The 243,793-nt window shown below is 51.3% G+C and overlaps 2 long non-coding RNA genes and 1 other non-coding gene across 3 annotated transcripts; 1 reads left to right on the forward strand and 2 right to left on the reverse strand.

Annotated features, from left to right (window-relative positions):
* Window positions 1–10,117: 10,117 nt before the first annotated feature.
* On the reverse strand, window positions 10,118–241,659 carry LOC132594280 (uncharacterized). Its single transcript, XR_009560465.1, has 5 exons — window positions 241,505–241,659; window positions 132,081–132,195; window positions 64,259–64,501; window positions 24,333–24,449; window positions 10,118–10,192 (listed from the first exon to the last, which is right to left on the reverse strand). It is a non-coding gene; the product is annotated as an uncharacterized lncRNA (long non-coding RNA).
* LOC132594281 (uncharacterized) lies at window positions 185,028–190,074 on the reverse strand. Its single transcript, XR_009560466.1, has 3 exons — window positions 190,000–190,074; window positions 187,905–188,086; window positions 185,028–185,114 (listed from the first exon to the last, which is right to left on the reverse strand). It is a non-coding gene; the product is annotated as an uncharacterized lncRNA (long non-coding RNA).
* Window positions 199,508–199,580, forward strand: TRNAT-UGU (transfer RNA threonine (anticodon UGU)). Its single transcript has one exon. It is a non-coding gene; the product is annotated as a tRNA-Thr (tRNA).
* Window positions 241,660–243,793: the final 2,134 nt, after the last annotated feature.

The following is a 243,793-nucleotide window of genomic DNA, read 5'->3' on the forward strand; positions in this document are numbered from 1 at the left end:
AGAACAGAGCCCCTTCTCAGTCCCAGCAACCCCAGAATGTGCTACCCCACTCCAGCCATTTCCATTAATCAAGAAGCACGCAGCCCATCCCATGCTTTCAGGTCAGGAGGAAGCTGCTGGCTTTAGTGGGGGGTCTGCTACGTGCAGCCTCCTGGCAGAGTCACTTTCAATTCAATCAACAGTCCTGGACAGATATTATTATTATCCCCATTTAGGAGATGGGAAGACTGAGGCTCCAGGAGGTTCAGAAGCATGATCCAGAGCCCAGAGCCTCTGCTCTCTCCTCTCCTTTTCTGCCTCCCTAAGGCGCCGATACCCAGCCTCCAGGAGCCACCCCATCAAGGCAGGAGACCAGACAAGCCTGAAGATGTAAACAGCCACAGTGGCCTGGCACGGCCTCCATTTATGACCATGTGACCCACAAGCACACCCTCCCCCAACAACTGCCCTTGGGCTCCCCAGTCCTCAGCCAGGACTCTCCACTTCCGAGGATGCCTGGCCGCTCTTCTTCCTCTTCCTCTCTCTCTCCTTCTGGTCACTGACCCCCCCGAAACCCACTCCTTCTGCTCTTGCCTTGGGGCAAGGATGAGGGGGGAAAGCCCCTGTTCCACTGTCATTCTGGGATATGAGGGAAGAAAGGAGCCCGATCCTTGCCTGGAGGCTCAGGGTGGCCCTAGAATGATCTCTCCCTTAGCTTTCCCAAGGTGACAGTGACCTTGAGCAGATCATTTAAGCTCTCTGAGACTCAGTTTCCTCACTAGTAAAATGAGGCTACACCTCTCAGAATTTCATAGAGGAAATGAAATGTAACAAGACCATGTGTCTATTGCTGTGTTGCAGGCACTCAAGGAATGATTAAAATAAAAATTAAAATGATGGGGCTTCCCTGGTGGCCCAGTGGTTGAGAGTCCGCCTGCCGATGCAGGGGACACGGGTTCGTGCCCTGGTCCAGGAGCATCCCACATGCCGCAGAGCGGCTGGGCCCGTGAGCCATGGCCGCTGAGCCTGCGCGTCCGGAGCCTGTGCTCCGCAACGGGAGAGGCCGCAACAGTGAGAGGCCCGTGTACCGCAAAAAAAAAAAAAAAAATGAAAATGATGAGTTAGAGTTTGGCTGGGGGATGGGGGACTCTGGGTGGGATGGGGCTGGTGTGCGTGGAAGGGGTGGAGGGAATGAGAGGAGTCGGGTGCTCGGGCCTGTGGAGGGACCATCAGGCTGCGTCACAGGAGAAAGGCTGGCGACGGAGAGGCTGGGAGGGTTCTGAATGCCAAGCTGACTTTGGACTTTGTCCTGTGGATTAATGGTTTTCACACATGGAGTCCTTTGTTCAAATGAGGTCCTGTTTGCAAGTCCAGTAGGGTGAGCAGATAAATGGTTGCCTTGAGCCTGGGGGGTTCCAGACTCCTGCTTTCAACCCCCTCGTCTCCACCCCTGGTCCTAGGAAGGGCTCCCAGGAACTCAGAGAACTACACTGAGCAGGTTTTCAGGGGGGAGGGCTGGGGGGAGGGTTCAGTGTCCCTGTCCTCAGGCTTAGTGGGCACTGCTGTCTGTCCCCCTCATGAGCCCCCCATCTTCACCCTGTGTGCAGGTTGATTGTGGTACCTTCTGGGAAGGCTTGGCCCAGCTATCAGTTCTCTCCCTGAACAAATGCAAGGGTCCCTAGGGAAACCCTGGGAAATGAAATTGGGTGCCCCAGTGGGGTCCAGGTGAGGGGGTTCACTGGGTCTCCCTGCTGGCATCAAGTCCCCAAGGTGGGTGCCTGTGGGGCGCCGTACGTGGGGAAGGGCCCCCTCCAGCACTTACCCACTGCCAATGACACGCCATGCCCAGGGTGGGGTGTGGGGAAGTGGAGTGGAGTGGGCGCTTCCTCTCTTCTACTCCACTTCTCCACCTGGCTGGCTCCCGCTGGCCATCAGGCCTCATCTGGGACATGGCTTTTTCCAGAAAGTCTTCTTTGTCCTCTTCCACACTGGATGGGGTGCCTCCACGGCCCTGGGCTATAGCCTCTCTTTGCAACAAGCTGTAATTGTGTGCTCATTTCTCTCCCTTCTCCTCTAGGTTTTCAGTCTGAGGGCAGGGATCCTACCGCCAGAGCCTAGCACAGTGCCTGGGACGGAGTAGGTGCTTAATAAATGCTAGTGAATGAATGAGTCTGACTCCAGCACCGGTGCAGGGAGAGAGCAAACAGTGTGAGCTCCTGGCAAAGGAGAGACGGACTTCTGAAGGAGGGCTGCTGAACCGGAAGAGGGCCCAGCGGGGAGGGGGAGGGGTATTGGGAGGAGAAACCAGGCGGTGGGACCCACTAAGCATGTCCACCTCTCCCTATTCCCCTCTCTCCCTGCGGGGCTTTGGCCTCCGAGCTGTACTTGCCCTGGGTGCTGAACAGTCTACCCACTACTTCGCCTGCCCACCTGTGTGTGTGTGCACACGCGGGGTGTATTAGATAATCTCTGTGTCCCTGGTGTGAACGAACACGGGTGCAGAGCTGCCTCTGTATGTGTGTGCGTGTGAGAACACGCATACATGGCAGCAGTAAGTTGGGTGTGCCCCTGTGTCATCGGGTATCCAGGTGTGGGTGTGACACCTTTGCCTGCACGGCTCTGTATGCAGACCATAGGCAGGCGTGATTTTGTAGCTGTGAGTGTGTATATGCTTGCACAGACATGAGTGTGCCCACTGGGGCCAGGTGGGGCCGGGTGTGGTCTGTCACTGTGCCCTGATTAGCCTTGGCTTGGAAGCATTTAGGTGACGATTTACAGCTGCACCTGACCCTGGCCTCTCGGTCCAGTCCCGCGTATGCTGCTGAGGCTGCCCCCTGGCCCCTGCCCCCCACCCGCCCCCGGCCACATAACTGTGATTTATGGCTGACCTGTGGGGAGCGGTCCCCCCCCTCCACTGCCCACCTCTCCACGGCTCCTGGACCAGATGGGCCAGCTCCACCAGGGAGGGTTATGCGATGACCGCCGCCAGGCTGGCTGGGACCCCTCCCTCACCACTGCTCGCCCCGCTTTCGCGCGGTCCCTGGCACCCCGTCTTGGGCTGGTTCTTGGCTGTTAGGATTGACAACTGAGACGGGAGGCTGTGGAACAGAAACCACCCCCAGTGCTCCATTCATCTCTGCCCTAGACACAGATAGACAGACAGATGGACAGACACGCACAGATAAAGGTACCGATAGGCCCTCACGCAAGGATGCTCACAGGGTCAGGTCTGACAGACGCGTGCGCGTGTGTACACAGGCACGCACACGTGCACACACACACCGAGTGAGTGTTCGTGGGGAATCTGCATGCGTGGGGGGGCTGGGAAGCGAGCCAGGCCCCCTGCAGCCAGGCCAAGCCTCCCCTGCAGCCCACCGGGTCCCTGCCTCCCTTCCCTTGTGTCTCTGTTCCCTGATGCCAAAGGGTATCTTCTCTAGCTCATGCCAATCCATTATGAAGGTCCACTCAACCATCCAGGGCATTTCTGGGGGGTGGGCCTTGGGGGTCTGTACCCCCAGGCTGGCATTGCTGGGTGCAGGGCGGGTGGTAGAGAGACCCCGGGCTATGTCAGGCTGAAGGTGAGTGCTGGAAACAAAAAGATTGGAGTAAATTATTATTCCCCCCATGGCTTTTCCAAGGAAAGTGGAAGCAGCAGCCTGAGGCCCGTTTTCCTATTTGATGGGGAATCAGATAAATGGCAGGCAGCTTGCTCTGATAAGGCCTTGCTCTGGGCATAACCTCTCTCTCTGAAACCCTCTTACTATGCATAGAGGAAGGCTATCTGTGCAGCTGCACCTTGACACAAATATATCTGCACCCGAGATGAAGCAATTCCCCCAGAAATTACAGCAGGGGGATTGCATCTGAGGAGGGGGCCCTGGGGAGGGGCGGGGGCTGCGAGGGAGGGAGGGGGAAGGGAGGAAGGGGAGAAGGAGAGGCCTGGGCAGGCAGGGAGGAGAAGAGGGAGGCGGCTGGGAGGTTGGGAGTTGGAGGAAGAGGTCAGGAGGACCGCGCCAGGGAGGAGCTCGGAAGCATCTCTGTATAAAATTTATACTTTTTTTTTTTTTCCGTCCAAGCAGCTTTCATGGAAATATTCTTTTCCTCCTGCAACCCTCACCCCCCTCCATCCACCCCCCTCCACTGCTGCCCTTACCATACTCTCCTCTGCCCGTAGAATTAAAAATAAAATATGTGGACAATAAAATAGATTTTACAGTTAGTCGCCTAAATAGAGGAGTCTCTGCCGCCTTAAATTTTTTTTTCTTTTCAGATTGGGAGTGGGGTGACTTAAATAAGTATATAAGTAAATAAACATTTTTGAAAAGTTGGAGAGCACAGAACGCTGACTGTTTGGGCATCTGAAACACTTTTCCAACTTGTCACATAGCCGTGTGTGTGTGTGTGTGTGTGTGTGTGTGTGTGTGCGCGCAAAAATGGATGAGGATGAATACGCCTGTGTATTTGGGTGTGTTCTCACGTGTGTAACACTAATGCACAGACACACACACTCTGCTCTTTTCACGTGGTCTGATGATACGTGTCTGCCCACCTCTGTGAGCTTGTGTATCTGGCCTTCCCCCTTCCCTTCTTCCCAGAAGAACCAGAAGAACTGGAGCCTCCGGCCTCTTAAGAGATCTTCAGGAAGCCCCCGACCCCAGGCAGAGAACCTTAAGGGAGAGACATCCCATCAGGCACAAGGTCCCGCCTCCCACCAGACACCCCCTCCTCTGAGCTCCTCCTTGGCTGGGCAAAGGCCCGAGGGCGCTGGCAGCAGGCTCGGCCGGACAAGTATATGGGGGAAGGGCAGTGAGCCCACGTGGGATGGGAGTCCTTTCCCAAAGTGCTGGGTCTCGGGGGCACAGCGTGGGCTTGTTGGGGTGGAAGGGTCAACAGGAGGCATTGCATGTGTGGGGTGGGGGGTGGCTGTGAGAGGGGGTATTGGGGTGTGAGTGCACGCAGCCATGTTCCCCTCCCTCCCCAAACTGGCACCTGCCTTGGGTCTGACTGTTGAGCAGCTGTGAGACACAAGAGTCAGGCGACAGATGCCATGGCTCGGCCTTTGTCTGAGCAAGAGAAAAATCACACCCTCCCCTTAAGCCCCTGCGGGGGCCGAGGCTGGGTGGTTTACCCATCTCATGCTCCAAGTCCATCTCCAATGCTGGAAAGCAACAGGGGCCTTCGTCCTGTCCCCCAGCTTCTAGGAATTGGAGGGGTCATGGGGAACATGCAGGAAAGTGAAGGTTGGGTGGAGAGATGCTTTCAATTCTCTTTCCTAAACTGTGTGATAAACTCCCAGAACCCACCTATTTTGGGGGGGGGTTGTTGGCAGGGGGTTGGGAGGGGTACTCTGTCATGTCAACCTAATGCAGCTGGAAAAGGGCTGAGCTGGCAAGCTGGAAACCAGGCTTCTAGTCCTATCTCTGCCACTTCTCTGTGGTCAGTCAGTTTGCTCTTCTGGACCTCGCTTTTCTCATCTGTTAAATGGGGAGAAGCAATCATTCAAATGACAGGTGTAACACTAAAAATCACGGATGACTGGTTTTTAGATGCATATCAGTCCCGTGAGGCAAGAACCAACTGGCTGTGACTGTATCTTACCTGCTACTGGTTTGTGCTGAGCCTGGGAGAGCCCAAGGCCTGATCTCCCTGCAGGAAATAATCCCTGGAAAGTAAGTAGCCTCTTCCAGGCTGGTGGGATTCTCTGGACACACTTGCAAGCTGGCTCTGGAGACAGGCTAGGAAATAGAAGCCTTCCAAGGGGAACTGCTGTGGAAAAGCAGGCTGGGCCATGTTGCAGGCAGAACACTAACCCCATCCCCAATTTTTCTGCAGTGGAAGACTTAGCTAGAGGGTCAAAAGGGCCAGGGAGTCTGGGAATTGTCCCTTTAGAGCAAATAAGAGAAGCAAGAGCCCCCTAGGGAAGCCTAGAGGGCATGGATAGCTACCCTACTGTTCTCCATGTTGGCAAGCTGGTGTCTGTGCTGGGACATAAACCCCCATCCATCCCTAGAGTGGAACTTTGGCCATCATTGATCTCATTGGGACATTGTCTCACTCATCTTTGTATAACATTGACTGCCATTGATCCTGATATTGGGGCATTGATTCCCCTTAACTGACTCCGAATTGGAACATTGATCTCTATATTGGGTTGTTGATTCCCTTACCCATCCCTATGGTGGAATATTGGTTCGTCTCAACCAACTCTGTATTGGGACATTGATCCCCCCATTTGGGACACTGATTACCTCAACCAAATCTTCATTGAGGTATTGATCCCTCCATTGGAATGTTGACACCCTTTCCCATCCAGCTCCAGATGGGGACATTGATCCCACATTGGGGACGCTGATTTATTTTTCTCTCTCAGTATCTGTACATTATCCACTACCCAATGCTGAATAAAGACACTGATTTTTATTTTAGGGCTTTGGTCCATTCATTCCCTCAATCATTCATTTGTTGTATCTACTGTGTGTCAGTTTTTGTGCTAGCGGTTGGCATCTTTGTTTTTCTTTCTCTGCCTACCATCAGCCCCCATGTGAAGACCCTGATCCCCCTTCAATCTTCATAGTTGAACATTGACCCACTTTCCTGCATCCATCACCCCATTCTTCCTCCAGTAGTGACTTCAGCTAGGGTCACTTGTCAGATGAAGAGAGCCTAGTGAAGTTGGGGGTCATATGTAGCACTTTGGAAAGAGCACAGACTCCGGAATCATGAGCTTGAACGTTGGGCTTCACCATTTGTAAGCCTCAGTTTCCTCATCTTTCAAGTGGGGATAAAGATACCTACTTTTCAGGCTTCCTGTGCAGATGAAGGGAGAGGATGTATGGGAGCACTGGGTGGGACCCGGAACATAGACAGGACAGTGCTTTATAGCAAACCTTTCCCTTCCCTGCCCTCCTTTCTCCTGGCCCAGGGAGGTGGCTCTTAAGTTGACAGACACATCCACGTGTCCCCCTCACATACTGCTGATGGGGCTGAGACCCTCCGTCTTCCCAAATCCACCACAGGCAGCATCCCTCATAAAGTAGGTCCTCAGAAAATTCCAGATCGAGCTCTCATTTTTAAAAGTCCATATTATAGAGATAGGGAAGAGGAGTGACATTGCCAACCTGAGCCTGTGTGTAATTACATATTTTGGCTGCGTGCTGGGCCTGGGATAAATCTGTATGGTAATGTGGGCCAGGGGCTTACGATGTAGGCACACATGCTAATTTTTAAACCACAAAATCGCGGCTGTTTTCATTTTCATTTCCAACAACGCTGGCAGAGATTAGGTCCTATTAAGCACCATGGGGCCTGTCCTCCCCCTGGCCACCTGCCGGGCTCCTCATGGCTTTCATGGGCTTGTTGGGCCCGGCGCTGAGGGAAACACAGCCTTCCTAATTGTAGGGCACAGCTCTGCCCAGAAGAAGGCAGCCAGGTTGGCAGACTGAGGCTGTCCGCTCCCCTTACCTGGGGTTGTCACTCCACCTGGGGAGGGGGGACTCAGAGCTCACAGAGCCCATGGGTATGGAAATTCCAGGCTGATGCTTCTCCCTCCTGGGAAAGAAAGTCGGCCTCCCTCCCAAAGGCCCAGACTGTCCTCAGGACCCCAGAAGAGCAAGGGCTTGGGTCACTGACCCTGTCAGTCATAGCCCAGCCCCAGCTTGATGTGTGACCCTGTACAAGTCACTTCCCTTCCCTGGACCTCGTTTTCTATCTGTCCATCCCATGAGAGTGCAAACGAGGTGATTCGGACTATCCTTTCCGGTTCTAATGTTTTGCATTTGAACTTCCTGTTCCCCCCATGAAGGGCAAACAGAGCAGGGATGCCAGCAGCTCTGGGTTACATATGGACCATGGGTTAAACTACAGACGTTCACTGTTTCATTTTATCTTCCCCTTGACTCCCGAAAGCAGCAGAATGTTCAACAGCAAATCCCATATTCACCGTTCACTGGCCAGATGACCTGCTTTCTCATCTGTACAATGGAAGTGTAACTGATAACAGTACCACCTGATAAGGTATTTATTTATTTGTTTATTTATTTATTGTGGTACGCGGGCCTCTCACTGTTGTGGCCTCTCCCGTTGCGGAGCACAGGCTCCGGACACGCAGGCTCAGCGGCCATGGCTCACGGGCCCAGCTGCTCCACGGCATGTGGGATCTTCCCGGACCGGGGCACGAACCCGTGTCCCCTGCATCGGCAGGCGGGCTCTCAACCACTGCGCCACCAGGGAAACCCAGGTATTTATTTCTGAGATCGAATGAAGTGCCACAGAGAATACAAGACACTTAGAACAATGCCAGGCACATGGTCAACATCATATATATGCTGGATGTTAATATTATTTCACAGGTAAGGAGACAGAGGCTCAGAAAAAGATAAGTAGCTCACTCAAGGCCACACTGCTGGAACCCAAACTGGAACCTAGGTCCCCTTAGCTCTCCAGTAGATGCTTTGTCCCATTCACCTCTTCCCCACCCGGAGGAGGGGGCAGATTCTCTGTCTCCCGATTTCCTGGGCACTGAGCAAAAATGGCAGCAGAGAGATGCTGAGATAAGCAAGAAGGTCTGAGGGGCCTCCTGAATGGGGTTCCTGCCTGGCCACAATCCCCCACCTTGATTCCCAGGGGTCCTTGGGCACAAGGAAGCCAGCTCAGGCTCAGCCCCATGCTGGGGTCTGGCAGACCCTCTGCTTGTCTGAGGGGAGAGGAGGGTGGGGAGGGGCCGGGAGGAGGAGCTGGCCCAGCCCCCTTCCATTCTCCCTCCATCTGCACCCAGGAGCAGCCGGGCGTGGAGCCCGGCCACCCCTCCTGTTCCCGCCCCCTCAGCATGCTCCCCGCCTGGGTGAGGGCTGCCCTGTCTCGGGGCGGGGGCTGGGGAGGGGGAACCTGGTCTGTGCTCAATTTCATGCCACTTAATTCACAAGTCTGCCCGTGAAAATGGCAACAAATCGGCCCCAACTGCCCAAATATCCCACCCCATCTCGGACGTCTCTCTTGCAACCCCTCCTCGGTCTGACAGCCCCCTACCCGTCAGGCTGGAGAGGGAACATCCATGGCACCAGCGAGCTGAGAGAGCCTTACTGCCGACTCAGATTCACCGGGGCTCTCCTCTCCGGGCTCCCACGCACATCCCTTCTCCTCCAGGGCCAAGCCCTGGACCCAGAGGTGACCCATGTCATGCTCCCTCAAGTGCATGGTCAATGTCTGGGCACTGTTTTATTCTGAATTTTAATAGGACTGCATAACGCTTGTTCTCTTACTTGTTTGCACATTTTCTTGAGAACAATTTGGTTTATTTGCGAACAGGTAACACATTCACACGATTCAAATTTCAGAGAACGTAAAAGGGAGTGTGAAATGGCTCCCTCCCATCCCCAAGGGCTCCCCCACCCCCCAGTTCCCATCCCAAGGACAATCAACATCCCCAATTCTTGAGTATCCTTCCAGAGATCCGTTATGCAAAAATAAGCAGATACACATTCATAGCCTTTCCCGCCTTTCCCACCAAGGGCGGTGTACTGTTCACGCTGATCTGCACCCCACTGTCTCTGCTACTATGACTTGGTGACCAGAGTCTCCTTTTCCACTCTTAGCCCTCCACACACGGGGGATATTTGAAATTCTCGTCCTCTCCATCCACCTGCCCACCGTAAAGATTCTGAAACCATGGAGACCAGTATTCAATCCTACCTGTGTCGACTACTCTCTGAGTGACCTTGACAAGTTCATTTTCCTCTTGGGCCTCAATCTCCAAATCAGTAAAATGGGAATATTAAGGTACACCCACCTCACAGAACTATTGGGGTGGGTGGGTAATAAAGAAGATAATGAAGGCCAAGCGCCAGGAGGTGAAGCGTAACTGCCAGTTCCTTTCCCCTTTCCTCTCTGTCCTCCAGTCAGATGAATGCCTACTTGTCCTTCAAGCCCTGGGTCAACGCCACCTCCTCTTGAGCCCCCACTCTGAAGGAACTGAGCCACCTCTTTGCATCTGTTGTGTGTTGGACCTGCCTCTCGGAGAGTGTCCCTGTGTGTGCTGTAACCGTCTATACTCATCTTCCCCCTACAAGGTTGTGAGTGATTTGAGGGCTTCTGATGAGCAGGAACCAGTATATTAAGGTGTACCTTACCTGTAAATACTTACATTCTCCTCCAATCCTGCTCCGATGTTCCCACACCTGAGCTGGTCAGGGGATAGGTACAGATTCCCATAGAGTTCCTACCCAAAAAAGAGCATAAAGTTATCAGCAGTAAAAGCTGGATCAGAATAGAATCCATGTGGTTGGTAAGTGGTGGCGGCCAAAAAGAGTAGAGTTGAAGTTTTAGGAGAGACAAAGGAAAAAGCCGTGTGAGACTTTGGGGAAAGACAGGACTAAAAAGGATTTGAGAGAGTTTTGCTGTATGCTGTGTGATGTAATTTCTTTCTTCACTTTACTGCTTGTCCAAGTGAGTTTGGTAAATATTTTGTTGCAAATCAGTGCTTTTGGAAGCTCTTTGGGTTCCTTTTGGATATGACCCAGGCTGAGATTGACCTAAGAACTATCCAGGTTGCATTGTACATCCTGGGCCTGGCTCAGCAGAAGTATTGAATAATAGAAAAACGAGAAGGGCAGATGGAGGGAGAAGAGGCAGAGTGCATACAGGCTGTGACTCTCAGTGCCTCCTCTAGGCAGCCCACGTGATGGACAATGTTCACGTGTACATGGCAATACGTTTCCCAGGAGCCCCCAGATTTTGATGAATCACCTATCCACCCACCTGTTCTCCCAAATTTGTAGATAAATAAAGCCCTAAGATTTGTAATTGGCAGAACTACTAAGGGCATATCTGAAGCACTCCTCCCAGGTGTTGTGGTGCAGATAGGAGGGGATGGATGTGGGGTGAGAGTCTCTACCAGCCTCTTTCTCTTTACATCTCTAAAGAAATTTATGAGAAAGTAGGTGAGCTAGATACCTCAAGATAAATATTACCTCATTTTATTCCTTCCAGCAATCCTGTGACGTGGGATTAACGTCCCCATTTTAATTTCAATTTCCAATTGTTTATTGTTAGTATGTCAAATACAATTGATTTTGTAGATTGACCTTGTATCCTTCAACTTTACTAAATTCATTAGTTCCAGTAGCTGGTTTTTCTTTTTCTTTTCCAATCTGTGTCTTTTTTTTTTTTTCTTTTTCTTGTCTTACTGCAGTCTAGGGTCTCCAGTGAAGTGTGAAGTAGGGGTGGTAAGAGCAGACATCTTTGCCTTGTTCCTGATATTTTGGGGAAGATTGTTCCCATTTTATAGTTGAGAAAATTGAGTCACAGATGTTCAGTAACAAGCCCAAGGGCTCCCAGCTAGTCAGTGACAGTGCCAAAATCACAACCCAGATCTGCCTGGCTCCAAAGCCTTTTCCCTTTCTACTGCTCCTAGCTTTGCAAACAGTAAAGTGCTGTACAAAACTATGGAGTTATAATTTCCTATTTTAGCCCTTTTCCCACCACCCAGTTCCCTGCCCTGTCCCAGGTGCAGAGCAGCTGCTTGGTGACAACTTGCTGTTTGATTGGAAGTGGTGAGGCCCAAGCCAGAGAGTGACATGGGGTGATCTCCCACCTTGATGTGGGGATGCACAGTGGGTTTGGGGATGGGGAACTTTCCATCCCACTCTGGAAGCTCATTTCAGGAGGAATGGTCCCTTGGCTGGGCAGAGAGGACGTTTCTTGGAGGCAAATGAAGGATTCAGTTTAGAAGATTCTGAGGAACAAAATGGAGGGTGAGAGTACAGCTGGATCTTTAAGAAGAACAGGTGGGGCTTCCCTGGTGGCACATCCCTGGTGGCGCAGTGGTTGAGAGTCCGCCTGCCGATGCAGGGGACACGGGTTCATGCCCCGGTCCGGGAGGATCCCACATGCCGCGGAGCGGCTGGGCCCGTGAGCCACGGCCGCTGAGCCTGCGCGTCCGGAGCCTGTGCTCTGCAACGGGAGAGGCCACAACAGTGAGAGGCCCGCGTACCGCAAAAAAAAAAACAAAAAAAAAGAACAGGTGGTAGATTAAAATGAAGATTGTGAAGACAGACTTCCTAGCTTGAAGCCCCGTTCTACCACGTACCAGTCATGTGACCTTGGACAAGTTACTCGGCCTCTTTGTACTTTAGTGTTCTCATCTGTAAAACAGGGATAATTGCATTTCTACCTCATAAACTCAGGATGAGGATTATAGGAGTTAATATACAGTAAATGCCCCATGGTAAGTGCTATACAAGGGTGAGCAGCTGTTATTTTTATGGAGTCACAGGACTGTTTGGTGGGGGACCTCCAGAAGCCACCAGGAACTATTTTCCTCCCTCTTTGAAAACACACACACACACACACACACACACACACACACACACACACGACCCGCTTCAAACCCCACAATTGTATAGAGAGAGCTGTGTCTCAACTGACCAAGTTACTTAATGTCTCTGAGCCTCAGTTTTTTCAGATGTAGAATGGGATAATGAGCCCTGTCTCACACTGTGAAGGTAAGGCATGGTAAAACACTGTAAACATCGGTAACAACAAAAATAATGACGATTCCTGAGTGCCTCCTCTGTGCTTAATCTGTGTGTTCTCCCTTATCCCTGTGAGGTAGACAGGTCACCCCGTTTTCTGCACGAGGAAACCAAGCCCCAGAGGTCAAATGACCTACGGACCTTCAGCCAGGATTGAACCCAGGTAGGCCTATCTCCAGAGTCTGAATCTTTATTATTTTTGCACAGTTCTCCTTTTGGGACCAAGGGGCTGGAGCCACAGCATCTGGGTACAGGTGCCCCCTCCCCCAGGCATTCCCTCCTGGACCCTCCCCTTGGTGAGGGGCTGCCCTTCAGTCGCTCACTTGTCCAGCCAAATGCTGATGGGCAGCGGGCGGCTTTGGTGCACGAGGCAGATGGGACCTTCACAAAAGCCCCCGCACCTCTCCAAGCTGGTGCCCCCCACACGCCTGATTACCCCCCAATACCCAAGTTACCATTGATACAGTGGTGCCGGGTGATTCAATTAGTGCAGCCGGCATGAAGGCAACAGCACAAAGAGCTGGGTAGTTAGAAACTCATTTTCTTTTGATTATTATAGCATCTCACACGTGGAAGCAGAAAATTATAGGCTCACGTGTCTTTGCTTAATATCCTCTGGGGCCAGATTTGTCGTCATGTTGAAGTTAGCTGTCAGGATTGACAAAATCATGTGGAGTTGACGGATTTGCAGCGCCTGGGCCCAGCCAAGCTGGAGAGGTACAGACCCACACGGATACACAGAGCTAGAGACACGCACGCAGACACTCACACGCTCTGATACATCCCATTCAGACACAAAGATACACGCTCCCCTCCTTTCCAGAAATGGATACACAGACACTCTCACAGTGATTCATGCACAGATATACACACTCCCACGCGCTGAAACATACCCATTCAGAGCCACACAGAGGTATGCTCACTGTGGGATGTACTCAAGGGCACACACACACCCCACACACTGCTACACCCACGCACATATACACATACCCCACATACTACTATGCACTCACCTGATCTCACATAGGATATACAGTCCCCACACACTGGCACACCCCATCTACACCCACACCGACGCACGTGCACTCTCATACCCTACACCATGTAAACAGATGAGCAGATACACATGGTGATATGCACGCATATACTCACCCTCCAAGCTGATAACCCCACCTAGACACACACCCAGAGATTCGTGCCCTACCACACACAGATACACGCCCACCTCCCCACACACAGATACAACCAGACACACCGATATACACCCACACCGATGTAGACACGGATACACACAGGTGCTGATGCACCCTAGTCAGACTCTCGTCCTCCATACTAATACACACTCGCCTGGACACACACTCAGATCCTCACACCCACTGTGATGTGCACCCACGCAGACACATGCAGAGACTCACACCCATACCTACTGACACTCACTCGAACACACACGTGTGCACACACACTACACGCTATACACTCCCGTTCAGACACACACGTACATAGAGCCGCTCCCCGCCGGATTCACACACATATCCAGACCCACACATGCATTAGGCACAGAGACAGGTGGGCACACACAGAGCAAGAGACACGCGGAGATCTATGACAAGCACAGGCAGGAAGTCACAGTGATACACTCACGCACACGCACGGGTGCCCAGACGAGCACCCAGCACACATGGACGGAGACAGACAATATAGTGTCGAGGGCACAGAAAACAGAGAAACCAGTGAGCCCGTAGGCAGCTGTTAACTCCCCCGCTGCGGACCCTTTCCCTTCTCTTTCTTCTCTTTCTCTCCTCTCCCACATCCTCACTTGCCCTGGCTGCTGGGGGAGATCCTGGGGAGTGATGCGGAGATAGAAACCGAATGAGGACTGGGGTCATCCACTGCTGGCTGCCCAGGGCACCCCTGCTCCAGGTCTCTGTTTGTTAGAGGACCTGGAGGCCAGGGGTGTTGGGTGTGGTTGGCAGTGAGGGGAGGTTGTAGGGATGCAAAGCCAAAGGGAAGTAGGCAGGGATTGAACCTTCATGGAGCACCGTTACTGGCTGCATTTTGCAGACCGGGAGACTGAGGCCCATAGAGGTAAGTTCTTCCCCAACGACACACGGGGTATTTTCGTGACAATTAGCAAAAGAAGCACAGGTTGGTGAGCCGATCGGGGGCTGGATTCCTGCCCTACTTGGCCCCTGGTGAAGGGTGCAACCCTACTCAGCAGTCCCGGACACAGGACGGTTCTCCGAGGCAAATTCCTGGGAGAGGAAAGGAAGGCTGTCTGGTGCTGGAAGGTTCCTTGGAGACGGCCCAGGCCCACTGCCTCTCTTTACAGGGGGAACTCAAGGACCAGAACTCCCCCACCCCTGCTCACCAGCAGGTAATGGGGCACCTGCTCTGGGAGAGGTGCTGGGGGCCATACCCCAAGTTTCCTTGGGGAGGCAGAGGAGACCTGCCCTGGTGGGCTCCTGGGCAGAGGGTCCAGTCCCAGCCATTCGTATTGTGGAGACAGTGGTTACAAGTCCAGATGCGGCTCAGACAGCCTGGGGTTGGGCCCTGATGCATCACTTGCGAAGCACTGGGTTCATGTCCATGTTGGTGTCGCACCAACTGAGTGGAGGAGGGGCCTGTGGTCACTCGGCCAAGGCTCTGGCTCTCGGGCTTCTGAGGATGGCAGTGAAGAGTCATGAGTTCTAGAACCTTTGAGCCTTGGCTCAACCAGCTTCCATCCCCTCGCAAGGGGAAAATCTACTCTGTCCACTCGTGGGTCCACTTTGTCTACATGTGTCTGCTCCATGTCACACACGTGTTAGCGGACCTCATCTCCTCTCTCGGCAAGCCCGGAAGTTGATCTCATTATCCCTATTGGGCCAAGGAGGAGCCTGTCTGTCACTCAGAGAACGTAAATGACTCGCCCAAGGTCACACAGCTCTAAGGGAAGGATTTGAACCCAGGGCTGTTGACTGCCAAGCCCTTGCTCACCCACCTCTACCACGTGAGGTCGGCCTACTCCAGGCAGAGCTGGCAGAGTGGGAGCTCCCTGGCTCAGTCAGGCCTTAGGGCCCAGAGGCCAGCCGCTAACTCCCTTGGGTAAGGTGACCCAGTGAGTGGGAGGCAATGGCTAGAGTAGAAGGAGCATGGGGCTTCGGGGGTCAGACAAAGACGGGTTCGAATCCTGACTCTACAACCTTGGGAAAATCGCTTTGCCTCTCTGAGCCTAATTTCTTTATCTGTCAAATGGAAATGATAATATCTCCACTTAAGGGCTGGAGAGAATACATGTGTATATATAGTAGAATATATGTAGTAGAGGCTATATGTGTTGTATCGAGTAGGTATTTAATACACAAGGGCTGATTTTGTCAGTTACCATCAGGGCTCCCCAGCAGGCCCAGGAGAGTGTCCTCGGCCCATCCCATGTTGGGTTACTCACCCCATCTTCAGTCCCTACGTCTTCCACAGCCCTGCCCACATTTGTGGCTTCTGAGGGTCTGGGGGCATGAGGGTCCCTGGAGACTTGGAATAGATCCACAGACTTCTCATGAACCCAGGCATCATTCAGGCCAGAGGTTCTCAACCCTGGCTGCCTATTAGAATCATCTTTTAAAAAATACCAGCTCCCAGGCTCTCCTCCAGGACATTCGAATTTAATTGGTCTGCGGTGGGCCCTGGGCATTGGCAGTTTTTTAAATGTTCCCCAAGTGATTCCAACATGTCACTCAGTGGTGAGGACCACTGAGCTGGGCCCTCTAAGGTGTGGCCTGCAGACCAGCAGCGTCAGCATCCCCTGGGAGCTGGTTAGAAACGCAGACATTCACCCCAGTCCCACTGAATCAGAACCAACATCTCCGGGTGATTTGTATTCATTCTAAAGTTTGAGAAGACCTGCTCTGGAGCGCTCTGTTGTTTCCAGAGCAAGCTGAGGTTCAAAGAGTTTCAATGGACACAGCAGGGTCGAGGCTCTCGTTAAGGTCTCCCCTGACTGAAGCCGAGTGTCCTCTTTTCCAGAAAAGGACATCAGGGAGCAGACGTCTCTGACCATTTTCTTCGAGGGGGATTCCTGGTCAGCGCATCCCTAAGTGCCCACTTCTGGGTCCTCATCTCCCCATCTCGGTCTGGTCTTGAAGATATGCTAATCAGTGTGGGAGTCCACCCTTTCCCGGAATTATCATATATGAGATGTGCCTCATCTCAGGATAATTTTCTCATCTGCATAATCGTATTTGACATCCTTATGGATGTAAAACCCCCTTACCTTCGGTGAGTTAATCTCCATTGATTGAATATCAAACTCATTCGAATGTGGGAGAAGAGGCTTTTCTCTCTCAGCAGCAGGATGCTAGAGTCTAAAAGCCTTGCTCAGCTTGGGGCCGAGGTGGATAGCTTTGTCCCTGTCCTTGCCCAGCTGCTTGAGGGACCCTTCCCTTCCGACTCACTTTTTCTCCGGCAGCATCTTTCTAGCTTCGGCTACTTCTCTCTCTTTTTGCCCTTTCTCTGTTTTGTCTCCATCTTTCTGTCCCCGTGGTGTCCGTTGGTGTCTTAGTCTTTCGATTCTGGTCTTTTTGTTTTGCTTTGCCGTTTTACCTCAATTTTCTTTCCTTCTTGGTATCTCTCTTTTTCTTCCCTCCTTTCTCCTCCCCTCCCCCACTTTTCTCTCTGAGTCTCAGACCCTCCCTTTACCTGAAACCCCAAGTGTCTCTGCTATGTCACCATCCACAACTTGGTGGAAGAAAAAAATCTAGCAGGTGCTCCCTTGCAGAAGTGGCTGAGCTTCTCAGGGAGACAGAGGGGACAAAGGGCCCCACAAGGGGTGGAGGTGGGACAAGGAGGGAGGAGGACGGGTTGCGCTGGGACCTGTGATACCTTGGCTGGGAGGCCTGTTCTCAGGCTAGAAAGTGTCAATCCTACCCAATAAGGAATGCTGCAGATGTTCACAACCATCCTGTGAGTTGGGTAGCATTTTCCCATTTCACAGATCCTCGTAGAACCCAGACCTGCCTAACCCTGCAGGCTGCCCATGATTATGCAGGAAGAGACGGAGGCCAGGCCTTCTGCTCCCAGTAAGTCTGGAAGCAGGTGAATGAATCAGCTTACTGAGTCTAAACTTGTCACTCCTCCCCAAGGTTACGTTCTCATTTTGAGTGCTTAGCAAACTGTCTGGTCCACGGAAAGTGCCCAGTATGTGCTAGGCAGTGGTCGCCATCGTTGTCATTGTTATTCAAAACAGGCAGGGTTCAATTCTTGCTCAGGTGCATGAAATCTGTGTGACCTTAGACATCTGAGGTCCCTGAGCTTCAGTTGACTCATCGATAATGTGGTAATAATAATTCTAAATGTCCATTGACAGATGAATGGATAAAGAAGATGTGGTATATATAGACAATGGAATATTACACAGCTATAAAAAAGAATGAAATACTGCCATTTGCAGCAACATGGATGAACCTAGAGATTATCATACTAAGTGAAGTAAGTCAGAAAAAGCCAAATGCCATATGATATCACTTATATGTGGAATCTATAATACCACATAAATGAACATGTCTACGAAATATAAACAGACTCACAGAGATAGAGAACAGACTTGTGGTTGCCAGGGAGGGTTGGGTGGGGAGGGAAGGATTGGAAGTTTCGAATTAGCAGATGCAAACTCTTGAATATTACATAGAGAACGGATAAACAACAAGGTCCTACTGTATAGCACAGGGAACTGTATTCAATGTCCTGTGATAAACCACAATGGAAAAGAATATGAAAAAGAATATATATGTATAACTGAATCACTTTGCTGCATAGTAGAAATGAACACAACAGTGTAAATCAACTGTACGTCATTAAAATAAAATAAAATAAAATAGAACTGCCTTGCAGGACTACTATGAGGATTAAGGCTCTGCATACAAAACACCTAGCTCAGTGCCGAGTACATAGTAAGAGCTCGGGAAATCTCAGCAACTGCTGTCACATTATTACTGTCATTAATGTTGCTGTTATCATTGATGCTATTCTCATCACATCATTGTTATCTCTGAGTGCCCAGCACCAAGGAGGCGCTTGGTAAATATCAAATGAATGAATGAACGACCTCCTGTAGAAGCTCCTTTTATACCTTCACGGCAGTTCCCGACTCCCTGACTTCACTTCTCCTGTATGGAGAATTGAAGAGTCTGCTTTGTGGCAGGCCAGGGTCACAGTGAAGTGCTGGGCTCCGGAGTGAACAAGATATCGTTGTGCATCCCAGCTCTGCCACCTGTCAGCTGTGAACCTCTCTGAGTCTCAGTGGCCCCATCTGTAGAATGGGACGACCAGCAGTGCACACCTCATCAGGTAGTGGGAAGTAGAGCTGAGGCTGGAGGTAGGGGGCAGGGGGAGGAAGGGACAGAGGTTTCTTACAAAAGCAGGGTAGGAGCAAGCTGTGAAGGCCTTGAATGTCAGGCTAGGTGCTTTGTGAACTGGGCCTGGCTTCCCCTTACCCAGACTGCGGGAAAGGGGCGCTGGTCTGAGGGCTCCGCCTGCAGACCCTTTGAGACAAAGCCAGGCTACGGGCATCCCGCAGCGGCAGAAACACATCTTCACTGGACTCCGTCCTGGCTCCAGCTGGAGCTGGAGCTGGAGTGGTGGGGAAGGGAAGGCCATTTGCAATTCAGATCTGGGGCAGATGGAAGGACATCGCTGAAGGAGGTCGGGGGAGGTGGGACACGAGTGGAGTCAGCTGCCTCACTTCTCACACACATCCCAAGCCCAGACCAGCCCCTCCGGCCCGATGTCCCTCATAAAACCACTCAGGCACTGACCTGTACCCAGCAACGCTCTAGGTGCTTTACATGAGCTAAGTGGTAATCCTATGAGGGAGATACCATTATTACCCCATTTTACAGGTAAGGGAAGTGAGGTCCGGAGAGGCAAAGCAACTTGCCCAAGGGCACGTGCGTAGTCAGCGGATTCACACCAGGCTGCCTGTCGGAACCCGCGTTCTTATTCATGCATTCGCACCACCTAAAACCTCCTCCCAATTGCAACCCCTCCACCTTCTGCCCCAAAGCCCCAAGAGGCTGTTGTATGAAGTGTGTTCAACACGCTTTGCTGAGTTTCTGCTGTGAACCAGACCTGGGGGCGTCTCCTACCTTCTTCACAGCTCATGCAGCTCTCTGGGGCCGCGAGGCCACTTTAGCAGACAGGTCATGGGGCCCAGGCCCCTCTTACTCTCTGGGCCTCACTGGACCTCTGGATCATCAGAGGGGCCCCGGTGATGCAGCAAGTGACCAGGCAGGGTGGGTGCAGGGACCCACAGGCAGGTGACCCCCGGACATACAGTTAATCCGTCTGGGATAAAACAGCTCAAATCGTGGGGAACTACTGGTTCCTTCTCCCTTTCCACAAACAGAGAAGAAGTACCAGGTGTGAAGCACCTTCATACACATACTCATCCCCCCTCTCCAGCCACCCTGCAGTCCCGGGAGGGAGGCACTGCTGGTTCCATCTTACAAAAAAGAGAATGGCTCTGCCAAGAAGGACCCCAGTCAGTCTCTGCTCTTTGATGGAAAAAAAGGTCTACCCCCCTCCACCCTTTTCCTTCCCCGTCCACTCCTGTCCCCTGGGTGGGTGGTAGCTCCCCGACCTGGACGGTCCTTCCCCTCTAGGGTCTTCCATTCTGATGAAAGCGCTCATTCATCCAGGTGCAGGTGATGTAGTGAGTGTCAGGAAAGAGCTGGTGATGGTGCTGGACAGACCCTCCCGCTGAAGCCAGACTTCAGCCCTCACCAGGTGTGTGCCCTCGTATAAGCCCCTTTCTCTCCACCACCGCTACCGCCTCATCCGTGAAATGGGTGGCAGAGTCCCTCCTTACAGGCTTGTTTGCGAGTCCAATCGGCTGGCACCTGTGTAGGCCCCATACAGTTGCTGCCTCGTGAATGAATGCCCCGACCCCTCCCCGCCACACGTCCTTGGTTCCCTAGTGGATGGAGCCTGTCCTCCTCCCTCTGTGACCTCTGACCCCTCCCCCTCCTCCCCTCCATTCCTTCTCAGCAGGGGCTGTGAGTCCCTTCCCCCAACCAGGCCCAGGGGGCCCAGGGAAATTAGACCGAATCAAAGCAGAAAATGAGTTTTCATTCATCTTGGAGTGATGCGAGAGGTTACGGGTAAGACAAATAGCAGCCTCCCCCTCTTCCTTTATCACTGTCACCGCAATTAATAGGCTGTGGCCTTCGTTATCCAGGCCTCTGCTAAGGAGAGCGCAGGCCCCCCGGGCGACGCTAACGAGGGAGAGGAAGCAGACCCGTCTCCCACCGAGTCCTGTCACGAGGCTGTATGCTCACCTGGTTCCTCAAACTCGCTGCCGGGGTGTGGATGAGCAAGGAGGGCGTGAGCACGTGGGGCAGCCGAATAGGACCGAACCTCCACCTGGGCCAGAGGGAGACCACAGTCCCCCGACACCCCTGGGAGCACCTGCCGGTCTGTGATTTGATGATCGTTACAGCTGCTGGGCTTCCTGAGTGTTTCCAAAGTGTCACCACGATGAGACACGTGTTATTTCTGCTTTATACAGTAAACTATAAGCGAGGCATCTGGCCTCCAAATTCTCTGATGAGAAACCGGGATTCAGAGAAGTACAGCTGCTTGTGTGAGGTCACCCAAATTTGGAAGAGGAACAGCCAGGATTTGGCCACAGGACTGCTTAAATCCCAAGTTTGGGGTCCTCATTATCATGTTCTACCACCCAATGAGGTAGAGGGATCAAGAACTGGGCGATGGCTTCCTGAAAGTCTCTGATTCCAGAGTTTTAGTAGGAAAAGAGCTGTAGAGGTGAACTGAGTCAGCAATAGCTCCCCACCCTGGCCCAGTCCTGGGGGCCTCAGACCCTTGAGGTCATTGCAGTCCTTGGCCTGACCAAGTCTTTGTCATGCATCAAAAGGAAGGCCCTTTGTTCAAGTGTGAATGGTTACTATTAAGATAATTTTAAAAAGGGATTCCAGGGCTTCCCTGGTGGTCCAGTGGTTAAGACCCCGTGCTTCCAATGCAGGGGACGCCAGTTTGATCCCTGGTCAAGGAACTAATCCCCACATTCCTTGCGGCGTGGCCAGAAGAATAAAATAAAATAAATAAATTTAAGAAGGGATTCCTTTAAAGGGTTCCTGAAAGCCTAGGAGGTTTGGCTCATTGGGTATTTGCTCAGTCAATGAATACCGCATTACTTATCTTTTGCTGTCAACAAATTATGCCCCCTCCCCCCCAAAATTAGTAGCTTAAAATAATAATAAACATTTATTAGCCTTCACAGCTTCCATAGGTCAGGAATTCAGGAGTGGCTTGGCCAGCAGTTCTGGCTTAGGGTCTCTCACGAGGTTACATTGTATGTTGGCCTGGGCTGTAGCCCTCTGAAGGCTTCACTGGGGCTGGAAGATCTGCTTCCAAGATGGTACATTCCTATGACTGGTATTGGTGCTGGCCGTGGGTGGGAGGCCTCAGTTCCTCTACGTGTGGAGCTCTCCACAGGATGACTCACAACATGGGGGCTAGCTTCTTCTGAGCCAGTGATCCGATAAAGCAAGGCAGAGCCACTATGCACTTTATGACCCAGCCTCAGAAGCCATAGAGTGTCACCTCTGTCATACTCTACTGGTCACTAAAATCACCCTGATTCAGTGTGGGAGGGGACTGCAAAGGGTGTGAATACCAGCCGGAAAGTATCGTTGGGGGCCACCTTAGAGGCTGGCTACCACAGATACTGAAATCAAAAGAGCATTTTGTAGAGGTTAAAAGCGGATCCTTGAGTTGTTCAAAGACAGGCCAAATATGACCTATAGCATTAAATACCAGGAGAGTCTCTGCCTTTGGGGGAGATAGGAACTGAGAAAGGGCCCAAGGAGGCTGCTGGGGAGCTGATCATGTTTATTACTTGATCAGGGTGCAGGTCACATGAACATGTTTACTTTGTGAAATATCATTGAATACGATGTGTGTACGTTTCTGTACGGACATGATGCTCCAATACAATACTTTGAAGGGGATCCTCGTACTTGAAAAGGTTTGGAGCGATTCGTGTGTTCAAATCTTCTCATTTTATGGAAGAGAAAACAGGAGGACTCAGAGAGGGAAGGTGACTTGCTCCGGGCCCTTTGGTGGGTCAGTGGTGGGGTCTTGTTTTCTTCCCCATGTTATTATGATTTTCTTTTCAAAACATTTTTATTGAAATATAGTTGATTTACAATGTTGTAGTAGTTGCAGGTGTATAGAAAAGTGATTCAGTCATATATATACTATAAGATATTGAGAATAGTTCCCTGTACTATGCAGTAGGTCCCTGTTTCCTTGTTGCTTATCTATTATATATATATAAAATATATATATATAATATACATATTATATATATATTATATATATATTATATATATAATATATATATATGCTTCATTGCAGGCAGAATCTTAGTTCCCCAACCAGGGATTGAACTCGTGCCCCCTGCAATGGACGTGCAGTCTTAACCACTGGACTATTTTATACATATCAGTGTGTATATTTTAATCCCAAACTCCTAATTTATCCCTCCCCAGAGGTGGGGTCTTGGACTGGCATTCGAGCCTCCTGGGTCCTGGGAAAGGCCTTTTGCAGGCACTGTGGGCACAGGAGCAGCAGACGTCAGAGGGCTGGGGGCTCCATTTCCTTGCTTCTTCTCCCCAGCTCCCCCAGTGATGCTCCGGAAATGAGAGACTGCGCCAGGGCTGTGCCAGGGTCCAGCTCATACAGCCCCTCCCAGCTTGCCCGCCCTGGGGCCAACTGGGGTGCTCTCTGCCCGCAGCCGACAGCCTGGGTGTTCAGGGAGAGGCTGAGTCTCAGGAGAGGACCTTGTCGTGAGGCGGGGAGGGGACGAGGGCTGGGGTGCGTGGTTGCTTCTCTGTATACACACGTCTGGTAAAAACCGCCTCTCACTCAGCAGACGGTCCCTCTGCCTTGGTTGGACCTCAAGGCCTTTCAGGGCTGCGACCCAGCCTTATTCAACTCTGGGTCTCTTCCATCCGCCTGCTCATCCCCGCAACCATCCATCTAAGCAGATCTTTCCTGAGCATCTATTATAGGTGCTAGAGATACAACAGTGAACAGAATCGGCAAGATCCCTGCCCTCAGGGAACTAACACTCTAGTCAGGTAGACATAATAGGTAAGATACAGAATATGGGCGGCGGGGAGTTCATAGGAGCGTGAGTGTGTGTGTTTGTGTGTGTGTGCAGTTGTGTCCGGGAAGACTTTATTGAGAAGATGACATCTGAGCCAAGACGTGAGGGAGGTGAGGGGCTGAGCCTAAGGTTTTCTGCAGGAAGAGTATTCCAGGCTGAAGGAACAGCAGCGACGAGGCTCAGAGGCAAGGACATGCTTCGCATGCCAAGGAGTAGCAAGGAGGCCAGTGAGGCCTGAGCAGGGTGAGTGAGAGGAAGCAGATCGTGCAATGGAGACCCCGTGGCTCAGGCGCCGTCAGAGCTGGCCTTGAACCTCAGGGCTGCAGTTCTCCAGCTAGGTGACCCAAGGACTCCTGGCTGTACAGGCAGGATGATACCACCTCCCTCACAGGGGCTTTTGAGGCTGAAACTCAACTTTGGCTTTAGTGACACATCCACAAAATTTGAACAAGACAGACGGTCCCGTTTCACCCACCTCCACTGGCATGTAAGCTCCTTGAAGGCCAGAGATCTTGTCTGTTTTGTTCACCATTAAATCCTCAGACCCAGAATCACAGACCTTACAGTGAAACACACAATGACAATACACTGTGATGATATAAGGCTTGGAAGGGCAGTGCAGTCAGCTGAGGGCGCTCTTAGCAAGGAAGCCTAAGGTGTACCTGGAGAACGGCAGGGAGGGCTTCCTGGAGGAAGTTACAGCTGGGACCCGCTGATGAGTAGGAGTCAACCAAGGCGTCTTCCAGGCAGAGGGAACAGCACGCACGAAAGCTCAGAGGCTGGAAAGAGCAAATTATTTGGAAGAAATTCGATATGCTAGAACAGAGCATTAGGAGGGATAAAGAGGCAGTGTGGCAGAGGGCTGTGGGTCTAGAGGGACCAGAGCGGGGATGGCTAGGAATTGGATGAGCAGAGTACTGTGTCCTAAGAGCAATGGAAGACCCTGGTACCCATGCTGGATGTAACAGAGGACTTGGCACATAAAAGTGAGATGAAGGGGGAAAGAGGGAGGAGGGAGAGAAGAAAGGAAGGAAATAAAATGAGAACCAACCACAGCCTAGTCTCACACCAGTTTTCAATAGCACCTGCAGCTCAGCGGGACTCCTGGGAAATCCAGCCCATGACCCCTTTGCCAGCCAACAGTCCCTAAGGCCTCCCAGGACCAAGTCTGTCCTGCTCCCTCCCTCTCTCTGCGCTCCTGGCCAGGGAGGGCAGGGTGGGGCAGACGGGCCACAGGGTCCCAGCAGTGGACAGAGTGTTCTGGTTCAGCGGAAGGACCTTAAACTCCGAGACAAGGACACAGCGGTAAAGGATGATGTGACTGAACCCCTGGTTCCGCGGTGAGCAGACCCCAGGTGTGTGAGTGGGAGCAGTTAAATGCCATCATTACCCTTTCTCCGATGGTGTTTTTTATAGTCTTTTTTTACTACTGGCACTAAAGGTTCTGGACTCATCCTGGCGGAGTGGAGGACATCACTCGTAGGGCTGACTGCTCTTCGTGATATAAAAAAATGACAAGACCCGGCTTAATCTTTCTGATAACTGTGTTCCGCGCCCCCATCCATCTCCACCATGGGGTTTGGGTGAAGCTAGAAGACAAGAGCATCCCAGCATTTAAGAATGAAAAATTAAGTGCCCTTTTTAAGCCCAGCGTGGAGCTCCTGGGCTTGGTGTTGTTCTGGAGGTGGGGGGTTGTCAGGGGTGGGGCGTGAGAGGGGGTGGAGTGAGAACAAGTAAACAGTGTCACCTCCAGGTCCTGGGGCAGGGGAGGAGGACAGTGGGTCCCATACAGTGTCATGGGAGTGTCAGCCTGAGCGTGTGTACTTAGCAGTGTGGGTGAGTCTCCTGCCCACCTGGGTGGGCCCTTACTTGTGCATCTGAGTCTCCATCCATGAGGGTCTCTGGTTATGTTTTTGTGTGAATGTCTGCGCCTCATGGTGAGTGACTAACACAGGAGAGTGGAAACGGCCCTGCGCTGCAGATCGATTCGATTCTCAGCTCTGCTTTAGTTACCTACGGAGCCCTTTGTAGGTCATTCCCCGTCTCTGGGCCTCAGTTTCCTCATCTGTAAAATCAATGAGTTGGGACCACATGAAGCCAGAGTCTTCAAACCAAGCACTCACTCCCTGGACGCTCCTGGGAACGCCACATCCCTCCTTTTTGCCTCCATTTTCCCATCTGTCCTGTGAGACCCTTGCTCTAGTGGACCTCCAGGGCTGTTTGTGCCCTGGGATGTGAAGACCTGAGAGTTGGGGGGCCAGCAAGACTTCATGAGGCCCAGGTTCCAGCCCAGCACCCCAGCCTTGGCCCAAAGCCAGCTCCCAGGTGTGGCTTAGAGCTTTCTGCTTGTGCCCAGGAGAGCAGCCACCTGTTCCTCTCCGTGCCCCAGAAATGGCCAAGCACAGGGCCGACTCTGGGAACAGGGTGCAGAGGGCAAGAGCACAGGGCCTTCAGCCCTCGCCTTCGTTTCCAGATTTATTTATCAGTTGTGTCTGTGACCTGAGCCTCAGTTGCCTTACCTGTGAAATGGAAACAAAGGAGACAGGAGGCCTCTCCCATGGGATCCGATGAGCTATACCTCATCCATAGTTAAGCGCTATCACAAGGGCACCCCACTCACGCAGACCCCTAAACAGAACTTGCCTGTTTGCCGCTGCCTAATCCCATCTCTGATTGCCTTCTTCTCCTTCTGTGGAAGGATGACAAAGGGGACAAATGGCCCTCTTGCGAAGATGTGACGGAGAGGGAGGGGAAGCTGAGCTGGGAGACTTTGGCTGCCAGAGGACTGGTCTGTCCCGGAAGAGGCCAAACATTTGTCGTTAATAAGAGTGAGAGAAAAAAACCCTGTGAGAAGCTCCCTCCTGGGCCCGGGCAGATGCACAATCCCTTTATCACCAGCAACGTGGTTTGGAAAACAAGATGACAGGCTGATAGGCCCCGGTTATCTGGGGTGGCAGCATTTATCTGGGAAGTTTCCACAGGGTCCCTGTTGGCGTGTGTGTTATCTGGGCTCGAGCTGCTGGGGACTTGGGGCCCCTACTCCACTGGGCAGGATGGCAAGGGAGGGGCAGATGAGGACCTCTTGTGTGGCTGGGAAGATGTGTGGTTAAGAGTGGCCAGGGCCCTGGGGCAACTTGTCCCAGAGATTTGGTGTCACCGCTGGAGCCCTTGCCAGGCATAGATGGCGATCTCATTCGCCCTGGTTGCAGGAGAATCCATTCCATTTTACAGACACTGAGGCCTGGACAGGTATGTCACTTGCCTAAAGGTGCCCAGGCAGAACCAGGATTTGAACCCTGGTCTGCTTGATTCCAAAAGCACTGGCCCCCAGAACAAACACCATGACCAGGGCAGAGTGGACCTCAACCCTTTGCAAAGGAGTGACACTTAGCATTTCCAGAGATGGTTTGGGTCCATTAACCTTGTTGATCCCACACTGGCCTGGGAATAGATAGCTTGAACTTTTTGCTTGTTCCCATTCTACAGATGAGGAAACAGAGGCCCAGAGAGATACAGCCCTTTGGCCAAAGTCACCCACGTTAGGGCACAGCTGGGACTTTGAACCCACTGCCCTGGCTCGGAGTCATCCAGCAGCCCTGGCCTTCTTCATCCCCAAGGCCTTAACAAGGAGGGCTTTCTCTCCTCTCTGACCTGCTGAGGTCATTACCATCTACACCACTCATGTGGCCCTTAATCATTTACTGCCTTTGCAGACAGCCTTGGTCAAAAGCAATAAAGTTCTGGCTCAGACCAGACCTTGTGTTGCTGCCATTTGTGCACGTGGCCCACCTCCCCTGCTGACTGGAAGGGCCTGGAGGGCAAGAACCAGGTGGCTGGATATTTCTGTGTTTTCCCTGCACTGCTGACATGCTGAGGATGTTTGGTAAGCAAAAGCTCAGACTTGGATCTGATGCTTGGAGCACTGGGCAAGGAGGAACCGTAGGGGATAGGGCCAGTGGGAGGGGTCGGCACCTCACATTCTCCAGGACCAAAGTTGAACCCAGATTCTGCTCCATCCACGTCAGCCAATGCTGCTCACACCCTGCTGTCCCATATTTGGTGACTGAAACCACAGCCATGACTGGGCCAAGCAGACCCCTGACTCCCTGCCTTGGAACCACCACCAATTCTGCATCTTACGCATTTCTTTTAGACCCGGCCGCCATCTTGGACTACTGCAACAGCCTCCTACCAGGCCTCCCTGCCTCCAGTTGCAATCAGAGTCCTCTTCTTCAAATGCAAACTGGAGCTTGTCCTTCCTCTGCTTAAACCCTCCAGGGCCTCCAAGGCCTTCAAAATGAAGTTCAAATGTCTTAACTCCCCAAGAGCTGGCTCTGACCCACCACTCCAGCCTTACCTGCCGCCCTTCCTGGCTGCACTGAACTCTGGGGTTCTCAGAATGTCCCCCTCACCCTGCCCTGGGCCTTTGCACATACACATCTCTGTCAGGAGTACTCCTCCCTGCCCTGGCTCCTTTCATGGTGAGTACCTCCTCATTCTCCAGGTCTCAGTTTGGGGTCGCTTCCTCCAGGAAGCCTCCCCCGATCCCTACCAGTTAGGTGCCCACTTGTCCACGCAAGCTTTTGCACACACCTATTATGGCCCTTAAAACACAGACTGGGAATCGCCTGTGAACTTGCCTGCTGTCTGTCTCTTCCATTAGACTCTGAGCTCCGTGAAGACAAGGCCCGTGTTCCCGTTTACGGAGGCTGGTTCTCAGTGAGTACTTGTGAAGGAACAAGTGCTTGACAACACCCTCGCTCTTCCTGAATCCCTTTAACTCCTCAAAGGGACTTGAGCAGACAGCTCTAGGGTACAGGGAACAGAGGTCAGGGAGCCCACCCTGGGTTTTTCTTCTTTCTTTTTTTTTCTGCTTTGTTAATTACCTTTTAATGTTTGTGATATTTTTGATATACAGTTTAAGACTTTAACTTTCATTTTTAAAATGAAGCGTATCATTTGTACAAAAGAACATGTAAATAACATACATACACTCTTTGAATGATGATAATAATAATAAAACAATAACCCTGTACTCACATACCAGTTTAAGAAGAGTTTATTTCCAAAACTTTCAAAGCTTGTTGAGCTCCTATCATATCGCATTAACCTTTCTCTCCAGAGGTAACCAATTTTTAAAATTTCGTTTGCATTTTCTCTATAGTTTTATCACATATGGACAAATCCTAAACAATATACAATTTAATTTTGTATATTATTGAACTAGAATCATACTTTCTGGATTCTTTTGTGACTTTCTTCTTTTTAAAACTAAACATCATCTATCACCCACGTTGATACATCCTCCTTAATGCATGTGTGGTATTATATGCTGTTTCACAATTTATGTATTCATTCTTCTGTTGTTTCCAGTTTTGGGCTATTACAACTGGGTTGTTCTTAAAGATTACCTTCCCCACTCATTCTTGGGACCTGTCCTGTCCTGTGACCTCCTATCAGCCTCCTGCTGCCACACCGCAGCCCACTCCCCAGAGACGGAGAGTGGGGAACGAGGTTCCCAGTCAGGGCTGCCTCTACAGAACCCCTAAATCCACCCACGAGTCAGGGTGTGGTTGCCTGGAGGAGACCTGGGGCTCGGGGGCTGGCTGAGCGCTCCCCAGGCCTCCCCTTCCCCTCTCCACCCTCCCCCCAGCCTCATGAGCTGCTGCACTGCCCTCCCCAGCAGCTGTCTGGATCCAGGCCCTCCCCCTGCTCTCCAACTGCCCAGCCTGGCAGAGGGCGTGGGACCGTGCATCCTGGTGTGTGTATCCAGCTGTTGCTTGCCACAGCTGGCTGCATCAGGCTCTGCAGAGCCGGGGAGGGCAGGCTGTGCCCTCCCCTTCCTCCCACTCCATTTAATGCCCGAGACTGGGTGAGGGTGAAGAGAACCTGGGAACGTTCCTGGCTGGGGACAAGACACATTTGTTCAGTCCTAGGCCTGGACTGATGGACTGATGGCGTCCCCTCCTCCCTTCCTTCTTGCATTCCTGGGCCCTGACTCTGCTGGATGCCTTCACTCAGGACTCTGAGAGGTGGTACCATTCCCCCTTGTAGGGCCTCCATTTTCTCTTCTGTACAATGGGATGTAGGTTGCTTTGGGAAAGCCCTCACCTTCTGGGGAAGGGCCTTGGCAGGCCGGAGAACAGGAGTGGAGCCCTGCTTGGAGATGATGCCTGAAGCGGGTAGGGGAGCAGTCAGGGGCTGGGAGGCTAAAGGGAGGAGGCTGTGGGAAGAGTCTAGAAGGGAGGGAAGCGCAGAGCACCTGGGCCACAGCTGCACTGTGAGACCCGCTCCCCAGGGCAGGGCAGGGCGGGGCTTTCCGTGGTGCTGCAAACAGCACCGGCCTTAAGGAACCAGGAGGGCCAAGGGCTGCAGAGGGTGGGCGGAGGGTGCCGTCCTGCAACCCGTCCACTCTGGCAGGCCGGGCACCGCACAGCCACTCATCTGGCCAACCAGCCAACAAGTGTTGATCACCTGCCTGCCTGCCTAACGTATGCCAGGGAAGGGGCAAGCCTCTGCCCCGACCATCAGAGAGCCCAGCATAGCAACAACAGGAACCACCACGGGGCAGAAGCAGTTGAGTGGCCCGGATATGTGGACTGCCTGTGTGCCACACCCTGTTTCCTGCACTTCCCAGATATTAATTCATTTTTAACCCTCACAACACCCCTCTGAGGTAGGTACTCTTGTCATCACCCCCATTTTACAGGTAAGGAAAATGAGGTACAGAGAGATGAGGTTGTTTGCCCAAGAGCATCCAGTTGAATTCCCAGGGGAAGAGCTGGCATTCAAGCTTGGTCCTCTGGCCCGGGAGTGCCCTTCCAACCCCTGTGCCATCCTGCCTCTTCCCCAAGGAGTTCCAGGAAAGACACCTCAGGGCCACTGTCTCCTCAAATACATTCTCCACATTCCACAGGCGAGGGAAGCAGAGCTCAGAGTGGTTAGGCGACTTGCCCACCAGAATTCCATCTCATGTCAATCTGACTTTAAGGCCGTATGTAAATGCTATACTGTAAATAGAGCTGCAATGAACATGGAAGCAACCTAAATGTCCATCGACAGACGAATGGATAAAGAAGATGCGGCACATGTATACAAAGGAATATTACTCAGCCATAAAAAGAAACGAAAGTGAGTTATTTGTAGTGAGGTGGATGGACCTAGAGTCTGTCACACAGAGTGAAGTAAGTCAGAAACAGAAAAACAAATACCATATACCAACACATATATGTGGAATCTAAAAAAAAAAAAAGGTTCTGAAGAACCTAGGGGCAGGACAGGAATAAAGACGCAGACGTAGAGAATGGCTTTGAGGACACGGGGAGGGGGAAGTGCAAGGTGGGACGAAGTGAGAGAGTGGCATGGACATATATACACTACCAAAGGTAAAACAGATAGCTAGTGGGAAGCAGCCGCATGGCACAGGGAGATCAGCTCGGTGCTTTGTGACCACCTAGAGGGGTGGGATAGGGAGGGTGGGAGGGAGACGCAAGAGGGAGGAGATGTGGGGATATATGTATATGTATAGCTGATTCACTTTGTTATAAAGCAGAAACTAACACACCATTGTAAAGCAATCATACTCCAATAAAGATGTTAAAAAATAATAATAATAAAATAAATAAATAAATATATGCAGGCTATAGTGCCTTCTGTAACCCAGGGCACACCCTAGCTTTCATGACCTGAAGGTCAGGGTGGAAGCTTTCTTCTGGAGGGGCAAGTTTTCTTTGGACAAAGGTTCCTGAGCCAACTGAAACAAGGCTATCAGAAACACATAGAACATACAGGTGCGTGCGTGTGTGTGCACTGCCTCGTGTGGGCATCAGCCAGCCAGCAACCTGGAGCCTCATTTAAGAGGGAAACAGGATTAGATACAGGGCATTGAGCCACAGTGGCTGAAAATGCCTCCAGATTGACCCTTACCCGGTCGTGGGATCTTGGGCCAGTGTCTTTGCCTCTTTGACCCTAAGTTTCATCACCAGAAAAATGAAGCAAAATAGCACTTACCTGACAGGGCACAAAGTAAGGGTCCAATACTGTTTCAGTTAATCCTCACAACAACCCTCTTCTATCACTAGCCCATTTACAGATGGCAAACGAGGCACAGAGAGGTTAAGTCATTTGCCCAAGGTCACACAGCTGGAAAGTGATAGAGTCAGGATTTGAATGCAGGCTATCTGACTCCTGAGTCCACAATCTCAACCTTTGCCCTGTTGTGAAGTAATAACAATAATAACACAGGCACTGAAGACCTCTTGGGCTCCGGGCTTCGGGCTAACATTTATTTCACCTGGGTAATCAGATAAATCATCTAGGCAACCTCTTCTTTCCCAGACGAGGAACAGACTCAGAGAAGGGAACGGATCTGCCTGGGAACTCCCAACTCCCATCTCACACTCTTCTGGCAACGACATGGGGAAATCTTGAAGCCCAGCTTTGTCATGAGGAGGTGGCTGCCCCTACCCTGCCCACAGGCATCCTGTGCTGGGGACAGACACAAGCCCATCTGTCTCAAGACCTGGGTGCCCAGATCCTGTAGCCTGGCCTAACCCCCCTCACTCACCCCCATGCCCCAGCCTCTGCTGGTACCATCTGGTGGGTGGCAGGGTGCCCGCTCCCAGGGTTGGGGTGCCAGGGGCCAAGAGGGGAGCAGCTGGGGGGCTGGGCTGACCCCACAAGCAGCAGCCCAGCCCCAGGGCTCCGTCTGGGGAACTGCAGCAGGGTCACTGCCTCTCCCAACCCCTGGGCGACAGTAAGGGTCTTCCCCTACCCCACCAGCCATGCCAGATAGCCTGAAACCAGCTCGAACTTTTTGCCATTGGGAATTCCTATCTCTGGGAACTCATCCCTGCCCTACAGTTTCCTCCAGTGAAGGAACATGCGGTTCAAAGACTTCCCAAATGTCCTAACCAGAGTATTGAGCTCGCCGAAATGCCATGGGCTGTTGAGTAATAGCAACTCACACATCTGGGCTCTTACCATGTGCCAGGCTCTGTTCTAATCCCTTTACAACCATTAACTTTTTAATCTTTGCACAACTCTATAAGGTAGCTGTAATGACTATCTGCATTTCACAGATGGGGAAACTGAGCTACAAAGTAGTTAAGTAACTTGCCCAAGACCACATGGCTGGCACGTGGCAGAGCTGGGATTAGAACCCAAGCAATCTAAGTTCTGAACATTGATTTTGTGCTTCCTACAAGCCAGGTGTCGTTCTAAGGGTTTTTTTGGGTATGGATTAGTTCATTTAATCCTCAGAATGTTGTTATTATCATTCCCATTTTACAGATGAGGAAACTGGGGCCACTGAGAGGTTGTGTAGCTTGTCTCAGGGCACACAGCTAAGAAGAGGAGGTGGTGGGATTTGAACTCAGGCAGCCTGGCTGATCACAAGGATCCCGAGGGCTGTGGGTGAAAACACTCGTGAAGTGTTATAAGTATAGCTGGACTGGGTTGTTTGTGTTTTTGATATTGAGCTGTATGAGCTGCTTATATATTTTGGAGATTAATCCTTTGTCAGTTGCTTCATTTGCAAATATGTTCTCCCATTCTGAGGGTTGTCTTTTCGTCTGGGCAGAAGACCTAAAAAGACATTTCTCCAAAGAAGATACACAGATTACCAACAAACACATGAAAAGATGCTCAACATCACTAATCACTAGAGAAATGCAAATCAAAACTACAATCACCTCACACCGGTCAGAATGGGCATCTTCAAAAAATCTACAAATAATAAAATGCTGGAGAGGGTTTGGAGAAAAGGGAACCCTCTTGCACTGTTGGTGGGAATGTCAATTGATACAGTCATTATGGAGAACAGTATGGAATTTCCTTAAAAAACTAAAAATAGAACTACCGTATGACCCGGCAATCCCACTACTGGACATATACCCTGAGAAAACCATAATTCAAAAAGAGTCATGTACCACAAAGTTCATTGAAGCTCTACTTACAATAGGCAGGACATGGAAGCAACCTAAGTGTCCATTGACAGATGAATGGATAAGGAAGATGTGGCACATATATACAATGGAGTATTACTCAGCCATAAAAAGAAATGAAATTGAGTTATTTGTAGTGAGGTGGATGGACCTAGAGTCTGTCATACAGAGTGAAGTAAGTCAGAAAGAGAAAAACAAATACCATATGCTGATACATATATATGGAATCTAAAAAAAAAAAAAATCGTTCTGAAGAACCTAGGGGCAGGACAGGAATAAAGATGCAGATGTAGAGAATGGACTTGAGATCACAGGGAGGGGAAAGGGTAAGCTGGGACGAAGTGAGAGAGTGGCATGGACATATATACACTACCAAAGGTAAAATAGATAGCTAGTGGGAAGCAGCCGCATAGCACAGGGAGATCAGCTCAGTGCTTTGTGACCACCTAGAGGGGTGGGATGGGGGGGTGGGAGGGAGACGCAAGAGGGAGGGGATATGGGGATATTTGTTTATGTATAGCTGATTCACTTTGTTATATAGCGGAAACTAACACAACAATGTAAAGCAATTACACTCCAATAATGATGTTAAAAAAAAAAAAGAATATCTGGAAGTTGGGCTCCTTACTTCCCTCTCCAGTCCAGCGGCCTCCTTCTGCTTCCCCTCTCCCTCGCTCCCCTTTTCCCCAATATCCCATCCCCAGCGGTCACAGCCAGGGAGGCAAAGCACAGGAAGCCAAGAGCATCTGTGAGCCAGGCAGGCGGGCGGGTGCAGGCAGAGCCTGCACACGCTCAAGACGTCTCTTCTGTGGCCAATTAAACAAATTGCAGCAAAACAGCATTTTATTAGTATTTGCCCATAGCAGTCTGGGGCTGCAATAAATTTCCTCTGGCTGCAGCCCTGGAGAGGCGGGTGGAGGGGGGTTGTGTATGCCGGGAGAGATCGGTGCCATTGATGGGGGTGTGGGGAGCAGGGTGTGAGAGACAGAGCTGGCGTGTTAACCAGGGGATGGTGGAGGAGAAACGTCAGGACCAGCCCTGGGGGTTGGTGGGTATCAGAGTGGCTGTCTTCCCAAACAACCGCTCCGCTTCATCATGGACACAGTGAGTTATGAGGTGGTGGTGCGCGCTGCACACCAGCATCGGTGCCGATGGAGCTGCCTGCCCGGGTGGTGCTGGGGGTGGGCAAGTGAGGGTGGGCTCGGAAGCCCGGTGCCTGGCTGTGGGTCCCACCCAACTGCATGGCACCTGCCCTGGGTCCAGCCCTCTCCATGGGATACCCGGTTGCTGAGGCTGTGTCCTCGCTGGTCCCTCTTCCTCCAAACTCCATTCATTCATTCATTCCTTCAAGAAATATTTATTAAATGCCTGCTGTTTGCCAAGTCCTGGAGTGAACTGTCTGTAAAGCATGCCATTCTTCTGTTTAAAAAATCTTTATTGCTTCCCTGCTGCCTTCAATCCTGAGCTTCTGAGCCTGGTGTTCAAGATGCTTCCTGGGCTTCCCTGGTGGCGCAGTGGTTGAGAGTCCGTCTGCCGATGCAGGGGACACGGGTTCGTGCCCCGGTCCAGGAAGATCCCGCGTGCCGTGGAGCGGCTAGGCTCGTGAGCCATGGCCACTGAGCCTGCGCGTCCGGAGCCTGTGCTCCACAACGGGAGAGGCCACAGCAGTGCGAGGCCCGCGTACAGCAAAAAAAAAAAAAAAAAGGATGCTCCCTGAGCAGGCTCTGCTTCCCATCTTAGCCTTTTCCATGGCCACTCCTCTCTGCCTCCCTAACAAAACTCATGATGAGAGCAGCTCACATGTATGGAACGTGAAATGTCAGTGCCATGGGTCCCATGCTTTACCTGTACTAGCTCATGGCATCCCGGTCACAGCCCTCCGTGAGCACAGGCTAAGTTCTCCTGTGGTGACAAACACCTCGCACGTGTCAGTGACTTAAGCAACCAAGGTCGTCTAGTAAAGTACGTGTCTAGTGTGGGTGCTCAGGGACTCTACTCATCGGAGAGACTTGGAGATTCGGACAGATCGTGCAGTCACATCTCTAACCCCTTTGGGCACTGCCCTGGGCCAGAAAGAAAACCAGAAGCTGCTGGAGGCCCTCCCGCCGACCGTGAAACATCCAGGTCTGGAAATGACACTTCTGCTCACTAGCTCGTCGGCCTAGACTAGACACAAGACCCCACCTAACCACAGCGGGGCCAGAAAATCCCTCCCACCCGTGCCTGGAAGGGGTGAGAGCCAAGAGTGGTAAATAGCATTAATGACTACCACAGCTATTATTAACACCTGTAACAGATGAGGAAATGGAGGTACAGAGAGGGTAAGCAAACTGCCCAAAGTGACCCAGCTAGAAAGTGGAGCTGGACTTCTAACACGGGCATTCGGATCCGGTTCTGCAAAGCGGCCTCAGTTTCTCAAACCCAGCTTCCCTTACCCTGCATGCTTTGCTCATGCTTCGCCTCTGCAAAGGATGCCCTCCCACCGCTTCTCTGCCTGACCAACTCCTACTCAACCATAAAGACCCTTCTGGATACCCCCTATTCTCTCTGGTTCCAGGCAGAGGGAAACTTTCCCATCTCTGAGGCTGCACAGCACCCACAGATATCACCACTACGGCACTGATCGCACAGTCTTGAGCAGTTCCGGTGCCCTGCTGAGGTCACAGGGGACAGGGCCTGCTTTATTGTCCTGGCATCCTTAGTGTCTCACGCTGGCATTGAACTGGCCTGGGGCTGCCTGGCAGAGGTCGGGAGCAGTAGGCATTGAGGCCTAGCTGGTACATGTAGTGAAAGCTCACCACCCCTCCCCTTCTGGAAGTTTCTATACCTAGGCCCTCTCTTTCTCGAGACCCCAGACTAATGAGACATGAGGCTGGAGGAAGAGAGACAAGGTGGAACTCGGGAGGTTGGCTGGGGGAGGGGTGGGCGTGACGGAAGCAGCAGTCTCCCCCTCCCCTGCCCAAAACCTTCCTGAGGGCACCGAAGGGTCACCAGATCCCGGGACCTGCCTGTAGCCCTACCTCCTGGCTTTGGGCCCAGCTGTCGGGCTGTTCCAGTTGAGAACTCTCAGTCACAAAGGTGTTTTTTTGTTTTGTTTTTAATTACATCCCCTCCTCTTCCCCCACCCATCTCCCGGCCTTGAAGGGGCCAGCTCAGGTCAAAACAGTCCTTTCCCACCCTCCCAGCAAGTATCACTGGGTTTCAGGAGCTGGGTGCCAAGGGGCCCCCGGACCAGCCCTCCTCTTACCACGGCCTGGGTGGAAGGTGAGCAAAGGGAGAGGAAGGTGGGTTAGGGGGGCTCAGGCCAAGCCCCCCTCACGCTCAGTGGCAACCGCAGCACCTGGCCTCGCTGCTCTGCACCTGCTGGAAAGAGCCAGCCCCTCAGCCCGTGTCCTGCCCTCCCCACCCCACACCTCCACTCGCATTCCTTCTCCTCCAGGAAAATGTCCTGATTTTTTAACAGCTGGGAAACCATGTTTCCTTATTCGAGTGCCCTTCCTCTCCACTGCTGACATCCCCCTCCCTGGGCTGGCACACAGTAGGGATTCAGCGAGTATTTGCCGAGGGCATGAATGAATGAAAAAAATTCCATTCAAGCGAGACAACATATCACTTGCCATGTCCCGGTGGAGAAACGGGGCCTGAGAATCCCCATCTTCATCTTGTCATTAGAAGGATCATTATTTTGCTGATCATGAGTCATCCCACCCCACATCTTAATATCTGAACCCCTAATGACATCTAAATCCTGCTGGTCCCTCAAGAGCAAGGCAACTACGGTCTCACTGCTCTCAACAGGGTTATACCAAAGGCCGAGGAAATATGCCCTCAACTGGTCAGCCAACAACATTTACTGAGCACCTACTGGGTGCAGGGCATGGCTGCCTTGGATGGGCACCCTAACTTGGAGTGCGTGGGATTTGGGGCCTGGGATTCTCACAGCAAGGCAGGGAGGTCAAGGCTCAAGGCCTTGGATGCCTTGGGCTGGGGTCCAAGGTGATGGGCCAGGGCCACTAGGCGGGAGAGCAGGACTGGAAGCTTCATCCTGGTCTGGCTCAGCCACAGGGGGTGAGGGAACCCCAGGGATCGTTCGAGTCAGTGGGTGAAGAGCACTATTCTGCAGTGAATCAAGTGTAGTACGTCTAGGGCAGGCTCCAGCACTGACAAATGTCCTGGGGGTGGGGTGGGGTAGAGGTGTCAACAGAACAAGGCTAAGGATGGCAGTAGGACTGGGGGAGACCCCTGTGACTGGCTGGAGGGAGGAGGGGACCCATAAATCTGTATGATCACGTGTGCAGCCCACTAGGTTAACAAAGTACTTTCCTAAGCACTTGTCACCCCTAGCCCAGTGAGATGTTATTTCCATTTCACAGATGGGAATCCTGAGGCTAATTTACCAGAGATCACACTAGCGATGAGATGAATCTCAACCCAAGTCTTCTGATTACAGAATGTCTTTTTTTTATGATGCCAATTTGTCTGATACTTCTGGTTCACGAGGGAGACAAAGGAACACCCCAAGGCAGCTTCCAAGCCCCCTCCCAAAAACAGCTGTGGGAGGAGAGCAGGGAGAAAACAAGGGCCCCCATCACTTCAGTGGTCCTACTGCAGAGCCCACTGCTCCCAGGCTGTCCTCCAGGACGCGCTGACTCATAGCCCTGAACGGGAACGACGCTTCGGGGCCTCCATGATGCTCTCTTGGGCTTCTTGTTAGCCTTAAAATGTACAGTCCTGAGAGGCGCATGGCTGGTAAGACTATCCCACTTGAAGAAGCTGAAACTCAGAGAGGTGAAGCGATTGGCCCAAGGTCATACAGCAGGTAAAGGTCTGAGCTGGGGCTAAAACTGTGTGACTCGGAGACCCTTGCTCTCTGGGTCCTCTCTGTGTCCCCATCTACCTTCCCACCCCCCTTCCCATATGGAGAGATGCCAGGGCCTGGAGCTGGAAGTTTCTGGGCATCAGACTCTGCCACTCTCCTCTAAGATAGCTGGGCCTTTATAGAGAATTCCCAACCTTCTCCCCAGAGAGAAACTCCAGGAGTCTGGCCCAGGCTCCAAGTGGCAAGGCTCTGGCTAGGAGTTTGGGCTAGAAGTGGCAGATTTCTCTAAAGACCCAGCTGGGTGAGTCCTCCCTTTGGGGCCCCCAATCTCACCTCCCTCCTGGTTTGAATAACCAGTGGGATCTTGGGCGCATGAGTGGACCCCTCTCCCCACTGGGCTGCTCCATGTGGAGGAGACAACAAAGCGGGTGCTGGGCAGGGCTGAATGACAGCCGCAGGCCCCAGTGGTGGACGATGACGATAACTGCTCTCGACAGATGAAGATGCAGCCCAGGCAAAAGCTACATCCTATTTGGCTTTTAATTTGGAGGCCCCAAGAGTGAATTCTGAAGCTCCCTGCTCTCGTCCTCACGTGCAAAGTGGATCTGACTTTCAGGAAATGACCTGAAGTGAAACCACATTACTTATCAGAGTGTCTCTGGGATTCATCGCCTTCTCGCTCCCTCCCCCAACCCTGAAGGGATCAGGGCTTCTGCTTGGGTCCCCTCACACACACCTCTATCTCTTTTTGTTTTTTTGGCTGCGTTGGGTCTTTGTTGCTGCGCGCGGGCTTTCTCTAGTTGCAGCGAGCGGGGGCTACTCTTCGTTGTGGTGCGCGGGCTTCTCATTGCAGTGGCTTCTGTCGTTGCGGAGCACGGGCTCTAGGTACGTGGGCTTCAGTAGTTGTGGCTCGCGGGCTCTAGAGCGCAGGCTCAGTAGTTGTAGCGCACGGGCTTAGTTGCTCCTTGGCCTGTGGGATCTTCCCGGACCAGGGATTGAACCCGTGTCCCCTGCATTGGCAGGCGTTAACCAGTGCGCCACCAGGGAAGCCCTACACCTCTATCTTACTGAGGGGCAGTTAGCATGGCCCAGGTCCCTGGAAACCTCAGAGGTGCGTGGGTAGACAGCAGTGTTCAGCTCTAAGCTTGGACTTGGGAAATCACCACCAATACTGTCATAGAAATCAGATGGCATAGATGTCATTTGTCATCTGCAAATGACAGCCTGTTGGCTAAATCCAGTTGGCTCCACGCTGGTTTTTTTTTGGGCCACAAGCTAAGTATGATTTTTAAAATGTTGAAAAAATGAAAAGAAGAAATTCTGTGACATGTGAAAAAGATATGAAATTCGAATTTCAGCATCCTTAAATAAGGTATAATTGGAACACAGCCATGCCCGCTCGTTTATGTATCATTCGTGGCTGCCTCTGTGTATCACAGTGAAGTAGTTGTGACAGGGACAGAACAGCCCACATAGTTCAAAATGTTTACTCTCTGGCCCTTTACACACCTAAACGCTCATTTCCCCCAGGTGAAAGCATTTAAGAGTCAATCGGGGGACTTCCCTGGTGGTCCAGTGGTTAAGAATCTGCCTTCCAATGCAGGGGACATGGGTTTGATCCCTGATCAAGGAACTAAGATCCCACACGCCGTGGAGCAACTAAGCCCGCACGCCACAACTACCGAGCCTGTGCTCTAGAGCCCGCGAACCACAACTACTGAGCCTGCACACTCTGGAGCCTGCGAACCACAACTAGAGAGCCCATGCGCCGCAACAGAAGATCCCGCACGCCTCAGAGAAGGTCCTGCGTGCCACAACTAAGACCAAATGCAGCCGAATAAATAAATAAATAATTTTTTTAAATTTTAAAAATTGTTAAAAAATAAATAAAAGACGATCGGTGGTGGTGGCGATGGTGGGAACAGAGGAGGCATCATCATGAAGCCCCCTCCCCCTCCAACCGTAGGCAAGATGAGGGCGTGTCTGCTACCTCTTCCACGTGCCCCCATCTCAGAGGCGGAAACTGATCCTCATGCAGCAACGCACAGGTGTCCCTTTGTCGGGCACTAACTCTAATCAACCCCTGCGACAGAGAGCGATAGAAAGATGACCAAGTCCTGCTTCCGTGCTTGGGTCTTCAGGGCTGTGTGTATCGACGGTCCACCACTGCAGGAAGAAGCCCCGGGGACAATGGTGAGTGCCCCTTGCCCCGACATTCAGGTGTTCACAGTCTGGGGTGGAAGGTCTAGACAGACAAGTAAACAGAAAACCAGCATGTGGTGGGTGTGACTTGTGAAGATGTGCCCCAGGGAGCGGAGGAGACAGAGGGGGTGGGAGCCGAACCCAGCCTGGCCTGAGGGAAAGCTTCCTGGACAAGCATCTCTTAACACCGGCAGCTCCTCAGACTCACCAGAGGGCTTCGAAAACCATGCCATACATGAGCCCCCCAGGGCTTCTGGTTCCTTCTGTCTCAAGTGGGTCCTGGGCACGGCTAAAGTCTCCCCGGTGATCTGAAGGTTCAACCAGGGCTGTGAACCCTGAACCAGGATGAGTAGGAATTGGCTGGGTGAAGTGGGCAGAAGATGGTCCAGACAGGGCAGGGGACAGACACGGACAAAGGTAGGGATGGCCTGCACACATGGGTGGCTGCCTCTGCCCGCGGGCCTCGGGGTGTCTCCCCGCAGCAAGTCCCCCCACACATCTCAGGTCCTCAGGCAGCCCTTCTCCCTCAAGGAAGTACCGCCCCCATCCCGATAACCCCCTTATCTCTTCAGGAAAAGTGCTGATCCAATCAGACTCATTCACAAACGGAGCCAATTCCCTGGGCTCAGTAAAAAGAATGTCCCTTGGTGTTAGATAAGGGAGGAAATGATATTCCACACATCATTAGTTCCAGCGCCCCCCGGGCCCCGTTCCCTCACGCCCCAAACATGCTGTGATTTAATCCTGGGGCGGAGATCTCTCCAGGCCCAGGTGAGAAGAGTTTTTGAGCCTTCATTTCCCCTTCTCCCCGGCCAGGCCCCGTGGAATTCCCTCAGGAATGAGGCCTGAAGGAGGGGGCGTGTTGGGGGTCGGGGTGCTGGTCCGGGCCTCCCTCCTCTGGCCGGTCCAGCCTCTCCGTCCTCCAGGCTGGGCTCCGCGGCCCTGTCTTTGATCGCTCAGGTGATGGCTGGGCCTGCACCGACGCAGGCAGGGAATAGAGTTAGCACCCACGCTCTGGGAGCCCTGACAGCCCGTTTAACAAGGTGTCCAACACCCCATTTCCTCTGCACTTCCTCTCGCCTTAATCCTTTTATGCGAAACTCACTCAGGAGCAAGCCCTGTGAAATTGAGGCCTCTCTGTACACACGGCCTGGCCGCTCCCTGCTCCTCCCCGAGCTCGGCCCCCTCCCATCCCAGGCGCCTGGGAAAAGCAGGGCCAGGCAAGGGGAGGGGACCTGGGTGCCCCAGAGGGTCACCTCCAAACTCTGGAGGGTGGGCACCAAAGAGGTGGCTTAGAGTCGCTGACCCAGAGGTGGGGCTACTGGAGCTGCCTCTCGGGCCTGACACCCAGGCCACCCTTTGCTCATCCTCCTTCTTCCTCCCCGGGTCACGCACCCCTCTGGGCTGGGGGGCCTCAGGCGCAGAGTCCGAGTTGGAAGAAGGAAACCCCTGGTAGCTCCCAGGAAACCCCTGACCCCACACCCTATCCCTTCCAAGAAAAACAAATCATTAACATTTTAGCATTAACACCCAGGGGCAGGAGATGAGAGTCCTCCAGGCTACCAGACAGGGCGCAGATAGAGCCAGGTTATCTTGGACGAGGGTGGTAGGGAACCTAAAATGTTAACGCTCCAGGAGAGGCAAGTGGAATAAAGCAGGGGCCCAGGCCTCCACCTTCCCTGACTTGGCTTCCTTCTGGCCTTCGAGGTAGTGCCCTTCCTGCCATGGACTCCGCATGGGTTCCACTCGCTTGCCATTTGCCATGTGACACTGGGCAAACATCTCAATGTCCCCTGGGGAACATGGGGCTGAGACTCCTCCACTCCTGTGGGGAGAGCACCTGGCACACTGTCAACACTCCACCCAGGCTGGTTCCTCCCCTCTCTTTGACAGAGACTCTTTGCTTGACCAAACTTTAGTCAGCCTCCCGAACCTTCTCCTAGGCCCATCTGTGCACTTCTTTGTGAAATCCAGTTTTAGCAAGAACCCTATTAAGTCAGTTTGGCAAAAGCTCCCTCACCCCGTATCTGATACCCCCAGGGGATGTCTGATCGCCCTGGCCTGTTTTCAGCAAGAATTCTGGTGGGTCGGTAACCCCCTTTACCCCTGATGTTTCCTCTTAGTAATTTTCCATCCACTGACCCCCACCTGGCTCCTTGGCTACAAAGTCCCACTTGCCGATGCTGTATCTGGAGCTGAGCCCCAAATCCTTGCAAGACCCCATTGCAGTGGTCCCTATGCTTACTGTGATGGCCCTGATTCAAGACTGCCTAACCAGCTTTACCGAGTGTTCGGAGTATTTTTTCTTTAACTAACTCCCTCCAAGCCAGCTCCTGCCATCCACCCCCTCTGAGGCCTGCTGGTGAGTCCAGGGGGCGGAGGATAGCTTCTACTTTCGCTCCTCAAACCTGCCTTTGCCGTGGACACAGGGCAAAGGTGAGAGTCACACCTGGATAGTGGGCCATGGTGGGAAAGCTAGCTTTGGCTGGAGTGGTAGTGGTGGCAGGGAGGCTGTCCCCACCCCTTTCTTCCCTGGGACTCAGGACCTCCTAGCTTGGCCTAGAGCACATCTTCCTCAGGAGAGGCCGGTCCCTCTCTGCCCCAACCTCACTGTCTGAAGTACAGCTCGAAAGGGGGTTTTGTAGCTGTGACCTTGGCTCGCCCATGATCTCTAGGTTTGCTGTGTCCTGGTGGGCTGTGCTGGATTACACAGCGGGCAGGCCGAGAGCACCAGCAAGGTAGGACCACCAAAATATGGTTTGGGGAAGAATTTAATATTCCTAAGAAAGCATAAAAGTAACATGGGGGAATCATATTTGTTGGCCTTCCTTATACCTATTTATCGCTGAGTTGGTGGGTTTTTCAATTACATTTGGAGAGGGGCACCTAAAGGTCTTAAGGTAGCCCTGATGCCCCCTGCCCCCCATCACAGGCCCAGACCTCTCCCTTCCCCCTCCCCGGGTGAGGTCTGGAGGTTAGCCAGCACAGGACTGTAAGACCCTGGGCAGCCCTCCGCCCCAGGACCTCATTTGGTAAAGGAAGGTAAAGGCGCACCTGCTCTAAGGCGTCCCCTCTCCTGGACAGCCGCAAGGCTCTCCCCGCCTTGAGGACTGTCATACCTGCGTACCCACCACCTCAGTCTTAAGGGTCACAGCGTCTGACCCTGTCCATTTATAGAGGAGGAAACAGAGGTCCAGAGAGCTTCCATGGTTTGGCCAAAGGAGACATACAACCTGGAAGGAGTCTCTGCCAGCCTAGGCCCTGCCCGCTGCCCTCTCCGCCCCACGGCCCCCTTGAGATTCTGAGGAGGGCCTGGCCTGCTGTCAGCCAGCAGCGAGGCCGGGCAGAGAAAGATGGCCAGGGTTCCCAGGACCTGGAAAAGAAGCACAGACAGAGATAGACACCGGCCGAAAACGGGGACGTGAGCTGCGAAGGGAGCCAGAGGGAACGGGAAAGGAGGGTAAGACAGAGAGAAACGAGGGAGGGGAAGAGGCAGCAGCCTCTGAGGAATCCTGATCTTTAAGGCTGACTGATAAAAAGCTTGTTCCGAAGACAAATTCTTTCAAACCAACAGCTCCAATGAGACTTTCCGTCATTCTCCCTATCACAACCTGGCCCCTTCTCTCCAGGAAGAAGATGAAAGGACATCTTCATCTCCTTCTCTGCCTCCTGTCCTCCCTCCCTCCCTGCTCCTTCTGTTCCAGCACTTGCTACAGTCAAACCTCCCCAGGAGGCTCTTCCCCAACCCCCACCCCTCTCTGCCCGGCCCCTCGCCCCTGCTGTCCCATTTCCCATTTCCCACTCCCTCCCCATAGTTTCCTGTTTCTCTGGATGAAGAGCACTTCCAGCACCTGACTGGATTCTCTTTTCGTTCCCTCCCCTCTCCTGTTTCTTTCCCTGTCTCCACCGGCCTTCCACCCGCAAGATAGCTCATGAGCGAGGGCCCCAGGCTTTCTCCCCTGCACATCAGCCAGAGCTTCCGGGATGGGGAAACTAAGGCCAGGAGGGACTCCTCTTCTCACCTCCTCCTCCTCAGTGGTCACTGTCTTGGCCCCGGGCCTAAGCCGGCTTGGGGGGTAGGGCAGGTGGGCATCCTCTCCCTGCTGCCTCCACCCTTTCCTTGCCATTTGCAATTAGATCTGCCTAGTGCCCACATTTGGGAAACACCCCCCAGATGGGTCCCATCCCACCTCTAAGAGGTGGTCCAAAACCCAGAAATGAATTCTACCTCTTTTTGTACTCATTCAGGGTCTCTCTTTTGTCAAATTTTCACTCCTTTCAAATTCTCTCCCTCTTTCTCTGGAACAGCGCCTACTTATTCTTCAAGACACTTCTCAACTGTCACCTCCTCTGGGAAGCCCTCCTGACTCACCCAGCTGCCCCTTCCAAACTCATTTTGTATGTGGCCAACAACTTGTATGTGGGTCCATCCCTGCCGAGATTGTGATTGCCTTGAAAGCATCAACTTCATCATTTCACTTAGCAAACATTTGTTGAACGCCTACTGTGTGTCAGGCTGGGAACAGAATGATGACCAGAACAGACACTCTTCCTCTCTCCCCCTGGGGCTTACACTCTATATGGCATATGGACCCGCAAAAGTGTTATCCTACAGGGTGGTAAGCAGTGTGGTGGAGTGAAGGGAAGAGCGCACCTCACCTAGCTTGGAGAGTTGGGAAGTCTTCCTGGAAGAGGTGAATGAGATTTATTCAGGTGAAGAGCAGAGGAGAGGAGGTCCTGGACTGAAGGTATTGAAAGTAAGAGAGAGCATGGCTCAGATGGGGACCTGAAGAGGTAGGTCAGATGGGAGTCTCTGTGGGAGTGGCAGGTGGGTAGAGAAGAGGGACCAGGCCTCAGTCATCATCTTTCTCCAGGGCCTTGGGCCATGTCCATAGTCCAGAGTAGGAGCCAGGTGAATTTCCCACTTTTTTTTTTTTTTTGGCCTCGCCGCGCAGCTTGTGGGATCTTAGTTCCCTAACCAGGGATTGAACCCGGGCCCTCAGCTGGGAAAGCGCAGAGTTGTAACCACTGGACGACCAGGGAATACCCCAGGTAAATTTTTTGACATCGAATGAATGGGGAGTCCAGCTAATACACGCCAATCAAGTGTCTACCATGTGCAGGGCACTGGGGCTTGGCATAGAAAACAAAATGTACAAAGAAAATAATAATAAACAAGAGCTAACATGTATTAAGTTGCTCAACTACTGTGTGCCTGGGACTATGCCTGTGTTTTATAGGTGTCATCTCATGGATACCTCATGCCAGCCCTGGATGGGGTGATTATGATGATGCCCATCGCCTGATAGGTGTCCTCTGGCACAGAGAGGCAAAGTGAATTTTCCAGAGTCACACAGGAACCAATATTTGAATACTGGCTTAATTACAGCACAGTAGCCTCTCCCAAGACTGAGAAGGGACTGGCCCTGCCAAGTTTGCTGACTGCCATCTTGCAGAAACCCTGGCCCCATCCCAACCCCCTGAACTGCAACCTTTCCTCCCTCGGAGCCAGCCTTCCCAAGGAACCCACTGCGTCCTCCCTCCTTCCTCTTTCTTTCCTCTGTCCCCACAGCCTGGGTACTTCCATTCCTCCCTGGCCTGTCCCCTCCCCGCAAAGAGAGAAAACATGGAGAGAAAATGGATCTCTAAAGATACACGTCTCCATCACTATTATTTACACTCTAGTGTGCTTCGATGGCTCGGCTCCAGTGCGGAAAATGTAAATCAGGTGGACACCGCTCCTGAAAGCCCTAAAGAGCTTGGCTCCCCCAAATTAGAATAGAAAACGCTCTTCTAAAATGCACCTTTAATATGTAAAAGCCTGCCAACTTGGGCTCTAAATAAACCGAACTTGAACCAGATGCCAAATAGAGTAGATGAAGGACAGGTGCACAGAGGGTCCTGGGGTGGGGAACGAGGCCTAAACAGCTATTTATATTAATGCAAAGAAAGTTCAACACTCTTCGCCTTGATATATGCTGCAGTGGGAGGTGGTTTTTGTCCTACCAGCAAGAATAAAACGCACAGCTCAGGATGGGCAGGGTCACGTGTGCGAGATAAAAAGCTCTGGGTGTAATATATGTCCCCGCCGAGTATTCTCGGCAGACTTCAAGTTAGATCTGCGGATGACAACAAGAAAACACTTACTCAAGGTTAGACTCTGCTCGCCAGGCTCCCCATCACAGCTGCCTCTCCTGGGGAATGTGGCTGCCTCAAAATGCGCCCAGCAGAGCCCTGGGCTGGGGTCCTGGGGCACCCGGCCTACCTTGGTGTTGAGCTAGCAGGAATCTCAAGGGCTGCTGGCTCAGGTCAGGAATGCCTGCGTGTGCCTCCTGGGGGCCCGGGAATGCATGTCCTTCCCCCTGGGGACACCCCTGCCCATCCACAGACTCCCTGGTTTAAAAGTGCCTGGGGAGGGGGTGGAGTGGGGGTGGGAGGGGGGATGGGGGGAGGGTCGAATGAGGAATGACTGCTTCAAAGGGTACAGGGTTTCCTCCTGGGGTTATGGAAATGTTTGGGGACTGGATAGAGGTGATAGTTACACAACAAGGTGAATGTACCAAACCTACTGAATTGTTCACTTTGAAATGGTTAAACTTTGTTGGGTGAATTTTAGAAATTCAATGAAAAAAAATCCCAGGCAAAAGAACAAAACAAACAAAAAAACCCAGACAAGTGAACAGCAGCCCGGGCAGTTTGTAAAGCAGGCCTATGTGACTCGGGGAGGAGGCGGGCTTTCACAGGTATGTCCCACGAAGACCTGGCCTCTGTGTGTGTAAGTCAGAATTCACTTATTCATTCATTAATTTCATGCAGGCAACCATTCATTCATTCAACAGAGTATTATTGAGAAATTGCAGGACCATAAGGGGAGGCCGTAGGATGGAGAGGTTCTGGAGGATGTGAAGTGAAGATGATGATAATACTCATTCAAGGAGGTCAGCTAGGTACGATGTGTAGCGGAGGCGGGGCAGTGGTAGGCAATCAGTAGACGCTGGCCTCGTTGTGCTGGTGGTTGGCGGCAGTGTGTGGGAGGGAGGGGCAGGCCCAGTGATGACTGAGGAGCTAGTCACGCTGCGAGGACCTTACCGTCTAGGGAGGACTGAGCACACGGACAGATAAGCAAATAAGTAAAAGTTCACGTGAGAAGTCTACGATAGACGTATGTGCCATGAGGGGTACATGTCAGGATGGACCAGGGAAGCCTTCAAAGAATAGATAAGACTTGACCTGGGACCTTAAAATACTTAGTAGAATCTCCTCAGGAGGAGGTGTGACTGGAAAAGCATTTTAGGCAAAGGGAACAAGCAAGTATAAAGAGATGGCTTGATGTGCTGAGGGGACAGGAGGAGCTTGGTGTGTCTGGGCCTTAGATGTGGAAGAGGGCTGGGAGTCGCAGGAAATGCGGTTGGAGGGTAGGCAGGGGTCAGCCCACCGAGAGCCTTGCAAATAAGTTAAATGTTTATTCTGCTGAGAATAGGAAACATGAATTGAAGAACTGTTTTCCCGGATTGAGGCAAGCTATGCATTTGATCCAAAGGCAACTAACCCCCCACACTGGCTCAGGTAAGGTCTTAGCTGGACCAGCCAGAGGCTCTTTTTTGGTGGATTAGTCAGGACAGGCTAAGTTACACTGTGGTAACAAACATCACCCAAATCTCAGTGGTTTAACACGACAAAGATCTACTTTTTGCTCATGTGAATTCTTTGCTGGGTCTGGGCAGCTCTCCGGAGCAGTTGCCACCACGTGTGGTTTGAGCATTTCGGGCCACTTCCACCATAGCACCTCCATACCAGCAAGTGCTTCCATAGAGGCCGGGTAAAAAGACACACAGAATTGAAGATGGGCTCTTAAAGACTTCTACCGGGAAGCGACACATACCCCTTCTGCTCACCTTTCACTGGCCCATGTAAGTTTCATAGCCTCGTCTAACCTCAGTGGGGCCAGGAATACAATCTTGCCCAGAAGGCAAAGCAGAACCGAGAATACCACTGAACACTAGCAATGTCTATCGTACTTGGGAAATGCGGAGAGGAAGAGCTGGTTCTCAGTGAGAAGAGAAGCTGACAGGAGATTGAGAAGCAGAGGAGCCACCGACCCCATGGCAGCTGTGAACAAGAGATGGTCACAGTGGTTGGCCGCTGAGCAAGCAGGTCTTTTGTTCCTGACCTCTTGCTTGGTGTGCTCCTCACTTGCTCCTTTGTAATGTTCCTCCCCGCTCTAAACTGTGCGGATTCCAAGATATCCCAGAAGCCTTGTGATCTCCAGGAGTGGGGAGGGGATGCCGATAGTGCAGAGGAAGGGAGGGGGGCCCAGCCAGAGTTTCAGCAAACCTTGGAGGAGGCTTGGACTGTGCCACTAGGCCTGGGGAGTTGCCATTCCAGGCTCCACATCATCTTCTAGTAGATCTTGATTCGTAACTCAGAAACCTCTGGTTGACAGAAAAGGAAGCCTTGGGTGGAGGATGTAAGGGCAGGGCTTGGTTTAGAAGCCCTAAACGCAAAGACCTAATTCCCCTAAGTCCTGGAGCTGGTGGCTGTAAACTTGGAAGGGTAACAGTCTGGGGGGCAGGGGATTTGGGGTGGTACAGGGATGGGGAGCAGGGTTCTCCAACTCCCTTGGGTCCCGGGGGCCCCGGTAGATGAGTGAAAGGCCAATGGAGACCCTCTCAGGGGCGTTGTGCCAGCAAGGCGGACACCACAGCCCTCAGCTTTGCCTCCCACTTTCCCTTCCCTCAGAGGAGGAAGGGTGGTGGGGGTGGGGTCATAACCCCTGCCCCTCAACCCTCCAGCACCTCCAGATTGCTTCAGTGTCTGGCTCCCAAGGAGTGTAACCGATGCTATAAATCAGAGGCGGCAGGTTAGGCTAGATGGCCTCTGATGGTCCTTTACAACGTGGATGGGAATCAGGGGCCAGGGGCAGGGTCCTGCGGGAGGGGAGGGGAGGGGAGGGGAGGGGAGGGGAGGGGAAGCAGTCCTGTGTGCCCAGCGCTCCTGAGGGATCATGGGAAGGGCAAGGAGGAGCCTGGTGCTGGGGTGGGGGCTGGGAGGGGGAGCAGGGAAGAAAAGACAGAGGAGGAAGAGAGAGAAGAAAGCAGTGGAGGTGGAGGAGGAGGAAGGAGAGAAGGAAAGAGGAGGCGGAGGAGGTAAATAGGTCAAAAGGAAGAGAGAGGGCTTCCCTGGTGGCGCAGTGGTTGAGAGTCCGCCTGCCGATGCAGGGGACATGGGTTCGTGCCCTGGTCCGGGAAGATCCCACATGCCGCGGAGCGGCTGGGCCCGTGAGCCATGGCCGCTGAGCCTGCGCGTCCAGAGACCGCGCTCCGCAATGGGAGAGGCCACAACGGTGAGAGGCCTGCGTACCGCAAAAAAAAAAAAAAAAAAAAAATCAAAAAAGGAAGAGAGAAAACGAAGGAAAAGTGAGGAGGGAGGGAGGAAGGAGAATTAAAGGGGTAGTAAAAACAAAGAAGAGAAAGGAAGGGGGAAAGAAAGAGCCTCGCAGCACTCCTGGGCCCTGGGAGCGAAGTCGGGGCACCCTGGCTGCCTGCCGGCCCTCCCTCAATAAAGGAGAGCACAGTAGGCCGCTCGGAAGATCTATTGGGCCCCGCAGTGCCATTGTCTTCAGAAGGAATTAAAAACAAATTGCTGAGGGCCAGCACATAATTTAAAGACTCACGGCAATTTTATGACTTGCTAATGTTCCTAATTACATGCCCGTGAAAGGCTTAATTAATTGGGGGATGTAGCAAAAAGTGGAGCCTGTGTTTGTTATCATGGTTCCACTGCATTGATTTTAGTGCCTATGGAGAATTTAGGGCCTCTTTATTTGCACAAAGAAAATGCAAGTCTCTCAAAAAAATGCACATTAAGATCAACCCCTCGCTGCTATCTAATATACTTTCCTCTACTTAACCAAAGCGCTTGAAATCATATTTTGTAAATATTGGTGCTGTTAATTGCATTGTGAGGGAAAATAGGTTCCGCCTGGCTGGTTGTGGAGAATTTTATAAAGTTTGTTCCCTGCACCCCATTCCAGGGAACTCTTCCTGGGGAACTTGCAGAGAAGTTGGGATGCCCAGGCCCGGAAGTTGGTGTGGCTGCCCCGAGTTTCTTTGCTCCTGGCTGCAGCTTGGCTGTCACTACCTCTGCTGCTGGGGCCCTGATGGGGAGCAGAGGGCAGTTGGGTGGGACCAGGAGTGAGGGCAGTGGACATAGAGGAAGGCCAGAGGGACATTTCCTCTCAAGAGCATTGGAACAGAAGACTAACTTCTGGTGTGGGCCCAGCCACTCCTTCCCTGTGAGGCCTCGCAGAAGGCACTTAGCTTCACTGAGCCTCAGTTTCTTCATCTGTGAAATGGGGTAATGATCCCGGCCCGGCTGACATCATCAAGTAAGGGAATGGAAGTGAAAGAGGCCCAGATCTAAGGCCTGTGGTTATTATCATTAGCTGCTGTCTCCTCTCTTCCTTCCACAGTGGACGACAGGGAAGTTCTCCTTCAGCTGAGGGCTCTTGGTAGGAGAGGTTCAACCACCCCATTCTTTTAGACAGGTGCAGAAATGTTTAGCGGGAGATGTGGTGGGTCCTGGGAGATGCAGGGGAGGAGCAGCTCCTGTTGGCCCCTCTAAGAAATTATTCTTGACACTGTCTCTCCCTGAGAACAGACCCTTACCCTCCCTCTGTGCTCCCAGAGGCTTTCCCTAGCCCAGAACCTTCCCCAGGGGTTGCCATTCTTTGTTAAATGCAAACTCCTGGAGGGCAGAGACTGGGCCTCACAGCTCTCCATCCCCAGCAGGTAGGATGACGATGGTTACTCCTGGCACAGAGGATACACCCAGTAGCATTTTACTGAATAAGTGACTCAGTGGATTAAGTCACTAATTTGGGCACTGGGGCTTGGTCAGAGTGGGCTGCCCAGTCTCAGCTCTTTATCTCTGTCTCTGTGGTTGAGTTTACAGACCAACAGGTTCTCCCCCAAACCCCACCCCCACCCCCATCTCACACACTTACTCCCCATATACTCCTCTGGGACCCCTCTCTGGGCGAGGAGAGTCTTCTTCTAGAGATGCTTAGAGCTGGAGTCTTAGGCTCTAACATGGACCCCGTCACCTACTTTCTCCACGTGGCAAACCAAAGTGATCTTTCATTCTTTTGTTTTTGTTCTTTTGGGCTGCGCCGCGTGGCTTGTCCTAAGCACTGGACTGCCACGGGATTTCCAAAGGGATCTTTTAAAAATGCAAATCAGATCGCGGCATGCTCCTGCTTCAAGCCCTGTGCCTTCCCATTGCGTTTACAATAAAAACAGACTTTTCCTCGGGACCTGCAGAGCCCATCAGTGTGATCCCACCCCTTCCTAGCTCTCTCACCTCATCCGCTATCACGGTCCCCGAAGGTCATCCCAGCCAGCACACTGCCTCTTTCTGCTCCTCAACAGGCCTAGGGCAGTCCTGCCTTGGGGCCTTTGCACTTGCTGTCTCCTCTGCCTGGAAGGCTCCTCTCCTGTCAGGAGGTCAGCTCCTTCTCATTCAAGTCTTATCTCATATGTCTTTTCCTCACAAGCTCTTCCCTGATGACCAGTCCAATGTTGCCTCTTTAGTCATACTTAATTCCCTTGTATACCTCTTTTGACAGATTAAATATATACATTTGGGGTTCTCTGAGAACCCCATGAGACGAAATTCACAGGAACTAAACCTGCTGCTCGTTGTGTTGGCAGGCTCTCACTCATGGTTGCTGATTTCCTTGTAGGATGTGTCCTATGTGTTTGGAACGTGGGCTTCTGCTTGAAGAGCTTATTTATAAGATTTCTGAGAGGCTTGGGTTGGAGGTAGGTCTCTCCAGAGACAGTCTGTCTTTCCTCAACCCTAAGGCGAATGCCAGCTTAGGTCCATTTTAGTTCACTTCTTGCCTTGGGTTTTCCTGCTGCACACGAGTGGTGCAGAGTAGACCCCTACCCATTTGAAGGCAGGCCTGTGCTTATGGAATTCTCACCAGAGGCTTTTTCCTTTGCAGTCAGGGTCCAGGTGAAGACAGGAACGGTCACGTTTCTCTGCTGATTTCCTTTGAGCAGGTAGATCCCCACTCCCAATCCCCAAGTTCTCCTCTTTACTGAGGGTGTAGCTTTTCAAGGGTCTAGGCTTTAGTGGTGTGTCTAGGAGGTGAGTGTCTCATTCCCATCTCCCCACCTTGTCTCCTGTCCCTCCCAAGACTATTAACCTCAAAATTGCCAAAACCAGCAGTGGAAGCTTCAGATTTCCAGGTTCTTCTTTGGTTTTGACCCCCGATATTTCCCTTAATTTTTGCCACCTCGGCTCTCCCTGTAATGGGATATTTGTATATTTTACTCTGGGTTTCTAGGTGTTTTGCATTAGGAGTTTGGGGCAGGGTGTCCAGTTCATTGTATTGTAAGGAATGGAAGTCCCTCGGGCACTCTCATTGTGCACTTTGAAGCCTCTCGGGCACTTTGTCTTCATAACACTTGTCATTCCTTGAAATAACAATCATCATCTGTTTGCTCACTTACCGCCTGCCTGCTCCAACTAGGATGTGAGCTCCAGTAGGGCAGGAAGCTTGCCCACCCTGCTCGCTGCTGTCCTCAGAGCCTGGAACAGTGCCTGGCTCCTACAAAGAAGTATTTGTTGTTAGAGAGCCTGGGTTCAGATTCCAGTTGAGCAACTGGGATTGTCACTCGGGCCCCTCTGCACTCAGTTGTCTCATTCATACAATGGGAGTAGTGATTATCACCTAAGGGAGTTTGTGAAATGAGATGTTTGTCAAGCATTTCCTTGAATCACTGCCAGACACACAGTAAATGGTAGTTACTGTGCTGATGGCTTCTGGGTCCCCTGTTGCCCTGTCCCACCCACCTCCTGTGAAGCCAGTTCTTCCCACCCCCTGGGCTCTGCCACTTGGAAATCCAGGCTCTTGCCTTCCCTCCCTCTGTGCAGGAGCTCGTGGCCCTCTCTGACTTCACAAACACAAGGGATGAGACTTGCCTCCAACACATGGCAGGCCCGCTTGGCTCTGTGTCACTCAGAGTCCCCCCTCCCTGCCCGGTGGGAGGTGAGGGGTCGGGGTTGAGAGAAATGTGCTCTTCTGTGTAGACAGGTGTGGGAGGAAAGCCCAGGAAGAGGGACCCGAGTGGGAGGCCAGGAAGGATGCAGAAGGTGATGGTGCAGAGTGTTTAGCTGCATCCTGGCTCCGCCACTTATACTCTGCTGGTCGTAGGTGAGATACTTAACCACTCCGTGCCTCAGTTTCCCCACCTGTAATATGGGATAATCGTGTCTACTTCACAGAGCTCTTATGAGGATAAATAATAAATGTAAAGTGTTCTGGAGTGGCTGATATTTATGTGTTAATTTTTATCATGTCTACTTCATTCCCTGTTGAGTTTCCAGAATCTTGCACAGGGCCTGGCACATAATAAGCACTCAACAAATGTTTTGGGAATGGATAGGTGGATGGACGGACAGATGCATGGATGGATAGACTAGCCTGAGGGGATGTGTGTACAGTGGACACCTCAGATGTGCCCTATTAATCTTGCTGACAATCCTAACGTAATTTAGATAGAGACTACCACATCCTAGATTCCCACAGTGCTGGGCCTGGAGGGTTCTGAGAGGTCATCTTGCCCAGGTGTGGGTACCACAATCCCCAGGGGCTTTTTCAAATGCCTGCTTCCCTTGCCTTATGGAGAGAGACTCTGGTCACCTTGGCTGGGTGTTGAGGGGGAATGTTGATTCTGATAGCTCTGTCTGGTTGATTGTCCCTGATCTGATCCGCTAATCTCACACTGCTGATAAGGAAACTGAGGCTCAGAGAGAGACCTTGTGCAAGGTCATGCAGGGGGTTGTGAAAGAGCTGGGACCCCAGCTCAGATCTCCTGAGTCTTGGTCAGGTGTCTATTACTGGTCTGTTTCCCTGCACACCCCTCCCTGCATGCCCCCCCGCCCCCCTGCAGGCTGAAGCAACTTAACTATTTGAAGTTTTTTTGTTTGTTTATTTTCATAGAAACAGGGTCTCTGTGATAAGGGTATGGGGAGGACTTGAACCCATGGGCAGGAATGCAGCTGCCCTGGGAAAGGGGAAGCTGGGACCATGCCTAGGAGGCATCAGAACCCTCTCTCCAAATCTATCTCCTCTTTTTTTTTAAAAAATGTTAACTTATTTATTTTTGGCTGTATTGGTTCTTTGTTGCTGCACGTGGGCTTTCTCTAGTTGCGGCGACCGGGGGGCTACTCCTCATTGCGGTGTGCGGGCTTCTCACTGCGCTGGCTTCTCTTATTGCCGAGCACGGGCTCTAGGCGTGCAGGCTTCAGTAGTTGTGGCACGCGGGCTCATTAGTTGTGGCTCGTGGGCTCTAGAGCGCAGGCTCAGTAGTTGTGGCGCACAGGCCTAGTTGCTCCGTGGCATGTGAGATCTTCCCAGACCAGAGCTCGAACCTGTGTGTCCTGCATTGGCAGGCGGATTCTTAACCACTGCGCCACCAGGGAAGGCCTCTATCTCCTGTTAAATTATCCTTCAGAGCCTCCCACCTCTATTCTTATTTTTTAAATTATCTTTATTATAAAATATTTCTCACACAGAGAAAACTATAAACGATAATATAATGAACACCCAAGTCTCTTCTACCCAGCTTTGTTAAATCTTAATGTTTTGCCATTTTTGCTTCAGATTTATATTTTCTAAATAAACAAAACATTATAGATACCATGGAAACTCCCTGTCTCTTCCTCCCAAGGCTCATTCTCCTCTCCTCCTCCTGAGAGGGAACCATCTTTCTGAACTTAGGGATTATTTTCTTTCTTTATTTATTTTTTTGCGGTACACGGGCCTCTCACTGTTGTGGCCTCTCCCGTTGCGGAGCACAGGCTCCGGACGCGCAGGCTCAGCGGCCATGGCTCACGGGCCCAGCCGCTCCGTGGCATGTGGGATCTTCCCGGACCGGGGCACGAACCCGTGTTCCCTGCATCGGCAGGCGGACTCTCAACCACTGCACCACCGGGGAAGCCCTAGGGTTTATTCTTTACAAGCAGGTTTTAACTTTAGATTATCAATACATAAGCACTATACTCTATGGCTGTGCATGCTTCTCAACTTTGTATAAACTTTATATATTACATCCTGTATGTAAACTTCAGCACGTTGGGTGTTTCCTTCAGCATTTTTTCATTTTATCCTTGTTGTTCCATGTGGCTCTGTGCCATATTCATTGAATGAAGTTATATGCCTCAGTTTATTCTTCGTTTATTAATAGGCTGTGATACGTACCCTTGTACAAATCTCCTTGTGCACACATGCAAAGTCTTCTTTGGGCATATAGCTAGGAATGGAATTGCTGGATGACAGGTTTATCAGTTTTCTATTTCTACATCATAAACCACCCCAAAACTTGGTCACTTCAAACAACATCCCTTTTATTTGCTCACAGTTCTGTGGGTTAGTAATTCAAACCGGGCACAGTGGTGAGCGATCTCTTCCACAATGTCTGAGGTCTCAGTCTGGGCCCCTTGAACACCTGGGACAGTTCAACTGGGGCCATATGTGTGGGGCCTTGGTTCTAGCTGTCAGATGTGTTCCTCAGTTTTCTTCCACGTGGCCTCTTCCTGGGGCTAGCTTGGGCTTCCTCACAGCATGGTGGTCCAGGATTCCAAGCCACATTGTGCAAGTGCTTATTAAGCCTCTGCTTGTCTCACTCTTGCTAATAACCTGTTGGCCAAAGCAAGTCACATGGACAGGCCTAGAGTTCAGCGAGGGAGGGCGTGGATCCAGCAAGGTATAGTTCATTGGGGACCACCAGTATGACAGCCTACTACAATAGAGTACAGCATCATCAACGTTATGAGATATTGCCAAATGGCTCTCCAAAGAGGAAGTATCAGTTTATAATCTCCCAACCCTTGTATAGTCTCCTGCCAATGGTGTCTGGGTGTCCACACCAATACAAAGGTATTGCCAGACTTTTAATTTTGCCAATCGAATGGATGTGAAATGGTGTCACAGGATTGTTTCAGTTGCACTGTCCTGATTACTAGTGGGGTTGATTATTCTTCCCCCGCCACAGCTTTATTGAGACATAATTGACATATAACATGGTGTAAATTTAAGTGTACAATGTGTCAAGGTTGATTATTCTTTCCTGATAATTGACCATTAATCTGCATTTCCTCTTCTGTAAATTCCCTGTTCCTATCCTTTGCACCCCCCCACCTTTTTTTTTCTGTCAAGTTCTTTTTTTTGTCATATTAATTTTCAGTTGTTTGTATATTCTGGATCCCTAATTTTTAAATGTTTAGACTGACCGTGGAGGTCAGACTCCACGTCCTTACCCACAAGCCCCTGGATTAGAAGGCCATTACTGAGGACGCTGGACCAGAAACTTAGGTGACGAGTTTGGGATGCTACAGTTCCTTGGGGTGTGACTCTAAATGGCCTCAGCATCTGTCCTGCCCTCCTGGTGTCTCTGCCAGAGTTAGGATGCAGATGGGGAGGCCCCGGGCTCCCCATCACTGTTCAGTTCTCACACAGCCAGTGGCCATCTGGCTCCCTGCTTTCCTTCCCATCGCTTCAGACGGGCCTCCGCCCCTCCGGCACGCAAGGCCACCACAGTCTCCCTGGGAAAACTGGGCAACAGTCAGAGCATGACAAGGTGAAGGGGACTGCAGCTCAGGGGCCTGGGGAATCTGTGTGTCCTGCTGAGCCTCTGTGTCTCCTGGGCACTGGACATTGGCCCTGAGCAGACCCTGAACTGACTGCCTCTGTGTCTTTCCTTATGCTGTTCCCACTGCCTCCAGGGTCTATCTCAATGTCTCCTCCATGAAACTCTCCCTCAACTGGTCCTCCTACCCCCATACTGGATGCAATCCCTTCCTCGTCTGATACTCCCTAGAATCTTTTTTTAAAAAATTAATTAATTAATTAATTTATGGCTGTGTCGGGTCTTTGTTGCTGTGCGTGGGCTTTCTCTAGTTGCAGTGAGTGGGGGCTCCTTCTTGGTTGCGGTGCGTGGGCTTCTCATTGCGGTGGCTTCTCTTGCTGCGGAGCACAGGCTTTAGGCGTGCGGGCTTCAGTAGTTGTGGGTTACAGGCTTAGTTGCTCCTCCACATGTGAGATCTTCCCGGACCAGGATTTGAACCCGTGTCCCCTGCCTTGGCAGGCAGATTCTTAACCACTGCACCACCAGGGAAATCCCTCTCTAAAATCTGATTTTACCGTTTATCACCCTTTACAGACCCCAATTTGAGTTCCAGACAGGACTGGATTACTCAACAGACAGACTTAGTGGTTTGGGGTACCCCTAAAACAAAGCCCAACACCCCAACTTCTCACTTTAATAAACTGAACCAGAATTCTGCAAGCAGAAAATCTAGAAAGAAGAGATGTCCAATTCAACAACCAGTAGTCACACGCGGCTATGTCCAGGTAAATTCAGATTCATTTAAATTAAATTAAATTAAAAGTCCGCCTCCTCGGTCACACTAGCCTCACTTCAAGTGTTCAAGAGCCATAATTGGCTACTGGCCACCACAGGGCCATTTCCACCACTGCAGAAAGTTCTATCTGATTTTTATTAGTCCTATGTTTCACAGTTAAATGTTGTTTCTATTTTGAAACACCTTTGCTGGGGGAGAAACAAAATTAGTTCATTATTTAGGTTTCCAAAGACCTAAATATTGCCCTGGTCCCAAGCCACGAATGAGCTCTGTGACTTTAAGAGCGTCACCCTCTCTGGGCCTCAGCTTGCTCGGCTGTAAAATGAAGGAGCCCGATGTAGAAGGCCCTTCCGCCTCTGACTCAGTCTGGTTCCACCTTGGGAAACAGTTATTTGTGTCCAGGCAGGAAGAGCAGAGGGAGGGGTGGAGAGGGGAGCCGGAGGGAGGAGGAGGAAGAGGAGATCATTAATGGCTCCCAATTCTTGCCTTTGATCAGGTAGTCTGGAGTGAGGTGAGGGGTGGCGGGAAGGAGAGGAAGCAGAGGGTCAGGTGAGTGGTCAGGTGAGAGACTCAGCTGCTGAGCTGGCAAGAGTGGGGGTGAGCCTTCCACCCGGGCTCTCTCTACCTGAGAAAGAGCTGAGTCCCTGCCCAGGGGCCAGCCCCTCCCATCCCTCCTTTATTCTTTTTTTAAAAATAAATTTATTTATTTATTTATGGCCGCGTTGGGTCTTTGTCGCTGCGCACAGGCTTTCTCTAGTTGTGGCAAGCGGGGGCTACTCTTCGTTGTGGTGCGCCAGCTTCTCATTGCAGTGGCTTCTCTTGTTGCGGAGCACGGGCTCTAGGCGCGTGGGCTTCAGTAGTTGCGGCACATGGGCCCCGTAGTTGTGGCTCGCGGGCTCTAAAGCGCAGGCTCAGCAGTTGTGGCGCACGAGCTTAGTTGCTCCGCGGCATGTGGGATCCTCTCGGACCAGGGCTCGAACCTGTGTCCCCTGCACTGGCAGGCGGACTCTTAACCACTGCACCACCAGGGAAGCCCCCTCCTTTATTTTAAGGAGAGTTCAGCGCTGAGGCTGGGTTCCCTGCTAACCCCACTGCCAGCTCTCCAGTTCTCACGGCCATGCAGCAAACACAAAGCCAACGTGAGCGCTGATGTGCCTCCAGAAGAAGGAAAACTGGGGTCTGTGGTGGAGCCCTGGATGCCTGTTTGTCCTACCTGTGCAGGTTGGGGAGGGAGGAGAGGGCCCCCTGACATTAGCCACTTTGAAATAGGAAAATGGCAGCCTTTTGCGAGCTGTTGGCTTTGGGGACTGAAGCATATAACTGGGCTGGTGACCAAGAATTGAAAATTACCTTTCAGGTGGGAGTAGGACTTTCCAATGGAGAGATAGCCCTAGATTTGGGATCAGATCTCCAATCCTAACTCCTTGGATAAGTTATTTAACCTCTCAAAACCTCAGTTTCCCCATCTGTAAAATGGGACAGAGGACACAATAACAACTGCGAGGAAGAAATGAGGCCAACCACGTGTGTAGACGCCCAATACCTATTAGGGAGCATATGTGTCTTGGAGCCCTGAAATCCGGGCCTGCACTCCTGCAGGGGACCCTGTGCACAGCACGTCCCCCCGCACCCAAGCCCCACCACAGTCCCTCCTAACCCAGGGCTCTAACTGCACGGTGGGGAGGGGCCCAGGACCCTTTGATCTCACAGTTCGAAGCATCTCTGGAGGGGTGGCTGGCGTGGCTGGGGAGAGGGCACTAGCGGCTGAGCCTGCTTGGCTCAGACCCAGGAACCCGGGTTTCAAAGGTGAGCTTCAAAGGCAGGGCTGTATTAATGTGGCTTCTTTTGTACCTGCTCAAGGAAGGAAAACAAGCCAGTGCCCCCTCCTGCCCAGGATGGCAGCTCAGATCCAGGAGATACTCCCTGCCCCCATTCATGTCCCACTACAGTTAGTTTGATCTCTCCATCCGCAGGATTTCTGTCTCATCAGAGCAGTGATGAAGGAGCAGATTAGGGTGGGCCCTGTCCTGGTTCACCTGGGCGCCAGGCTGCCCTGGGGGTTATGGTGACAAGTGGTGGGGGTGGGGAAGTTGAGGGAAGGAAGGCCAGGACCTGTGGCTCCAATGGGAGGGGAACAGCGGCAGTGAAGCAGAGCAGGTGGGAGAGGTTTGAGAACCAGGAAATTGGCTGGGAGTGGTGGTAGAAAGGCGCCTGCTGGGGCCTGTAGCGGAGGGGAGGGGAGGCTGAGAGGGATGTCCCATCACCCCCTCCCCTCCTCCACCCTCCTCCAGCCCTCTGAGGAGGCCACTTACCTGTCACCAGACCTGAGAGGGCCCCCCCCCCCCGTCTTCCTCTGCTGGCTAGACCTCACCCTGGCCAGCACGGGAAGGGAGGCCCTGCCTGGCTTCCCCACCCCAGGGGCCGGCCGTGCCAGCATCTCTGTGACCCCACAGGTGCCCTGGCTGGGCTCCAGCGAGGGAGAGGGGTAAGGGGCAGGTGAGCATCCAGGCCCTCCCACAATGGGGCCAGAGCCACTCCAGTGGAACCGCGCTGGGCAGGAGGCGGCTGGAAAATGAATGAAGCGCTTATTCTTCTGTCAAGTTACCCACACCTTGGCCTGAAATCCTGGGGCCTCTTGAAGGAAAGCCTCCCACTGCCTGGTTCTCTGCCATGACCCCTCCCAGTAGAAGTTTCAAAAGTTCTAGAACCTTGGACAGGCAGGATTCTCTTGGGATTGGTTTGCAGATTTTAGATTTCTAAGCAGAGAACCCCATGCCAATCCCAGGGAACAGTCTAAGTGTTAATTCATTCACCTTCCATCCATCCATCCATCCATCCATCCATCCTTCCTTCCTTCCTTCCTTCATTCATGTGGCAACATTTTATTGAGCACCTACATGTGTCAGGTACCCTTGCTATGAGTCTATCATTTAGGCATCATTATCCCCATTTTATAGGTGAGGAAATTGAGAGTCAGGCGGGTTAGGAAACTCACCCAAGGTCATACGGCCCTGAGGTTGGTAGACTTGTTCGTGCCTAGAGCCCAGTGTGTTGCCTGGTATGTTCTGGTCTTGGCTGGGCTGCTGTGGGACCCGGAGTGAGCCCTTTCTTGAGATGCAGCTACACTATTGGATTATCTGGGCCACACATCCTCATCAGGAAAGTGAGGTCGATGGACTGGCTCAGTGTTTCCTTTACCCTCGCTGCACATTAGTCGGTATTTAAAAAATATATTAGTTAAATATTTAAATACATATTAAAAATGACCCTCCCCCTTCCCCCACTAGCCCAAGAAATTCTGATTTAATTGGCCTGGGCTGGGCCAAAGGCATTAGTATTCCTTAAAGCTCCTTAGGTGATTTAGGTGTGCGCCAGGGCTGAGAATCCCTTGGACGAGACGATGAGTAGTTCTCGGGGCTAAGGGTACAGCCCAGCCCCTTCCCCAGGCTTGCAGACTGCAGCTTCTGCGTCTCTGTGCTCAGGGTGGATACGCTGGGAAGAAACATGGCACAGCTGTCTCTTTAAGGAGCCAGCAGAGGGCCCGGGCCCGGTTGGCCAGGTGGCTGGGGCGCAGGCTGGGGTGGAGCAGGTGCCTCTTCGGGAGCTAGGGAAGCAACCTTCCAAAGGCAGGCAGGGGACAGAGGTCCCCCCTTTTCTGGAGAGAAGCAGCTCCTTGGTCTGACCCTCTGAGACCAGCTCTGGGAGTACCGGCCTGGGAGGGACAGGGACAGACCATGCGAGCCCTGGTGCCTCTGGGGAAGGTGAACCCAGCGCCCTTGGCCACCTGCCCTGCCATCTCTGCACACGGCGTCCTTACACTCGGTCCCCACGTGGGAGGGGGAAACTAGGGGCACCTTGACTCTCCTTCCAGAAAGATGTGCTGACAAAGAAAAACTTCCCCACCCCCACCCTCTCTGGCTGTGGCTGGCAGGCACCTCCAGCGGTTCAGGTTGGGGAGGGCCTCCTCTCTCCCTCCTTCCCCTGTGCCCATGGCCACATGCTGTCAGGCTTCAGGGATCCCAGGGTCTGTGTGAGCTGCTCAGAACTTGGGGACCCAGGGCAGGGGGAGAAGGGGCTTTTGAGACCTGGACCTGTCCTTCCTCTATTCAGATTTTAGCTAAAGCAGGGCTTCTGCAATTGTGATGGGCAGACACACCACCTCCAGGTCTTGTTAAAATACAAATTCTGATTCGGTAGAGAGGGCTCTGCATTCCTAACAAACTCTCAGGTGATGCTGCCAGTCTGTGGACCACACTCGGAAAAGCAAGGGGCTAGAACACCCCTATGTCTATTCTCTGAGCCCAGCCCTCCAATAGGCCTGCAAGCAGCTGGCACTCACCAGGGCAGGGCCAGGCTGGGCGGCGGCTACCAACCCTTGGTGCCTCTAACGAACAAGTGGTCCTCACCAGCCTGGCACGTGGCACCACTGACGGCTCAGTGCCCAGAATGGGAAAACATAAAATCTCATTTCAAGCCCCAATGATGGTTTGGTTCAGCTTTCCCGGCTTTTTAGGAACTTAATTCCACGGATTTTTCTTAAATTCAAGGCTGTAAGTCACCTGCTTAAAATGATTTTTTCCCCTCTACATTTGAGTGGAGACGGGCAAAGGGAGGAGAATGCTCTTCCTTCCCTTTTCCTGGTCTCTGCTGTGTCTGTTTTGACATCCGTGTGTGTTGCCTTCTCTTGTCTATTTCTGTTCTTGAGCTAGTGCAGGGCTTTTTCAAGTACAACCTGAGTTTGAGACCTTCTTTTGCCAGCGTGGAATGATACTGACTTTGGGCAAGTCTCTTAACTTCTCTGTTTCTTCATCTATAAAGTGGGCTTTTAAAAAAATAATAATTAATTAAGTAATTTATGGCTGTGCTGGGTCTTCGTTTCTGCGCGAGGGCTCTCTCCAGTTGTGGCAAGCGGGGGCCACTCTTCATCGTGGTGCACGGGCCTCTCACTATCGCGGCCTCTCTTGTTGCGGAGCACAGGCTCCAGACGCGCAGGCTCATTAATTGTGGCTCACGGGCCCAGTTGCTCTGCGGCATGTGGGATCCTCCCAGACCAGGGCTCAAACCCGCGTCCCCTGCATTGGCAGGCAGATTCTCAGCCACTGCGCCACCAGGGAAGCCCTGAAATGGGCTTTTTTTTTTTTTTTTTTTTTTGCGGTACGCGGGCCTCTCACTGTTGTGGCCTCTCCCGTTGCGGAGCGCAGTCTCCGGACGCGCAGGCTCAGCGGCCATGGCTCACGGGCCCAGCCGCTCCGGGGCATGTGGGATCTTCCCGGACCGGGGCACGAACCCATGTCCCCTGCATCGGCAGGCGGACTCTCAGCCACTGTGCCACCAGGGAAGCCCATAAAATGGGCTTTTTAATAGGCACCTCATAGAGCTGTTGTGAATATTTTTATAAAGATCATAAACATTAAAGCACTTCGTCGAGTGAAAAGGATTGGCCAGTGATACGGGGTCATCACAGGGTGGCGGTTAATAGCACAGGTGCTGGAGTCAGAGCGTCTGGAATGGAATCCTGACTTCACCACTTATTAGCTGTGCAGCCTTGGGTAATTTATCTAACTGCTCTGAGTCCCAGTTTCCGCATTTATAAGAAAAGGATAATATTATTGCCCCACGGGATTAGGTTGAAGAGGTGTGGGCGCTGCCCAGCACTAGGGCCTGACATAGAGTCACACGCACACACCCCAAACTGGGCTTATACTGTTTCCATTCTGCTTCCCACCCGCACCCTTGATGTCCCTGTGTTATTATGTACTGTTAATGGTCCCATAATATTCCATCAGATGAATGTATGGAAAATGGTGGCCTAAATCCTTTATTGTTGGTCATTATGGTTGTTGAGGTGGGATCTGGAGTGAAGTTTTACGATGAAGACCAGAAGGGCCCAATAATCATACCCTTTCCTTTTCAGCCACGTGGATGAAAGACCACTCCTTGGACTAGGAGCCCCTCACTCAAGGCTCTGATCAGCTGGTCTCCTCGTTCTTAGCACCTCCTTCTAGTCAGGGAGCACAGAATCCTTTTCCTCCTAGGGTGTCCTTTGTTAAGCCCTGATGCTGCAGTACTGGGGGCCAGATGTTATGATTTGCCCTTTGCTGCCAGAATTGGACAAGTGACCCAACAGAAATATTCAGGATACACAGGCAGACAAGCCAGCAGGAAGCAGAAACCTTACTTACTTACTTACTTATTTATTTATTGGCTGCGTTGGGTCTTAGTTGCGGCACACGGGATCTTTCGTTGTGGCGCGTGGGCTTCTCTCTAGTTGAGGTGTGCAGGCTCACTAGTTGTGGCACTTGGGCTTAGTTGCCCCGCGGCATGTGGGATCCTAGTTCCCTAACCAGGGATCGAACCGGCATCTCTTGCGCTGCAAGACGGATTCTTAACCACTGGACCACCAGGGAAGTCCCAAACAGAAGACTTCTTGATGCTGAGAAAAAAAGTGCAGGCAGGGATGAGTGATGGGCGTATGGGCAACCCCCTCACGTTCTGCTTCTGCTGGAGGACTTCTTGGAGGTGGAGGTGGTCTCTGGCACAACTGGGTGAGCCTAGCTGAGCAGGGAAGACATGATTCTTTCCCATCCTCTCAGGAACTTGTAAGTTCAACCACTTACAAGTGGTGGAGTCTGGGAAAGATTTGACTCCTCTGGGCCTCAGTTTGCTCATCTGCTAAAGGGGAATAAAAGAGAATGTACTTCCTGGGGCAGTTGGGAGGATTTCACAAAACCATGTCTGTAAAACAGCACATGTGAGCGTTCAGAGAATGTCACTGTTGGTCCCAGTCTTAGTCTGTCCATCTCCTCTCTCTGCCCCTCCACCACTTTCCCAGCACATCCTTGTCACCAACATTTTTACAGCCTTCCCCTCCAGTAAACTCGGGCTCTCCCATGGGGGACATTACTGAGAAGCAGGACTTACTCTGGGATTGTGTAAAGAGCCACAGCAAACCCAAAACCCTAGTGTGAGGGCCTCCCCCATCCTCACCGGAGCAGCATGTCCAGAGGCCGCAGGGACGTGGACTGGGGGTGATGGGAAGGACATACGTCCTGATGGGCAGGGTCCCAGGAATTGGAGGTTCCCCATCTTCAAGAACACGACCTTTATTGTTGGTAGTGTCGTTTCACAAAGGACCAAATAAAAGTTGCCTTCCGTATCCCTGGAAGACCCAACAAGGGTCAGTGGATTAAATTAAAGCAGCAGAAATTGGAGTGGACTCCAAGGCAGGCTCTCCTGATAGCCTGGGATAACAGGCAGGAGAGGCCGGGGGAAGGAGGCTGTACTTCCCCATCCCAGGAAGGAGGCCTGAGAACTGGCGTGGGGACTCCTGCGGTGCCCGTCCACTTCATACACTGGAGGAACGAGGGCGGGTCATATCACCTCTCCTGGTCTAGAGTTCAGTAATTGTGCTGTGATACCGAAATTTCCTTACAAGCTTAAAGAAAAAAATAATCTATGAGCTTGAATGTGGCATTCAGCAAAGGCCTTTATCGACAGGGGTCCCCACCCTCACCCTCCAAGCTTCCTTCCTGAAGGCACGTTTTGGCTAAGAGACAAAGTTCGAGGTGTGAAACCCAACTGTCAATACAGCCACTCTCCGCAATCAGGCAGAATTAATTGTGTGAACACCATTGATCAAACCACTTAATACTTACAGGGGCTGAGAAGGAGCTGAAATGTAATTTCATTACCAACCTGCTCACCCCTAATGAAACTCCTAATAACTCTCTAATTTTTCTTTCAGATAAGGGCTGATAGGTGGAAATGGGGGTGGAGAGGTGGTGGGGGGAGGACAGAGAAACTTCTCTTCTTTGCTCGACTCTGTCTCGATAGATCCAAGTTAAATACCTACTCCCAGGAGCATCTTGTCAAAAGTCACATTAAAGGTTGTGGTTGGGCTTCCCTGGTGGCGCAGTGGTTGAGAGGCCACCTGCCGATGCAGGGGACACGGGTTTGTGCCCCAGTCCGGGAGGATCCCACATGCCGCGGAGCGGCTGGGCCCGTGAGCCATGGCCGCTGAACCTGCGCGTCCAGAGCCTGTGCTCCGCAACGGGAGAGGCCACAACAGTGAGAGGCCCGCGTACCGCAAAAAAAAAAAAAAAAAAAAAATCAATTCTGATTTGCCTTCAGGTGATTATTCAGTGATTCAAGAGCAGCTGATACCTTTTTAGGCTGAAAGCAAAACGCAGGTGGGTTCTCTGGGCAAGGGACGGGGGTGGTGAGGTGTGAGCAGAAGTGGTCACAGGTTCAAAATGTCAGAAGGTGATAGTTCTAAGGGTAGGTTGGGGAAGGTCACAAAGTAGTACAGTCTCAGAGCAATGTGAATCCTGGATCAAGTTCTGAGTGAGTCCTTTCTGGGACCTGCACACACGGACACAGAACCCAGAGAACACAGAGCATGAACACTCACTGCACACCTGTGTGTACACACATCTGCGTGGGCCAGTGCAAGTTCCACGGGGGCAGAAACACCGTCATGCTGGCTGTTTTCTCCCATGTCTCATAGGTTTAAAATGCAGCAAGGGGACTTCCCCGGTGGTGCAGTGGTTAAGAATCTGCCTGCCAATGCAGGGGACCCGGGTTTGATCTCTGGTCCGGGAGGATCCCACATGCCGCGGAGCAACTAAGCCTGTGGGCCACAGCTACTGAGCCTGCGCTCCAGAGCCCGGGAGTCACAACTACTGAAGCCCGTGTGCCTAGAGCCCGTGCTCTGCAACAAGAGAAGCCACCGCAACGAAAGTAGCCCCTGCTCGCCACAACTAGAGAAAGCCCGCGTGCAGTAGCAAAGACCCAACACAGCCAAAAATAAATAAATGAAATAAATAAATTAAAAATAAAATAAAATAAAATGCAGCAAGCACTCAATAGATATTTAGAAAATATGCCCAAATAGCACATGCATACGCACACACATGCCCTGCAGGCACACAGGCCTGCATACACATGAGTGCACACACATCTCCGTCCTTTTGTTCTCTGGGAGGGCAGGGAACCTGCTGGTCTTATTTGCCATTTTGTCCCCAGCACCTTGTGGGCACCTGGAAACACCTGCGCAGAGAAGAGCTGGATGAAGCCCGCCTCGAAGCTCGATCACCCTTCATTCAAAGCCCTGCTCAGACCCCTCTCCCAGGAGGCCTCTCCTGCTCTGTCATCCACAGGGATGGCCCACTCGCCTGCATGATGTCTGTTTACACTGGCTGCTCTGGGTGTCTTCAACATGCGCCTCTCTCACCACTTTTGTGTTCCCAGGCTGCCCCCTACTCCTCGCTCTCTACCAGACCAGGAACTTCTTGAGAGGAGGGACCCTTTCCCCTGTCAGAGTGGGATCTTCTGATCACACTCCCATGCCCCCATCAGACTGCAGGTCCCCCCGTTGGTCTGAGAGTTCCAGAGGGGACAAGCCTTCCTCATTTGCTTCTTTTTTTTTAAATTTTTTATTCCTCATTAGATCCTTGTAAGAGATTCCCTCTCCATTTGTTGGGGCTGGTGAGATAGCACCCCCCTGTTTGTTTAGCTCGCTGCTGGGCCCACTGAAGTCTCCCAGTGCCCGACAGATGCCAGAAAGCCTGCCCCATGCCCAGGTTCCAGGGTTGAACTCACAGGGTGGGTATGTAGGCAGAAGAGGCGGAAACAGCACAAACTACTGGGCTTTGTGGGGTGTACGTGCGTGTGAGCACACGTGCACTGTGTGTGTGTGTGTATGTGTGCGCAGGCAGGTCCTGCCTTCCTGGACTAAGCCAGTTTGGGCAGTAAAACCCAGGTTCCTATGACCCAGCCGCACCGTGCTCTGCCCAGGACTCCCCCCAGCCCACCCCAGGTCCTAGGATTGTGGCCTTTCTGGGGTTGGGATGTCGGCAGGGCACCCCCCGCTTCCAGGTCTCACCTCCACCTCTCACAGCCTTCTTGCCGGCCCTAGCTCCCTTTACCTGGCTTCTGAGGTCTGGGAAGGAGGGAGGGAGGGGCAGGGTGAGAGGTGGGGGCAGCGGAGGGTAGTTATTTACAAAGCCTGTGCCCTGGGGACCCTTGTCCTGGACAACAATTACAGCCCCTTAATTAACTGAAATGCAGTCCGCCTGTCGATGGAGGCATGTCTCCCACCGAAGTTTGCTGCGCCTGCCACTGTCTAGTACTGGTTAATGAATATAAATCAGATAGTTTATAGTTAGCAAGCAGGGAACAGGCTGGCAAGGGCCTGAATTCCAATGCAGAACGCCCGAGGATAGGAACATACCCACCATAACAGGGGCCAGGGCGCCCATGGGGGCAGCTCGGGTCGGGGCTGGGGGCTGGGGGTAGGGTAAAGCCTGTCCACCTTGCTCTCAAGCTCTGAGTGCAGCCTGTGCACAGAAGGGCCACCCGGGGAGGCACAGAAATGAACGATTCTGCACGGCCCATAATCAGAACAAGACACATGCAAGCACCGCGGAAGCACGGCCCTCAAGAACCCCTGGCCCCTGCCCTCTTCTAAAATCCACAGGGCCTGGAAGCTTCTCCCTTAGATGCCAGAGCCTATGCCTACTGCATCTGCAAGAGCCAGGTCCAGTCTCATCCCCAGGTCAGCTCCCCCTGATTCTAGGGGTCAGCCCAGGCCAAGATGCTGACCCACTTCCCCCTCCCTGGGCTGGAGTTGCTGGGCTGACTGCACCTAGCAGGGGCTGCAGTGGGGTCACGGTGGCTGTAGAACCCTGACTCCAGGCAGAGAAGCTTCTAGAATGTGTGTGGGGATTTTACTTAAGGCCTTCACAGCTGCAGAGGAAGTAGACTGACCTGGCCCTAGCCCAGGGCAGGGTTCATGGGCTGGTGATGTGTGCACGGCGCCCCGCAGTTAGAAGGTTTAATGGTTTAATGTTCTGCTACTGTCTTGGAAGTCTTACTAACTGGGAACAAGGGGCCCTGAAGTTTTATTGTGCATTAGGCACCCCAAATGCTGTAGTCGGTCCTGTTCTCGCCCTTGACACAGGGCCAGTGGGACAAGGCTGTGTGCAAAGTGTGAGTCTGGGGTTCTGTTGTTTAGGGGGTCTCTGCACAGAGCTCTAGAGAGGAGGGTCACTTGTGGAAAGTGCACTTTATCCGGACCTGGAGCTCTGTCCTGCTGTCTTTGTCACCTGGGCAAGTCACCTCACCTCTCTGGGTCCCAAGCTCAGGCTTCCAAGGAGATGACCTCTTAGCTCCTTTCTAGCTCAGCCACTCTTTCCTGGGGAAGAGGCCAAACCTTGGAATCTTGGCACCTACTGCAGGGACACACACACACACGCGCGCGCGCGCACACACACACACGCGCGCACACACACACACACACACCCAGAGCCAACAGCTTCAACACAGAGCTGTATCACTGCCTCTGGAGAGATGAAGCGGGGGTGTCCCCACACCCAGGCAAGTCCAGACAAGCTGCTTCGGAAATCCAGAGACCAGCCAGCACCTTTCCCAGGCTTGCCTCCCCTACTAGAGGCTGGGGAGCTGCAGAGGGTGCCGTGGTTATGGCTGGTGGGGGCGGATAAAGTAATTGGCATCCACTGCTTGATGACACCCCCGCGTTCCGCCTGGCTGCTCAGGGCCGGGAGGGGCGACAATTATTTACTTCTCCTGGGCTCCCCTGCAGGGAGAGCTACGGAGAGGATCTACGGGTTCTGGAGACAAAGGAAAATGATCCTATGACGGGGGCGTGAGTGGCAGGGCGCAGGAACGCGAGAGGGCGACGCGGCTGGGGCCAGCGTGGCGGCGGGGCGGCGGCTGGCAGGGTGCAGGGTGTACACGGTGCGCACGCGCAGACAGTCCACGGCCGGGGCGCCCCCATGGTCCAGGCTGCCGGAGGAAGGGGAGGGCCCCATACGGTAACCTGGGTCCCCCACCCCGACCCCGTCCTGCCGTCGGGGGATGCCGCTCCTAGGGGCTGCTGGTCTGCTGGGAAGGGGCCCTCTCGCACCCCCTGTTGGCGCCCCTCAAGCCTTGCAGCCTGCTAGTCTGCGTGAGGGAGCAGCGCTGCAGAGCTACCCCCAGCCGCCATCCTTCTGGGACGGCCCGGGGAGGGACAGTTGCTTGTCCAGGCGCTTCATTTTGATGGAGCTGACTGGGGAGGAGCCTGGTGGTACTCACCTCGGCCAGAGCCTCCTGCCTCTGACGGTGAGTCTTTCACAGACACATCCCCCAATCTCGGCTAAGCTAATGTCAATACACCCATTTCACAAATGGAAAAGTAAACAGAGAAGGCACTCACTCCCCGAAGTCCTGCAGCCACATTAAATGTTAAAGGCCAGGGGACTGCTCCCTGATTCCAGACTGGGGCCCTGGAAGGAGGTCAGCGCCCTACCACCCTAATCCCTGCTCCACATATACATAACAGAAACCCAGAGGTGGACGGGAACTCGGGAGAGGAGGGCCTCCTCATGGGGGCTCCAGTGCTCTGTCCACTGGGCCCTAATACACCCTTTCACGGACCACGAAGATCCACTGATGGTCACATCTCCTCCTGTCCCCATCCTCGCAGGTGGGTGGAGACAGGGAGGGTGTGAGGAAAGAGAATTCATGAAGACTGCAGCCAGGGTAGGTGCTAGAATAGGTTTGCACTGTGACTCATCTGGAGTTGAAATCCATCTTGCCTCCTAGCCCATACACACACCTGAGACAAATAACGCCTCCTCCTAGGGAACTGGGCCCCCAGCGTCGGGGTGTGATGGGCGGAGGGAGGAGGGTGGTTTGGTTTGGTTTGGTCTGGAGTCTAGCCGGGCTCTCAGAGACACTTGGTCCTCGGTTGAGGCCATCACATCAAATGAGTTTCTAAGACGCTTTCAGATGCCAAGGCTCTGTGGTCTCGGCCATGGAAGGCTTCCCAGAGGAGACAGTATGGAGGGATGCTGTGAGCAGGGCGAGGCTGAGCCCGGGCGGGGCTGGGAGACCTGTGCCTGAGTGGACCGGCCCCGTACTCCTCCCAGGCTCTGAGCTCAACAGGCGGCAGGAACGGAACAGCCCTTCATCCTGAGGTGAAATGAGGAATTATGAGCTCAGGAAGCCAGTTTCTGTTAGAGGATCACCGACATCACCCCATCAGACAGCGAGATGGATGGCGCGGGGAGGCCCCTTCAGCTCAGGCCTGGCTCAGAAGTGCCAGAGTCAGGGTGCCTTGGACGGGCCCAGGCCGGGCATCGGTGGCTGCTGCCCCCTGGGCTGGGGGGAGGGGGAGAGGCAGCTTTAGTGCAGGTCCTCCCCTTCCACTCGGGAGCCTCGGGCAGAGCTCACCTCTTCTTCGAGGCCTCCTCAGACTGACGCCAACCTGGCCCCCACCCACAGGTGTCTCCCCCCTCACCTCCTCCTGCCAGGATTCGGGGAGGCGGGAGGGCAACTCCAAGACTCACAGACCAGCCGGTGAATTCCGCACTCCTCTGAGGATCGCGGGAAAGAGGGGAGGGAGAGAGAAGGAGAAGAGAAAGGACCCTGTCCACCCCTGGCTTGCTGATTTGAGCTCTACAAGCCAAATTCTCAGCCTGTTGGGGGAGGGACAGGGAACTGGCCCCCAGCATCACACAGCAGCTTAAACACAAGGACCTGGGTCTGAGGTCCGCCCCTGACTTCACTGGTTGACCTTGGGGCTCCCGTGCTACTGGACTCCTGGAGAGGAAAGGGGGGAAAGGGTCTTGTGCTGGGATCTTCTTGAGTCTCCTGAGACTCGTCCCTTCCCCCTGGACTTTCCAGCTCAGCTGCCACGTGACCTTAAGAAAGCTCCACGACCTCCGTAGCCCTTGGTTTGCCGTCTGTGCTAAACCCCCTCCAAGGGCTATCGGGAGCCAGAGATATTCTGGCTCAAAAGCCTGGCCCACAGCCTGGTGTATTATTATTAATTATTATTTTTCCTGATCATGCTAAGCATACGCTTATACATGATTGGGACGGGGTGGGGGCGTCCTTCTGCAGCCCCCGAGAAGGCCCAGAATCTTTGCTCTCCAGATATCATAAAAACCTCCAGCAGCCCAGCCCACGCTGGGGAATGTGTGTTTGGAGACAGCCGAGGAAAGCGAGGGAAAGGTTGACTGCATTTTTCCCCCTCCCTCCCTTTAGCGTGGGTGACACCGGCGAGAAGCGAGCAGCTGACCCGGGTTTGAATTTAGAGTGTTCATTAATACGATATTATGCCATATGCTCCCATGCACTGTCTTCCTCTAATGCAGCCGCCAATTTGCCGAGCGGCCCTAATTAGTAATGGTATAATGAGAGTATTCAGAGGGTAATGTGGTGGGTAGGGACGAGAAGGATGGGATTGCTCCTGGCCAGGGGCGGAGACACAGGGGCTGGCTGCAGACGGTTGGAGCTGGGGCCGAGGATTCCCTGGCAAGGGGTCATCTGGACCCAGGGCTGGCTGAGGCCCAGGAAGCAAGGTGCCTTCCTTCCCCCCTCAATTCATTAGGGAGCAGAGGCTCAAGGTTGTGGAGTGAGGTGGGCAGCAAGGGCGGACAGGGTAGAGGGAGAGAAGAGAGAACCTGGGTGAAGGAGGAGGGGATGGATGGTCCTTTGTTTTCTAACCTGAGGTGGATGCTAATGGAACTGGAATGGTGGTGCTGTGTGTGTGTGTGTGTGTGTGTGTGTGTGTGTGTGTGTGTGTGGAGTGCAGGCCTTGAATCCTTTGAGTCCTTCCTACGTGCCAGGCACTCTGCTAGCCCCTCAGAATCACCCTGCCAGGTGACGTGACCAACACCATCTTTCAGATGCGGAAACTGAGGCTCAGAGAGGTTCAGTGGTCACTCAACTGGTGAAGGAGCAGATGACGGACAGCCAGGACCGCCAGACTCCAGAGCTGGAGAAGCTCAGTTTGACCATCCCTCTGGGGACAATGCAGTCATGGGTGCGGGGAAGCGTGATGGAGGGTTTGAGGGTGGACATGGCCCAGGAGTGACTGGCCGCTCACAGCCCCCGCCTTGCCCCACTGCACAGTGCTTTATCTTTATCTGTCCCTCCTTCCTTCCTCAGTCTGCAGTTTCCCAGCCTCGGTCCCTGGGGTGAGAGGATGCGCACGATCCTAGTTGAGAAGCCACTCTACACGACGACCAGAACAGACTCAACACCTTTGGCCACGGCCATGCCAACCAAACCTCCAGCCTGGGCAACGTGAGCCTCTGAGCTTATGGTCAAGTCTGCCCCTAGTCAGAGGCAAACCCCAAGGAAAGAGTGGGAGCCCCAGGGAGCACGGAGTATCTGTGCCCCAGATTCATGGCTGCCCTAGTTGCTCTGAGCCTCCCAAGGCCAAGGGTGTCCACAGGAGCAGGACGGCGGGCCCTGGAGAACCTGCATCTTTGAGATGCTATTGCCAGCACCCCTCTCAGGCCCCCTCCTTCCCAGGCACGGCTGGGCAGCGTTCCCTCCCCGGGTGATCGCAGCTCTCCCGCAAACCCACGCTCAGGAGATGAAATATTCATCACGTACATATTGGCTCCTCCAGCGGCTTTTAGGGAAAGCAAATGAGACTGACTCCGGGAAGGAAATGAGTGTGAGGCGGTGGGGGGTGGGGGCGGGTGGGCGATGGTGAGGATGAGGGTGGGGAGGCGCCTCCCAGCTTCATCCTCTCTCGGATCCAGCTTCTGGGAGCAGGATGCACCTTCTATTCCTGGCGTCCCCGACCGACCACATCCCTGCCCCCCGACCCCCTTACCACCCCACCAGCCCCAGAGCCCCCACGTGTTCTCCTGGAAGACAGGAGCTCACAGTTTTACTCTCGCACACCCAAAGCACGGATCTATCTAACCACCAGCCGCCCTCAGCCAGGCGCTGCCCCTCGTGCTAGGCCTACGGGGGTGAGTAAGGCAGCTCCGTCCCTACCCTCATGGAGGACACAGGTGCATAAGACCATGTCAGGTGGTGGAGGGAAAGGAAGTAAACCCACATTTCAGTTTGGGTGAGCACAGAAGGCCTCTTGAGAAGGTGACATTCAAGCTGAGAGCTGGGTGGTGAGGATGAGCTTTCTCCAGGCAGAGGGAACAGCAAGTGCAAAAGCCCAGGGGTAAGAATGAGCTTCGAGTGTTGAAGGAGCTGCCAGAAGGGCAGCGTGGTTCTGACGCAGGGGGACAGTGAGCTTGGAGAGGGTCTCAGGGGCCCCATCATGCCGGGCTTCATAGGCCACAGAGGACTAGGGTTTATTCTAAGAGCAAAGGAAAGCCTTTGGAGGCAGCAGCAGGAAGGGCACTGGATTTGGAGTCAAGGGCCTGGATGTGAGGCCCAAGCAGGTCACTTTACCTTCTACCTTCACCTTCCTCATCTGTGAAATGGGGACGGGAAAGTCCAGCTCACAGGGAAGCTGTGAGGGCTAAATAACATCATTTATGGGAAAGTGTGTTCTTCTTCAATGATAGTATCATAAGCATCCCCCTCTGCCTGTCCTGGGTGAACCCCCAGGACTGCCTGGCCTATACTGGGTCACAGGACCTCAGAACTTCGGCATGGAGGGCATTCAGCCCGTATCTCCTGAGTAGTTGCTGTCTGCCTGGCACGATGCTTGGTGCCAGGATGCAGCTGTGGACATGACCGATTCATATGGACGGGAGAGAGCTGGACCAGCCCATTTCATAGAGTATGGGAAGGTCAAGGCCACACAGTGTCCATCTGTAAGTACGAGAGCCCACGTCCCCTGGCCACCAATCCAGCGTTCTCCCCTGGATTCAGACAGTGGGCGCCCCTCTCCTCCTCTAGCTGAGAGGTTCTCCCATACCAGGACCCTCTTGGAAGGAAACGTGGCTCCCTGCCCCTCGGCCCTGCTTGGAATAAGGAGGAATTCTTCTGAGGGGATCGGGAAGCTTTCTAGAGCTTTCCTGGTAGTGATGGGGCTTGCAAGGACAGATGGGATTTGGCTGCGAGGAATGGAGGGATATTCGGCAGAAGGGTCAACAAAGCCTTGGAGACTGGAAAACACAGGGTGTGTATATTAAGCAGTGGGTCGGTCTGTGAGAGCGGAGAGGAGCAGGCCTGAAGGACCTGGGAGGGCGTGCTGAATGCCATCTCCAGGCAGCGGGAGCCACTGGAGCCCTTTGACTGGCAGTCTCAGGGCTGCTCTTTACCAAGCCCTGTGCTGACCTCGTGGCAATAGGAAAAGGGAGGCAGGCAGGGCCGGGTGCAGACTATCGCAGTGGTCTGGGGAAGACTTAATGGGGGATGCTACTGGAGTAGCGGCAGCAGCAGAGAAGAAAAAGGAACGATTGGAGAGGCCTTACAGAGGAGGACACCGCCACCACCATGGGAGCCCACCCCTGCTGGAGTGTGGGGAGCACGAGGGAGGAGGAGACAACGCTCTCAGGAGATGGGAGATTTAGCTGCTCTTTATCGATTCCACGAACATTTCCTGAGCACCTGCAGAGGGTCAGACCCTGTGCCATTCAGGTAGGAAATTGAGCAAAACTGTGCCAGCCTCGAAGGCTGGTGATTTGTGCTCCTGTTGGGATGGGGGATGGGGAAGTGGGGGTGAGGGGTCATCGGGCTTGGGTGCCCCTCTCAGAGCCTTGATTTTGGTCTCTGTAAAATGGAGGCATTTCAAAGGACAGCCATCCTTTCCCCAAACAGCTCCCAGGGCCGGGGGGGAACACGAGCTGGATGCTTCCATGAAGCTGCTTCTGGATAGATCCTCCGGAATTCTTGGTCACTCAAGCATGTGGAAATGAGGAGGGAGTGGGGAGAGGGGATGGGCTTTCCTTTGAGGTCGACGGAGCCAGACCCACATTCAGGAGCAAGGAGCAAGGTCATGTCCCTCTCAGGACCCTTGGGGATGGGGTCTCAGGGCCCCCTACTTCCCATCTGGAGAAACAGACCCGGGAAAGGGACACTTCAGGAGCAGGGACCGTGGTGGTGATTCCTTCAACAAAGGCAGCAGCTAATGTTTCCCGAAGTCCTCTGCTAAGAAGCTTTCCTTGCACTAGGTCTGTCAATCCCCAGACTCTCCAGGAACAAGTACTGGTAGTGTCCCCACGTTCCACAGGAGCACGCTGAGACCCAGATTTCTGAGACCATTCATAGAGCCGGAGTCGGAATTCAGGCTGCCTGAATCCCACACCCAGCAGCTGACCTCTTCTCTGATGGCCTCTTCTGATAACTCACCCAGGACCTGAAGCCCACCTGCCCTGCCATCCTCTCTACTAAGGGCCAGTCCCACATCCACTGAACAGTGGTCCCCCCTCACGGTAGTGCAGGGGCGGCACAATCCAGGGTGGCTTCCTGGGAGCAGGAACATTTGACGGTAAAATTTGGACTTGCCAGGATTGGGGAGGGAAGGGTGTCCCCAAAGTGCCTTTAAACCATCAGAGCGAAAGCAAGATGGGCCCTCCCGGGTGTGCTGGAGCTGGGGAGGGGGTGGGGGCGGAGAGGGGGGCTGAGCCCTGGGACCCTCTTTGTCCCCATCTTGTCATCAGTTTTCCAGGAAGTTTGGAATCTCCCCTTGCCCTCCCCCACCCACCAGGGTGAAGGTTTGTGGGGAATGTTCTCCTGCAGAACTCGGCATGAAATAAATTCCATCCTTACTCTGCAAATGACACTGCACATAAATATTCAGTAAATTAGCAGCACGCTTTTATAGATTTATCAGTCATTGCAGGCACAAAATGACAGGCAATGTTGTAGCTGAAATATTAATGCTGACAAATTAATGATTTCTGAGTAAATGATGTCATTTTTGCACCGTTTCATTAAAATTTACTCACTTCTGCTTCATTTCTGGACCTAAAAAAAATTAAAATCATTTCTTTCTCTCTTTCTTCTTTCTTTTTAGTGTGGGAACAGTTCCCAAACCTGAGAGGATCATAAATTTTCCCCAGCAGCACCCCGGAAACAGAGGTGGGGAGCCGGTTAGGGCTCGCCTCCCCTCCCCCAGGCCCTGGGGATGGTCTGGGGAGAGACCCCCTGGGTCCCAGAGGCCGGTTCCTGGCTGGAACAGAGCAAAGTGGTTTCTCTGGGTCGAGCTGGGAGTGAGGGTGGGGATTGTAGGGTAAAGTGGGGAGGGATCTTGGGAGGGGGTGTATCGCGGTGGGGGCACCTGAGGGCAGAAGAAGCAGAAGGAAGTCATTACCCTACCCCCTTTTGGAAACCCCAGAGCCTCTTTTGTCTCCATCTTATAGGGCCTAACTCTCTTGCAGTAAATTGGGGGAATAATTAATTCCTGTGACTTGTGCAGTAGGAAAAGGCGGAATACCGATTGTGTAAATATGACAGACCCGCCCTCACCAAGGCTCCTGGAAGGAACAAATTTGAGTCCAAATCTTGGCCGGACCCCTTAAGCACAGTGTGACCTTGGGCGAGTACCGTTGCTTCTCTGAGCCTCAGTTTCCCTTTATCTCTTTATTTCTCAGGGTTCTTGGGCAGATTCAGTAGGATGGTGTTTACGAGTCCCTACACAGAGACAGGTCCCCCGGTAGGACGTCCCCACCGGACGCGGTCCCCTGGGCTCCCAGGCGCTCCCCGCCCCTGGGAAGGTGAGGGGCTTGGGGAGGAGCAGCGAGGCCCCTGCGCGCCCTGACGGCCCCAGGGTGCCCTTGCCTGGCCCTGCGGGGGTGGGAGGCCCGCGCCGCCGCCCGCCTCGGTCTGGTAAACATGGCCAAATGCAGACAAGCTCGCTGGCCCCGGGGCCGGCGCAGCCGGAGTGAGGGCGTTGGGCGGGAGCCGCAAGGCGACACAAAGGAGAGGCGAGGGAGGCGAGCGCGCGCCAGAGCCCGGGCCAGCGTATCCGGCAATCTCCGGGCTAATTCGTGTCAGGGCCAGTCTCCTATCTCCCGCTCGGCTCCCCGGCCGCTGATAAAATTGAAGTGGAAATGAAGTTGGATGCTCGGGAGGATCCGTGAGACGACGGAGGTTGGGGGTGGAGCTCCGCCCCGGGCAGCTGCTGCCTGGGCGTCCGCCCTTGGTGCTGCCCTTGGCCAGGCCGGAGGGATGGGGCGGCGGGGTGGGGCGGGGCGGGAGGGACGCACCCGCAAAGGCCCGCAACCATCCTGTCCCTGTCCGTCCTGGTTATCATTCACCCAGCCATGGTAGTGGGGTAGAAATAACACCACGTTTATTGAGTGCTTATTATGTGCCAGGCTCAACTCAATGCCAGGTATGTAAAGTACCTTATTATCTTATTTACCCCCTCCCCTCCCCCGCAGCTCGAGGTGGATGGAGCGATTGTCCTCATTTTCACAGGTGCAGACACTGGTGCACCCGGAGTCACAGCCCAGGGACAGCTAACTGAGAGTGGTGGGATTCGCACCCAGGCATCGGCACACTGCAGCTGAGGAGCGCCACAAATGGGCTGAAAGAGTGTAGAGAAGGAGGCCAGAAGCAGGGCACTGGCGTTGTGCACACCTGTTGTTTTTTTAAAAAATATAGTTATTTATTTGGTTGCGCTGGGTCTTAGTTGTGGCAGGCGGGCTCCTTAGTTGCAGCATGCGAACTCTTAGTTGGGGCATGCGGGATCTAGCTCCCTGAGCAGGGATCGAACCCTGGCCGCCTGCACTGGGAGCATGGAGTCTGAACCACTGTGCCACCAGGGAAGTCCCATGTGCACACCTGTTATGAGGCAGGCCTTCCAGCCATTATTTCCCCTGAACTCTGACCTTGATATCATCCCCAGGTGAGGATCTTGGGGCTGAGGCCAGGCACCAGGAATCCAGCATGGCAGTGGGGACTCAGGGAATGCAGGGTGCGCTGGCCCTCTGAGTTGTCTTTCTGACTCCAAATCGGTTCAGAATGAAGTCTGTATGCTGCACAGAACTTTTGGGAGGAAGCGGGTAGGAGCCTGGAGGTGACAATCGGCTCTTGTAATGCATTTCGGTTCTTATTCACTTATACACATTTCTTTTTTTAAGAAATGTGTTAGTTTCAGGTGTACAGCAAAATGATTGTTTTATATCTATCTATCTATATATATATCAGATTCTTTTCCATTGTAGGTTATTACAAGATATTGAATAGAGTCCCCTGTACTACACAGTAAATCCTTGTTGCTTATCTATTTTAGTAGTTTGTATCTGTTAATCCCATACTCCTAATTTACCCTCCCCCTCTCTTTCCCCTTTGGTAACCGTAAGTTTGTTTACTGTGAGTCTGTTTCTGCTTTGTATATAGATTCATTTGTATTATTTTTAAGATTCTGCACATATACGCATTTCTATTTTATTTATTACTTGGCCTGTGCCTTCTTCTCCCCACCACAGTCACCTCTCTCTGGCTCCAGCCCCACGGCCAGCTTTAGGCTTCCAATCCTCCAAAGTCTTCAGCTCCTTTCTAGCCCAAGGCCTTCACACACTCTCCTCCCTCAGCTTGGAATGCTCTTCTTCTGGGCAACTTTTTCATCTTTCAAGTCTCATGATGTTTCAAATGATCCTTTTAATACACTGATATACCAAAATGTATACACCATTTTTCAACTGGATATGGAACAGTAACCCAACTTGAACCCCTGGCCTGGCTCCATGGCTGCTAGTGGCTCTGAGCTCTCACCACTGTGGGTTGGTGCCTCTGGGGGGGTTGGATGGGCCCCTTCTGTGGTCAACAAAGAACAAGAGTCTAATTCCACAAAACACCCAACTAGGTCTTATCTCTGCTCAGTTGCCCACCTCGTGTGACTCTCAATGTCTGTTTTCACAGTAGCTTCTCCTTGGGAAGACATTTGATAATATCCTTTCTCGCTGGGGGGACAGCATTGCTGAGCCATTTTTAGGGCTCTTTCTAAGTGTACTGCAAAGGAGTTATTTTCTTTTCCTTTTTTTTTTTTTTTTTTAAGGAGTTATTTTCTAAGGGGGCTTTACATGAAGGAATCTTTACCTGGAACTAGAAAACTAGGATCTGAGTCCTGGCTCTGTCACTTACTAGTTGTGTAACCTTGGACAAGCTGCTTCCCCTCTCTGAACCTCAGTTTCCAACTCTGTAAAAAAAATGGGCATAAAAATAGCAATATCTGCCTCACAGGATAAAGAGCATAAAGATAGGATACTAGCAATGAGATTGTGTGTGTGTGTCTGTGTGTGTGTGTGTTGGAAGATTCTGTAAGTTACAGTCTATACAAACATCAAATTTTATTATTATTCAAGGTCTCACCTTTGCCTGTGGTCCATCCCAGTGTCCACACACAGAGCTTTGAAATCCTCTCTGGTTCCCACTGGTCCCCCAAGGACATTGCATACCTCATCTTCCCTGCCGAATCTAAATTAATTTCTCCCGTTTCTGTCTCCCAGCTGTACTGTGTCTGGACCTCTTTGGGACCGTTCACTCTCTGCCTCATGTACGAATTACTTATGCCTAGTGTGCCCCTCTTGGTCTAAGAGTCTCTAAAGAAAGTGACCTTGACTTCTCATTCCTGGATCGCTAGGATCCTGCATGGTGCTCAACACATAGCAGGAGCTCAAAAAATGTCTGTAGAATAAAATACTCTTGATCCTTTGTTAATTTATCAAACCAGTGTCTTCTGGGATGATTTTTTTAGAGTTTTATAAATTATAGAAACAATAAAACAACATTAAATACTCTTTTTAGAAGAGAAAAAAATGTACTTAGAATCCCCCCACTATTTGTCGATACTTATTTTCATTTTTGCTTATTCTTTTCCAGTCTCTGTTTTTACGCCTGAATAGTTTACATTGCTGCAAATATAGCATGTGTTTAGCGTTCTTTTTTTTCATTCCACATTATCGCGAACATTTGTGTACTTTCTACATTTTCATAATGATGTTTTTAATGGCATAGAGGTACCAAAATTTATACATTTTTTCCAATCACATATGCACCTGTTACCAAAATTGAACATATATTAGATCCTAGAGGAAGTCTCAAAACATTCCAGAGAATCAACATTACACGGAACATGTTTCCAGACCGCATGCAAGAAGATTAGAAATCAACCATAGAAAGAGATCTGTCTAGACCTTCTGTGTTTTGAAACTGAAAGCCAAACTTCTAAATAATTTGTGGTTAGAGATTAAATCAATGATTCCACATATATGCATTAATATACGATATTTGTTTTTCTCTTTCTGACTTACTTCACCCTGTATGACAGTCTCTAGGTCCATCCATGTCTCTACAAGTGACCCAATTTTGTTCCCTTTTATGAGAACCTGCTGTATAGCACAGGGAACTCTACTTCACTTCGCTGTACAGTAGAAACTAACACAACTTTGTAAAACAATTATACCCCAATAAAAAAGATTAAATCAATGAAAATTAATTAGTTATAATTAAATGATAATTAAAAGGTTAATTCTGAACAATTCTGAACCACTGTATGTGTACACTGGACTCAGACATTTAAGTTAATGGATGGGTTTCTCACTATTGTAGTGGGAAGTTATGGATGAGCAAGAGATTGAGGCTAGAATGAGCCATGTGGTGATGGGTTAGAGTTGGAGACATCAGAATGGATTTATGTTTAGTTTAAGATAGATACAGGACTTCCCTGGTGGCGCAGTGGTTAAGAATCCACCTACCAATGCAGGGGACACGGGTTTGAGCCCTGGTCCGGAAAGATCCCACATGCCGTGGAGCAGCTAAGCCCGCGTGCCACAACTACTGAGCCTGCGCTCTAGAGCCCGTGAGCCACAACTACTGAGTCCGGGCACTGCAACGAAGAGTAACCCCCACTCGTGGCAACTAGAGAAAGCCCATGTGCAGCAACGAAGACCCAACGCAGCCATAAATAAATAAATAAAAGATACAGATGGTTACATATAGAATCTTATATAGATATGCATGCATACATGAGTTAGTATACACACGTATATTTCCTTGCTCTGCCAGCTGAGAGGACCTAGAAACAATGACCCTGGTAGCAATGATCACACCTAGTACTCAGATCTTGGTTTCTAATACCATTCTTCAGTGAAAGGAACCAGAGTTCCTTAGAGAAATGACTGATTCTAGGACTAGGGCAGGAAATATACAAGATGATCCTAGAGCATTCTGTTTTGCCAGAAAGTAAGAAAGTGCTCAAATATGAAACAACTCACATTGATGGATGTTTGTTCAGGAGACATAGGAGCCAACTGAGAGCTCCCAGTGGCCAAAGCTGGAACAATTTGAGAAAAAAACAAAACAAACAAACAAACAAAAACAAAACCCAAAAACCCCCCGTGGTATTGGATTATAATCCACAGTAAGCAAACATCCATGAGTCTGTACTGATAGAAATATATGGTTGAATAAATAGGGAGAATAGAAAAATCTGTGTAGAAAAATTCTAAATAATTTATGTTGATACTCTGCCCTCAGTGAGATGGAGCATAACTCCTCTCTCCTTAAGTGTGGGCTATGCATAGTGACTTCCTTCCAAACAGTCCAGTGTGGAAAGGAGACGAAAGAGCAACTTTACAAGAATCTGACAAGCCAGGTGCCTCTGGGGGAGGTTGGATGGGCCCTGATCAACCAGGTGATCAAGGTCAACATCAACAGTGATACATCATGTTGATAGTATGTACCCTTGGTATGACGTGATGAGAATAGCACTTTATCTCTATGGTCTCCCTCTCAAAAACCTATAACTCCAGTCTAATCATGAGAAAAAATATCAGACGAATCCCAGTTGAGGAACATTCTACAAAATACCTGACCAATACTCTTAAAACTGTCATGGTCGGGGGCTTCCCTAGTGGTGTTGAGAGTCCACCTGCCGATGCAGGGGACATGGGTTCGTGCCCCGGTCCGGGAAGATCCCACATGCCACGGAGAAACTAAGCCTGTGTGCCACAACTACTGAGCTTGCGCTCTAGCCCGCAAGCCACAACTACTGAAGCCTGTGCGCCTAGATCCCGTGCTCCGCAGCGAGAGAAGCCACTGTAATGAGAAGCCCACGCGCCACAATGCAGAGAAACCCCCGCTTGCCGCAACTAGAGAAAGCTGCACGCAGCAACGAAGACCCAATGCAGCCAAAAATAATAGATAAATAAAATAAATAAATTAAAAAAAAAATGAGCCAGGAGGGGCTTCCCTGGTGGCGCAGTGATTGAGAGTCCCCCTGCCAATGCAGGGGATACGGGTTCGTGCCCCGGTCCGGGAAGATCCCACATGCCGCGGAGCGGCTGGGCCCGTGAGCCATGGCCGCTGAGCCTGCGCGTCCGGAACCTGTGCTCCGCAATGGGAGAGGCCACAACAGTGAGAGGCCCGCATACCGCAAAAAAAAAAAAAAAAAAAAAAAAACTGGGAAAAAAAGACATAGTTGCCCTTTTCAAGAGGCCCTCCCTATGTGTCCACTCCCCACAGATGTCCCCTTCTCTGACCCTGTGTTGATCTTATGAAAGTCCAGCCCATCCCTAGGTGCACTGGTCTCCTGTACACAACCATAGATTCTTGAGGACAGGGGTCTTGTTTTATTCTCCTTTTAAAAAACTCCATACTCTTGGTGGCAATGTACTTAATGGATACTTGATGGAAGTGACACATTTTTCCTCTTGGGCTAAGCCTACCTGTGGAGAGCACACTTTCTGTGACTCTGGGAATAGGAACACTACCAACCTGGTGATGTGGTGGAAAGCACCCAGGATTTGGAATCAGCGGACCGGGACTGAGATGCCTGCTCAGCCAGTGTGGCCTCAGACCAAATGAGTACACAACCCTGAGCCTCAGTTTTCCCCTCCAAAAAAATGGGATAATAATGTGTGATTAAAGATAATGTGGGTCATTCTTCTCTGTCTTCTACATTGAGAGAGCTCATGGATCAAGGGCTTGTTTCTTTCCTCCCTCGGCTTTTCCCTGTCTCTTTGTCAAGCAGCAGAGACTAGAACTCTGTTAAGGGAACAGAATGCTTCTTATTTTTTGCCTTTATACCTTTTCTCCTTTTGAGATAATTGTAGATTCACACACAGTTGTAAGAAATAATACGGAGAGATCTCATGTACCTTCCTCCGGTTTCCCCCAATGGTAGCATCTAGCATAATCATAGAACAATATCACAACCAGGAGACTGACATTGGTACAATCCATTGACCCTATCCAGATTTTGCCAGTTGGGTGTGTGTATTTAGTTCTATGCAGTTTTATCCCATGTGCAGATTTGTAGACCCTTCATGCTACCCTTTTATAGACAAAGCCCTTAGTTATTTTTAAGGTCTTCTGTTTCAGAAGGACTGAATGGATCATTGAGGTTTCTTTCAAACACTCCAAGGTCTCCCCTGGAGACCCCTGGACTCGGGAATGGCCCCTGTTCCAGCAGAGTCCTCTGAGTGGCAGGCACTAAACCCGCCCATTCCTGTCTCTCTGTAGCACTGAAAAGGATCGTCATTCTTGTTACCTGATTAGAAGGCTCCTGAGAGCTGGCTTTACCACCTGATTGGTGGAGTCAAGTCCTGCGGTCCAGCCTGGGCTCACAACGATCAGATCTACATGCACATCACCTTTCCCTCCCTGAGTGGGGGTCCTCTTTGAGGCTGCAAGTTCCAGTTCTGGGTCCTTTCATCCTTGTAAGACAATACAGTCCTTGGGCATTTGGGGTCATGCCAGAGGAGCAGCTGACAAGACCAGGGACCCAGAGCTCTCACCATATTCCTATCAGGCGGATTCCTGTTCACTGAGAATATACCCCATCAAAGGTGCCTCTACCCTTGTTTCCTGGAGATCTACTTCTCAGGTATGTGCTGGGACTGGTGATCTAACCTCTCTGAGTCTCAGTCTCCCCATCTGTAAAATTGCACCAATAAGCCCTGACAGGGCTCTCGATGGGGCTTAAGTGAGATCACCTCTGCAGTAGGCCCAGAACCTTGGTGTTGAGTGCTCAGTGAGAAGGGTTGTTAGCGGCCATCCTATTTGTGGTGCTTCTCCTGCCCTCCTGAGCCACCACCCAATGTATCACTCCCCTGAGGCTGGATTTGTCACGCTCATCGTTCGTATGTTTCTCTGGATTAATTGCCCTAAGAGTTGGGTCTCCTCCTCCCAAGGGTGGGAGGAGAAACCAAAACAGGTGGTGTGTAATCAGGGACTTAAAATTACTCAAGGATCCCCTGGCTGCATCCCCTGTTTCCCAGGCCATCTAAGCCACTTCCAATTTTACAGGATTAACTCGCTTGCTCAGACTCCCAAAGAAACCCAAGGTCTTTCCCTCTGTCTCTTTCAGGGCCCAGGACAGAATAACTCAGGGTTTCCCCGGGGAGAGTGGAAAGGATGAATAGTAGAAGGCAGGGCTCAGATCTCAATTCTTTTCTTCCTAGCCCCTCGCCACCCCCTGGCCCTGCCGCTGCACAATGAAACCCGGCACCCTGGGGTGTCCCTGGGGTAGCTGTGGACCCGACTGGCCCATCTCTCTTTACAGGGAGGCAGGATTTGGCTAATAAGAGCCAGCTGTGTTGTTGGTGGGTTTTACTGGGCCCCTCCCCTGTCCTTGCTCCGATAGCTGTGAGAAACTGATGACAACCTGTTTGACCTCTGACCTCCGAACTTGACCCACTGCTAATACCTCCAGCTGCTGATTGCCAGCCGAGCCCTTTGTCTTGGGCTGTTTGGGAGCCAAGACAGACGAATGATTTCTATTTGTCCTCTGGTGCCGCGAATGGGGCTGATCGATAGGAACTGCGGATGGTGTCAAGGATTTGTCACCATGGCTTATGAATGACAAAAACACTCCTCGACCCCCCCCCACCTTTCCCCCCTCCCCAAAGAAACACCTTTTGGGGAAAAAGACTGAAAGCCAGAGAAGGCATATTGATTTTTTTTTTTTTTTTGCTTTCTTAAATAGCAGATCCAGCCACAAAAGAGAGAAAGGCAACACTTTTCTGTGCTAAAATGCAGCAAAAAGCTTCCCAGAGAATGAGGCTGGCGATTAGATCAGCTATTGTGTTTAAGTACCACAGGCTGCCGCATGCCACAACTGCTCAATTTTGTCTGCTAAAGGCTGCGCCGATTCCTCCCCTGCTTCTCCACATCCCTGACTCAAAAGAGGCTCCAAAGGAGAAGACACTTTGCTCTCTCGCTTCTTCATCTGCCTCCAGCTCGTCCCTTTCCCTCTTACTCTCTCATTTTTTTCCAGGTTGGTCATGGGTTGGGCACCCCGGGATATGAGACTTGAGCCGGGACCAGCCTCTCTCCATTTAGAGGTTATCAGCAGTCCTTGAACTTGAACCCTTATTTGGAAAAGAAACGGCAAGGGGTGGGGAGCAGTAGTAATGATGGAGGACACATAACTTCGGAAAGACCCTCCTTGGTCCTCCGTGCAGGGGTGGGGAAGGTTTCAGGGGAGTCAGGGGAGGCAGCCCAGCCCTCTGGAGAGCCAGAAGGCCCCATCGCCTTCTGGTGGGGAAGTGGGGGCACCTCCTACCCCTCCCTTCAACGTCTGACCACTTACTGTGAGTCTGCTCTGGGTGGGTGCTGACCACAGGGTGAGTGAGAGCTGCCTGCTTATCCTCGGGAAGTTGGCCCCGTAGTTCAGACAAGCAAACCATTAGTGTGGTGAGATGTATGCTGGGGCAGTGGAAAGGGAGCAGGAAACCTGTCCCCACTGGCGTGGGTGGGGATGGGACCAGGGTGGTCGGGGGCTGCCTAGAAGAGGGGACGTCCTTGTTGATCTTGGACAGATGAGTGGCAGGAGAAAGGGGGCCACTGCATTCCACTTGTGAAGACCAAGGACCTCAGAGCTGCTGGGGTAGAATCTTCAGGCAATGCCCTGGCCTGGGCGCCTCCAGTGTGAGTGGCTATTGCATTGACTCAGAGGCTCCATGTTCTCATCTGTGAAGTGGACAGGGCGCTGGGGCCTGCCTCAGAGGCTTACCAAGAGGGGGAAATGGGATAATCCGTGTCAAGTGTTTACACCGTCTTGCAATACGTGATCATTGTTCTTGTCTTTATTGTTTTCACCTTTTGTGATTTGAAGACTTGCCTCCAGTCTGGGTATTCCTCAGTCAGGTAGATTGAACGAGGGTAGATACAAACACCCCCTGCTTCTCACACACCCTACCTAGAACCAGGATCTGGGTAGAGTGGGGAAACTGTATGGAGGCAGCTTGGGCAGGACGAGGTCTCAAGGTCAGAGTGTGACTCTGAAGGACACCAGAATGCCTTCTCTCCCCCAACCCAGGATCTGGGCATAGGCAGCAAGGAAGGCCTGCTCTTTGGTGAGGCTTGGACAGACTAGCTACGAGGATGCAAGGCGACTTAGGCTGTCACTACTGATCACTTAGACTATTGCAATGGCTGCTTCCCTGGTCTCAGGCCTCCCTCACCTGTTAGCCACACCTTCATCAGAGCTACCATCCCATCTCAAAATCTGATCATGACACTTTGTCTGTTTAAATCTCTCCAGGGTCTCCCATTATCTTCAGGATAAAGCTAAAACTCCTTATCCTGGCATTCAAGGTCCTCCCAGCTTAGGTTCCAACCGGTCATCTAAGTCTCCCCTGAAGCCCCCATATCATGCTCCCTATTTTGCCGTCACTTGCTTTGTGTCATGTGAACCATACATCGTATGATCTCACTACCAGGCTCAAGCTGGTCTCTCTGCCTGGAATGCCCCCTTCATCTCCATTTTGGTAAGAATTTCCCCCTTTTTCTCCATCTCCTCCCACAGCACATTGTACTTCCATCCTAGCACGCAGAGCCCTTGATCAGAATGATTCTGCCTGCCCCTGTCTCCTACCTGGACTGAGAAATCCTGGGGGCCAGGAACCATGCTGTACCAGAACCCTCCCACCAGTTAACCGTACATTGGATGGGATAGCTGGAAGGTGCTTGAAGCTCAGAGAACACTGAGGAATTAGCGAGGGATGGTGGGATGGGAGTGTGGGTGTTGCACTCCGACAAACAAAAGATCATGGAAGGCAAAGGATGTTAGTCTTCCGATCGATCAAAATGGGAGGTTATTAAAGTCGTGGTAGCTGCCATTGGTGACTCACAAATGGCTGTTTAATTTTTTAAACACTGAAAATGTGACAAACTCATTGTAGAAAATTCAACCATATGAAAAAGTATTAAGAAGAGGGAGTACTATTCTTGTAAAATCCCTTTATATTGATTAGGACCATTTCTTCTACAAGAGATAGAAAACCAGCTCAAACTGGATTAAGCATAAGGGGATTATTGGCTCCTGAGACTGAGAAGCCAGGGGTGGGTCTGGCTTCACATGATGCCCTCTGGACCTGGTCTCTCTCCCTTTCATATTCATATTCATATTCCCTTTCTCTGTGTCTCTGTCTCTCTTTCTGGCTCTCACACATCCCTTGGCTCTCGTCCAAGGTGGCTTCCTGCACAGGCTTCCTTTTTTTTTTTTTTGCGGTACGCGGGCCTCTCACTGCTGGGGCCCCTCCCGTTGCGGAGCACAGGCTCCGGACGCGCAGGCTCAGCGGCCATGACTCACGGGCCCAGCCGCTCCGCGGCATGTGGGATCTTCCCGGACCGGGGCACGAACCCGTGTCCCCTGCATCGGTAGGCGGACTCTCAACCACTGCACCACCAGGGAAGCCCCAGGCTTCCTTTTTGTGGTTCCAAGGTGGCTCTGGCTATTCCAAATCTCACATCTCTCAACTTTGAGTCCAGCAGGAAAGAAAGTCTGTCTGTGGCCGACTGCCCTTTCCACAAGAGCCCACACTATCTCCCCTCTCACCTGCTCTTCTGCAATGTGACCTTGCACTTCCCATCAACTAGAGGTGGAATCTAGTTCCCCTCCCCTTGGATATGAGCTGGCTTTAGTAACCAATAGAATGTGACGGAAGTGATGCCGGCGTGATTTCCGAGGCTGAGACCGAAGCAGCTTTGCAGCTTTTACCTTCATCTCTTGAAGTATTCTCCAAATTCTCCCCTCCCCTTATAACCCAGCTGCCATGCCATCAGAAGCCCAAGCCACGTGCAGCCCATGAGTAGGTTGCTCCCGTCAACAGCTCCAGCTAAGCCCAGCCTTCAAGTCATCCTAGGTGTCAGACGTGTGAGTGAAGAGCTCTCCAGGTGATTCCAGCCTCCAGCCATTCTGGTCATCTACAACTTCCCAGCTGAGGCCCCGGGCTTCATGGATCAGAGATAAGCCACTTCAGTTGCACACTCTCCAAATTCCTAAATGGTTGTTGTTTTACACCAATAATTGTCGGCGAGCTTTGTTATGTAACACAGTCTTTCTCAGGAGCTCCAGAACAATCCAGATTGGTTCGGGTCCCCATGATCAATCCCCTTGGGCCTATACAAGGGGCACAGCCGGTCATTCTGACCCTGGGGTGAGTTAAGTTCCACCATAATGAGAAGGCAGGGCAATGGCAAGCCCAGAGGGCCATGTGGCACTGGTTACCCGAAGAAGGCACAACCCACAGAACCCACTATTCCTACCACCCAGAACCAGGTGACCATCCTTCCAGACAACCTCCTGGGCCTATCTACACACCTAGGTATAAAATTCAACATAGATGAAGCATACTCTATGTATTTTGTAACTTTTTAAAATTTAAAGGATCACGGGGCTCTTCTGATGTCAGTGGACACAGATGTGCATCGTATTTTTAGCTGAAGTCTAGTTGGTTTACAGTGTTGTTCCAATCTCTGCTGTACAGCAAAGTGATTCAGTTTTACTCATATACACATCCTTTCTTAAATATTCTTTTCCATATGGTTTATCCCAGGCGATTGGATATAGTTCCCTGTGCTATACAGTAGGACCTTGTTGTTTATCCATTCTAAATGTAATAGTTTGCATCTACTAACCCCAAGCCCCCAGTCCTTTCTCTCTCCCTCCCTCTCTCCCTCTCTCCCTCCCCCATGGCAACCACAAGTCTGATCTCTATGTCTGTGAGTCTGTTTCTGTTTCGCAGCTAGGTTCGTCTGTGCCATAGTTTAGATTCCACATATAAGTGATACCATAGGGTATTTGTCTTTCTCTTTCTGACTTATTTCGGACGTGCATCATTTTTAATGGCTGCATAATATTCTACTATATGAATGAACTATAATTGATAGATCATTATGTCACATCCTTTTTTGGGGGGCGTCATTATAAATAGTGCTGAGATAAACATCCCTGCACATACATCCTTGGGCACATCTTCCTATGTTTCCTTAGGATAAATTCCAAGAAGTCGAATTGCAGATTCTAAGGTTTCAGGCTTGCCAAGGTTTCTAAATTGCCCTCCAGAAATGTACCTCTTTACATTCCTGTTGTCCCATCACCAGGGCACGAAAGTGGCCATTTCTCTACACCCTCATTGGAATATCTGCCCATTGGAAAAGCGAAAAAAATGATTCCTCATCGCTGCTTTAATTTGAATTTCTTTGATTACCAGTGAGGTCAGGCACCTTCTCACATGAATATTGATGATTCCTACTCCTTCTTTTATAATATTCCTCGTTCAAGTCCTTTGACCAATTTTTTTATTGCAGTGTTCATATATATAATTATTGATTTATAAAACCTTTTTGTAGATTACAGCATTAACCCCTTGTTGGTCCTATCTCTGCAAACATTTGTTGCTTGTCCTTTAAGTTTGTATAGGGTGGCTGCTCTTAAACTAGATAAGCCAAGCCCCCAAACAAGGCCAAGTAAGCCCTTCAAACACAGTTGGCACCTGTTAAGAGAGCTCACTTGAACCACTTTTGTCAGAGGGGATCAGCTGCTTAAAGAAGAATCCAGGGCTGGGGAACTGGAAGGACCAGCAGAATTGACCATCCTAGAAAGAGGCTCAACGGCATTCACTAGAAGGCGGGCAGGAGATGTCCCGGGAATCCCAATGCTGAAGTAGCAGATGAAGGTCAGACTAGGGAGGAGTGAGGAAACCAGGAGGCCACTGACTCTGCCCTCCTCCGTGGCAGCCCCATATAAATGCTGCTTCTGCAGGAGGCTGTATCCCAGGGCAGGATACCTATCTCTGGTTGGTTCCTGCTCCAGGGGCCAGGTAGGACCATGCGCCGCCTTGGGGGCAGTGTCAAAGGTAGGAGGCCCTTGGAGTCCACCAAGTTTGGAGAGGCATTTATAAGCAACCAGAGAAGTATGGTGACTTAGCCCAGGGAGGTCTCTGAGGGAGTGCTGCTGAAGAAACAGGACGAAGTGTTCAGTCTGAAGGGCAAGCAAAAGTCTGTAGTGGACTCTGCCCAAACCCTCGTTGCTGCTATGAGTGTTAGCTGCTAATGGCTCTGAGCTGCCCCCACCTCTGGAGGATCACCCTTGGTGAATGGGAGCTGCCTCCCAAGAGGACATGCATACTGGGTAGCCCTTAACAACTGAGTGATTGGCATGGGGGAAGGAAGGGAGCGCAAGAGGCTGGCTTCCCTGCCTCGAGAAGGGACAACCTCGGGAGCAGTTGATGCTCCAGAGCTCCCTGGGGGGGTCAGGCTGAAGCTGAGACTGCATCCTTGCTTAGCTCTTTCCCTTGCCTAATTCTGCTTCTCTCACGCCCTTTCTCCTGAGACCACACCCCCAAGAAATCTTGTGTACCCAAATCCTTGTCTCAGGCTCTGCTTCTAGGGACCCTGACCTAAGACAGAGCCTGAGCTGCAAGTTCAGGAGTGAAATGGGATGAGACGAAAGGAGAGGGGCAGAGAGGAGAATTCAGAACCAAGGCTGGGCTGTCTGAATGGGCACTGGAGTTCTCTTTGCCCGGGGAGATGGTGTGGGGGACACTGTTGTTGACTGCCCAGCAGTTGCTGCCCCTTCTCAGGACCAAATCCCTAATTCCCTTTGGGACACTACTCCTTCCCCATCCCCAGGGGGTTTGAGTGGATTGTACCACCCATAACTCCAGGGATGGGCTCTGGATTAATTCAATCTTTGTGTCCCCCACCCTCACCTCCAGCCACAGTGATTGATTCCAGGGTGTGCATATAAACCAATCAGAGCCAATGAAAGCTGGGGCTTCTGGGAAAGGAAAGTGCCTTCCTTTCCATTGTAGTGAGTTGGTATCTATCCTAGTGCAGCACAGCTATTTTTGCCACCTTATGGAGCTGAAGAATGGAGACAACCATGGGCAACCAAATTGAGAGATGACTTCTGGTGATGTCATTTGGGCACTGAATCAAACTATACCTGAAGCCAGACCTGTACCTGAACTACTCCATTATGAAAACAAAGAATTCCCTTCACTTTCTGATGCCTATTTGAGGAGGGTTTTCTCTCACTTGCAACCAAGAGTCTTCACAGACATGCACGCTGTGTGTTGCAAGGTTAGCACACCCAGCAAGCCCTCACAGTTAAAGCCAAAAGAGTACCCCCTAATCTACTTTCCTTCACTTCCATTCTAGGCAGCCTGCTCCCTCCTGGGGTCTGCCATGTTTACCAGGGGATTTTGGCCACAGTGAGGCCAGTCCAGGGCAAGCCCACCTCTGTTGTTATCACTCAGCTTCAGTGGCCAGTTCCTTCCACTGTGGTCTTCAGACTCTCTCTGCCTCCCCCCAGGGAATTCATCATCTTTCTTTCCCCATCTCTGGGATAGAGCAAAGGTAGTGCATTCTAGGCAAGGAGAAGCAAGGCCCTTTCAAAGCAAAGGCCACATTACTTAGGTGGTAAGGTTGGAGTGTTTCCTCCCTGGGCCGGGACCCGGGAGGCAAGGAGTATGGGGGAAAGACTGTGGACTTTGGAGCTAGGTAAACTTGAGCTCCAGCCCAGGCATTTCCCAGTGGTGCAGCCTGTTATATGCTCTCCAAGCTTCAAGTTCTCCCTCTGTAAAGCGTGAATAAGCACGTCATCCTTACAGGGGCCCTAGGGAATGGAGCAGATAAAGCCACTGACTGGGGTCCAGGATGAGCTTCCTTAAGGTGCACTGAGGTTGATGGGGGGATCCCTTGACCTGACTGAGGCAAGGATAAGGTTGGCTCCTGCTGGGATGCCAGGAATTTGGCCAAGGGGCAGGCAGACTGGGGCCTTGTGCACCTCCTTCCCCAGCCAGCCCAGGGCCTGGGGTTCATGTATCCACAGGGGGGACTTAAAAGCCCCCCCAAAGGGACAGGAAAGTGGTCTAGGCAGGACCAGGCTGAGTCCTCTCCCCACTCCACACCTAGAGGGAAAGGCCAAAGTGACCAGGGCCTCGGACAGAAGGTGGACAGGACAGGCTCCCCAGGCAATTTCTGCTGCCTGGGGTGGGGTGGGGGGACTTCTAGGCAGGTCTACTTCTCAAATGCATTAGACAAGGCCCTCAGAGGAAGGTCCTAGGGGAGCTCCAGTGGGGGGGGGGAACTAGTGTTTACTGAGTACCTACTAAGCCCCATCTTAACTAATGCTCATAGCAATCTGGGGAATAGGGATTATTTTCCCCATTTTGCATATGGGGAAACTGAGTCCCCCAGCTGAGGGGGTGCCAGAGCCAGGATTCCAGCACAGGTGGGTTAGCTTCCAAAAAGCCCCTGCTTTCTATCACTCAGCCGGGGCCTGGGTAACAGGTACAATGGTGCCCTTGTGATGGCCCCTGGAATAGGCACCTTGCCTGTACTCTGCTGCCTCTAGGGATCCAGGCCTGATGTGACATCTGCAATTGGCCTGGAGTCAACAGGCTGAGCCCAAGAGGCAGTCCTGGCTCAGCTGCTGAAGGAGAAAAGAAGAGAGAGATTCAGGAAAGTTCCCCAGTCCCTGAGACCACACCTTGACCTCAGTACCAGCTCCACTGCTCGCTGGAGGGATAGGCCTTGGAGAGGGACTGCGAAGGGTGCTGAGCCTTGTGGAGCGGCAAAGGGGGTGCCTCCTTAAAGGGACCACTTCACAGGGATCTCTCTCTGGATTCCTGAGTCAGTAGAAAGACAGGCTAGAGCACGGAGTTACACAGATCTGGGTTCAAGTTCAGCTCCACCATTTCCTACCTGTGTGTCCACAAGTCCATCACTTAATCTCTGAACCTCAGATCCTTCATATGAAAAATGGGAGCACTGCCTACCTCCCAGCATCCTTTGCCAGGACTAAATGAATTAAAGCCTGTGGAAATCTTAGCACCCTGACTGGCACCTAGTGGGTGCTCAATAAATTGTAATTCTTACTTTCCATTTGAAATTCTCATTTGAAAATAAAATCTCGGGACTTCCCTGGTGGCACAGTGGTTAGAATCTGCCTGCCAATGCAGGGGACACGGGGTCAAGCCCTGGTCCGGGAAGATCCCACATGCTATGGAGCAAATAAGCCCGCAAGCCACAACGACTGAGCCCGCATGCCACACTACTGAAGCTCACGTGCCTAGAGCCCATGCTCCGCACCAGGAGGAGCCACCGTAATGAGAAGCCTGCACCGCATGCACTGCAATGAAGAGTAGCCCCTGCTCGCCACAACTAGAGAAAGCCCGCACGCAGCAATGAAGACCCAATGCAGCCAAAAATAAATCATTTTTTTTTAAAAAAGAAAATCTTGTCAAGCCCATTGATAGGACTAAATTATTAATAATACCTAATATCTATTGAATACTAACTCTGTACCAGGTACTGTCCTGAATGTTTTACATCTGTTACCTCATGTAATCCTCAAAGAACCCCATGAAGCAGATACTATTACCCCCATTTGACAGTAGGGAAACTGAGGCACAGGTGTGAAGCAGCTTGCTTAAGTCATACAGCTAATGAGTGGCAGAGGCAGGATTTGAATCCAGGCACAGCTTGCCTCTGGAGCCTTCACTCCCCTCTCCTGCCCCCTGCCCACTCCTCTATAGGCTACTAAGCCCCTACCATGAGTAACTGCTGTGCCGGGGCCAGAGGGGACTAAATGAGCTATATCTTGAGGAGCTCACGGTCCAGGTCAGGAGATGAAAATGCACAGAAACACAAGTAAAAAGTGGGAAATGTCGCAAGAGAAAAACTGAGTTGCCAGTTGAAAAGAGCGAAAGGTCAATGTCAGTGCCTGAGGGGGAGGTCATTCCAGGTAAAGGGAAGAGCAAGGACAAAGGTGGGGGGAACTACTGTGAGGGCACAGGGTGCCTAAAGGGAGTTCTGTACCCAAGTTTAGAAGGGTAAGTTGGGGCCAAATGCTGAGAGCCTCATTGGGAGTTGGGCTCTGCACTTGGGGGAGAGGGGCTTGAAGGATTCTCTGGAGAGAAGTGACATGAGCAGGTTTGACCTGTATAAACCCAGCTCTGCCAGCAGCAAGGAGGAAGCTGGGGACTGGATGGGGCTGGGGACCGGGGATCAGTTAGGAGATAGTTGTAATGGCCAGGATGAATGCTGATGAGGGTTAGAACCAAGGTGGGGATAGTGGGATGAGATACCCCATGTCCCATCTCCCTGGGGGTGGGAGGAGTGGACGGCAGCTGGTGCCCCCTAACTCAGTCACCCTCATTCCCTGGACGATCAGCCTGGCTTTGGCCACCTGTTCCCACCACCCAGTGATGTGGGCTGCAGGGATCATTAACCCAAGCCATGAACTCATTCTTCCTCCCAACACATCTGGCCGGATAGAGGCCCCTCCTCCACCTCCACTCCAGGAAAGGAAGAAACAGCTCCAGCCCAACTGAGCATTGCCCTCCCTGCAAGAATGCCAGAGACACACACCTGCCACTGTCACGACACCATCCTGACCACTCGTACCACGCACAGGTACCTGAATCACATGGCATCATAGAAAGAGCACTGGACTGGGAGTCAAGAGCCCTGGGTGCAGGTCCAACTCTGCTGCTCATGAGCTCTGTGGCTCTCAGCAACCCACTTATGCTCTCTGAGCCTCGACTTTCTCATCTTTGAAATGGGGATAAAATGCCTCCCTGCCTGCCTTCCAGGATTGCTTTGTGAGAGGAGAGTGTCTATGAACATCTGTAAACTTTTGAAACACTGCTTAAATGTTGAATTTCATGTACATTTTCATTCAGCCCTGCAGTCTCTGTTGAGCTCTGACTCTCCACCAGATGCCAGGGAGTGAACACACCTTTGCACTTCCATATTCATAACCTTATTCCAGCCTTCACTCACCCTGTGGTGGGGAAGAACTTAGCTTGAAACACAACTGATGTTCCCATCCTGTGTAGGACAAATGAAAAGGGCTTAAAGTAAAGGAGGAAAGATCTTATTAGGACTAACTCCCCAATACAGGAGGTTGGCTCTTTCCTGGAAATCTTTCAGAAGAAGAGAATCAATTAAGTACTTCGCCCAGAATAGACACCAAATAAATTGCTGAGTGGAACAGACTCAGTCATATTTGCCAGGAGACAGGAGAATGGGTCAGATAGGTTCTTAAGGCTCCCCCTTCATCTGACTTTCTAGGAACCATATATAAATACACATTTGCATGTACGGTACACAGGTGAGAGTCTAGGGCTGACACTCAGTAGATGTGACGCAAACCAGCTGTGTGACTTTGGAAAGATCCCTGCCCTCTCTGAGCCTCTATTTCCTCCTCTGAATGAGAAATGTAATGAACCCCTCAGTGATCACACTTAACATTCCACAAGTGATTGTTCAATAAATGAATGAATGAGTGAATGAATGAATGGCACTCCGTAAGGTGTACAGTTCATGTTAGCTCCTATTTCCTCTTCGGGCCTGATTATGCCCATCTGTCAAATGTGGTCATTGGGCTGCCTGTCTCCAGTTCCCTGTCAGTCCTGGCTTCTGTGATCTGCCTCTGTGCCCAAGGCCCAGGCTGGGAGGAGGGCAGCTGGGGGATTTGGGGTCTGCATCTTCACACCCAGCAGCTCAGGCTGCCCTCTCGTTTCAGGGCATGGGCAGCAGGTATGTGCTGCTGTTCCCACGGGGCCGCCCGGTTTAGCCTGAGGCTCCTTTCGCTGGGAGAGTAGCCTGAGCTGCAGCCCTGTGCTGACCTGCTCTTAACCCCCAGGAAAGTTACACAAACTCCTCCACGCTCCGCTGAGAGCTGGGTCATGCAAGGTGGGGGCAGGAACAATACCTCCCCTTGTGTCCTCGGCCTATTCCACATCAGCACACATCGGGGAGGGACACAGGAGGCAAGTGGGAGGGGGCAGCCCAGCTCTGGTTTCAACCATGCCTGGAAATTGGATCTTCCTCCCTGGCCAGAGCTCCCTGGGGCATGAAGGGGTGCTGGAACCCAGGTCTCAGCAGGAGCTTACTTTCTCCTCCCCATGTCTCCCACCAAGATCAGCCCTGTCCCTCTGTTGCATAGCAGATCTACAGGACCCCCTATCACTGCATCTCCCCTCAGCAAATGGACCTCAGTTCTGTGTTGTACCTACATGGAGATGGTGGGGAAGAAAGGGTATACTCTGGGAATCAGGAAATCTGGGTATGGTTCTGCTATTACCAAGTAAGACACCAAGGTTTGGAAGGGCTGTGAAGGAAAGATATGGTGCCAAACCACCTGATTCAAATCTCAGCCTGCCATTTTCCAGCTGGTCGCCTCAGACCAGGTACCTACCACTCTGACACTCTGTTTCCTCATCTGCTCTAAGGGCACCTTCCTTTCTGAGTCATTATGAAGGATAAATAAGTTCTTATGCACAATGCACTTAGAGCAGGGATCAAGAAATTCCAGCTCTATGGCTTGCTCTCATATGGGCTTAGTGGGAAGTAGAGGCATGTGTAGTCCTCCCTTAACTTTCCAGGGAAGAGCAAATTGTCTATAACAGAATAGAACTACTTAAAGTACATGAAACTAGCTGTCAAGATTGTGAAACATAATCACAGTTTTGATTGCTCTGTGACAGTGTAAAAATTGCAAATTTTTCGTCAGGCAAGAACAGAACCACAAAGACTGAGTACAGTCAACTCCATCACCCCTCCTATTTGTGTTCTGCATGCCCATCTGAATTAGTTTATTCATGTTGACACGTGCACAGCTTTGCATCACTTGAAACATACATTTCTTATTCTTCTTCAGTCATTTTATATTTAGGCTATTGTTGGTCGTGGTTGGTTTCTTTCCAGGTAACTGCAGTTGTTTGAAAAAAAATGTCAAAACAAAAGTCTCTCTGCTTCTCCCTGACAATCTGTCACAGCTGTGCCTCGCTGTAGCTTCTCTTCCTAAGCCCTTCTATTTCAGTGACCTCATTTCTGCCCCATGATCTCCCTCTTCTCTTCCTTGGTTCAGAATTCCTAGAAGAGAATGAACCGGAATCATCGATATCCCAGAATGGAAGAAATAATCGAGACTTGTACGAGTATGAGGCATTTCAGAACCACGGACAGCAACACGCGTGCCCTCGCCCGCTTGGTCCCGCTTCCCACCAACTCTCAAATATTTTGGTTTAGCTAAGGCTATACCTCCCAGATAGTCAAAAGGGAGACTCTGTAAAAGGGGGAAGCCGTGGTGGCTGAGAGGGCTGCAGGTGGAGAAGACCATCTCTAAGACCTCTTACACCTCTGTGACCCTAGGATTCTTTCTTTGGCTTCATGGTTGACTTCCCTTCTCCTACTCTCTCCCCCTCCCTTCCCTCTTCCTCTCTCTATCCCTTTCTCCCTTTCTCCCTTTCTCCCTTTCTTTCTTTCTTTCTTTCTTTCTTTCTTTCTTTCTTTCTTTCTTTCTTTCTTTCTTTCTTTCTTTCTTTCTTTTTTTCTTCCTTCCTTCCTTCCTTCCTTTCTTTCTTTCTCTCTTTCTTTCTTCTTTCCCTTCCTTCTTTTCCTTCCTTCCTTCCTTCCTTCCTCCCTCCCTCCCTCCCTCCCTCTCTCCCTCTCCCCCCCCTTCTTTCTTTTTTGGCCACACCAAGGCTTGCAGGGTCTCAGTTCACGACCAGGGATTGAACCCAGACCGTGGCAGTGAAAGCCCAGAATCCTAACCATTAGGCAACAAGAGAACTACCTCCTTTTTTTCTCTTTCCTTTTTTAAAATAGGAATCTTCCATTCATTTTAACGGACTTATAGCCATCACCCTGGGAGAGGGGCCAAAGGACTGAGCTCCCCAGGACAGAGCAGTGAGCTGGCCCTCAGAAACCCTCAGAACTCAGCACTGAGGAGCCACCTGATGTCCTCTTTGCCCTCAGTCACCCAGAGACATCGTGTTGGTCCTGGCAAAAGGCTGAGCTGCTGTAACAAAGCGTCCACCGCTCTCATGTAACAGGGTAGGTAGGAGGGCTGCGCTGCTCCACACAGACAAGAACCTGCTGCTTCCTCAAGTTTCTCTCCAACAGCCCTTGGTGCTGCCCTTGTCTGCATGGCCATGCTGGGTCACAGGCATGTCCATGTAATGTCTCCAGGAAGGAGAGACATGGAGAGAGCGCATGAGTAGTGTTTTAAGGGCCAGGCCTAGAAGTAGCAACACATCGCTTCAGCTCCCATTCCATTAGAGGGGAAGTTGTCACTTGATCACACCAAGCTACAAGGGGGTGGGGGAATTTGGTCCCTAGCTGGTCAGCCATGTGCCAAGCCACACCTTTACTGCTTTGGAAGAAGAGGAGAATGGATTTTGGTTCAATAACATTATCCTCTATTTAATGGAGAAAGTAGAGATGTGGAAATGGAAAGTTTTGCTCAGAGAAAGGGAAAAGAATTTATTGAGTTAGACGCCATGCTAAGTGCTTTCCTGTACACTTAAAAGGCTCTGGGATCTCATCTCCCCAAATGTCTGATTCAGTTAGCTCCCCAATCTTTTCTTGTACCGTTTTCCTCACCTGAAATGCACTGTATCTTGGATAAGAATTTTAGAGCCAGAAGGAACCTCGAAGTTCATTTAGGTCAATACCTCATTTTATAAGTAAGGAAACTGAGGCCCAGAGATGGAAAGTCATTTGCCCAAGGTTACACAGCAAGTTATCCACAAAACTGCATAGTTCATATCTAAGGCTCAGGACTCCAAGTCCACTTCCAGCACTAAGAAACACCCCCCACTGCCTGCCTCCTCAGATAAAACTGTACCAACCCCTCCCCACCTCCTCCTATGGAGGAATTCACAGTAGAATCAAAAGAAAGGCTCATTTCTTCCCACATCCCTGGGCGCCAGGCCTGGGGCTGAGCACTTTACATGTAGTATCTCATTTCATCATTAAAACTCCCTGGTAAGTGAGTATTATGCCCCCCAATTTTTATATGAAGAAACTGAGGCTCTGAGAAATTAATGGCTTTGATCCTGGGGTCCCCGAGGTGGAGAGAGAAGACCAATGGGGGAAGTTACAGGGAGATTTTAGCTCGATACAATAAAGAGCCTCCTACTACAGCTGCCTCTGGAGAGATGGGTTGTCTTGGAAGGGAGGGATTTCCTGTTCACTGGAAGTGTGCACACACAGGGTGAAAGATCAAAGGACTTCAGAGGCAGGGGCCAAGAGATAGACTGTATCAGTGATTCCCAAAGATTATTTAGGAGATACCTTGGCCAGCATCAAATAACATCTGGTACACAGAGAAAAAGGTTACTCCTTCAATTATTTTTCAAACTTTCTGACTTTGACCAGAAGAAGGTCTTGGTTTGGTGCTAGTACAGCTTGCACTTCTCTACCACGTGTTTGTTCCGTTTTTAACAGGAGAGATTAAGCCTCAGGTTCAGAGCTCTGGAGCAGGTGACAGGACTCGCTAGAATGGAATAACATGGGATTTTCTCTTTTTTTTTTTATGGTTACCTTCTTTCATGGCAAACGATTCTGCTTTCCCCATTATTGCTGTGATATGAAGTTTCATTTTTTAATGAATGTATTTTAAGAAAATGAAAAGACAAGCCACAAACTGGGAGAAAATATTTGCAAAACACATATTTGATAAAAGACTTGTAACCAAGATATACACAGATGTCTAAAACTCAGCAGTAAGAAAACAAACAACTCCAAAAGTGGGCCAAAGAGGTGAACGGTCGTCTCACCAGAGAAGATATACAGATGGCAAATAAGCATGTGAAAGATGTTCCACATCATATGTTATTAGGGGATTGCAAGTTAAAATAACAATGAAATGCCATTAACTACCTATTAGAAAGGCTGACATCCAAGATACCAATAACACTAAATGTGGAGCAACAGGAAGTCTCATTCATTGCTGGTGAGAATGAAAAATGGTATAGTCACTTTGGAATACAGTTGGAAGTTTCTCACAAAACTAAACATATTCTTACCATACGACCTAGCAATCACACTCCTTGGTGTTAACCCAAATGAGCTGGAAACTTAGGTCCACACAAAAAACTGTGCATGAATGTTTATAGCATCTTTACTGATAAAATTGCCCAAACTTGGAAGCAGATGCTTTTCAAAAGGTGACTGGGTAAACAAACTGTGGTACGTCCATACAATAGAATATTATTCAGTATTAAAAAGAAATGAACTATCAAGCCATGGAGCAAACTTAAATGCATATTACTAAGTGAAAGAAGCCAATCTAAAGGGCTACATACTGCATGATTCCAACTCTATGACATTTTTTTTAAAGAGTTTTTTGATGTGGACCATTTTTAAAAGTCTTTATTGAATTTGTTACAGTGTTGCTTCTGTTTTTTTATGTTTTGGTTTTTTGGCTGCGAGGCATGTGGGATCTTAGCTCCCCGACCAGGGATCAAATCCTCACCCCTTACATTGGAAGGCAACGTCTTAACCACTGGACTGCCAGGGAAGTCCCTCTATGAAATTTTGGAAAAGGCAAAACTACAGAGACAGTAAAAAGATCCATGGTTGAGGGGAGGGAGGGATAAATAGGTGGAGCACAGAGAATTTTCAAGGCTGTGAAACTATTCTGTGTGATATTTAAAAGGCAAACACAGGAAATTATGCATTTGTCAGAACCCATAGAACTGTACAACACAAAGAGTGAACCCTAATATAAACTGTGGACTTCTGTTAATAATAGCATACCAGTATTTGTTTATTAATTTTAACATGTACCACAGCAATGCAAGATGTTAATAATAGGGGAAACTGTGGGCAGAGGGAGTGGGGTTATATGGGAAATCTCTGTACCTTCTGCTCAATTTTTATGAAAACTTAAAAGTTCTCTCAAATATAAAGTCTGTTAATTTAAAAATCAGTGAATGTATTTAAGAGGTTTGTCCACTAGGCAATTCTACTTCTAGAAACAGAGAAGTGTCTACCCCAGTCTGTCCAAGACTCTTCAGAGCAGGACTGTTGGTAATATCTGAATGTCCACTGATAGAAGAGTGGATAAAGTAATCGTGGGATATTCATACAATGGAATACTATACAGCAATGAAAAAAGAGCGAACTACTGTTACCCGCAATGTGAACGAATCTCACAGACATAACGTTGAGCGCAAGAAGCCAAATACCGAAGGGTCTATCCCCTGTGATTCCATTTTTATAAAGTTTTAAAAATCAAAACTGATCCTTGGTGTTAGGAGAGCAGGGGTGTTGAGACTGCAAGGGGGTCTGTGGGACTCTCTGGCGTTCTGGTTATGTTTTCTCATTCTGGGTGCTGGTTACACAGGTGTATGTGTTCTTCCTTCATGAAAAATTCATCTAGAAATTCCCATATACGTTGTGTACTTTTCTGTATGTACACTGTCAAATTTTATACAAATGTGGGTCCATTAACAATACTGTATATAAACAGAACTAGAGGGTGAAACCCCATGACCCAGTATCTTCCCCCACCACCCCAGCCAGAGGTACGCACAACAGAAACGTGTTCATGTATCCACCAAATGACACGTTAAGACCGTGCACAGCAGTATGTTTTTAATAGTCCCAGAAAAAAACTCAAATGTCTACCAACAGGATATTGGATAAGTAAACTCCGGTGTATAAATAGAATAAAATACTATACAGTGTGTGAAAAGGGCAACCTATGGCCTCACCCAACATGGCAAATGGAGCTCCCAGAAAAGCTGCTGAGTGAAGCAAGCAGGGCAAAGAAAAGGGCCTGGTGGATGAGCCCACTTACATGAGGTTCAAAAACAGACAAAACCACTCTATGGTTACTTCTGGAGAGTAGAGTACCAGCTGGGAGAGGGCACGAGGGAGGGAGCCTTCTGGGAGCTGGAGATGCTCCACATTGTGATGGGGGGAAACACATGCAGAAATCGATCAAGCTGAGTGCTTAAATACGTGCACTTTCAGCTTCAAGACACCAGGGAACTCGGACGTGGCCAGCGGTGTGAAAGCAGAATGCAGATGAGTGACGGCTGGGAAACAGTGGCCAAGAAGTTCTTTGGGGGTTTCCTGAGAGCAGGACCCTCTAACTGTAGCACTACCCACCCCCTCCACCAAGGGCTCCAAGGCCTAAGGTCAGCGGGTGACCTGCCCCTTATCTGGCCTGGTGATCAGTGGAGACACCGGGTTTAGGGGGTCAGACGCCAGTTGCCCCCACTCTGTCCCCTGGGCCAGCTCTGAGCCCTGAAACCTGAGGCCTCAGGATCACGAGGGCAGATTCCTGCCTGAGCCTTTACAAACAAACGCAAGGGCTGAGGGAGTACACACGCTGTACATCAACCCACACGCGGTGGACCCTCTCCTGGGATCCCCTGGGCCTCCCCCGCCTGCCCCCCATCTTGGACCCAAGCACTATTGGGCATCTTCCCATGGGCTCAGCCTCTGTGTCATTTTCACCCACCTGGTCTTCTCTAGCTTTTCTACAGGCTCACTGTACGACGGATCACGTCCCTTCCATCTCTGCAGAATGTGGGGACAGAGAAGATGCCGATAGAAGCACAGACCAGCCCTACCCAATGGTGGGCTTCCGTCTGCAACATCCCATCAATCACCCAGCTTCTGCCTGAACATCTCCTGTAATGGGGAGCTCACTTCTGACCCCAGAAAGTGCTTCCTAGAAATAAGGTGCATCCAGTGGGTGACTCTTTTATAAAAAATTTAAATTATCTATGTAAATATATACAAATATGTACATAAATATACATATGCCTAATATGCATAGCTACAGCTCTCTCTGGAAGGCTACACAATAAAACAAGCAATAATGGTTGCCTCCGAGGAGGGGACCTGGGAGGTCGGGTGCAGGGGCAGGTGGAAGATTTACTCCCTATTCCCCCCCGTTTGTCCTTTTGAATTTGGTACTCTGGGCGTGCATTACCTAGTAAAAGTAGGCAGGTTACTTTTTTTTTTTTTTTTTTGCGGTACGCGGGCCTCTCACTGTTGTGCCTCTCCCGTTGCGGAGCACAGGCTCCGGACGCGCAGGCTCAGCAGCCATGGCTCACAGGCCTAGCTGCTCTGCGGCATGTGGGATCTTCCCGGACCGGGGCACGAACCCGCATCCCCTGCATCGGCAGGCAGACTCTCAATCACTGCGCCACCAGGGAAGCCCAGGTAGATTACTTTTGAAAAAACTGTTCTAGTTCTTATATTCCGTGGCTGGCACAGCTCGGAGTGAGGTCAGGGCCAGCTGTGCTCCACCCAGCTCAGACGCTGGGTGGAAATTTAAGGCTTTGGAAGCAAAGGTCTGAGCCCGAATACCCGCTCTGCCAGCACTCGTTGTGAGACTGGCAAATGGCTTAACTTCTCTGAACGAAGCTTTGCCTATAGAATGTTATAATAATGTCTGCCCCCCCCCCCGGGTTACTGTGAGGATTGAGTAAGTTAATGCCTGGCTTAGCATAGGTGCTTGATAATGTTTGTTATTATTAATCTGCACATGTACCCCTTTCAATTTACAAAGTATTTTCCTATTTAATTCTCATGACAGTGTTGGGTGTGTTCAACCCCATTTTACAGATGAGCAATGGAGGCTCAGTGAGTTGCCCAAGGTTACATTCAGAAAGGTCACCGAGCCAAGAATCAGGCTTTCTGATCCCTACGGTGCTCTTTCCTCCTCGCCAGGCTGCCTCTGGCTCTGGGATCTTTGTTAAGCATCTTAAATTATTCTCTGAGGGCCTTGGACATGACCCTGGTCCTCTTCCCTTCCACTCTCACCTCCACTGCTCAAGAAGTGTCAGTTTCTTAACTGAGTCCTTGTCTTGGAACTCGGGGCATTTTGAGATGTGGGGATGGGAGGGAGATGGGCAGGGCTATCCCCACAGCCCAGCCCGGCCCAGCCTGGGCCCAACTCCACAGAAAGCTGGGGTCCCTGGGACTAGTTTGGGAGAGACCGGGAGGAAAGACCAGCAAACTTGATGGTCCCAGGGCTGTATGAAGATGTCACCACCAGGCCAGCACAGGGAAGGCAGCTGTAACTAAGACCTTGATTGGAGGTCAGTGTGGGCAGAGAAGGCAACTCCCAGGCCTCAGACCCAGCCCAGACACTGGAGGACAGTGATGCGTTCAGACTCCCTCAGGCCATAAGGAATCTGCAAGCAGGCTCACCATCCCACGGGTATGTGTTTGTGGGCTTATCCCACTAAAGCCCATCTCACCCCTGAGCTCCAGAGGGTTCAGCTCACATCCGTCATGCTTAACAGCACCTGGCACAGACAGAGCCTGGCTCAAACTGGCACCCATTAAATATTTGTCGAGTGGACGAGTGGTACCCCGTAGGCCATCCCACCCATCCCCCAGCCTCTGTGCACTGCTGCCTCCATCACTCACCCATTGCGACCCTCCTGGTGCCTGGGAAGTTCTGCCTGAAGTCTACCCTCCAGCCTCCCTGCAGTAGCCTTGCCCCTGCCCCTGTGCGGTAAATGGAGCGTCAGGCTAGAGGCATGCATGATATTTATAAGGAGCCACAGCAGAGTTACTGCAGCCCCCTCAGCTTCCAACGTGGAGGAGAAAATCACCGCTGTAAATTTCCCCAACAGCACCCTGCCCAGCTCCTCCTCCCAGATTCCAGCCCCTTAGCCTGTGACTTACAGACGGAGAGAAGCAGAAGCTGCCTCTGCAGGCTGGAAGTGGGTACCTGCAGCCCTGGCAGAGGGGATGTCCTCACCCCAGGCCTGGAGCAGGGACCCCAGGCATCCACCAACACCTCCCCCTAGGCATGGCTCTTCTGTCTCCCAGCTGGCATTCCACCCCACCCCAGGCTCCTTGGGAAGCCAGGAAGCATCAGCTCCCAAAGAGGTTCATTTCACAGCCACTCTCCCTCACCTCTAGTTTTCCATCTGTCCAAAGGGACTATTGTGGGGTCAATCTGAAATGGGGAGAGCTGTAGCCAGGGCCCTACTAGAGTTGAGGAGAAAACCACAGCATTCATTATTTTTCGTTTATTCACTTATTCACTCAAAGCCAGGGCCCAGACTGCACAGAAAGGAAGTTTTGGGGTGTCTGGAGGGAATGGGGTAGGGGCTCTCGGGCTCCTTTTCTGCCCTGGGCCTCATCCCACCAGGTGGTGATGGGGAAAGAGCACAGGATGACGACCAGATGTCTGGATTCTAGTCCCTGCCCTGCAAATAGCGCCGATGTTCCCTTGGGTAAGCGACCCTTTCTGGGCATCAGTTCCTCCATCTATGTAATGGGGGCCTGGGACAGGTGGGGTGGGGAGCCTGAGGAGCACCCTCACTGCCTCCCACCCTGGAGTCTATATCCTGGGATAGCACTCCCTGAGCTGGCTTCCCCAGAGACCCCCATGCCCACAAGCTGTGTTATGCTGCGCCCCCAACTCCCTGATTCTGGAGGAGGGCTGAGGGTGGCCAGCTTCTGCTTAGGTGTTCCCCTCACCCCTGGGACTGCCACCGAGGCCAAGGGCCCTGTCTCACCTCAGCCTGAGGGCACAGGCTCTTGGAGGCCCATTACTCTCAAAGTCACCCAGACACTGAAGCCACCTTCTGGGGCTTCTTATGGCAGCCCCTCCCCCCAACCCAGGCAGGGCTGCCCGGACCAGGCTGCGTTTCCTGCAGCTCTAGCAGGACCCCGGGAGCCGGGGGGCTTCTGAAAGGACCGGGTTTGTGTATCTCCTCTGTGCACGCCCAGCAGCAGGCAGACACTGGAGCAGTCCCCCTGCATCAGGGCCCCAGGGAGCAGAAAGAAGAGTGGGTGAAGAAATGACCGAGGTGGGGGACAGCCACGGCGGTTTCCATAAATGCTTAATGGGCTGAAAGCAGCCAATCTGGCTGCTGGGCCGTGGGCAGCGCTCAGCCCCCATTTGTGGTACAACCTCACAGATGACAATGATAAAGTCACATTTACTGAGCCGAGTACCCATAGGCACTTTACCCATAACAGCTATTTCTTTTCTGGCTGTGTTGGGTCTTCGTTTCTGCGCGAGGGCTTTCTCTAGTTGAGGCGAGCGGGGGCCACTCTTCATCGCGGTGCGCGGGCCTCTCACTATCGCGGCCTCTCTTGTTGCGGAGCACAGGCTCCAGACGCGCAGGCTCAGTAGTTGTGGCTCACGGGCCTAGTTGCGCTGCGGCATGTGGGATCTTCCCAGACCAGGGCTCAAACCTGTGTCCCCTGCATTGGCAGGCAGATTCTCAACCACTGCGCCACCAGGGAAGCCCCATAACAGCTATTTTAATTATCACAACAACCCTAAGAAGCATATGCTACACCTATCCCCAACTTACAGGTAGGAAATGAAGCTCAAAGGGGTGGAGCTGCTTGGCCGAGATAAGAGATCACGGCCAGGTTCACACCCCAAGGGTCTGGCTAGGAAGCCTGAGCTGCACCCACCACCCTGAGCATCAGAATGGGGGGCACCTCTGCTCTCCTCCTCTCGTGGGAAACAGAGGTCCAGAGACAGGAAGAAAATCCCCCCAAATCACACAGCAGGACAGAAGCAATCTTGTTGCTCAAACCGGTCTCCCGAGGGCCTACCCTGAGCTCTCGTCTGCATTCAGCCGGTCCTGGCGAGGCTCAGGGCAGAGCAGTCCCCACTACCCAGGAAATGAAGCGCCTTCCCTTCCCCGTCCCACCCCGTCCTCAGCGGAAGAGAAGCCGGGTCTCCCACACGTATGGGGCTGCTCCCTGCTGTTGGTTACCAGTTCACAAACACACATCCTATGGCTCAGATCATCAAAACCAAGGGCGTCATTTTTATTTTTATATCAGCCCGAGTGCTTAGGCATCAGTTTTGCCCACCTGGAATTCAGCTCAGCTGTTGGTGAAACCATTGATCCGCCCTGAGACCTCCCATGGCCCTGCCCGCCCAGGGAGTGGTTTGCTCAGATACCCGGAAACAGGATCCAAACCCAGCTGAACGAGGCTCTGAGTCGTTTTTTTGCCAGGAAAACAATTGTTTCAAGGCCTTAACTCCCCCAGTGTAGGATCTGTGTTTCTCCATAAGACTGGGGGCCCCAAGGCAGAGCTATCTCTCCCCCAACCGACTGGGTTTTCTCCCCGGCTAGGAACTGCGTCTCCCCCATCAGACTGGGTAGGGTGTCTATCCCACTCCAGCCAGTCCCCATCCTGGGCACGACTGAATCTACACAATCTGGCACAAGGCAGTTTCTCCCAGAATGAAATTCTGGGTGACAGAAAAACTCCCCTATCCCTCCCACCCCAATCCCAGGTAGCCAAGCCAGAGAGGCAGCTGTGAGTAGCCCCTGGGGACCTGTCCCAGGCCAGTGGGGCCCAGCCTGGCCCACAGGCTCCTCTCCCTGCCTGCCACCTCCACTGGGCAGCCCGGCGCCCCCTGACCCCATGGCCTTCCATCATGGGAGATCTATAACATTTACAATCCCAAAACAAAAGGCCCCGAGAGCTGAGGACAGAATTCATCTTCCCAGCTGACAAGCCCCGTTAATTAACGACTTGGAAATCGATGACGAGAAGGGACAGGCGGCAAATGACACCTCATCGTGGCCAGGAGGAGGAAGAAAATGTCCGGGGACTGGCGGACACGCACCGCAGGGCTGGCGGGGTGCCTGGGAGAGCCACCGCACCCATCTGTCACTGTCACTTCAAACGCGGTCGACTACCCCCCAGCCCAGAAATTCTCATTTCCCACTGCAGTAGACCCTCAAGGAAACAGGGGGGGCGGTAGGTGCCCAAAGAGTGCAGGGAAGGAAACGACGGAGAACCTACTATGTGCCAGGCACTGTGCTGCCTGCTCTTCATTCATTATAACCTCCACCAGCAGCTGTGAGAGGTGGGTTTTATGAGTCCTATTTTGGGGATGAGAACATTAAGGGCTGGAGGCAAGTCAGCCTAAGGCTGGGGTTGTGTTTTAAAAATGTCTGTTAGGGCTTCCCTGGTGGCACAGTGGTTAAGAATCCGCCTGCCAATGAAGGGGACACGGGTTCAAGCCCTGGTCCGGGAAGATCCCACATACCGCAGAGCAACAACTAAGCCCATGTGCCACAACTACTGAGCCTGTGTGCCACAACAACTGAAGCCCGCGCACCTAGAGCCTGTGCTCTGCAACAAGAGAAGCCACCGCAATGAGAGGCCTGCGCACCACAACGAAGAGTAGCCCCTGCTCGCTGCAACTAGAGAAAGCCCGCACGCAGCAACAAAGACCCAACACAGCCAAAAATAAATAAATAAAATAAATAATAATTTAAAAAAATAATAATAAATAAAATATCTGTCAGGGTTGATGAGACAAGCTTTTGGATCTAAAGAGGCAAACTGATTAGAGAAAAGAGCTCTGGATTTGAGCAAAAGATCTGAAACTGAGGCTGGCCTCCATCTCCACTGTCTTGTGATCAGACAAGTTGCTTAATTTCTCTGAGCCTCAGTTTCCTCATCTGTAACAGAGGGAGAATAACCCCCACCCTACGTAGCAGATAGAGGGCTCACTAATCCTTACGGATGAGTTTAGGATGCACTAGGGCCTACACTTGGGGAAGGGGTCAGACATCATTTTCTCATCACCAGGCCTGTTGATTCAAATCTGGGACATGACAGATATGGGATGAAATGATACAAGAGACAGAAGGACTGTGCCGGAGAGGGTAAGTCTTGGGAGGGCTGAAGGGTGGCCATCAAAGAGGCAAGGACTACAGGAAGCAGGCCCCCTTGTGCCCACCTGTGAGGGGGTGAATTTTTCTGAAGGAGGTAATAAGAACACCTACACCTCGTGAGGTTGTCCTAAAGCTGAGACAAATGATGTAAGGGCTCAGCATGGCCTGGCATATAGTAAGTGCTCAATAAATTTTGGAAAGTGTGGATGTTCTCCCATTCCCTACCCCTCTCCCAAACAAGTGCTTGTTGAGATGAGGTGCAGGAGGAGAAAATAAAGCACATGGAGCCCCCGTTGGCTCCAGGGCTCCAAGCTGAGCACCCATGGGAGAGGCATGGCTTCCGCTCTTAGAGAAAACCCCTGAACATGGACCTAAACCATAACTTAACCTTCTGCCATGAGGAGCTCAGTACTGTGACAAGGACAGAGCTTTCTGGGAGCCCAGAGGAGGATGCCAAGTCCTCCCTGGAGGAGGTGCTGTCTGTGTTGGAAGAACAAGCAGGAAGTTATCATGGATGGACATGAGGGAAGGGGACTCAGGCCAGAGGGAAGGAGTCCAGCCCAGAGCTGGCACACAGTGGATGCCTCTTCTTTCCCCTCTACCCGGCCCAGAGTTCAGCAGAGTCCCAGAGGTGTCTGGGGAACATGGGAGTACCTTGTGGCTGCTGGGGATATGAGGGTGGAGAGCCTGGGGCCAAACAAAAATGGGCCCAGAATGCCACACCACACATTAGAGCCTCAGCTTCCTTCTCTATAAAATGGGACCAGATTCCAAAGAAGATAGGCAAATGGAAAATAAGCACATGAAAAGATGCTCAACATCATTAGTCATTAGGGAAATGGAGATACAATTTCACTCTTCCAAGATGGCTGTAACAAAACAAACAAATGAAAAAACAAACACAGAAAATAAATGGTGGTAAGATGTGGAGAAGTTAGAACACTCGTGCATTGCTGGCGGGAGTGTAAAATGGTGTAGCTGCTACGGAAAACCGTTTGGAGGGTCCCCAAACATTAAATATAATATTACCATATGACCCAGCAATTCCACGCCTCGGTGTATATCCAAAAAAGAACTGAAAACAGGGCCGCAAACAGATACTAATATGCTAGTGTTCATAGCAGCACTATTCACAACAGCCAAAAAGGTGGAAATAACTCGTGTCCATCAACAGATAAATGGATAGGACTTCCCTGGTGGCGTAGTGGTTAAGAATCCGCCTGCCAATGCAGGGGACACGGGTTTGATCCTTGATCTGGGAGGATGCCGCAGAGCAACTAAGTCCATGCGCCACAACTACGGAGCCTGTGCTCTAGAGCCTGCGGGCCACAACTACTGAAGCCCGTGCTCCACAGCAAAGAGAAGCCACCGTAACAAGAAGCCCGCGCACCGCAACGAAGATTAGCCCCTGCTCGCCACAGCTAGAGAAAGCCTGCACGCAGATACGAAGACCCAACGGAGCCAAAAAATAAATTAATTTTAAAAAAAGAGATAAGTGGATAAATAAAATTTGTTGTGGACATACGATGGACTATTATTCAGCCACAAAAAGGAATGAAATTATGCTACATCCTACGACATGGATGAACCTTGAAGATGTTATGCTAAGTGAAAGAAACCAGACACAAAAGGATAACTATTGTATGTACGTATTGTATTGTATGATTCCACTTATATGAACTCTCTAGAATGGGCAAAGTCATAGAGAGAGAAAGTAGATTAGAGGTTACCAGGGGCTGCAGGGAGTGGGAAACAGGAGGTCACTGCTTCGTGGGTACAGAGTTTCTGTTTGGGACAATGAAAAAGTTTTGGAAATAGTGGTGATGGTTGCACAACATTGTGAGTGTAACTAATGCCACTGAACTGTGCACTTAGAAAATGGTTAAAATGGCAAATTTTATGTTGTATATATTTTACCATAATTGAAAGAAGGTTTTTAATCCAACAGGAAAACAAATGGGGCCAAGACCTTCTTTGGCGAGAATTCTGCTCTAGCTCTTCTGAGGACTCTCTGGGATCAGGGGAGCCCTGCACTGGGCAGACCCTCTGAATTGAGGGTGGGAGACCGATTGTACTGCCCCTCCTTCTCCTTTCCAGCTGCCCCCAAGGCCCCCCGCTGCCCCTTCCTCTGGCCCAAGGCCTGGGGGGACGTTGGCCAGGACTAGGCCAACCTGGGCCTCCTCTGAGAGCATATGGCTTCTCTCTCCTCCTCTCTCCCCACCCCTGGACCCCTTAAAGAAGAAGAGACCTTTCCAGAATACTTCATCTCACCGTAGCTGTAAATACCGAATTTAAATTCATACTTTGTACCACCTTTGATTTCAAAGCGGATTACACCTCCGTGGTGAAAGGCGGCCACAGCGCAGGGTCTGAGCAGGCCTCCTGGGCCTGTTAACTCCTTCCACTTCATTAGGTCTAATCCTAGTGGCGCTGAGTAAGGGGGCCTGGGCTGCACCCGGCACTCGGGACCATATGTGCCCATTGTATCACTCAGCCGCTAATCCAGCACTGTTGTGGGCACTAGCCCACCGGACAGGGGCTCTGATCCCCCATGCTGGGCCGGGAGGGGGTCCTGGCCCTCAGGGTGGGGGGGCAGTCAGGGTCTGGCTCAGCTCCAAAACCCCCCACGAGCCCTTTGGGGAGTGAGCTGCAGGGAGCACAGCATGGGAGTCACGGAGAGGTGGAAAGACGGACACCAACCTGTCCTGCTATGCTTCTCTCCACCGACATACGCTCGCCTACCAAACGCCCAATGTGAATGCACACTCACGGGTACACTTACTCACACATCCGCACTCACTCTGCAACACACTTGTGCAACATGTCCACGGGCTCAGGACACCCAGCAGCACACCTGCGCACGAAACACTCAGCCCCCGGACACAACCACTCTTGTACGCACTCACAACTACCCCCAGGCTCATGACAGCCAACCCCCAGCAGGACTCCTGTGTGCCTGCACACGCTCACATAGACACCTCACACACGCAGACATGTCCACACCCACGTACCCTCAATATCCCTGATCACCCACGTACGCCCACCCACGCACCTGTATCCACCCCGTCACATCTAACTGGTCCACTCTACAGAACTTTGCAAATTTGTTTAAAAAAATAAAAGAGCCCCTGGCATTTCCCACCCCTCCACCCCCGCGCCCCTGGCCTTTTGCAAAGCCCAGGATGTTAGCACCGGACGGGGCTTTGAAGGGAATTGAGTCCATCCTTCTCACAGGTGGGTCGACCGGGCACAGCAGAGTGACGGGGCCCGGCAGACAGTGGAAGCCTGGGCGGAGCGGGCCCTGAGCCCTGCAGCCAGCAGCTCTGCCCGCCTCGTTGGCTGACTTTGAGAAATTCTCTTAATGCCACAGAGCCGCGTGCTTCCTCATCTAACTGAAAAGAAAAAGGTTTGAGAGCACCTGTCCTGCAAGACTGTTGTGAGGATAGAGACACGTTGCATCCCAGTGCTTTGTGAACGCACAAGTACCCCACACAAGCGCGTAAATGTCACAGATGGGCCTCCAGGGTTACTCATGAAACAGCAGCAATGGGAAGACCAGAACCCAGAGCTTTGGACTCTGCCCAGGCTCTCTGCTGTCCATGACTTTTCAGGAGAGAGGTAGTGCCAGCCCAGACCCGGGGGCCCGGGAGGCGGGCACCAAACAGCCCACAGCTGGGCAGGTCCTGGTGCTGGGCTGCATTTTTGCTTGGGCTGCTCCCACACGGTGACCTGAATCTTAGGAGAAATCGGGCTTTTCAGGTGAAAAGAGTGAACTAGACACGTCTGGCCATCGATAGCTCCCCAGGCCCCGGCTCCAAGCCTAGTGCCCACGTCCTGGAGAGCTCACTGAAACGCACGCCAGCTGAGGGTGACGCTCAGCTGGGAGAGGGGGCAGAGGCGACCATGTCACTGATCGCCCATCCCCAAGGAGGGGACACATACACGTACAGCACCGAAGGCCAACCGTATGCAGAGGCACCAGCACAGCACCTCCTGTCTACCTGCCATCGGTCTTCGTGGTCTCCTGTCCACACTTAGGGCTGGGGAGGGAGAGGACACACGTTAAGGCTGGTGGGGGAGGGGTTAGTTCTGTTTCATCTGATAGTTTTCTCAGACCAAGAAATGTGCACGCATTGGAGTCAGCTCCTACCTCACAAGAGCCAATCACACACACCTCTTTCCAAGTCCGTGTTCAGGGACACCACGTGGATAGCTCGAAACCCGCTATGGTGGGAGGACTTACCCCTCGGAAATGGGTGAAGGCTATAAGCCAGGATATTTTTCCCCAGAGAGCCTGTTGGTAAACATTCACCAGCACCTCAGCACACGTGTTCCTGCTCCCACTGGGAACTTTACGCCCCTTGAGTTAGTTCCTTAAGCCCAGGTGCCCTGAGTCCCTGAACTCCCCACACCAGCCAATGCCCCCTTCTACTTCTGAGCCTCAGATTCCTCAGCCCCCAAATCAGAGGGCCAATAACAGCACCGGGGGCAGAGCTGCTGGTACTTCATGAAGCACAGGGACCCTGTTTAGATGCAGACCCGGATTATCAGTCCAAGGCGGGGCCTGAGAGTCGGCAAGCTCCCGGGTGAAGCTGCTGATGCTTGGTGGCCCCCACTCTGAGGAGTAAGGACGTATCTGTTAACAGCGAATTCGTACCAGGCACAGGTTTTGAGGCTGCCTTGACTGTCTGACCTCTGGTCTGACCTCTGGTCTGACCTCTCTCCTCAGCATCGGGGCCCCTCCTCATGATGTGTCATCTCTCTTTGGGTGCTCCTCTCGGACCTCAAACTCAGTGGTTCTTAAACAAAAGCTCAACTGAAAAGACGCATCATTTCATCCCATACGCCTCCCTGCAGACGGTCATTCTCCCTGGGCACCCTCTCTCTCGCCCATGACCTGCTGGTCACAACATCGATCAGAAACACCCTCCGCTCCTTCTCTGATTCCATCGCTCGAGCAAGCACGCCATCCCTCCAGCCCCCACCCCTGGGGGCTGGGTGGCAGGTGTCCACCCAACCTTGAGATGGGCCTCACCCTCTTGACGTCCCAAGGCCGTGGTCTGCCAGGTCTCTTCCTGGCCTTGGCCATCTTCTCCCTCAAACCAGCACGTCTGCTTTAGGCCAGCATGTCCACGTCCCAATTCAGTGCCGCAGTTCACTGTCCCCAGGAGGTGCCAAGGGCACCCGAGCTGCGATCCTGCTCACGTGTTCTCAACCCCTCTCTACTCCTTCAAGGATAGCAGGGCAGCCTCCTCCCTGAGGACCCGATCTACCCTCCTATCTCTGAACACCCTCCTTTGGCTCTTATATATGCATCACCCAAAGGGCTCTATTCCATTTCCCCACTAGACCAGGGGCTTTCCTCAGGGCAGGGACTGAGTTTCCCCCATCAGACTAGCAGTTCCCCCAAGGGCAGCAGCTGTGACTCTACCGTCAGATTGGGGAAATTTTCCAGGACCGAGCCCATCTCCTGCATCAGCTCAGGGAGCCCTCCTGCCAGAGCTGTGTCCCTCCCGCCCACCAGCAGCCCAGAGGGTCCTCTGGCACGACCTATGTCTCCTCCATCAACCTGGAATAGGCAGCGCCATGTTTCCTGTTCCTTCTGCAGCTCTGTCCATGGGACTTGGGCCTCCTCTGGTGGGGCGTGGCTGAATGCTCCCCCTTCTTCTCCCACCCACCTAGGTATGCTGGATCCCACCTTTATCCAGCTGTGGCTCTCCTGGGAGAGAGGTCACTGAAATCACCCTGGGAAGGGGGCGCTCACTGCCCAGGGCAGGGTCAGCTTGGAGTCTGTCTCCTTCATCACCCCCGCATGGACCCCCAACGCCTGTTTACAGTGCTGACCCCAGATCCAGAATGCCAAGGGAGCTCCGGACTCCCAGAGCCACAGAGCCACTTGTTAATTAATTGCACTAATTAGCAGGGATGAGGCCGGACATCTGGACCGTCTCCCAGATGAGTTCAGACCCTCAGCGCACTCCGGCGGAGGACAGTTGCTCAGCAAGGATACCATCTCCAGTGTGCCGGACCTGGGCTCCCCCCATTGACAGGCACAGAGAACCCTCACACTCTGAGCACCCCAAAGGGACAAGAAGCCAGATTAGGGCAGGGTCAAGGAGCCCTAACCTGCATCCCCACCCAAGACCACCTCCCCCCGCACCAGTCTCCTCTAGAGTGAGGAAGGGAGGGCGGGGCTGCTCTGTCCAGGGCTGGAAGGAGCCCCTTGAGTTGGGAGAGCAGCTGGGTCCCTCCTTATACCCCTGCTTGTCTCCCCAGTGGCCCATTTACTGCACAGCCCCCTTCATCCTCAGCACGCAGGACCCTCGCCGGCATCTCTATGTGAATGCTCCTCCAGGATCTCAAATGCAATGTTTCTAAAACAAAGGCGAAACCATAACGGTCTATCGCTCCTGCCAGTCATTCATTCATTCACCCACTCACTCATTCATTCAAAAAATATTGATCAGGCACTAACTCTGAGTCAGGCACTATGCCAGGCACTGAGCCTTCAGCTATAACCAACATGCGGTATATACGTACAATGGAGTAGTGTCTGGCCATAAAAAGGAATGAGATCCCAACACATGCTACAACATATGTGGACCTTGAAAACATTGTGCTAAGTCAAAAAAGCCAGACACAGAAGGACAAATATTGAACGATTCCACTTATATGAGGTACAGGCAAATTCAGAGACAGAAAGTAGAATAGGGGTTACCAGGATTTGCTGGGAGGAGGGAACGGAGAGTTATTGTTTAAGGGGTATGGAGTGTATGTTGGGGATGGTGAAAAAGTATAGGACATAGATAGCGGTGATGGTTATAAAACATTGCAAATGCGTCGGATGTCACTGAATTGTACGCTGACAAATGATTTAAATGATAAATATTACGTTATTTATAGTCTACAGTAAAAACACAAACAAAGCAGAAGTCTTTATCCTCATGGAGCTTAGATTCTAATGGAAGGAGAGAGCAATAAACAAAATAAGTAACGATATATGAAAGATGGTGACAAGTGCTATGGAGAGAAATTAGGTAGGAGAAGGGAAGTGCTGGGGGTAGGGCTACAGTTTTAAAGAGGGTGGTCAGGAAGACCTCGCTGAGAGGGGACCTTTCGGTGAGGACATGAAGGGGATGAGGGAGCATGTGGACGCCTGGGGGAAGAGAGACAAAGGCCCTGAGGTGGGAGTGGTTCTGGGACCCATGAGGGCAGTGGAGTGAGCAGAGGAGAGAGGGCTGGGAGAGGAGGTGGGAGAGGTGCCTGGCGGATGGGATAGGGCCGTGCACACCTGGAGCGCTCATCACACAGCCAGCACGCATCCGTGAAGACCTGCTGCACCCCAGAACCTCCCAGGCACCTCTCCCCTCTGGACCTGCCCTTCACACACCTGACCCACCTCTCACGCCTGTCCGCAGACCCTCCTCACTCCTCTAAACTCTGCCCCCTCTGTATCCCACCTCGGGTACCTGGACACCCTCCCGAACGCCCCCTCCTGGCCTCACTGCAACTACACTCAGATGGACGGTCCAGCTCCCACCTACACGGCCCTCAGCCCGGCCCAGGGCTCTCCCACAACCTTTGCCCCACTTCTCATATGAGTACACCAGGGCTCAGACACACAGAGAGGCTCCAGCTCCCTGACCCGAGGTTTCCTGATTCTGCTTCAGCAGCAGGAGGAGGGAGGCTTGAGTCCAATCCCAGAAAACAGTATCTCAAAGCTCCAGGAGGCAGCCTGCCGTGTGTGTGTGTGTGTGTGTGTGTGTGTGTGTGTGTGTGTGTGTGTGTGTGTGTGTGTGTGTGTGTGTGTGTGTGTGTGTACGTGCCTCCCGTGGCAGGTCCCCTGCAAGGCTCACACTCCAGAAAAAATGCCTGCCATGGACCTCAGCGGGCAGAAAAGAGAAGGCAATTGGAGGGGGGAAGCTCCAGTTGGGGACAGCGACCAGAACACATTCTAAGCAGAAGAAACCGGTTCGTGTTCAACGTGTCCCACCCCCTCTGGTCTCATCACCCTCCACGTGGGCCTCTGGCTCCCGCTCTCCTTCCCCTACAGTCTCCTTCCCCTACAGTCTACCGTCAACCCATTAAGCCTGAGTCAGATCATGTCCCTTCCCTGCTCAAACCCTCCTGTGCTGTGGCTCCCTGCTTCCCGCAGAGCCAGAGTCCTCTGGTGACCCCCCAGGACCACCCTATCTGTCTCCTGTGCCCTCCCCTCTCGGAACGCCCTTCCACGCCTCTCGCTTCACTCACCTCCTTGCCTTTCCTCCAGTGTGCCAGGCCCCGTCCTGCCTCAGGGCTTTTGCACTAGCTGTTCCGTCTGCCCAGAAGTCTCTTTTCCCAGAATTCTGCATGGCTCACTGAGATCAGGTCTCTGCTTAGCCGTCACCTTCTCAGTGAAGCCCTCCTTGACTACCTTATTTAAAACTGACCCCACTTCCACAACCGCCTCCATGCCCCCTTTTCTCTTTCACTCACCACCTGAAGCTGTTTCCCATCTGTCTCCCTCCACTAGAATGTAACCTCCTGGAGGGCAGTCATTTCTGTCTCTCTGTTCATTGCTTGTCCCCAGTGCTTAGAACCGTACCTGCACCTCGTGAGTCAAAAGAATGAATCGACCAGGAACTACAACGAGGGTGACGCTCCCAGGGAAGGGGTAAGGAGAAGGGCAACAGAAAACTGGCATTTGTCTTAGCCTTTCTGTGAACTGAACACTTCACACTCGGGAGATTGATGGTCAGAGAGGTGAAGTAAAGGGTGTCAGGGGAGTGTGGTGTCTGCTCCGAAACCTGTTTACTTTACCCTGTGCTGTCTCAAAAATGTTGGCATCCTGACCTCCCGGATGCAGTTGCCCCCCTGCTTGTTCCGCCAAATGCTGTTTCCGCCAGGTCCCCCCGCCCTGCTCCCCACGACAGGCAACAATCCCGCTCCCCCCAGCCGACACTCTTCCTACTGGGAATCCTGTTCTGAAAGACCCTGGCCCAGAGTTCTGGCTTCTAGTACCAAGAACCCATGTGACCTTAGGCAAGGTCCTGCCCCCGTCCCCCCAGCACTTCCTTTCTCATTGGTAAGTGCAGGAGCTGCACTAGAAGACGTCTAGGTCCCTCTGCACCTGCTCGGAGACTGGACAGTTGCCCCCCAGGCTCCCCGCTCCCACTGGAGGACCCGCCCTGTAGGCACAGGGCACCTGTGCACGTCTGCGTTCCTGGGGGCAGGGCAGGGTGGGGGAGTGAATGAAGTGAACACACCTGAAAACCACAGGCTTCAGCAGGTGAGGGCTGCAGCTGGGATCTGGAGAGTGACCCTCCCCCGCCCAGAGGAGGGGGCCGGGGAGGACCTGCTAAGGAGAACAGAGTTGGGGGAGCGAAGGTCCTAGATGGGCATGGGGACGAGGAGTGTGGCCTTACAGCCCCTTCAGAAGGCATCAGTTGCAGGGTAATCGCTGCCACCATTATTGAGCACGCGCTGTGCACCCTGAACCACGCTAACAGCTTCACACACATTCATCTCATTTCATCCTCCCAGCAATCCCGGGAGGTTGGTCCTATTACTAGCCCCCAATTTATAGGTGAGAACACTGAGGCTCAGGAAGGCAAAGTGACCTGCCCATGATCACATGGCCGGAAAGAGGCAGAGTCAGGATTAGAACTCAGTTCTTCCTGACTCCAAAGCCCATGCCCTGTTTTGCAGCCTTTAGGATAGGCACCAGCCACCCTGCCTCTCCCAGAACGCCCCAGTTCCCTCAGTGCCATATTTAGGCTCATCGATTGATTATTGACGGATGCATTTGTGGTCTGGCTCTGGGGCCTCTTAGGCCCTGGGCAAGGACAGGAATGGGGGTGGAGGCGGGGGTCTTCCAACCCCAGGAAAGGCCCTCAGGCTACCCTCACCCCATCGTGCCTGCTTCCGGCATCCAACACTGCCAACTCAACAGCACCTTCCCTCCGCCTCTGGATTTAAAGGCACAATGACAATTAATCATTCAACGATGTGGAGGGCAGGCTGCAGAGGAGTTAATTAATTAGGGAAATTTCTCCCAGCCCTTTGAAGGTGAAATGTGTGGGGAGGGGCCAGGGCCAGGGCCAGTTATTATTCAAGCTTCATGAACAAGCTGACTCTGAGAGAAGTCTTCAGGAACAGCTGGGGTGGGGGGCTTTGGCAGGCTGGAGGCTGCTTTTACCCCCACCCCTAGTAAAAGGGGCCTTTACCAGGGTAGGTCTGGGCATGCCCAAGACCTCCCTCCTCAGCCCAGCTCTAGGCCTCCAGCCCCCGAGGATGGGGTCTCCCTCCTTTGCCAATGGGATGGGGCATCCCTAGAGGCAGATGGGCCTCTAGGAACCAAGCAGAATAAGAAAGGCAAAGCTGTTACCTGCACCTCCTCACGAGATAAAAGTAGCCAATGATATTGTACGTGCCAAAGCCCCTCGGGAATGACTTGGGTGCTCCATCCACACAGATGACTGGCAGGTGACTCCATCAGCCCAGGCTCAGGGAAGGAAATTGGGGCAGAGGGTGAGCTGGTCACAGGAGTGGGGGGACAGGAGGGTCATACCCCCCCCTCCCGTCTGCCACTGTGGCCTTGAGGGCTTGGTTCTCTTGTGCTAGTGGGGACTCCAGGCTACCTGCCAGGCTGGGCGGCCAGCCCTGGGGGCACATTCTTTGTTTTGTTTTTTTTGCGGTACGCGGGCCTCTCACTGTTGTGGCCCCTCCCGTTGCGGAGCACAGGCTCCTGATGCGCAGGCTCAGCGGCCATGGCTCACGGGCCCAGCCGCTCCGCGGCATGCGGGATCCTCCTGGACCAGGGCACGAACCCGCGTCCCCTGCATCGGCAGGCGGAACCCCAACCACTGCGCCACCAGGGAAGCCCTACGGAGGCACGTTCTTAACCCACAGATGGAGCAGGTGGGCAGTTGACTTGGTCATGAGATTAAGGGCAGCAGGAAGCCCCTTGCTCGCAACCACACACCGAATATCACCCTCTGCAGCATGAAGACTTGGAAGCTAGAGAGACACTGAGCTGACAAGAGATGCTCCCTACCTCGAAGGCCCCCAGAGACCCTCTTACACCACTGACAGACAAGGCAAAGTTCTGAGCCAAAACATGGTAGATGCAAAGCCCCACGGGAACACAAAGGAGACCACGATTCAGAATGATGGGGGCATCTGGAAAGACTCAAGGAGGTGCTGTCATCAGGGTGAACACCTGAAAGAAAACCGAAATCTCAACAGGCAAAGGAATGGATGGAAGTGGCAACTTGCATGGTGCATTTGGGGAAGGGTGAGATGGTAAGCAGGGGGGCCACAGTGTGGAGTGGATGGACAGGGGCACGGGGAGGGCTGGAAACGTGGCCAGAGCATCCAGGTGGGCCTGGCAGCAGATGGTCTTATGTGCTGGAACTGGACATGATTCAAACATGGTAGGAGGTCACTCGGGGCTTTAAGGCAGAGCTGCCATGGCTGGAGAGCTCTGGGCCCTTTTTTTTTTTTTTTCCGGCCACGGCATGTGGCATGTGGGATCTTAGTTCTCTGACCAGGGATCAAACCTGCGCCCCCTGCAGTGGAAGCTCAGAGTCTTAACCACTGGACCACCAGGGAAGTCTGAGCTCTGGGCTTTAGAAAGAACACTCTAGCAGCTGGGAGACAATGGGTTCATTGGAGAGGGGTGAGGCAAGATGGGAAACCAGTGAGGAGGCAGGTCTCATGGTCCAGGAGAGAGATGATGTTGGCTTCATCCAGGAGATAGAGCACAGGGGAAGGGAACTATTGTTTATTGTTCACCTACTGTGTGCTGGACATTGTACCGGACACTTTTCATCATCCTCTCCCTTCGTCTTGGGATTTTTTTTTTTATGCGCAGGATTTGGGGGCAGCTAGGGATCTAATAAAGCTGAGGTGAGCAGGTTCTGCACACCTGAGCAGGTGTCTTTTCTCCAATCTCTCCTCTCGCCTCCCCTTAGAAACCTCCTTCCCACCCTGAAGGAGGGTCAGGGGCCTAGGAACCCTGCTTGTGCTCAACTCAGGGAACCCCACAGAGAAATCGTGAAAAGCAATGCCACGCAGCCCACACCTACCCCCACCCACTCCCCCATCCCCGCCCCCTCCAATCATTTGTACGACAGGAAAAGAACCTAATCCCGAATCTGAAGAACTATGTGATGGAGGATTTACAGTATTAGAAGGCAAACAATGGCAGGTGTAATTAGGAGAAAAATTTGTCATGCTCTCGACTTGGGGAAGAGAAGGGAAGGTCTGGCATCACAATCTCCCTGGTGTTTACCCAGCATGTGCACACACGCGGGGGAGCGGGCGCTGGCCATGGGCAGATTAATATTTGATGCAAAGAAGAGAAACGCATGCTGTTCATGTTTATTTAGGATATTGTGAAATACAGTGAAATTTGCAATTTTATTGGATTTGGGGGGACGGTGTTTTGGAGAAGTCTTAAGCTGCATGGTAGGACACGCACATCTCTCCAGAGCATAGAGGCACCAGCTTTGGTGGTGAGCCCCCTCTACCCCCCTTCCCAAATCCAAACTTCTAGTTCCATTCCCTTCCTGAAATGAGAGAGGATTGGCCCCAGGGGTATGGGTGGAATAAGAGAAATCTCAGCTGGGCCTCTTAATCTGAAGTTTAGTGGCATGTGGCTGGTGGAGAGAGAGGCGGCTGTCTCTGGGGGGTTCTTGTCAATTACAGTAGGGCTGGAAGCCATGGTTGGGCAGCTTTGAGCACTGGTGACCCTGGCTGGCTTTGGTGGGGGGTGGCTGGGAGGGATGGGGAGAAAGGGTAGAGTGAGATAAGGAGCCACACTCTTTGTATTTAAGAAACTGGGTGATGGGAATTCCCTGGCAGTTCAGTGGTTAGAACTCGGCGCCAAATAAAAAAATGTTAAAAAAAGAAGAAAGAAAGAAAGAAACTGGGTGATGGATGGAGCCTTACAAGGCAGGAGCCTAACCTCCCTCCCTCAATCAAGGGTTCAGCTATCCCATTTCCTTTCTCCATGTGGTCATCTAGCCTGTACTTCCACATCTCCGGTGTTGGGAACTCATTAACTCATTCCATTGTTGGACACTCCCCTATGGAAAACTTTTTCCTAGAAACAGTTTCCAAGGTACATAGTTAGGTTGGGGGCCGGAGGGAGGGGGCAAGGGTTAGGTCATATGTGCTCTGTTCTGTGTTAAAATAAAGGATCTAGAGGCTGGAAAGATAAATAGAAAGATCGATTGATCGATCAATAGATAGATACAGATATTTGATGCACAATTTCTGAAAGAAAACATAAGTATTGGTTATGGTGATTGTTTCTGGAGAGAGAAACTGGATGACTATGAAACTGGGGAGTCTGGGAAGGGAGAGAGACCTCCTTTTCACTGTAAAACTTTTGACCAGTTTGAACTTTTCATCATGTGTATGTAATACTTTTTGTTAATAAAAATACAATTTACTTTTTAAAAAGAGACTATCTTCTACCCAAAGAACAGGCTGAGATGAAGAGAAAACAGTATGGTATGAAAAAGAAATAGGAGGAGAGATAAGGGAGTAGATGAGATAAAGGACTACAAGGAAACTAAAAATGCAAGAGCAGAATTCACACACACACACACACACACACACACACACACACACACGGAGAAATCACACCAATCATTACATTGAACCAAAGTCTGTCTGTGTCCTTGGACGTTCCGCCCACTTTCCCACTGTGCTAGTTCTATCAAGTGGATCACACAGAAGGCCCTTCCCTCTGCCCATGGCAGCCCTTCCCGTATGTGAAGATAGAATGAAATTCCGCAAGAGCCATGTCTGGCGCCTATAACCACCTGAGCTGGATCCGATTGGATCCTGGTCCCACTTCTCTCCTTCACCATATATTGCTACTCCTTTTCTCAAGGACGTGCTCCGGCGAGGCTGCCACCTCTGGTCTTGCCCCCAGGCTTGTGCTCCTCTTAGGCTGGGAGCTCAGGGCTGGGCTGAGTCTTCTCCAGTCTGGGGCCATCTCTGCTGTTGTCTCATACTCTCTGACCTAGACAGAGGCCCAACTTTCTTCAGCAACAGACTGTGGACATCTGGAGCCTGATGGCCCCAGAGACGATCCAATTGCCACACTTTAAAAATGGATAAACGTGGCGTGAGGCGTGACGGGATGAGGGGCTGACCTGAGCTCACGGAAGCAAGATGGGCTTTGTGTCTACTCCCCGCTCCATAGCCCTCTGGAAATCCCGCCAGGACGGGACCTCGGGCAAGGCCGCTAGGAGAAGCGGGGGCAATGCAAGCCAGCCTAGTGTTGGAAGTGGCTCTGCCACCGAGCCCAAAGAGCTGGGCAAGCCAGACAGGGCATGAGGGTAACTCAGGCATGTGGAGAAGACAGAGGCCAGGCAGGCATCAGCCTGCAGCAGTGAGAGTGGGAAGGTAGCTACGCTGATGCTTACAGGTGCCCGTTCGCGTGTGTGTGTGTGTGTGTGTGTGTGTGTGTGTGTACATCTGCTACAGCCCTCGGCACCCTGACTTGCCGCCTTTGTTCTCAAGGCTGCCCTCCTCCCCTGAACTGTGACCTGAGGTCTCATTTTTTTTAAAAAAATTTCAATATCCCCATTGCCAAGTACAATCCATGGCATATAGTAGGTGCTCAATAAACATTTGCTGGACTGAACTGGATTGAATTGAATTCAACTGAACTGAACTGAATTTTCCAGGTGAGACTACCCACATGAGTCTGTACCAGGGAGAGGGAGAGAAAAGGTGCCACATGGATGAAGCTCGGGGAACGTCTGTGCACACATGTCTGGCAAGGCTCCAAGTTTGCATGTGGGTCCATCTGCATGTTGTGAACCTGCCCTGGCACAAGTGAATTCAAACCACAAGGAGGGAACATGCATTCACATGTGTGAATATGTGTATGCTCACGCATGTGCCAGTTCCAACAGCCCTCACAGGCACGCAGAAAGCCCAGTGACTCCTGGCTCTCGTTGAGCCAGGTTTCTTGCGGGGAAACCTGGAGCAGCTAAAATTAGTATGAAAATGGTAGTGTTCAGTTAAAAGGAAGGGGGGCGGGTAGGAAGAGATGAGGGTGCCCGTGAGTGCTATTTTATTTCTCAGTGAGAGGATAAAGTGATTTTTCCTACATAATTTTTGATGTAGAGGCTAAATTAGGCCGGAGGAGAGGGACAAAGCAACTTTCGCCCTCATTAGTATTCCGGCCGCATTGGCCCAGCCGCGGCAGTTATGTATTTTTGCAAGTATGCATATAATTTATTGTGGAGAACACAATTTACATGGTAGTCGATGCCTGTTTTATAGCCTCACAAATAGATGTATGAACTCAAGCATATAATGGCCCAACCAGCAGGCGCAAATACGTTCTAAATCTTCTAAATGTGCTTCACAAAAATGTAACTGAGGAATATAAAACAGATCAATTCTTGCATGTTATATATTGGTTTTTGATTTACAAATCTAATCTGGGACATTTCTTCAGAAATGAGGGGATTTTTCTCCCCCCACCTCCTCCTCTTCTTCTACCAACTTCTCTGTGTACAGACCTGGCCTGCTGGTCAGGTGTCTGCAGGCACTGCCCCCTCCAGGATGTGCCCACACGCATGCCCGGCTGCCCGTATGAGCACTCGTAGGTGTGCTGGGGAACCTGCAGACCTTCGGTGGAAGTTGTGGCGTTATCTTTGCTCCACCTATGCGACCTCCCTCATCTGAGGCTGAAAATTTGGCCAGGAGGGCTGATAAGACAGCCCCGAACCCCGAGGTGTGGCATCTCTCAGATCTGGTCCCTCTGGGCTCCTACCTAAGTGGCCTATTTTCTCTGAGACCCAGACCGGCTTCGTGGCTGACTGGAACAGAAAAAGAAAGTGCTGAAGGTCTTAGAAATGAAAATTGAACTAACATTCCCTGAGTTCCATCTTTAATTTGTATTTTAATGTAAATATTTTTATCAATTTATCTTCACGTACATGGCTTTTTTAAAAAGCCCATTCCATCAATAGTTGAATGGACACATAAATTGTGATATACTCATAAAATGGAATACAACACAGCAAAGAAAAGGGAAAGCTACTGTATTCAACAGCATGGGTGAATCTCACACACATAATGTTTAAATGCAAGAAGCCAGACCCAGAAGAGGACCTGCTGTAGTACGGTTTGATTTATATAAAGTCCAAAGCACGAACTGAACCAAACTATAGTGTTTAGAGATGTCAAAACTATCAAGGAGAGCAAGGTAGTACTTTCCACAAAAGTCAGGATGGTTGTTATCTTTGGGGAAGAGAGGTTGGGTGAGGGTACGAGGGGGGCATCTCGGCAGCTGGCAATATTCTAATTCTTGACTGGGTGGTGGTTCCATGGGTATTGGTGATAAATTTCTGAGCTGAGTACTTCTCTTTTCATTCACTTTTCTGTACATGTGTTGTATTTCACAATGAAAACATTTACAAAAACAGCCTGTAAGTGCTTATAATTAAAAGCAAACGCCCCTCCTCCCTACTCCCTGAAGGCAGTGACTGGTGACCATTTGGGCTGTTCTCTTCACGTCTCTGGAAATGTTGTGGAACTTCTCTGGAGCCTCTCCGTTAATGAAATTTTATAATCCTTTTCATTTCTGTAAAGTCAGTAGTAATGACTCCACTTCCATTCCTGGTTTTAATAATTTGAGTCTTCTCTCTCTTTTTTTTTCTCTTGGTCAGTCTAGCTGAAAGTTTGTCAATTTTGTTGATCTTTTCAGAGAACTAACTTTTGGTTTTGTTGATTTTCTCCATTTTTTTTTTAACTCCCTATTTCATTTATCTCCACTCTAATCTTTATTATGTCCTCTTGCTGCTGGCTTTGGGTTAAGTTTAGTCTTCTTTTTCTAGTAAGGTGGGAGGTTATTGATTAGAAATCTTTCTTCTAGTTTAATGTAGGTATTTACAGCTATAAATTTCCCTCTGAGCATTGCTTTTGCTGAATCTCATAAATTTTGGTGTGCAGTGTCTTTGTTTTCATTCATCTCAAGGTATTTTCTAATTTCCCTTGTGATTTCTTCTTTGACCCACTGGTTATGTAGAAGTGTGTTGTTTGATCTCCACATATATGTGATTTTTCCAAATTTCCTTCTGTTCTTGATTTTTTAATTTCATTCCACTGTCATCAGAAAACACGCTACGTATGAGTTCAGTCTTTTTAAACTTACGGAGACTTGTTTTGTAGCCCAAGATATGGTCTCTCCTAGAGACCGTTCCATGAGCACTTGAGAATGTGAATTCTGCGGTTGTTGGGTGGAATATTCTATCAGGTTAGAAAACAGTGTCTGGGGACTTCCCTGGTGGTACAGTGGTTAAGACTCTGCACTCCCAATGCAGGGGGCCCAGGTTCAAGCCTTGGCCAGGGAACTAGATCCCACATGCATGCCACAACTAAGAGTTCACATGCCACAACTAAGGAGCCCACCTGCTGCAACTAAGACCCAGTGCAACCAAAGAAAGAAAGAAAGAAAGAAAACAGTGTCTGTTAGGCCTAGTTGGTTTATAATGCTTTTTAAGTCTTCTGTCTCTTGACAATCCTCTGTCTAGTTTTTCTATCCATTACATCAATGGGGTTCTTGTTGCTCACCTATGTGGTAATGTGCGAGTCACAATCCCAGTTTCGAGGGCCCACAATCCAGGGAGAAGGGGGAGCTTCAGTTCTACTGAGCTGGGCCATCTCATCCCTGCTCCCCGGTATAGGAAGTTCTCCCTCACCTCCACACTGTCCTGTAGCCTGGGGCCTTGGACTGCTTGAAACCCCCATCAACGTCAAATACCGCCCACATTCCCAGGGTTAGTAACCCTGGTGGGAGCAAAGCAGAACTGGAGGAGTCTTGGAGACCATGTAGTAGAGGTCAGTGTGCTCCTGGTACCCATGGGGAAACTGAGGCTCAGGGAAGGGGAGGATCTTGTTCTAGGTCTCTTGGCGCCAGGCCTGCTGCTGTCCCCCATCATCTGCTCAGACCACAGCACCATGACTGACACACTGGTTGTCAACAAAAAAAGAGGGACCTGTTGAAGTCACCCTCTGTGTCATTTCCACTGTAGTGCAGGATGGTGGCGGTGATCGGGGGCAGGACATAGGATGAAGGAGCTGTGTTGAATGGACCTCCCAGCGCACTTAGAAGACCTGCACTCCCAGCGCAGCTGCACTACTCTGAGCTGTGTGACCTTGGGCAACTCATGCTCTGAAGTTCAGTTTCCTCTGAAAGCATCATGATCATTGCCATCATTTCCTGAGTCCCCACGATGCGCCTGTTATGGTACATGTAGAATCTCACTCAATCCTCCCCACAGCCTTGGAAGAGGTAAATACCTTTGGCATAGGAGGAAACTTGGGCCCCATGAAGCAAAATAACTTCCCCAAAGCCACAGGTACTCACCCATCCCTCTCTGGTGGCTCCAAAGCTACAGCCCAGAGAGTCTGCTATGCGGCCTCCATTCACCCTCGGAGCTCTAGTCTACATACTTAATGGCAGATTTGAAGCTAGACTGAGAATCAGATTATATTCATCACTGAGATTACTGTTCATTTTGTTAGCTGAGATCGCAGCGTGGTCAGTTATCAGTGGGAGATACACACTGAAGTATTTCCAGATGAACTGGCCTGCTATCTGCTGATTGGCTTTTAACTACCCCAGCCAAAAAAAAAAAAAGAAAAAAAGGAGAAGGAGTAGAGGAAACAAGATGGGCAAAGCTGATAATTGTTGTAACTGAGTGATGGGTACTTGGAACTCAAACTACTCTCTCTAGTTTTTAATGTTTGAACATTTTCATAATGAAATATTAACAAAAACCCTCGGGGGTTCTGACTCCAGATAGACCGCATCTGGGAGAGTTGGTGGTTCTCAGATAAACCGGCCACTACTTGGGGATGAGTCCCAGACCCCTCAGTGTCCCCCAGGGTCAGCAGGGGTCTGGTCTCCTGGTGGACTTGGCTGTGCTGTCTGGAACAGACGTGTGGCTGTGGACCACGTGTGTTTCTCTTCCTGCCCTGGCCACCTGCCAGCAAAGCCCTGAGGAGGCAGGAGGCCAGCCCCCGGATGCTGAGACCCACCGTGGAGATTTTCTCCCTTGACCCAGGAGAGCCCTCCTGAGGGGCAGTGGAAGGAATGGAGGCCTTCGCTTTATAGAACAGAGAGGGTAGATGGGATGGCCCTTCAGTCCCCTTCCCAGACAAACACATCCCGGCTGGGGATCTCCACCTGCCAGGAAGGGGAGGGGTTGGAAGCCTCAAGCTGGACTTCCAGGCCTGTATTCACAGCCAGCATCCCCATGGCAACAAGCTAGTTAGAGGGTCCTCAGCACGGTCCCCTGGGGCCACTCATCTGCCCCCCAGGAGGGCAGTATTAATGGGCTACCCTCCCCTCCTCCCCCCTCCCAGCTCTCAGGCCTTCCACAGTGACCCCTCCACGACCCCACCCCCTACAGCCATCACCCTGGTGTACAGAGCCCAGGAGACAAAGGCTCCCTATCCCTGGCCAGACACACCTCGCACACACAGATATACACACACCTGCTTCTGGCTCTCTCACAGCCTTCTCTCTCATGCACATACCTCTCCCACCCTGACCCCACTCACGCCCACAACGCACAGAGCCTGCCCCACATTCCGTGGAAAGAAGGAGGCAAACATTTGCCCACACTCAGACACACACACACACACGCGCGCGCGTGCGCTCCAGGCTGGGAAGGTTGTGGCTCTGCTCTCAGGTATAATCATACCAGCGTGGCAAGTCCTGCTCCACCACATGGCAATAGGTAAGTTGCTCTTTGAGCCTCTGTTTCCCCATCTCTACGTTGGCAATAATTAGACCAACCACCTATGCCAGTCGTAAAGATTAAATCTGATCATGAGAACACAGTAGGTGCTCAGTAAATGCTTCCTCCTTCTTCCCACTGGATCCGGGGCAGGCTCTGTCTCTGGAAGACTGTGCTGGGTTCTGAGTAGGTAGGGTCTGGGAGTCAAGCGGCCTGGTGGGTGACCGTGGGCTCTTCCACCGACTAGGGGCCTGACCTAAACAGTCACGTAATCTCTCAGAGCCCCAGTCTCCTCCTTTCTGGGTGTCTGTGAGGATTAAATGAGTTAACACAGCACTTAGAACAATGCTTGGTATTTCGCTGATGTTGTTGTAGTAATAATATTACTATTAATAATATACTAATAATACTATTAATAACGATTAGTAATAATATTACAACAACAACAAAACCATCATGCTGATGACAGCAAACACTGCCTGAACAGACAGCTTACTGTGTCCCCAGCTCTCCATCGATGCATGAGCCCAGCTAGTCCCCATAAAGTCTAAAAGGGAGATAAAGCCATCATCCCCATTTCACAGATGGGAAAACTGAGGTATAGAAACATTAAGAAACTCATTCAGGCCACAGAGGTAGAAAGTGGTGGCATGGGGATTAGAGTCCAGGGAACCTGACTCTGCTTGAACTGCTGGGCCCCACTGCAGTGCCAGGAGGTGCCACTGTCATTCTTAGAGAGAGGTCATGGGTCACAGACCTGCTCTGCCTGAGGGCTGGACCCCCTCACTTGACAGAAGAGAGAAGTGAGTTCCCGAGAGAGGTCACCCCATCCCATCACGTGCCTGACACCACCTCCCCAATCTCGTGTCCCCTAGAGGGGGCTCCACTCTGACCTGAGGGGCTGTGGAGAATCAGGGCAGCTGCAGCTGGCTGAGGGGGTACTTGGGGACCGGAGAGCCGGAGTCGGGCTCTCATTGGCACAGACCACTGAATCTTGCCATAAATCTCCCCACACCCTCATTCTCTTATCCTTCCCTCCTTCCTTCCTTTTCCCTTGCACAAGTCTGACTGAGTTTCAGTTCCTTGTGAGCAATCGCTCACTGTCACCAGGACTGCCCTACCCTGCCCCGTCCACCAAGCTGGACGGCACATGACAGGGCTTCTTGGCTTCCAGAGAATCCTTGACCTTGGGCAACCCTGCACCTGCTTGCTTTTCTGTCTGTTAGATTGGTATTACACCCTCATTCACGGGGCTGTTGTAAGGAATACTTGAGAGAACTTGGCAAAGCTCATAGCCAAGTCCCAACGTGTGATGAGCGCTCAGGAAATGCTTTACTACTCTTCTTGCCAGTTCTCAGCAGCAGCCGGGGTCTCTGGCAGATCCCGTGCTCCTCTCCCACCCCCTGCCCTCAGGCTTGGACCCCCGGGTCCCAGGCTCATGCGTTTCTTCTCTCCTCCAATGATACGCTGCTGAGAGCCATTTGGGGCTTGGGCCCTGTGCCAGGTCTGGCTCCAATGTTCTATAAGGCCTTGCCCTCGGAGGACCCTGCACGTGGCAGGAGAGGGAAGCAAGCGTCCAAGCAAGCGAGGCAGATCACCTGCACACAGAGTGACACGGAGATAGCCGGCTCTGGTGGTCCTCATCGTGGGATGCACGTTAGAATCTCCTGGGATCCCCATGCCTGGGGTGTACAAGATGGGGTTGCCCGTGGGTTTGGAACGGACCACAGGACCTCGTAGGGCCCCAGGTCATAATCCACTGTGGAGAGGAGGTGGAGCACAGAGCCACTATAAGGAAAGGGTCTGGTGCCTCCACCACCACCAAGTTCTGGAAACAGCAAAGGCTTTAAAAAATTGACTTTTGGGGGCTTCCCTGGTGGCGCGGTGGTTCAGAGTCCGCCTGCCGATGCAGGGGACACGGGTTCGTGCCCTGGTCCGGGAAGATCCCTCATGCCGCAGAGCGGCTGGGCCCGTGAGCCATGGCCGCTGAGCCTGCGCATCCGGAGCCTGTGCTCCGCAACAGGAGAGGCCACAGCAGTGAGAGGCCCGCATACCACACACACACAAAAAAATTGACTTTTGGGGCTTCCCTGGTGGCGCAGTGGTTGAGACTCTGCCTGCTAATGCAGAGGACACGGGTTCGAACCCTGGTCTGGGAAGATCCCACATGCCGCAGAGCAACTGGGCCCGTGAGCCACAACTACTGAGCCTGTGCGTCTGGAGCCTGTGCTCCGCAACAAGAGAGGCCGCGACAGTGAGAGGCCCGCGCGCCGCGATGAAGAGTGGCCCCCGCTTGCCACAACTAGAGAAAGCCCTCGCACAGAAACGAAGACCCAACACAGCCAAAATTAATTAATTAATTAATAAAAAACTCCTACCCCAACATCTTCTTTAAAAAAAAAAAAAAATTGACTTTTGGATACATAGACTACTCCAAGCTAGACAGTGTCTTAGAAATCAACTTGTCCAACTCACCAAACGGATGGGGAAACTGAGGACCAGAGAAGGGCATGCTGGTAGTCACCAGCATCTGGGTGGTGGTGCTGCTTGTGAGATTTCCCTGCACAGTCCCTGGGTTGAGGGGCACGGATGGGGGATGCCCTGTTGCTGTTCTCGAGGCTGCCAAAGAATCACACTGGAGGCGGGTGAACCAAGATCTTGAGAAAGGGGCTGTATTCGTCTCCTAGGCCTGCCACAAGAAATTACCTCAAGCTTGGTGGTTTAAAACAACAGAAATGTATTCTCTCACAGTTCTACAGGTCAGAAGTCTGGACGCAAGGTGTTGGCAGGGTTAGTTCCTCCTGGAGGTTCTGAAGGAGAATCTACTCCCTGCCTCTCTCCTTACCTCCTGATGGCTGCCGGCGTCCCTTGGCTTGCAGCTGCATCACTCCAATCTCTGCCTCTGTCTCCACGTGGCCCTCTCTGTGTTTCTCTGGGTCTCAAATCTCTTTCTTCTTTCTCTTAAAAGGACACAAGTCATTGGATTTAGGGCCCACCCTAAATCCAGGATGATGTCATCTCAAGATCCTTAAATTAATTACACCTGCAAAGATTCTATTTCCAAATAAGGTCACATTCACAGGTACTGGGGGTTAGGTTTTGGACACATCTTTTGGGGGCAACATAATTCAACTCACTACAGGGCCTCTCTGGGTCACCATGGAAGAGGAGAGAGCAGGAGCATGCCCAGATCAGACCCTCTCAGCCCTGGCCTGTCCTCTTGGGCCCAGCAGCCTGGAGCGGGCCCTCCTCACTCATCCCCACCCCGTAACTGGGTGAGCCCAGACGTGTATTGGAGCACCAGTCCCAGAGGGAGCAGGACATTGTTTGCATGCTTCCCACATGCTGGGGACTGTGCTGGGTGCTGGCGAGAAGCCGGAGGGGGAGCCAAGTCACAGGGACTCTCATAGTCGGGGGAGAGGGAGCCAGACTCCTGTACAGAGGGGCCTGGGAGTGCCTGACTTAGGCTGGCAATGCTGTGGGGCAGAGAGTGCTGGGGCTGCCTGCCAAGAGGACCAGGAGGCGATGAGGGAGGGTCAGGAGGTGGTGCTGGGTTTAGCCTTGAAGGACGAGAAGGACTTCACAGGAGACAGGTGGGGAGGAAGTTCCAAACTGAGCCCAAGTGTGTGATTGTGGGTGCGGGTGCAGGGAGGGTCCTCCCCTGGAGCTCCCCAGGCGACTCCTGCTACACCTGGTGTCCCTGGCTTGTCCTCCATTGACCCCTCCACCCGGCACTGAGCTCCTGAGAGCAGAAGCTGGGCATTTCATCACAGCACCCGGAGGATGGGGCTGGCACACAGGGGGGGCTCAACACCTTTGCTGGCTGAGTGATGGACAAAGGACTAGCTCCAAAGAGAAACTCTAAGGGGGGGCCCCTGAGAATCTTGAGGTGGAGAGCCCCCCACTCACCGCACCTTCAACACATGCCACCGTTGTTACCATCAGTGATTGACTCCTGGGGTCCTTTGTGTATCACACACCACGCAACACAAACACAAACACACACAGACCCCTCAAGGATTTGAGGCAGCGTGCCAAAAACTACACAAATAGGGAAAACAAAACTTAAATATGTGAAGATGAAATTGCGACCAAGGAAAAATGTGGATAGCGGTATCAGCCTTGGCCTCATGCGTTCAGTACCTACTGTGTGCAGAACACAGATCGGTGATTCCAGTTTCTCCATTGGACCTGGCCAGGGAGGGGGCTGGTCAGTTTAGAATTCCAGAGTTTTCGATTTGGAAAAGCCCTTAGAAGTGCCTGAATTCAATGTCCTACACAAAGAGAAATGCCCTCTACTTCATTCGTTCACTCGTTCATTTGCTTAGTCAACAAACCCTTTATTGGGTACCTACTGTGTGCCTGCTGATAAGCGCGGATCAGACAGACGGTCTGGACAGAACGGCAGTCATCTGTTACTGCTCCAGGAATCTCTGCTCTTTACAAAGTGCTCTCCAAGGGCTGTCTCCCTGTGTCCCCAGGGAAGCGGGACACAGAGGCAGAGGCTGGGATCCGGCCTGCCAGGGCCAGTGAGTAAGAGAGAGGGTGAAGGCCAAGCCCGATCCAGGTTTTCTGGGATGGGAACGGGATTGATGCCAGGCATTCAACAGGCTTTTCCATGTCGTGTATTTCATTTTATGTATCATAATGCTGTGTGATCTTGAGCTGGATACTCAGCTTCTCTGTGCCTCCCTGAGCTCATCTGTAAAGATGAGATCATTAAAAATGAAAGGACCTAACGCGCCAATGTTGGTTTTGACAAATGTACGGTGGTTACATAAGATGCTAACAGTAGGGGAAACTGAGTGAGGAGTTTACGGGAATTCTCTATCATCTTGGCAACTTTCTTGTAAATCTAAAATTATTCCAAACTTGGAAGTTTATGAAAAAACTTAAAAGACCATTTCATGAGTTTGTTGTGAGGCAGATTTACTAAAACACATTCTAAGTATTGGTGATTATGACTTAAATCTCACAAAATATTGTGATGGAGGTTTATTATACCCATTTTCCAAACTGGCCTCAGAGAAGTTCAGTGACTTGCCTAGAGGCATACAGATAGTAATAGACAACATCTGGATTTGAACCCAGGCCTGAAACGCTCCAAAGGCCACACTCTGCTCCCTCTAATATTTTAGAACTTTCACTGACAAGGAAACGACCACTTTGCCGGGAGCATTCTGCTAATTAGAGCCTCATCGTTGTAGTGAGAAATGATCAAATGTCATCTCCTTGCTCAGGCCTTGATTCCAAATGGATGGCCACACTCTCCCCACCCCATCTCCCAGGAGCTGACCCATGTCCCCTGGTCATTGTTCCTCTTTACCTTAAGTGAGGGGCTCAGAACAGGCCCAGGGCTCTGGGTGTGGCCTCCTGGAGCTCAGCCATCCTCTTTCTACCGTGGACAGCACAGTACCGCTCATGCAACTTGGGAGGAAGAGAGCCTCATCTTGCTGCTGAAGGGGCCACAGGGAGAGCATGGCCCCGGCTGCTCAGATGTTGCCAAATAAAAAGACACAGCATTCAGTCCTGGTGACTCTGTGTGGCAGTGTGGTTGTGGGCAGTCCTTTAACTTTCCTAAGACTCAGTTACCTTATCCTGTTACACAGGGACACTAATAACAGTACTTCCTGTCCCTAACTATTACCTCCCAAGCAGAGTCCCAGATGAGATAGGATACCCCAGCTCTGCCCCCCCCCCCGCCAAGTCCCATATATTTCCCAATAGCATAGCCTATGGGACTGTAACGCCAATTTTCTTGTATCTCTTCCCCCCAGAAGTCTGTGATTCCTTCTGGGACAGCAGCTGTGTTTTATTTACCTTTAGGTACTCAGTGCTAATAATATTGACAGTAGAAAACCTTCTATAGCACTTCCTCTGGGCTGGGCTCAACCCTGTGAGGTAGATACTATTTTTATCCCTATTTTACAGATGAGGAACCTGAGGCATAGAAAGATGTCTAGAACTGTACCTGGCACACAAAGTGTCCAATATCTGCTTTTGTCAGAGAGATGGAAGGGTGGATAGGCGAGTTAATGAGCAGATCGGTGGATGGACGGCTGGGTGGATGGGTATATGGGTAGATGGATGAGTGTATGAAAGAATGGACGGATGGGTGCATATGGGGGGCAGATGAACTAGTAAGTGGGTGAGTGTATGGGTGAGTAGATGGGGTGGGTGGGCATGTGGAAGGATGACTGGATGAGTGGGAGGGTGGATGGTTGGACGGATGCATGGATGTATGTATGGCTGGATGGGTGAGTGGGTAGATGGATAGATGGTGGATGTGTGGATGAGTCAATGAATGGATGAATGAGTGAGTGAATAGATGGTTGAGGGCTTCGATGGTGGTTCATAAAGTGCCTATGCTATCAAGCCCTGAGAGTGAAGAAGTAACCTTGCAATCATTTAAAGGGTGGAGGCATTTAGCAATAGCAAAGGAAACCTCCTCCCCTTAATCACGGAAAGACCCTGGGAACAGGAGACCTCCCCATCCCCAACTCCAGATCCTTGGGCAGGTGGCCATCTCGCAAACCTGCGGCTCTCTCCTCCCCCGCCCCTGATACCGCCCCGGGGCAGCCCCCCACACCTGCGGAAGAAAGGTTGGCAGAGGCAGAGAGGGTGGGAGGGCGGCTTGTTCCCTCGTTGTCGGCAGTAACCTTCCTCCCGGCTGCTTGTTCGGCGTAATGTTCCACTTGTCTCCCCGCAACACTTGGATACCCGAGCCAATTTTGTCATGCAAATGAATTCAGCCCATTGTAAATCCCGCGGAGGGAGCGGGTCTCGGAGCCAGCGGGGGCGGGGCTGCGCCGAGAGCCAAGTGGCTCCCCTGCTGCCCTCCACCACCACGGGGGAAGAGGGTCACAGAGCTTCGCTGCGGACCCCTGGCCCTTCTCCGCTAAAATCCCAGACCGTTGAAGCCGGAACAGGCTTTACAGATGGATCATCTCCGATTACAAGTTAATAATCTGAGGCTCAGAGAGAGCCAGTGACTTGACATAGACACACAGCCAGTTAGCCAGGGCTCAGCCAACTCTCCCGATTCTCAGCCAGAATGCTCTCCACTAGGTCGAGCTGCCCCAGCCGTCGTCTTCATTCAGAGCCCACTGGCCACCAGGATGGCCTAAATCTACTCCTCCATCCAATCTAAGCTGCAGGGCGACAGTAGGACCTTCCAGGGGCCAGGACCTCCCAGTAGCTAGTTGTGTTACAGGGAGCAAGACCGAAGTGTGAACAAGGGACAGGCCTGGCTGTCAGGGGAAGCAGGAGGCTCTAGGGAACAGTCTGTGGAGCTAGGCAGGTGAAGGCCAAGTCCAGGGATATTGGACATGGTAGGGCTGGACTGACAGGTATTACTGGTAGAGAATCGGGCTGGAGTGCAAATGTCAGGGGTTCTGCAAGGAGGGCAGGTTGGCACGGATGCCAGGATGTCATCATCAGCAAAAGCAAGAAAGTGTGGGAGGAGTGCTTGGTCACTGGGAGACGATGTGTGACTAAACCCACGGAGCTACCTGGAGCCCCGAGGAAGGCAAGCCCTGCACGTGAGCTCTGCCCGAGGAGGGCAAGGACAGAGGTTCCAGGCTGCCCTGTCCCAGCTGCAATGCTGGCAGCGCACAGGGAGGGAGGCGAGGACGGGAGAACAGGCACTTGGCTCAAGGCTGCAACACTCCAGCCACTTTACCCCATCCTGGGCTCATTCTTGCAGTAACTCTCTGAGATAGATGTTGTCCCACTTCACAGATTAGAAAACTGAGTCCAGGGAGATGACCTGCCTGGCCCTCAAGGCCACACAGCTTAAAGTGGAGATCTGAATCATGGTCCACAAGATTCAGGCATTCCAGAGGCGGTGTTCTTGCCACTCCACATTCTGCCACTCCTGCCAAACTGGGCTATTGGGAATCAGTCCCTCATGGAACTGCTGACATCTGAGGAGGGTGGGGTTGATAAGAGAAGTGGTTATCGGCAGAGCCCAACTTTCCAGAAGGGGAGAGTTTCAAACCATTTGGAAGACTCAGGGGCTCCAGTGATGCACTGGATAAAGCCCTGTCTTCTTCCCTGTCACCGAAAGCCCTTTCCAAACTGCACCCCACCCTGTACACACTCCCAACTCCTGGCTGTTCCTCAGCCTTCATTCCATGCTCCTCCTTGCCTCCAGGTCTTTGTACAGGCTGTTGCCTCTGCTTGGAATGCCCTTCCCCGCTTTGTCCACCTTCTGACCTTCAAGGCTTGATTCCGTTGTTCCCATGACCCTCCTTTCCCCACCCTGGCCAGCGTGGCTTCTCCCTCCTCTGTGCTCCTGTAATTCTCGCACTCACACCTATTACCCTGCTTGTTTGTAGGAATTTATATCGTGTCCGTCTCCCGAACTAGTCCTAGAGGGTCAGAGGCATGTATCACCTCCCAACACATGCCTAGGGCATGGTAGGGGCATGATAAGTACTGCATTGGAGGGAGGGAGGGAGGGAGGGAGGGGAGGGGAGGGGAGGAAAGGAGAGGAAAGGAAGGAACTGGGAACCAGTTGGCCCTAGAAGGAAGATATGAGGCAGATGCAGGGTGAATAAACCCTAGACTTTGGAGTCAGAGACTCCTGAGTCTTGAGTTTCACCGATGTCCTAGCTGTGTGATCTGAAGCCTGTTACTTCATCTCTCTGGGTCTCAGCTATCTCCCCTGTAAACTGGGGATGGTAATGTCTTCCTCTTAGGTGGTTGTGAGGATAACAGAAGATAAATATAAAACTCATGACACGTAAGAAGTGCTCAACAGATGCTGAGTCCCTTAACCTACCCCCTGCCCAGTGCTGGGCTCTTGCCAAGTGCCCAGAAGGGTGAGTGCACGATGCTGGGGTTCAGTCATACACCAGGAGAGGCTGTGTCTGGTGGCTCCCCATTCTCTACACTGCAGACACTGTGACCAGAGACCTTCTGTGCTCCCCATCTCTGTCTGGGGCCCCTCCTCCTGCCCTGACTGCATCCCCCATCCCATCGCTAAACCCCTGCTCGGATGCTGCCCATTCTCAACTGGCTTGAGCCAAACCGAGTGCAGGAGGTCAATCCACTGCTAGAAGCGCCTGGCCCGGGTCATTCTGAGCAAGTTGCGGACCTGAACAGCATCAGATACGGCCTCAGGGTCCCTGCAGCCGCCGGCAGGGCCTTGGGTCCCCTCTGCCCCTATGGCTGCAGGCACCAGTGCTCTCTCCTGCCCGGCCAGCCCAGAAGGCAGGATGCTGCAAAGGAAAGCGACTCCCCAAGAGCTGTGAGACTGGGGCCTTTGTCCAGCTCTGCCTAGGACCTGACGTGTGCCCCGGGCCGGTCCCTTCCTTCTCTGGGCCTCAGTTTCTCATCAGCCAACTGAGAGGGATGGACTCAGGAAACGCCAAGGCCTCAGCTTTATGGGAGCAGGACCTGAGGATAAGGCATTCCCTTACAGCTCAGACACTTCTCCCGAGATCCCACCACGCTGGCCCGGATGAAGGAGGAAGCGCTTAGCGTGTCCAGGCATTGTGCTAACAGACCTTCTTAAATAAATGTTCTCATCAGTCCTTAGAACCACCCTATGGGGCGGCCTACATTATTATCCCCATTTCACCAGTGGGAAGAGGGCCAAAGAAGGGCCCTCACCCCAGGCTGCACAGAGCCCGGTTCTGCTGACCTCAGCCTCCATACATATGGCTGACGGCTTGGACCCCACCTGGCTTCAGGGCTTGGCTTGGGGCCGTTTGTGAGACTCTCTGCCCAGATGTGCCCACTCCCCTCTGCTGGCTTTGAAGGAGGGTGGTCCATGGTAGATGGAGCGAGGAGGACTGCCAGTGGGTTTACGCGCAAAACGCGCTCGCAGTGCCCCACAGCGCCTGGCTCCTTGTGGGCACTCGTGCTGGAGAAAGGGAGGGGGAAGGGAGAGACCCATAGGTCCTCGATGTTCAGGGGACGTCAGCCCTCCACATCTCCACCTGGACAGTAGACCTCTCTCAACCGCTCCACACGGGAGACATGGACCGAGGTGCAAGTCGCCAGAAGCAGAAGCACCTTCTCTGCCCATCCCTCACCAGAGGCCTCGGGCACACCCCTTCCCTTCCCGGGTCCTCATCCGTGCCAGATGTGGCCTTGAACCACAGGACCGCCTCCACCCCCCACTCTGCTTTGCTGCAATCCCTCCCCCCAGCCCCCTGCAGCTCAGCAAGCCCCCCGGGGCACCCCTGCCCACGCCCCTGCTGATGCAATGCACTGAGCCCCCCTGGACCATTCACCGCGGCCACGGGGTCCGCCCGGCTGCCCGCGGTCAGGATGCCACCTTCCGCTGGCATAACATGTGCCCCGCACCGCCGCCGCCCCAGTCACTCAATCCCAGCCGGTCTGTGGAGGCAGAGATAGTCCTTAATGAGAAGGGCCCAGGCTTTATCTGCTTTCTACTTCAGCCATTATCTCCCCCAGTCTATAGACTCGCAGTTACCTCTGACAATAATGCTCAGAGGCAACAAATGCTGATGAGTTTTCTATGCAGTCCGCACAATAAGTCTATCAAAACAACCTCGGAAAATTATGAACCCCCGTGACAGACAAATACAACCAGCTCCGGCATGAATTTAGAGCCCCCAACGCTACGTTTCTTTTAATTCTTCAGGCCTCCCTTATCTCTGCTGTTCCTCTTCTGGTGGGGAGATAACAGTAATTCTTCTCCGTGCTGGCTTTTTTTTTTTTTTTTCCCCTCTCTCTCCCCCCTCCTTGCTTTTTTTTTTTTTTTCCACCCACTGAGTGAGATGTTTTCCGTGTCTTTCTGCTTGCTAAAGATAAAGGGTTAAAGACCAACTTATGTTGGGTGCTGGGGAAGGGGGGAGGGGGCACGGGAGAGGGAAAAAAAAGTAATCAGCATTCAGGAGATTGCTATCAGAGAATCCGCGCAGAGAACAGTAATTTTGCTGGCTTCGGCGAGGGCTCTCTCCGCTCCCACCCCCCCTTTTTTATGAATGCACATAATGCCTGGAGTGTTGGGGGCAGATAAAAGAATTAGCAGCAGCCAGGGGGACGGAGGCCCGGAGAACAGGGGAGAATTAGAATGTCTATCTTTGTCTCTTCCGGGCTCATCCAGCCAGCGGAGGCTCCCGGCTCGTAAACAATTTAATCTTTTTGCTACAGTTAAAATACAAAGGCAGCGAGGCTCCTTCTTCCAAATGGAAAAGGGAGGAGGTGCAGGACAGGAGGAGGAGGGTTGGCTGGTGGGGGGCACGGGATGAGGGCGAGGCAGATAGGAAAGGGCTGACGCCACAAACTTTTCTGCTGCCGGCTTAACCCCTTGGCCTTGAGACCTCAAGAACTGCCCCCCCCCAACCCGTGCTGTCCCCACTGGGGACACAGCCTAGACTTGGTTTGGTCTAGCCACTGGAGGAGGGGGATGGGGCGGGGGTGAAGAGGGGGATGGGGCTGGGGGGGAGAGGGGGATGCGGCGGGGGGGAGGGGGAGGCAGTCTTGCTCCTTTGAAGGTCCCTGGTCCCTGTCTTCCAGGGAGGTGACAGCTGTGGCCATTCATCCCTTGCTTCTTCCCTTGGTCTTCCCACAGTCAAGGCCTTTCCTTATTCCTCCTCCACTTCCTGCCTCTCCTCCCCTGGCTCCTTCTAGGCTCTGGTGAGAGCTCCCAAGTCTTGCAAAACGACTTGCTTGCCAGGCGGCAAGCTCCCTGAGGGTAGGGGCTACAGTACACTGTGCCATTGTGCTCCCTGCCCAGGGCAGGAATGGGGCTCTCTGCCTCAAAGGGGGGCTCCAAGCTCTCCCCCTACTGCCTGAGACCAGTGATGGAGCAAGGCCAAGACGGGATGGAAGGACACATTCCTTCTCCCTTTTCTCCTGCTCTTTCACACGCACGCAGTGGGAGAACAGAACCCAGGAAAGAACACAGCCTAGAAAGAGCAGAAGCCCTTGTGAAAGGAGAGAGCATTTTGAGGGACCTGAAAATAAGCCAGAAAAAAAGAAGCCTTCTCAAGTCTCCTAGAGATAAGGTTAGAGGAGGCGGGGCCCCTCCAACCCAGGGGGGGCAGCAGCTCATGTGACTGACCAGCTGGGCATCCTCAAGGTAATCCAAACAGCCGGTGCCCCCGAGTGCTCACCGTAACCCCATGCCGTGGCCACTTGGAGCCATTCCAGGTGGGCCCTTGTCCCACACAATGTGGAAAGCCCAGTTTTCATAGGGCCAAGTGGGAGGCTGGTTCTTCCTTCTCTGCTCTTGCCTCTCCTGCAGAGTACTAATCCCAGCATATTGGCATTGAATTTACTGCCCTCTCTTACTTGGAAGCTCCTAAAGGGCCAGGAATTTCCTCCCCACCCCTGGATGCCCAAGCCCAGCACAGTGCCCGGCCAAGCTGGGTGAACGCTTGCTGAGTGATCTGATGGAAGAAGAGAGGAGTGACGTCAAGGAAAACCGGGAGAGAGCGGGGAGCTTCTTCGGGCACCAGACACACACTTGAGGAGGGGCTACTCAGGCAAAGGATGGGAGGATGAGGGCCCAGAAGAAGAAGAACAGGGGTGTGGTCCAGACAGCTGGTCCTTTCTCCCCAGGCTCCACCAGCCACAGCCCTTCAACAAATGGAGGGAACCAAAGCAGTGACCAGGCGTCAGCCAGGTGCAGCCCGGCCGGGGCTCAGCCACATTCAGAGTGAAATCCCCAACCCCTTGGCTTGAGGCCCTTCCCAGGAAGGCATGGGGGGAAATCGTGGGCCTTGGGGTCAGGGGAACTGGGGTCACCTCCCAGCTCTACCTCTTGTTGGCTGTGTGAACTCCAGTTGGTCAATCTCTCTGAGCCTCCGTCCCCTATCTGTAAAATGGAAATAATAATGACTTCTACCTTACGGAGTTGGGTTAGCACATAGTAGGGACCCAGCAGGCCTTGGTCATGTCGAAGTAGAAGAAAGAATGCCTTGTAATGACAAGCATAGCAGACACAATAAACCAAATATGCTGAAAACATAAACACATCTCAAAGCCCCACAGAGAAGCTTCCACTTACAGCTGACCCTTGAACAACCTGGGGGTTAATCCACATATAACTTAGAGCTGGCCCCCTGTATCTGTGGTTCCTCCACATCTGTATGTATTTATGTCATTCATCCTACCTCTGCCCTCTACTCCTTGAGAAACTGGGCTAAGCCACGATGTGGGGAGTAAAGCTGCTTTCCCAGTTCCTGTGTCCCTCCCAGGGCTGGGGAGGGGACAGTTCAGGAGGAGCTCTCAGGAGACTCCAGGAGGTGGGTGGGGCTGGTCACTTGCTCCAGGGTCTACAGCTTTGCCAATAAGCTCCAGCCTGCTGGCCTTCCCTTTCGATCCCTTCACATCTGTGACCTGGGCTAAGCTCTCCCTCTGGTCCCAACTTCAAGCCCCACTGAAATGTTATTCGTCCTTCCTCACCCTGACCCCAGTGTTACCCTGAAAATAACCCCCCAGTCTAGCTGAGGAGACATGGGAGTGGAACGTAGGGTACGAACATAGGTTTATATAAACAATGTTCAAATAATAATGTTTAGTGTTTGTATCTTAAAACCAGACAACAGTTATTTTCAAATATATATTAAATATATATAATCTTGGTCATGTCCTAAACCAGGGTATCCCAAATTGTCCACACGTCAGGATCACTTGGGTAGCTTTACAAAAATATTAGATTCTGAGGCCAAGCTTAGAGATTCTGAATCAATATGTATATGTATGAGGGTGAATTTTGGATTTGGGGGGTGAGAAAGTAGATTTTTTCAAAGATCCCAGGTGATTCCGTTGAGAAGCCTAATTTGGGACCTGCTGTCTTTAGCAGCAAAGAAATAGCCTTCATTTTATTCATTAATTCAACCACTACTTTCGGAGCCCCTGCTATCTATCCTTGTGTGTGCTGGGGGCAGGGGGCAAGACCTAAAGAAGCCAGAAAGCCCACAAGGCACAAAAAAGCAGTGTCTAACCACTCATGTAGATTCCCCACTCCTCGGCCTCAATCAAAAACCCCACCCAGGGCTTCCCTGGTGGCGCACTGGTTGAGAATCTGCCTGCTAATGCAGGGGACGCAGGTTCAAGCCCTGGTCCAGGAAGATCCCACATGCTGCGGAGCAACTGGGCCCGTGCATCACAGCTGCTGAACCTGTGCTCTACAGCCCATGAGCCACAACTACTGAGCCTGCGCGTCTGGAGCCTGTGCTCCGCAACAAGAGAGGCCGCGATAGTAAGAGGCCTGTGCACCGCGATGAAAAGGGGCCCCCGCTTGCCGCAACTAGAGAAAGCCCTCGTACAGAAACGAAGACGCAACACAGCCAAAAATAAATTAATTAAATAATAAACTCCTACCCCCAACATCTTAAAAAAAAAAAAAGAAAAACACCCAATACTGATTTCTCCCCTTCTGATATCCATAGGGCTTACTGCCTCTTCTCTACTTAAGAACAGAGCAGGAATATTAAGTAAGGACCTAGTTAAGTGCCAAGCACTTCATTCAGTATTTAGCTATACCTATGATCGCATTTAATCCATAACTTGTGTGGTAGTTATTATTACCTCATGTTATTAATGAGGAAATAGAGGCACAAAGAGGCTGAAGAACTCACAGAAGTTCACAAAGAGGACAAAGGGCAGGGTCGTACCTCTCCCCCGAACTGGCGTGCTGCTTAAGTGCAGGATATTGGAATTCTATTTCTTTATTATTAATCACACTGCATAGCGCTTAATCGGTCATTCATTCAAAACACTGATAAACCACCCACTGTGTGCAAGGCACTTAACTGTGGGGGATAAATAAGACCCTGTCCTCAAAGAGTACAGTTTAGAAGGTGAACTTGGGCAATTGAGCAAATAATTCAGAGGCGAAGTATGAGTGCCTTCCAAGAGAGGGACAGTAGCAAGTTATCAGAATCAGTGGAGGGAAATTCCTTCCAGCTTCTGGGACTCAGAATGCCAGAAATCCAGAGGTGCTTGGCAAACCTTGAGGTCTTATTTCATCAGAGAGGTGAAGCACCTCACCCAAGGTCACACAGCTGGGTGTGCCATAAATACATGATGAATCGAACGAGATTATTCACTAACTCCAATTACATCTTAACCGCTAATAACTTGGCTCCGGCTCCCCTCATGGGATTTCCTCCTTGGACCAAGCTTCCCTCCCCCCTTCCACTGCCATCGGCCAATTAGAGAAGGGCAGGTGCTGTGATTGGGGTCACGGAGAGAAGAAGAGATGGAGAGGACCACAGCTCAACCCCTATCCAAGGCTGAGAAGGAGGTGATCGGTTTCAGGTGCTCACAGCCTCTCGTGATGAAGAGGCTGAGAGAAGCTCACGCACGTGGCGGACCTTGGATGCCCAGTGCCCCCAACATGAATGTCCACAGCACCCTTTCCTCGATATGTTGAAGACCGGCAGGCATGGGGAGAGATGTGGGGGCTACATGTAGAGACATTGAGGCAGACCAGCAGAGCTGAAGACAGTCACAGACAAGGAGAACAGTACCACAAGAAATACCCATATACGTGAGAATAAGCCTGGTGTACTAGCTTCTGAGAGAGTCACAGGATCCAGAAAGGCGCGGGCAGACACAGAGGGATTCTTGGGCAGATTCAGGTATCCACTGATTTATTCCACTGGAATGTAGGAGGCACCTACTACGTGCAGGCGCAAGGAGCTCTTTGTCCTCACAGAGCTCACGGTCTGGTGGAAGAGAGCAGCATGGAAGCAGCAATTACAGTGCAGTGAGCAAGAAACACAAAGACGAAAAGCATCCCAGAGAAGCACAAAAAGAGAGCCAGAGAGAAAAAGGCACAAAGAGAAACCCGGAGGTGCTGGGAAAGAGGAAGGCGGAAGTGAAGACACACAGAAGCGCTTAGAGAGAGAGCGAGAGAGAGGCATCACAGACGTGCCGCAGGCACGCATGCCTACACCAGCACCTCTGCTGTGCACGAGTACAGAAGAGGTCCCTCCCAGCAGACCCAACGCTTCCTCCTGTGGGGATGTGGGAGTGGGGCTTAGGGATAGCTAAGCGTTCTCCTGCAGGGGCACAGCAGCCTCAGGTGGGGGAAGAGCCAGGCCCTGATGAAGGGAAACAAGGTCTGCAGATGTGCGGGCAGATGACAGGGAGATGGTAGGTGCTGGGGCTGCTTCCCATCCCCCAACTGTGCAGAGAGCCAAGGCCAGGGGTCCAGCCCCTGCAGATTCTCGATGATGACTATGTTTGGGTCAGCATCCCTCTGCCGCAAACCAAGAGCACTTCAGCTGACCCAGGGCAGAGTAAGGGGCTCTCCGGACCTTAAGGAAGCCCCCAGTCACCGAACTGGAACCATGCAGTCCTGAAAGCTAACATTCTTTCAGTCTAACTTAAATCCCTCCAACTGCAGCTTAGGTCCAGTTCCAGTGGTAGAGGGCAGGAGCTCAAGGCCACAGAGCACGTGTTCCCAGGATGCCCACTTCATTCTGATCACCTGCTCAGGAACCTGGCCCACTGGAAGTCACCTAAGATAGCACTCCCTCAGAAAGGCTCTGGACCTACTCCATCATACAGAGGAAAAGAGTCAGGGAGGGGGTGAGGGGGAACTTGTCCAAGATTTCACAGCGGTGGATCTGGAAAGGGGGCCTGAGTCCTCAAAGCACAGCCCTTTACCCCACAGCAGCTGGCCACTGGTTCCTAGTAGAAGCCGTGGGCCCCTGGCAGACTTGAACCCAAGAGGACACAGTCCACACACAGGGGACTGGAGAGGGTTTGGGTGTGGTCTTGGAGGACATGAGCCTGACCCAGGCAACCCTCACACCCACCCAAGCCCTACAGGCTTCTAACAGCACAGGGTCACATACCCAACAAGTCATGCCACCTCCGCAAGCGCCCTCCCACCACCTGAGCCCCTGGTCACCTGCTTTCCTCAGCATCCTTTCTCACGCCATATATCCGTCCATTCAACAAATGTCTGTTGTTGAGAGTCTCCTCACTGGGCTAAGCACTGGGATGCCGAGGTGACGAAAACGACAAAACTCCCTTTAAGGGGCTGACGAATGGGAAGGAAGCGGCGAGGGAGGCCCGACACCGTAGGGCCAATAACCGCACAAAAGGTTGAATCAGAGCGGACGCCCCCGGTGCAGGGGCTCACCGTCCCAGTGCCACCTCCCAACCCCCCGCCCCGGGCCTCTCCACCCCACCGGTCCCTCGACCTGTTGACGCTGGCCTCTCCTACCCGACGCTGCCCGGCTTGGGCATCCCCCGACCCCGTGTGCCCAGCCCTTACTGCCTCTGATTCCGCGCCAGCCTCGAGGGCCTCTCCCACCTGACCAGGACCCTGACCCTGACCCTGACCCTGACCCCGCGCCTGCACCGCCTGACACTGCCCGTCCTCCCTCCACCCCGCGGGCCGCTCGACCCAGCTGCCTCCTGCGCGCCCGCGCTCCTGGGGACGTGCGCTGCGCCTCCAGGGGCTCTGCCCGGCCCTGGGCCTGCCCCCGCCCCCCGCATGCTAAGTGCAGGGCCCAGACTTAAGTAGCAATTAAGGCTGCAGAGAAGCAAGAGAAGGGCAAACAGCCTGTTTTATTTCCCTCCCTCCAGTATCCCCATTACACACACCTCCTCGTTGGAAGAAAAGAGGGAAAGAGTGAGAGAGAAAGGGGTGGGGGGAAACTAAACCAAACCTCACTGCCATTAGGAGAGCCGGCTGGGGAAGAAAAGATAGGTATTAAATAGATGTTTCTGCACAAAAACCCCAGGCTGACAACATCTCTGGCCTTGTAAGGGGGAAATGACCGTGCCTCGGTGTTTACGTAGCCGAAATCAGGGGGAATTATGCTGTCATACTGACAACCGGAGGAGGACAATTTTAAAATTACACCGTTCAACACCTTTAATGATTTGTAACAGAAGAGGTGTGGCTACTCCTATTAAATGTGTTGCCAAATCAATAAAAGGGATAATTGCAGTTGTCGGAGCAAATTATAGCAGCGTCTCTTCTGTTGCTGTACAATGTTCCCTTGTAAACTGCTATTACAGGCAGCGCTGTATTTCTCTCTTATTTGGCCGCCTTGTAATGAGTTGGTACTTGGCAGCATAATAGTTCCACTTTCTTTTATGGAGCTCTCCCTTTAACTTTTTCTCCTTTGTGCAGCCTGTAATTTTCTTGCCCTCCCTGCCTGTTTTCAGAGGTGGCTGCGCTGCCTGTCAGCAGCCTCTGGGTGATAAACTATATTATTTCACATTATTTTCAGGCCTTTGCAATTGGCAATTGGCTGGGGTAGAGGGGTTTGAGGGGATGGGGCTGTCGGAAGGCCGGGAGAGAGGAGACAGGGCCAGGAGGAGAACTAAAAATTCACAGAAATGGAAAGGAAAGGGGATGGGGGGGTACGAGGCTGACCTGGTTCCCAGGAGCGGGGGCCTGGCCCTTTAAACACAGGACTTGCCAGGGGCTTCTGAGCTGAGCAGAGACTCTGACTAGTGGCTTAGCTATTTGTGTGAAGGGGTGTGCAGAGCCCTGCCAGACCCCAGCTTCACCCTCAGCACCCCAGAACCCCCACCTCTGCCTGCTCCTAAAAGTAAAACCAATAAACAGCTCAGGACTAAGGAGCTATTGTTTCTCCCTACCCCCCACCCACCTTCTCTGCCTGGGCGGACGCAGGCACCCAGAGCTTAGGCCAGGCCACAGGAGGAGTGGAGAGGCTGCACCCCTAGGAACATCTTGGAACCCCAGCATGGATGAGTCTTAGAGGATCGACGAGCCATTCCCATTGCAGACAAAGCCTGAAGCTGCAGGGAATTCTAAGGCACCATGGGAATGGAGACCATCACAGGCCTGTTCCTGGGGATGTACCAGGACACCAGAAGCCAAGTTCCAGGCCTGAGAGTGCCTCCTCTCCCCTCACCCACACACAGATCTTGGCCCCCGGCTGGAAAGGACAGGGTCCCTGGGCAGCTGTGGACCAAGCTTGCTGTGTGTATCATTCAGTTTCTGAGACAGTGATAAAAATCCTAGCCCAGATAAACCTCACTCAGTCAGTCCCTGCGTTGGGCTACAGGACAATCAATCGGAATTACTGAGAGGTCTCAATGAGAGGCAATTGAAAACGAAACACCACTTTATTACTTCCACGGAGCTGCCATCCCTGGGACCCACTTGCTGCCAAGTAGCACGGCAGCAAGACCTGCTCGGATGAGCAGATAAGACTTGATAGTGAGCAAATAAGACCCATTTGCAATGAGCAGCATCAATTTGCTTGCCAACAATGAACAAAGTCCTAATTCTCTATGGTAGGTGCCTTATGGCCTTTGGAGTGTCCTCTTGTTTCCGTCTTTCATGGTTCAGGCTAACTTTTTATCCCAAGAAGGCCAATGAAAGTCAACTTGCCTAGGTGCAACCAGAAGAAGTTTTAGATTATAAAGGTTTGAGTGAACACCATTTAGCCTGGGACAGATCCCCAGGTACCTGTCACCAACCTTCATAATTTGAGCAATAATCAGTCCCATAAAATCCCAGCAAAATGAAAACGTGTGGACAGTCCCATAGCATCTGCTTTTAGCAGGAAGGTGATATTTTTCTTTACAATGGTCTGTGCTAACAATGCTTCAATTCAACCAAGAGTTAACTATCAACCCAACCAATGTTAATGGTCTCTGATATTCCAGGCACTGTAATGAGTGTTTGGGATCCATTGGGGGACAAAACAGACACCATCACTGCCCTCCAGGAGGACAATGGAAATACAATAATGAGCAAGGCAGGTGTAAGGCTTGCTCCTACGAAGCTTACAGTCTAGTAGCAGAGACAGATGTCAATCAAATCGTCACATCAGTACGTAATTACAGAATTGTGATGAATGCCGGGAAGGAGAAAGGCATGAGTTTATCTCTACTAGCCACAAACTGGAAACAACCCAAATGCCCACAGGAGGCCAGAGTGGCTGGAGTACAAGGGGTAGAGCTGTCTAGATGAAGCTGAAGAAGTGGGCAGGGATCCTGGGCAGGGGGGACACATCAAAGATGGGTCTTTGATCCAAAGGGCAAGAGAAAGCCACAGATGGGTTTTAAGCAGGAGAGTAACATGATCCAATTTACATATTAGGAATACCACTTGCTACAGATGTACTGGGCAGATGGGATTGAAGAGGCCCAAAGCAGGAACAGGAAGACAGGCTAGGAGTCCTTCCCAGTGGTCTGTGAGAACATTAACAGTGGCTTGCAATAAACAAATGAAAGGATACTCAATATCATTAATCATCAGAGAAACACGCAGTACCACCACCATGAGATTCTACTATATCCCCATCAGAAAGGTGAACATTTAAAAGACAGACACGAGGGAGGTCTTTCCTGATCTCCACAGATCTTGAAGAGATTGGAGAGGAAGGGCAGGGGCTGCAGAAAAGGCCACACATGAGGAGGAATTTCACAGTGAATGGACTGCTCTAGTTCCTGAGGTTACTGCTCCTCAACTGAGGCTGCAGACGGTGCTGAAGGTACTCAGGAGCTCCCAGTGCCCATCCTGCTCTAGCTGCTGAGGACCGACTGGGCCTCAGGCCTCTGCTGGAGTCAGGGCTGCAGCTCCCACTGTTCAGACCTCTGAACGCTGTGTGGCCGACAGGGTCTTGGTGCTCCGGCCGGGTGTCAGGCCTGTGCCTCTGAGGTGGGAGAGCCGAGTTCAGGACATTGGTCCACCAGAGACCTCCCAGCTCCATGTAATATCAAACAGCGAAAGCTCTCCCAGAGATCTCGTCTCAACGCTAAGACCCAGCTCCACTCAAAGACCAGCAAGCTCCAGTGCTGGACACCCTATGCCAAACAGCTAGCAAGACAGGAACACAACCCCACCCATTAGCAGAGAGGCTGCCTAAAATCATAATAAGGCCACAGACACCCCAAAACACACCACCAGACGTGGACCTTCCCACCAGAAAGACAAGATCCAGCCTCATCCACCAGAACAAGGCACTAGTCCCCTCAACCAGGAAGTCTACACAACCCACGGAACCAACCTTACCCACTGGGGGCAGACACCAAAAACAACGGGAACTATGAACCTGCAGCCTGTGAAAAGGAGACCCCAAACACAGTAAGTTAAGCAAAATGAGAAGACAGAGAAATATGCAGCAGATGAAGGAGCAAGGTAAAAACCCACCAGACCAAACAAATGAAGAGGAAATAGGCAGTCTACCTGAAACACAATTCAGGGTAATGATAGTAAAGATGATCCAAAAACTTGGAAATAGAATGGAGAAAATACAAGAAACGTTTAACAAGGACCTAGAAGAACTAAAGAGCAAACAAACAATGATGAACAACACAATAAATGAAATTAAAAATTCTCTAGAAGGAATCAATAGCAGAATAACTGAGGCAGAAGAACGGATAAATGACCTGGAAGAGAAAATAGTGGAAGTAACTACTGCAGAGCAGAATAAAGAAAAAAGAATGAAAAGAATTGAGGACAGGCTCAGAGAGCTCTGGGACAACATTAAACGCACCAACATTCAAATTATAGGGGTCCCAGAAGAAGAAGAGAAAAAAAAAGGGACTGAGAAAATATTTGAAGAGATTATAGTTGAACACTTCCCTAATATGGGAAAGGAAATAGTCGGTCAAGTCCAGGAAGTGCAGAGAGTCCCATACAGGATAAATCCAAGGAGAAACATGCCAAGACACATATTAATCAAGCTATCAAAAATTAAATACAAAGAAAAAATATTAAAAGCAGCAAGGGAAAAACAACATACAAGGGAATCCCCATAAGGTAACAGCTGATCTTTCAGCAGAAACTCTGCAAGCCAGAAGGGAGTGGCAGGACATATTTAAACTGATGAAAGGGAAAAACCTACAAACAAGATTACTCTGCCCAACAAGGATCTCATTCAGATTCAACGGAGAAGTTAAAACCTTTACAGACAAGCAAAAGCTAAGAGAATTCAGCACCACCAAACCAGCTTTACAACAAATGCTAAAGGAACTTCTCCTGGCAGAAACACAAAAGAAGGGAAAGACCTACAATAACAAACCCAAAACAATTTAAAAAATGGTAATAGGAACATACATATTGATAATTACCTTAAATGTAAATGGATTAAATGCACCAACCAAAAGACGTAGACTGGCTGAATGGATACAAAAACAAGACCCGTATATATGCTGTCTACAAGAGACCCACTTCAGACCTAGGGACACATACAGACTGAAAGTGAGGGGATGGAAAAAGATATTCCATGCAAATGGAAATCAAAAGAAAGTTGGAGTAGCAATTCTCATATCAGACAAAATAGACTTTAAAATAAAGACTATTACAAGAGACAAAGGACACTACATAATGATCAAGGAATCAGTCCAAGAAGAAGATATAACAATTGTAAATATTTATGCACCCAACGTGGGAATACCTCAATACATAAGGCAAATGCTAACAGCCATAAAAGGGAAATAGACAGTAACACAATCATAGTAGGGGACTTTAACACCCCACTTTCACCAATGGACAGATTATCCAAAATGAAAATAAATAAGGAAACACAAGCTTTAAATGATACATTAAACAAGATGGACTTAATTGATATTTATAGGACATTCCATCCAAAAACAAGAATGCACTTTCTTCTCAAGTGCTCATGGAATATTCTCCAGGATAGATCATATCTTGGGTCACAAATCAAGCCTTGGTAAATTTAGGAAAATTGAAATCGTATCAAGTATCTTTTCTGACCACAACGCTATGAGACTAGATATCAATTACAGGAAAAAATCTGTAAAATATACAAACACATGGAGGCTAAACAATACACTACTAAATAACCAAGAGACCACTGAAGAAATCAAAGAGGAAATCAAAAAATACCTAGAAACAAATGACAATGAAAACACGATGACCCCAAACCTATGGGATGCAGCAAAAGCAGTTCTAAGAGGGAAGTTTATAGCAATACAATCCTACCTCAAGAAACAAGCAACATTTCAAATAAACAACTTAACCTTGCACCTAAAGCAATTAGAGAAAGAAGAACAAAAAAACCCCAAAGTTAACAGAAGGAAAGAAATCATAAAGATCAAATCAGAAATAAATGAAAAAAAATAAAGGAAACAATAGCAAAGATCAATAAAACTAAAAGCTTGTTCTCTGAGAAGATAAACAAAATTGATAAACCATTAGCCAGACTCATCAAGAAAAAAAGGGAGAGGACTCAAATCAATAGAATTAGAAATGAAAAAGGAGAAGTAAGAACTGACTGCAGAAATTCACAGAATCATGAGAGGTTACTACAAGCAACTATATGCCAATAAAATGGACAACCTGGAAGAAATGGACAAATTCTTAGAAAAGCACAACCTTCCGAGACTGAACCAGGAAGAAATAGAAAATATAAACAGACGAATCACAAGCACTGAAATTGAGACTGTGATTAAAAATCTTCCAACAAACAGAAGTCCAGGATCAGATGGCTTCACAGGTGAATTCTATCAAACATTTAGACAAGAGCTAACATCTATCCTTCTCAAACTCTTCCAAAATATAGCAGAGGGAGGAACACTCCCAAACTCATTCTACGAGGCCACTATCACCCTGATACCCAAACCAGACAAAGATGTCACAAAGAAAGAAAACTACAGGCCAATATCACTGATGAACATAGATGCAAAAATCCTCAACAAACTACTAGCAAACAGAATCCAGCAGCACATTAAAAGGATCATACACCATGATCAAGTGGGGTTTATCCCAGGAATGCAGGGATTGTTCAATATATGCAAATCAATCAATGTGATACACCATATTAACAAACTGAAGGAGAAAAACCATATGATCATCTCAATAGATGCAGAAAAAGCTTTTGACAAAATTCAACACCGATTTGTGATAAAACCCCTCCAGAAAGTAGGCATAGAGGGAACTTACCTCAACACAATAAAGGCCATATATGACAAACCCACAGCCAAAATCATCCTCAATGGTGAAAAACTGAAACCATTTCCACTAAGATCAGGAACAAGACAAGGTTGTCCACTCTCACCACTATTATTCAACATAGTTTTGGAAATTTTAGCCACAGCAATCAGAGGAGAAAAAAAAAATAAAAGGAATCCAAATCGGAAAAGAAGAAGTAAAGCTGTCACTGTTTGCAGATGACATGATACTATACATAGAGAATCCTAAAGATGCCACCAGAAAACTACTAGAGCAGATCAATGAATTTGGTAAAGTAGCAGGATACAAAATTAATGCACAGAAATCTCTTGCATTCCTATACACTAATGATAAAAGATCTGAAAGAGAAATTAAGGAAACACACCCATTTATCATTGCAACAAAAAGGATAAAGTGCCTAGGAATAAACCTACCTAAGGAGACAAAAGACCTGCATGCAGAAAACTATAAGACACTGATGAAAGAAATTAAAGATGATACAAATAGATGGAGAGATATACCATGTTCTTGGATTGGAAGAATCAACATTGTGAAAATGACTATACTACCCAAAACAATCTACAGATTCAATGCAATCCCTATCAAACTACCACTGGCATTTTTCACAGAACTAGAACCAAAAATTTCACCATTTGTATGGAAACACAAAAGACCCCGAATAGCCAAAGCAATCTTGAGAAAGAAAAACGGAGCTGGAGGAATCAGGCTCCCAGACATCAGACTATACTACAAAGCTACAGTAATCAAGACAGTATGGCACTGGCACAAAAACAGAAATATAGATCAATGGAACAGGATAGAAAGCCCAGAGATAAACCCACGCACATATGGTCACCTTATTTTTGATAAAGGATGCAAGAATATACAGTGGAGAAAAGACAACCTCTTTAATAAGTGGTTCTGGGAAAACAGGACAGCTCATGTAAAAGAATGAAATTAGAACACTCCCTAACACCATACACAAAAATAAACTCAAAATGGATTATAGACCTAAATGTAAGGCCAGACACTATAGAACTCTTAGAGGAAAACATAGGCAGAACTCTCTATGACATAAATCAGAGCAGGTTCCTTTTTGACCCACCTCCTAGAGAAATGGAATTAAAAACAAAAATTAAAAAATGGACCTAATGAAACTTAAAAGTTTTTGCACAACAAAGGAAACCAGAAACAAGACGAAAAGACAACCCTCAGAATGGTAGAAAATATTTGCAAATGAAGCAAGTGACAAAGGATTAATCTCCAAAATTTACAAGCAGCTCATGCAGCTCAATATCAAAAAAAAAAAAAAAAAAAACCCAATCCAAAAATGGGCAGAAGACCTAAATAGACATTTCTGCAAAGAAGATATACAGATTGCCAACAAACACATGAAAGGATGCTCAACATCACTAATCATTAGAGAAATACAAATCAAAACTACAATGAGGTATCACCTCACACCAGTCAGAATGGCCATCATCAAAAAATCTACAAACAGGGCTTCCTTGGTGGCACAGTGGTTGAGAGTCCGCCTGCCGATGCAGGGGACACGGGTTCGTGCCCTGGTCCAGGTAGATCCCACATGCCGCGGAGCAGCTAGGCCCGTGAGCCATGGCCGCTGAGCCTGCGCATCCGGAGCCTGTGCTCCGCAACAGGAGAGGCCACAACAGTGAGAGGCCCGCGTACCGCAAAACAAAACAAAACAAAACAAAACAAAAACCTACAAACAATAAATGCTGGAGAGGGTGTGGAGAAAAGGGAACCCTCTTGCACTGTTGGTGGGAATGTAAATTGATACAGCCAATTTGGAGAACAGTGTGGAGGTTCCTTAAAGAACTGAAAATAGAACTACCATACGACCCAGTAATCCCACTACTGGGCATATACCCAGAGAAAACCATAATTCAAAAAGAGTCATGTACCACAATGTTCACTGCAGCTCTATTTACAATAGCCAGGACATGGAAGCAACCTAAGTGTCCATCGACAGACGAACGGATAAAGATGTGGCACATATATACATAATAATAATAATAATAATAAAAATAATAAATAATATATTATATAATATAATATATAATATAATATATTATATTATATATTATATAATATATATAATATATAATATAATAATAACATAATATATTATTATATATAATATAATTATTATAATATAATAATAATATTAATATAATATAATAATAATTATAATATAATAATTATAATATATATTGTTATATATAATATATAATATATAATAATATATTATATATAATATATATTATATTATATAATATATAATATAATAATAATAATAATTATTATATATAATATACTATATATAATATATATTACTCAGCCATAAAAAGAAACGAAATTGAGTTATTTGTAGTGAAGTGGGTGGACCTAGAGTCTGTCATACAGAGTGAGGTAAGTCGGAAAGAGAAAAACAAATACCATATGCTAACACATATATATGGAACCTAAAAAAAAAAAGAAGGTTCTGATGAACCTAGGGTCAGGACAGGAATAAAGACTCAGATGTAGAGAATGGACTTGAGGACACAGGGAGGGGGAGGGTTAAGCTGGGACGAAGTGAGAGAGTGGCATAGACATATATACACTACCAAATGTAAAATAGATAGCTAGTGGGAAGCAGCTGTATGGCACAGGGGGATCAGCTCGGTGCTTTATGACCACCTAGAGAGGTGGGATAGGGAGGGTGGAAGGGAGATGTAAGAGGGAGGGAATATGGGGATATATGTATGCATATAGCTGATTCACTTTGTTATACAGGAGAAACTAACACCATTGTAAAGCAATTATACTCCAATAAAGATGTTAAAAAAGGAAAAAAAAGACAGACACAACCAAGGGTTAGTGAGGATATGAAGCAACTGGAACTCTCATCCACTGCTGGTAAGAGTGTAAATTAGCAAAATCACTTTGAAAAAAATATTTGGTAATATCTATTAAAGTTAAATATAAGTATACACTATGACCCAGAATAAGGCCCACCAAAAGACATGAGCTTTATTTGTAATAGCAAAAAGCTGGAAACAACCCAAATGTCCAAGAACTGAAGAATGGGCAAATAAACCATGGTATATCCACACAGTGGAACATTATACAGCAATGAAAAAGAAGTTTACTAAGACACACCACATGGATGAATCCCACAACAGAAGAGAAGATATACTGCATGTTTCTATTTATATGAAGTTCAAAAACAGGCAAAAGGAATGTATGACAGCGGTCAGAATAATTGCTATCTTTGGAAGGGTAATGACCATGACCTGCTGTAAAGCTGGAACGTTCTATATCTCCGTCTGATTGGTGGTTGTGGTGGTGTAAAAACTCATCAAACTGTGTATTTCGGGTTTGCACAATTTACTAAATGTTGCACCTCGAAAAAAGCTTAACGAAAAGAATTGACAATGGCTTGGACTAAGAAGGTGGCAGAGGCAATAAAGAGATGTGGACAGAATAGAGAGATATTTAAAAGGTAAAATAATACCTACCTAGCTTGCCTTGCCACAGCGTCCTGAGGCTTGAATGAGATCATGTACAGGAAATCTTGTCACCCGGTGGCTTTCTTGCTGTGAAAATTCCAACTAGAACTAAAAGAATTCCAGGCTCAGAACTAATTTGTTCTGAATGGTCCCAGAACACCCACCTCCCCACACCCCAGAGGAAGAGCGTAATGAAAGTGTTTGCCTGAAATATGGGATTTCTGGCTTTACAGAAAGTATAGGTTCAACCAGAAGACACAGCACCAGCCTGGAACCAACTAGGCTGGGAGACATGCAGGGCTTCCTGGTAGTAAAGAGGCCACTTGCTTTCTAGCTGCAGTGTAACCACTAGCGGCTGCCCCCAGGTCCCTCCTTATCCTAATTGCATTGAATCACACCATTTTCATGCGATAACGGGATTTCCACGGGTGACATGGGGTTGCAGCTAAGACCAGATGAGGCTGCTGCTAGTGAAATAGGATGAGGGCTCCTTAGGGGAAGCCACAGAGAGCTTCCCAAGTGCCCACCCCACAGCCGTGTGCGGTAGCCATTTCCAACAGATGAGGACATTAAAGCTCAAAAAGGGGAAGGGGTTTGCCCAGCCCAAGGTGGCAGGAGCAGAGCTGAAATGTGGTCCAGATCTTCTAGCTCTGGTCCACTGCCCTGGTGATCCACTAGTGTTTCCCTCCTTCCCCACAGCCCAAGCCCTGAAAGCATCGACCATGGCAAAGCCAGATTCACTGTCCTTGACAGGCATAGACTCAAATGTAGAGGGTCACTGGTAAGTAACCTCATTCAGTAGACCCCCTTCTTTTAGATCCCTGGAGGGGCCATTTCATGGCTCACTCATCTTGAAGGTCCCCCAGGGAGCAGTGTTACTCAGAAGGAGAGAGTCCACCAGGCACTAATGATGTGGACATAGCAACCAGTCATATCTGCTCTGAAAGTTTTTCAGGCCAAGACCATTCTTGTCACGGTCGATGGTGTGGAATTGTGGATCTAAATCAAGTTCCTGTCTGTGAGCATGATGGGTACCAAAAGACCCATCTTGAGGGGAAACCCTGGGTTTGCCTACAAGAGGACCCTCCAGTCCACCTGCACACACAGTGGGGAGACCTTCCAGGTGGAAAGAACACTTATCAATCTCCTTTAGTCTTAGGATGTTGTCTACTCCTCTGGGTTCCAAAGCCTGAGGATCTCCCCGCCCTCAGTGGGTGATTCGAAATTCTAGGCTTCCTTCTGCATGCTCAGGGGATAGGTCAGCCTTGGAATGTATTTCTCCAGCCCAGAGAAAATGCCCAGCTTAGGATGATGAATAAAAGCCTCAGTCTGAAGACTCAAAGTGGAAGATAAAACTTTTATTTTTCTTTAATGCAATTTAATTTCCATTTGAAGTCTTCATTCCACTGGCGGTGGGAAAAAAAATTCAGTCTCAGGCATTTCTGGATTTTCTCCAGCTTTTTCCCTTTCCCTAGACTTACTTGCAAGTTACAGGGGCTTATAGAGTACGGAGACCAAGGGGGTATCATACGATCCACCATGTTATCTGTTCACCCTCCCAGAGGACCTTCTTTCTTGCCCAACTTACACCTTCAGTTCTGTATGGTTTGGGGCCATGATGGAAGGCATATTAGTGATTCTGCTGCTCTTATCCTGGGAATGGGATTCCCCGTGAAGCCACAGATGCCGGCTGCCTAGACCCACCTCTCAGCCATGCCCTGGGAGATCTTGGGGCCCCATCCTCTGAGGTCCAGCAAAGCCTAAATTCTCAACCTGGAAACAGTGTCCTTTCCCCCAAGGGCCTGAGGTTTCGAGCACCTAAGCCCGAAAGCCTTCACGATTTCCACTTTTCACCTGCCCCTACCTCCCTTGAGGCAATGGTACTGAGGGGTGGAGGGAGGGGAATTTATGAGGGGGGAGAAAAAAGCAATAAGTGTTTCAAAAATGTCCCACCACAGAAGTGATATTTGTGAGTACCTTTATTCAACAATAAACATTTATTGCACACCAAGAACATGCCAAGCACTATGCTGGGGTTAAAAAAAAAATAAAAGACCCTACGTGCTAAGTAGAAGACTGTGCAAAGCAAATCCATGCTCTGGCTTCACACTGCCTGGGTTCTTTGTAATCATGGCTCTGTCATGCCAGCCCTGTGACTTCGTGCAAGTTCTGTAACCTCTCTACCTTCACTTTCCTCATCCATAAAATGGACTCAACATGTGGTTTAAATGCAGCAATATTTATATATTTTTAAACTGCCTAGCACAGTGCTTGGCACAGAGTAGGTGCCTAATAAATGTGGTCATTATGCAAAGGAAGCTGTGAGAGCTCAGTGGAGAAGTAGGTGGGTGCCAGCTGACAGGAAAGCAACAAGGGAGCATTTAATGATTGTCTCTTTTTACTTAAAAATATACTTAAGTATAGAGAAAAAAAAAGAGAACAATCAACCATAGTCCCAACACCCAGAATTAACACTGTGAGAATCTTAGCACATCTGGGCATCTTAATCCAGATGTTTTTTTCCTAAAGAAAATCAGCCTATTGTTTTTGCAAGCATTACCCATATTTGTTATAAAAATTCAAACAATGACTAAAAATTCCAAGCTGAGGGCAAACAAATTCACCTCAAATCCCACCACTTGGGTCATTGATGGCTTTTCAGGCCGTGGAGCGTGGGGGAGATGATGGGGTCTGTGTATCAGAAAGATCACAGGCTGCTGGGTGGAGGAGAGTCAGGAGGTAGACTAGGGAAGAGGTAGGAAATGATGAGGACCCACCCTAAAGTGGTGGTAGTGGGAAAGAAGAGGAGGGACTGTATTGGGATGGGCACCTGGGGCACAAGCTCCAAGGGGCATTCTAAACCCTTTCCTTGCTTCCAGCTAAGTCCCTAGAAAGACACAGAGCTGGACCACATTGGGCTAGCCTCCTGCAGGATCTCCTTCACTGCGTCTGAGCTTTCACACTGTGCCCTCAGCTTTTATTGAGGGCAGATACCAGAAACAGCCACATGAAGGTCAGGGCTGCACAGGCTATAAATCTGCAATAGAAGCCCTTTGTCCGTACACTACCCGAGTCCCTGAGCAACACCTCAGGTGATGACTGCCTATTTGAATGTAGTACCAGGGAACGGTTTGTTTCTCTTGAAAAAGAGTAGCATTTTTTTTCCTCCTAGGTAGTGAAAATGTTGTAATCCAATATATTTCCCTTTTTGCCCTGGTTGCCAAGAAGCTCAGAGCCTAATTTCATGTTGCATCAGCTCTATGCCTAGACACTTTTACCTCTTCATTGCTTTTCCATTTTAATTTTGATAACATTGGTGCAAATGTATTTTTTGAGAAAATCTTTTGCGAAATAAGAACTCCCACCTCAGAGGCTAGTGGACAATAGGTGCGCAGTAAGTGTTTGATGAATGAATAAAGGAGTAAATTTTAAAGTCAAATTTTAAGTCTGCTTGGCAGCCAAGCAGGGTGATTCAAAGACAGACACCTCTCGTGGCCATGGGCACAGCCCACAGGAAATGATGGGGCATTTAAGGAGTTAATAAGAATTAATGGAACAGTCTCTTTGGACTGAGTTAGCATGACTTTTGCCCCCCTCGGAGAGTAAATACTATTCAGGAGACACTGAGCCAGTGAAGGGAAGAAACAAAAATGTGGTATGAGTGTGGGTGTGTGCACGCGTGTGTGTGTGTTTGATCCTCTAAGCTACCTACACTTGGCAAAAACTCCCCTCTGCCTGTTAAATTCCTACCCATCTTTCAATGTGTAAGGCAAGTCATCCCTGGAGACTCCCAGTCCATTGCACGTATGTAGTATCTTACAAACTGCATGAACATATTCCTTCACATATTGTTTCTTCCAACAACCCTGTGAAGTGCATGGTATTAGCATTGTCTATATTTCACAGATGAAAATAATTGGGGCTCTAGAGATGTGTTGTCCCCTAGGGTTAGCCACTAACCATCTGTAGCTACTGAACACTTGAAATTTGGCTTGTCTGAATTGAGATGTGCTCTCGGTGCAAAATACGCAACAGATTCCAAAGATAGTACCAAAAAATGTAAAATATCTCATTAATAATTTTTATGTTGGTTACATGTTGAAATGAGAATATTTTGGTTATATTGAGTTAAATAAAATATACTCTAAATTAATTTTGCCTGTTTCTTTTACTTTTAAAATGTGGCTACTAGGAAATTCAGACTTCAACATACGATGCTGCTCTGGATAGGGGTCATGCGACATTTTCTGTAAAACATTGCAGTAAAACCAGACAGTAAATACCTTACAGTTTGTGGGCCATATGGTCCCTGTCGCAACTACTCTGCCATTGTAGTGCAAAAGCAGCCAGAGATGATAGTCAGTAAGTAGGAGTGGCTGGGCTCCAATAATTATATTCACAAAACCAGTCAGCAGGCTGAGCAGTAATTTGCTGATTCTTACTCTAGAGCAAAAAGAAGCAACACAGTGCAAGAGCTCAGGATTGGGAATAAGATAGGTTTGGATTCTGGCTCTGCCTGTTGCCAGCTGTGTACTTGTGGGTGGGTTACTTAACTACTCTGAGCCTCAGTTTCTTTGTCCAAAAAATGGGGATAACTACTCCAATAGAAAGTGGGCAAAGAATATGGACGAACAATTCATAGAAAACAAATGGCTGAGAGGTGTAGAAAATATGTTTAACCTCACTGCAAGAGACAATGAAGATTAAGACAGTAATGAGATATATTTACCTCCCAAGTGAAAAGTTTTTTAAAAAAATTATAAAGTGTGCACTTAAATGTATGTCTCCTACATGGTTAGTGGGGATGTAAATTGATATAACCCTTTGGGAAAACAATTTGGCAATACGGATAAAAAATCTTTAAAAATTTATACACTTTGACTCTGTAATTCCGTGTCAAGGAATCTATCCTAAGGAAATAATCAGAGATGTAGACAGAGATTTATGTACAAAGATATGCACTATAGTGTAATTAATTTATAACAGTGAAAAAACTGGAAGTAACCTATACATCCAGCAATTAGAATAATGGTTAGATAAATGTTGATATATCAATTTGACCAATATTGAGCAAACATTAAAAATTGTGTTCAAGATATTTAATAGGGGACTTCCCTGGTGGCACAGTGGTTAAGAATCCACCTGCCAATGCAGGGGACACGGGTTTGAGCCCTGGTCTGGGAGGATCCCACATGCCACAGAACAGCTAAGCCCGTGCTCCACAGCTACTGAGCCTACGCTCTAGAACCTGTGCTCTGCAACAAGAGAAGCCACCGCAATGAGAAGCCTGCGCACCGCAAGGAAGAGTAGCCCCGGCTCGCGGCAACTAGAGAAAGCCCGCGCACAGCAACGAAGATCCAAGGCAGACAAAAATTAATTAATTTAATTTAATTTAAAAAAAAAGAAGAAAGATATTTATTAGCACAGGAAAATGTGTCCTTTATAGCACCATGTGGGAAAAGAGGTACAAGATTGTACATACCATGGTATTCTAAGAGTGGAGGTAGGAAGCACATATATTTGCACAGAAAAAAAGTGCAAAAATGCACAGATATGCTGCCAAGTGTTATCTCAGGGTGAAGGGACTATGTGTGGAATCTATTTTCTTTCTCTGTTAATTGTCTGTGTTTTCTAATGTTCTTCATTTAGAATGTATTACTTTTATACTCAGAAAATTAATATTATAAACACCTTAAGTTCTCAACTCAATCAAAAAATGGGCAAAGCATATACCTACATGAGATGTAAAAAGGGCAAAGAAGATAGAAGAAATAGCGAATAAATATAAAGTTCCCCAATCTCAGTAGTAATGTGAAATTAAAACAACAAAGGGTTCTTCTCATACATCAACTTAGCAAAAATGGGAAAAAGATATATCATAGTATTGATGGCAAGGATACAAGGTGATGAGGGTCCTCTCATATACTTTGGGGAGAAGCATACAGCCTTTTTGGAAGACAGTTTGGCAACAGCTATCAAAATGTTAAAGGCACACTCTGTCCCATTACGCAATTCTACTTCTAGGAATTGAGCACATGTGCGCAAAAGGCCTGTATTAGAATGTTCAGGGAAGCATTGCTCATTGCATTCAATATCAAAAACTTGGAAACAGCCCACCTGTCTGTCAGTGGGAGAATTATGGTGAACCCATTCCGTGGAATATTAGGTAGAAGTTAAAAGAATGAAATAGACCTACATATACCAAGATCAAATGAGAAAAAAGAAAAGCAAACTACAGAACAATACAACAGAATGATCACATTCATGGGAAAAATCCATTTGTGTATATTTTTACATGAAATATTTATGAAAACTCTACCTGATAGCCCTTTGAAGGGGAGGGAGATGGGGAGGTAGAGTGTGATTGGGGTACAGGGAGGCAACAGGGGGCTTCTCCCTTTGATTCCATAAGCTTCTCTCATTAAGAGCTTTGTGTCAATAACTCACGCTCTGGGGATGGACTGCCTGGGCTGAAATCCTGGCTCCGCCACTTATTGTATGACTTTGGGCAAGTTGATTAACCTCCTCCATACCTCAGTTTCCTCATCTACAAAATAGAGATAATACAGAACCCACCTCATGAAGGTGTGGAGGAAATGAAATGGGGCAATGTAGATAAAGCCCTTAACATGGAGCCTGGCACCTAGTAGCCCCTTCACTGTTAACCACCATCCTTAGAACCATTATGATCAGACACATGGCACTTAAAATACTTTCCCTGAATACTTGCGCAAAGATAGAAATGTTAAAAGGGCCAATAAATTTATATATACCTAAATAAGAGTGAGGATCCCATACTGGGGAGGGAGCCATGAAAAGGTAGGTACCTGGCACAGAGCAGGTTACAAGCTTAACAGCGCCACCTCCGGAGTCAGTTTCGGAATCTTCCAGAATCTTTCACATGCTGGTTGTGCAACTTCTCTGCATCTTAATTTCTCAGCATCTCAGTTTCCTCATCTACAGAGCAGTGGGTAACAACAGTACCAATCTTATGAGGTTGTGAGGATAAAATGAGTTTACATAGGCTAAGGTTCTTGGAAAAGTGCCTGACACAGAGTAAGCGTTAACTATTGTCGTTGTTGCTGCTGACAGTATTGTTAGCAGCACAGTAATAGTAGACGTACCACACCACTGCTCTTGCTAAATGTCTTATCTCCCCCAAGTGGCCTCCAGACTCCTCCAGGGCAGCAACAACATCTCATTCTTGTGAGCTCCTCGCCAGTGCCTGACAGATAGTAGGCAGTTATATATTTATTTGCAAGATTGCTATCACTGCTTTAGTTTGATGTGTCGTTTCAAAAACAGAGCAAGAGGCAGCCTGAGGGAACGGGAAGAACACAAGCTTCGGAGTAGGGTGGCCTTGAATCCCAGTCCTGGGTCTTATAGCACCTGGGTGACCTCAGGCTGGCATGTCATTGACTGAGGCTCCCTGATTCTCGGGCTCTTCACCAGTGAGATGGCTTAATAATATCATATACCTCATAAAGCCATTGAGAAAAATAAAGGAGCTTATGCATGTGACCCCCTCCCCAGCCCTCAGTAGATGCCCAATAATGCTGGCTTCTTAATGCTATTCTCTGCTGGCTCCACAGGGATGAGAAAGGCAAGTGTGTATACTAAGCCTGCTTGGATGTTTGGATCATAACTAGGTATCACCACTCATCTATTCACAGTGTGTCACAACTCAGACCAAGTGCCTAACAGGAAATGGCCACTTAAAATGCAGAATCTGCAAAGTTGTGGATGGGTAGTAACTTCATAGAGGTTGGGTTGTAGAAAACACGGGTGGATGGGAGCAGTTGGAATCTAAATAATAATAATGACAACAATAACAATAGTGTCAGGCTTCCCTGGTGGCGCAGTGGTTGCGAGTCTGTCTGCTGATGCAGGGGACACGGGTTCGTGCCCCAGTCCGGGAAGATCCCACATGGCGCGGAGCGGCTGGGCCCGTGAGCCATGGCCGCTGAGCCTGCGCGTCCGGAGCCTGTGCTCCCAACGGGAGAGGCCACAACAGTGAGAGGCCCGTGTTCCACAAAAAAAACAAAAAAAACAATAGTGTCTGTGCCAGGCACTGAGCTAGCACCTTACATCTATTAGCTTCTTTGCTCTTTACAACATTCCTATAAGGTTTCATTCCCAATATAATAAACCCCATCTTACAGATGGAGAAATGAGTCTGAAAGCAGTGAAGAAACTCTCCCAAGATCAGAGAGCAGGAAGCAGAAGAGCAAGAGCCTGAACCCCGGCCTCTCTGTTTCTAAGATTCAGACTCTGAACTTGTCCCCTTTGAGGGAGATAAGGCGCACACACACACACACACACACACACACACACACACGTATGCTTCAGTGCCACCCCTGGGCAAGGATGGATACGTCTGCAGGGCCTCAGAAATACTCACCCTCGCTTTGTCTTCTCTGGTGGAGGAAAAGGGGCATCACACAGCCCATCCAGGCAGAACTGAGACTCTGAGCCCCAGCGTCTGGGCTCCCAGTTTCAACAGGAGCAGCCCTTGTCCTACCTTGACACACAAAAGTGTCTTCACCAATTTTTTTTTAAAGTTTATACTTTTCTGAATGAGTAAACATCTTTACAGTAAAAATATACATACAAAAACAAAAATAAAGGCTCCAGAAGGTTGGGGAGCCAGGAGGCAGGTGTTCAGGATCACAGACGAGTAAAAAGCAGATAAGACCCAGCTGTGCTGCCCTCTTGGGGCCGGCAGATGGCGGGGCAGGGGCAGGAGGCCAGGAACAGAGAGGTCCCAGTTTGGTCTAAGCAACAACCTTCACCCTCCCAAGACCTGGAACACACACAGGCCCAGGGAGCATCTGCGCCCCCCGCACTGACGGGCTGTCTGGTTGTCTGACAGTTTTTCTTTCTTGCGGGGTGGACAAGGCCTCAGCTCTAGACAGGAGGGCAGTTGGCGTCATGATAGAGATGAGAAATCGTAGCCAGTGGGACCCATTCCTAGACCCTCTTACTTAATCCCCAGAAGTTGTGCTTTGTGAATGAGCAAGAAGTCGAGGTGAGAATCTGATGCATGAGAGCAGGAGGGAAAATGTGGAACCGAGTGACAAAGCCAGCCGTGTGTTGCACAAGTCCACATGGCAGTGTGCAAGCGTGTATGTACAAGCGCCCGTCTGAGAGTTGCAAAGGGAAGGTCGCCAGACGGTCCCATGTAACCTGACAGGTTTTTTCCAGTCCCGAGATCCTGGGTTTCGGTTTCAGAGAGTAAGAAGGAATCAAATGGTAAAACCATGCCTGCGTTCAAGTGTGCAAGACGCAGCCAGGGAGAGCTCAGTAGTGTTATGTGTTGTTGGGTGACAGAACCAGCCTGGAGAGGCCACTGCTCCTTTCCTACCTAATCAAACCTCCTGGCATTGACAGAGGGGAATTGGGGGTGGAGAGATCTGCCTCACCATTATCTCTGCTCTCCTGCCACCTTCTCCTCCCTCCCCTCCTCCCTCCCTCCCTTCTCTATCCCAGCTTTGCTCCCGCCTATGAAAAATCAGCAAATAAAAAGTTACATTAACCCCACCCTGACCTCACCGACATAATACACTGCAGGCTGATGCGTTGCCTTTGGAGGCTCGCTGAGAACCTGTCACTCTCCAATGTCCCGAGCACAGCCTGGGGAGCATTTACCAGATAATTAATATATTAAATGCATGAAAAATAGTTACACAGACTTCCCGTCCCCACCCAGGGAAGGGGGGGTGAGATGCAAAAAAGATACAGATTCAGGCTCTATACCATCAATTTAAAAGCATCCCCCAAATAGCCATCATAAAAACTGTTCATAATTTTATAGCTTCATTCCTGTTGGAGCACCATAAAGGGAAGTCATATTTTTTACACTCAGGATGCCCCATAAAAAAAAAAAAAAAAAAAAAGGGAGCAAGCGAGAAAACGAGAACTTGGCAGGAGGTTCTTTACTCTTACCTGAGGGCGAGGGACAAAAAGGTGCCCCCCACGTTTGTCCTCTCTGATCCCCTTTTTCCACCCTTTTCTTGGCCTGGCTGTGAACTGTGATGAGTCTATCAGAACAATTATTAATTGGATGACTTTATTACTTTTTATTTGGCTCTGTTTTTTTCTTTTTGCTGATTTGATATTTGCCTTTTTGTGAGGATGGAGGTGGTGGTGGAGATGGGGTATCTCTCTGTGTCCAGGTCCTTCAACCCATTCATCTTTCTTCTAAGAGGTTAGGGTATGAGGAGAGAAATGATTGGGGTCTGGCTGGACCACCTGGGTATGTTAAGTTTCAGGTGCAGAAAGGAGCAGGGGGCCGTGAACAATTCTTTTGCGGGAGATGGTAAGGGCCCCAAACCAGGTGATAGAGAAGGAAGAGGAAGGGCTGGCTCAGAGGAACCCATAGTGTCCCTGATCTTCTGACCTTAAACTGGCCCAGGATGAGCCCCTCAGGGTTCCTTGTAGAAGCCAGGTGTTCCTGCACAGGCCTCTCTTGCAGACAGTTCCAGAGTGGCGGCAGGGAGCATTTGAGATCAGATACAGACCCAGGCCTGAACCCCACCCTGTGAGCACAGCAGTCAGAGCCCAGAAGGAGGCTGTTCCTGTCATAGTCAGCCCTACACTGTCCCAAGAAGACGTGGATAGCAAGATGACCCCTTTACAGCAACACCCCCAAACACACACATGCAAACACACCCCGAGGCCTTCAGAGAGACCTGTCACACTCCCCATATCGCTGGCCCCAAGAGGAACCCTTGACCCTCTTCCTAACCCCGGAGTGGGAGAGCAGGTCAGGGAAGTGTTTCCCCTCTTTGCGGGGTCAGGCTCTAGCCCAGCAGCTGTGCAGGAGAGAGACGCAGATGCGCATTCCCGATGCCTCTGTGAGGAGCTGCGGTCGCATGGGGGAGACAGATACTCGCGGAGAGACGCGCGAGGGAGGCGCCCCACTGCCTGACACACATCCCCTTAAGTCCGGGGTCCCTGTAGATGGAGGGGAGTGAAGAAGGGCCCCACGGGACTGCGGCACGCAAGGCTATGTGGTCGCTGGCCGTGGTGCTGAAAAATGAGTTTTTTGTTTTTTGTTTTTTCTTTCAGGCACTGAGTTTTCCCGCAGGATTCCCTTTTGACCTTACAGGTCCATGTCGGCACGCTCATCCTCCCTGAGTATCTGCCACTTTGGTGGGCTTGGGCTGATTTCTTCCCAGCTAAACTGAACGGTGTGTGCCTCCCTTTCTTGAGGTTTCTGCAGTTTGCCTACCTTTATTCCCCCTGCTGTCCCTGTCAGGGTCCAAGCTGCCTGGGAGTGGGCACTATGTCTCTTCAATAAGACTGGGGAATGTCACTGCAGAAAAGCCACACCCCCCATCATATTGGCACTCCCTGAGGCCAAGGGGGTCTATCTCCCTTAGCAGTCTAGGAGCTCTGTTATCTCCCATCAGAGAGTCCTTCTTTAGGCTATTACTCTCATCAGACTGAAATCTCTCTGAGACATACTTTGTCTCCCCATCCGATTGGGATTTTACTATGCCAGGGTTATATATCTCTCACCAGATTTGGAGCTCCCCTGAAGCAAGAATTGTCTCTACCAACAGACTGGGATCCTCCCACCCACCCCTACAACAGAGGCTGTGTGTCTCCTCTATCCGACTAGAGTTTCCTCAAGGGTAGGTAGGGGCTCAGTTTCGCCAACCAGATCAGAAGCTTTCTCCCATTGGATTAGAATGTCTCCCAGACTGGGGGCTGGAACCATCTCATAAGACTGGGGCCCCCACTGTAGGCACTGTGATTCCTCCCTAAGACTCAGAGCCCCCAAGGACAGGGGTTCCACCAACAAACCAGAAGCCTCTCAGATCAGAGGCTGAGTCTCTCTCGTAAGACTAGGGGCCCCCAGAGTAGGGATTATGACTTCTTCGTAGGAGTCTGAGGGCTCCTCGAGAACAGAGGTTCCCCACTACACTGGAAGCTCACACACATCAGGCTTCCCTAGGGCAAGAGGTGTGCATCCTTTGTTCAACCCCGCACCAAGGAGAGGTGCTTGATTCCTGCTGTAGTTGAGTCTGACCACACCATCTGTGAACTGGACAAAAGAGATTAACATTATCAGTCCCCTCCATGTGCCAGCCATGGCCCCAGGCCTTTCACACCCTCTCCACCATCTTGCATGGAAGATACTGTTATCCCCTTTCCACCTATGAGATGAGACTGACACCCAGGGGTCCTGCTCCAACTCCCTCACCCCCAGTCCTGGCCTCCCTCTGTCCCTCACCTCCTCCATGCTCCTGCCCAAGCCTGCTGGCCATTCCTGTAAAAGCAGCCATGTGGGCAAACTCAGGACCAAAATCTCAGGGCTTGAGAGAAATCAGTCTTCAAGCAAAGAAGAAATTGTACACCAAGGTACATTCTTCCATCTTCTTGAATATTCAGAACTGTGGGCAACAGGGGGGCTGGGCCTGGAGGTAACCAGGGGACTCACATTCTCTCTAGAAGCCCCTGTTAGCTCTGTGATTCTGTGTGCACTGGGAGAGGGGGAAATGAATGGAGGAAAGGAGGGCCACAGGGGTACTCTTTGTAAATCAGATTTTATGATTCCACCTTTCTTTTTTTTTTGCTAAATGAAAACCTAAGCCCTCCTCCTTCTCATTTCCAACATAGTGTGTCAACATGCTGGAGTGAGAGCAGCTATTAGCGTCTCTGTATTATACATTTTGTGTGTGTGTGTGTGTGTGTGTGTGTGTGTGTGTGTATGCAGTAAAAACAGATCCACCTCCTCTTCTAGACCAGAATTAAAAATAGAAGGGGGTGGGGGATAAGCATCCTCTTCCCCAAAAGGAAAAGCATCAACTAATTTGAAAAATATTTAAGAAACTCTGGGTCGTCATCCACTCGCCTCTCCCTGCTCCATAATTACACTGCAGTGCCTGATATTTTCATGGGACATTAAACCAGGAGTCAGGTGATGGGTTCCTTCCGTCTACGCCTATCCGTTAGCCGCCAGGCCCCCGCGGACCTTGACATTATTAATAGTCCTATTCATTAAGTATTACTCTTGTAGAATGAGTAGCATAATATTGGCCTGGAGATAGGAACAGGCAGAAGGAATAAGTCAAATTAATTTTCCGGAGCAAACGCCCCGGTTCTGTAAATGACATTCTGTACTGTTAGCATTTTAAATGTGGCACAAATGGCAGGAGACACAATTTGAAAGCAAAATACTAGAAGACATGGCTCAGGGTGGAACGTGGCAGCAGGAAAATCTAAGAGTGTTGGGGACCTGGGGGTGGGAGGGTCTGGCCCATGTAGTGACAGAAAGAGGAGGATTTTTTTTTAATAGGCATTTATTTTAAATGCAGGTGAGGGAGGAGGAAGGTAGGGGTCAGGTAGCGAGGTCTGTGTGTGTGACAGTGTGTGAGTGTGTGGAGTGTCTTGTGGAATAGGAAGGAGGAATCAATCACAGTTTTCCTTCCCCCTCTCCTCCCCCAAGGGAAGGGTTTAGGATTGGAGCTGAGGGCTTTCTTCCACTTACTCCCTAAGTGGGAGGTTCTTCACCCCTTCCAAGGCTTTCTGACAAGGTTTAGGGACGGCTAACTCATGCATTCTTACTTATGTGAGGTTTGATAAGAAAGGTTGATAAGAACACTCAACTCTCCATCCATTTGTACAACAATACATGCCAATTCTGTGACAAATCCTGTTTTGTTTATTTATTTATTTAAATTTATGTATTTGTTTATTTATATCTATTTTTGGCTGCACTGGGTCTTCGTTGCTACACGCGGGCTTTCTCTAGTTGTGGCGAGTGGGGGCTACTCTTTGTTGCGGTGCGCAGGCTTCTCATTGCGGTGGCTTCTCTTGTTGCAGAGCATGGGCTCTAGGCGTGCAGGCTCAGTAGTTGTGGTGCACGGGCTCAGTAGTTGTGGCGCACGGGCTTAGTTGCTCCACGGCACGTGGGATCTTCCTGGACCAGGGCTCGAACCCGTGTCCCCTGCATTGGCAGGCGGATTCTTAACCACTGCACCACCAGGGAAGTCCAAATCCTGTTTTATACTTTAGAGAGTGGGTCACACACAAATTGGTTAGGCAAGGCACCGTACCCTAGAAGCTTAGAGTCCAGTGGTTGACTGAGCCAGGAGGAGCCCAGGTAACTGTGGTACAATGTAGTTTGTGATAAGGGCGATGAGGGAAGGAAAGGTAAAGGCTGTAGAGTGCTCAAGGTAGAAAGAGCCCATTCCACTAGAGGATGCTTGCTAGGGGTGATGCCATGTAACCTGGACTTTGAAGGGTGAGCAGAATTTGGACATAAAATAACGGAGAAAGCCAATTCAGATGAAGGGAGTGGGATGAACCAAGACTGAAGGTATCTGAGGGAGCAGTGTGAATGAGGGACAGTGGGCCATTGTCCAGGACAGGACGCTTGGAAAGGGTCCTCATTAGTGATGACACTGGGAAGGCCACTCGCAGAGAATCCTATATGTCAGGCAGCTGAAAGTACAGATGTTAGTCTGAGAAGATGGTGTCTTTTCTGAAGTCTGTACTCCTGCCTCATTCTCCCCAAGACACAAGGGCAGGTGCTTGGTGGGAGCAGGGGAACAGCACTGTGGACTGCAGCTCATGCCTTGAATGGTTTCTGGGCCCAGACTGCTGCATCCCAGTCAGTGGCTAAGCAAACCAGCCTGGTTGGAAATAAGATGGCTCCTCAGAAAAGCTAGGCTGTAGGCAAGTAAAAAGATAAATGTCCACTCATACAACCCTACTATTCCCACGAGGAAGGCAGAAGCAGGACTTTTTTCTATTTAATATTCATTTATCAGTGGGTTTTTTTGAGTCCAGCACCCATCACTACCTAAGTACTCTCAAGTGTTTCAAACATCCCAAGAGGACAGGCAGAGCCTTCACTCTGGCCTCATGCCTGACTGGGTTTCTACATAACTCCTGACTGGATTTCTACATAACTATGTTCCTGTCCTCCTTACCCCATCCTCATCCAAGTTGCAGAAGGCTTTTTGCTCCTCCCCTTTGAGCAAGGCAATATATGAACTGACCTGGATCCTGACTAGGACCTGAGGCCATTCAGGACCTAAGGAAACAAAATCCCCGAGGTAGAGACCCTAGAATCTATCCTTAAGGAACTTGAAGAACAGCTATAAATACACAAACAAATTAATGCATTGCAGTGCACATTTAAAATGTTAAATCCACAATAGCTATCACTTACATAGCAATCAGTATATGTCAGACACGGTTCTAAGTACTTTTACATATATTAACTCATTTAATCTTTACATCAACCTTATAAGGTCAGTACTGTTACCCTCATTTTGTAGATGAGAAAACTGAAGCACATAGGGGTTAACTTGCCCAAAGTTACAACAGTAGAAAGTAGCAGGTCCATGATTTACATCCAAGCAGCTTGGTTCCAGAGCCCATGCTCTTAATGCCAGTCAGGGCCTAGGGGACCCAGGTCCAGGGAGGTAGTCTAGAAGGTTCTTGGGATCAGAAAACCCACATGTGTTAGCATCTCAGACATGGCTGAGTAACCATACACAGAATCCCTCTTCCCCAAGCTCAGGGGAGGAGATGCTGCCTTAAGCCTTCCTGGCCCATGTTTGGCCTTGGCCTGTCTGGAGCACAGAGTTACAGGGCCAGGATGCTAACTCTTCTTAGTCTCTGCTTCTGGTACTGGCCCTGTTCATGCTACCATGAAAAAGGGAGGAGTGTAATGTGAAGAGCATTGGGTGGGGAGTCAAGAGCCTGGTCTACCCCTGTGGATCTTGGAGAAGCCGTGGCCACTCTGAGACTTAACTCCTCATGTGCGAAATGAAGAACTTAACCAGGTGTTTATCTCCCAGCTCTAGCATGCTTCTAAAGTGATTCTCAACTTTGGATGCATGTTGGAATCACCAGGTAGCTTTTTAGAGAACACCAGCACTTGGGTCACGCCTCGGGCTAACTGAATCAGAATCCCTTGAGATATAACCCCAAGACACTGGCATTTTATAAACCTCCCTTGGTGGTTTTAATGTGCATTCAAGGTTTATAGACCCCAGGTGCATTGGAACTTCCCTGGTGGTCCAGTTGTTAAGACTTCACGTTTCCACTGCAGGGGGCACAGGTTCGGTCCCTGGTTGGGGAACTAAAGATCCCACATGCTGCATTGTGCGGCCAAAAAAAAAAAAAGAACCCAGGTGAATTGAAGAACTAAGGCTGCACTCTCACTCTAGCCTAGTCAGAGATCTTAGAAACTGGTGACCAGGGCCATGGTTGGAAGGTCGTGGGGCTTAACAGGAAAAAAGACCATCACAGTGGACCCAAGAGTCCCAGAGTAGCTTCAGAACCTACAGAAAGGGAGCCTCTCAGAAATGACTGATTAGAAACACACCATGTTTCTGTGGGCAAGTCTCCAAACTGGGAACCACATAAGACCTCAGGACACTGGGTCTGGTCCATCCTTCTTTCTCCTGGCATTCCAGACCCTTAATGGCTAACATCTCCCCCCACCCTTTTGAGTTGTCTCCCTCCTTAAGTTCCTTCCAGATAACTGGAGTGCCCACCTCCCTCCAGATCCCACTGGGGCACCACATCTTTTGGGGAAGCAGGAGGGAGGAGGACCTCCTCCACCCAACCCCAGAGGAGAAGCCACATCTTCCCCCCACCATACTGAATAAATACATTTAACATGGCCTCTGCCTTTTTTTTCCCCCCAATTTAGTATTGTTTAATATGCATTTAATCAGGCCATTCAGTATTACAGTGGCTATGTAGCGTGACTCCCCCCGTGGGCGCGGGGGGAGGGCGTTATAGGCCATTAAGCTAAAGTAATATGTATGAGGAGTCACTTTTCCCCAGGGGGCAGTAACTATTTTTGCTCCCCAGTCGTCCCCATTAAATCATTAAACCTCATGACTATACTTTCTGAACTCTACCATGATCTTTAAAAAGCCAAGCATTAAAGGGCAGCTGTCACCCTCCACCGCCCAGGCCTCGCGCTTTATGTATTCACAGCATTAAGTCCTTTGTCAGTCTATACATCATTGGTGCGGGGGGTGGGGGGTGGGGGGGAGGTGGTCACAGCGCTTGAGGAGTCGATCTGGCCCCCAGCTCTCCCCTTGGGAGGGCCCAAGGAGTCTGGTGATGGACCCCCTCCTTGAGAGAAGGCAGGTAATGCAGGTCTGACTGGCAAAAGGTGCAAGAGCACAGGAGTCTGGGGACTGTCCGTGGTGCTGAAGTCCTGTCCTGTTCTACTGACAGACGTTATCCTCTCTCCCCTTCTCCAACCAACTACATTTGGCTTTCTCAACTGGCAAGTCATCTTATAGCCAAATATATGCCCCAAATCCCATTTTTGTCCTCTGTAGTGGGTATGATACTGCCCAGGGAAGGTTGTGGAGCGACGGAAAGATCTGTGGATTAGGAGTCGAAAACAGGCTAACCTGCACATTTAGACAAGTCTGAGTGTGAGTTTCTTCAGCGGCAAACAGTGATAGTGCTGATCACACAGGACTGTTAGATTTAGACGATTTGTATTCGTTATAGTTATTTGCAAACCACGAACATCGCATATATAATCGTATATATTAATGTGTTCATGATATTGATATTAATTTTGTTTTTATTATCTAGTAAATATTTATTTTATACTGTTACTACTATTTATTATTGTCCTTGTGGATAGGTGTTACGCAAGAACCATTTCCCAGGAACTTCCTTCTGCCCTAGGAAATCTCTCCCCACAGGGATGCAAAAGAGGACTCCCACCAGTGGAAAAGAGAGGTGGTTATGTTTTTATTTACTCCCCTCCTATGAGTTGAAGTGGAGAGGACCCTTGAGTCCCTTCTCCCGAGACCCAGTCCCAACCCTGTGGGGCCCCTGCCCAACCCTAATTCCAACTCTCCAATCCTCATCCCTGACACACAGGTGCTTTTCTCACTCTGCATCTCACCATCAAAAAGCTGGGCAGGGAAGGGTTAAGCATCTCAGCAACCCCCAACAGGGTCCTCCTCACAGGCTGGGAAACAATGGAGCCATCAGTCTATATTTGACCTTTGCTCCTGCAGCGTTTATGACTTATTCCTCTTCTCCACAGCCTGCTGTGATTCAGTCTTCAATCTCCCAGCCCTTTGCCGGACCATAGCTGGCCCTCCCCCAACGCCCTCCCCAGCTGCTTAGGCCTCCCTCCTTCCCCCTTTCTCACCTTTCTTCCTCACCTCTCCCAGATTCCTTCCTGTCTCATTCCCATTTTCTTATATTTTCCCCCTCCCTGTATTTCCTTTTCAAGCTCTCCACCCCAACTTCCATTCTCTCTTTCTTTTTTGCCTTTTCTTCTCCTTCCTTCCTTCCTCCCTCCTTGTTTTTTTCTTTCTCCCCTTACCATACTAATTCAGCAGTGGCAATGCCAGATCTGGGTAAGGACTCTTGGAAAATCTCAGCTTGCCCTCTTCTCTCCATCTAACAATCTCAAACCTACAGATCCCTCTCTGCTCACCCGCCACTCATCCCAGACATCATTATGTCCAATAGTGGTCATGAGTTGGCAATGAAGGTGTGGGGAATGGGGAAGGTGCTGTGTCCATTCATGAGATTGGGGGGGGGGTCTCAGGGGGTGGGGGTAAGGTCACCCAGACTAGAGAAGAGATGAAGGGAGAGTCTTATCAGGGGAGGAACTCTGGTGTGTAGAAACAGGAAAAAAGCACAAAGGCTTGAATATCAGAAAAAAACAAATTCCAGTCCTAGCTCATCCACCTACTGAGTGACCTTGGGCAAGCCATTTATCCTCTTTGAGCTTCTTCCTACCCTGCAAAACAGGAGTTAATAACGTCTGCCTTGACCTGGCTTCCAAGGTTGTTGTAAGGATCAAGAAATATAAAGAGTATAAAACTGTGTTGTAAACTGTAGAGGGCTGTATAAATACAAGCGGGGGTTGTGGGTTTTTTTCTTGGAGTATCATCTAGCTACCCTGTTTCCACCTCTGCAGCTGGGTGGAGGAAGCAATGATCCCACACACCTGTATAGCACCTTCCAATTTTAAAAGCACTTTGACAGCTTTTTCACTTTTTTTTTTTTTGCGGTACGCGGGCCTCTCACTGTTGTGGCCTCTCCCGTTGCCGAGCACAGGTTCCAGACGCACAGGCTCAGCGGTCATGGCTCACGGGCCTAGCCGCTCCGCGGCATGTGGGATCTTCCCGGACCAGGGCACGAAACCGTATCCCCTGCATCGGCAGGCGGACTCTCAACCACTGTACCACCAGGGAAGCCCAGCTTTTTCACTTTTAAAACAGCCTTACGGATGGAGGACATATCATTGGCCCCATTTTATAGATGTGGACACTAAGGCTTAAGCAGGTTTGAAGTGCCTTGTCCAAGGCCATAACACTAGAAAGTAATAAAGCCAAGACTCAAGCCTAAATTTTCAGCCTCCAAGTTCATTGCTCTTTCCACCAACTCCTGTGTCTTCTCACTTGCCCTCAGGTCCCCCAGGCTAGAGGGCACCTGTCTCACCAGCCTGTTACCCTCCTTGCACTGTCTGTTTACATGTTTACTCACCTCCAGCAATGGTGAGTTCCATGAAAGGATAGAACAGGTCTGGTGGGCATGCAGTGAAATTGTTTGCTGAATGAATGAATGAATCCCCCCCCATCACACAGTGTTACCCCTGGGTGCAGGGTTATGTCTCAGAAGGTGAATTACAACTTGGTCCTCTTCTTCACAACTCCAGAGGGCTCTGGTCTCTGGCATGAGAGTCTCTCTGGGGGAGGGGTCCAGCCTGACACACACACACACACACACACACACACACACACACACACACAGACATTGCTCAGCCCCTGCCCCCAGGCCTGTGACAGCAGCCTTTGTAATGAATGACTCTGCAGTGGGGCCCAGCAAAAGGACAGGAGGGCACGAGACAAATCATAGCTGCCAGGCGCTAATCTTCCCCTGGGAAAGTCACCTCCACCCCCCTCATCCATCACTGGGCACTGGGCTGCCACCATACCCCACCACCACGTACACACCCAAGACAACTGCCCGGGCCCGTGGATGCATGTGAAAGTGCATAGAGAGGGGGTTGCAGCATACACGCGGGAGCTTCTGCACACAAACAGAGCAACCCATGCCGAAAAGGCCATTATCGCTCCACACAAGGCCCCTGCCTCAGATCTCCCACCCCAGAAAAAGTAACATCTAATGATTCCAAATAAGTCTGCTGAGCCACACGTTTGTTTAATTGCCTACGAAATGTTTGTTGAGAATATTTCAGGTACAGCAATGTGGTACAGAGGACACAGAGGTGAGCAGCACAGGGTCTAGTCCTGAAGGAGCTCACGGTCCAACAGGGGAACTGAAACAGTCTCCTCCCTGGGGAGGGGAGGGACACAGGCTTTGAGAGAGGAGGATGGAGAGTCAAGGGAGGGGTTACTCCCAGCTGAACGTGCAGGGACAGCTTTATGAAGGAAGATCTTGGAGGGTGGGTGGAGTTTGCAAGGACAGGAAGAAAGCAGACCAGGAGCAGGGAACGGGGTGAACCAAAGCAGAGCGTGAAGGTGAAGTGTGCATATGAGAGAGGCAATAAGTTGTGCATGAAGAGGGGCAAGGAACGATGAGATTAAGACCCATCCACTGAACGCCACATGCTCCCCCACGCCCATGGATTCCCAAAACACACACACAGAGCATCCCAGCATCATGAAAGAGAGGAGCAGGTCCAACTCCTGCCGGAGATTGATGTCATGGAGTCGTGTCCAGCCATGTGTGCATCTTCTTCCAGAGAAGAAGCTACGGAGGTGCAAACCTAGGTCCATAAGCCATGTCGCTGTAGAGCCACTCTGTGCATGGTCGCCCTCTGGGCCAGCGCTCACTGAGCACTGTTCTTAGTGCTTCACGTGCACTATCTCCCACTAGAATGTAAGCCCCATGGGGCATGGAATGTCTCACTCACTGCTAAATCCCTAGAGCTCAGAACATCACATGGCACACAGGTGTTCTAAAAGCTTTCACTGAATGAATGATTGAGCTCATGGTCTCAGTTAACAGGGTTGTTATGCTATAAGATAGATATAAATATTACCCACCCACCCCCATTTTATGGAAGAGAAAACTCAGTCTTGGAGAGATTCAATAACTTGCCCACTGGTCATGCAACTAGCGAATGGAGAGTCCTCAATGCAAACCCAGCTCGGTCACCGGGGCAAGCTCTCTGCCAGCCCTGCTAAGAGCAGCAGCCCTGCCTCTGGCTTTTATATCTCTGCAGTCGTGGTTATGCTTCAAGAAGGCATAATTTGAACCTACATTCTCAGAAGCTGCATAATCATGAACTCTTGTAACAAGGCACTAATGTATACATCTCTACAGTTCCACACACTCAGCCCACTTTAAGAAAGCCCAATACAAACAAAAACACCCAGTTTCCAAAGTAGGTAAATCTAGGAGGGCTCCTTTGCTTTACAGAAAAATTCTTTGCACTATAAAAAAGAGGCGTTATCAAAGGGTTTTTTTAAGTAGCAGAACTGCCCTGGGCACTGCAGTGCTTACCCGAAGGGGATGGAGGGTGGAGTGAGGGCACGACATTCGTGGATCTCCTGCTGTGTACCAGGCACTTTAGCACTCTGTAGAGGAGATACTTGTACCCCCGTTTTAGAGATCAGGAACCTGAAGATCATGGGAATTCCCTGGCGGTCCAGTGGTTAGGACTCCGTGCTTTCACTGCCGAGGGTACGGGTTTGTTCCCTGGTCGGGGGACTAAGATCCACAAGCTGCACGGTACAGCCAAAAAAATGAAAGGAAACTGAAGATCAGGTTTGACACATTTAGTCATTAACGTTTGCTCATTCCGGCTCTGTGCAGGCCCCAGGAAAGCAGATATATACAGGCACATCTTTGCCACTCACCCACACACAGGGCACTTGTACTCTAATGCGGAGAGATAGGTAATAAACAAGAAAATGAGTACATGAACAAATCTTCAAGAAAATGTCACGTTGTGGTAAGTTCCATGAAGGAAACATACAGGGTGATGAGAGAGAGCCAGGGCGTCTCATGCAGATATGGAGGCATTAGGGGACCCCCTTGGGCTCTCAGCTAGAAGCTTCATCTCTGGCTCCTCTGCCCCGGTACAGAGAAGGGAGGGAGGGAAGTAGAGAGGGAAGGAGGGAAAGAAGGAAAAAGGAGAGAGGGAGGGAGGCATTCAGCCTCCAAATGGGCAGAAATCCAAATGGAAAGAGTCGCTATAGAAGCAAAGTGTATTTGAAGCCACTGTCCACTACAGATCCCTCTGAAGTTAGCTCTGAAGCCCTGGCAGCAATTCTCTAAGAAAACAGGCATGTGATTTGTAAAATTCCAGCTCAGCCAGCTTGGTGAGAGCACTAGAACAAGGAGGTCTGGGGTTCTGGAGGGGAGAGGATGATGCAGGCTGACCAAGTGGGGCTTGGGGAGGAATGAAGAGCCAGAGCCGCTGGCTCAGCTACTTAAGGGCGTGTAGCTTCAGAGGGGATGTTCGAGCTCTTTGCGCTCCAGTCTCCTCATCTGTAAAGCGGAGATGATGATCGGCCCCCACTCGGAGGGCTGTCGGGAGGATTAAGTGAGTCCGTGTGCGCCGCTGCCTGACGTCGAGTGGCAATCAAAAGGTCTTAGCATCTAGCATGTGCAGGAGTCAGAGTAACTGAGAATGCAGACGGGGAAAGTGGGCAGGAGGAAAAAAGTAAGGAGCAGAACCGGAGAGAGGTGGAGGGAAGAGACACGGACAGAGAAAGCAGGTGTGCACATGGTTACAAGGTTTCCCTTCAACTTCCCCCAAAGCTTAATAGATTTCTAAATGGACTTATTATCGCCACCTATGAATTCTTTTAAAGGACCTCATTATAAAACACCGAACTAGCTAATTAGTTAGTTTCCTGAGCTCGCCTTGATGCAGGTGCAAACAGGCTCTCTGGAAGGTAGTCCTGGCGAAGCCTGCAGAGCCAGATCGATGGGGGGCAGTGGCGGGGGGAGGCAGCCCGTGGCCCACAATTAGGCTTGTAACCGTAGGCCTCCTCCTGCCGCTGCCAGGCCTCTGGAGATGCTCGCTGCCTGACCTCTCTCACCTGGTGGGCAGGAGCAGAGGGCCTGCAAAATACGGCCCAGCTCCCCTTGGGCCCCTCTGGGCTTGGGGCTGAGGATGAAGCAACTGGGTGTCCCCAGAATCCAGCTTAGGAGGGGCTGCATCTAGGTGGCGTGGTCAAGGAATCAGGCCCTTGACATTTCCCTCCCTCCATTCCTGAGCCCAGGGCAGGGGCTACTGAGATGCTGAGAAGATGCACTTGTCTTACACATCATTGGAGGGATGGGTGCACTTGGGGGTAGTAAAATGACAGAGATGGCTATGCCCCTCCCCCATTAGATGAGCGGACCCCTGCTGGGGTGAGGGCCCGAGTTCTCAAGTGCTGGATGGTGCCTACATGAAACCCTGTCTCCACTCCAGCAGTTGCCAAAGGGTGTTCCCCAGACCAGTTACATCAGCATCACTTGGGAACTTGTTGGAAATGCAAATGATCGGACACCACCCAGGGATGGGGCCTAGCAAACTGTTTTGATGAGCCCTCCGGGAGATTCTGGGGCTCACTCCAGTTTGAGAACCTCTGCTCTCAGGTAAACAGCAGGAGACCATTAATCAGTGCGGCTGCTAACGGTGGTGCTGCTGGCGGCGGGGTGGGATGGGAGTGGGGAGCGGGACTGTGGAGAGGCCTGTTTCTTAAATTAAACTAAATGATGGCCATTAAGGGGCATCCCCTGCACACAATGAATTCTCCTTTAGCTAAAAGGGGCAGGTGAGAACTGGACAGCTACTGATGATCATGGCATGCCTCACCCTCATTCCTCTGCCACCCTCACCGTCTCCAGGGTCCTCCTCTGTGGACCCCACCACTCAAGTCTGATTCTCCTTCTGTGCAGTGGCCCCATTGGACTCTGAGCTTTGTAAGCTACGTGGCACTCACTTCCCCAAGCTCCACACCACTGTCCCCTTCTCCAAGTCGGTCACCCCTCTTGCCAACTCTGTCCTCATCCCCCAAATCCTCTGCAGCCACACAGGGTCCCCATGTCCCTCTTTCACCAGAGCATTTCCACTTTTACTAGCTTGACACAGTAAACTTGTGGGCAGAATTTTTTTTTTTTTTTTTTTTTTGTTGATGTTGGGGGTCGGAGTTTAATTTATTTATTTTTGCTGTGTTGGGTCTTCGTTTCTGTGCGAGGGCTTTCTCTAGTTGTGGGAAGCGGGGGCCACTCTTCTTCGCGGTGCGCGGGCCTCTCACTATCGCGGCCTCTTGTTGCGGAGCACAGGCTCCAGACGCACAGGCTCAGTAGTTGTGGCTCACGGGCCTAGTTGCTCCGCGGCATGCGGGATCCTCCCAGACCAGGGCTCGAACCCGTGTCCCCTGCATTAGCAGGCAGATTCTCAACCACTGCGCCACCAGGGAAGCCCTTGTGGGCAGAATTTTGTTTACTATTTAGACCACGGGTGGTACCACGATGTTAAAGAGATGTAAAAACCTTGAAGCTGGAAATCCACACCCCGGGCCTTTCCAGCCCCGATGAACTAAGGCAAACCAAAGTCTTGGGACATATCAGGCCCTCCTGTACTTGCTGTGTGACCCCGGACGACTCCACTCACCTCTCTGAGTCTCATTTCCACAGCTCTCAGATGTGGGTGATGCCACCTATCTCATTAGGTCTTGGTAAGGACGAACAGAAACTCTACATGGGAAGCACCCAGGCAACACCAGTTACACATTATGGCTGGGGACATACTTATCCCCCCACCTCTTCCCATGGGTTCCAGATGGTCCCAAATGGGGCTCATTCTCATTGACCCAGGGATGTGTCTGGGTCGCAGCAGCTCACCCCCTTCATCCCGTTAATAAATCCTGGAGTCCAGGTACCAGGTCAAGTTCAATGCAGTTCAACACACCTCTCGTGGGTACCTGTTGCGTGCCAGGTGCCCTGACAGTGGCTGAAAATGCAGAAAAGGAAAGAAAAAGGACCCCATACCCTAGAAGGTCAAGTGTGGTAGGAGAGACGCACTTATAATGCATCCTTAAGAAGAAGGGAAGAAGCAGAGTGGTGCCCCAAAATAGAATAGCTGTGGAGACAGACCTGAGTTCATATCTTGGCTTTGCCACTAAGGAACTAGCTAACATTGTGCAAATTACTGAATCTCTTTGTGCCCCCTTTTCCTCCTTTATAAGGTGGGGGAAAAGTAAGAACTTCAAAGGATGAGGCTTGCAGATGTTGTGAGTAAGCACCTGGCATGTGTGGAGGCTCAGAAAATGGTGTCACCATTATTATCATTATGAAGGCAGTGGGCTTCCTCATCCTCCAGGAGCCCGCCCTTCCTCTGCAGGGTCAGGGCCTGAACTGTTCTGGTAGCCCTGGGCTTAGGGGTTAACCAGATGATCCTTTAATACACAAAGAAACCCCAAATAGCTTAACCTCAGCCAAGGCACAGAGGGCCCAGCCACCTGCCAAATACTGGCCCCGAATCCCGTGATCCATTATTGCGTCTGAAAAATCCGTTAAAATTTCACACAATTTCCTGCACAGCAGTGCACTTCATAATGCTGGGAGCCAAGCCGGCCCAGTAATTGGGACTGGAGTGGGGCAGAGTCCAAAGCAATTAATCCAGCCTCCTTCCTTGTTTGCGCCAGGATAAGCCTGACGGGGTGGAGAGTAATTGGAAAGGAGCGGCCTCCATCCCCATCTCCAAATTAATATTTTCCTGTCCTGATTTAATTCCACCCGGGAACAGTGACACAGAGACACGCCATGTCAAGCACTAAGTAATCCGCCACGAGCCACCTGAGGAGGAGCGAAGGACTTTTCCTTTCTTTGTGGTTGGCAGGGGGTAGAGGGGGATGGCGGCTAACAAGACAGAACCTCACAAGTTGGGGGGCCTTCCAAGGACATCTGTAGTCTAACTGCCCCCACCCCCCTGTGCGGGGACATGCCACAAAGGAGGGGGGAAGTCAAGGACTTGAAAGGCAGATGCACCTGAGTTCAAATCCTGGCTTTACCACTTTGATGTGTGGTCCTGGGCAAATTCTTTAAATGCCACTGAGCCTCAGTTTCCTCACCTGTAAAGTGGGGATAATAGTACCTACCATGAATGATTGTCAGAGGATTCATTACAATAAATATAAGGCACTTAGTGTCTGCTCAGTGACTGTAAATGGTTGCTACTTTTCCTGTTATTCTAGGTTTTATGACCAGGAGCCCAACACAATGGTAGGCACTGAGAATACAAAGAGAAATAACACATGGGCCCAGCCTTGAAGAAGCTTGAGTTCTAGTCCCATATATCTAGGGCTTGTACACAGTAGGTGTTTAATACGTGCTAGCTCCTCACCTTCTGCTGACGGCATCCCTGGGCAGGTGATCACTCAACCTCTGCCTGGTCACTTTTCATCATTGCGTCGCTGATGCATCTGCCTGCGCGTCAGCCTCCTCTTGGGCTTCTAGCTGCCTTCCTGCAGCTCATCCCCCCGGTTCTGGCTCTGCTCTAGGGCCTGCTGGAGAGACGGGTCCAAGTGCAGGAGCGGGGGCCCAGGAATGTGCAGATTTCTGCCAAAGAGCTCCCCGTTCTGTCTGAGCCCTTTCCCAGCTGGCTCGGCAGCCTTCTCGTGGGGAGGAGGCTTCCCAGCCTGATCCTCTCCCCTCCCTGGGGCGCTCACCGCAGGGGCGCAGGCTTGTTAAGTAACCTGAAGAACTGGGGAGGGATTAACCTCAACTACCCACGAGGGTATCCTTCCGCGTCCCGCATTCCACAGTTCCCGGAGATCTCTTTCACCTCCCAGGTGAACCACTTTCATTCACTCCTTGTCTCGGAGCCTGCTTCTGGGTGACATCAAATTGAGAAAACCAGGTATTCTGCAAACCCTGAGGCCCTGGCAGCCCTGCTGTGGGAGCCTCTCTAACAGAAGGCAGCACCACGAGACAGAGGGGAGAGAACATGCCTCCTTACCGCTGGGCAGCTCGAGCGCCCTGAGGATTTCGAGGCATTGGCAGAGGTGCCTGGAGAAGGGCAGACGTTACCGGGGGTGGGGGTGGGGGGGCAATGCAGACTTATTCATGAGTGAGCTGAGACCCCTACCCACCTAGGACACTCAGAAACACTTGAAGGCCACCAGGCAACAGGAAATCTTACAGGCTCACAAAGGGGCAAGAACCAGGGAGATCTGGTTGTGTGCCCTTCCCACCAGCAGCGGGAAGGAAAAAGTTCAGGGAAGGGAAGGAAGATGCCTCAGCGAGTTCCAAACTCCCCCAAAGAAGCCAAAGAAGGGAGTTGCCAGAAAAAACGTGTGTTTGACAAAACTGCAGGGAAACACTATGCAAATGTCACACAGATGAGGAGAGGCGGGGGGAGCGGGCCAGGAATAAACCAAACATTAAATCTCATCAGTAGGGGAATAATAGCTAAACTCCTTCTTACTTGCAGCACTCAGTTCTGCAGTCGATATGGTCCGGAATGAATGAACGGCCTGCTCAGAGCCACATCTAAATTCAATGTGGGTAGTGCCCCAAATTCCAAGCGGGGAGCCAGCCAGCCAGGAGCCATCCTGCCCCACCCCACATCTGTCACCCACAGGGGCTAATGGGCACAGCGAGGGAGCCAAGCCCAGACCCCAGCACCACCAACAACGCAGCTGCAGTTGGGGGAGCCCTGCATGGGGGATGGGTGCCATGGGACAAGTCAGTGGCCTCTCTGAGCCTCAGGGAATCAACATGGGGGCCGCTTGAGGGGCTGGTGAGATGCAGCGCACAGAGGCCTGGTGGTTGGCCACAGTGCAAAGAAAGGGAAGAAGCAGGTCGAATGGGGCCAGGTGGTCTGTGTCCTATCAGGCTTTTATTTTGCTGTGTGGATGCAAAATGAGAGTTTGAATTTGGGCATTTGTGGGGTTTTCTTGTTTTTTGTTTTTGTTTTTTTAAGAAACTGAGATTGGAGAGGAAGGAAGGAGCAATGTCTGGAAGGAGAGAAGAGAGAAGCCCAGGGCGTGGTGTGATGTGTGATGGAGTTTGGAGTATGGTGTGTGATGTTATCTGCTTCCTGTCTTCCCATGAAAACTTCAGGAAAATCCACTCTGCTCGCCTACACTTTGGGAATTGGATATACATGTGATGCCTGCTACAGAGTGAGCGCAGGGGCAGAGCAGAGGCTGAGGGGCCCAGCTGCATCCAGGTCTCACATGTGGAGGGTCACCGATCAGCTGCCCCTGTTATTCATCCCACAGCCATTCGTGGATGTAGACCGCACGCCAGGTACAGCTGGTACCTGGGAACAATCACGCATGTGCTATGTCCTGCCCTCCGTCAAAGACCAGAGGGGAGGACACAGCAGACATATCAGTTCAGATCCTGGGAGGATCTCTGCGTGCAAGGCCAGCTTCTAGGGCCAGAGAGCAAACGAGTCTTACCTGAGCAGCTTCTGGGAGCCAGGTTGGGGCCAGCACTTACATTTTCTCACTCCATCCTCAGAAACTCACTTCTCAGAGTAGGGGATTGGCTCTGAGTCACGCAGCTGAAAAGAGGTAAAGCTGCATGTGAACCCAGGTATGTAATTTTAAAGCCCAGCACTGCTCGTGACGTACCAACCAGGCTTACATAGAGAGGAGGATGCTGGTGGTGAAGATGGGGTGCTCTTTCCCTTTCCCCGGGGCAGCCTCGGTGCTACACTGCTATCTTCAAGCTCCCCTGACATGTGAAGGACTCCTCACCCCCCACCTTGGGCTTTATCCCAGCTGTCTCCAAAGTTCTAGACATGACTTAGGGCCAGAAGAACCTCACCTATTCTGCCCTCACCCTCCCCACTGCTCCTGTCCCTGACCTCAGGGACTTCAGGGGACATCTGTGGCGTTTGTCTATCCAGAATTGATCTCTTTTGAAACTGTACCTCAAATTTTCTCGGGAGCCTGCATCCCTCTCCCACTATGAGTCCATAAAGTTCTGTAGGGGCAGAGCCAGGGATGCCTATAGGCCTAAATCCTCCCTCTGCCCCCAGCTACAGTGACTGGTTCATGAGTGGGCATGTGACCTAAGCTGGGCCAATGAAATTCAGTCTCGAGAATTTTACTGTTACTATTGGAAAGAAGATGCTTGCTTTGTTGAGCCATTAGAAGGTGGGCCTAGTGCTACTGGCAGCCATTTTGTCACCATAAGTAGAAAGCATTGCCTGAGAAAGACATGTAGAAGACAAAAAGAACTGAGAGAAGAAGACAGATATTTGATAATGTCTGAAGTTCCAGGTCACACAGTGCCTGAAGACTCCCTTGGCTTCTTTAATAGTCAATAACCTCCTTTTTCCTTAAGCCAATTTGAGTTTAGGTTTCTATCAGCCTCTTTCCCCAAGCTGAAAAGAATTGGGACAGATGTAGGCAACAACATCCCATGGGAATTGTGCCTGCGTGTGAACCTCTGCCCACTCTCATCCTCTGGAAGGAGTCTCGGACAGTGGAGTCAAATCCATCTTTGGTAGTGGAGGAGACTGAATCCCAGAGGGTTTTTTTAAGTTACTTATTCAAAGCCACAGAACCAGTTAGGGACAGAATTGAGGTTCAAACTCAAACCTTAAGACTCTTATTCCTCTGTGCTTTCTGGAGCAATGTGTGATACATTTGTCTAGTTCTGAAAACATCTATATGCAGAGTGTGTGTGTGTGTGTGTGTGTGTGTGTGTGTATATATATAGAGAGAGAGAGAGAGAGAGGGAGAGTGTGTGTGTGTGTTTCTGTGTCCTCAAAGAAGTACTGAGGTCCCCAAGGGCCAACCTTATGCCATGGACATGCCTGACATCTCCCAGACCCAAGTTAATGCAGTGGGTCCCCCGAGGTTATCCCTGGACATCAAGTATCAATGGACTTCCTGAGGATGTACTCTGTCATGCCCAGAGCTGGGCAGTCATGTGGTTCTGGGAATGACACACTATGTGTCCAGGGGAAGAGGTCAACCTTTCTGAGACTCAGGCTAATATAAAGTTGAACATAATAAGAATAATACCAGCAAAAGAGGTATCTTTCATGAGTTATCTCTTGTGAAAAAGTGAGACACTTGCTAAAAAGAAAAGTACTGAGTGTGTCCACCTTAAGAAAATCCAAGACCCAGAATTTAAATTTATCCTCTGAATTTAGAGGATAAAGGACAATTTTATAAAAGGATTCTAATTGTTATAGCAGTTCCACTAAGGATCCAGAGTGGGTGTTTATAGGCCTGCTGGCAGGAAGGCAGAAGTGAAGGAAACAAAGACGTTAAAGACAAAGGGCCGAAGCCCTGCCCAGTGAGGACCCCTGAGGGGAAGGTGAGGATCTCAGAGCAGGCGGAGGAAAAAGTCAGTGGACCACTGTCATGGAGATGCATGATTGTGTAAAAGGGGCACACCTGTGTAAAGCAGCACCATTCCTAACAGCACAGGGCCAAGATCCTGGACCCCAAATCCTGGGGCAGCCTGGACCAAAGATCAAGCCCAGGAGGGTATGGTTCAGGGCGTCACAGTATCCGCTGCCTTCTCTCCCAACCCATCGCTACAGGGCCGCCCCCCTGACGCCCATCCTCCTGTGGGAGAAATAAGTGTACTTTCCACTCCATTGACACTAGACTTGATGATATGACTCTTTTTGGTGAATGGAATGGGAGCAGAAGTGACATATAGGAGTGTCAAATGTTTCCACCATCTTTCTTGCTCTTTTCCCTCTGCCACTGAAATAACATGTCTTTGGTTAGGGCTGCTTTTTCAGTCTGATACCCAGAATGAAGATATACAGAGCTGAGCCACAAGCAACCCACAGCAGACATGTACCATAAGCAAAAAATTACCTATTGTTGCTGTAAGCCACTGAGATTTGGGGACTGTTTGTTACTGCATCCCAAACTAGCGAAAGCTGACTAATACAGAGGTTAGCATCACAGCTTTAAGGCCCCTTCTAACAACCAAATGGGATAAGTGGCTCAGACACATCACTTTGGATCAGGGAGCACAGTGGTTGCCATCAAACATGCCTGGGAGTCACAAGGGTAAAATGCAGGTTCCCTGATCCCTCTCCTGAACTCTTAGAGAGCCAGTTCATCTAAGGAAGGACCTGGGAAATTAGTATTTTGACAAGCTCTCAAGATGACATACAGGCTGTCAACAGGCTATACTTAGAGAAACCCTGATCTAATGAGTCCAATCTTTTTGATACCCAGAGAGGCACAGTGACCTACCCAAGATCACACAGCAAGGTGCTAACAGGAAACAGATCTTCAACTCTTTTCCCTGAAGCACACTATCCTTTCCCAGAGAAATCAGGGGAAAGGCAGAAGGGAAAAGAGAAACTCACAGACTGAAAATGCAACTCCAGAGAGAAAGACCAGTGGAGGCCAGGAATTCAAGTTGAGCCAGGGTCCAGGTTCCAAGCAGAAGAGGAGGCTGCCCTGTGGATGGGTGGCTAGGTGGCCCCCTGGGGCCTTCCCTCCAGGAGCAGGGGTGGGGAGAAAGGAGTCAGATTACAGAGCAGGGAGGCTGGAGGAAAGAGGTAGAAAAATAAATAAATAAAAACAGAAGGGAAAAAAAAAGCCTTCCAGCCCTGGTGAGCCCAAACGTCCCCAGCATTGCTGCAGGAGCCGCCCCAGCCCTCTTCGATTCTGATGTACAGTTTGAAACAAATCAATAGCGGTATAATAATACTCAGCACGCTGTGTAATTTTTATATCATTAGTTTTCATTTTCCGCTCCCCATGCATCAAAAAACTTACAATGGGCTCGTAAAGTTTATTTAGTATTCCATGAATTCCTAATCAGTTTCATTTCATAATGATTCAGGAGCCGCCCGCTGCCTAGGCCCCCGTGTCAAAAAATCGATAAAACCAACACAGTTTTCCTGATGGCGGCTGCAGAAGGATCTATTGTAGGAGAGTTATGATTTATGCCCTGGCCTGACTCTGAACGGCAGCCTCCACCCGGCGGCTCAGGGCTGAGGTCTTCGCCAATAATGATTTATGCACCTTCTGCTGGCCCCACCCTGGCTCCCTCCCTGCCCCAGCTGGCCCCTGACACTGGGGCAGAGCAGGGCAGGGCCAGCTGGGAGGGAAGGAGAAAGGAAGAAGCCATGAGGGGGAGGTCGACCAGAAGTCTGAGCATCCATGCATGGGCCTAATATATGCCTCCAGGTCCACCCACCCCCAGGAAGGCCTGAGCAGAGACATGAGGTGTTTGGGGAGCCCCACCTGGCCCCAGGGATCTGCAGAGGGAACAGAACTGGGACGGGCATGCATGGGTAAGGCCGGGATAACCCTGGCTCTGCAACTGGAAGCCTTGCTCCCACGCAGCCTTCCCTTCTGGCCTCACAGGTAAGCCCTTGACCCCCACCTCGAACGCATGCAGTCACTTCCACTCTCGCTAGCCCAGCCCCAGAGGCTCAAAGGAAGCTGAGTGGGAAAGTGGTCCCAAGGGTCATGGCGGCTAAAAGTCCTCAGCTGAACCTCTTGGGATGCAGATGCAGACGGCTTCCAGGAATTCTGAGGCTGGAATGAACGTTTCCAAGCCTCCCAAGAGGGAAAAAGGGGTGGGCTTGAGTCTCTCAGGAGCCTTCTTTCTTCCAGAAGGCAGCTTGGCTTGTTTTTTTTTGTTTTTTTAAATTAATTTATTTATTTATTTTGGCTACATTGGGTCTTTGTTGCTGCACACGGACTTTTCTCTAGTTGTGGCGAGTGGGGGCTACTCTTTGTTGCGGTGCACGGGCTTCTCTTGTTGCGGAGCATAGGCTCTAGGCATGGAGGCTTCAGTAGTTGTGGCACACGGGCTCAGTCGTTGTGGCTCGCGGGCTCTAGAGCGCAGGCTCAGTAGTTGTGATGCACGGGCTTACTTGCTCTGTGGCGGGTGGGATCTTCCCAGACCAGGGCTTGAACCCGTGTCCCCTGCATTGGCAGGAGGATTCTCAACCACTGCGCCACCAGGGAAGCCCTTGGCTTGGTTTTTAGGACCCTCTGCCCTCCCCTCCCCCACACCTCCCATCCTCTTCCTCCACTGGTGGGGGATTAATAGGTCTAGGAGACATGTTAATAGGGAGGGCATTCAGTCCAACAACTGGTTTAATTAAGAGCAACTAACCTAGCCCAGAAAGAGAGACCTCAGGGTGACTTCACAGGGGAGGGGATACCACAGCGTGACAGGGAGCCACCAGAATCAGGGCCACCAGGACGTGCACTGCCATTCACCACATATCAGCTGGATCTCCTGACTCTGGGTAGTGCAAGGGGAAGGCTGGGGGACCTCATTTAGGTCCTCATTTAGGACTGAGAGGGGCGGAGATTCGGGGGCTGGGCGCCTGCAGGGACTCTGTCCCCAGTCAAAGATGGCGCTCCAGCCTTAGACCCAAGTTAAAATAAGTGGCCTTCCTCCTCACGCCTTCACTTGCCTTTCATTCACTCACTCACCAAACACCCGGGAGAAGGCACCTCACAGCCACTCCATCCACGTATGGCTCAGAGAGGAGAAGGGACTTGCCCAACCTCGCCTGGGTGAAGAGTGACAAATCCAGGGTTCTAGCCGAGGTTTTCCAGGTCTGAGGACACGCCCTGCACCGCCGCACCCAGCCCCCTCCCCCCACCAATGCCTGGCCTGTGTCCCTCTCTCCAGGCCCAGTCCTATCCCCATGCACACAGCAGCATGGAAAAAGCCAGACTTTGGGACCAGACTTGGATTCGAATCCCGATTGCCGTCATCACTGGCTGAATGACCTTGGGCAATTTAATTAACCTTTCTGAGTCCAGCATTCCTCACGTGTAAAATGAGAGTAATAATTTCTGCCCCACAGATGGTGATGGTCAAAAGGGCAGGGATATAAAACGCCCGCTCCCAGGAGACCTCTGATAAAGGCTTCCTGCCCTTCCCCTACACCCCTGTGCCTCTCAGCCTCACTCACTTCCCCACCAGAAAGTCACTTGTGTGGTGTTGGGGATGAAAGGGGGCCTGAATCCGTGCCCCCTTTTCCCAGGATAATCGAAAAACGAAAGCCCAGCCGGAACTCGGCATCAGTGGGCCCGGGGCTGCGTCATTACTCTACGCTGCGGTCCAGCTTCATCTACGCAAATCTGAGCAGAGCTCCTGCCAGGGCCCCGGTTCCCCACCTGTGAGACAGAAAGGTGATTCCTCCTAAGGCTGTAGCCTGGCAGCGCACGGCCTTGGGAATCGTGTCTTAGGAACAAGCAGCTTCTCCCCGGTTGGGAGCCAGAGGGTGGGAGAGCCTGGGTGGGGAGAGAGAGGCTGGATCTGGGTGGGAGAAGTGGGGGGACCCTGGCCTGGAGAAGCCCTGCCTGACCCCCCTCCATCACCAAAAGGGGAAGCTGGGTTTCTCCCTGTGCAGCTGAGTCCAAATTCTTCCCCATGGAAACGGAGAACCTGGGGCCTGGCCACTGCTCCAGGGATGCAAGCTTTGCCTCCCTGTTTGATTGGGACCTACAGCTTCGGGTCAGGCTGCTGTTGTCTCTCCCTGGTCTTTCTCCTTCTCTCCCTGCTTCTGTCTCCCGGCCTCTGTTTCTCGGTGAGTTTTCAATCCTTCTGCCTCTTCTCCTCTACTCCTTCCCTCCATCACTGACTTCGGCCCCTGGGGAAAATAAACACTTCATTCTGTAAGGCCGGAGGGGTTCTAACACCTCCCCCACCCCAACTGGCAGTGCTAAAAGCCCTGAGACTGCAAGGAATAACCTCTCCGCCCTGCTCCCCTTTCTGCTGCCAGGTCCCCCCTCTTTGCCCCCTCAACTGGTCCATCACCCCTGGGCTCAGTGACAATCCTCCTGGGAAGGTAGCAAAGAGGGCCAGGGGGCTGATCAGTGGCCAACCCAGGCCCAGAGCTGGACATCCACCCGCCCACCTGCACTGCGGCGTGAACGCCAGCCTGGCTCCAGCTGCTGAGGGCACTAGAGGCACTAATCCCTCCGTCCCCTTCTTCAGACCCCCACAAACACACACGGGCTCCTCAGCCCAAGGGGCCAGCTCTGCTTGGAGCTTTGCTGCCTCCGCCCACTCCCTCTCCCTGTTTCTCTGCCCCTGCACTCACCTCTCATTCTGCCAGAGACCAGAGTCTCAGCTGCTCCAACGCCTTGATGGCCAGGTCCCACTCAGGCTCTCTGAGCATCAGCTGTTTCATCTGTGAAATGGGCTCAGTGAGAGTTTTCCTATCAACACTAAGGGCCAGGGTTGGCTAATGTGCTGTGGGGACTGCGACGCCTTCTTGAACAATCCTCGGGTGTCAACGCACGGAGCTCTTCCCCAGGTGACCCTGTAAGTTACAAAGTTCCCCAACGAGCAGAGTCGCTGGAGATCAGAGGCTTGTTTCGGGGACCCAAAGTCACAAAGAAAACAGGAAAACAGAGACTAGGACTAAAAGGAATCTGTGTCCCACAGTGGGGAGGAGTCATTGGGGCAAGAGGGAACAGGGCTCCAGGGTCAGAGGAACCTGAGTTTGGGGGTAAACTTGGCCACCTGCCCGTGGAAGGGCATTGGACAGGTATTTAGCCTCTGGGAATCTCCACGGCTCATTTACAGAAACCACAAGAATCCTGAGCTCCCAGGAGTACCTGTGGGTTCCACAGGAAGTGATAGGATGGAGGGAGTGGGAGATGGGCCTTTGGAGGCAGAAAAAGGTGGGTTCGAATCACGGCTGGGTGACTGTCTTCCTGTGACCCTCAGCAGTTTCCCTAAGAGCTCAAACTGCATCGTCCCCATCTGCACAGTGGGAGCGACCGTCTCCCACGCCCACAGGTTACAGATGGCTGTGTGGTGTTTAGAACATGGAGCTGGCACCCAGCAAGTACTCGTGGTAACTCTGGTGGCAGAGGCAGAGTGCCTGGCACAGAGAGGGTTTCAGTAAATATTTTTTCAATTTGTTACGGGGGAGTGAGGACAAAAATTATTGTAAGGGGCCCACGTGAATCAGATGAGGGACGGGCTCTGTCTGCTCACACCCAGAGCATCTACAGCACACTTCTAGCCACTGATGTCTCTCCGTCCCCAGAGAAGGTCAGGAACTTGGTTCCCAACTGGCAGTTAAAGAAACTGAGGCCCAGAGAGATTTGGTGGACTTTTTTCAAGATCTTACAGAAAGGGAGAAGTAGGATTCAGACCACTCAGCACGACCCAGGCAGGACTGCAGACTCAGGGAGTGTGCTGCTTCCCCCACGCCTTCTCAGTCAACGGATAACAGTCATTACCACACACCACGTGATTTCTATGCGCCCAGCAGCTGGCTACACGCTGTGCAGAGTTTATCTCATTTAATGGTCACACGTGACACAGGTTGTTCTCCCCATTTTATAGATAAGGAAACTGAGGCACAGGGAGTTAGGTGGTTTGTCCAGGATCACTCTGCTCACAAGTGCTGAGGGCTGGAATATAAGCTCATATCTGGAGCCTGTGAACTTGACCAACTAGTTGCACCAGCAGACTCAGCAGTGGCCCATCCACGGAAACACAGGCTGGTGCGTCCTTGCAGAGGTCAACCTGACAATCCCCCTGCCCCTTCCTCTTTGCCCCCCTTCCCAAGCTCAGACTGGCTGCATGTGAGGGGAGCCTAGGCACCCCAGGGAGGAGGTCCCCACAGGCTCCCTGCATCTGCCACCCTGGGCACTCAGGATCTGCACTCTTCCCACAAGTCTAACCTAAATCCTTCAAGCTTCAGGGCGGTCCTGAGCACCTCTCACTGACCTTCCCACCATCATTTCCACCCACCCACCCCTAACCTGGTGACAGCCTCTGGAGGGAACAAGGAATGAGGTCAACGGCTCCCACTGGAAGCAGGTGGGGCCCACGGCCTGGACATCTCCCAGCCCTCAGGTGCCCACAGAAAAGCCCAGGTTTTGCAGCCACTGGACCTGGGCTCCAGCCCGGTTCTGCACCCCTTAGCCATATGACACTGAGCAAGGACATTCCTTGAACTTCCTGAGCCTCAGTTTCTTGTCTGTAAAGTGGGATCAGTTGTCCTTAACGTCGCCAGGTTAAGATGCCACAACGGGCCGGCAGTCTGAGCACCGAGCCCCTGGGGCACCTGGTGGGCTCACAACAAATGCTGCTTTCCTCTCCCCCTCCCCCATTTCTCCCTCCTCCTCATGGAAATGAGAAGCCACTTTCCATAGAAGACATCCGGTTGTTTTCTCGTTACACCTGAAAAAGTTTGGCTGGAGCTTGTGACAAGCGAGTTTGCCCTCTATTGGATGCTGCATACCATGCAGGGCACACCCCACGCAGCGTCTTTGTCCATTGTCTCCATACCCGCACGAGGCAGGCGTTGTTACCTACCGATGATGGCCAAGGCCCAGAGAGGGGCGGTGGCTTCCCTAAGGTCAAACAGTAAGGAAGAGCCAGGGTTGGGAATCAGTTCTGTCTGCAGGTGACTAGAGGCCCAGGGGAGCTTCCCCCACCCAGAATCCCCCCTCTCCCAACCTCCCAGCCAGGGGCTCTGGTGGGGAGACGCAGTATATCACATGCACAGATGGGAGATGGTTTGCTGTTCCGCTTCATAGATGAGGAAACCGAGGCCAAGCAAGGATAAGAGGCTCAGCAGGGACTCGCAGACGAGAGGGGTGTCGACTCAGCCGGAACCACCAGCCTACCTCGCTTCTCATCCTGCCCATCTGAACTGCTTGGCATTGAGAGAGGAAGACTATTATGGGCCTCAAACCCCAAAGCCTAACCCAGGCATGACTAATATTGTCCCCCTCCCCACCCCCATCCCCAGGGATGTCCCCCAGCGCAGACCCTCCTTCAGGTCACGTCCTGCAGAGGGGGCCACACGCTTGATTGTTTTCATGTCTACACTGCTACACGTCAGATCTCATTACACCAAGAGCCATTACAGCAAAAGACCCGGTGCTACCAAACTATTGCCAAAACCAGGTCAGGAGGTACGCAGCCAGCTCAAATAGCACCTCCTCGAAGGACTGGGCAGAATGGTGATCTGCGTGTCCCCATTTCACAAATGAGGAAACTGAGGCTCAGAGAGGGCTCACAGAAAGGAAGTGGTGGATGACCCATGTGGGTCTGGCCACAAAACCTCCAAGGCTCCTTCCATGCTCCAGACCTTCCTGAGCCGGGCCCTGACACAGGTACCTGTGCCAAATGTACTGACCCACTCCGAGAGGGATGCACACAAGGGGACGCTTGTACTTACACATCCTGGCAAATGCATGTGTCATGGTGCCCCCACCCCCGCCATATACATGCACATGACGTGTGCACATACCCAGGTCACAGGCACACATCCTCTCACAAGCACACAAAGGCCTTAGGGCAGGGGTCCTCGACCCTGGATGCACACTGGTGTCACCTGGGGAGCTTTGAAACATGCCTGTGTCCAGCCCCACCCCCAGGGATGCCGATGGAATGAATGTGTATTAGTTATCTGTTGCTGCATCACAAATTACCCCCCAACATGTAGCACCTTAAAACAACATTTCTTTTCTCACCAGGTTTCTGAGAGTCAGGAATCTAGGAGCAACTTAGCCAGGTGGTCCTGACTCAGGATCTCTTATGAGGCTGTAGTTCAGGTGGCTCTCAGGGCTGCGTCATCAGAAGGCTTGACTGGGGCTGGAGTCTCCACTGCTGAGACGCCTCCTTCGCATGGCTATTGGCAGGAGGCCTCAGCTTCTCGTCACATGGGCCTCTCTGTAGGGCTGCTTAAGTGTCCTTGTGACATGGCAGCTGGCCATGTGATCCACGGGAGTGCAAAAAGGAAACCGCAGTGCCTTTTATGCCCTAACATCATAAATCACACATTGTCACTCTGCTTGTTTTGTTTGTAGGTTAGAAGGGACCCCCGTTCTAGGGGAAGGGCATTTGACTCCATCTTTGGAAGCAGAACCATCAAAGAATTTGTAGATATATTTTAAAACCACCACAGTGTGTGAGGTGGGCCAGAGCCTTGGGATTTTAAACATTCCCCAGGTGACTCTAACGTGCAGTCAGGGCTGAGACCCACTGAGATGAAAAGTCACCAACTGGAGGGGGTTGAGGAGGGAGGCTCAGCAGGACATGACTTCAGGGTTGAGACAGCCCCCAAGTGCTGCTTCCCCATGGAAGCCCACATCTGCAGTCTCAGCCCATGCCCTGGGTCCCCAGCCCCTCCCTCACCCTTGCCAGCCCACCTCCCCTGGCTGCCTTCTCGGAGATGCCCACCCACAGGCTCTGAGCCTGGCCCCCAGCCCAGCATCAGCCCTGCACGAGGCGCCTCTAGGCCTGGTTTCAGGCCTGTGCGAGCGTGTGGGTTCGTGTGAGCATGTGTGTGCACACGTGTGTGTGTGTGCCCACACAGGCTTGTCTGCTCACCGACCAGGGCTCCCGACAAGAGGGACCCGTCCTCTCTACCCCTCCGCTGTCCGTCTGCCTTCCTTTCTTGCCCTTTTTCTCCCCTTTCTCTTCACTCTCCTTTCTTTTCTTGCTCTTAACTCTCCGCCACTGCCCTGTCTCTCTCTGGCCTCTCTCCCCTTTCTGATCCTGCGGTCTCTACGCCCTCCCCCTCCTGCCCATCAGGAGGCCCGCTGGCTCCTCTGGGACGATTTTTTTTTTTTTTTTTTTTGCGGTACGGGGGCCACTCACTGTTGTGGCCTCTCCCATTGCGGAGCACAGGCTCCGGACGCGCAGGCTCAGCGGCCATGGCTCACAGGCCCAGCCGCTCCGCGGCATGTGGGATCTTCCCGGACCGGGGCACGAGCCCGTGTCCCCTGCATCGGCAGGCGGACTCTCAACCACTGCGCCACCAGGGAAGCCCTCTGGGACGATTTTGATGGAGCCGTCCTGAGTGAATGCGACGTGGCCTGGACTTCCCTGCCCACCTCCAGGAATGCTCCAGGCCTGGCCACTCTGGGTCTCGGACGGGGCCACTCTCCTTCCTGCATCTTTATCTCCCGAGTGGAAGGGGCATGGCTGGTTGGTGGTGGCCAGGAGTCAGGAAAGAGCCAGTTCTGGGGCTGCATCCATCTCCAAACTCCTCTGCTTCTCTCGCCCAGTCCGCTGCCCGTCCGCTGTGGGCCGGACCTGCAGGCCTCCAGAACCTTCCTTCCTCTCCACACTCTCTGTGTTTCCCTCCATCTCTCCATCTCCATCTCTCTCTCTCTCTCCCTTCCTATTGCTCTGGCTTCTTCTTAGAGAGAAGCAGGTACTGGACACAGCTCTGAAGGTTGTGGAAACGAGCAGAGTAGTTCTGCCCTAGTAATGAGCAGGAGAGAGAACTCTTCTCGGGAATTAATGAGACCACCAAGAACAAAAGAGGCGACGACCAGCAGAGGCCAGAGAGGCGGGGCCCAGCGAAGCCGTCCCCGCAGAACCGCACGCCCTCAATAATAGAGTGAGGAAAAATGGAGTAGAGATCCCTGTGGTAAAAACTATTAGAGGAGGCGAATTATAAAACTATTAACCAGAATGTAACTCCCAATTAAAAGATGATTTAACACTGGAACCTGATGGATGAATTTTGATTAAATGTAGAACTATTAGCAGCCCAGGGATAAGCTGCTGCCGCAGTTCTAAAAGTTAAAAGGCAGTTTGATATAAAAATTTATAAATTAAGGTTAATTACTTTAAATAACATGGCTGCAAGCAATGAAAGGAAATTTGTCAGAATCTCCGGAGTTTGGGTCAAGATGGATACAGATGTCCGGGCTGGCCCCAAGGAGCCCAGAGGTCAGGGTAGGGACAGTTGAGGCCAGCCAGAGGGCAGGTGATGTCAGCGCTCCCCCCAGGCTCACGGAGATGTGAGGGGCTGCCCGAGGCACCAGCGGGGGGTGGGGTGGGTACCCTTATTGCCCTCCACCCCGAGGCCACACCACGAGGCATTGGTTCTAGGAGATGGGCAGGAAGGAGGCCTCAGGGCCCCAGAACTGGCCTGGGGAGCTAGTCTGATGGAGAGGACACAGTCTCTGCTTGCTGAGCCCTCCCTCTGTTGGAGGGGACACAGCAGGAATCTGCCCCATCTATGACCTGCTGTTTACTGAGCGCTCAGCAGGGACGGGGGACAAATCGCACCACCCCAGTCCTGCCCCAGCTGAAGGAGTCACCAACACCCCCATGCTTGACCTGCCTGGCCCTGCTCTGTGCCCTCCGACCCCACCCCATGAGGGCCCTACAAGGAGACTCTGCAGGGTGCAGGCTGTTCTTCTCCAACGCCCCAGTGGCCACCCCTGCCTAGGGCCCCAGAGCTTCCCCGGGCTGAAGGTCGTGCTTCCAGGAAGCCCAGGCACTGCGCACACTCAGGGCGGTCTGAACCCTCTACCGCCAGGTGGTCCCCTCCATGCTCTGCCCTGGGCAACTCATCCCCTCCCCAGAGCCCCACCCCTGCCCCAGGAGGATTTCCCCAGCTCATCAAGGGGGGCAGCACTGAGTCCCTGGGAGGACAGGACTATAGCAAAGGACATCCCCCACAGAGGACGGTGCTCAGCTCACAGCTGGGAGACATTAGGACAAGGCTGGCCCCCTGGCTGGGAACGTGGACATTCAAGCCACACTCTCCTTGGGTTTCAGCTCCAGGTGCAACACTTACCAACTTATGTCTTCAGGATTTACCTCTCCAGGCCTCATTTCCTCGTCTATAAAATGGAGATAATAATCTCTCCTAGCAGGGCAGCCATGCAGATGAGAGGCAAAGCCCTGACACACAGTAGGTCCTCAACAAATGGCAGTGATTCTCATCTCCTGTCCACAAGTCCCGTCTTGAAGAAACGTAGTTATGTGGCAGACCTTTACCCAGGCTTCCTGGTACAGGTGCACTTAAACACTTTGCAGGTATAAGGTGAAAATACCTTATTTAGTCTTCCCAACACCCTTTGGAGTCAGTCGAATTATCACTCCACAGATAAGGAAACTGAGGCACAGTGAGGTTCTGTCACAAGCCCCAGGCTTCACAGCTGGCAGTGGCCAGTCTGGAGTCAGGTCTTTCAGCAACTTGACCCTCACCTCACACTGTCCCCCAAGGCACTGTGTTAAGACATTTACCTTCTCTCTTGTTGCACCTCTTACTATAAACCTCAAATAAACGATATGGGAGTGGAACCAGTAAGAAAGGAAGGAGGGAGTGAGGGGATGAAGGAAGGGGAGAGGGAGGGAGAGAAGGAGGAAAGGAAGGGAGGGAGGGAGGGAGGGAGGGAGGAGGGAAGAAGAAAAAGGAAAAAGGAAAGGGATAGATTGGTTAGTTTATTTTTTAAACAACTCTCTGTGGGATTGGAAGTCAGGAGTGTTAACCTTGGGGTGACGGGGAGGATGTACCAGGGAGGTTCTGCGGGGCGGGATATGTTCTGCTTCGGAGATGAGTGCTGATTACACAGGGGTTTTTACTTTGTAAAAATTCATCACTCCCTGTACTGATTTGTGCTCTTTTCTCTATGTAAAAAAAATAAAATTATAATAAATAATTTTAAAATGAATATGATAATGGGTAAATTTTATGGCTTATAAATTGTACTTTAAACAAACCTGTTTTTTAAAATAAATATGGTACACCAAAGACAGCCCTGACTTCGTTTTGCAGTGCATAATATAGACCAAGTATGAAAGGACTGAGAGAGAACCAGAATAGCTCGTGGTTGGCCCTGGGATGAGTCCATCAGGGATGCTTCTCAGAAGAGGGGTGTCCCGTGCAGGTGGGCTGTGGAAGAGGGGCAGGAGATGCGGGGTGCCCATCTCACCACATGCCCCGGACACATCGCTTCCCCTTTCCGAGCCTCCTTCACTTTCCTCCTGAGCAAGGCAAGGAGCGGGAGGAAGGGGAGGGCAACCTGAGGGGCACCACCAGGCAAAGGCTTGGAGGTAAGGAGAAAAGAGACCCAGGCACAGGAACAGTGAGCCCCTGTGGGCTGGAAGTGCCCTGAGCTCAAGGAAGGGATCAGGGCGCTTAAATCAGCAGTGGGTTGGGGGTGGGGGAATGCAGAAAAGGTCTCCAAAAAATCGTGCACAGGGACTTCCCTGATGGTCCAGTGGTTCAGACTCTGCGCCTGTACTGCAGGGGGCCCGGGTTCGATCCCTGGTCAGGGAACTAAGACCCACGTGCTGCAAGGCTAAGCCAAAAACAAAAAAATCATGCACAGAAAAATATCATTGCAATTGTTGCAAAACTAACATGATCACGATGATCTCTTTCACCGTGTTACTGTTATTGCTACTGTCACCACTATTGTTATCAGGGAAGCAGTGGGGTGAGGTACAGCTTTTCCCAAAGTGAGCTCCAAGGAATGCTTCTCCCACAAGATTCTCCCCAACTAACTTTTTCACAGCAAAGAAGTTAATACTAACTCTGCTCTTCTCTTGGAACTCCTCAAGGCACACCAGCATAATAAAGGCTCTGAAAAGTCCTGCAGCAAATAACCTCTTTAACTTTTTGAAAAGAGCCTTCCCTAAACAGAGTTGATCACGGAATTTTTTTTTCACATTAACACTTATGAACCCCCCCAGGAATTGAGGCTTTATGGATTACAACTTGAGAAATGAGGGGAAGTGGAAAGAGCATAAGATAGACTAAGCTTCATATCGGCTCCTTGGGGACTTTGCTTCACCCCTCTGTGCCTCAACTTCCCCAGCTGTTAATTGGAGGAAATAATGCCAATCTCAGGTTGCAGTGAGGTTTAAATTAAATGTGGCACATGAGGGAATTCCCTGGCTGTCCAGTGGTTAGGACTCAGTGCTTTCACTGCCGGGGTCCGGGTTTGATCCCTAGTCGGGGGACTGAGATCCTGCAAGCCATGTGGTGTGGCGAAAAAAAAAAATAATGTGGCACATAAGAGATTCTCAACAAATGTGTGTCCACCCATTCTACAGATGAGCTAACTTGCCCAAGAACATAAGCAGGGAGCAGCTGCCAGGGGGGACTCAAATCTAGGTCTTCTGTTTGGGGAATGGGGAGGGGACCTTGGCATGTGGGGCAAATGAGGTCCCTTTTGCTGAGGAGTCGTGCTCTGAAGCATAAAGGATTCAGGATTAGTTCCTGACAGGATAGCACAGTACAAGCCCTGGACCATCCGAGACTGAGTCATTACTCCACCGTTTATATGCTCTGTGACGGTGGGAAGGTCACTTAACTGCTCTGGTTTCTGCATCTGTAAAGTGGGGATTAAAACCGTACCCTAGGGACTTCCCTGGTGGTCCAGTGGTTAAGATTCCGCATTCCCAATGCAGGGAGCCTGGGATCGATCCCTGCTCAGGGAACTAGATCCCATGGGCCGCACCTAAGACCCAGCGCAGCCAAAGATAAATAAATAAATGAAATGAAACAGTACCCTCTACATAGGGTTGTTCTGAGGCAGAAGTGTTCATTGCTAGGCTCCAGGTTGGTTGACGGAAGTGTAACCGAAAGTGGGGTCCAGCTGCTCGCCGCTCGAAAGCCAATAAAGAGGTCAGGTTGGTGGAAGGAAAGTTAGCTTTGTTTGGGATGCTGGCAAGCAGGGACAAGGGCAGACGCCTGTCCAAAGGCCAACTCCCCGCCCTGACAATCAGGGGGCAAGAGCTTTTACAGACAGAGGGAGGGGGCTACACGTAGAAACAGTACAGTCAGCTCTGACAGTCATCTTGAAATTGGTCATCAGTGGTCTGACCAGTGTCATCTTGATTGTTTTAGGTACAGTTAATCTTCAGTTCCAGGTACGGTTTGCTCCCATTTCTTTGAGGCCGGTTCTCGGAATTGTGGTAGCTTATGTCACGGCTACAGCCTGGTCATCATGTAGTTAACTTCTCCCACCTGGTGGGGGGGCTTCAGTATCTATAAGACAGCTCACAGGTTACGGCTCAGAATATTATCCGTAGCCCTTGAGGGGAACTAAAGGTCCCTGTCTATGCTTAATGAGTAAACTATTATTATTTCGTCTCCTTTGACGTTTTCCTCTGTTTCTCACTTCTCTGATTAAACTTATTCTTTGGCTAAAGTTTTTCCACAGACAAAAGGCAGGCTGAGGACATGGCAGGCAAGGACCATAGGGCCCAGGTCCATTTCTGTCATACAGAGTGAAGTAAGTCAGAAAGAGAAAAACAAATACCATATGCTAACGCATATACATGGAATTTTAAAAAGCGGTACTGATGAACCTAGTGGCAGGGCAGGAATAAAGACGCAGACATAGAGAACGGACTTGAGGGCACAATGGGGGAAGAGGAAGCTGGGATGAAGTGAGAGAGTAGCATTGACATATATACACTACCAAATGTAAACTAGATAGCTAGTGGGAAGCAGCTGTACAGCACAAGAAGATCAACTTGATATTTGTGGCGACCTAGAGGGGTGGGATAGGGAGGGTTGGAGGGAGACTCAAGAGGGAGGGGATATGGGGATGTATGTATACATGTAGCTGATTCACTTTGTTGTACAGCAGAAACTAACACAACATTGCAAAGCATTTATACTCCAATAAAGATGTGAAAAAGAAAATAAAGGAGGGGAGAATTCTTTCTCCCACAGGGTCCTGAAAAACACGGGTGGCAGGCCCTGTCTGCCAGGACCCCTCTTCCAGCTCTGTCCTTCCACAGATTCCAGCCATGCCTGGGCCCCTTCCTGTCCCTGCAGAGATCTCACCATGGACGCCCCGCCTCATGGGGCTGTCAGCGCCAAGGGTGAACCTGTGATGGGCTGGTCCTCACAGGCTTCATCTCACTAAAGAGTTACTGTGATCCCACCCTCACCCAGCTCACATGTGAACAGTGGACTCGACCTCTCCAATCACCGTCACTTCTGTGGCACATGTGACACAAGCAACATGGCTCTTGCATCCACCACTTATCAGTGGAGAAACTCAGGCACACAGCAAAATTAAGGCACCCCCTAGCACCAAATCTGGGGGCCTCGAACCTAGCTTTCCTGACCTCCAAGCCCTGGGTGTTCCTCCTGTATTGTGGTGAACCAAGCCCTACCTTTTACCCCCAAATAAAGTTATTCTGAGTTGTAAGGTTGTCCCCTTACCAAAGAGGCCCCACGTGCTAACAGGTGAAGCCCAGGGAGACAGTGAGCTGTGCAGTCGAGATTGTCCTTGGCCACAAGGCCTCCTGGTCAGTACTCCAGCTGCCCCAGGCCCTTTCTCTGCAGATCCCCCAGGACCCCCGTCCCTGCCATTCTCTCCCATTTCAGGCTTCATAGGACCGCTTTCCCAGGTTAGCGAATCACACTGTCATCCGGGCTCTGAAGGCTACAGAGGCCTGGACCTGGGTCACCTTTGACCCCGTAGATAGAGCGGAGCTGATAGAATCATTTTCCAGCCTAATGAGCCTCCTACATCTCCCCCAACATGGAGCTTAATGGGCACGGTGGCTCCATCCTAAGATACAGCTCTGAGGTTAGAGGTCAAGGGTTACTGGTCTGAGTCAGGACCAGATTCACCCCTTCTCCTCCTCTCTCTCTCCCCTCAATGTCCCTAAATTCTCTGAAGCTTAGTTTTCTCATCAGTAAAATGGCATTCCTAGCACCGACCTTGCTGTGTTACTTTGCGAACTAGAAACAGTACAGGTAAAGGTAGCTCCTAACCCCAGGGCAGGCAGTGCCCAAATGACAGCATAATCACCTAACCAGGTCACCTGTGGCCAGTCTCCATTGGTGCTACATCCAGAGAAAACATCAGTCCATCAGCAAAACACATGGAAATGCAGCTTCAGTTCCTGCCAAGCATCTCAAAGGACATGTACATTCATAAGACAAAGTGACACCTACTTGAGTCTTCTTTTCCCATCTCCCACTCCCTCCCATAGCTCGGCCATGGTGCCTCGGGCTCCACAGCCCTCACCAAACCCAGCACCTGCAGGTGCCTGGCTCTCCTTGCTCTCCCCTCTGCCTTTTATCCTCTTCTATACTTTTCAGCCAGGAGGGACGCTCTGCCGTTTCTGAAGGAAATTATTCTAAGATTTCTGGGCTTCTTTCAACTTTCTTTCCAACCCACTATGCCTACTGAGGCCCCAAAGGGCCAAATACAGAAACTTGGGGGCAGAGGAAGGGTAAAGACTGGGGATGGAAATCCTTGGGTATAAACTTTTTTCAGATCCTGTAATAGAATATGTAGGTATTATTACCAGGTGTATCAACACACTATTATTGCCATCCAAAATTTGCTCCTCAGGGAGCTTACAGTCAAATTGAGGAAATAACCTGAAACAATTAGACAACATGAAAATCTGACCTGCATATAACAGACATGCTATTATAGGCTGAACGTTGTTCCGCACCAGATTCATATGTTGAAGCTCTAACCCCCCCAATGTGATGGTATTTGGAGCTGAGGCCTTTGGGAGGTAATTAGGTTTAATGAAATCATGAGGGAGGGGCCCCCATGATGGGATTAGTGCCCTTGCAAGAAGAGAAAGAGAGACCAGAGCTCTCTCTCCCTCTCTCCCTGTCCACCACGCGAGGACACCAGAGAGAAAGCAGCCATCTGCAGGCCAGGGAACCAAAAGAGCCAGCGCCTTGACCTTGGACTTCCCAGAACTGTGCAAAATACATTTCTGTTGTTTAACCCACCCAGTCTATGGTATTTTGTTATGGCAACTCAAGCTGACTAAGATACATGCCTTCTGGAAGGAGTGGTCAGGGAAGGGGTCCAAGAGTGGGAAAGACTTGAGCCAAGCTTACAAAGAAAGAGGTGAGTCGGCCTTGACTTGGGGATGAGAGAGGGCATTCGCGGAGGGCACTCTGAGTCTTCACAGGTGCAGATAAGAAAGGGCACCAAGAACTGACCAATCTGGAACAGGAGAAGTTGAGAGAGACAAGGCCAGAAAGGCAGGCTGGGATCACATCATGGTGGGGCTTGAGAGCAGGCTGGGGAGTCCGGGCTGTAGCCCCCAGGTCGTGGGGAGCCATGATGGTTTTGGCACACAGGAATCACAGGAATGAAGCAATCAAATTTAAGTTATAGGCAGGTAACAGGTAGCCAGTGGAGGAAGGTAGGGGAAGGAGAGCCTGGGGTGAGGAGCCAGTGAGAAAGGCTGCAGAGGTCCAAGCAAGGGATACTGGTGGCCAAGGGCAGGGGCTGTGGGGCTGCAAGTGAAGGGCTGGATTCAAATGCTGGTAGTGACCGGATGGGCAAGGGGAGGGGGAGGGAAGAGAGACGCCTGGTTCTAGGTGATAGCTGCCCCCCAGCCTGCATTTCTTGCTGCCCCTGCCAGCCCCTGCCCCATGCCAGTCAGTCTCAGTGGCCCCACTTCCTCTGGCCTTTCCCAACCTTGACTGGATAAATATTCCAGACCTGTGTGCTCCTCTCACCCTCCATTCTTCCCTTTGGGGACCCCAGACACTGATCCATGGCTTCTCTCCTCGCCGAACCCCCTGCTTGCTCTTTCCTGCCCTTGAAACACCAGGGAATTGTTGCTGGCCAAGTGCTGGTCAAGGAGTGAATCATGTGTAAAGCATTTAGCACAATGCCAGGTACACAGTAAGTACTCAATAAATGTTGACTCATTTTTGTATAATGGGTCTTGTGCCAGACACCAGGGAGGCCAGACACTTATACATATAAGGAGAGGCCCCTACTTTCAGAGCTAACAGGATATTCAAAGAAATGAATTCCTTTTGATTTGGAGAAAAGGTAAAAGACATAGAAGACACTCCCACACCCTTAGGGTAACCCCATCTTGGGGGAGATACCCAGGGGCTCAGTCTCTGCCTTTCAAAAGCTTAGAGTCTGATGTGAGAGACCCAGACCCCCACCATCTACCCAGGGAGCTTCCAATCTGCTGGGAACGGTGGGCCTTTGCACATCGAGGGCTTTCCTCCCAGGCTGTCCTTTCTGTCTGAGCACTCGGAGAAGTCCTTGTCTTTCTTCACATATCACCTCCTCTGAGAAGCCTTCCTTGGCCCCCACCCTACACAGGGAGGCTCCCATCCTTGATGTTCCCAGAGCACTTTGCTTCCTCCTCCATTAGATCACTTCACACTCTGCGCTGAAGGAGACTGTGTGTGTGTGTGTGTGTGCGTGTGCGTGTGTGTGTGTGTGTGTGTGCGCGTGTGCGTGTGTATGTGTGTTTGACTCCAGGTCACCTGCCCTTGGCCCACAAAGCCCCACACCTGTGAAGCTGGAGAGACCAGGGCTGCCTCTGCAGTTAGCACCCTGACACACAGCTGATGCTGAACGAGTACGTGATGGCTAAGTGAATGCATGGATGGACTGGCTGGTGGAGAGAGAGACAATCTAGAGACACTGGTCTGCTGGGGAAGACGGACACTGGGTCAAGCCATGTCTCTTTGACACAGAAGAAGGATGATGATAACCTCCCCAGGGCCTCCAAGAAAATCCAGGGCACCAAGAGCCATGGAGATTCCGGGAGCACCCCTGCCTGCCCTGTCCATTCCTGCCAACCTACACTCCGTGACCCACTCTAGATAATCAGCAGCAGTGCCCTCTGTTCCCAGGACTGGCTGTCTTCCCCACCTGGGCAGCATGCCCTGGAAAAACCACCACAGATATATGTCCATTACCAAACAAAAGAGCAGGAGCACGTAGCCAGAAAATCACCAAGTGTGTCCCAAAGCCCTCTGGAAGCAAGTCGGGGCCTCTCTGCCCATCCTTTGGGGGGTTCACACAGGCAGACCAAGAGCAAAGTAGGACTTCAAAACAAGTTAGACAAGTCAAGGTCTGAGAGTCCAGAGGCTGGAGAACTGGCTCTGCTCCCTTCCTCCTAAAGAGGCTCCTCCCAAGAGCCCCAAGGGCAGCCCATGGCAGTGCTGGATTCACGTCTCGCCAGCTGCGTGATCTTGGACAAGACATTTGGCCTCTTTGAGCCTTGGCTTCCTCATCTATAAAATGGGTATGATGGCAAATAGGCGAAGGGCTGTGGTGAGAATAAATATGAGCTTTCATTTGGAAGAGTTTTGTGAATTGTTTTAGTGCTACTGTTATTAGAGCAGAACAGCAGAGACTCAAACCAGGACCCCGAGGTCAGCGCTGTGACCCCACCAAGGAGTCCCCGGCATCTTCTCTGAGCTGGATTTTCTGAAACAAGGTCCAGCCAAGGCATAGAACAACTGGGGAGAGGAGAGAGGGAAGAAGGGCATGTGTGTGCAAGTGTGCGCATACATCTGTCTGCCCCTGGTAGGGAGGGGAGGGGATGGAGGGGAGAAAGGGAGAATTGAGAAGAAAAGAAGAAAAGCAGAAAAGCACAGGGAAGAGGAGGACTGAGGTATTCGGTTACATGATCTAAATTCTAATCAAACATCATTTAAAGCATGTTTTATTTCAGCCTCGGGAGAGCCGGTCCCTCCTGGCTGCTCACCATGGCAACGGGCCGCTCATTTCAGAAGTGTCATGCCACATTATCGTCCTGCCGCCTCACACGCTCTCGCCGCCTGACAACTTCGCTCTGCCCCTTGCGACAACCATCCCCGCTCAGCTGGTTTATTTTTGGTGTCAGCCAGCCCCCCTCCCCTGCCCCCTCCCCATCATCAGCGGATTGAAAGACAACCTCGGCCCTCCAACCAGTGAGCATCACAGCCTGTTTGGTGATACGAGATAATTTGAGGAGATATTTGCTTACATGTGTACGAACAATTTGCTGCATTAAGACAATTCCACCTGGTGCGTGGATGGGGATGGGGGCGGGTGGCCAGTGCTCAAGCTGACAACACCCCAGGAAAGAGGAGGGAGGGGGCACCCCTGACTTCCCGGGGCCCCTCCAAACTGGGGGCCCTAGGAGAGTCTCCTCTGGCTCCCTTCCCCAGCAACATCCAGAGAAGGCAGACCTGCCACACACTTGCTGTGTGACCTTGTGCAGGTCACTCCCTTTCTCTGTGCTTCCCTTTCCTTATCTGTCAAAAGGTGGGGTTGGACAAGCTAGAATCTGGGATCCCTGCCCAGGACCAGGGTGGGGGCAGTAGAGGGCCAAGGACCCAGAAAGAGGACAGACCCCTGGTCTGGTCACCACTATGAAGGTAGATGACAGGAAGAGAGGTTAGCCTAGGGACATCCCTGGTGGTGAAGTGCTTAAGAATCCACCTGCCAATGCAGGGACATGGGTTCCATCCCTGGTCTGGGAAGACCCCACATGCCGCGGAGCAACTAAGCCCATACGCCGCAACTACTGAGCCTGCGCTCTAGAGCCCGCGAGCCACAACTGCTGAGCCCACATGCCACAACTACTGAAGCCCGTGTGCCCTAGAGCCCGTGCTCCACAAGAGAAGCCACTGCAATGAGAGGCCAGCGCACCGCACTGAAGAGTAGCCCCTGCTCGCCACAACTACAGAAAGCCCGTGTGCAGCAACGAAGACCCAACACAGCCAATAAATAAGTAAGTAAATAAAGAAATAAATAAATTTAAAGAAAAACAGAGGTTAGCCTGATGCAGCCCACTTCCATCCAGGTGACTGACTCAGAAATGGGGATCCTGAAGCTCCCCACGCTGACGGAGGCTGGGAAATTCCAGATCTAGGATCAGACCCTGTTCTGGAAAGGACCTTTCTGGGACACCCTTCCCGCCTCTCCACCTGGCCTTCTTCACAGGACAAGAGACATCTCTGAAGCCACCCACTCCCTTTCATCGCGTTCACACACATACATGCTCCCACATGCATCTTCCCTAGATCAAGCGTCACGTGGAGGTACAAGGGCAGACTCAGAAGTTGGGAAGGAGAGGTGTACCCTGAGACCCCGGGTAAGAAGACAGGACTCTGGCTCTCAGAGCCGAGCACGGAGTTAATGGGCTGAAAGTCAAGGTGGCCCCACCCAACGCCCCGCACCCACCGAAAGCCAAGAGTAATAATAAGAGCTGCTTCTAATGAGGGCTTCCAGGAGCCAGGGCCTGTGCTGAGATTACAAGGGTTTGGAGCCCCCTCTCCATATGCCGTGCCCCCCTGCCCCACCCCTATAGGGGTAGGAAGCAGGCCTGGGAGACAGTGTCAGCCCAGGGGAGACTGTGCCTCTGTTTGCTCATCTGTCAGATGGGGTTAATAGAGTTCCTACAGAATACGGTGGCTGTCAGGATTAGGAGAAGGCTTAGCACAGTTCAGGGCACCTAGTCAGTGTTTAATAAATGACAGCTATTAGAAGTTGTAGTTAACTGGGGTCTGAGGAACTAGGGCTTTCTGATAATGGGCCTCTCTTGCCCACCACCTAAACCTGTGTGAACCTAGGTCCCGTGGCTGGTTTTGTTCCCACACAGGCCCCGTCCTAGGGAGGATGGACTCCCTGGAATGTCTACACCTGCCCCCTGGCCCCATGGAATTTCTCTACTTGGTTTCTTTGGCCCCTCCAGGAGTAATTCAGACCATGAAAGGTGATCTCTCTCCCACCCCAGGCCCCAACCGGGGTACCTTCCTCTGGCACCTCAGGACCCACAGCCTCACACATACACACAGAGTGACCCTCTTCCGTCTGCCTTTGCCTCCTGTCTGCCCAGGGTTGAGGGAAACTGTCAGCTGAGAACTCAGACCTCCACTTACCGCACCTGACTACCCTCTGCCCTGACCTGGGGTCTGACCCAGACTCCTTAGGAGAACTGGAGCTAGGAAAAACACACTAGGGAGGTAAATGCCAGCCTCCTTTCCCATTGAGCTCTGGGTGGGCCCCCCTAGGCCTCTACAATCCCCTCCCCAGTGAAGTAGAGAGGCAGTGGACAGCAGGGACAAGAATCTCTCTAGGGTCAACGGGACTCAGGTCCAATCCCAGCTCCACTGCCTCTACCGCTCAGCAACGGAGTTTTAGGTCAGGGGCTTAGCCTCAGTGCTCTTAGCTATAAAACAGGGGTAACAATACATACTTCACGGGGTTGCTGGCATGATGAAAAGTATACTGAACACTTAGTAGGTATCCAGTAAAAAGCAGCTATGATGAATAAAAATGACCAAAGCTGCCCCAAGTGGAGCCAGGGAGCTGTTTGCTTCCCACCCTCTGGAGGCCTCCCTGACCTTGCGCCCTGGGCTTACTCTTCCCCCACCTCCTCCCCACTCTGCCTCTCTCTGTGGCTCAAGCCTGGGCAGTGATGGGCTGGGGGCGATCGGCAGTGTTATGTCCCCACTCAAGCAAGGCACACGTGCCCCAGCCTGGCCCTCTTTCTTTTTCCCTCTTTTTCTCAGCAAAATAACAAAATGAATCAAATTACTCATCTCAACATTCCACTTACATGTGCTTGACTCAGAACTGGGAGGGTTCAAGGGGCTCAGTACTGTGGGAGAGATGCAGGGGTCTCCGGGAAGGAAGATTTGCCCAGAGGAAGGGGTAGAGTGGTCAAGATGAAGCGTTATCTAATCACACCCACATTTCTATATTTTTTGACTATGAAGAGCATGTATTATTTTCATGTATTATCTTCAAAGCAGCAGGAGGTTGCTGGACGCCAACATTTCATGCACCCACAAGCTCCCCACCCCTACCCAGACCCCAGAGCTCCCGGAAGCAATGTATTGGGGCCGTAGGCGGCTGAACACAGGGTCGGGGGGGTGGTCCCCACAGACCTGCGGCCCTGCCTCCTCATCCCTCCCCAGCCGGGTGGTCTTCAGCAGGTCACTTAACCTCCTGAGCCTCAGTTTCCACATCTGCACTGTGGGCATAAGGCAGATCCTGCCTCAGGACCCCTGTAAGGAGTTAAGGAGATGGTGCCTCCCACATCCACTCCTGGCAAGCAGACAGTCCCGCAGGTCCTCGGGCTTTGGGCCTTGGCCTCTCAACTTCTCTCCTGAAGCAGCTTTGGGACCGGAGACAGTGGAGCCCTCCTCCGTGGTCCCAGAGCACTTAGCTTCCCCAAATAGCAACGGGTCGGGAAAGGAGGCGCTGGGCGTCTGGCATCCCTCCTCCGGCGCCGCAGGGGCTCAGGGATTTCGGCCGGGAATCTAAGGAGGTGCCGGCGACAGCTCCCCACACCCACCCCCGGGGCCTTGGGGGAAGGGAAGGGGCGGGCGCCTCCCGCGCACCTTCTGACGGTGAAATGTGGCCATTTACCTTCACGCTTCAATGCCAGCCCCTAAATCACTGTCTCAGCGCCCGCGCTCAAGGTTGCTCCCGGAGACGGCCGCCAACAGAGCCGCCGCCGCCGCCTGGGACCCAGGCTCAGAGCCCCGCACAGCCAAGAAGACCAGGAAGGGACGGCTCCCGGCCTCGTCTGCTGCGCCCCCTCTGCCTTCCTCTTTCCTGCTGTCTCTGTCTCTCTCAATTTTTATCCCAAGGACTTATCTCCGGGACCAGGCAGCCACAGGGTCCCGGCCCAAACTCACCAAGAACCTCAAGTTCGCTTTTCTATGGCAGATGGAGGGAATAAGGAAAACCGGCGAGGCGTTCATTATGTAGCTACAACTCTGCTCCGCTCTGTGAGGGGATGGACTAGTCCGTCTGTGGACCAGACGGACTAGTTTCTGATGCAGGAACTGCCTTGTGGGTGTCACTGACAATGCAGGGAGAAGGTGCTCACCAGCGGCAGTAAACATTTAACCCATCTCTGTGACTCTGTTGTGACGTGGCTTCATTAGCCCTGCTCTCTCCTTTCCCCTCCTTGATCTTTCCCTCCCGGATCTTCCTTTCCTCTACCCCGGGGATCTCCATTTGTCCATCCGTGCGAAGACAAGGGAGGGGGAGACAGGAGAGACCCCAAGTCCTGGTCACGCAGGTCACGGGGGCCCTGTTTGGAAAAGGAGGAGCTGTCGGCGCAGAGAACCAGGACGGTGGTGAGGAGGAGGTCTCCGGCCCTGCCCTGCCTGAGGTGCCCCTACCTGCCAGTCACGGGAGGGGTCAGTCCAGGGGTAAATGAACACAGAGGAAGGGAGAGGAGGTGCTGACCCCGCCCTTCACCCGGCCCGCGCTTAGGCCCCGCCCCGATCCGGAAGTGAGGCGCTGGGCACAGCAGGGGTCGAAGTGCTGCCCTTTTGCTCCGAGCACACTGCTTGCAGTGTCCGTTCGCTGTGCCTCGAATTTCATTCACTTGCACCCTATTTCTGCTTCCTCTGTGTAGATCGGTGAGATTGGTGTCTCCCCCATGTGACTGAGGGTTCCTCCAGGACAGAAACGGTGCTTTCTTCAACAGACCGGAGACACCCGCCACCGCCAAGACAGCCCCATTTGATTGGGTGCGCCCCAGAACAGGGGCTGCACCCCCCATTTGCCTGAGAGCTTCCCCTTGGCAGCGGATCTGTCCCCCCATCAGAGTGGCAGCGCCCCAGAGTAGAGGTTTCTGTCTCCCCCATCAGGCTGTGTCTCTCCCCTCCAGACCAGGAGTGTGTCCTCCGCACCCCCTATCCTGCTGACCACAGCTGAGCTAGTATTCAACACCCGGGGTCCTGCCCTGTTCTCGGGCACTATGGCTCTAGGAGTGTTCAGGTCTGGATGCAAATCCAGCTTTATCGTGGTTTTGCTCTGTGACCTTGAACAAGTCACATGACCTCTGGAGAGACTACTGCCACTACTCAGGGTCTTATAAGGCTTCAAGGAGACAGCATTTGGTGAAAGGGCCAAGGCCAGGGCCTGGCATATAGCAGGTGTTCAATAAATGCTGTCTCATTCCCTCATTAGGCTGAGAAGTATGTTCCAAGCCTGCTCTGCCAGCTCCGGCTGAGAGGACAGAGGGGAACCACAGTTGGAAAAGAGCGCCCACAAAACACACACACACACACACACACACACACACACACACGCACAATCCCATCAAGCAACTGGGTAGTGGCCTCCTTCGTTAGGGGCTGGGGCGGTGGCAAGGAGTTAAATGTATTAAGCAATTTACAATTAATATAGAAGTCATTCCAGAGATAGCTACTAGAAAGAGTACAACAGGGCAATTAACCCACTAATACACTAGGCTATTACATCGCTATGTCTCTTATTTTAGCCCGAGGTGATTTGAAACGCATTGGATTAAAGGATATTACAGGAGATAGCATGAAAAATAGCTTAATGTAATGAGCCATCCCGTGATGTCTGCTATTAAAGATGATTTGCAGTTGAAAACTACAACATACAGAAGTTCAGCTATTTGAGGACAAAAGGGGTGGCGGTGGGGCAGCGCTATTAACCCCTCCCTCCTTCCAGCTGCCCCTACCCCCAACAGGCCCTCTACCAACTTCATGCCAAGATTATCAAGTGCATCTGATTAGGCAACAGTGGCTTCATTGGGAGATTGGAGATTGGGGCCTGAGGTTGATGAAGAACCAATAATCTGCTAATAACCTTTAAAAAATAGATTCCCCCAGGGAGCTGTACTAAAGGGCTGAGGCTGGGGAAGGAGGTTGATTGGCAACCGGGTAGCTAATGCGGAAAAGGGTGAGGGATGAGTGTGGCGAGGGGAGGCTTCCCTGGGCAGGGGGACGATCAACACGGCCCCCAGCCCTGGCTCCCCTGATTGAGAAGACAGGGAGGTGTAGAGGTTATGGACTGCTGCTTAGAAGGTGTGCCCAGGTATATGTGTGCGAATAATTACAACACACAAAACTGATTTTTTTTCTGTTTAGCTGATCTTTGTATGATGCATCACAACTTTTAAAGGGTATTTCACATGCATGAGTTCTCTGGACTTTACAGGTACCCAGAGAGGCAGGTAGTAGGATACCTTCAGTGTACGAAGACATGTGAGTCAGAGAAAGCGAAGACATGTGAGTCAGAGAAAGCAAGTAACTTACCAAAGTAAATGCAGCCAGTTATGTAACAAAACAGGAACCAAAGAGAGGTTTTATTTCAAAGCCTGTGCTACAAGCCACGCAACTCCAGGTTATGAGTGTTCTTCCTGAGAAATCTCTGCCTGCCCCAAGGTCGTGAAGGTCTTCTCTTACGTCTTTTTCCCAGAAATTTTATTGTTTCCACATATTACATTTAGGTCAGTGATCCGTTTTGAGTTAACCTGTGTGTGTGGTATGAGGTAAGGGTTGATGGTAATTTTTTTAGTTGAACTATGGGTGCATTTGCACATCCACGTGTGTGGATACGTGTGTCTGGAGAGGAGTACACACCCATGTGCTGGCTGCCACACAGAGAAAGCCACTTAATCTGGGAGCACACATGTAGGGGCCGTCTAAGGCAGACACACGTGGAGACACACTGAAGGTCAAGGGTACGTGGGCACAATGGGCAGGAGAAGCCAGTAAGTACCCCGGACGGGCATGTGACGCAGGCTTGTTTGGGGGAGCATATGTGTGCGTGTCACGTGAGTATGTGCTGGCATGTGTCTGTGTCCATCACTGTACGTGTGTTGGTATATGTGTGTCCCTGGGCATAGATCAGACTGTGTATGCTCACAGCTGTGGGTGTCACTCCGCATATGTGTGTGTGGTCAGCATTTGTGGGCATGTCATTGTTGTAGCTGAATCTGTGTGTGTGTGTGTGTGTGTGTGTGTGAGGTTGTTGGCATGTCTGGCACTGTGTGTCTGCGTCTGCATCTGTGTGTGCACACCACTGTGCATGTGTGTTGGTGTGTCTGTGTGTGCGTGTCGCTGTGCCCATGTGTTGCTGTCTGCACCTCCCCTGGTGCTGCCACCCCCGACAGCTGCAGGGCCAGCCGGGAACAGCCCCCGTGCCCCCCCTCCTTGCTGTCTTTTATCATCATTTGCCACGAAACGGAGCCCAGGAGGACGGTGATAAATAAGGGCCACTTAAAATACGAGACAATCACTCTGACTTTGGGGAATATTTCTTCTGTGGAGCAGCTGGTGCCGCCTCTGTCCTCGTGGAAAGGGGTCCCAGGGGCCGCCAGCCCCTGCCCAGCTTCCTCAGGCTCCCTCCTACCTACTCCCTCCCTCGCCTCTGTCCCAGCAGCTCTGGTCTTGGAGGGTTTGGGAAGCCTAGAAAGTGGGGTAGAGGGGGGTCCACCCCACAGGCCACTGCAGGCAAGGCAAGGTGGCCCTCAGTTTGCCCTTCTTGGGTGCGCTGTGGAAGACTGGGTGTCAGACTGAGAGGGGATTGGAGGCTACAGAGCCTCCACCTTGTGGGGTTCCCCTTCTAATTCCCTCTCCCTTCTAAGCTCGGGTGAGGAGACCGACAGTTGGGGTGGCTCCAGAGAACTGACACACGTGGACACACAACGCAGTCACACAATTTTCAACACCTACTATGTGCCAAGCCCTAAGACAAAGACACAAAGACACACATCCTGTGAAGAGAGAACAATGTACACGCACTATACTTGCTACATAAAGACACAAGCAGAAGTGCAAAAACACTTGCATATAAGACTTGTTCTGGGAAGAGATGAATTCTGGGAAGAGAAGGAGGAAGAGAAAGGGATTGAAGGAGCCCAGAAAAGGAAAGAAATATTTAAAAATACAAAAACATGGATGTGAAGGATGAGCAACGGCGCCAGGATAGATGGAGCCCCTAGGTGGGAGGGAGGGGTGGGGCTAGGGGTGGAGGACCGCCCCATATGGGAGTACAGGTTGTTCACTGCCCAAGGGGACCAGCGATGGCTAAAGTCCAGCCTTCGTTCTACTTGCCAAGACACACCTGGTATGAGGCCGTGTCCACCAGGAGGAAGGAGGCCTTTGATTGTTCACAGAAAGCGCCTTCCACCAGTCTCGCCCTGTACCCACAGGGCGGGGCCCTCCCGAGGGGTCACCTTTTCCTAATTCTTACAGAGGCACCTCATGGGCTAGCCAGGACCTGAGGGAGGGGCTCTTCAACTGTGTGTAGGAGACATTATTTCCTTAAAAATGAAAAAAGAAAGGAAAAAGAGGAAGGGAAATAGAAATTGAGACAGAGGAGAAAAGGGAAGGGAAAGAGAAAGAGGGAGAGAAGGGAAGGAAAAAAGAAAGAAGAGGAAGAAGTGGGGGATCAAACCATGGAGGCTTTTCTAATCAAAGAACTTGTCACTGTCACTCTGCTAGTTGAGATGCCAGGACGGATCTGGGCCCGCCAGCCTTCAGGGTTGGGGGCGAGGAGTGAATCAGGATTAACAGGTCACACACACACATACACACACACCCATCCCCTGCCCACCCTGTCTCCGTTCTCAGCCCATCCCAGGTGGCCAGGGACCTGTCATGTCTCATTTCCTTCTCCCAGAACTAGTGATGAGAGCTGGGGAGAGGTAGGAGGAGCCCCCTGGAGCTGACCTTTTCACCTTCAATTTCCCTCCCAAGCTCCTCAGCTGTCGGCTACGGGCGCGCTGACACCCTCATATCCATGACCCCCCAACACACACAAAGCCGTGTCAGCCCCCAACAGGGGCTGTCTGGGAGAAGGTAGGGCAGGGCAGAGCTGGCATCCTTTATCTGGGGCTTTCAACCCCCGAGCTTCCCCAGATGGGTGCTCTGGGGCCACCCACAGACCCCCCAGAGCTTCAGATCTTTGATCCCCCCTCGACACCCCCCGACACCCCAATACCCTCCCCCCACCAGTCTTCCCAAACATTCTCCAAGTCTCTGAAACACCTTTCCGGCTTGCCCCCCCTGTGGAAAGGAAAGTGGAGGATAGTCCACCCTTACTGAGTACCCACTGGGTGCCAGGGACCCTGAGCCCCGGCTGTATCATTTGATGCTCACAAGAGCTCTTTGAGTTTTAACTCAGAATCTCCAATTTATAGATGGGAAAGCCTCACAGCTTCCCCAGGAAGCAGGACAAGCAACCCTGGTCCCTCGACTTAAATCCTGCTCTTTCCACTACAGCATCAAGACACTTTCCTTGAAATCTCTCTCTACCCAGTCTTCTCAGTTTGATCATTGAGGGCCTAACCTGTGCCAGGCACTGTGCTAAACAAGTTACCTCATTCAACCTCACACTCACCCATAAGGAGGAGCTATTAGTATCCCCATTCCACAGATGAGGAAATCGAGGCTCAGAGAGGTTGAGCGACTTGCCCAAGGTTACACAGCATGGGAATGGCAGAACCAGGACTCAAACTGGGTCTCCTGCCACCTAATGAATACGCTTTGCCAAATATGATGATAACATGAATTCTGCCACTACTGCCTGCAGCCCGGGGCCAGCAGCCGGGACTCCCAATACAGGTCCCTCCACTCCCCAGGGCCAGCAGGGAGAGATTAAAGAGTCGAGGGTGGGGTGCTCGGACCTCGGCAGACAAAGAGGAAGGAGGTATCAGGGTCGAGCACTACGCGTCCTCTATCTTCCCTGGAGCGCCGGCCCCATTGTCCCCACAAGTGCCCTCAGATTGTCAGAGCCAGAGCCTCATCTGGCCCTCAGAATATACGGCCACAGAATAATATGACGGTTGGGGGAGGAGGGGTGGGAGCCTCGGGTGGAGGGGCAAATGAAGAAGGAGCCACACAGCCCCCAGAAGAAAACTTAATAGTCTGGGGGCTCCCTTGGGTCCTTCTCATTAAAAAAAAAAAAAATCTCTATTTAAATGCAAATTTGTGCTGGAGCTGGAATGGATTGGCGGGAGGCAGAGAAGCATCCAGACGCAGATACAGACCAGCCATTGGACCTGCTCCCCAAGCTCGCCTTGCAATCTGGGGCCCTGTGCCCAGAAGTTAGCTCCATCCCCAAAGATCACACCCTCCCCACCTCCCAGGGAAGCATGGTTCAGCTTAACCCCTCACCGCCTCGCTGTCTCTGTGTCTGTCTGTCTGACACACACACACACACACACACACACACTCCCTCTAAGCTCTAAATAGAAATGTGTCGCGCACAGGGAATTACACCCAATATCTTATAATAACCTAAAATGGAATATAATCTACAAAAAAACTGAATCACCATGCTGTACTCCTGAAACTAACACAATATTGTATCTCAACTTCAATTAAAAAAAAAAAAAAGAAAGAAAGACGTGTCATGGGGGTGAGGGTGGCAAGCTGTCAGCCTAGATTACAGTTTTCCTCCTAAATCCAGGAACGGGGTAGGGGTCTTACACCCCTCCACCCCTCCTCCACACACCTTCCTCCAAGGAAAGAACTTCAGTGTGAAGAGAAGGAGGAGAACCTAACACAATACTGTTTTTCGTTTTTTGTTTTTTTTGTGGTACGTGGGCCTCTGACTCACGGGCCTAGCCGCTCTGCGGCATACGGGATCTTCCCGGACCGGGGCACGAACCCGATGCACGTATCCCCTGCATCGGCAGGCGGACTCTCAACCACTGCACCACGAGGGAAGCCCCACAATACTCTTGTACCTAGTTTTGGCCCACTCCTCTATTTCTCCTACGGCTCCCCAAACTAGAAAGCCTTGAATCTCTCTCTCTCTCTCTGACACACACACACACACACACACACACACACACACACACACACACACACACACACACACACACACACACACACACACACACACACCAGGTTTCCAGCTAGACAATAGAAGACAAACCCAACCCTCAAATCCAATTCTTCTGGGAAATGCAGACATGGGGTGGGGGATGGGGAGTTGGCAGCTGGGACCCACATCTGCCCAGCGCCCACATCCTGTCCCCGTCCACCTCCCACGGAGGGGGAGATCCCTCTGCTCCCCCAGCTTCAACAAACCCCTCATCCTGAGCTCTACCCCCCAGCCCCGCCTCTCCAAGCCCATTACCTCCAGGGATAATTATGTGGGTGATTCGCTGGCCATGGAGAGCTCTTCAGCGGCATTAACTCAGGATGAGGGAGGGAGAGGAGGGTTGCCCCTGGCTACCACCCTGCTCGCCCCTCTTCCTCCCCACTAACCACTGAGGGTATTAATTTAGGGGGAGATAAGGAGACGCTATGTAAATCCATCTAGAACACATATACCTGACTGCAAACTTTTTTACTTCCATTTCTGGCTTTGTCAGGGGAAACTGAGTCAAGAGCCTCGCCCTAGGGGAGGCACAGGTGTCCTCGGGGTAGAAAATCTCCAATATTCTCTACCAGCGTCACCTCCTCCGCAGCCTCTCTCTTCCACCTTCCTGCTTCTCCCCGTCTGCCACCCCATCCCCTCAGCCTTTGCTCTGTTGCTGCTCCAGGTTGGCTGGGATGAGCTGTCCTTGCCATGACACTGCATGGAGATGCGCAGGGAAGAAAGGTTCAGGATTGGGGTGGGGGCACCCAGGAGACCCCTTACAGCTTCGCAGCCAGACCCAGATTTCAGGTTTATCTGGTCATGCCCTTGACAGTCAGCTATTGAGGGGAGAGCCATGGTCCGTCCACCCACTGCCTACTTTCCCGTGCTCGTGGCCCACACTGGGCTCTCCTCTGGACACCATGGGGCTCTTGATGTGGGGAGGGAAGGCCTCTGGGACCAAGAGTGGTCAGAGGAATTGTGGGTACCTTGAGTGCACGAGACAGAGCAGGGGTTGGAGGTCGGGGATGGGGAGAGACCCCTCCTGCCTCCTTCTGAGAAAAAAACCTGAGTGAGAGATAAGCAAACCACCACGAGGAGAGGAGGACTTACAGAGAGCTGGGGCCGGAAGATCTTCTACTGAGAGAGAGCAGGGCCCAGAGAGGGGAAGGAAGGAGTTGCTTTAAGTTACACAGAGTCACAGCTGGGAGAAGGCTGGAACCTGATCTCTTGACTCTGAAACCACAGGCTGACTTCAGTTTGATGGCAAGAGTTTTATATATACAGTTTGCACACCCACGAGCGCCAGCAGTGCCCACCACGTGCAAAAGCCTGCATGCATGGTTCACACAGTTGAGTTGGCGTCTGCATATGGCGGTTTGTCTACCTACACATTCGCGATGTTTGTGGGTGTGAGCATGTCTGCGCACGTGGGGCTGGCTCACGTGCGCATGTGCGTGCAGGAGGGCAAGGCACATGCCCGCGCCTGCGGGTTGAAGAGCAGCGGCTTCCGCGGTCCCACCGGCAGGGGTCCCTGTGCGCAGAGCTTCTCCCAGGGCTGTCCCCGGGAGCCGGCTGGGCCTGGGCAGACTAACCCAGCCTCAAGCCGGCCCCGACCTCTGCGGTTCAGCTGCTTCCTTCCAGAGGACCCTCCTGGAGGCCGGGCTGCTCTTCCGAGCTCATGATATGATGGTAGAAACAATTAAGTGAAAGAGATGACTAATACCCAAAGGAAAACGTTTCTAGATATGATATTACAGCCTCTACCTCAAAAATAGGACTTTACCATGAGGAAAGACAGTTTATTAGAGGACACATTTTTTAATTTAATTATATAATCTTTGGGGTTTTTCTTTAAGGTGGTATGGAGTGGGGGAGGGGCTGAGATGTTGAAATCAATTCTTTGCCTTTCCTGTGTACACGCCGACCACCCGGACACGGCGCACGGGTGTAAGTGAGGAGGTGACTGTGGAAGTTCTGGGAACGGGGCAGACCCAAATCTATCCTAGAGCCCCCAGTAAAACACTGAGCCGGCTTCAGGAAACGCTGGGAAGTGAGGTCATAGGCCAAGTCCACCGCCACCTTGGGGGACAGCGAGAGCGCAGGCCTAACACAGGCGCGCTCCATCTCACCCGCCAAATCAGGCCACGGCACACTCCTCCTGCCCTCTGCCTGACACGCACATACACACAGACTCACACACGCACTCACACACACACAGAAACTTTCACCGCGCAGGAAACAGGCAGACACCCAAATCAGACCCCCACCCCTTAAATAGTCCCAGGAGAAGGAAAGTAAAGCTCCTCCTCTTGACCGTCAACAGGCTCATTGGCTTTGGGCAAGTTGCTGCCCCCGCCCAGGCTTCAGTTTCCCCACCTTTGGGGAGGCAGTTTAGATGGTTTCTAAGAGTCTTCCCAGCTTTAACTCCCCTGCCTTAAATCACCATCCTTGGTACATGCCTCCTTCCTCCTGGGCTTTCCCAAGTGGTCAGTAGCAGGCTCTGGTGTCAGGCAGTCATCAGCTTCAATCCCCACCCACCACTTGCTCAATTTGTGACCCAAGGCAAGCGACCGTGTGTCTCCATGGCACCATTCCCCCCACTGGAAAGTGGGGAGAGCAACTATGCCATAAGATGTCAGCCAAACCTTCTGCCTACGGCAAGTGTGGGACTCAGGGTCTCCATCACGCTCATTAGTCCCCAGGGGAAACCATGAAAGGCCCATGAATGCTCCCTAGGGATGAATCCAGCAAATGCTGGCAGGAAGCAGACAAATGAACAGGGTCCCCCTCTTTGGGGACCTCATTCCCTCTTCATCCTACTGCCCAGCTGTGGCCTCTTCCACCCTCAACCCCATGACTGCTGACCTTTCCCCCCCACCCCGCCCCTGCCGGCCAACCCTAACCCCCCCCTCCATCGTCCATCCCCCTCCCCAGGTGCAGGGTCCTCAAGGCACAGAAACCCAGGTGCCTGTGTCTTCGGGCCAAAGTGCCAGGTGCTGCCCAGATGGGGCGGCCCCAGGCAGCAGGGCAGCTAGGGCAGCAGCAAATCTCCCCACTTAGGTACTAATGTAGGAAGTCCCATCAACACACAGTGAAACGGGGCGTAATTTTTGCAGAAAACAATGCAGGTGATGTATGCCCGAGACTGGCACACAATAAAACTGTAGTGGAACGCAGGAAAAATGCGCCTAGTCAATACAATAAAATCAGCACAAATACACCCGTGTCAAGCAAATAAATCTCCCAATCCAAACATTTTACAGCACGCGCACCACAAAGAGGAAGGTGGAGAAGTGTGCATGTCTGCGCGGTTCAAGTTTTTCCCACCCCCTCCATAATAAATAAATAAATAAATACACAGGACTTGGGGGCTGGTTTGCATTTCTGGCCTCAGATGACACGTCAACCGGCGAGGCGACTGGGAGATGGAGGCCCCCAAATTACCATTCATCTGGCCTTGTTGTGGAAATTTTCAAGGGATTTGCAGTAATTATATGACAAAATGCTTGCAAATCTCACTCATTGCTGAACAGAAACAGGCGGGTCAGGGATTGAACACTTTCAGCGGGGTAATTTGTAAATGTCAATCAGGCAACAGGGCACAGAGAGAGAGAGAGGAGAGAGAAAGGGGCCAGGAAAATACTGTAGTAACCTCAGTGTAAGAGGCTTCTTCACCCTCCTGGAACCCGGGAATGGAAAGGCCCAGGCCAAAAGCAAGGCAGGAGGATTGGGGGAGGGGAATGGGGGAGGGGAATGGGGGTGGGGAATGGGGGAGGGGAGGAGGAGGAGAAAGAAGAAGAGGGGAAAGGAAGGAGGAAAGCGACAGAGCCCAGAAACAGACACAAAAAAGAGGCTGGGATGAGAGGGGAGGGGGGGTTGTGGATGGAGAGTGAAGAGAGTGAATCAGGAAAAACAGTTTAAATAAAACCAAGGGAGATTAAATTAACTGATACATACATTCCAAGAGGTAGGTCGCGGGAGCAGCCATAAATACCAGCTCCCTATCTCCCCTGCTCAAGACAGCAGGGAGAGCAAAATAAAATTAAAAGATGTAACAATAAAAATTACAAATGCATCTTGAGGGCCCTGTACCCAAGGTCTGTAATGGAGGCCCCTAGCAGGGTGAGCCTGGGGCACAGCCTTCACTCAAGACAGGGGAACTTCAAGGTGGGAGCCGGAGGAACATTTTATTTTCTGTGTGGCTGGTCATTCTGTGTCTGTTTCATCTGGCACTTGGGGAGTGCCCACTGCATGCACGTTAAGGACCTGAAGGGTGGTGGTGACTGCCATGACAACGGATTTGGCACTTTATAAGGTTTTTCCTGGTCATTGCCACCCCTTGAGGGAACTGGGTTTTTATTCCACCTATTTTATAGGTGAGGAAACTGAGGCTTGGAGAGGCTGTGATTTGGCTCAAGGTGACTTGCTAGCTAACAAGCAGAGCATGGATTTGAACCCAGGCTCCCTGACTCCACACCCTTCCCACCACTCCTTCAGGGAGCTTGTTCCTGCCAGTTTTATTTGAGAAATTGAACACACTTTCTGAGCAGACACCTGTCACACCACCACCGTGCCACGTGAGCGGTAAACCTGACGGGTTGTAAACTGAACAAGATAGCATCCTCTGAAGCAGAAGTGTCCAACTCTCCAGATTCCAAGGATCTTTTTTTAGCATCCCAAAGTTACTCGACACTCCACCAACCCAGGCACTTGCAAGCACACTAGTGGTTTCTACTTCTAAACATCTGTAAATTGAGAAAAGTGCCCAATGACCCAACGCTACAATAAATCCAAGCACACCTTTAAAGGAATTTAATTTTTCATCACCATATTCTTGGGAAAAAATTAAAACACAGACAAGACAGAGTCGCTATTGGTGGCAATGGGAGGCACACTTGGTGGTCAGAAGAGCTCTTTGCAAGAACAACAGGGTTCCTTTCCAACCAGGGTCCACAGCCTCAGGGGTCCAGGAGCCTCTGAATGGGATGGGGCCTTTAAGCAACAAGGTCTGGAGGTTATGGGTTGGCAAGGTCAGCCCAGGAAGACTCCCTGCGGGGGGCAGATCCTAAGAAGGGCTGGGAAGGAAAGCAGCGTGGCAGCAGCAAGGTGACATGGGGCAAGAGGTGGGAGGGAGGAGAGTAGGATGACCACAGCACTCTGGCCCTACAGCCACCAAAGGCTGCAATTTACACTTTTGTTATGGTCTCCAAATGGGGTTATGTTGACAGCCACAGGGCCACTCCAGCAGTGTTGAAATGTGTTTCTCTTACAGCTTTAAAGCGGAGTCTCATCTGCCTGCACTGCCGGGAGTGCACCATTCACTCCTCAGAGGAGCAGCAAAGGCTCTCAGGCTCCTACCGTGTGCCAAGCACCGCTCTAGAGGCTGCAGCTACAGCAGGGAACAAAACTGGGGACAAAAAGCCTGCTGTGTGGAGCTTATCTTACATTCACAGTTTTCTCAGTCTTAAAATGATTTTGTGAGAGGCACAATTATATGCATTGTCTTTTGTGAGTTAAAAGTGTTAACTTGTGGAATGTAAATCAGATGACACTTCTGCGATCCTTTCTGGCATTTCTTCCTTTTCAATGTATTGGAACCTCAGAAATAGAAGAGGCCAATAGGGAGAGTCTGAGCAGGGCAGGGCACTAGCACTCAAAGGCATCCATCTAATAAAGAGTAGCTGCTATCCTCCTGGATGTCAGAGGTGGCCAGGGTGACACAGACACTTGGGGGAAGGCACTGGTACCCACCAACCTCTCCACCCACAGCTGACCCACCTCTTCTTCTGCCTTCCCATCCCTTCCCTCAACCAAGATCCTGGTTCTGGAATTGAGAGCCCCTACTCTGATTGGTTCATCCTCCAGACTATTTGCTCTTCCTACCCACCACCTCCCAACAGAAAGGATTCCTGGAGACGGAAGGCATCAGGAAAATTTGCAAATAATCCACTTAGCTTTGACTGCATGGATGAGGTCACTGCAAACTATAAAAGCCTTGAGTCTCTCCACCCCAGCGCAGCCACATGTTGTGCAAACCTGAGCAAATGTTTTAATCTCATTGCGCCTCTGTTGCCTCATCTGTAAAATGGAGATAAATACTAACAGCGGCTCTAGCAGGGCTGTTGTGAAGATTAAAGGACATAATGCATGTGCTCTGTAAATGTTAACTACTATGATTATTGTCTCCCTCTGAGGTTCTTAACAGGACATAAAATCTGGGGGCAGGAGGGACATTGGGGGCAAAGCTAAAGAGTGTCCAAAGCTCTTGCTAGGAATCAGCAGAGAGCAGTAGAAAGAGGCCCCGATTGGGAGGAAGGAGATGTGGCTCTGCCTGTCCCTAGTTCTGTAACGGCCCCTCTCTGAGTCTCAGTTTCCCCATCTGTTCAATGAAGAGGTTGGACATCTGGGCTGGAAGTGTCTCTGGCTCTAGGAATTAGTGTTGGAAAGAATGAGAGAGGGCCCAGGATAAGCCCACATCAGACGCAGTACATGACCAAAGGTGGGACGACTCTGGATGGGGCTTTGTGTCTCTGGCAGATTCTCTTGGAAATCTCAGGTCTCAGAGGAGTAAATTAAGCCAAGATGACCCCACAGACCCATCACCACGACCACCAGTCAGCAAAATGCTGACTGCCTGAGGGGTGCAGGGGATGGGGAGGGTGGCACCCTACCTGCTCACCTGCCATCTTGGAATCTGGTACCTGCTCCTGTCATTAGCTCCACCCTCAGCTGGATTTAATGAATCTGAGAAAAATTATGAAGTCCCATAAAGCCACAAGTATCATAAAAAGTATAATAAAATTGAGAAAAGCTATTAAGTTATAAATACAACCAAGGCATGCAACATCACTCAGTCGGGGAGGAAGTAGCTATAAAATAAAGTCATTCCACAAGTGACTAAATCTCTTAATTCACGAGGCACACGCTTCCCCTTATGGCGCCCAACTGGATTGTCCCCGCCAGGAGTTTGTGTAACAGGAACTTTCCTCGGCAGATAACGGTGGGTGGGAAAACAAAGAAAAAGAGACCGGATAACAGAATAACAGAGAGTGGGAGGGAAGGAGAGAACCGAGGCGGCCGGCAAGACCTAGGTGGAGTCCTGGGAAGTAGGAAGCCCTGCGGAGTCCGCACTGTGCGGTGCGGCCGTCTCTAGATCCCAGATCCCCCACTAGAGATCAATAGTTCGCCAAGTAGCCAAGGTGAAAGAAAAGGAAAGGAAAAGAAAGGAAAAGAAAAGAAGAAACAGCACGGGAGGGAAGGCTGTAGCTGGTGTTTTGATTTGTGGGCTCCGAGGACCTCTTGATTCCGGCTGGGGGCCCCAATCCCACCCATCCTCTTGGTTCGGCGGTCCTCAGGACCAGAGCAGCACCCCGGGTCGCCCGGGACCAGCGGCCCACCCCACCCCCGCCTCCCCCGGCGCCCAGTCCCCCGGGCGCATCTCCCCGAGGCGTCCCCCCAGCCGAGAGCCGCCCCCGCTCTATGAATATTCATAGCTGTAATTAGAGAGCGCGCCTGGCGCCCATTATGGTTATTGTGCGTCCAATAAAAACAAACACGCTAATAAGCAGCTTTAATGCGGGGTGGGCAGCGCGAGTGGTGAGGACCCGAGCGCACCCTTCGTGGCCCGGAGTAGGAGGGGGGAGCAGGAAGAGGCCGCTGGGGGTGGGGGCAGCGACCCCCCTGAGAGGGGGCGACAGGGGAAGGAGATGGGGAGCAAAGGAGACCGAAGGGCGAGGGGCGAGAGCCGAGGCTCCCGGGCAGTGGAGCGCGCCGGTGGAAGTCGAGAGGGTGCCCTAGGGGGCGCCCTAAGGGACGTCGTCCCGGGCGGGCGGGACGCTGGCTGCTTTCACACAGCGGAGAGAATGGGACACTCTCATATTCGGCGAGGGAGTCTGGGCATCGAGGAGGGTCTCCTGAAACACCGGGCAGTTGGGGGTACACAGGCCCCGCCCCAGGATGGGATGCGGACGCGGCGGGTACGCCCTGGGCGCGGCCTCATTGGACCCGTTGGTTCCAAAAGACCTAGCTTTTTCTTTTCTCATTTAGTCTTTCTTTTTTTAATTTTATTTTATTTGTTTTTTTATACAGCAGGTTCTTATTAGTTATCGCTTTTATACATATTAGTGTATACATGTCAATCCAATCTCCCAGTTCATCCCACCACCACCACCACCACCACCACCACCACCCCCCCTTGGTGTACATCAAAAGACCTTGCATTTTTAAAGATTTTTGCAGATAGCCCAGGGCCTAAGGCTCCCCAGGCCTGGTCCTCCTGGGAAGCGGGACCCACTCCTGGGAAGGGTGGGAAGGAAAGCCTGGAGCGCTCTGGGCCTTGGCCCGGGACTGGGCGGTATTGGAGGCGAGCTGCGGAAACAGTGGGGAAGAGGGGGCAGTGGGTTCCAGGAAGGGAAGGCAGCCCTGGTGAGGAGCCAGTGACAGGGCAGGATGTAGAAATGAGAGGGATCTAAAGTCGACCGAGTCACCTACTGGGTGCCCTTAATCAGTAGAAAAGGGGCGGGGGTAGAGGGTAGGGAGCCCTATTCACCGGGCGGATCCGCACCATCCCGTGATGCTCTGGGGATCCCTGAGGGCCAGCAATACCACCACTTTACCAGCGGAGAAATTGAGAGGTTAAGGAAGGGTCCACGGTCACGCTCCCGGCAAGTAGCTTAGATGGGAAGGACGGTGAGAAGCACGAGTACTCTGACCTCTTGTTAGCCCTCGAGTCCACCATAACCTGGACGTGGCACACAGTATGTGCTGCGTTAATGTCTGTTCAAGGAATGAAAGAAGGTAGAGACAGACTGGACACACTGGGCTTGACGTGGGAAGATGGAGAGGGAGGGAACAATCGAGAAGAGAGACGGGGGATGAAGCCCAGACCAGTGGTCCTCAAGTTTAGCACGCTCAGATTCAAATAAGGATTTCTTATGTTCATGCACACAGAAATTTTTGAACAGAAGTTTCATAGCATTATTATGATAGCCAAAAAGTGGCAACGACACAAATGTCCATCAAGTGGTGAATGGCTAAACAAAATATGGCATATCCATACAATGGAATACTATTCAGCAATAAAAGGACTGAACTGCCTTTACACTGCTACAACACGGATGAACCTTGAAACAGTACACTAAGTGAAAGAAGCCAATCACAAAGGATCACATGTTATATGAAAGTAGATTAGTAGTTGCCCAGGGTTGGGGGGATAACGGAATTTGGAAGTGACAGCTAAGGGGTGCAGGGTTTCTTCCTGGGGTAACGAAAATATTCTCAAATTGATTTGTGGTGATGGTGGCACAACACTGTGAATATATTGAAAGTCATTGTACTGTACACTTTAAATGGGTAAACTGTATGGTATGCGAATTATATCTCGAAAAAGCTGTTAACAAAACAAAACATTATGCTAAGTAAAAGAAGATAGACTCAAGAGATCACCCAGAATAAGCAAATCTATACAGCCAGAAAGTAGATTAGTAGTTGCCTAGGGCTTGGGGGGGAGGGGGGAGGGGAACTAACTGTAAACAGACATGATGGATCTCATTGGGGTGGTAGAAATGTTCTATAACTGGGTTGTGGTGATGGTTGCACGACTCCATAAATTTACTAAAAAAAATCATTGAATAGCATGCTTTCAAAGGGTGGATTTTATGGTATGTGAATTATACCTCAATAAAGTTGTTTTGTAAAAACACAGATAGCTGAAGCCTACCCGCAGAGTTTCTGATTCAGTAGTTCTGGGATGGTTGGAGAATCTGAGTCTGTACTAAGTTCCTTGGCAATGCTGATGCTGCTGGTCCCGGGGACCACAGTGGGGGACCACTGGCCTGGAGGTGAAAGGCCAAAGCCAAGAAGGGGAGGGGCCTGTTAAAAAAAACCCAACAACACCACCACCTTGGGGACCACCTCTTCACGGCCACCCGCCCACCCAGCACAACCCCAGCGGATAACCGGGAGGGGCTGTCATGGGCGGCAGGGAGCCTGCTGTTCTACGCGCCTTGCAGACGTTCCTCCGCAGCAGACAGAGGCAGAGTTAATTTCAAGGCAGCCTCTCCACCATCGGCCGAAATTGGCAGCGTAAATAGGAACCGCTGTTTATTTGCCACTTACCTCTGTCTTGTTCCGCTTAAATACTGAGGGGAAACCGGAGCCATTAGGGTCAGAAGAAAATTACAAACACGCAGCGTCGCTGTGGGTGGGTGAAAATGATATTAGAGACTGGGGGGGGGTTGAAAAAATAAATAGAGGAAGGAAGGAGGGAGGGTGGGGAGAGGAGGGGAAGCTGCCTTGCACCAACAGAGCATGAAATAAAATAAAATTAAAATTAAATAAAGATCTGTTTGGTGGGTGGGGAATCTTCGTCCCAGGAAATATGGGTGGAGTTTGGGGGAGGGGAGAATTCTGGAGTTGTTTGTAAAGCCAGACCAACGAGACTAAATTCTGATTTCTGTTTTCTGGGCTGATTAGCCCAGTTCAGCGTAATTCTTTTTCTCTGGGTCACCAGGAAACGGGCCCAGGGAGGGGACAAAAGCCAGAAGCAACCATCGCCTCCACCTTGGGGTAACCGTCCTCACCTCTGTGGATTCTACGCTTCTCTCCTCCGGGGCTTCACACCCTGAGGCGGCCCCCTTCTCCCCCAGCGGCCCCCACCCCCTGGCGGCATTAATTGGAGGCCAGAGCAGCACCACATTTATTACCTCCCCTCCCGCTCCGCACTAAATCTTGTGGCAATGCTTCTGAAAGTCAATAAAACGAGAAGGAGGATGCGATAAAATTAAGGTGGAAAGTGTGATGGGGAGAGGAAATGGGAATCTTCTTTTTAATTCAGCTTTAATTTTAATTTTTTGTCACCTCTCCAAACAGCCTGCATGCTGCCGAAGTGGGCTGGGGGCTGAGGGTTGGGAGAGGGGCTGGCCTGGCTTTTTAAGGCCGGGAGGAAGCTGCGCTCTCGGCTGGGTCTTGGCGGGGACGGGCTACATGTTGTAGGAGCCACAGCTGGAAGCAGGCAGGAGGTGGGGTTGGGGGAAGCTCGCCAAAACCTTACCCAGCAGGCGCTCCCTTCTCTGTGCTCCCAGAGCACCCTGTCCAGACCTAAGGGCTTCCTGCAGCTGATTTTGTGCTCCCTGAGAGCAGGTCCTGGGTCTCAGTGATTTCAGTCATCCCTTTACCCCGTACCTGACACATAACAGGAGTCGTATAGTGATGGTGACGACGGTGATGATGATGATGTTAGCTAAGAGTTACTGAGCACTATGTTCCAGCATTGTTCTAAGCACAGTTTACATTTACAATTTCATCTTATTCCTCCCATCAACGTTATGAGATAGGGACCCTTACAATAGCCCCATTTTACAGATAAGGAGATTGAGGACAGAGAGGTGAAGCCCTTTGTCCATGGTCACAAAGTGTGTTGGTAGCAGGAGTGTTATTCAGGAAACAGAGGTGGATAATTCTCATTTATCAAGTGGATGAATAAATGAGTGAATGAAACTTTCGGAAGAATCCTGACAAAGCCACAAGTATGGAAGCGCCAGTGGTCCTGTAGCCCCACACACACACTCAGCCGATGAACAGGGTGTGCTGAGCATGGCAGAGGCAGAGGCAGCCGGCCTCTGAGCTCAATGGAGCTGAGGCTTCTTGGGGTTCGTGGGAAAGCCCTTGAGCTCAGGTCAACACTTGCTATCATGTGATTTCTTTCCCATTTTTAGGAAGGGTGAAATCACACTCAATCCCTCATCTCTATCAAACCAGAAGATGTTCTCTTCACAGAAGTCCAACCATGAGACAGAGGGTCTGTCTGGCTGCAGCTGTAAGCTCTTCCCAAGAACAGGGCCCCCGAGGCAGCAGCTTCATTGACCCTCCTGTACCCTGGCACCAGCCAGGTGTCTAGAAGGTCCACAGCAGGACCCAGTGTAGCCTATCAGAGGAAATCGGAGTGCAGAACGGAAGGCTCTAAGGATGCTAGAGACTGCCAGGTGCAGCTCGGCAATTTACACGTGAGGAAAGTCATCCCGGAGGAGAGGACGGACTTCCCTCAGGGCACACAGGTGGTCCCCTCTCTATACCCAGAGGTTTGCTCTGTCTCTTTCCATTTGATGGGAGCCCCAGAGTCAATATGCTTCCACATCCCAAATGGGCTTGTGTCTCAGGCCTTGGTGATAGCCCTCCAGGAGGCGGGTGGGAGGTAAGGGCTGTTTCCTCTACATACAGATGGGGAAGCTGAGGCTCTGAGGGGCAAATGTCTCCAGGGCCACATAATAACACTGACATCAATACCCGATGGAGGATTCTGGCTGTTGTCTATCCTCAACTGAGTATGAAAGAAAACTATGTTTTCAGAAGATACTTTCCTCCATCAAGCCCAGGTTCTGAAGCAGCCCTGCCCCCATCTTGCCCCACTTTCCCAACCACTGGGCCCACTGAGTGACCCTGCCCCACCCCTGTACCACCCTCCTGTAGCTCTGAAGAACCCCAGCCTCTCCAACTGGAGGAGGCTGGAAAGGATGGGCTTCTTGTCTAATGGGCCCCCCCTTGCCCAAAATATATTTCCCTCATGAAAAAAAGCATACTTTCAAAGCCTATTTGACAGCATGGAAAATTCAGGAGAAGTATTTGTAAGTTAAAAAAAATCAAGTTATCAAATATTGTGCAGAGTATAATCCTATTTATGTTTTGTTCTACGTGTAGCTTATGGCTATATTTGTGCATGCATAGAAGACTGGAAGGACGTACACCGAGATATTTATAGTGCTTTTGTTTCCTTCCTTAATATTCCTGTATTTTCCAAATTTTCTGCTGAGAACGTTTGAAGTGAATTTTGGAATTTGCCTTATTAGCTTCAATTTTTTAAAATATTGATACACCCTAAGCTTGCTGGCTCTGTGGTCTCATAAGCAGCAACAAAGAACAGATCACGTGTGTGTGTGTGTGTGTGTGTGTGTGTGTGTGTGTTTGGGGGTCCCAACTCCCCCACCCTCTCCCAGTGACTGCTATTCATCATAACCAGGACAATTAACCATCCCTTATTATTCACACGTCATGATTACTAATCACCCTTATTAATATCCATGCTTTGCAAAACCAGGAGGCAGCTTGGCTCGGAGGCTAGAACTCCACAGGAGTCCAATTCTGACCCCAGGCACGTCCCTTCCTGCTCTGTGCCTTCACCTCTCCCTGAATTGGGATGATCTGCCCCTTCCTCATCCCTCTGCAGTGACCAATGCCCTCTGCTTCCCTCCTTTGCCAGCTCAAAAGAGCCTTACACCCTGGGAGGGCCATCTAAGTTCCCAAACCCATTCACCACCTGAACCACCGACCTCCCTTTCACTGGAACTGAAATAAGGGTCTCTTCCTGTAGCCGATTCCACTTTCTCATACTACCTACTTTGTTCATAAAATGTATGCTCTACCCCAAACGTGTAGACGTGTTACGGCTAAAGCCTGAACTTTATGGTTCTACCACTTACCCATGCTCAGGCTGTAAGTCTCACTACCTGTTTGGGGAAATGCATTAGCAGTTCCGTGTTAATCCGGCTATTGATGACCTTGGCTATTTGGCTAACATTCAATTCCCCGGCCGATGTTTGAGGCAGATTTATTCTCCGGGTCACTTCAGCTCTTGGTTTTTGATGTGGTGGTGGCTACGTAGTGGTGAAGTAATCCAAACCGTGCCGTGTGTGCACATACGGAATTTACACTGCACCAGTATACCGGCTCCCAAAGGGGTGGTGTAACCTCTTCTGGGTGGAGGTGAATCTAAATCCACCACAAGAGGTGCCTGGATCCTTCTCTGCATCGATCATGCTCTGAGTCAAGATACCAAGGACTGACAACCAGTGCGACCCCAGCTAGGAGGCAGAGCCCGGGTGCCCCACCTGAGCCTAGTCATGGAACGTACTGGGGATGAAGGCGACAGTGCAAGTAATTTGAGCAAAATACTCACGGCAGCTGCATTTATTACAGTAAGAAATTAGACATCCCTCACATACCCAACAAACAAGGGAGTGACCAAACCAGGTGATGATGGGACACCATGTGGTCATTAAAATGACAAGACAGTGGGCTCCGCCACCCTGAAGATATCTGCATGAGTGGATGTTAGGTGAAAGCAGGAAATCCAGAGGGAGTGAGCCCTGCACCAGCGCAGGGGAGAACTGGGTTCAAATCCGACCTCATCGGTTAATGCTGTTCATAAGCCTCGGTTGTTGCATTCATAAAAGGTGATCAGCGCCCCTGCTCGCGGTGTCGTGGGAGGGTTAGATCAGGTCCCAAACCTCCAGACCTTTCAGGTAACAAAAAACGCCCCCGAAGGAAGTAAAAATCCAGAAAGAACTGACCAGAATGTGACCATTTAGAAATTAAAGTTCTTGGAATTCCCTGGTGGTCCAATGGTTAGGACTCCGCACTCTCACTGCCTAGGGCCCAGGTTCAATCCCTGGTCCCTGGCTGCGGAACTAAGATCCCACAAGCCTCACAGCGTGGCCAAAAAAAAAAAAAAAAAAAAAAAATTAAAGTTCTTTAGATCCTTTTTGGAGTAAGTTCATTTAAGAAAAAGCACAGAAAAAAAAAATGAAAAAAGACAGGACATGGTTTGGGAGGAGGGGCTCTGGAGCTTTGAAGATTCCCTGTGGGGGACTGGAGGCCCATGAAGGATGGGCTGGGTTCTGGAAGAAAGGAGGGAGAGAGAAGTGTGGGCTCCCCACCCACCCCCTGGGCCCCCAAAGAGGACCAAAGCCACACTCAGTGGCTGGGCATGAGCAATCCCAAGCTCCGTCTAAAATGAGAAGGAACAAAAAATCATCTCCACCCCGTGTAGCTCTCAGGAAGCAGCAAGGAGCCTAAGGAGCCACCTGGGAGACAGGGGAGAGAGAGGCAGAAGGAGGGAGGGAGCTAGAGCCGGAAGCAGGGAGGGAGAAGGGCCCAGCGCATCCTCCAGTAGCCCACGTTCTGCCTCCTGCCTGCTGTCCGTTAGGGAGAGGCTCTGCCAGCCTGCTCCAGAACAAGAAATAAAAGAGCAGCTCTGGGCTTCCCTGGTAGCGCAGTGGTTGAGAGTCTGCCTGCCAATGCAGGGGACGCGGGTTCGTGCCCCGGTCCGGGAGGATCCCACATACCGCGGAGCGGCTGGGCCCATGGGCCATGGTTGCTGAGCCTGCGCGTCCGGAGCCAGTGCTCCGCAACGGGAGAGGCCACGTCAGTGAGAGGCCCGCGTACCGCAAAAAAAAAAAAGCAGCTCTGCCAGCTGGCCACCGCCTCCCCCTCCTTCTTCCGTCTCTGCTGCCCAAACACCATCTCCTTCCTTGGGTATCCATTTGAAGAACGAAGAGGGTAGCAAGCCTGGTTTAAGGTAAATCACTCGACCTGCGTATTTCTGGTAGAGAAACAGGGTCCTCCCTGATGTGTATCTGCCGTGGTGGCCCAAGGAAGAAATGTGGCCCTGGCCATCTCCAATGCTAGGCTGTCCCTCCGTATTATCTGAGGACAGCTTGGGGACCACCTGTTCCTCCCCCCATCTCCCTCCTGCACCACCTTCTTTCTTCAAGGAGTGGGAATGGGGTTAAAGACACAATGTGAAGCTGAAGGAGATGAGGACAAAGAAGGGAAACGGATGTTCTTCGGGAGACATGTTCCTTCACTGTTGTTTTTTAAGCCTCCATTCTGGAGGGAAAGGGGAAAAAAAAAGAGGTGGGTCACCTTGACGGAGCAGATTCCTCAAATGCAGGGATTTGACAGAACAGTTTAGTAAGTATCCGAATAATTCAGCCTCCTACTCTCTTCCCAAGGCATTCCACTTCTGTTTTAATAATCCAGGAACTGGGGACAACGTCCTTTCAGCTTCATCTCACTAGCCCTCTGCCCTAGGAAAGCAGCCTAATTTGCAGTTTGGTGGATGTGTCCCTAGCTTTTCAACCTCTAGGCCTCTGCCCACGCTAATTCCCTCCGCCAGGCACCCCTTCCTTCTCCACCAGCTGGAGTTTCATAGCACTTCCTCCTTCACAAGCCCAGGTAATCTCCCAACCAGAAAAGCCCTTTTTCTTCTCTGCCACCTCAGAAAGGAAACACACTCTGGGATTTTCCGCTGCTCACACCCGATCCCCCAACTGAATGGCATCTTGCTCGTTCCCCACGATGCCTTTCACCTAATTAATCAATCAATGAGCTAAGAAAAGTAATTGGGGCAGGGGGGTGGGAAGCCACAAAATTGCCCAAATCCCAGTTAACTGACCCCATCAGCGAAGCTTGGATTCACAGTCTAAGGCACGTCACACAGGTTACCCCCTGAAAGTTGCATCTCCCCCTTACGGAGTAGATCCTACTGCCATCCCACCTTGGCCAGCAGGTAAAGGACTGGAACCCGGACTGGCTGACCCCAACATCCATGTTCTTCCTACTCTACCACACTGCCTCTTACAGCTCATTTCCTGGGGGAGAGGGAGCTGCCCCCAATCCTAATTCTCTCAGATGGGAGACTCCTCTCCCAGTTCTTTGCTTCTTCGGCCCCATCCAAGCTGAACCCTGACCAACTCCAGCACTCAGCCAGCTGTCGGGCAGGCGGGGTGGGCGGGGGTTCGGGAGCCCACAGCACTAACAGCACTAATGGAAGTGACCAGGCACCTTCTTATCGGCACAAGGAGCTGGGAGGTGCAAACATCAAGAACCTCTGGGATAGAGCCCCACGGTATTATTGATATGTACCCCTCGGTCATTCTATAGTTGGGCAGCAAGAATTAGGCCTGGAGGGAGAAGTTAGTGGGTGGAGGGGGAGGTTCACTCAGAAGAGGATGCTCACAGGGTGGGGAGAGGACCCCCTGACCTCAGCAGACAGGCCCGCCAGGCCCCAGCCCAGAGCTGGGGCGGGGAGAGGGGTTCATCCTAACTCAGTCTCTGAGATTTCTCTCTTGACTTCCCTAGGCCTTTGGAGAAATGCTGCAATTCTCAGCCTGGCCCTCATCTCTACATCTCCACCCGCACCTCAGTCCCAGCCCCAAGGCTCCAGGAACAGATGTCCTGACATGAACTGCCAGGTACCACGCAGCCATCTGATGGCTTACCTGAGCTCCGGTGGCCTGCAGGATAGATAGAGCACAAATGCTGGGGTCTCTGATACACCCACCCACATACACACACACACAGTTTAAACTGACCCTTCCGGGCTTCCCTGGTGGCACAGTGGTTGAGAATCTGCCTGCCAATGCAGGGGAGACAGGTTCGAGCCCTGGTCCAGGAAGATCCCACACACCGCGGAAGAACTAAGCCCGTGCGCCACAACTACTGAGCCTGCGCTCTAGAGCCCGTGAGCCACAACTACTGAGCCTTCATGCCACAACTACTGAAGCCTGCGTGCCCAGAGCCCGTGCTCCTCAGCAAGAGAAGCCACCGCAATGAGAAGCCCGCGCACCACAACGAAGAGTAGCCCCGGCTCACCACAACTAGAGAAAGCCCACGTGAAGCAACAAAGACCCATAAATAATAAACAAACTGACCTTTCCCATGCATTATCTTAATTGGTTTAAACCTCACAACAGGGTCCTAGGAGGTGGGCAGAGCAGATGTTTTGAACCCATTTCTTAGATGAGGAAGGTTCAGGGAAGGGAAGGAATTGAATCCAGGTCACACTCTCCAGAGCTAGTGACCATGATAATACCGACAATCCCACAGTCGTTCGTGTTCATTCCGTGCCCGGCCTGGTGCTCAGCACTTTCCAGGCATCTGACGTTCACACAGTCCCATGGGGGAGATGTTATTATTATCCCCATCTCCTCGTTTCACAGATGATGAAACAGGCACTTAGAGATGTTAGGCATTTGGGGGAAGCCACTTGGAGCCAAGCCCCAAGCCGCCTGACTCCACGGACCCTCCCTGGGGTGGGTCCCCTGAATCCCTAGCACCTGTGACAGTGCGTGGCCCACGAAGGGCCACTGAACATTTGCAGCATGTTCATTGGCTGAATAAGTCCGCCCCCCACTGCCCTCGCCCTTGGCTTCTCCTCCAGGACCGTTCCTGCCCTCTCTCCTGGCTCCTTGCATGGCTCCAGCCAGACGGTGACGCATCTCCCCCAGGAGGTTAGGGTCACAGAACCCACAGGCCCCCCAGGGCGGCTGGGAAGTTGATCCGCCACCTCCCTCTCCACACCTACCAGCTTTCAGGGATTTGTGGTTTGATCCAATGGCTCCCCCTTGCCTCAGTTTCCCCACCTGTGCCAGAGCTGAGGAAAGGAGGCAACCAGACTACCCGAAAGGAGGCCCCTTTACTTCCTTCTGCCCCAAGGGGGTGCTGGGGATCCCCTTTCTCTCTAGATCCCACAGAGCCCCAGACACGCAGTGAGGGGCCTGCAAGGGGAGAGACACAGGACAGGTATGTGGAGCAGTCAGGCCCAGCTCTGAGGTGTGCATTCCTAAACAGGCAAGACGCTAACATCTGTGGGCAGGGGTCTCTCAGGGGTGGTCCCCCGAGGGGTAAGGTTTGAAGGCCCCTTTGGAACACTGCCAACTCCAGCTGCCTCCAACCCCAGGCGTTAATCAACCAACATCACTGAGAATTTACTGGGCCTTCAGACAAGGAAAGGATGCAAGATGCCACTCCTGCAAACCGACAGCCAAGAGGGACACCTCACCCGGGCACACTGAGCGCCTCTGTGCACAATCTCGTTTAAGCTTCCTAACAACTCTGAGAATCATGCCCATTTCACAAAGAATGAAGCAGAGGTCTCAGTGGCCTCTAGTCCCCCTAGTCCCATGGCTAGGACACAGCTAAACAGAGACCTTTGAATTCAAGGCCTTTGGCCTTGTGCCTGCATCTTGCCCTGGAGCAAAGCTGTTCCCTTGCCAACATCTCTCAAGGCTTCCTTTTTTTAAAAAAAAATATATAAAATTATTTATTTATTTATGGCTGTGTTGGGTCTTCGTTGCTGCTCATGGGCTTTCTCTAGTTGCAGAGAGCAGGGGCTACTCTTCACTGCAATGCGTGGGCTTTTCATCGCAGTGGCTTCTCTTGCTGCAGAGCAGGGCTCTAGGCACACAGGCTTCAGTAGTTGCAGCGCACGGGCTCAGTAGTTGTGGCGTACGGGCTTAGTTGCTCTGCGGCATGTGGGATCTTCCGGGACCAGGGCTCAAACCCGTGTCCCCTGCATTGGTCGGCGGATTCTCAACCACTGCACCACCAGGGATGTCCTCTCAAGGCTTCCTTTCATAGAGGCTGGAGGCCTTACACATACTGCTTCCTCCCCAGCATCTTACCTGCCCTGGGCTCCAATGGCAGGTAAGGTGGGCAAACCCCACCTCCAGGTGGGCCCTGGGTTTAGAACCCTGGGCTTTAGTGGTCAATGACAGGACACCCAGCTCAGGGTCCCCCCTACACAGCTGGGCTCCTCCGGCCTCACCCCCTGACCTCCATCCCCACACAGCACCTCTGGTCTCTCTGTCCCTCCCACTGCCACTGTTCCAGTCCCTACCGCTTGGGGCCCCGTGCATGACCAGGAGTCACGAGTGGGAGGGACAATGCTCCTGACCCCGAGCCTGGCTTCTGACTTCTCCAGTGCCCCTCGCCTTAGCCCTAACACCGGCGTCAGGTCCAGTGTGACCTGTTTCCCCCTCCAAGTCACTCCTGCCAGGCCCTCAGGCCACAGCACAGCCAGGAGCTCCGAGGATTGACCGATGTCAGAGCGCCACCTAGTGTGCCCGGCGGGCGCCCTGGCCTCGGCCTGACCCTGCCCTGTCTATTCACTTTGTCTGGAGCAGGGGCTCTCATGGGGGGCAGGGGTGAAGACCAGGAAGGGTCTCTACCCTGGGACTCATTTCCCAAGGGCCTCAAATCCAGCCTGCTGACATTCTGTCCTGTGACACTATTCCTCCGGTCACAGAGAGACCCCAGAACCTAGTGAGGACGGTCCCCCTCACAATTCCAAAGTTTGCCCCATCACAGGAGAGCACTGCCCACAAAGCCCTGATCTGATAATTACCGTAAAGCTTTAAGTGAGCTTTCCAATAGCCTAATCACGTTGCATTATTTTGTGTTCATTGGTGAAAAGTACTAGCTACCATTTTGGTAACCCCTCTTTATTTTGAACAAGAGCGTCACATAATGAACAGTGTATGGAAACCGTGTTCCACCTCTCTCTCTCTCTCTCTCTCTCTCTGTCTCTGTCTCTGTCTCTGTCTCTCTCTCTGTCTCTCTCTCTCTCTCGCTGATAAAGTCGAACGAGCACTGAGCATGGGCAGGGAGGTCAGGCAAATTTGGGTTTGAAGCCTTGCTCCATACCAGCTGTGTGACCTTGAAAAATTCACTTAAACTTTCTGAGCCTTACTCTTCTCACCTGTGAAATGGGGTTGTAATGAGCATCGTGTGAGATGACAAACCTGAGGCATTCGCCAGCGTCAGCCACTTAACAGAGGCTCAGCACTGGCCAGTCTCGTCTTCCTCATCTCCCATGGGGACTCAGCACCTCGAGCTGGGTCCCCGCCGTTTTCTTGGTCTCAGAGCACGTGTCACAAGCATGTTGCATCTCTGTTTTCTGTGGATGTGTCCATCTCTGCAGCCCGGTGGCAAGCCAAGGGTGTGTATCGACCAGCAGCTGAACTGAATGTCCCCAGGCCAAACGGCCACACCTGTGAGGACAGCCCATTCTCCAGTCCAGGGGCAAGACCAACCCAGTTTCCAGCCCTGTCCAAACAAACATTTCCTCTCCCAGAGCCTCAGTCTTCTCCCCTGTGAAGTGGTACTGAAGCTCCTGGCTTGATAGGGAATAAAGAGGACATATTTGGAGGTACTTGTAAAGTGTGTAACACCCAGCAGGCCCTCCCTAAGTAGCATTTATTATGCTGATAGTTGGGAGGGCCGGTTGGTGTTCAAAGCTATGTCGAAGGAAAACAGAAAGAGCAGTGTCATCTCAATTCTGCAACAGAGACATCGGGGCAAGGAGGCTGAGGGCAAGCTAGGGAGGGTGAGAGATGCTTAAAACAGGAAAAATTAAAACCAAGTCAGGGTCTGGGCCAACAACTTATCTACAAATAAGGTGTCCCACAGGCCAAGGGTAACTGGGTCCGGGAGGCCTCTCTTTCCCCCAGGCTGGGAATGGGGAATGGGCCAAAGCAGGGTGGGGGACAAGGGGGCGAACAGCCTCTTTATTAACACAATTATTTTATTTGCTGAAAGGTAATCGTCCTAAGTGAGGTCAACGGCGGCTGGACCGAGTTGCCATGGCAACGGAGCCCTATCCCTTCCAGCAGCTGCAAGGGCTGGAGGTTCCTGAGGAAGGATGCCCCCAGACCTCTCTTCTCCCCCCAGAGAAGGGCTGAACGAGACCTGCAGGTGTTTGCTCTTCCCCCTCCCAGCTCCAGTGACAAACCAAGAGTCCCTGGGAGAACATCCCAGTGCAGGTTCGCGGGGGGGGTCCATCCTAGGGGAGAGGGGCCTCTGCGTCCATCATCTCTTTGCATCCCATAATAACCTTGCAAAGAAGTGACTAAGCATCTCCTGACCATTTCACAGATCGCTGTGGATCAGAGAGGCTAGTGACTTGTCCAAAGACACACAGCACTTGAGGATTTGGGGGCTGGAGTCAGAAGACTGAGGCACCATTTGCAGTTGCCTCAGAGACAGGGGCTGTGACATTGACAGGGAGGGATTGGACCAGAGTCTTAAATGATCAGAAAAACTGGTGTGGGGGAAAAGTTGCTAAACTAGAAATCGAAGACGTCTGGGTTTGAGTTCCAGTTCCCCCCTCACAGGTCACGTTACTCTCAGCAAATTTGCTCTGAGCCTCGGTTTATCCAAAGCGTTCTGCATCTGTGACTTGTCAGACTCTGAAAGATTAAGCAATGACCAAGACATGTTTCCCCATCTGTAAAATGGGCCAACAAAGGCCTGCCCTGGGGACCCAGGACGTCAGTGGTGCCTGGTAAACTTGTCCCAGTGTACAAACAAATTAAGAAGCTAGTTCTGTCATTTTCATCCAACTCTCAAAGGGTGTTAGCTCTGCAGAGAAGGGCACAAAACACGCCCTGCCCCCAAATCCTCCAGCCCTGAAGTCCAGGAGACAGCACAGCAGAGGTAGGCCCAAGGAGGGGTACAGCCAGGGCGGGAGTGGCATGGGTGGGGGCGGGGGTCCATTTGGCTTGTGCCCATGGCGTCTATTGCCCCCTGGTGGAGGAGTCTGACACAGCTACAAGGGACAACTCTGCAACCAGAAGGAATTCAGATGGGGGTGGGGAAGGGACAGACAGGTTCAAAGGGAGCATCTGGGCAGGATCTGTGGGGGCCAGGGGCAGTGAGACTCGAGCTGGGTCTCCCAGAAGGTGGACCCGGGGATGGGAGCAGGAAGGAAGACATTTCAGGTAGTGGAAACCGCCCGCAGTAAAAGCCTTCAGACTGTCAGGTGCCACAGGGGCTTGGGGAAGAGGGTTTGGGTAGGGGGAAGGGGTAGAGCAAAGGGACTTCAAGGGGCCCAAGAGGACGTGGGAACCAGCCTGGGGCAGATTGTGGATAGCTTTGACCTTGAGGCTAGGAAGTCTGCACTTTCTCCTGGAGGCAAGGAGGCGCCATTGAAGGTTTCTGAGCCAGGACAGGAAAGATCTGATTTGCATTTTAGGCTTATCATTTGGACAGGAAGTGGAGGCAAGAAGGCTCTGGGAGCCACCTCCTTCCATTAACAAAAGTTAACACCTCATGGCCTGACTGGAGACCTTACAAGCCCTTTTTTAACCACTGCACACGGGGCCTCAAGCTGCGTGGGTTTCCTGCCTGGAGGCAGGTGCTGGGGAGGGTGAAGCTCCAGGATCTGCTTCCCACTCTGGCCTCCTTCAGCCAGGGCCCCAACATTGACTGAAGAGCTATGTAAGTCCCCTGAAAGATGAAGGGGGGCAGGGAGGGAGCCCCCTTTACTGAGGGTCTGCTCAGCTCCTTACCTTTTACCCCAGGTCCTCGTGACCGTGGGGCAAGTGCCCTGAAGTAATTATCTCTGCTCCAAAGAAGGAAACCAAGACCTGTCCTAGTTAGGAACAGCCCAGGACCCCCAGGGCCGGGACACAAGCCCAGGTGGGTCTGACCTCAAAACTCCTCAGACCACAAGCAGGAAGAGAAACCAAGGCCTCAAGGAAGCAAGGCCCCCTCCTCCCGGAAGGAGGACCACTCTGGCCCAGCTACCACGGGGAGGCATTCTCAAGACCCCTGTCCCCCTCCTGCACACCCCCTAGTCCCTCCACCAGCCACGTCAGGATCCCAGCCTCCCATGGACACACGCTCACACACACTCATGCTGAGTTCTGGCGTATCGAAGACATTCACAAAGAATGTCACAGTTCCCCCAACTTCCCGGTTTAGATGCGCCAACCTCGTCTGAGGCTACGATCGGAGTCCCTGTCCTGTGCCAGATGACATTGATAAAGGCAGGAAACAGCAGAGGGGCCGCCCAGGGTGGGGTCCATGCCCCACCAGCCCTGGGGGACCCCGAGTGGGGGACCTGGCAGACAGGAGAACTTCTGAGGAAAGGGTGGGCCCCCGAAGGGGGACAAGGACAGCAGGTCTCAGAGAGGCATCTGGGCAGGAAACAGACTCAGAGGCAAGGAGAGAGGCAGAGAGGAAGCAGACAATTCTAGTTCATAGCTGAGCCTGGCAGCAATGCCCAGGGCGCTGGCCACACTCCAGCCGGGTAAGAGCGCCAGCTCGGGCCTAAATTTTAATCAGTGGATCTAAGCCTTGGCCACAGTCAGCGGCAAGGAAGATTAGCAGACACCTGGGAGGGAAGGAGGAGGGTGCACATGGAATCTATCTGGGGGGAGGGGGGGCTCAGCACCCCTTCCCACTCCCTCAATCTCAACAAGCCTCAAGTGAGACACCAAGAAGAACTTACCAACCAGTGAGACCCAAGGATGCCTGAGCAGGGGAGGCTCAGAGCGTTCAGGTCGTCCTTAGCTGAGGAGAGAGGTCTCAGCAGAGGAGCTCCAGTGTCCCCATTGTCCCCTTCAGGCCAGGCTGTTCCAGGGGTGGAGAACACATTCCCGCCCCCCAAGTGCTCTGGAGACAGGGTGGAAAGTAGGAGGCGACAAAGGGAATCAGCTGCCCAGCATAACTTATTAGCATCTAGGTGAGATTAATCAAGCCCAGAAACCTCGAGCACACCCCTAATTAGTTGCTACTGATAACTATATTTGTCATGCTCTCCAATTATTCCACTGTAAATTTCAGAGTTTAATTGCACCTTGTTCTTCATCGAAGTGTCACTGTTTGCACATGCTCCCCTAATTCTTTAGCAAATTTGACAAAATTCAGCATTAAATATAGATTATCTTTAGATTTCCATAATTAACACAACCAAACTGTCTTGGGCCTAAATATTTCTCCCAGCACCATAAATCTGGCCTGTCCCCGGAACCTGGAGAGCCGCTCCCAGCTCTCCCGGCAGAGGCCGTGGTGAGAACACACATGCACATCTGCGAATTCACGTGACATGCCTGTGCAGGGCTGGGGCAGAGGTGGCGGGCGAGGCTTCATTGAGGGCACACACCCAGGCCACGTTCCACCCCCAAATGCTTAGGAGGCCCCATCGAGGCTGCTCGCTGGGGCTTCTCAGCTTTGTCCCAGGGCTTAGAAGGCCAGTCCAGCACCACGGCTGACTTCTGCCCCTAGCAGGTGGGCTAGAGGCCAATGGCCCAGCCTACAGTCAGGCCATAAGCCACTTCACCCCACGAAGGCCAAAGGGCCCCTGGGTGACCTTTACCCCCATTGAGGCCATCCTTGACGTTGGATGTTGTGCTAGGAACATGGCCCCGGCAGACAGAAATGCCCTCTGTGCCCACCCTCTCCCTGGCACCCTCCCTGCCCAACCTTCTCTCCTAATCCACTCTCTCCAGACTCACCAGGTGCATATATGTCCATTCAACTCTAAACATTTACCTGGGGCTCTTAGTTCAGGGGGAAGGGAGGGGAGGGAAGAATTCATGCACCGCCCCCTAACATCAGGCTGTGAATCTTTTCTACCAGCCCCCCAAACCGCAAATCTAACACCCCAACAAAGCCAGCAAGGTGTCCCATTTCCAAGATGACAAAGGGGCAGCAGGGGTGGGTAGGAGAGGACAGGGAAGCCTATGCCCGATTCAGAGCCCTCCCGGCCCTTGGCCCCTTGGAGGACCTAGATCCATATCCTGGGTTTACCCCAAGTCAAGTCCCTTCCCCAGGCTGCCTGGTTCATGGGCAGCAGAGCATCAGGAGTTCAACTGCCAGCCAAGCTCATATCCCCTGCTGCAGCCACACACACACACACACACACACACACACACACACACAGATATATACACAGATACAGAGACAAATGGACACAAAGATGCACAGAGACACACCACCGACACCCAGGGACACACACAGACACCCAACATCACACACTGACACACAAAGACGGACATACACAAACAGAAACACACACCCCTCTGCCCCAGCCTTGTAGGAAGATGGGGGCAGCCAGACAGAGAAATGACTCCCTCCCCAGAAATCAGTGGCATATCCAGAACCTCGCTGTGCTGAAGGGCAAAAGCGGGCTGGGGGCTCTGGCGGACAGCTCTCCAGTCCTCTCACCCGCTTAAGAATCCTCAAAGTGTACTAGCAGCAAATTTGCAGGAAAATCAATGGCCTTTAATGAGATTTGATTTTTTGCCCCAATGGCGGGTGCTGGGCTGGGGGTTACATGGGGGCTCTCTGGGTACAACATACAAGGAGATGGGCCCAGGCACAGCTTGCAGGGCTGGGAGGGACCAGGCAACCAGCCCTGAGGAGGCTCCAGGGCCAGTAGCCATCAGGACAGGCATTGACAGAGGACCAACAGAGGGGAGATGAGGCTGCCATCCAGCCCCACCCAACCAGGCTGAGTGGGCCCCCGGGCCGGCTTGGGCGTCTCCAATGGCCAGGCTGGGTTCTGGATCTGGATCCAGGAGTGTGGATTCCCAGCCTCAGAAGGAATGAGGGGCCGAGGTCCTCCCGGGTCAGAGGGGCTGGCCAAGGCCAAGAACAGTGGGAAGCAGCACCGGAGGGTGGTGGTCGTACAGCCCACTCAAGGTCATTGGCTTTGGAGGGTGGTGAAAGGCAATTACGGAGCACCAGCCAGCCTCCAGGCACTTATCGTCATTCTGCAGAAAACCCTGCAAGAGAG

Source organism: Globicephala melas, chromosome 20, assembly GCF_963455315.2.
Source record: "Globicephala melas chromosome 20, mGloMel1.2, whole genome shotgun sequence".
NCBI lineage: Eukaryota > Metazoa > Chordata > Mammalia > Artiodactyla > Delphinidae > Globicephala > Globicephala melas.